The sequence below is a fragment of the Pogonomyrmex barbatus genome, unplaced genomic scaffold (assembly GCF_055798465.1).
Source record: "Pogonomyrmex barbatus isolate J1 unplaced genomic scaffold, ASM5579846v1 scaffold1, whole genome shotgun sequence".
NCBI lineage: Eukaryota > Metazoa > Arthropoda > Insecta > Hymenoptera > Formicidae > Pogonomyrmex > Pogonomyrmex barbatus.
This window is the reverse complement of record NW_028297098.1, coordinates 26,491,067-26,763,636: the sequence shown is the minus strand read 5'-3', so window position 1 is coordinate 26,763,636 and position 272,570 is coordinate 26,491,067. Positions and strand designations below refer to the sequence as shown.

The 272,570-nt window shown below is 33.6% G+C and overlaps 52 protein-coding genes, 1 non-coding gene and 8 pseudogenes across 77 annotated transcripts; 3 read left to right on the top strand and 58 right to left on the bottom strand.

The window, feature by feature from the left end:
• The first annotated feature begins 20,768 nt into the window (after positions 1-20,768).
• TRNAP-UGG (transfer RNA proline (anticodon UGG)) lies at positions 20,769-20,840 on the top strand. The gene has a single exon. It is a non-coding gene; the product is annotated as a tRNA-Pro (tRNA).
• Positions 20,841-26,628: 5,788 nt separating this feature from the next.
• On the bottom strand, positions 26,629-28,917 carry LOC105431940 (uncharacterized). Its single transcript, XM_011646473.3, has 2 exons — positions 27,999-28,917; positions 26,629-27,609 (listed from the first exon to the last, which is right to left on the bottom strand). Exons 1-2 carry the CDS (start codon positions 28,249-28,251, stop codon positions 26,885-26,887), a joined length of 978 nt encoding a protein of 325 aa, XP_011644775.2. The 5' UTR covers positions 28,252-28,917; the 3' UTR covers positions 26,629-26,884.
• Positions 28,918-47,604: 18,687 nt separating this feature from the next.
• Positions 47,605-55,542, bottom strand: SPG11 (spatacsin). 2 transcript variants are annotated; one of them, XM_089075306.1, is made up of 22 exons: positions 54,717-55,542; positions 54,324-54,490; positions 53,894-54,250; positions 52,951-53,760; positions 52,697-52,869; positions 52,338-52,615; positions 52,083-52,250; positions 51,814-52,023; positions 51,545-51,736; positions 51,367-51,486; positions 51,116-51,290; positions 50,790-51,013; positions 50,545-50,705; positions 50,169-50,484; positions 49,932-50,100; positions 49,477-49,833; positions 49,230-49,394; positions 48,989-49,137; positions 48,800-48,907; positions 48,429-48,722; positions 48,033-48,352; positions 47,605-47,938 (listed from the first exon to the last, which is right to left on the bottom strand). In XM_089075306.1, exons 1-22 carry the CDS (start codon positions 54,996-54,998, stop codon positions 47,737-47,739), a joined length of 5,397 nt encoding a protein of 1,798 aa, XP_088931432.1. In that variant the 5' UTR covers positions 54,999-55,542; the 3' UTR covers positions 47,605-47,736. The 2 variants fall into 2 exon arrangements, with proteins under 2 accessions (XP_088931432.1, XP_088931438.1); XM_089075312.1 differs by having other exon boundaries at positions 49,477-49,809.
• LOC105431955 (odorant receptor 4-like) lies at positions 55,521-59,351 on the bottom strand. 2 transcript variants are annotated; one of them, XM_089075913.1, is made up of 7 exons: positions 58,938-59,351; positions 57,957-58,393; positions 56,725-56,824; positions 56,518-56,628; positions 56,243-56,398; positions 55,904-56,042; positions 55,521-55,637 (listed from the first exon to the last, which is right to left on the bottom strand). In XM_089075913.1, exons 1-6 carry the CDS (start codon positions 59,349-59,351, stop codon positions 55,989-55,991), a joined length of 1,272 nt encoding a protein of 423 aa, XP_088932039.1. In that variant the 3' UTR covers positions 55,521-55,637; positions 55,904-55,988. The 2 variants fall into 2 exon arrangements, with proteins under 2 accessions (XP_088932039.1, XP_088932033.1); XM_089075907.1 differs by lacking the exons at positions 55,521-55,637; positions 55,904-56,042 and having other exon boundaries at positions 56,084-56,398.
• LOC148938318 (odorant receptor 4-like) lies at positions 59,331-63,713 on the bottom strand. 9 transcript variants are annotated; one of them, XM_089075985.1, is made up of 7 exons: positions 63,166-63,712; positions 62,424-62,604; positions 62,168-62,339; positions 60,991-61,090; positions 60,791-60,901; positions 60,516-60,671; positions 60,017-60,296 (listed from the first exon to the last, which is right to left on the bottom strand). In XM_089075985.1, the coding sequence occupies exons 1-7, from the start codon at positions 63,598-63,600 to the stop codon at positions 60,243-60,245; spliced, it is 1,209 nt and encodes a 402-aa protein (XP_088932111.1). In that variant the 5' UTR covers positions 63,601-63,712; the 3' UTR covers positions 60,017-60,242. The 9 variants fall into 9 exon arrangements, 5 of the variants coding, with proteins under 5 accessions (XP_088932109.1, XP_088932111.1, XP_088932108.1 ...); XR_016139030.1 differs by lacking the exon at positions 60,017-60,296 and adding an exon at positions 59,331-59,471 and having other exon boundaries at positions 60,516-60,666; positions 60,811-60,901; positions 62,168-62,604; positions 63,166-63,713; XR_016139032.1 differs by lacking the exon at positions 60,017-60,296 and adding an exon at positions 59,331-59,471 and having other exon boundaries at positions 60,516-60,666; positions 62,168-62,604.
• A 334-nt stretch (positions 63,714-64,047) lies between these two features.
• Positions 64,048-68,247, bottom strand: LOC105431948 (odorant receptor 4-like). Of its 5 annotated transcripts, none has more exons than XM_089075960.1 (7): positions 67,812-68,247; positions 66,831-67,267; positions 65,665-65,764; positions 65,467-65,577; positions 65,181-65,331; positions 64,817-64,958; positions 64,048-64,519 (listed from the first exon to the last, which is right to left on the bottom strand). In XM_089075960.1, the coding sequence occupies exons 1-5, from the start codon at positions 68,172-68,174 to the stop codon at positions 65,224-65,226; spliced, it is 1,119 nt and encodes a 372-aa protein (XP_088932086.1). In that variant the 5' UTR covers positions 68,175-68,247; the 3' UTR covers positions 64,048-64,519; positions 64,817-64,958; positions 65,181-65,223. The 5 variants fall into 5 exon arrangements, with proteins under 5 accessions (XP_088932086.1, XP_088932077.1, XP_088932082.1 ...); XM_089075951.1 differs by having other exon boundaries at positions 65,181-65,336; positions 67,812-68,218; XM_089075956.1 differs by lacking the exons at positions 64,048-64,519; positions 64,817-64,958 and having other exon boundaries at positions 64,974-65,336; positions 66,831-67,002; positions 67,087-67,267.
• A 4-nt stretch (positions 68,248-68,251) lies between these two features.
• On the bottom strand, positions 68,252-71,549 carry LOC105432424 (odorant receptor 10-like). The gene is made up of 6 exons (XM_089076311.1): positions 70,929-71,549; positions 70,111-70,547; positions 69,492-69,591; positions 69,273-69,383; positions 69,035-69,190; positions 68,252-68,799 (listed from the first exon to the last, which is right to left on the bottom strand). Exons 1-6 carry the CDS (start codon positions 71,340-71,342, stop codon positions 68,746-68,748), a joined length of 1,272 nt encoding a protein of 423 aa, XP_088932437.1. The 5' UTR covers positions 71,343-71,549; the 3' UTR covers positions 68,252-68,745.
• A 193-nt stretch (positions 71,550-71,742) lies between these two features.
• Positions 71,743-74,500, bottom strand: LOC105431998 (odorant receptor 4-like). Of its 4 annotated transcripts, XM_011646559.3 has the most exons (6): positions 74,025-74,441; positions 73,248-73,675; positions 72,563-72,662; positions 72,354-72,464; positions 72,103-72,258; positions 71,743-71,880 (listed from the first exon to the last, which is right to left on the bottom strand). In XM_011646559.3, exons 1-6 carry the CDS (start codon positions 74,424-74,426, stop codon positions 71,827-71,829), a joined length of 1,251 nt encoding a protein of 416 aa, XP_011644861.2. In that variant the 5' UTR covers positions 74,427-74,441; the 3' UTR covers positions 71,743-71,826. The 4 variants fall into 4 exon arrangements, with proteins under 4 accessions (XP_011644861.2, XP_088932095.1, XP_088932097.1 ...); XM_089075969.1 differs by lacking the exon at positions 71,743-71,880 and having other exon boundaries at positions 71,891-72,258; positions 74,025-74,500; XM_089075971.1 differs by lacking the exon at positions 71,743-71,880 and having other exon boundaries at positions 71,891-72,258; positions 72,629-72,662; positions 74,025-74,500.
• Positions 74,501-77,145: 2,645 nt separating this feature from the next.
• LOC105432429 (odorant receptor 10-like) lies at positions 77,146-79,635 on the bottom strand. The gene is made up of 4 exons (XM_025219571.2): positions 78,472-79,635; positions 78,102-78,201; positions 77,735-77,845; positions 77,146-77,613 (listed from the first exon to the last, which is right to left on the bottom strand). Exons 1-4 carry the CDS (start codon positions 79,263-79,265, stop codon positions 77,428-77,430), a joined length of 1,191 nt encoding a protein of 396 aa, XP_025075356.2. The 5' UTR covers positions 79,266-79,635; the 3' UTR covers positions 77,146-77,427.
• Positions 79,636-79,793: 158 nt separating this feature from the next.
• LOC112552953 (uncharacterized) lies at positions 79,794-81,631 on the bottom strand (annotated as a pseudogene).
• Positions 81,632-82,279: 648 nt separating this feature from the next.
• LOC105432011 (odorant receptor 4-like) lies at positions 82,280-84,918 on the bottom strand. The gene is made up of 4 exons (XM_011646579.3): positions 83,315-84,918; positions 83,130-83,229; positions 82,861-82,971; positions 82,280-82,503 (listed from the first exon to the last, which is right to left on the bottom strand). Exons 1-4 carry the CDS (start codon positions 84,262-84,264, stop codon positions 82,309-82,311), a joined length of 1,356 nt encoding a protein of 451 aa, XP_011644881.3. The 5' UTR covers positions 84,265-84,918; the 3' UTR covers positions 82,280-82,308.
• Positions 84,860-86,940, bottom strand: LOC105432438 (4-vinylanisole receptor-like). Its single transcript, XM_089080782.1, has 5 exons — positions 85,707-86,940; positions 85,548-85,647; positions 85,265-85,375; positions 84,985-85,153; positions 84,860-84,867 (listed from the first exon to the last, which is right to left on the bottom strand). The coding sequence occupies exons 1-5, from the start codon at positions 86,513-86,515 to the stop codon at positions 84,860-84,862; spliced, it is 1,197 nt and encodes a 398-aa protein (XP_088936908.1). The 5' UTR covers positions 86,516-86,940.
• Positions 86,941-87,068: 128 nt separating this feature from the next.
• On the bottom strand, positions 87,069-89,351 carry LOC105432023 (odorant receptor 22c-like; annotated as a pseudogene). Its single transcript, XR_016138980.1, has 5 exons — positions 88,065-89,351; positions 87,901-88,000; positions 87,616-87,726; positions 87,356-87,511; positions 87,069-87,228 (listed from the first exon to the last, which is right to left on the bottom strand). The product of XR_016138980.1 is annotated as an odorant receptor 22c-like (transcript).
• Positions 89,352-89,403: 52 nt separating this feature from the next.
• On the bottom strand, positions 89,404-92,072 carry LOC105432016 (odorant receptor 13a-like). Its single transcript, XM_011646594.2, has 5 exons — positions 90,847-92,072; positions 90,399-90,498; positions 90,205-90,315; positions 89,612-89,767; positions 89,404-89,553 (listed from the first exon to the last, which is right to left on the bottom strand). Exons 1-5 carry the CDS (start codon positions 91,656-91,658, stop codon positions 89,500-89,502), a joined length of 1,233 nt encoding a protein of 410 aa, XP_011644896.2. The 5' UTR covers positions 91,659-92,072; the 3' UTR covers positions 89,404-89,499.
• Positions 92,073-92,277: 205 nt separating this feature from the next.
• LOC112552959 (odorant receptor 10-like) lies at positions 92,278-94,755 on the bottom strand. Its single transcript, XM_025219566.2, has 5 exons — positions 93,815-94,755; positions 93,476-93,575; positions 93,258-93,371; positions 92,934-93,089; positions 92,278-92,670 (listed from the first exon to the last, which is right to left on the bottom strand). Exons 1-5 carry the CDS (start codon positions 94,633-94,635, stop codon positions 92,614-92,616), a joined length of 1,248 nt encoding a protein of 415 aa, XP_025075351.2. The 5' UTR covers positions 94,636-94,755; the 3' UTR covers positions 92,278-92,613.
• A 1,093-nt stretch (positions 94,756-95,848) lies between these two features.
• LOC105432033 (odorant receptor 10-like) lies at positions 95,849-99,481 on the bottom strand. The gene is made up of 5 exons (XM_011646629.3): positions 98,159-99,481; positions 97,760-97,859; positions 97,562-97,672; positions 97,131-97,286; positions 95,849-97,050 (listed from the first exon to the last, which is right to left on the bottom strand). The coding sequence occupies exons 1-5, from the start codon at positions 98,968-98,970 to the stop codon at positions 96,997-96,999; spliced, it is 1,233 nt and encodes a 410-aa protein (XP_011644931.2). The 5' UTR covers positions 98,971-99,481; the 3' UTR covers positions 95,849-96,996.
• Positions 99,482-100,538: 1,057 nt separating this feature from the next.
• Positions 100,539-102,103, bottom strand: LOC105432448 (uncharacterized). The gene is made up of 3 exons (XM_025219417.2): positions 101,161-102,103; positions 100,845-100,944; positions 100,539-100,736 (listed from the first exon to the last, which is right to left on the bottom strand). Exons 1-3 carry the CDS (start codon positions 101,979-101,981, stop codon positions 100,539-100,541), a joined length of 1,119 nt encoding a protein of 372 aa, XP_025075202.2. The 5' UTR covers positions 101,982-102,103.
• A 189-nt stretch (positions 102,104-102,292) lies between these two features.
• On the bottom strand, positions 102,293-104,413 carry LOC148938317 (odorant receptor 10-like). Its single transcript, XM_089076334.1, has 4 exons — positions 103,579-104,413; positions 103,222-103,321; positions 103,041-103,151; positions 102,293-102,890 (listed from the first exon to the last, which is right to left on the bottom strand). Exons 1-4 carry the CDS (start codon positions 104,379-104,381, stop codon positions 102,633-102,635), a joined length of 1,272 nt encoding a protein of 423 aa, XP_088932460.1. The 5' UTR covers positions 104,382-104,413; the 3' UTR covers positions 102,293-102,632.
• Positions 104,414-105,578: 1,165 nt separating this feature from the next.
• On the bottom strand, positions 105,579-108,641 carry LOC105432038 (4-vinylanisole receptor-like). 2 transcript variants are annotated; one of them, XM_089076025.1, is made up of 5 exons: positions 107,327-108,629; positions 106,963-107,062; positions 106,710-106,820; positions 106,358-106,513; positions 105,585-106,083 (listed from the first exon to the last, which is right to left on the bottom strand). In XM_089076025.1, exons 1-5 carry the CDS (start codon positions 108,124-108,126, stop codon positions 106,033-106,035), a joined length of 1,218 nt encoding a protein of 405 aa, XP_088932151.1. In that variant the 5' UTR covers positions 108,127-108,629; the 3' UTR covers positions 105,585-106,032. The 2 variants fall into 2 exon arrangements, with proteins under 2 accessions (XP_088932146.1, XP_088932151.1); XM_089076020.1 differs by having other exon boundaries at positions 105,579-106,513; positions 107,327-108,641.
• Positions 108,642-110,193: 1,552 nt separating this feature from the next.
• LOC148938316 (uncharacterized) lies at positions 110,194-111,727 on the bottom strand (annotated as a pseudogene).
• Positions 111,625-115,008, bottom strand: LOC105432455 (odorant receptor 82a-like). Its single transcript, XM_011647278.3, has 5 exons — positions 113,813-115,008; positions 113,275-113,374; positions 113,048-113,158; positions 112,610-112,765; positions 111,625-112,370 (listed from the first exon to the last, which is right to left on the bottom strand). Exons 1-5 carry the CDS (start codon positions 114,604-114,606, stop codon positions 112,317-112,319), a joined length of 1,215 nt encoding a protein of 404 aa, XP_011645580.3. The 5' UTR covers positions 114,607-115,008; the 3' UTR covers positions 111,625-112,316.
• Positions 115,009-115,171: 163 nt separating this feature from the next.
• On the bottom strand, positions 115,172-117,133 carry LOC105432049 (odorant receptor 10-like). Its single transcript, XM_025219567.2, has 5 exons — positions 116,311-117,133; positions 116,000-116,099; positions 115,677-115,787; positions 115,393-115,548; positions 115,172-115,335 (listed from the first exon to the last, which is right to left on the bottom strand). The coding sequence occupies exons 1-5, from the start codon at positions 117,093-117,095 to the stop codon at positions 115,279-115,281; spliced, it is 1,209 nt and encodes a 402-aa protein (XP_025075352.2). The 5' UTR covers positions 117,096-117,133; the 3' UTR covers positions 115,172-115,278.
• Positions 117,134-117,322: 189 nt separating this feature from the next.
• LOC105432059 (odorant receptor 82a-like) lies at positions 117,323-119,978 on the bottom strand. 2 transcript variants are annotated; one of them, XM_011646666.3, is made up of 5 exons: positions 118,954-119,801; positions 118,631-118,730; positions 118,423-118,533; positions 118,009-118,164; positions 117,323-117,783 (listed from the first exon to the last, which is right to left on the bottom strand). In XM_011646666.3, the coding sequence occupies exons 1-5, from the start codon at positions 119,760-119,762 to the stop codon at positions 117,724-117,726; spliced, it is 1,236 nt and encodes a 411-aa protein (XP_011644968.2). In that variant the 5' UTR covers positions 119,763-119,801; the 3' UTR covers positions 117,323-117,723. The 2 variants fall into 2 exon arrangements, with proteins under 2 accessions (XP_011644968.2, XP_088932247.1); XM_089076121.1 differs by lacking the exons at positions 117,323-117,783; positions 118,009-118,164 and having other exon boundaries at positions 118,200-118,533; positions 118,610-118,730; positions 118,954-119,978.
• Positions 119,979-120,500: 522 nt separating this feature from the next.
• Positions 120,501-122,496, bottom strand: LOC105432068 (uncharacterized). Its single transcript, XM_011646677.2, has 4 exons — positions 121,496-122,496; positions 121,220-121,319; positions 120,952-121,062; positions 120,501-120,799 (listed from the first exon to the last, which is right to left on the bottom strand). The coding sequence occupies exons 1-4, from the start codon at positions 122,488-122,490 to the stop codon at positions 120,590-120,592; spliced, it is 1,416 nt and encodes a 471-aa protein (XP_011644979.2). The 5' UTR covers positions 122,491-122,496; the 3' UTR covers positions 120,501-120,589.
• Positions 122,497-122,831: 335 nt separating this feature from the next.
• LOC105432074 (odorant receptor 10-like) lies at positions 122,832-124,906 on the bottom strand. The gene is made up of 5 exons (XM_011646691.3): positions 124,028-124,906; positions 123,745-123,844; positions 123,482-123,592; positions 123,185-123,340; positions 122,832-122,953 (listed from the first exon to the last, which is right to left on the bottom strand). The coding sequence occupies exons 1-5, from the start codon at positions 124,828-124,830 to the stop codon at positions 122,903-122,905; spliced, it is 1,221 nt and encodes a 406-aa protein (XP_011644993.2). The 5' UTR covers positions 124,831-124,906; the 3' UTR covers positions 122,832-122,902.
• A 1,345-nt stretch (positions 124,907-126,251) lies between these two features.
• On the bottom strand, positions 126,252-127,521 carry LOC105432481 (uncharacterized; annotated as a pseudogene).
• Positions 127,522-128,058: 537 nt separating this feature from the next.
• LOC148938315 (odorant receptor 13a-like) lies at positions 128,059-130,586 on the bottom strand. The gene is made up of 5 exons (XM_089076289.1): positions 129,768-130,586; positions 129,351-129,450; positions 129,119-129,229; positions 128,891-129,046; positions 128,059-128,834 (listed from the first exon to the last, which is right to left on the bottom strand). The coding sequence occupies exons 1-5, from the start codon at positions 130,553-130,555 to the stop codon at positions 128,781-128,783; spliced, it is 1,209 nt and encodes a 402-aa protein (XP_088932415.1). The 5' UTR covers positions 130,556-130,586; the 3' UTR covers positions 128,059-128,780.
• Positions 130,587-130,881: 295 nt separating this feature from the next.
• On the bottom strand, positions 130,882-133,157 carry LOC105432488 (odorant receptor 10-like). Its single transcript, XM_025219425.2, has 5 exons — positions 132,130-133,157; positions 131,916-132,015; positions 131,672-131,782; positions 131,416-131,571; positions 130,882-131,207 (listed from the first exon to the last, which is right to left on the bottom strand). The coding sequence occupies exons 1-5, from the start codon at positions 132,936-132,938 to the stop codon at positions 131,154-131,156; spliced, it is 1,230 nt and encodes a 409-aa protein (XP_025075210.2). The 5' UTR covers positions 132,939-133,157; the 3' UTR covers positions 130,882-131,153.
• Positions 133,158-133,393: 236 nt separating this feature from the next.
• LOC148938314 (4-vinylanisole receptor-like) lies at positions 133,394-135,500 on the bottom strand. Its single transcript, XM_089076346.1, has 4 exons — positions 134,556-135,500; positions 134,126-134,225; positions 133,910-134,020; positions 133,394-133,807 (listed from the first exon to the last, which is right to left on the bottom strand). The coding sequence occupies exons 1-4, from the start codon at positions 135,338-135,340 to the stop codon at positions 133,601-133,603; spliced, it is 1,203 nt and encodes a 400-aa protein (XP_088932472.1). The 5' UTR covers positions 135,341-135,500; the 3' UTR covers positions 133,394-133,600.
• An 85-nt stretch (positions 135,501-135,585) lies between these two features.
• Positions 135,586-137,897, bottom strand: LOC148938313 (4-vinylanisole receptor-like). The gene is made up of 5 exons (XM_089076050.1): positions 136,929-137,897; positions 136,715-136,814; positions 136,469-136,579; positions 136,213-136,368; positions 135,586-136,004 (listed from the first exon to the last, which is right to left on the bottom strand). The coding sequence occupies exons 1-5, from the start codon at positions 137,735-137,737 to the stop codon at positions 135,951-135,953; spliced, it is 1,230 nt and encodes a 409-aa protein (XP_088932176.1). The 5' UTR covers positions 137,738-137,897; the 3' UTR covers positions 135,586-135,950.
• Positions 137,898-138,157: 260 nt separating this feature from the next.
• LOC105432080 (4-vinylanisole receptor-like) lies at positions 138,158-140,564 on the bottom strand. The gene is made up of 5 exons (XM_025219572.2): positions 139,360-140,564; positions 138,930-139,029; positions 138,715-138,825; positions 138,457-138,612; positions 138,158-138,375 (listed from the first exon to the last, which is right to left on the bottom strand). Exons 1-5 carry the CDS (start codon positions 140,151-140,153, stop codon positions 138,322-138,324), a joined length of 1,215 nt encoding a protein of 404 aa, XP_025075357.2. The 5' UTR covers positions 140,154-140,564; the 3' UTR covers positions 138,158-138,321.
• Positions 140,565-140,985: 421 nt separating this feature from the next.
• Positions 140,986-143,434, bottom strand: LOC105432090 (odorant receptor 43a-like). Its single transcript, XM_011646717.2, has 5 exons — positions 142,339-143,434; positions 141,828-141,927; positions 141,604-141,714; positions 141,324-141,479; positions 140,986-141,172 (listed from the first exon to the last, which is right to left on the bottom strand). The coding sequence occupies exons 1-5, from the start codon at positions 143,160-143,162 to the stop codon at positions 141,119-141,121; spliced, it is 1,245 nt and encodes a 414-aa protein (XP_011645019.2). The 5' UTR covers positions 143,163-143,434; the 3' UTR covers positions 140,986-141,118.
• A 273-nt stretch (positions 143,435-143,707) lies between these two features.
• Positions 143,708-146,364, bottom strand: LOC148938312 (uncharacterized). Its single transcript, XM_089076402.1, has 4 exons — positions 145,249-146,364; positions 144,795-144,894; positions 144,584-144,694; positions 143,708-144,462 (listed from the first exon to the last, which is right to left on the bottom strand). Exons 1-4 carry the CDS (start codon positions 146,073-146,075, stop codon positions 144,208-144,210), a joined length of 1,293 nt encoding a protein of 430 aa, XP_088932528.1. The 5' UTR covers positions 146,076-146,364; the 3' UTR covers positions 143,708-144,207.
• A 166-nt stretch (positions 146,365-146,530) lies between these two features.
• On the bottom strand, positions 146,531-149,932 carry LOC105432097 (uncharacterized; annotated as a pseudogene).
• A 50-nt stretch (positions 149,933-149,982) lies between these two features.
• Positions 149,983-151,943, bottom strand: LOC105432107 (uncharacterized). Its single transcript, XM_089076167.1, has 2 exons — positions 150,933-151,943; positions 149,983-150,161 (listed from the first exon to the last, which is right to left on the bottom strand). The coding sequence occupies exons 1-2, from the start codon at positions 151,751-151,753 to the stop codon at positions 150,131-150,133; spliced, it is 852 nt and encodes a 283-aa protein (XP_088932293.1). The 5' UTR covers positions 151,754-151,943; the 3' UTR covers positions 149,983-150,130.
• Positions 151,944-152,708: 765 nt separating this feature from the next.
• On the bottom strand, positions 152,709-155,121 carry LOC105432114 (uncharacterized). The gene is made up of 5 exons (XM_011646753.3): positions 153,996-155,121; positions 153,578-153,677; positions 153,366-153,476; positions 153,112-153,267; positions 152,709-152,942 (listed from the first exon to the last, which is right to left on the bottom strand). Exons 1-5 carry the CDS (start codon positions 154,964-154,966, stop codon positions 152,889-152,891), a joined length of 1,392 nt encoding a protein of 463 aa, XP_011645055.3. The 5' UTR covers positions 154,967-155,121; the 3' UTR covers positions 152,709-152,888.
• A 155-nt stretch (positions 155,122-155,276) lies between these two features.
• Positions 155,277-157,503, bottom strand: LOC105432494 (odorant receptor 10-like). Of its 2 annotated transcripts, none has more exons than XM_089076062.1 (5): positions 156,673-157,503; positions 156,286-156,385; positions 156,003-156,113; positions 155,705-155,860; positions 155,277-155,491 (listed from the first exon to the last, which is right to left on the bottom strand). In XM_089076062.1, exons 1-5 carry the CDS (start codon positions 157,473-157,475, stop codon positions 155,456-155,458), a joined length of 1,206 nt encoding a protein of 401 aa, XP_088932188.1. In that variant the 5' UTR covers positions 157,476-157,503; the 3' UTR covers positions 155,277-155,455. The 2 variants fall into 2 exon arrangements, with proteins under 2 accessions (XP_088932188.1, XP_025075319.2); XM_025219534.2 differs by having other exon boundaries at positions 155,277-155,409.
• Positions 157,504-157,875: 372 nt separating this feature from the next.
• Positions 157,876-160,107, bottom strand: LOC105432120 (odorant receptor 10-like). 2 transcript variants are annotated; one of them, XM_089076014.1, is made up of 5 exons: positions 159,266-160,107; positions 158,873-159,010; positions 158,691-158,817; positions 158,330-158,485; positions 157,876-158,252 (listed from the first exon to the last, which is right to left on the bottom strand). In XM_089076014.1, the coding sequence occupies exons 1-5, from the start codon at positions 160,081-160,083 to the stop codon at positions 158,199-158,201; spliced, it is 1,293 nt and encodes a 430-aa protein (XP_088932140.1). In that variant the 5' UTR covers positions 160,084-160,107; the 3' UTR covers positions 157,876-158,198. The 2 variants fall into 2 exon arrangements, with proteins under 2 accessions (XP_088932140.1, XP_011645068.2); XM_011646766.3 differs by having other exon boundaries at positions 158,691-158,801; positions 158,911-159,010.
• Positions 160,108-160,871: 764 nt separating this feature from the next.
• Positions 160,872-163,274, bottom strand: LOC105432128 (odorant receptor 10-like). The gene is made up of 5 exons (XM_011646779.3): positions 162,336-163,274; positions 161,917-162,016; positions 161,618-161,728; positions 161,349-161,504; positions 160,872-161,135 (listed from the first exon to the last, which is right to left on the bottom strand). The coding sequence occupies exons 1-5, from the start codon at positions 163,163-163,165 to the stop codon at positions 161,082-161,084; spliced, it is 1,251 nt and encodes a 416-aa protein (XP_011645081.2). The 5' UTR covers positions 163,166-163,274; the 3' UTR covers positions 160,872-161,081.
• A 90-nt stretch (positions 163,275-163,364) lies between these two features.
• Positions 163,365-166,007, bottom strand: LOC148938311 (odorant receptor 4-like). The gene is made up of 5 exons (XM_089076319.1): positions 165,118-166,007; positions 164,677-164,776; positions 164,451-164,561; positions 164,131-164,286; positions 163,365-163,898 (listed from the first exon to the last, which is right to left on the bottom strand). The coding sequence occupies exons 1-5, from the start codon at positions 165,918-165,920 to the stop codon at positions 163,845-163,847; spliced, it is 1,224 nt and encodes a 407-aa protein (XP_088932445.1). The 5' UTR covers positions 165,921-166,007; the 3' UTR covers positions 163,365-163,844.
• Positions 166,008-166,117: 110 nt separating this feature from the next.
• On the bottom strand, positions 166,118-169,015 carry LOC105432502 (odorant receptor 10-like). Its single transcript, XM_025219544.2, has 5 exons — positions 167,830-169,015; positions 167,433-167,532; positions 167,162-167,272; positions 166,905-167,060; positions 166,118-166,839 (listed from the first exon to the last, which is right to left on the bottom strand). The coding sequence occupies exons 1-5, from the start codon at positions 168,639-168,641 to the stop codon at positions 166,786-166,788; spliced, it is 1,233 nt and encodes a 410-aa protein (XP_025075329.2). The 5' UTR covers positions 168,642-169,015; the 3' UTR covers positions 166,118-166,785.
• Positions 169,016-169,464: 449 nt separating this feature from the next.
• On the bottom strand, positions 169,465-172,281 carry LOC148938310 (odorant receptor 13a-like). 2 transcript variants are annotated; one of them, XM_089075941.1, is made up of 5 exons: positions 171,106-172,281; positions 170,688-170,787; positions 170,421-170,531; positions 170,167-170,322; positions 169,465-170,101 (listed from the first exon to the last, which is right to left on the bottom strand). In XM_089075941.1, the coding sequence occupies exons 1-5, from the start codon at positions 171,906-171,908 to the stop codon at positions 170,048-170,050; spliced, it is 1,224 nt and encodes a 407-aa protein (XP_088932067.1). In that variant the 5' UTR covers positions 171,909-172,281; the 3' UTR covers positions 169,465-170,047. The 2 variants fall into 2 exon arrangements, with proteins under 2 accessions (XP_088932067.1, XP_088932062.1); XM_089075936.1 differs by having other exon boundaries at positions 169,466-170,322.
• A 179-nt stretch (positions 172,282-172,460) lies between these two features.
• LOC105432139 (odorant receptor 4-like) lies at positions 172,461-174,480 on the bottom strand. Its single transcript, XM_089076112.1, has 4 exons — positions 173,520-174,480; positions 173,312-173,411; positions 173,114-173,224; positions 172,461-173,039 (listed from the first exon to the last, which is right to left on the bottom strand). Exons 1-3 carry the CDS (start codon positions 174,377-174,379, stop codon positions 173,114-173,116), a joined length of 1,071 nt encoding a protein of 356 aa, XP_088932238.1. The 5' UTR covers positions 174,380-174,480; the 3' UTR covers positions 172,461-173,039.
• A 675-nt stretch (positions 174,481-175,155) lies between these two features.
• Positions 175,156-177,071, bottom strand: LOC105432507 (odorant receptor 4-like). The gene is made up of 5 exons (XM_011647361.3): positions 176,145-177,071; positions 175,786-175,885; positions 175,537-175,647; positions 175,267-175,422; positions 175,156-175,209 (listed from the first exon to the last, which is right to left on the bottom strand). The coding sequence occupies exons 1-5, from the start codon at positions 176,915-176,917 to the stop codon at positions 175,156-175,158; spliced, it is 1,194 nt and encodes a 397-aa protein (XP_011645663.3). The 5' UTR covers positions 176,918-177,071.
• A 930-nt stretch (positions 177,072-178,001) lies between these two features.
• Positions 178,002-180,433, bottom strand: LOC105432515 (uncharacterized; annotated as a pseudogene).
• Positions 180,434-180,491: 58 nt separating this feature from the next.
• On the bottom strand, positions 180,492-182,817 carry LOC105432526 (odorant receptor 4-like). The gene is made up of 5 exons (XM_011647381.3): positions 182,007-182,817; positions 181,828-181,927; positions 181,576-181,686; positions 181,284-181,439; positions 180,492-181,127 (listed from the first exon to the last, which is right to left on the bottom strand). Exons 1-5 carry the CDS (start codon positions 182,813-182,815, stop codon positions 181,074-181,076), a joined length of 1,230 nt encoding a protein of 409 aa, XP_011645683.2. The 5' UTR covers positions 182,816-182,817; the 3' UTR covers positions 180,492-181,073.
• Positions 182,818-183,650: 833 nt separating this feature from the next.
• Positions 183,651-186,057, bottom strand: LOC105432537 (4-vinylanisole receptor-like). Its single transcript, XM_011647391.3, has 5 exons — positions 185,077-186,057; positions 184,809-184,908; positions 184,617-184,727; positions 184,261-184,416; positions 183,651-183,787 (listed from the first exon to the last, which is right to left on the bottom strand). Exons 1-5 carry the CDS (start codon positions 185,856-185,858, stop codon positions 183,734-183,736), a joined length of 1,203 nt encoding a protein of 400 aa, XP_011645693.2. The 5' UTR covers positions 185,859-186,057; the 3' UTR covers positions 183,651-183,733.
• A 1,563-nt stretch (positions 186,058-187,620) lies between these two features.
• On the bottom strand, positions 187,621-189,283 carry LOC148938309 (uncharacterized; annotated as a pseudogene).
• Positions 189,284-189,496: 213 nt separating this feature from the next.
• On the bottom strand, positions 189,497-191,950 carry LOC105432544 (4-vinylanisole receptor-like). The gene is made up of 5 exons (XM_025219579.2): positions 191,169-191,950; positions 190,842-190,941; positions 190,651-190,761; positions 190,287-190,442; positions 189,497-189,763 (listed from the first exon to the last, which is right to left on the bottom strand). The coding sequence occupies exons 1-5, from the start codon at positions 191,948-191,950 to the stop codon at positions 189,710-189,712; spliced, it is 1,203 nt and encodes a 400-aa protein (XP_025075364.2). The 3' UTR covers positions 189,497-189,709.
• A 1,677-nt stretch (positions 191,951-193,627) lies between these two features.
• LOC105432554 (odorant receptor 10-like) lies at positions 193,628-195,733 on the bottom strand. Its single transcript, XM_025219428.2, has 5 exons — positions 194,775-195,733; positions 194,400-194,499; positions 194,126-194,236; positions 193,833-193,988; positions 193,628-193,768 (listed from the first exon to the last, which is right to left on the bottom strand). The coding sequence occupies exons 1-5, from the start codon at positions 195,635-195,637 to the stop codon at positions 193,715-193,717; spliced, it is 1,284 nt and encodes a 427-aa protein (XP_025075213.2). The 5' UTR covers positions 195,638-195,733; the 3' UTR covers positions 193,628-193,714.
• Positions 195,734-196,034: 301 nt separating this feature from the next.
• LOC105432564 (4-vinylanisole receptor-like) lies at positions 196,035-199,598 on the bottom strand. 2 transcript variants are annotated; one of them, XM_011647424.3, is made up of 5 exons: positions 198,521-199,598; positions 198,105-198,204; positions 197,928-198,038; positions 197,524-197,679; positions 196,035-196,997 (listed from the first exon to the last, which is right to left on the bottom strand). In XM_011647424.3, exons 1-5 carry the CDS (start codon positions 199,300-199,302, stop codon positions 196,944-196,946), a joined length of 1,203 nt encoding a protein of 400 aa, XP_011645726.2. In that variant the 5' UTR covers positions 199,303-199,598; the 3' UTR covers positions 196,035-196,943. The 2 variants fall into 2 exon arrangements, with proteins under 2 accessions (XP_011645726.2, XP_088932208.1); XM_089076082.1 differs by lacking the exon at positions 197,524-197,679.
• A 207-nt stretch (positions 199,599-199,805) lies between these two features.
• On the bottom strand, positions 199,806-202,082 carry LOC105432572 (odorant receptor 4-like; annotated as a pseudogene).
• A 523-nt stretch (positions 202,083-202,605) lies between these two features.
• On the bottom strand, positions 202,606-204,487 carry LOC105432579 (uncharacterized). Its single transcript, XM_089077306.1, has 4 exons — positions 203,703-204,487; positions 203,095-203,110; positions 202,733-202,888; positions 202,606-202,659 (listed from the first exon to the last, which is right to left on the bottom strand). The coding sequence occupies exons 1-4, from the start codon at positions 204,485-204,487 to the stop codon at positions 202,606-202,608; spliced, it is 1,011 nt and encodes a 336-aa protein (XP_088933432.1).
• An 833-nt stretch (positions 204,488-205,320) lies between these two features.
• Positions 205,321-207,094, bottom strand: LOC105432587 (uncharacterized). Its single transcript, XM_089077239.1, has 4 exons — positions 206,489-207,094; positions 206,084-206,316; positions 205,517-205,715; positions 205,321-205,380 (listed from the first exon to the last, which is right to left on the bottom strand). The coding sequence occupies exons 1-4, from the start codon at positions 207,092-207,094 to the stop codon at positions 205,321-205,323; spliced, it is 1,098 nt and encodes a 365-aa protein (XP_088933365.1).
• Positions 207,095-208,061: 967 nt separating this feature from the next.
• LOC105432594 (uncharacterized) lies at positions 208,062-209,525 on the bottom strand. Its single transcript, XM_089077180.1, has 3 exons — positions 208,824-209,525; positions 208,346-208,578; positions 208,062-208,263 (listed from the first exon to the last, which is right to left on the bottom strand). Exons 1-3 carry the CDS (start codon positions 209,523-209,525, stop codon positions 208,152-208,154), a joined length of 1,047 nt encoding a protein of 348 aa, XP_088933306.1. The 3' UTR covers positions 208,062-208,151.
• A 491-nt stretch (positions 209,526-210,016) lies between these two features.
• Positions 210,017-211,946, bottom strand: LOC105432602 (odorant receptor 85c-like). Its single transcript, XM_089076358.1, has 4 exons — positions 211,089-211,946; positions 210,777-210,876; positions 210,565-210,675; positions 210,017-210,440 (listed from the first exon to the last, which is right to left on the bottom strand). The coding sequence occupies exons 1-4, from the start codon at positions 211,901-211,903 to the stop codon at positions 210,162-210,164; spliced, it is 1,305 nt and encodes a 434-aa protein (XP_088932484.1). The 5' UTR covers positions 211,904-211,946; the 3' UTR covers positions 210,017-210,161.
• Positions 211,947-212,995: 1,049 nt separating this feature from the next.
• LOC105432609 (odorant receptor 82a) lies at positions 212,996-215,510 on the bottom strand. Its single transcript, XM_011647496.3, has 5 exons — positions 214,686-215,510; positions 214,382-214,481; positions 213,646-213,756; positions 213,313-213,468; positions 212,996-213,242 (listed from the first exon to the last, which is right to left on the bottom strand). The coding sequence occupies exons 1-5, from the start codon at positions 215,477-215,479 to the stop codon at positions 213,189-213,191; spliced, it is 1,215 nt and encodes a 404-aa protein (XP_011645798.2). The 5' UTR covers positions 215,480-215,510; the 3' UTR covers positions 212,996-213,188.
• Positions 215,511-215,584: 74 nt separating this feature from the next.
• On the top strand, positions 215,585-218,732 carry LOC105432149 (aquaporin AQPAe.a). The gene is given in 7 exon segments (XM_011646824.3): positions 215,585-215,836; positions 215,839-215,863; positions 216,274-216,449; positions 216,668-216,811; positions 216,884-217,117; positions 217,355-217,435; positions 217,967-218,732. Coding segments are annotated over 7 exon segments (915 nt in total). The 5' UTR covers positions 215,585-215,737; the 3' UTR covers positions 218,123-218,732.
• A 4,759-nt stretch (positions 218,733-223,491) lies between these two features.
• LOC105432225 (lethal (2) essential for life) lies at positions 223,492-231,717 on the bottom strand. Its single transcript, XM_089076394.1, is given in 3 exon segments — positions 223,492-224,087; positions 225,367-225,648; positions 231,283-231,717. Coding segments are annotated over 3 exon segments (843 nt in total). The 3' UTR covers positions 223,492-223,961.
• A 3,239-nt stretch (positions 231,718-234,956) lies between these two features.
• On the bottom strand, positions 234,957-252,161 carry Pde8 (phosphodiesterase 8). Its single transcript, XM_089077121.1, has 21 exons — positions 252,062-252,161; positions 250,661-250,761; positions 249,629-249,737; positions 246,565-246,662; positions 241,991-242,050; positions 241,692-241,882; positions 241,338-241,397; positions 241,185-241,251; positions 240,916-241,083; positions 240,509-240,723; positions 240,086-240,243; positions 239,393-239,514; positions 239,196-239,303; positions 238,850-239,043; positions 238,370-238,648; positions 237,972-238,098; positions 237,727-237,858; positions 237,178-237,339; positions 236,956-237,085; positions 236,799-236,866; positions 234,957-236,554 (listed from the first exon to the last, which is right to left on the bottom strand). Exons 1-21 carry the CDS (start codon positions 252,159-252,161, stop codon positions 236,483-236,485), a joined length of 2,721 nt encoding a protein of 906 aa, XP_088933247.1. The 3' UTR covers positions 234,957-236,482.
• Positions 249,736-258,313, top strand: LOC105432162 (uncharacterized). Its single transcript, XM_011646836.2, has 4 exons — positions 249,736-256,700; positions 256,872-257,050; positions 257,134-257,523; positions 257,627-258,313. Exons 1-4 carry the CDS (start codon positions 256,442-256,444, stop codon positions 258,161-258,163), a joined length of 1,365 nt encoding a protein of 454 aa, XP_011645138.2. The 5' UTR covers positions 249,736-256,441; the 3' UTR covers positions 258,164-258,313.
• The last annotated feature ends 14,257 nt before the right edge of the window (positions 258,314-272,570 follow it).

Here is a 272,570-nt window from a genome sequence, read left to right as displayed (position 1 = left end):
TAAGATAATGAAAATAAATAGATACGAAAATGGAAATAATCGATAAATAGATTCATCTTCGTCCAGTTTAGCCCTTATATTTTCTTGCGATGTTTTCTATGTGTATATACAATATCTGCTCTTTCCACATGAAAATAGATTAATGAAATAGATTGAAAGTACAATTTATTTGGATCGTTCTTGCGAGACGTTGCGCATCGTTTATTGCAATTTAACGAATATAAAATATTTCGTGACGTTTAATCCTTCAATTTCCAATCTGTCTCGTTTGTATGAAGAAAAATACCGATTGCTTTTACGCAAAGAAAAAAACGGAATCATGTTTTATGTTCGTCCAGTAAAGCAATATTGCGTCGTTTACCCTTTTTCCAACCGCCCTCGATTTTCCATCGCATAAAGGGTGAAGATCCATAATAAGTTCTCGATTAAAAAAAAAAAAAATATTATTTGCGCTTTTCGTTCCCTCAGTGCGTTACACATCATCCGAGATTCGCCCACATCGACGAGACAGAAAACGCGGTCGCCAAGCGGCAATTTTATCGGGAGTGCACTGCTCCCTTTCTCTCACGGGAGGAATTTCACGCGAGGTATCCCCGCGGGGGTTTCGCGAATCGATTTACTCGGTGGTGGAAAGGACGCGAGTTCCTTTTTGTCGCGCGGCAAGAATTTCTTTCGAGCGTACAAGAGCCGGACGGATGCGAATCGAAAATATATCGAAGGTTCGTCGCCGTCGGGGTAGAGAAGCTTCATCAATTTCCGCCCTTTGTGATCGAGCAACTCGCCTCACCCGGTGAAACCACGATCGGTTGGACCGTTAAAACTGACCCCTCCACCCCCTCCCCCTCCCCCGTCTTCCTTTACCGTTGGAAATTGCATCACGTGCGGAAGCGTAAAGTCAATCTAAAAGACGCAACGTCGACGCCGACGCGTTGTGGTCGCGTTGCGACGCCCTTTTACAAGTTAGCAGTTCACCTTTCGTGCTTAATTGCCAGCTTTATATGTGAGATGCAATGTGCTACTGCATGCATCTCGTCTCGATTAACTACCGGAAGCATGAATGTGAATTGACGTAGACAGAAAGTGAGTTGTAACGTAAAACGTAAAATTAATCTTGCATGTTTTACGTCCATAAAATATAATATATTAATAAAATATTGTTGTTTCGAGGAAAATTTTAAATCCTGTCATTACGGTACGGTAAGTCAATTTATCACTACGAAATAAATTGTACATTCCGCGATAAATATTTTCATTAAATATTATCTCAATTAAGTTAGATACTACTAAGTTAGATATTTCAAATTTTAACGTTATATTTCAATAATTATGCAACAAATTAGAGCGCTATTAAAATAAATTCAATTTTATTTGCCTTCAACAAAACGTTTTCAACGAAATATTTCACTTACGTCTTAGAAAACAAAATGCATTTTTTTACATTTTTCGTAAAACTAGACAAGTATAACTTACGATGGCACGGTTTTTAAGATAAAGAAACCTTTCATGTATTTCTTGCTAATCATGGATTTTCGTCGGATATAGTTGTTCTTCAGCTTGTAAGTGAGATAATCTTCTGTGATGAAACGTTGCACTATCCGCAAAAGAAGCGGTCCGCTTTAAAAATATCTTCAAGCGCTTTCTCTCTTCTATCCGTCGACTTATCCTCTCATTCGCAAACCGCATGCTAGATTATGTCTCTTTTTTGTTATAAGTCTTAAAATAACATTTATACGAATTTCATGGTGCTCGCACGATGAAATTTTCAGTTGCAATTCTCTTTTAAAACATAAATATGAATGTCGCTACAAATTTTTAAAGCATATGTCGTTAAATAAAATATCTCTTAAATTGTGGTTAAAATATCGTTTAAAAGAAAAAAATAAATTCCCTCAGTACTTCTCCTATTAAAATAGAGATTATAAATGAAATTACTCAATTAAAGTGATTTTCGATTTCTTGGAATCAAAAAGAAAAATGGAGAAACAAATCTTAATTAAATTTAACTAAAATTTTAAAAAATAATCTTTTTCCTATTTCCTAGTAATATCTTAAATTTGTAAAAAAGTGTAACCTTTATATTAATAGATGAAACTTTTTTAAAATTCTGTGAAAAATTTTGATAAAATTCGATAATTTATAATGCCAGGCTATATCTTGCCAAGGCAGTTTCTCGGATAAATCTGAAGATGAGAGAAAGTACAGTACAGATCATAAGTACAGTACGTGGATTTAAGAGAATGATATGAGAAATTAAATCAAATGCTAAATTTATTTTGCAATTAAATTGTATGTGAGTTAATCGCCTTTATATAGTTATAAATTTAAATAAATTAATCATCTGAACTAAAGGCGAAGTTTAAAAATTAAAAGCCAGTTTGCTAATATATTTCTCTACTGTTTACTTTAATTTATTTTATTAAATTTTCTTGACGGGTAAAATTCTTCTATTTAATTATTATATATAATTAAAACTCTTAAGTAAATACATATCTATACAATTTCTATATATAATTAAATATTCTCTTATACTATATTTGGCAGTAGAGTAATTTTTTAGTCTTTTTAGTAACATATTATGTTATTTATTGTACTTTTATTGTATTATTTATATTATTATAAAATAAATATTACATGACAATTAAATCCATTTATATCCATGATTTATATCCATGTGAGTATTTCTAATGAACGAATACGAAAGTATAGTGTATTCACTAAATCTCATGACACAATTCGTGATAATGAATTGCAAGCGTTTCTCACCACATACATCAATTACGTGGCTAGTAATAGTTTGTTGATACAGATGCAACAGCTCTTGCGCATTTTCGTGCGCAATTGTAATTCTGCTCCGCAATTACTTAAATTCTGCTCTAATTGCGAATCCACGATCCATGATTCTATTATTCCACCTGTCTATTCAAGTGGTCATTGTATTTACTGCTATTGGTAGCCGGATACACAATGGCGCTGATTAAAACACACGCGTTTTCACGAAACATTTGAAACGAAGCAAACTAGCGGATATGGTTAAACAAAAATTACGTTATAGCATATATACGTCATTTCAAATAATTTGTTTATTAATTCCACGTAAAAGTTTCATACGCACAGTTTCATAAGCAAAAATATATCTCGTGCCTTATAAGATTCGAAATTACGAGTTAGTGAACGGAAGTAGATTTACAGAGCGAGGCCACATCAAGAAGTTCGACCGCAATTTCACGAAATACGATGGAAGTTAAAAAAAAGAAGCACTCGAAAAAAGGCGGAAACGGTGGGGGATGCATTTGCGGTTGCGAATTTTCGTTTGGTTTCGCGGCGCAGGCCAAGTAAGTTCTCTCTAAACGACTGCGTAAACGAGCTGCAACCACCGTGTACCTATCCATATGCCTGTGTAAGTTTTTTGCCTTTCTTTAAATCTCCCTTGTGCACGGTTGGTTACATCGACTGCGGCGGTGCACTCGAGGAAACATTTACCGTTTGCGCGGAGCGCTCTCCTCGTGAAGAGGCGTGAAATCCTTCGTGCTTTTCGAAAATCCTCGAGAGATCCACCATATCGAATCTCGATGGAGGGCTCGACGGCACGTCCGACAAATCGTTCGGTTCTAACGCGGGAAATAAGCGTGGAACGAGGCAGCTGCTGGAGACCTTCGCCGACTTTTGCGGATTCGCGAGGTTCGGGCAAACGGTTTTTTGAATGGTCGCGGTTTATCCCATAGAGTTAGATGAGGCTTGTCAAGCTTCCGAGAACTCTAAAGTGTATCTTCAAAAATATAACATGGATCATTTTACTTAGATCAGATATTCTTGATTATTATTCGGAGATACCCATCTTGAAATGTTTATGCATATCGTAATAGATTTATGTTACAATAAATGTTTATTAATACAGCCCAATAATAGCTAAGCTCTTTTTATCGCTACTGAAAAGTACTTCAGTAAAAAGCTTCAAAATTATTTTCCTCTCTTAGCTTTCAGTTTCCATTTGTTAGAAACGCACGAATAAAAGTTGCCTAGTTGAAAAATGCTTTTATTGAACTGGAAGATAGTACTCGAAAAAGTGTATAATATGTATACTACGCGATCCGTTCTACTTGTTTGAGATGCTGGCGAAACTTTCATTGCGTATTACATTTGCTATCAACCAAATAAAATTCCGTGAAGTACCAATCTTTCGTTTGGCAAATGCACACTGCTCGTTTTTTTGTAATAATTGCAAAGTCATTTCTCATATATCTTCGAACTTTTCGAGTCGATGACGAAGACACGATCGACACGAGAATCTCGAAAATCTCAAATCGATATTCCTACATGGACAAACTTGTTTTCATTTTAAAGCACCAGATTCCCCCTCGGTCCAGCCAATTTGTCAGAGTCGATCGAGACAGCGCGGCGCCGACAAAGCCGATATGTTAGAGAGAGAGAGATCTCATATTGTGGCGAAACATACCATGCGAGCTCAAAAGGAACACTAGCGAGAATATCATACTGAAGAAGTCTGAAGAAGCAGCGAAAATTTTCGAATAGCTGGCAGGGTCTGCAGACACCTGGTGGCTACCTGAACATCGTGTGAGGCGTGACGTAATTTATCCGATGCCCGGTCACGAGCGGTAACCTCTCTTGACCCGGTCCTCCTCTTCATTAATGCGGGCAATAGAATGCTCTCTGACAAATTGTTAGATTCTAAGGTAAGACGAATCAATGATTGGAAAACTGATGAAGGTCTCGAAGACCTTGATAATTGCGATCGAGAGAAATTCAAGCTAACAGATTGCTCTTCGCGTTATCATTCAATCGAACACATCAATTTTAGCGGATAATTAATAATTAAATAATTCTATCCAATTCATTAACTATTCGTAAGATGATATTCGTTATTTAATTTCTCGCACGACTCTCTTTATATAAAACAAGAACGTATAAATTAATTGCTAATTTTTTATAGATGTATATGTTATATTAAATTAAATTTTACATCGAATTTGAATTTTGAATTTTACATCTATATAATTTTTCGTCTAATTTACTAATTAATTTTAAATTGAGAGCGCAGAATAATATTCGCATCGTCAAATCGAGTTTACAAAATATAATGCAAAGTGTATACGTAATACATAATTCGAAAGAAGAGAATATATTCAATATGAAATTACTTTATAAATATTTCGTGTCAACAACAATTCAGGGTTAATATTTGTTTTCGCGTTGTATAACGTATAATCGTGCTAACGTATAATCAAATTTACATTGTAGTCGTAACAATTAAATTTAAATGTAACAGTAAGACAAATATTGTATTTAACGAATATTATAAGGAAATGATTTTTTCTTATTTATGCTTTACTTTCGCAATAAATTTTTATGCATATAAATGATTAAGAAAAGAAATGAGTTAAATCCATAGTTTATGAAGTCCATTTTAAAGAACCATCTTGTAAATTATATATATTTTTAATTAGAAACTTTTTTAAATCTCGGCAAATTTTAAATTTGTCAAGAAAGTTATTAAACTTTTTACAACTCCATATAATTTTTTAAGATAATATTAAGTGAACAGAACGGATAATTCTGAAGAGCTTTTACCGCCTGGCCTGGAAATGCAAGAAGACAAAGTGACGATACTTTGTCATCTGAGACAGAACCCATTTGGCTTAATTTTCGAAAGGAAAAAGTACTGATGACTCTCACGCCTCGACTCTTGGATAAGAATTTGTCGTCGGCGCCGAGACAGTCGATAAATTCTTGCCGGTCCGGATCTAATCCGACTGACCACTTCTGCACCTGTGCAGAGACCATAAACTGAGAATTATATTCGGCCGAATTCATCGGCTTTTACTGCCGGCTGCATTGTCAATTCAGCGTCAGCTTTGACCCCATTAATTATTTCCATGCGAGCAAAACCGCGATGATGTGATAGAGAATTGATAAATTCGCCGTTCCGCCGTGAAAATCGAAATTGAATAAAATTTCTTATAATTATAACGCGTATTCTTGCCGTTAAATATTATGCAATATGCGAATGTCTCGCAAAATTGCGAGTCAAATTATAAAACTCGTCTAATTAAAAACATTAAATCGCGGCAACACATTTCTCCCCGCTAAAGGGAGTAAAAGCGCGTGATACAATTATTAAAATAAGAGCGTCGGCGAGCAAAAGATAATGAGACATAATAAAAACGCAAAAAAGAGAGAGCAAAGTTTCCCTCGCCGTTTCGAAGTTATGTGAAATACGTACTAAACGTAGAAGTTAGTAACGAAAAGCTCTAAAATTTAAAGTCTTAAATTTAAGTATAGAACATAGTATTAAATAACAGATCTTTAGATGCGTTTAAAATAGTCTCGAAAGCCCGCGAAATCTCGTTAAAGTCAAAGTTATTCGGTACATTTGATCTTCAAATTGGCTATAGAGCGGCTAATCCCCGTCGATTCAACTCTTCTTTTGCAATCGTAATTCACTGTCGAGTAGAATCGAGAAAAGCCAACGTCACGCACACCGGTGCATAACGATCGATTGATGAGGCCAATTACAAAATTTACGAGAGTCAACCGGGCCGAGAGATCGAGACGTGATCGTACGATTCGCTTATTAATTTACGTTTCCCGTCGGAAGAAAATCTGGTCGGGCGAGGATGGGGTCGTGTGTGTGTGTGTGTATGTGTGTGTGTGTGTGTGTGTGCTGAGCAAAGAACACAGGCCATCGAGTTCCCGATGGTATCTTTATATTGCATTATTGCATTAAGTACTTGTGCACACAACGAAGGGTACGCATCGCGCCGGGACCAACAATGGGGGGCACCCACGGGGGCCCTATGAATCCTACCAACGCCGCGTATTATGAGCCGCGCGGACAATAGATGGGTTCGATCAAACACACGCAACTCCTCGTCCTGGACACACATAGAAAATCCTCCTCGACGATACAAATGCCATGATCGCGATACACTTTTAGATATTCTTGCTTCTTTGGATGCAGCACGATCGATTTGCCCGAGACCCATTGTGAACAGGCCATTTACATGTCTATCAAAGGAAACATTAAAAATATCGATTGCAAGTCACGTTATATCAAATAATAAAAATATCAAGTAATGTATGGTTATATGAATATGTCAAAATACATAATTATACTTTTTCCTCATTCGTATATAATTGTTCAATAAATTATAATTATAATTATTTGATCGTTCAAACTATAACTATATTATACTTAACTATATTATAAAATTTTTCAAAAATGACTGTAGCATTTATAGTCATGTTCAAATTCAATATGGTGTATAATGTCGCGCGGATATTCATCATGTTATTGAATTCGTGAGAAATTCAAATCTGCAAACTTATATCGGCCTTCCTGTACCCGATACACCCTTCAATACCGGCTTGCATAATACAGTAGACGTTTTTCGGAACATATCGTTGCTCCCGAGGCGATCATCTTTCCTCTTTATGTACCTAAGAAAAATTATAACCATGTAGCCTACGGGCCCGGTGAATGCCATAACTGCTGATCTTGTGTTTGGTTATGGAACTAGTCGGGCAGGTCGGGCTCGGCCGTTTTAACGAGCCATTAAACGGTAGTTCGCTCGTTTCATGAGAATCGTCGCACCGCTACCGAATTTACGATCCATGCAAATATCCGTTAAACAAATCGCAAGTTTTTTGTTATTTTTCGCCAGATAAATTTTAAATCCCGTTAAAAGTGGGCCACGAAAATATATTCAAGCATAAAATACTCTGAAAACAATTTGAAACACAGAATTTTCAAAAAACAGAAAAAATAATACACATCCATTTTTATCTCAAAATATAATTTAAACCAAACGAGATTTATAACGGGAAAAAAATTGAAAAAAATTATTAATACTTGTATCATCGACTGTATCTGATTTTAATCGATTTTAGTCGCCAGAAATACATGTATCTGTTTCTTTCATTTCACTAACACAAAAACAAATGGAACCATCCTGTTGTATCGCTCTTTTTATGATAGCAATAAAAATGTCACACATATAATTGACAAATATCCCTCTATCTATTTGCTGAACTACCTCAAATTGTCAACACGCGAAATATACGCGAAGCGATAAAACATTTATATAATATTATATATAACGTATAATATTTATCTATCTTACAAATCGTTTTGTATGCGTTACACTGATATCAATTACATGTGAAATATACCTGTAGTATTGTGAATAGTTTTTCTATTAATTTCTATTATTCTATATTATTTCTATATATTTCTATAGTAATGTGCAACAAAATATAATTGTTAATTTTAGGTATAAGTTCGTGTAATTCTCTTTTCGCGAAAAATGTGTGCATCAGGTAATTCCATTACTTTGTTACTGAATGACATGACAGAAAGTTAAAATTTTTTAAAATAAAAAAAAATTTTAAATAAAATTTTTTTCATGTTCCAGATTAGCACCATCAAAGTATTACAAGAACAAGAAAGTTAAATTCCTTTTTTAACTTTTTTCGGAAGTATCTGATAACACGCTTTTCTGCATTGAATTTCACGATATTCACTTGTTTAGACGATCATGCGTTCTTTCGCGTAATTTCTCATGAGAGATGGCTCTCCTGAGAAATAGCGTATTATTTTCAAACGAATTTTCCGCTCCTTTATGCGACGTTTAGAAATTCCATTACGACAAGAGAAACGAAAGAAATCAGACAGACAAGGATGGAAACAGTACACAAAGTATTGTGACGCATCGCATTATTCCTACATTTATTTTCTGTGCAATTTATGAAAATGATGTTTATTCTGCGATCCACGTTGTATGCAATCTAAGTACGTATTGTGAAATTAAATCAAGATAAAACATAGATTTTTCTTTATTATTTCTTTTATATTTTTCTTTTATCGCTTTTCTATTCATCAAATGTCCTTTAGTTTCTTTTCAAATGTAAAATACTCTGGCATAATATACCATATAATTAGAGTGCACGTAGAGTCGCGATAAAATTATGTGACAAAAGACCCTTCTCTATGGAAACTAAAATCTTTTTTTAAGGAGGCCCAGGAGGCGTGTAGTTTCACAACGACCATTCCAATTATCCCTTTCTAAAATAGGGATGGTTAAAGAATGCAAAATATTTCAGTTTTAACGAAATTGTGAATTCAAGAAATAATTATCTATTAATATTTTTAATAAATACTTTTAATAAAATATTTTGTATTCATATTATGTATTCATATGTTATTTGTTTTAGAAAGAAATCCTAACACAAAAAATTATAAGTCAATTAAAAAAGTCAATTAAAAGTCTTTTAATTTATATGGATCTTTATACATCACGTACAGAGAATTGCGTTGCTTTCTATTATGTCTTTAGTTAAAAATTCGTTTATTAACGGAATTAATATAAGCACGTTTCGTAAGCGAAAAGCTTTGTATTCCTTACGTATTGTATTCAATTAAGGGGTTGTTGATTCTTTCCCTTTCTCTCCGAGCCACAAAGACGATCGATCGCGAGTGTCGAGTCAAAACGCAAAAGTTATTGTGTCATTGCCGTTAATCCGTTTAACAACGCTCCCAAATCGCTGGTAGGTCGGTCCTCGCATGCCTGACAACGCAAATACTGGCTGCAAGGACCACAAACCAACGTCAAATACCCACGGGGCGTGAACCTGAGACCATGTACCTGAACGCGAACAGAACTTGAGCAGAAATACGTCTCCTTTACGCAAGGAATTTACTCGATGAAACTGCCATTGTGGTAACAACGTCGTATCGTTACCGAACATCAACCTTAACGACGATATTCGATTTGCAGATTAGCTGCTCCGCAAATATCCCGAAAATTTTCAGGGCATACCTTTCACAAATTAGATAAGAACGTCTCCTATTGAATAATCTAACAATGTTGTAATCCTACGCTACGAAATATTTTTGGCGCTTGGAATTACAAATCACATTTCGTCTGCTTTAATCTCCCATATAATTTTACTTTTCTCTTTCAAATCACGCAGCACGATTGATGTAGAAAATGATCGATCGAAATTCTTTGCAGTCTTTGAGAAATTATTTGCTTATTCGAAATACAAAATTTTGTTAAGCTAATATAATTATTCGAAGTACAAGATACGCTGGGTAGATTTCTGTAATTACTTTACGGAATTTTGTTTCTTCCCTATACAAAATTCGCCTAAAGTTCGGACGTGTCCCATGGCGCCATGATTTACCGCTTACATTACACGAAGACTGAGGGATTCAAGAAGTTTAATGCACCGTCCTGCTCTGCTTTAATGAGATTCTTTTAAAGTTTCTCGTAAAATGGAAAACAACGAGAAAGCACCGAAAGTGATACAGAATGATTAAATGTTTTTCATATTAACAATATACAGCATATAGTTAGTAACATACGATATGTATCTTAATTTTACATTCATGGAAAATAATCACACGATGCCACTTCCAAATTATTCAAAAAACGTTACATATTTTGTGTAAAAATCATATTACATTAAAATACAACATTGATAAGTACATAAAATCATTATTGAAGTTACATTAAGATCAATATTGATAAGTAAAGATATTCAAAAATAAAAAGAAGATAGAGATTCATCTTCTAATAAACATAATGTTAATTTAATAGGAATTATTAGGAAGATATTTTAATATATTTTAAATCCTGCTAATTTTTAAAGGCATATATGTCATCTGCATAAAAACTTTACTAGTGAATGCATGGACATTCACTACATGATATTAACGACAGCATTCTTGAGAGAGAGAGAGAGAGCTCTTTTATGGATAATAGCTAGGCGCATAAATTAAATGATCTTATTGGAGATTATAGGAAGTCGAATCGATGTATAATCAGGTGCACTTGATCTACTCGATCGGGAAAGACGACTGAAGGAGTACTCGACGTGGCTTTAACGGTTCACTTGCCAAGCCGAATCGTCGGATCGAGCTACAAACAGAAGCTGAAAGCTTCAGAAGAGACTCGCAATATGACAAACAATGCGACCCAGAAGGGTCTCATTAATTAAGCATGCCTCTTTTGCTTGAGTACGACATCGACAAGCAACCGGGACACGCAACGCGCTCTTTCATAAAAGAAACCGCTCACATTAGCGCAAATAGAAAGACTTTAAAGGATCTGTCCTCCTGTTCCGCTCTTTTAAATCTATTAATGTTTCAGTGTAATAATGTATAGAGCTGTAAGAAACTATTATACTGTCGAGTTTGTTTCTTTTCGTGTGTAATTAATCCGACATTTGGGCAAGAATAACCAGAAGAAAAAATATAAAACTGAATTAAATATATTATTCCGTTTGATTTTAAATTTTTAAAAAGCCGATCGCAATGTTTTATCTGTAATCTCGATAAATGTAACGGTACATCGGAATATAAATCAAATAAAGTCACGATTTTACTGATAAAAGTAATCATTGTAGGCGCGTAAAAAGCATTCGATGATTATCAGAGCGTCACATGTAACAAAGTACACAAATATATCAATAAAGAATGTTTATTCAAATATACCAACAATGATTTTCATGTAATGTTAACACGAGTTAAAAATTGCATTTTGAATAAAAATGTTGATTTAGACGATAGAGATTCGCGACATATATGAGAAATATTGGTTTAAATGTCAATTTTTTTCTTCAATAATAATCGCGGCTGCGTGCGATAAAAATCAATATAAAAATACTTCATCGTTATAATAAATTGCATACACGTGCACTGGCCCGAACTGTGATTGAATTTCGCGTCATGTAATCAATCGACGATACGCCGAAATAAGCGAAAAGCGTTAAAAAATTCGATTATTCGGCCGGTGGCGTTATTTCGCAGATAATATATGTAATTGAAATTAATCGTCAATCCGCAACACGAGCTGAATTACGTCGTAAAATTAATTTTATTGCGCCTCATGCTCCAATTAAGACCATATTCACCCGGCTAAGACTGGCATTATAACGTATGCAAAACGCTTTTATATCTATCCACGTGCGGGAAGAGAAGCATTGATTAGACTTTTGTCCAGCTCAAGAGATCACAATTAACGATTCTATTCGATTTGAAAAGGAAGAGACCACCTCTTCGAGAACGGAGATGATTGGCACAGAAAAAGAAAGACGCTCTTCGTATCGATATTCGTATCCAATATGCTAATACGCGATAGAGAACGGCATCAATTTGGCACGGCACGCTCAAAATTGATAAGATTTTTCTCGCCATTATGATAATAGACGAAGATCTGTTACCCGCGGCGAGCTCGATCGTTTCGATCCACTCGCATCGCAATTATTCTCCAGCTCGCTCACTTCTGTCGCGCTTCTTCGTTTTTTGATTTAGTGACGCGATTGGTCTCGCCGGGAGATAAAATTAGCATAGGCATAAGTGGCCGCGATTTTTTATGACCGGTTAGAAAATCAGGCCCCGGGCGCTCATTGTCGCGCTATTATGCGACAGAAGTCGCATTAATCCGTCGTGAAAGGGTCCGACCGTAATGTCATGCAAATCCCTCATTAAGCGTTCAACATTCGAAACCGTAAGTCACACGTATGCGATGCTCGCTACCGGTCGATTCGAGTCGCCGCTTCCGGAAATGCTGGCAAGCGCATCGCTTAATTAGAGCCAAAATGATGGTAATTAGCGGCAGTAATCGCATTGCCGCGAATATCTTTTCAGTCATTGGGAAACGGAGATCACGATTCACTGCGAATTTATGCATCATTGTTAATGCATTGTCCAGTTTTAATTATCAAGATTGATTGATTTAAGAAACTGTAAATGTTTTCAGTTTATCAAATTTGTTATTGGCAAAAATTTAAAAATGAAACAAAAAGCAGTAATTTATAATTTATAAAATTTATAAAACTGACGGTTTTTATAAAATCTATTAAACCGATCGTTTTTATAAAATCAAGCTCACTTTAAATAATTTATAATTCGTGTCAGAGAATTTGGTATATAATTCAGTTTCTGATTTTATGTCATAAAATGTAATAAAAAAAGTATTTGAGGAGTCAGAATATAAATGTATAATATATGTTAAATATAACATAAAATATATATTAAAATACACGTACCAAAATATGTGACATAAAATAAAAAATAGAACTTTATCCAAAAATCTGATGCAAATTACGGATTATTTAAATGAGTTTTAAATGACACATCAAATTATAAATAACATTCTATTTCAAACCGTGATATGAATAATAAATCATTTAAAGCTTTAAGGCTTCAATTATTAAATCTGTCATATATAATGCAATATACAAATTATTTCTTATAAAATTATAAATAAATAAAATATTTTTATACAATTTTATATCATCTATACGTTCTAAAAGAAATTTTATGTGTCATGAAAATTTCATGTGGAATCATATTTCTAGATAGAATTTCTTTTAATTGCATACTCTGATCACTAAAACAATTGGGGAAAAAGATATTTTTATATTGCATAAAAGAGAAGTGAATCATTCATTTCTTTTTATATTCTTAGTTTAGATCATGTTTCTTTGAAATACAGTAATAAAATTTACATAATGATAAATTTCCAATTAATTATTTATAAAAATTATAAAAATTATAAAATAATATAAATTATATAAATTATAAAATAATAAAATTATATAAATTATAAAATAATAAAATTATATAAATTATAAAAATTAATTATAATTATAATAACAGATCATTCATTTATCATCACAAAAATGTATCATTATCAACAATATCAAAATAGAATACAAAAAAAATAAAATAATTTTACACTTGCTCTTTTACAACGTAAAAATACTTATCATTCTCATAAATTACCTTAGCAGTTAAACGAAGATATAATATCCAAAAATATTATTTTACATAAGTATTTTATATAAATTTTTTTTACGATCACGGCATATAAAGCTTCTTTTAGAAAAATGGATAATACGATTATACAATAATATCTTATTCATTGATGTAAGAGACGCTTTTATATCATCGGAATACACGTGAACAGAAATATCCGGCAAGAGACAAGATTGAGAGACGTCGCGACGCGATCGACGTTTTAATTTAATCCCGATACTGTTTTCGCGGGTGGAATCGCGTCTCGTACGTCGACGACCGATTGGAAAGACAAACCAATCTCAATGAACCAAGCCCGAATTCTTCACACACGATTTCCATTACAAAAATGAGAGAGAAAAGCGAAAAAGCTCCAGCGAGCAGACGCACGTTCGCAGGTACAAAAGCACTGACAACTTTCAATCACTATCGTTCTCAGCATCGCATCGCGATAGAAAGATGCTGGTGCCCCGTAGGGGTGTTAAGTGGTGTCCCATTGTGCTGGCGCGCGTCTAAGTTAATCCCGCGCGCCTCGATGCGGCCGATAAACTTCGGGTTAAATAAGGATTAGCGCAGTGACTTGGCGAGAACAGCATGCCGGGTTTTACGAAAACTCCTTCCCACCCCGGAAAAACTGCGAAAAGCTCGGTTGGAACGCGTTCTATGCAACGACCCGCAGATCGGTATCGCGGCCCGTTAAAGTGACGTTAAAAGGCACGGAAGGAGGGATGATCGAGGACCGTGTCGGAGATTATCTCGCTGGAAATTAGTCAAGAACGCGAAAGCTTTGTTCCACAAGCGTCGACCTTATCTTATATGAAAATCGCGCGCGCGTCTATTCTTTGCAGCGCTCGTATAGATTATTTGAGACCGTTTAAGAATGTATTATACTAATTTATAATGAAAAAATTGTGAAAAAATTTTGAATTATTCTAGATCGCATTTAAAAGTAATACAAAAAGTTTGGCAGCAATTCAGAATATGGATCAACAATCATTTAAATAAATAAATACAAGTGTGTGTGTTCTAATACAAATGTAATTACGAATTACGATAAAAATCTAAATTCTTTTTATATAAGCATTTTCAGTTTCCGAGATGATTTATTAAAGTTTCATCGCGATGCGAGATTAATTGCTCTATAAATAAAAATATTAATAAAATGTTTAATTACAAAACTACTAGAACTATTAATCTCTGCATCGCAATTAAACTTTACGTCTACCTATAGCGTATAATCTTGAACATTTAAAATACTTATATATAAAAAAAATAGATATTTGTATTATTTCTTAATTATATTTGCATTAAAACATTTCTATTTATTTATTTATTTAAATAATTTTTGATCCAGGTTTTAAAAACTTATAGCGATTCTTGTTAAATGGTAATTAAGATATATGATATTATTTTACTCGAAAGCAATTTAAATTTCGTTGCGTTTTTTATAACAATATTCATTAACAATTCTATATTTTTGTATCAAACTATTAAAATTATTTTATCAATTTCATTTTTCCATAGTAATTAAAATGCACGTTGTGACTACATGTTATTTTACTCAAAAGCGATTTAACTGTCTATATAATGATAATAATTAATAACTTCTTAATTTTGTAAATAACATAGAATACTAAATTAAAATAGCAATACTAAAGTTAAAATAAATATTACAAAACTTATTACTTTATTACTCCAAAGGCAATATGAATCGTGATCACCATAATCCAATAATGTCAAATCATCGCAAAAATAAATGAATAATTAACCACGCGTAATTAATTGTTTCATTTGATTAATGATTAAATTCACTCACCACTTGATCCTTCGAAGTTACCTGATGAAGTTCCTTTGCCTTCTCCTTTCGTTTCCGCTCCGTTGTAAATTCCAAAAAGGTATTCACTCAGCATTTTTATCACTCACTCGCGTAAAAATATAATAACAAAAAGAATAAGTAATAATAGCAATTAATATCTCAATCGCCCGATATGTGTGTGTGTGTGTGTGTGTGTGTGTGTGTGTGCGCGCGCGCGCGCGTACGCGCGCGTGTGTGTCGATTCGGCATTTCCGATACTCATTTCCATACTAAACGCTAATTAGTAAATTAATAAGAATAACGTAATAAATAGTAATAAGACATACATTTCGATCGAAATCTCGGCTTGTTTCCGCACGAAAAGTTCATTGATATCAAATGAGAAGTCATCGTTGCAAATCCCGTAATGGCGAAACGAAAGACGCAGTATAACGCGACACTAGACCGTGAGAAATAGAGGGGGGGGGGGAGGAGAATCGTGAATAAGGATTAACGTAATCGATCGCGCAATCTGAGGATCAAGTATTAAGTGCTAGTGATTACCGCTATCTTAATTTAACGTATCCGTTATTCGTTAAGCGAGAAATTCACCGCCGGCGGGCGAGAGACGCGCAGATAATTCGGTAGATCTTTTCGGATTTCTCACAGGACAATATGGCCGTCCGTACGCAGGACAAAAGCAATAATGCGTATCGAGCGGCACGCGCTAGATCCCCATAGCGCTTCCTTCCCCCACCTACTTCCTTCCTTCCCGTGCGTTCGGCTTGTTGACATCCGACACGAGCCGAATAATGTATATACGAAGTTGATAATGAAACGGAAAAACACGTCGTAGACAAAAGTACGCGGCACGGAGATACTCGAATGAAAACAAAAAACACAGGAAGCGGGAGGTTCCCCCTACCACACGACCCAAGTATACAAACAAGATTTTTATTACCTGTAAGTTTGCACGAGCGATACGAGCGACTAAGAGTTACCATTTCCCCTTCGAAGCGAGCGGACGCGTTTCTTTCGAATCGCGTTAGATCTTGACGAGATAATTTTGCGTGCGCGTCGATTACCCATATTGAATCACGTGATCATGACGCTCGATGTCACGGGATCACTTACGACCAATTAGCGGTGTCTTTCCGTCGACTTGTCCTATCTTGCTTGCTCCTCTTCCCGGCGTAACGGCGCGAAATTTTCTGTTTCCGACGCGAGAATCTGCTGATGCAGGAATCAAATAAAAGTCGTTGGGTTTCGGGAATTTTGGAATGGAGCGATAGCAGGTATTAGGAGTAGTTTTTTTTCGAAAATCGAACTCCGTGATACTAACATTCGCGAAGGAATGACTGTTGAACTGTATACCGTGAAGTTGTCGCGAGCCAAATTAATGGCCGGTAACGATGCTTGCAAACATGGACGATTGTCGCATTTCGCGTTGCTCGTTTCGAGCGTATGTCGAGTGGAAGAAGCGTCTACATCGTGAGATGTCGTATCGCGTTAATTGTTCTGGTAAGATAGTCAGGGTGTCTATTGCCTAGAAAAATCTGGGAAACCTGATTCTCAGAAAATCTGTTTATGCTTTGAAAAAATTAAGATATTTATTTTAATAGATTTATAAAAGTTGAATTTTGTATCGGTTGTGCTTCTAAATTCTTAGAAAATTTTTTTTGGGTTTGAATACTGTTAATTGTTTTTAATAAAGTGAATATAACATTCGCGTTCGCCGTGCAGAGAATATATTTCAACGAAATTTCAAGACAGTGAACGATTGTCATGTTTTCGACATGTACATTCAGACATTGATTAATCTCCTATTGATTTTCATCAATATAGATTTGATCAATATCGATTTCGGTTCAGTTTACCCTCTATCTTCTTCTAATTCACAGAATTATATAAAGACAGAAGGTGAATTTAACCGAGATCAAAATGAATTTACATTGGAAATGGAGATAATGGATCGTCATTAAGAATTGGTAAATCATCGTATCTCGTTAATCGCTTGTCGCGATAATCATGTCGACAGAGAAACGGAATCGCGACAGTCGTCATGTTTCGCGTTGGTTATGTGTATCAAAGCGACAGTCGTCATGTTTCGGGAACGCCATATAAACTATCGCCATTGTTTCCATTAATTACTCGTCCCTCGACGCGACGTGACTGTCATGGCAACGTCGTCGATCGCGCAATAAGCGTCGATAATTTGGCGCGGAGATCACGTTTCGCGTTGTTTACGTTACTGTTCTCGATACACCGTGAGGGGAATAAGTGTGTCGGGAGTGTCGTGCGAGGTAATCGGGCGATAATTGTGCTGTGTTAATTAGCGCAACGGAGCGTCTGGGACGATGGAGTATCTGCGGCGGAGCAATGGAGCAGCCGAGAAAGAAGCACATCAAGCTATAGGCGTACGACGTATCGGCGATACGTCGTCTGGTGAGTGAATATTTGTTGCATTGATTTCGTCGCGACGTTTTAATACTTAACGTGATATGCACTTTGCACAATCGGAAATCGAATCGATACTTTTAAAGTCTGCTTTGGAGAACCTATTATTTAAATGCGTTCCACCAATGTGTTTCTACTGATGTTAAAATTTCATAATTCTATGCATCGTATATTTTGATACATAAATGTCTCTAAATATATATGTTTTTTGATTCTTTAATTATTTATCATATTATATCGCAATATATTTTGATATAGATTTAATTTACTTCGTATCTTTCTTTTGTTCTAAAAATTAAAATAGAAAAAAAATAAAGAATTAAATCGAGAATAAAGTTAATTTATATTGATAGAAATGAGCGTTAAATTTTATTTGTAATTCTATACACGGTATATTTTGATACGGTATATTTTGTGTGTTTTTAAATATGTTTATATAATACATATGTTTCTTTAATTGTTTAGTATTATATTGTATTATAGTCTGATCTCAGTTTAATTTATTTTTTATCTTTTTTTTTGTTCTAAAAAAATAGAGTGAGTTAAATCGAGAATAAAGTTCATTTATATCGATAAAAATGGACGTTAGATAGAATTTTGCAATTCTATACACAGTATATTTTGATACATGTGTTTTTAAATATATATTTGATATGTTTTTGATTCGTCAATTATTTGCCATATTACATGGTACTATTCTAGTAGAGATAGATTTTAGTCTTTCTTAGAAATTCGATAATTAGGATATCAAAATAGAATTGTTTTTATAATTTTATTTTCTGCGCATTATAGATATATATGTGTTTTTAAATGCATACTTTATATATAAAATTGTTTCTGACTCTTTTTAGTTTATCATATTACTTTTCTGACAAGGATAGATGAAGTTGATTTTATGAAGACCTCTTTAAAAGATCTGTAATTCAGACTTTAAAATAGAATTCTATGTATTTTGATACACGAGTGTTTTTAATACATATTTTATATATCTGTTTTTATTTTTATATTCTTTAGTTGTTTGTTATATTATATCACACATTATTGACAGAGATAGATGAGCTAAAAATAAACTTTATGATAGTACAAAATAATATGATAAATAATGAAAGAAGCAAAAAACAGACATATTTAGAGATAAAATACATATTTAGAGATATTCATATATCAAAATGTATGTGATAAATATAATTGTAAATAAAATATCATCTCTAAATTTTTTTGAATTAAATCCATTTTATAAAGTTAAACCATACATTTGATTGTTTAATTGCCATATTATATTACCATATATTTTATATCGTAAAGATAATCATTTAAAGCAGACTTTAATCTTTAGATTTATATATTACATTAAGCAATAGAATAAAATTTTATTTAATTTTAAGCATCGTGACACATGAGTTATGACTTTAAATATATAGTTTATATACGCTGCACTTCTGATTCTTCAATTATATATTTTATTACATGGCATTATTCTCTGATTATTCTGAGAATAATTCATCTGGATTTAAATGCGTATGATATTAAAGTTTAATAAAATTATAAAACGCGATATTAACACAAATTACAAAACGTGATATAATACAAAATCGTGTTATGAAAAGTACTGAACCGGCCGCGCCGGGGATTAAAAAATTAAATAAAGCGTTTGAATGAGATAGAGGCTTGTTTGAACAAGCTAGAACAATTCTCGCTATATTATTCCACGAATAAAATTGCATTGATATGGGATTAAGATTAATTAGACCGAAATATTACAGTTTCCGTTAAATGCTCTCTCAAAGCGATATTATAACCGACTGTAGCACCTGCCAAGTTATTATACCGCGTGATACACGTGTTTTCAAAGTTGTCAGTCAACAGCCTTTAGGATCCGTGGCTTCATATCATCGGCATCGTTCGTACGAACAATCGAACGCGCCTTCTCGATCTTCGCTTTAGAGAAGTCTATTCAAAATCGACTGTCTGACCACACGTCAATAGGGAGAGATTGGGATTTCGTCCCTTTGAGTCGTTCCTTTGCGGTCCATCCAATACGACCACAAATCTTCTCCGACCCTTCGGCGTATGAGGGTTGTCGCAACGCGTTTCCACCGCGTTTTTGCCTGTAGGGTGACGACACGTTACGAGCGAGTTAACTGCGGCGAAACAAAGGTACAAGAGCCGGCGCTTTTTGTCGCCGGTAAACGAAGGTGCTGGTTTTTTTTTGCGGAGTAAAAGAGGGAGGGAGGGACGGTCTTGTCCCGAAATTAAGTGGCTATTTTGTGGCTCTAATTGTGATAAATGCCACGGCCAAATGGCGGTCGGGTTTGCATCCACGGTGTAATTTATCGTTGAAAAGGGGATACTTTCTTTCCGACATGGTAATTCATTAATTTGTTTTCGGCAAGATAAACAAATGTTTTGTACTTTTTCCGCTTTTATTAGCCAGTAACTATAGTCTTTTAATTTTCGGTAACGAAGACGAAGTCTCAAAAGTTCGCTATATGAGCGTAGGATAATTAATTTCTTGACGATGGAAGTTGTGCATTTTAATTACGTTTATGCTATTATATTAATATTAGATAAGAAATTTGATGTTTTGATGAAATATTGATAATTGTGTTTAAAAAAAAAAGAAAATTATATGTCTATACAAATAAAGTTAAGTGCACTTTTCATGATGTCATAAACCGAGCCACACGTACTAAGAACGGCTCAGTGGTCTAGGGGTATGATTCTCGCTTTGGGTGCGAGAGGTCCCGGGTTCAAATCCCGGCTGAGCCCAATTTTTTTTCATTTTATGTTGCTAATTTAAAGAGAAAAAAAATGATTTTAACTAGCTTTTTTATTATTATTGTTGGGATTTTTAATTATTATAACTCTTTAAGAATTAATGGCAGACGTATAAAATCTCTGAATCTTGGTATTTATGTTCTACATATCGTTTAACTTGGCGAATCGACTGTACGTGATGTGAAAGTTAGATAAGCACTTGAAGGAAGATGGATATATGTTCTCAACAAATAATATCTATGCTTTGCATGCGCGAACACGTATGATATATATTATATGCGTATACAGTGCTCTTATTATTCTTTGCATATAACGAAATGCAATAGTTTGCGCTTTTCATTTATTGCTCATAGATTCGTGTTAGAACTCGTTAAAGTTAAAGCCTGTGATTTAATATCAACTAGAAAGATAAATCTTGCTTAATCTATCCGTGAAAGTCCGAAAAATGAGATTTTAAAAAGTTTCGCTTATCATATAAATTTCACACGTAACTTTAGAGCCAACCCAGATTTTAAGCTGTTACTACATTTTAGACAGATTTTATATGAGATGTAGCGAGAGCATATTTGCATATGTTTATAAATTATTCTTTGTAAATAAAATAATATATTCAAAATATAATTTTTTTATACAACAAATGTTAATGGCAATAACAAGCCATTGATGTTCGTTGTAAGAATGGGCAAATATAATTGTCATAATACTTTGAGGCGGAGAAATTTTTTCGTTCATTGCCTAGAAACAGGTTTGTAATCGATCGATCGACCATTGCGGCACGCTCGGGCAGGTTTTTCGGTTAAGTTAAACTAGTCCCAAAGGCAATTTCCTGAAAGTTGCCGGCTCGCATTAAGCGAACACGCTTGGGACACAGGTGCGTTTAACGTGTGTATTTCACGGTTTAATGCGAAGATCACACAGGAAGAGATACACGAGATAGACGTCGTCCGTGTGGGTGATACGCCACCTGCCACGCGTAATGATGATGTAATGACTTGGTGAAACCCTATCTTTATTGTTTCTCCCTTAAATTGCTGCGACTGCCGAGGCACCCTTAGCGGCTGTTACCAATTTTCAGGTAGAATTTTCTCTTCTACTTTTCTAAGACGCTCACAAAAATAATGAAATAATTGCAGTCGTTCAGTTTTGTCATTACAATTTTCTTAAGAATTAAGACATTTTTATTTTATTATTTACAAAACAATGTATTTTGAAAGGTAATAGTAGTCATGCGAAAAATAATAGCGCGACATTTTTTTAAATATATATTTATATGAGATTTTTGGGCTAAAAATAACGAAAAAAAAATTTTTATTGTTCACTCGCAATCTGTATAAAATTTTTTGGGACAAGCAATTGTCCCAAGGTAAACTGTGCAACTGATTCTCTCGAGTATATAGATTTTCTACAAACTGACAAATTCTCTCTTTCGCTAATATCGCTTTTCTTATTTTTTATCATACAATGACAATTCTAGTTCATGCGTACACACATATTTTGATAAATATCAATCATTTATCAATGTACATCTCACACGCTTTTGTCATAAAAAACAATTATATTATATTTCTTAGTCGTTTTCGATATTCTTTAGATGCTCGTCTCAACAATCACATTTACCCGCATTCACTCTGTCATACGTTCGTGTAACTTTAAAATTTTATACATACATTTAAATTAAATGTACATTTAAATATAAATGTATATTTGTATAAAATTTACATCCTGCTGCGTACGTGGCAAACATGCTGTCCACTTCACTATTTTATATCTTTGCTCTGTCGAGTCTTGAACTGTTCCCGACACGTAAGAAATTTATTTCCCGGGACACCGTTTCTCGACGTTCGTCAATCATTAAACAACCTCCGATTGCCGCAGTAAATCGATCCTTCATCGTCGACATGCTTTTCGCCAGTGCGAATAGGACTCGCGACAATGAGAAACCGGGTGACGGCGGATCATCATATTTGCGGGCATTGCTGCGAAATTATTCTCGCGTCATTGGTCATGTACACATACGACGGTGGCCGACGACGTCGGCTGCGCACGATGCATTCCTGCGATACCGATGTATTACACAATGCACCCGCGTCACAATGAAGAACAGTTCGTCGTTCATAAGGTTTATGCCTTTCGAGAGTTCCGCGCTTTGTGTGAAATCAACGATGTCGGGAGAACCCGGAAGCGCCATTAAGACAAATTTATCGTGCCGAACAAATTTATCGCGCCGTTAAGTTTCCTACCCCCGAAACATTATCTCGACATTGAAACGGAGTTTGTTTTAGGAAGATACGGTTTCACGCGTGCTCGACGATGTTCCCGGCGTAAAATCGCCGTTTTTTATTATTTATCAAATGTTGCCGGATCGTAAAAGATTCATCTTTCTCTCTTCTCGTGCTCTCTTTTTTTGTCTGCATTTTTGATAGACTCGAGAAGAAATTTTTCTCATATCTTTCTTCCAAAAAAATATTCTCACATTATTTATTGAAATTCTCATAGTCGCATCTGCTGGTATCAATCGATCGGTTCAAACGCGAGTTGCCCGGAGCCACACCACGAAAGCGATCCACATTGGTCGACGTCGCTGTCGCCATTGTCCTCCGGGTTGGGAGTAAAGAGGCAAAAACGGTTTCAACTTTCGAGTGCCCGCACTACCCTGTCATCTCACTCTCCGCCTCCCTTTCGCGCTAAAGTGCTGTCGCGGTAGCTTTTTCCAGCTTTGATGGAGCGCCTCTTCAGTGCGCATAAGATGAAATGAATTAGCGCACCGGAACCAGAAATCAGCCGCCGACAACAAACTCTGTCACCCTCTCTTTGTCCCTCTCTTCTCTTTGTCTTTTCTTACCTTATTCTTTATCATCGTCTTTTTCCCGCGATTTTCGAGTTGCACGAACCGTTGTGGTCGTCTTACCAGTTCCTCTGGAGAGTGCAAATTCGTTCGGATTCATTACAATCACTCGAGTAAACCCTCTTCGACAATCCGGCTGACCGCGATGATCTGTTAGGGTCGTTGAATGGAAACCGTTGCAATCGCGAGTTGCTGCTGAGGGTAAGCAATCTCGCGGCAGTTTTGTTAGATTCGGTCACATGCGAACAGAATTTAAATCGAGATTTAAAAAATTAATCACGTATGTACAAACGATGATGGAGAATGCCTGTAGAAGCATGCTCTTCCATCTTTCTACCTTGTTCTGCAGCTTGTCAAGCTGAATGGTTCATGTAATGAGGTGGAAAAGTGACATGTTACGCAATATAAAATATATAAATATGATTGCTATAATATCATATCTAACATTCTGTATATAATATTAAGAAAATTTAATTTTTATTTTCATTGGGTAATCTCATTAGGTAATAATTAAAAACTTGTAAAAAAACTTGTAAAAAATGATTGAAATAAAAAACTCTAAATATAAAATATGAGAAAAAAAATTATATACTTATTATAATTTAAAATCATAAAATTTATTTTTATTACGTAAAAAGAAAGATAGATTAACAAGCGTTACATATATATCTTTTTATCAATTTTAATATTAGAGTTATTTTGAATTTCTCTAATGTTTTAGATTAGGAAATGATTGAACGAGTTGCATAATGCGAGTTATACGTAACGTTATATAATTCAATAGGATCGCAGTGGTGTTATTGTGCAGCAATGCAGATTGTTCCGTAGAACTCGGTAAAGTGAACCGAATAACGCTTTAATACGCTGTCATCATTTTCTCCGGATGTCATTCGCGATTCCATTAAGTTTCTCGACAATGCGCAAGGATGAAGCGTGCTTAATTATTCGGACGATTCCTCATTGACGCAATCGGTGTGGGATTGCGCGCGATGTGGCATTTCGTGATTTGGCAGACGGAATCAACTCGCATACGCGAATTCCGAATGGGCGTACAAAGGAGCGGTTACATCTATGTATATATCATTATCGTTGCCAATGATCCGATTGAATCCGAGATGTGAACACGCGAGGGTCTGGAAAATTGAATTGCGATTGAACGTGACACGTTCATTTAAAGCTCGACGCTATCTCAAATGAGCGAAACATTGAAATTCAATTGAAGAGTGAAACGCGGCAAACATTGTTATCGGGCTTTTCTACTGGTTATTCATTAATCTCTCTCTCTCTCTCTCTCTCTATATATATATATATATATCGTATATAATCTGGCAATTGATTAAAAGTCGTAACTCAGAAGCAACCGCCGCCTCAGGTAGAAAAGATTGGAAAAGTCGTCGGGATTTAAGAGGCACTCCATACATCACTTGTATTCGCATTCACGCGTCAGACTTTAAACTGCCATAACCGAATGCGCCCGCTACCACTCTTAAGAGGCGAGAAATTGTCGACGAATCCGCATTCCTTACGCGTTCTTTACACTCATTCTGAGCGATCCGATTGAAAGGCACCGGCCGCCGTTGTGCAGGACGAAAGGCAGAAAGGCGGATCGTGGAAGCGCGATTTTTCGATTCCGACTTTTTCGTCGTCATTCAGTCTGCGCGATCGGCCCCTCCTCCCTCCTCCGCGTCATTGATTCCCCGAGCGGATGAATGAATCAAATCTACGCGACCACGGGGATTTCTCGGCTACCGTGAATGGGGCGCGGCGTTGTCGCGTTCGGGCCCGGAAAAAAAGGGCAGCCGGCTGGTTTTCACGTTTCGTCGGGCCCCGCGAATGGCAACACAAGTGTGCCATTGTTGGCCCGAGCTCGAGACTTCGAGAGCGCGAGAGACCTCGGCGCATTGTCGTATGGCTCCTTAGCACCATTAACTACGTTTTACCTTAAATTTAACCTAAAGTGGAGGCCTCTTGACAAATTTTCAGGATTTAGTTCAACACGACCGGTTTCCCGTCGACAATGGCAAACGTGCCCTCCGAGTGACCACGTTGTACTCCTGTTGAGTTGTACTCTTTCTAGCCGATCGTTTGACTGGAAAATCGTGTACAGACGCGAGTTACATCGTTAAAGGTGGCGACATGTGTCCGAGATATTTCTTTATGATGAATGCTTGATACATTATTTGTATCGCTTTATATATGAGAAACTATATTTTGGTAATCCATTGTTCGTAACTTTTTATTTGCTATTACTATCTCTTGTAGTTTGAATAGATTCTGAAGATATTTGATATATGTTATGTATTTGGGATATATTTGATTTGAATATATTATATGTGTGTGAAAAGTAATATAAAATTTTATTGGATTAATTACATTTATTAATTAAAGCATACATTTAAAGTATATATGTAACATTTTAATAACCACTATAAAATATTTGGAAAATTTTCTTCTTATTAGATTTATTAAACGAGAAACTTTTTTATTTATTAAAAAAAATTTTTTTATTAAATATTTTTATTATAATAATCAAGAGTAGCATTCATATGCTAACAACAAAATTTAATATTTGAACTATTTAATTGAAAATGATTCTACTATTTATGTTAAATTATTTTAATTATTGAAGTTATTTTGTATTCAGTAACAAAAGTTATTGTTACAAAAGACTTTTTATAATCAACCTCTTATAATCTAAAATATAATTTCTATTTTAAATTGTTTTATATATTGTTAAATATTTATAAAAGTTACTCTTCTTTTTAATAAAATTATTACATAAGCTTTAAGTTTTATAGCATAATTATTGCAAAATTTATATGATTTGAGAATAATATGTTTGATGAACGAAATATATAAATAATCGTCGCATTTTAGGAAGGAATTAAGATACTAATAATTGCATTTTAATTCTGATATTTATTTTGTCTATATTAAAAATATACATTTTTAGTTTTCTATGTAAATTGTACAAAAATAGATATACAATACAATCTTACAAAATATTTACAATATTTACAAATGCACATTTTGATATGGTTTCATTTTCTCAAGACTTTTCTTAGTACGCTCATCTATTTCTTTAGATACTACATATTCAATTTATCTATTCGTAAAGGCATCGTGGGAGTTTGAACTTTGCGTTACATTACTTTAGAGATCTCGGGAACTTATGTACGGGCTTCTGAACCTACGAGTTAACGATTCTCTCGACAGTATGCTTCGTGCATCCCATACTTCTGAACACCGGAGTTGTAATCGCCTCCGAATTCGGAGTTTGATAATCTGCCACCGTCTCCACCTTCCTTCTCTTGTCGTTGCCTTCACTTGCCTCCGTCACACTTCTCTTGCAACCTCGAGAAAGATCTCGCGCCTCGTATCCGCCTATCTGATCCTCCTGCATGGAGTTTATTCTCGAGAAGTCGAACTTCTCCTCAAGACGAGCATCTACATTCGCGATCGAGCGTTCGAGGCATTCGGTTATGGCGAGATCGCGACCGGATTTGCCATCGTCGCTTTCGTCGCTCTTCAACGTTCTTTTTTCATCGTCGTCTTGCTCGCACTTCCGACCAGGCGATTCTTCCCCGCAGCCACCCTTTCGCTTTCCGCACGTTCGTAGGCAACAGCATTTCTGGCTCTGGCCAGACGGCAAGTCCTCTTTCTTATACTTCACTCGGCGGTTCTGAAACCAGATTTTCACCTGTTTTTCCGACAGCCGCAGATTGGTCGCGATCTCGATTCGACGTAGCCGCGACAGGTACATGTTCGAAGAGAACTCGCGCTCCAACTCCAACAATTGAGTACTAGTGAACGCGGTCCGGATGCGCTTCGAACTGTTGCTAATGGAGCTCGGAGACTTTGGCGGAGGTGTCGGTGTGCTGTTACGGGATGGAGACTCGCTGCGTGTTGAAACGTCTAAGGAAAAAGGTCAGAGGTTAATGGCGTTGCTACGTGATATATAGTTACGGCGATAAGGAAAATTCGATAGATTCAACGCTTGCTTCTACGTGATATATCTAGTGAAGAGATTGGAAAGATACAATGCGTATCTTGTAGATAATACTCTAAAATAATATCTTGAAAATTTTGAAAATGGATGAATATTTAGAAATTGTTTATGTTATCTAAACAATTAAATTTACGTCATATGTAATTAATATATTTATTATATAATTAGATTAAAAGTAACAAAGAGATAATTAAATATTTTTATGAAATATTTAAATATGATTTTAGGGTTCTTAAGTAATTTATTCTAGGAAATTTATCATAAATTATAAATTAATTATCAATTATATGTCTACCTGGTAATTTGTTTGTAGAAATATTTAAAGGCGACGGAGGACTCTGTCCAGATATCGGCAAGACGCCCAACGTCGGTGGATTAACCGGCACGGGTATGACGGGTGGTCTGGGCACTGGTCTAATGGGTTGGTAACCCAAACCCACGTTGAAAAAATTGAACATGTAATTAGGGAGGTTCCCATAATATGGTAACGGATATGAGGGTGGCGAGTTGTTGCCGATCAAAGAATCCACCAGAAAGCTTCGAGACATTTTCGTCTCGTTGAAGAATCTTCCGGAAACACTTTTCAAGTGTCCAACTTCAGACTGTAGAGTTCACATGCGGCACAAAGTAATCCAACGATCATTAAGATCTTCTCGTTGCACTTAACTAATTTTTACTTTTAACTTAATTTCCGTTTTCAATTTAATAGTACGAAATTTTTTTTTTTTAAACGATATTTTGAGATCACAGTGTTTCTTAAATTTTTCTACTATTTTCTTGAAGAATGATTATTTTTCTTTGTTTTTTTTGGATTTCTTCGCGATATCGATCCACACCTTTTATGTTTTCAATTATGAGACGAAGTTGAGTCAAATATAGATCGCAGATCTTGACTGCACAACGGTGCATCGAATTCTGTATTTCAAGTCGTGGACTCGTTTATATATACGGGGTGCAAACTCCACCCAGGGGTTGGTTTTTGATCCAGGGCCCTTTGTACAGGGCCCCGCCCTTCTTCGCGAGGGTGCCCCCCAATTCGGAGTTTACCCCAACTGCTCTCCCCGGGGAACGACAGTGAGTAGGGCATTTTCTCGCAGCGCTAATTCGACGGGTGGCTAATATCACCGGAAATTTTATACGGCCTCTTTACCCATCTTTCTATTATTATCACCCCGATCCCGCTATCCGCCGAAATACGGATGATGAACTCAAAGTATGATTTAAATCGATGGAAACAAGCTGACGCAGATATTAAATCTTCCCCTCCCTTTTCAATAAGTTAATAAAAAGAGTAAAAGATGTTTTTAATTCTGAATTTAAAAAATTTCAAATTATCGCAAAGAAATTGATATAGTCATTAGGCTAGTTTTATGAGAATTAAATGTTTTATAAAAGATACTTTATAAAGATACTTTACCGTACGAGATATCATTTGCAAATACCATAATGTAGGATTTGATTGAATAAAGATGTTTCATGTTATTCAATGTTTACACAATAAATATGATAAATATGATACGTAAACTCTCGCTTTCGTGGTATAATTTCGGCGGCTGTTTTTCGACTGTTTTACGAATATCGTACTTAATCGAATCGATTGTTTTCTTTTGAAATCTCCCGACTCAAGGGGAAGATACATGATCAGTTATTTGTTCTTAGCTATTTGTCTTGATTCGTAAAACAAACACGCAAGTCTTTCGCAAACATAGATTCGAAATCAACAGAAAAAGAAAACACAAACGTGCTGATACATTTATATGCTTAAAATTTAAATTTCATTTCCTACAATAATTATCGTTAATGGATCTCATTGAAAACGTGTGTCTTAATGCTAATATTATCTCCGTCGCTTAACTGAAGACCTCAATTCATGGACTAATTTCGAGAACGGTGGAAAAAAGAAGATTCTTTCATTCCTGTGATTTTTCTCGAAACAAGTGGAACGAAAAAAAGTGGAAAGATTTTCATTCTCCATCCTCCCTTTTTTCCGTCAATTCGTTTATCAAATAGGCTTCCTTGGAACGTGTAGAAGAATTTGCGCGGGTAATCAAGATAATCTGATAGGAGGAGTCAGGTAAAGACAGTAGTACCTACCTCAATTTGTAGAAAGCGATTCATTAGTAATTTCCAGTCGCAGGAAATTAAATAAATGACGCCACAATGGATTTCGAGAAATAAGTGAAGATTGGATGTAATATTAGATAATAGAATTCATAATGATAAAATTTATGTATCTAATCCAATCTTTATTTGTTGAAGAATATAAACAATTTTTAGAAGGATAAGAAAAAAAAATTACATGTATCTCTAGTTTTATTGCTTATTTTTGAATAATATTCTATCTTATGTGTTTAAAATTTGAGTAGTTTTATTTTTTTTTTAAATTTCTTTTAAAGATAATGATTTAATTAAAGAGATTCTGAGAATACATGTTTACATGATGAGTTAAAAAACATGATAAATTGAATTTTATTTCAATCTTCTTTGTAAAATGCAGAAAAATGTACAGAGAAACAAATTTCAGCATTATTGCCGTCTATTACATATATACGTAAGTGAATCAGTTTTATAGGAATGAGATTACATTGATGTGACGGGCATTGGTTTACAGATGAGGTCGCTTTCCGTCGGTGTTTCTCCGACACAGGGACAAAACGTAAATTCATTTCTCACTACGGGTCGATATTCAGCAGGAAGACTCGTATCAAATCTCAGATCTACCTTAGAAACTGAAACTCTGCCGGTTTTATTTTTCGTCTCTTCCTCTCCACTTTCTCTTTACAAGAATTTGCATTCTCGAGTGTATTACGTTGATGAAATCTCGCAGTACCGAACTGAAATAAAAGTTAGTGTTGCGGGAATAATGAGAGAAAAATGACGAAACTACTGCAGAATACGAAATCGAAATAGCTACTTGATAGTCCAAATATGTTGACTGACGAACATTGAGGATTGTTAGAAAACGTTTTGTCCACTTGAGAAATAAAAGATACAGCAGCGAGCTTTCCTCGAATTTCACTAAAACGATATTTTAATATGATCCGAATATAAAATTGTGGAAGTTGTTCCTTGTATCGCAATATTAATTTCGATCTCTTTAATAAATATTATTTTTATCTTAATTTAACTTATTTTAATTTATGAAAGGAATTTAATGGTTACACGAAATTAAAACATGATTACAAATTTTCTAATTATAAATTTGGAAACATAAATTTGCGCGCGAGTATGTATGTACACATACATACGTTGTGTAATGTTATAATAGCAATAATATTTACCACTTTTTGATTCATCGAAATGAAAAATTTATTATTCATAGGATGTATGCATTTGAATGCCGAGTAGAAACATATTGTATCCGTGCGCAACGAGTATTCGCATCGAGATTCTCTGCGAAAATCGCCATTGCGGCACAGCGAAGCGTATCAAGGGAAAGGCAATAATGTTTCGGTAATACCGTTTGACTTCCATACACGCGACTAATTTCTTGATTAGCCGTTCCTGTAATTTATCGAGCGAGTCGCGCAATAGACGAGACCTGATGCGCTCACAAAGCGGAAAATTAGTGTTTAACATGAAACGCCGAATTTCGAATATCCACTTTCACATCAGAGTTTCGGCCTCGTCATAGCGCGAGTGTATTCTTGTGCGAACGACTCTACGTTGACCGCACCTGTCGATACATCCGAAAATTAATTGCGCGCGACGACGCATTCGTTATGTCAGGGGAAACGCGATCTAATGATCGCTTCGTGATTGGGACAAAATTGAGATAATATAATACAATGATAATATGTTTCAGTAATACTCTAAGAGGAAAAAAAGTAATACTAGCTACCATATCTAAATATTGATAATTATTAAATTATTTAACTTGAAACTCAATATCATACAAATATCATACAAATATCATTAAATAACAAAATCTTATTTATTAATAAATATAAAAATTAAAATTATTAAATATAAAACATTTTTTTTTTAAAAAGAATCACATGTTTCGTCTCTGCTGTAAAAATATTAAATTATGTTAACTTAATTGTCATCTAAATTATAGAATTTTAATATTTATCTATATATATTCTTGTTATCATCAATGATAAATCTATATCAAATCTGTAAAGAATGTCTCGATATTGGCGAATAATATACCGTATTATTTAGCTCGCATCGATGAAGTTGAGAAAACATAGCGATTTTAAACCCCCTAACAACACAACTAATCCCATTAGCGAGGCATACATGAAGGGCCACACCCGCCACACTTTCTCATCCTTGCATCCGCCTATTAAAAATCACGGTAACGTTATCTTACGGGGTCGAGAATCGTGAATAATACAATAACGCTTCTCTCTCCCTTGCCTAAGCATATGTCTGCCGGATCCGCGATTCCAAGGGGATGCCCGCGGAACCCTTCGACTAGGGGTTGGAAATCACCCTTTCCATCGCGCAAAGGGAACGATCCGGACTAGAACCATATAGTTCTCGTCCTGCGAATTCACGTGCGTCGTTACTAGCATATCTCTCGTATCATTACATAGGAAGGATATTTTAATTTCGTGCACGACCCTCTACCTGGAGTCATCCTATTGGTCGCTCCCTCTTATTCGGGGCGTGACTATCCTCGTACGGTTCTGAAAGTTGTCTAATCTTTATGCCCATGTACCCGGAATTTCTGTTTTGAGAGCAAGCCTTTGAACTTCTGTCGAGAGCACCGAAGCGTCACAATTTTTAATCAACAACGAAGCGTAGCATTTCAAAGTGATAAGTTATTCGAGAAATGATAGATATGTATATTTTATAAAATGTTACTTATTATTCAGGGTGTGTCGCGACACTCGTGTGAAATCTTGGTGGCACATTTGTTATCTCAAACAGAAATCAGAGCTATTGCGTTGCAAGAATATCTTCCAATATCCTTTTAAAGATTGGAGGAGGATAAAGGATTTCTAAGGTTTAAGTAAGGAAACCTTTACCTTTGACATTTTACGTATTAGTTGCGTATAATAAGAAACAAGGACGTTATATGTGAATACGCGCTGTTATGGAAGATGTGCACTCATGCCAAGGATATTACGCATAATCTTAAAGAGAAAATTATCTTTGCCAAGTTTCTCCTGTGTAATGAGAACGCCTACGTTTAAATTAAGCGATATAGACGCGAGGAGGTAATTTTCCATTTGATTTTGGCACGAGATGCTCTCTCAGCTCCAAATCCCATATCGATCGATGCTTGGAACTAATTGAATCAAAGCGAACTATAGCGGGAAACTCGGTAATAATCGTTTACCATGGTCGTGATAGAATCTACTTGTAGATAGTGCGAGGTAAGAACGCAAGACGTATAACGACGGATAACATCGGAATATTAATATATTATTATAAATTTGTAGCTAACATTTTTTTGAATAATCTCCTAGTGATACGTTACGTAAGTTGCCTTACGCGCGGTTGATGCGAAAATCGGTTCAGGATATGGAATCTAAACACGAATTGAAAATCTCTCTCTCCGGAATATCGGGATAATCGCTAGCGTATACATATAGTATTCGGCTTAGCCGAGTGAACTTATTCCTCGTTGTAAAACTTTCAAGGTATCTTGCTGCGAAGCAATATCGCCGGTGGCAGGTCTTGCGAAATGCTAGAGACTGCAGTCAAGCTAAATATTTGAAAACATACCTCGGTACTGCGTCTCGAAAATTGAAAAATGAAGCTGTGAGTCGAGGGATTTTCTTGCAATCATTTCGACGATAAGTATCTTCGCGTTTGGACATTAACTCTTCAAGACATAAACGACGGCAAACATATTACACAGGCGTCGTATTTTTCGCACAAACCAAATGTAAACTTCGAGTATATGTGTCTGGAACTGACGGCTTAACGAACCGGAAGGGAGAACTTCCATCCTCAACTTCAGTAAATCGCATTTCGACACTTCTCGCCTTTCCTTATATTTTCTATTTCCTTTCGTTTTCTCATATCAACGGCTGACTTGTCACTTTTACGATACGTTACTTGATCATGTATTTTTGTTCGAAAAACCATTTCAATTTCGATGAAATTGTATCGCGTAAAATCGACTAAAAACATTTGAACCGTGACTATAACTCTTTCCAAAAAATATTTTTTGTCTTTTTTTTTGTAAGTGCAACCGTTAGACCGGATGTATGCATGTTGCATGTAATAATTTTGAACTGCAAACAATTCATGTTAAATAATTTTATAAAATGAAATTTGTATAAGGTTTTTGAAGAAAATTTTGTAAACATTTTATATCGAAATTCAAATATTATAAAATATTAGAAACATATAAAGGATAAATCTAGCGAGCTTGTTTTCACTGATCTCCGAGATAAATGTTATTTTATATTTCTGGTAATAATACGAATCTGACGGAACTCACATATGTGAATTTTAGTTGACAACTCGGATATTTATTTTGGATTATTCTCCATTTTTCAATCGGAGTACGTTGAAAGTTCTACCGGCAAACTGTCGTATATCATGAGACTATTAAAAATCACGCCGAGAACTTTTCATATTCGCGTCTAATCGAATAAAAGTCATCCGCAAATCTCTCGACTTGAAAAATCGAATTTTTCATGTAACTATAGTAACGGCGGAAATTTGCATCTTTATAGCTCGAGAGATTTATTTTTTAATCTATCGATGCTACGATACTTAATCAACGTGCATCTATAAGAATAAATAATAAATGAAAAACCGTTATTATTTAATAATAATTCTAGTGAAACACAATCAAAAAATCTTTTATTTTATTATCTCTAAAATTATCCAATAATTTTAATCGTTTGGTATAATTTTAGATTTGTTTGACAAGATAAAATTTATTTGCTTCACTAGTTTTAGTATAATGCCACAACTTGTGCTCAAACTTTACATCAGATTATCGTGAAAGATTTTACGCACGATTGTCATTTACTTCGTTTTTATATCAATGTTCGTTAGCAAAAAAAAAAAAAAGACCGAGCACGAGAGATTCTACGAGATGAACGCGATAAAGCGCATAACATGAAAATAGTAGACAATAACCCTTACGTTACCATGTACGCGATTTACTTTAACCCAGATCCTTCGATATCTTCATTCAAAACATCGATCTCGATCGAAGCTTACAGAAGATCGAATCAGGTTTTCTTTTTCAATGTGTATACACAGGGACACTCGACAGATTGATGTCCTCGACAAACTCGCTGCTCCTTCGGAGTCCTTACTCCTTTCACCGATAATATCATCCCCCTGCTTTCCACCGCCACCCCCGATCTCTCCGAGGTAGAGCTTCGGAAATTAGACTTCAGCTCATTTCACCCGATGGAAAAAAAAAACGTGCATTCTCCGCGCAGAATGCGAGCTTACAAAGGAGCATCCCATTTGAGTCAAACAACCCACGCTGGTCATCTATGAAAGGGAAAAGAGAGGAAAAAAAGCGGCGCCGATGGATATGATCATGGGAATGGCAAATACGATTTCGGATATTTCCTATTGCTACCACGTCGAGCAAATAATTCAAGTATAGACGAAAGGGCGAAGACTTGCAAAAATCTTTTATAGTGCTAGACCACCGTATCCTCCTCTGCTACATTGTCAATGTGATTTACAAAGATGTTGCGCGCTGATCAGCTGCGATCAATTTGCTTTACTTGCGTCGGTGCATCGCGGCAAAGGGCCACTTAACCCTTTCCGAAAAAGTAGAATTTTAAGGACATTTGTTTTTCAATCAGATCAAACCAAATGAAGAGGATATTTCCGATCGAATTAATCACTTCCTTGTCTTGATGTAATTACTTAACATAGGTACATGGTACATAGTCACAACAAGGTTTACTGTAACTTGGCAACGAGCAGTTTAAAATTCCATTAAAATCATTATTATTGATTCTTTCAACATTAGTCAGAATATTTTTTTAAGAGTTAATCAATCCTTCTTTTCTTTCCCTTTCAAGATGAAAGTCACGTAGAAACTTTCCTTGAAAATAACTATTCGTCTCGGATTCAACGAATACACCGCGGATTCCAAACGGATATATGGCAATTTCGAAGTTTCTACAGAGGTTGAAAGTTTCTCCAGCTCGATAGGATAACTTCCGTGATCGCGTTGGAGAAGAATTAACTCTTCAAGAAATTCGATGTCGTTTTCTGAAGAATTCGAATCGCTCTTTGGTAACTAACAAGTTATTTACTTTCGTTAGGCAATTTTTTTTTATTTTGTTCCTTAATAGATAAGAATTTTTATTCTTCCATGATTGAAAATAGATGTTATTAATCGACAGCGCAGAAGAAAGAAGAATGTTTAATTATTCTAAATTTTTTTCTAATTTAAATATATCTTTCCTATGATATAGATTCTACAACGATATAAAAATTTATTAAAAATTACTTTAATAAATGTCTGCTTGATCTTGCGTGTTGGATACAGATTTGTAGCATTTCGGGAATTAAGGAGATATTTCGGGGCTACTAGTTAAACGTCAGCGCTCACAGAAATTTGCAGTAGGTTTCTCTAATGAGAAAACTTCTTGATCTTAATATCTTGGTTATAGTCAAAACCTTGAAATAATTGTAGACAAGAATTTCGTTATTTCCATTTCCCGCAGAGTAATCATTCAAGTCTTTAAGACTAGCGTACAACAATTATTCAATTACAGATATCTTTTGGTAATTGTAATTCCATTAATATAGATACGTATTAATTTAAGAGCACGTTATAAATACATAACAAGATAAAAAAAAATACAAATGACTTGAAATGCCAAAAAACCTAATAAGTCGGAAAATAAATGGCTATTTTTTCTGATTTTTATTTATGTCTCCAATTAATTGGTCACGTCAATGTGAGATGTAATATGAAGATTTAGTCTACTCGAAAGCAAAAGATGATGGCCCTTTGTCGGCGATGTTATAGTATTGTTTCGCGTTGTATTGTCGATAACAATGATCGGTCCCGCGATGGTAGGATTATCCTAGCATGGATCATTCGGTAATTTCACCCGTGTTACGCGCGTTTTATTCCACGTGCAGGAGGGACGCCTCTTCCCCCTTCCTTTTTGGGCTACTTTGCTGGTTTCATTTTTCCTCTTTTCTGTTCTTTTATATTTTCTATTTTCTCTCAGTCTCTCTGTTAGTTATTTTTTTTCTTTTTTTCTCTTAATGTTACATCTTGAAATTATAATATCTCTTTATTTCTTTTTGTATCTTCTTTATATTTTATTTAAATTGTATTGTATTGTACAATTATTTATTCTAATTTTTTTACTATTTTGCTCTTAATTTATTTTAATACTGTTTGTCAAAATGAAATGATTTTCCTTCTTTTATTTTTATTTTCCCTTTTCTTTACTTTGCTGAAATTTGGGAATTTATGTTTTGACACGCGCCGAAGATTCCACACGAAAGCAGCAGTCAGTTTCGTTTTCTTCTCTATCTTTTGAAGATTCATGAATACTATACGGCTTGTCGAGCAACGTGAATCGACGATCGATCCGCAACAGATTCACGGTGAGAGTATCATGCGATGTAATGACTGGCTCGTCAAACGCTAAGAGGCCCGAAAGGTACATCGACGCGGATGAGAAAGCAGCTAAGCGCATTTCTCTCCCTTTTAGGAATAACGGAACGAACGAATTTATGCTAATATCATTTCACGCGAGAGCGCCCGCCTGGTTAGGATAATATGGACCGCTGAAGTAATCGAATCATCACGCTGATTTTTCTTCGCTTCAGGTAACCGTCACTATTGAATCGAACCTAGTTTGGCAGAAAACATTCGCAATACGCGAATCCTGATTTTAATAGAAAGCATTTTAGCATGTGTACAGAATATTTGATATTCTTCTCGCTTTCTTTATACTTACGAATAAGCAGTAGAATAATATCTGCACTTAATTTCCCGTTTATAGAAGTAGCGAAGAAATAGAAAATCCCAAATATATATATATATATATATATATATTTTTTTTTCGACGTAAGAAGCGCGCGTAAAAAAGTAATGCAAATTACACGGCAAATCCTGCAAATCCATTTTACACGAAAAAGAACTTTAAAGATAAAGTACAAACAGAAACATGATTACTTCGCGAACCAAGAAAGAGAATTACATTGCGTACTACAATTTCTTATGTATTCTTTAAACTGTCTGCTACCGGTGCGAAAAGTGGATTATGTGTGGCAAAAAAATTCTTTCATGCGCGCGCACAAGAGAATTTGGTTCGGTTTAAAACAAGATATTCAACAAGATACTCGAGGTTATCCTAGAATATCATTCGCGGAGTTGTTTCACAGTGGAGACCCAGTTCACCGCGAGAATATTGCACGTTTCTCAGGCACGTTCGTAATTATTGCAAAGTTTGGCCAATGTTTGCGAAACAATGTTCTCATTATCTTAGAGTAGAGAGTTCAGCATAAAGGCTAGTCTTTGGAGCAAAACCCACTTGTCTGAGATATTTTATATAAATTGTGATATAAAAGCTGAAAGAAATAGAAATATAAAAATAGAAGAAAATATTCCGTATAGTTTTCTTTATATTTATATTTTTATTTGATTGAAATTTTATTATTTAAAGCATTGGCAAGACAGATAAATGCTAAGATATAAAAATATTGGAAATGATAATTAAAGTAGCTTTGATATCTTATAAATTGAAAAAGAAACGAAGAGGCATACGCTGTCGCATTGGTTTTAACGACGCTGTGCAATCCCCTAAAAGCCTTACCATTTCTCGTTTCCCTCCTAAGTGGCTTCGCGAAAAATGAACTTTGGATGACGAAGCAACGTCACAGATATCTTCCGTTCCGCATTTCGCCGATGCCCTTTTTCCCGACGGATATTTTATAGATTCATCACGGTTCATGGGAAGGGATTCATAGAAAAAAGACTATCCTCGTTATTCTTGATCGTTGATCGCGTCGTCACTAGTCACCAATTATTCTCGTATTCTAAACATCAACTTATTGTAATGAAGATTAATTGAAGGGCAGGGAAGAAAATAGAAAATTCAGCTTGACATTATTGGAAATGGAAAAATCAACTTACGAATAATATAATACATAATTAAAGTTATTATTATTATATTATTAATTCAAGAGACGTTTAATAAGCTCAAATAAAAGAGAGAAAGAGAGAAAATAAAAACCTTTGATTATTTTTATAAATATCTGGTGAATGTAATGACGTTAGCACGTTGAAAAATGTTAGATCAATTTTTAAAATAAAATGACGATGCAAGTGAGAGGAGAGAACAATGTTCTCATACTGACCTCCGAGCCGAGGGTGAGTGAGTTCAGAAGTCTCATTAAAGTCAGCTTCTCCCGGGGACGATTGCTCGAAAACTTCGTTAAACTATTCCGCCCGTTTTCCCGCTGACGATCAAACCTCGTTTCGTTTTGCCGTCCACATCGGACAATGGACGAAAATTGCGATTTAACTTCGTTGCGAGCGGCGTCCATAAACGCTATTGCGCTTCCGACCACGTGCCGGCGCATAATACACGCGTGTTCGGATAATACTTGGTCGAAGACGCCTCCTGATTAAGGATATGCCGTCGTGTTGCGCTAACGGGCGCATTGTCGCCTCGCGGTAATCGCGTTATCCTCAGGGCTTGAAAGGACTAGGTGCTTTGAAAGGAGCGAAATTCTCAGCACATTCTGTCGTAATTCGATTATCCCGTGTAATAAAAATCGTTACCTTCGAACTCGGTACGCTTAAAGAAATAATAATAAAATGCGAAGAGTATATACATGGAAACATGTGCGATGTAAAATTGAGAACAGATAGAAATATGTATTTTCCTTCCTTTTAATATTATTTTTCCGAAATACGCTTTGTCCGCGGATGTGAAGTACAGAATAGAACATTTTATTATATCGCACTATAAAATTTTTCGCGAAAGTTTAAGTATTATTTTAATTAACTTTCTTTCCTTCTCTTCCTATGTAATTTGCTGAAGGTATTATTAGCTTTCAATTATTGTTTTTTTAATTTTTAATTTTAACTTTATACTTTGTTTAATTTTTATTCTAAATGTTTATTCACACAAAAAGTTACGTTACCAAATACAATGTAGAGAAACGTCTTTCTGTTACCGTTTAAAAGTAAAAGGAAATATTCACCAAAAAGCTAACGTGCAATACAGAAATATGTAATAGAAAGCAGTCACGTATTGTCTGCTTGCATTGAATACACTGCTGTTTTTATTGGCATTATTTATCTTTCAATAGCAACGACTAAATCAGACTAGCGAAGAATGTTTGCATAATAATTTTCATGAAATACAACTACAGTGTTCGTTTACCGATCGTGACAATACACAAATTGTTCAAGCTGTTAAAAATAACGGAGAATATTGAAAGTAAAAATTTAAATATCGCTAGAGCTGATTATATCGTCGATATAAATAGTATTTTGATATCAGTAATCGATATGTTTGCTGATTGTACAAATTTTGTTTAATGTTTAAAATTTCGTATTTTATTATACATGAAACATACTGAATTTCTCATAATATATATAGGAGATAGAGAATTAAATTCGTTAAATTTCTGTTTTAAAGACGAAAATGTCGAGGCTACTTCGGAAAAGTTTATTATTCTGAATTTTAAGATAGATCTTTTTAACGAACGTCTCGAAATACTCGAGCGAAGTGCTCGAAGCATTTCAAGTGCTCGACGCCTTCGGCCTCGCATATTGAAATTCTTAACCCATTATTGTCGGAATCTTCTTTACGCTCTTCAAAATCGCTGGGACGCCAAGGACGGTATCGGCTGCACGATTCGCGCGGAATCATTATCATTCCATCCAGGTGCGCGCTTTTATTCGCGTATTCAAGAGGCTCGCAGCATCATCATGGAAGGGGGCGACACGAGTCTATAAAATCCCATAAACATCCCCAAAGAGTACTATAGGGGTGGTCGCCACTGAAAGGAATAAAATATCGCTTTCTGCGGCAATTTTACGGCAATTTTCCGACTCGCTGGAAACCCGCGCGGCGCGTATCAAGAACCAGGTGTTCGTCGATTCTGACATTCGCGCCCGGGAAGGACTCGCGCTACTGGTTGGGTCCTTCCGAATCATCGACGACCGACGATTAATAGCCAGAGAGCGGTTTGGTGATATTTTAGTGGCTTCCCACAAAAACGAATACGTAGAAAACGCGTGCGCCGTGTAAACGGCCAATGGCCTATATGATCACATTCATTCATTTTCTTCCATGAGATTTTTCTCTCTTTCTCTCTCTTCTCTTGGCTTTCGTTCATCGAAGCGGGATGCATCTTTGTCTCCCGCGATCCTTGTGATTCATTGCGGAATTATGCTAATCGGGGATACTTAGCGAACTCGTTAACATAAACCGCGCGCGTATCACGTTTAACATAATCATTGAGTCTTCATTATTAATATAGAAATTATTATAATGGTGTTAACCGCGTGATATAATTAGTATTATATTATTATTTTATCATTACGTTTGTTATGCATTAATATTCGGTAGTGTGCCAATTATCGCGCAATTTATTATTGCGCGTTTTACGCGCTTCCGGGGACTCGATATCGCGTTATCAACGCTCGGCTTTAAGTTGCTGAGCGAAATATCCGTTATTTCGGATTGCGGTGTAAAATAGCAGCGCGCTCGAATTTGTTAGCCGAGTGTTGCACGCACGGCGTTATTTGCCTATTTCGCGTAATATTGCGAAATCTCTGCGCGATATAACTCGCAAAGTGAATTTCTATCATTAATTGTCAACTCGTTGCCCTCAGTTTTAGTAAAACGTTTGACAATTCTAAACATGTTATTTTGAACTTGGAAATTAATAGCACATGACTTTTATCGTTAGATTTTTAAAACTATGAATATTTTTAAGATACGGTCGATAAAACGCTGTTAAAGCTTGCGTGTGATCTCACATGTGTGCATGAAAGAAAAATCCAAAATTAAAATAAAGGAAATACTGCGCTTTATGGAAAAAATATAAAATAAAACATGTCTGTCCACAGTTCATCGAGCGGAAGGACCTTTTACTCCCCTTCCGCAATCATTCATGCTGTCGTATAACTTCCCTTAACGATATAACTAACTGTATGAATGTTCACATGGTCTATGGAGCATCCTTAGTTTTTGTGTTTTAAAAAAGTAACGGAAGTATTTTGTTCACACGGCAGAATTTAGCTAGGTGTTGTATTGTATAATACATAATGCTCCTCTTAGTGAATTTTAACATTGACAATTAGCAATGCTAAATTGTCTCATGCAAAACGTATTATAATTTTTCTGTAACTTTCTCAAATTGTTAATTAAAAAATTTCGAGAGGCGTACAATCGACATTAATGTATTCATCTGTATTTTCAAGTTGGATCAATTATATTATACTATAAGCACTTTTCTGTTATTTAATCTTCTTGAATGTTTAATTACAAATTTTTTTTATTGCATCTTATGTTTTGCATTAAATTGTTATTAAAAAGTCTTAATTATTTTGAAATTATTTTAAAACGACGGAAAAATAAATAAAGATAAAGTAATTGAAACATAAAATATATTGAGCAAAGATGAAGAATTCTCTTTGACGTAAAATCGTGATAGCAGCAAAAGAATTTATGAGATTACACGCTCAGATATTGACGCGCAAAAATTCAAGTCAATATACGTGATTGCTCCGTCCTATCTGCGATTTAGCTCTGATTGGCCTTTCTGTTATCAAGATTAATTGCATCAGAGACTAGGTTGAAGCGTGTGGGTGCCTGTCTTGGCGGTGATTAGGTTCCACCGCAATTTTTCAAGCGATCTTGCAATTATGTGGACAGACATATCTCGCTCGTAGCCGATGAATGAGCTTGCCCGGAATCCACTGTCCGTCGAATATATCATTCAACGAGCAACGTTGTCAGGAGCTGACATTGTTAACGCGTTGTATCGGATGTCGGAACACGACATCGCGCGTCGTCGTCATTGAAATCGGACAAGTAATACGTTCCATTATAGTACATAAGTGGTTATGTAGTCAACCAGCGTAATCTCCTCGGCGATGTGATAAACGCAATAAAATGTAATAAAAACGTTGGCGCATTTTCTACTGAAAATTATTTGTAGCTTAGTTAGTCATTATTCTGAATTACTTTTAAATTCTAAATATGAGACTCGAAGAGCTGGATATAATGCGAAAGTTGTTGAGAAACTGGGGTGATGGGGTGTTTAAAAGTTTAGATACGCCATGGCTCTTCTAGATCACTTATCGCTTAGTCGTTCCGCGACGGAAACTCGAGGGCGAGTGGGAGGATTTTATGAAAAATCGAAATGAAACGTTTCGATTACGAGCTCTCTTCGACAATGCGATTTATTTACGCGATTTGAATAGTACAACGGTGGGCAGCGGGTCCGTACATAAGTACTTAATGTGTACCCCTGGTGACGCCGTTAACGCGTGTCGAATCGCTCGTAACGTTGACAATATTCGAGCCCCTTTCACCAATGTAAACCTGGACGGACCGGGAAATAGTATTCCGGACGTGGCATCCCGATATTGTGCTCGAGTGGAGTCGAGTATCGAGTGGGGCTCGTCTTTAGTTATGGTACGTTAGTTACGCAATGCTTACTTCGCGATAAATTACGTTACGATGAAAGAATGTTCCTCCTGGTGGTGCATCCTGTATATGCAATTTTTCGTGACGTAAAGTCGAAAGAAAAATTTATCTCGATTCGAAAGAATCGAAGAAGTTTTCTTACGTCAGAGAATAAATTGACACAATTCTCGATATACAATGGTCAAAAAGTAATATCCGAGGAATTAATTGACTCTTTTTATATTGTTGAATATTTATTAATTTTCGAATTGCAAGATATGCACAATCGTATAATACTATGGATTTGAGGGAGGGGAGGGGAGAAGGGGACGACAAGTTTATTCAAACTCGCTATACCAATCGTCCCTTTGATCAGATTAACTCCGAAAGCAGATCGGCAGTTTTCCAATAATTAGATTTTATTGATCACGTTTCCACTACTATCGAACCGAAGCTGCGCTTGCCGAAAATGACAAAGTAAAGAAAAATGCCGATGACATTGTTATCATTATTATTTTTAATATTGGCAGGAAGATACGCGGGACGTATCGGGTGTATTTTCTCAGAACGTTTTTTTTTTTTTTTTTTTTTTTTTTATTCGACATATGAGCGAGATCAGAAAGGGCTTGAAGGAACAAAGAGGGTCAAAGGGAACATCCTTGTGCGTAATTTCGGTAGACCAATGAATTACGCGATTATTACCATAAGCGTATGTCGTTTCGGCGGGTCGGTGCCGATTATCGACGTGCTTTATTAGGGATCTACCTTTGCCAAACTGCGCGTTGAAAGTCGACGAATTGCCGAGGACTTGTTTGCTCAAGCCGAGCCCCGTCTTCTTTCAATACCACATCAAGCGGGATGTAATCCCTCGATATATGGCTCTCATTTGTAACTTGTAATCTTTGGCAAAATGCCGCACATAACTCAGAATTACGCCCCTTCCGTCCGAATGTCCGACCATAAACGTCAAGAACGGGAGCGTCTTAACATTTGATATCTCTGTTCGTCCCGTCGACGTAGCTTTCGCGGAGCAATAATTGAACGGATGTAAAAAAAAAAATTATCGCATTGAATAACGCGATGTTACGAACGATGTTATGAACAATGCTCGTTCGATTGGATCTCGTAATTACCCGGGCTGACAATCACGCGAGCATATGTACATCAGCGACTCGTAATGAGTTTGCTCATTTCGATCGAATATAATACCATCAGCACTTTTAATGCGATAACACACGTATTAATTATAGCGAGGCGCATTATGAAGCCGTCCTTTGATAACGACAAACTCACGTGCGTCTATCGCACTTTATTGCAAGCCTGGGCGTCGATATTCAATGGCTGCACTGCGAAATCGATATATCGGTTATTCACGTTTGCAGCACACCGAATTAGACTTCAATATCTAAGGCGTCCGCTTTTTCTTGGCGTCAATAATGGCTGCGGAAGAATAGCCTGTTGCTGTAACTATCCGGACCGTTTCGCCGAAACAAAGCGCCTCGGCGTAATGTTATTACAAAAGAGCTTCATTAATTATGCCGTAACTAAAGATAACTTTCGTAATTGCGTGCTATTAACTTCATATCAGATTTTAATATTTAAATAATGCGTCAATGAATGGACGGTCTTATGCTATATTAAGACGTAAGTATCTTATATTCGTACCAAGCGTTAGACAGAATTAGATGCGTAAGACTTCGTAACCGTAATATTATATTAAATAGATTATAATAGCATTTATTTTTAGACCGCATAATAGAATATTCGGCATAAACACGTTATTTTTTTTAGCTACATTGTAGGGGAAAATCCGATATACGCAGATTAAGCTACCTATTTTCACAAGAGAAGAGAGTATAACAAAAGCGAGAGTAAAATCCGATAGCTAATACTCGATTATGCTTAAATACGAAATACCGTGTATGCTTTTTTTAATACAGCAATTAATACGCAACTAATTATAATTCCATCCGCGTGAAAATAAGCGGATAGCCCGGATTTGATTCGGTATTACCGAATCCAATATTACTCTATTTTTGTACGGGCTATGTTATCCTATTTCCGTACGAAAGGATTCGCACGATAAGCGTAATCTCGCACCAGGAATTTCACGTTGGCGGAGACACATGGCGTAGTTGCGCGCGTTATGCAACGGCCCGTCTTTTGGTCGATCCCCCTCGAAATCAATTATCACTCCATTCCCTCGAAATTACCGTTAATGCCAGCGCCTGTCGGATTATGGGGCGCGAATTTCCAAAAAAGCGCAAAACTTCGGGGCCGGCAGCGACATAAGCGGCTTAGAAGCGCGTGCCTGGGCCAGCTGGCCTGATCGATCTATCGAAAACCCATCTCTACCGGGTATCGCGCACACGAAGGAGCACGGCATTAATCCCATAAATATACCGAAATTATAGCCGGCGGTGAACGGCTTTCGCTCCGGCAGACGCGTACGGGCCGAGATGCCGACGCTACACGTAAATTTTCCGCGCGAGGTGAATATCCGCGTCCCTTTATGCGCGTCATAGATCGCGTTTGTGCGTTGAATCTCTAATAAAGATACAAGCGCAATATTCGTAAGGATTTACCTTTATGAGAATGAAGTTCTGGCCTAACAAGATCTCGGACTCCGCTTTTTTTCAGGGAAGATCCTCGGGTGGGATCGCATTTTAATTACATTTATTCTAGGAATATTATTTTACTTGATTTATAAAATCAAGTTTTGCGTTGAACTAAAATTTTAATCTAATAAATGTGTGGAATCCGTGAAGTCGCGTCGAGTAGAAATTTATCTTCTGCTTCTATTTGCACGTATGTTCGCTAAGATTTTTCATGCGTGAACAGCAGCAATAGCAGCGAATTGTAGTGCACATCGAAAAAGAAACTTCTTTGGATACACATGTCCTCTGTTTTCAACAGAGAATATCGAATTCTTTAGGCATTGTATTCTTTGATTCCTGAAAAATTCTGTAGTGCGAAGCAAAATAAAATAACATAACTTTTATGCCGACACATTTCAACGTATATCAAATATAGAAAAGAAATATATCGAAAATTTTATATGTATATTCTATAAATGCAAAAAATTCTTTGCATTTTTATTTTATGCTATTCTTCCTGTTTACAAACATGTGGGTTTTGCTTCCAAAAAAGCACGACGCATTAAAATGCTAAATGTTAGCAATAAACTCTGGAATCTCACTTAGAATACGCCACCATTTAGATTCGCCAACGCAGATTTTAAAATGATAAATTGAGTTATTCTCCACGTTAATTAAAATAATTGCGCAAAATTATTTTTTGAAAATCTTCCTTCCTCTGGCAAATATTTAATAAATATAATAATTGTTTTTTTATACATAAAAAAAATCGATCAATTAACTCTTATTGTTTTATATTTAAATTTTAAACAATTTTTTACGCACTCAATATTTATAATTTAAATGCAACATTTTTAATGAATCTTAGCAGGTTCTATTAACACAATAACTAATAATATTTCAGAAAAATATTATCTGCGTCTCAATATAATAACGCCTTATCAGTTTATGATATATTGTGTATATAATATCTACAAACGATTACTATATTTCTTATACGATAAATGACACATAGTACATAATGTGCGAATATGCTTTTACATTCTAAATATACATTCTGAGAATTAATAAGAAATCTAAGAATTAATAAGAATATCTAATGTGGATATCCTGAAAATATACGCGAAATAATATGTGATACAATGATGTTTTGAGAATATCATCATGATATCATATATTATTTTGCAGATATTATCAGAATGTACTGACATATAAGACAATTTATCACTCTTTATTGAATAGATAGATATGATTAATACTAACGGATACAGTTTCATCATTTGCTAAAATATAAGTGTAATGTAGTTTAATTAAGAAATATAGCAGTGATAGATAAATTGCCTTCAAAAGGTATACACCATAAATAAAATTCATCGTCTTTTAACATTAGATGGTAGAAATAGATACAGCACAAATCATGTTACCGACACATGATTCTTTTCAGTCTTGTATCTACCCTTGACTTGAGCAACTCCTAAATCAATAAAATGGCTAGCTTACATGTACAGATGGTTACATTCAACGATTATGGCAAGATACCAACATATGTTACAACTTTGTATATGCAGTATAGTTTAAAGTTTAAAGTATTATTTTTAATAAAGGAATATTAATTCCATTAAGCCTTTTTTCATTAATCTAGTTGGTTTGTAAAATTTATTAAATGATACCATGATGTAATATATAAAAAATATTTTTTATTGATAATAATTTCTTGATAAATAATAAAACGTTAACAAAAATATAACTTTATTGTTTACAATGACATCATAAGTAAATAAGTTTATGACAATCTGTCGTAGAGTTTAAATTTGTAATATTTTTTATCAAGTGATGATTATGTCAAATTCTGCTGAACGACGAGTCATGGAGCGCTATATCCTTTTTTCCAAATTGTGTCCTTTAGATAGGAGCCTACTATGGGATCATTTAGCATTTCTTCCACAATATCTTTAAAGCCAAGTTGACTAGCTACCATATATTTACATTCAACATCTGATAATTCAGATACTAAAGTTCTCATATTGTCCGTCATGGAATGATTGATACTTTTTTCCAATCTGTACCTAAAAATATATGTAAAATGATAGTAATTAAGAAAATTATTTAAGTATAAAAACTTCAAATAATAAGATTGTATAAATTACATGTTAAATTTACCTGCGTGCGCAATCTTGAACGATCATAGGCGTTAGACTGTTCACCATCATAAATTCTTTGAGATATCGCGTCTCTCCTTTGAGAATACAATGATGATAAATAAGATTAACCCAATCTGCATGATAATTGTAAGCGCGAATAACAATAAGAGCTTGAGGAAAGTTCAAGATGTGAGACAATATCCTATCTAACTCATCTCTTTTCAAATTCAACAGACATACTGCTTGTTGATTTTGCGGTATTGCAGTCAACAGTGAAATTTGAAGCGTAATTAATTGGGCTTGATAGGAACATCGACTCGCGAGATTTAATTTCTTATCCTGAAAATAAAATATATTATTTTTTGGCAGTTCTCGTTTGTAAAATATACATATTTCTTATTTCATTTCTTCGTACCTGTAAATAATATTGAGTAGCATGAGTAAAATTTGTTACAGCCAGTTGCAATTGTTTTTGAATATTGTCACTTCGAGTCAACTTTATTTCTACTGGAATGCCAGTTATGCCTTTTCCACACTCTTTCAATATATCAGATATTAATTTCGTAATTATTTCTTTCGCTTCATTTTCCCACATGAGAGCAATTTCATAATATAAACGGAAATGAAGCGCCACTAGGGTAAATAACTCCTTATCTTCCGGATATTGACGCTTCAAGAATTCTAGTAGTGCCATTTTCAGACCTGGTACCTATTTAATAAAAAAAAGACATAGATGTATTTTCTGATAAGATATGTGCATCTATTTTATCATACGAAAAAAAGTACCTTATCCAAACCTTGTCCCAATAAAGACTCAAATTGGTCGTTTTCTTTCAAGATTTGAAAGATATAATTCATTTCAGTGAATCGACCAACGCCAGTTACAAGACGTACCTAATAATATAAAGAATTTAAAATTAAACAAATTATTGAAATTATATGATAATTAATTAAATAAGATATTAATTAATATACCAATATCGCCCAGTGTTTTAAAATTTGTAACATATTTGCGAGGCTTTGACATTTTCGTAATATTGAAGCTATTCCTTCCATGTTACAGGAAGCCGTAAAACAATCGTGAGATCTTATCAATAATTCTACTATTGTCTTCAATCCCAAAACTATAACGCAATGAACAGAAATATATATGCCTATCATTATATTTAAAAAATAATTTAATAACAAAATAATTTGTTATTAACAAAAATATTACCATTTCTTTTTTCATCGTGAGTGCTAACATATCTTCCCAGCAATGATTGTGCTGCTTTTAACAATTTTAATCCTAATAATGAAATGTCACTACAAAGTTCCATTATTAGATGAAAATGTGAATTCAAGGAATAACCCCACATAAAGATTAAGTCTTCTTGACCATCTGTAAAAAATTGATGATATATTTATTTTAATACATATAATATTACTCAAAGTAAAAAATAAGAAACATTTTTCATAATTACCTTCCATGGCACGATTTATATGTATTGTAATATTTTCAGTCAGAAATGTTGCAACGTCTTCCGTTTTAATTTTGAAAGACATTATTATATCGTTAGCAGTCTCAAATTTATTTTCAATATTACTTTCGATAATCTCCTGTAAAAACTTTATAGGCTCTTTTAATATCAGCAACAATTGGTAAGTCTTCCCTAAACGCGTAGCAAGTTTATAACATGAAACAATTCTAAAACATATCTCATTTCCATGTTTAAGGATTTCAGATAACTTTTCTAATATTGAAATACACTCCATCTGGCGATTGCTAATTGCCGTATCGTTTATTTTGCTGGATTCTACAATTGATGAAATCGCATTTACTGTAAAGATAAAATGTGTTGGAATGTGTTGGAAGAAAGATAAAAAGTATTTTCAGATGTAAAATAGAAATGTTAAAAAAAAAAATAATGAGGCATACGTGATGATGACGAAGAAAATCTTTGCAGACCGCGTTTACGTAAAGTGCCATATTTTTGTTGCTTGCTCTGATTTGTTTCCTCTAAAAGACTCTTTTGCTGCGAAGTTAAATCCGCTGGTGAAATTTCACCCTCTGCTAGACTTAAACATAACATCAATATTTGTAGATCCTAGAAAATAAATAAGCTTTTAAATTTAACAATATACTAATGAAGCTTAAAAATAAAAGAATACGTACTTTATGATTATAATTAAAAATAAGGCTTATTCGTAAGGCAATATCCAATTTGCCTAAATCAATTAATTTATTTATTAAAACTTCCGCAGCATTTTTTTCATTTTCTATCAAGGAACAAGTGACTTGTAACTTATCCAAACCAGATAATAACTCCGTTTTTAATTTATTAAAAATATAATCATTGCAATCAAATTCTATATTTTCGGGTCCAGCTAAAATACATGATTTCCACATTGCCATCTCCAGAGTATCGATAGTTTGTTGCTCGATTTCAGTATTTTTCAAAGTCTCATAAGCCAGTTTTAAGACTTCATACCTAGAAAAAAATAATTATTTACAGTAAAAATAATATTACATTATAAGAGATATGATTTACCTTTCTTTGTGCGATACAACTTTCTCGGCATGTTCGACAAAAAATTCAACTGCTACTTGAGGTGGGACATTGTATTTATTAAAATCCTGAGCACATTGTATCCAAAAGGAAGAATTTAATTGACCATCTACATTTATAGATTGTTTGAAAATATTTCGAGACTGAAATCAATGTTATATTTATAGAAAAGATGATTAATAATAGAAACAGTGTTTGACTTGTCGGAAAACTTTGGAAAATATTACTTGTGCTAATATGATTTCGGATGAATTTAATCCGGCACAGCATGCTAATTCTAAGGCAACGCTAAAATTCTCAATTGCCATTAAACTGTTAATGCATCTTTGAATCTCTATGTCAAAATTATATGCATTATCAGTTAAAATAACAGCTGTGAAGTTCAATGTTATATCGGTTTTCTGCAGAATTTTCGTTATATCCAACAAACGTTGAAAATCCGGTACTGCAACTTTAATGTACAAAAACAATTTTTACATGTTATTCCAACTGTATTTAGTCAAATTGATATAAGGTATATATATATATATATATATATATATGTATATTTTACCTGGTAAGTCGGCAGAAAAATTACATTTTATTAATGCTTCAAGAAACTTTACTCGTAATGGCGTACTTTGAAAACTGTAACCAAGTGCTGTAACAATACATTGGGTTGTAACAACTGCAACCCAATACAGATTTTTCAAGTACGTGAAATGGACGCTGTCCCAATCCATAATTTTCTAAAAAAAAAGGCAGAAAATATTAAAAAGATTGTTCAAACATATTGGAATTATTTCATTGTAATTCTGTACATACATTGTATTTAAGTGAAGAACATTGTGATTTAAATTCTATCAAATAACGCTGATTTTCCTTGAATTCACCATAACTAATTGCTTGCATCAAAAACTCAAAGAATGGATTTAAAATACTATCCTGCAAAATATTAGCAATTAGAATGGAGAATCTTTATCATTATATTAATTGAACTTACAGGCATGAAAATTTTGTAAGCTTGATTAACCGTATTAATGAAACCACATTGAATCATTTTATTTAATAATTCCGACACTTTATTGGAAGGCCATATTTGCTGCTCTAGACATTCCGTGTAATCGAAAAGTATGTCCTCTCTTCCTATCGATATTACCATCCAACAATAGCAATATGCTGCTACTGAAGATGGCTACAAAAACAAGATTTTTAAAGAAAAATCAATATAATATGAATACTATTAATATAGATATTAAAATAAAATAACACCTCATAACATGTTGCCAAGATGGTCAATATAGGTCTTAGATTTGAGCGAGATGCATTGATTAATGCTCCAGGTGGGTCTTGACTTTGATGACAATTTAATATAGTTAACCATAAATTATTATCTGAAGGAGTCGAGACATAACTATTGGAAACATGTTCGATACTAGTTGCGTCTATCTCGATACCAGTTGAAGTGGATATTGGAGATTCCTGAAAAATATTGTTTATATATAACAATTAAAATTATTAATAAGCAACAATAATCTCACATGTTCTTCCGATCCAATTTTGTGCTGCTTCGACGATAATCGTCTTGTATCACGGGATTTCGGTTTCTGCTCATAAGATTGAGATTTGTTAAGTTTATCATTGTTTAAACATGTTAATAGATGCTCCCGTATACTCGCATTATTAAACAATTCGGCATTTTCCAATACCTATGTAGCATACGAATAATTCGAGCTTTATTTTTATATATTTATTAAATTTTACTTTAATCAGGCTATTGTTGTTTCGGAAAGTACCTGAGTCGTGGGATAAGCAAATATATGACAAACTGTAATAAATTCGAACCACAAGTGATGATTTGCTAAATATTTTAGCAACGTATCGGATAGCACATAATCATGAACACGCGCAAAGCGTACGATGATGTCCCAGATCTTCAGCGCTTCGACAAATTGCGCATTATCGCACATGAAGGTTTCATTCAGTAAATGTTTCTGGAAGCTCTGTTCTAAATATGACATTACAGATTTTAAATCAGTTTCATTCTTATATACTACATTTTCCAACAGGTTTCCTGTACAATAAAAAATAAATATCGTTTAAAATGTTTTTCCACGTTAGTATCACACATATAAGTTAGATATAAGTTAGATACCTATGGAGATGTTTAATTGTTCTTGTACATATTTTGCCACAGTAACGTGTAATCGTAAATTGCTCGAGTCGATTCTTAGCAACTCAATGAAGGAAATACTGCTGCATACGATATCAGACCTATCTAAATTTCTCAAAGCGAGAACGTGCGCGTATAAGGCCGCTTTAAATTTCCTAAAATTATTTTAGCCGTTAAATGATGCTTCTCAGCTGTTATAATAATAAAATGAATATTAATATTGCGAATATATGAACCTGTGGGAAGATACGTTTCCAAGTAATTTTGCTTGAGTGTAAGTTAAACAGTGCACAGCCATATTTGGTCTACCTTCTTTCAGATAATAACCGTATGTTAATGTTTCTTGATGTCCATATTTCTTGATAAGAATTTCATTTGTAAAAGTAGGCAATGGTTCATTTTTAAAGCGCCATTTAAACAAAAGCTTCGAACTCAAATTTTTATAGCCGTCCAATAATTCGTATACTGTAATATCATCTTTTTTATTTTGATCTTCGATAATATATTGTAAACTTGGTATATGCGAAAGTGTGAACTGAAGAATTTCTTGCGAAATAACATACTCGTCAGTTTTTAAAACAAGTTTATCCGAAAATATATCTCGTATTAGTGTATTCTTCTTTGAAGAATTTGCTTCGTTACACAATGTGATCTGCGTTGTTTGCCATAATCGTAAAAATATTAATGTTAAACTTATTAAATAATTTGTTTTTAAAAAGGTATTAAAATCGTCCGAGATATAATTAATCGACTCTACAATTCCATATATTAATGCATCTTCGTAATTATCTCGAGCGTTACACATATTAGTTAGGATATTAAACAATTTTTTCAGTTTTGAGCTGCCTTCTTCAGTATGACTGTTTTGCAAGCAATGTGTAAGGCACAATTGTTGATCAATGCTTTGCAAAAATTCTGCTTTATCAATATTGCAGGAATTTAAAGATAATATTGTACTCATTTCTTCCAATGTAATACCACAATTGAAGAAACGATTTAATATCAATTTCATGTTATTCTGTTCTTCTTTCGTATAAATACCATATCTAAAGTAATATATTTAATATTTTACATTTCGTACATTTTTCTCTATAATTTATTATTATACTAATAAAAAAGTATAAATAATATAAAAAAATATAAATGATATAGTTATTATATAATAGTTATTATACGCACCTACATAAATAATTTTTAGTTAGATCTTTTACCAAATCACTAGCATGTGAAGAATCTATATAGTCAATCATATCAAGTGTAATATTTAAATTCATAAATAAGGATTTTATGTGATGATCAATGTCGTCTGAAATCTGCAGAACATCTGATTTATGTCTTGCATCAATCCATAACCTTAAGGCATTAATTTTATTATTCGATAATAAATAGTCCCATAAAACGTTATTTGACACATTTCCTAAAATCTCTGGTATATTCAAAGAAAAATATAATTCAATACGTAAAGCTTCTTCGGTATCTTGTGGTAATTTCATTACATCATCTATACATATACAAGAACTTAATCCATTTTCAACTCTAAAAAATAAATAGATATTAATATATGATAATTTTTTTATCATGTATATATTTCCTATTTTCACGAACTTACTTGCATTTGTCTTCATACTGTTTAATAAATTTAATAAGATTGCAGGCTGCAATGTGTTCAGTCTTGAATCCATTAATATTTATCATATATTCTGATAAATAGTTTCTTAAAACTGAGTCTTTGCTCTTTATGGAAACTGCAAAAATATATTCTACGGGATCCTTTCCCTATAAAAAAATAATGATTTATATAATTATTATATATATATATTTCTAATTATTTAACAAATTATTAATTATTCAAAAAATCTTATCCATTCCAAAAAAGATATAACAAATACATAAACATTTATAGATGATAAATGTTATTTAACAGATATAATACACATATATATATATATATATATATATATATATATATATATATATATATATATATATACATATGACATACCATATTTTTTAAAATATGCGAGGCTCTGTAAACTTGTTTTTTGTTTAATAACTCATTCACCCAATTGTCTACTTCTTTGTTGAAATATATACATGCTTGCTCTACAGAACAATTTCTTCTGCATGCAAGGCACTTATAAGCTAGTTTTATATGAGTTCCTTTGGCAGAAGCCTCTCTCACAAGCTCTCTGTCTCCTAGTATACGCCATCCTGACCATATTGCTGCTTGTTGTCCAGTTAAACACTCCACAGGAATACCACCAATCGTCTTTTTCTCAGACATTTTGCAATGTGGTCTTCATAGCAATTTATTAATCCATTAGTATTCTAATATATTTACAATTTAATAAAACTTGTTTGATAAATAAACACGAAACAAATTATGATTGTACAAGGAAGAAATTAAGATATTTTCAAAGTATAAACAATTACTTTTGAAAAATACTTTGTAGATTATATACTATGTTGTTAAATCACGTCTGATTAATTTTCATTGTATTATTATATGTAGATAACTTGTTTTAGATACACGAATTTTTATAAAACCGAGTATCATGAAATTATTATACTAATATTTGTTTTATCACAAAATTCAACACAATGTAACAGGAGATTAGGTTTCACAAAATTCACAATGTAACAGGAGGTTAGGTTAAATTAAAAAAACCGCTACAAAAGCTGAATATTCATTCATATATCACATTCACACTCTGTACACACAGGCACGCACAATAATTACTTAATTATGTAAGTTATTGTACTCTTTTATTGGGAATATTAGTCACATTTCGATTACGTTGTTTATGAAAAACTCTACTGTCAATTCTCGGTGCCTCTCTGACAGCACCAATTTAACCAGCAATCGGTAAAAATCACCAGTAATCAGCTGACACATCAGTTGTCACATTACTATACGTGATTCCTATTGAACAAATATAAAACAATATTAGCAATATTAATAACAAAAAAACATTATTTAAATCGTTTTAAATATTATACTATTCTTTAATTTTATATTCTTTACATTTTTTAAAATAATTAACATATAAATCGATATGCGATATTATATTTTTATGTTGCAACAAAATTTAGATTTTTCTCGAGGAAAAAGACTTGAAAAATTTATTTTATTAATTTTTTCATAATAAATATTTTGTTAAAAATTAATTATCTTATTATAATGCTTACGTGTTTATGAGAATTCTATAGTGTGAAGGAGACATTATATTTGACACTATTCCTTTACACATTTGCTATAATATTTCTATTATATTTATACCACTAACGTTCGAAGAAGGCTTAGGTATGCAAAACTTGTTTTCAATACCTAATAAAAAATTACATTAGAGTAATACATAATAATTTTTTTATATAATTTAGTTTATTAACCACAATCTTTTACAAACGACACATATAGAAAAGCAAAAGTGCTCCCGAGTATATAACTTCTCGATATATATTGATTATTGGATTTTTCTGAATTTTTTCCAGATTAATTTCAAGTAAATGTTGTGTATAATTTCTTACATTTCCAAATGTTGCCAATGATAAATCTATCATTCTACCAGCGGTGAGCTTTATGGGATGGCTGGACATTGCGATCACTAAAACTAGATTACGAATCGACTTTGTCGGCAGTTGATACCAAGTAGTCATGAAGCACCTTGTCCCAATCTGACTACTCTGCAATTTTTAGTCCGCAAAGAATATTCGATTTATTTTTTTTGTTACAGATTTATTCAAAAATCGAAAAACCAATTGTTACAAAATTTACATAAATTCAAATATTTAGATAAATTTACCTTCTCTACAAGTTGCTCGCCGATGTAACATAATATATACATATTGAAGCAGAATGAAATAAAGAGCATAAAATAAATTATTAGCCCTAGTGCATCACTATCCTGCCAGTCCTATTAAAAATTATAAGTAACAAATATGAATTTCATTTTTTTTTTTTTTAAAGAAGAAATTAGCTTTCTTTTTCTTAAATATATATTAGAACGCACCACTATGCAATAATATTCAGGCAAACACATTGTAAATATGGAACTAATGAATTCCAATAAACATACTTCTTGCAGAATTTCTTCCACGGCAGAAGAAAATCTGAAATAAAATACTATTACTCTTGTATGAACTTTTATGACTTATTTTATTTTCAACATTATCGGATTTTTGCATACAAATATACCGAAAATACTAAAAAAAGTTTTATTAATCTCCAATAATTTTCACATAAACAGGATTTGTATAATACTATTTAATAAATATCAAGAAGAATTTTTATTAGAGTTAATCTGGATCAAAGTAAGCAAAAAACATCAAGAACATAAGACAACAGCTTGTTCTAAGTGTGACCGAGGTAATGCGGTCGTAATGCGACTCTATATTGTAACAAGATATATAGACTTCATATTATAACAAAACTCTATATTGTAACAAGATGTGTTGTACGTGCTCACTTGCACGGTTTAGATCGATTAGATTGATGTATAGTAGAAAAATATACATTGAGGATATAATACTCGCGCATACTCACGGTTTACGCATGTTCTACAAGTATTCAACTACACCATCCACTGAAATGTGTTGGTGGCTTGTTAGATGCACCTGTTGCATTTACCAACCTTTTGCACGTTGTGCAACACGTGATAGAAGTTATATATATATATATATATATATAATAAAATGCAAATTTTTTTATTCGAAAAGAACATTTTGAGCACTGAGATTTAAAACTTTTTCTATACAAATTTGAAAATATATTTTTTTAATGACAAAAATTCTAAATCTTTTTAAAGAAGAACTCGAATTGTGTCGATTATAATTAATTCAATTAATGCAATGTATTCTGTTAATTATGTAAAAATTCCAGAACTGGAGTGGATATGAAAATATATATAATATGAATAAGAAAATATAAGGACGGAAATTAAAATTTTATAAATAATACTTTCTCACTTTTTTGAGTTTATTATTTGATAATTTTAAATTCTGTTCAAAAATATCATAATTTAAATTAGTACTGCTTAAAATGAAAAAAATGATTAACAATTTTTATATAATACAATCGCAAGATTAAAGCACTTTTAACTTCAGAGATTTATATTTTATCAATACTTTAAAAAAATGTGTCAAGAACTTTAAAACTATTTTGAGACATGAAAACTCCATTAATTACATTGAATTTCTGAGAATGTAAAAATTAATTTTCCAAAGAGATATATAACTATATTACCTCAATATTCGAACATGACTTTTTACGATGTGAGCGATTCGTTGATTAACATCCAACAATTGCTCAAAGTTTTTGTCGCGCGAAAGATCCTCAAGTCGAGATACTATCACCTGGATTTGGCCACATGCGTGAGTGGCGAATATTGCTGCCAATCCGCACGATCCGGCTGTCACAGAACATATAGTATATCCGCACATCCAATGAGCCAGATACGTCATTTCGTATACCGGACTCATTTGGGTATTTAAAAATTTACTATACGTCGGATATACGAGCGGTCTAATGGTTTGGTTGCCGACCTTATGCTCAGTACAAAACGGCAGAATCGTATGATATATGAATTCAGGGAGATATAGGGAAGTAGCACTGATCATAGACAGTCTACGACCGGTGGTGGCGTATTTCAGCATCATTTCACGATCAGAGTCGAATTTTACCTATTACAATGTTGAAAACATATTTATTGAAAGAGATAAGCGATAAAATAACTAATATGTATTTATTGTCAAAATTATAAGATTACGTTAAAATTATTTGTAAAGAATATTATAAGATGTATTTCAATACGTTTTACAAATATGAAAAAATATGAAAAAACATATGTGCTAGCTATGAAATTAAATATAAATCTTATTGACGCATAAAATCCGGATTTAAATCTAATTTTAATAATAATTCAATTAAAGAAAATCATATTTCTGATTTTGCAACATTGGCACATTTTACGACGCTAAATTTTAATGTTTAATTCGTATTAATTCATGTAAACAATGTGGTAAAAATTACATGCTAAATTATAAAATAAATGACATTTATGAGGTTAAAATAATTGTTCAAAAATATTCACTTAAAAAGCCAACACTTTGTCGCGCTTAATTCTTCTCATCACGAAAAAATATTAATCATCACTTGTTATCGTTACTAATAAATTTTTTTCTGTCGATTCAATTCTGTCAGATTTTATATATCGACAACACCGACCTGCCACCAGTCACTTTTCACGTGTTCGATGCAACGCAATATTTTTGGCCGATGAATCGTGAGGACACAATACTTCATCAATGCAGTGCAACAAAAACCCAGCAGGCCAAAGAGTTTCAGTCTCAAGTTGAGATCCTTCTCATCATAAATCATGTACAGAATGCAGGGCACTATCGCGAAAATTAACGCAAAATTACATAGCAAGATCGCGATTTTAGATGCATGTAGCCCGATTCCGCGGATCGTGAGAGGCCAGATGCCGATCGAGCCGAGAATCCAGTTACCCGGTTTAAAAATGTATTGTATATCCTGCTGATAATTGACATTAGATGATCTCGTATGTTTGTCTTGTGAGTTTTCCATGTTTGCGATGACAGATCCCGTTGAAGACTGCACGAAGTAGACGCGCGACATTGATTGCCGGACATGCGCTTGCGCTCACATTGCAGACATCCTTTTGTAACGCACGTAAGTCACCGTATACAGTTAGATTGTGCGCGATTAACATTGCGTGAAGTGTGTCTGTTCGGAATGCTAGCATAAAAACATATATATTAATTTTTGCAGAGAAGTGGTATTAACAAAGATGAATTTTTTCTTATTATAATTCTTTGAATGTTGAGAATGCAAGATTAAATTAAAACACGATATAAAGATAGATCACTGATAAAATAGGTGTGCACGTGTGTATTATTATTAAAAAATTTTATATTATTTATACGCCATTCATCCCTACGTTACGTTTGTACAAACGCTCACAATAATTATTGAATTATATAAGTTATCGATCTTTTATCGGGAATATTAGTCACATCTTGATCACGTTATTCTCGAAAAGCATAAATTTGCGTCTGTCTGACAACAACAATTTAATCAACAATTGGTAAAAATTACCAATAGTCAATTGCCAGCAATTTCATTATTTTACGTGATTCCTATTGAATAGAAATATAAAACAATAATATTAGCAGTAAATATTATTTCATCTTTTCAAATGTTAGGCTTTTTTTAATTTTCTATTTTTTACATTTTTTTAAATAATTACATGTAAATGTACAAAATCAGTACGCAATACTATATTTTAAATATCATTTGAACAATATATTTTCATTGCGATAAAATTTATATTTCTGTTGGAACAAGAAGATTTATAATAAAATTAATTAAAATTTGAAAATTAATTTTTTATAATAAATATTTTGTTAAAAATTAATTATGTTAAAATTCTCGCGTTTAGTCTATAAGGATTCTACTGTGAAGATGTTACATTTTACCTTCACACATTTGCTATAATTCTTATTATATTTATACTACTAATGTTCGAAGAAGGCTCAAGTATGCCAAACTTGTTTTGAGTACCTAATAAAAAGTAACACTAAATTAATACACAATTTTTTATAATTTAGTTTATTAGTAATAATCTTATAAAAGAATGTAGAAAAAATAAAAGTTCTCGCGAGTATTCTGAGTAAATATAATTTCTGGAAATATACTGATTGTTATTTAACTGTTTCTAAATTAAATAATTTTTTTGTCATCAAGCATAATTTTAAATTAATGTTCCATACAATTCCTTACATTTCCAAATGTCGCCAATGATAAATCTATCATTCTACCAGCGGTGATCTTTATGGGATGGCTGGACATTGCGATCACTAAAACTAGATTACGAATTGATTTTGTCGGCAGTTTATACCAGGTAGTCGTGAAGCACTTCGTTCCAATTTGACTACTCTGAAATGTTAAATCCACAAAAAATGTTCGAACTATCCTAAATTTTATTTATTTCTTATTACAGCTTTCTTCGAAGCTCAATCAATCGTTACAAAATTGAAATATTTAGATAAATCTACCTTCTCCACAAGCTGCTCACCGATATAACATAATATATACATGTTGAAGCAGAACGAAATGAAAAGCAGAAAATAAGTCGTTAGTCCCACTGCATCGCTATTTTGCCAATCCTAAAAATTAATAAGTGATATATATGTAATTGTATTTATTTTTTCTAAAAGAGATTAGCTTTTTTTTTTAAATATATATTAGAGCGCACCACTATACAGTAATATTCAGGCAAACACATCGTGAATATGGAACTGGCGAATTCCAATAAACATACTTCCTGTAGAAGTTCTTCTACGGCGGTAGAAAATCTGAAATAAACTGTTGTTACTTGTACATGAGAACTTTTATGAACCATTTTATTTTTTATTAGATTATTACAAATATATCGAAAATATTATAGAAAAATTATTATTCCTTAATAACTTTGGCGGAAGGAGAATTTGCAATAGTATTTAATAAATATTGAGAAACATTTTTTTTCTTTTTATTAAAGTTAATTAAGGGTTCTAACAAAATGGATAAGTGATTACAAACACGAAAAATGACTTGCTTTGAGTATAAACTATATTATACTGATAATGCAACTCTATATTGTAATAAGATGTTTGTTCGTGCTGGTTTGCACAGTTTAAATCGATTAGATTATACACAGTAGAAAAGTAGATATACGTTGAGCTTATAATATCGCGTATTCATAATTTGCGCATGATCTACAAGTATGCAATTGTACCGCCCATTGGAATGTAATGTGTTGGTTTGCAAGACGCACCTGTTGCATTTACCAGTCTTTTGAATGCTGTGCAACAAGTGATAAAGCTGATATATATTATGTGTAATGCAAATTTTTTTATTCGAAAAAATTGTTTTGAGTTCTAATTGTTTCTAATAATCACAACTTTTTCTGTATGAGTGTTCTGTTTGAAAATATTTTTTCTATGACAAAAACATTAAGTTTTTTTTTTTTTTTTTTTTTTTAAAGAAAAGCTCGAATTTTGTCAATTATAATCAATTCAATGTAATGCACTGTATCAATTATGTCTACTATCGAAATTCTAAAAAAGAAGTGGATATAATAATGTATATAATATGATTGTGAATACGAAGATAAAAATTAAAATGTTATGAATAACTTTTTTCGCAAACTTTGAAAACATTTTTATACAATTATATATTATTTATATAATACAAACATAAACATAAGATTGAAACATTTATCTTTATTCTCAGAGATTTATACGTATCAATACTTTCTTTCTACAATACAATATCAAGAATTTTTAATATATTTAAATATATATTTTAAAGCGAATAAAAACTCTATTAATTACATTGAATTTTTGAAAATATAAGAATTAATTTCACAGAAATATATATAACTGTATTACCTCAATATTCGAACATGACTTTTTACGATGTGAGCGATTCGTTGATTAACATCCAACAATTGCTCGAAATTTTTGCCGCGCGAAAGATCCTCAAGTCGAGATATTACCACCTGGATTTGGCCACACGCGTGAGTGGCCAATATTGCTGCCAATCCGCACGTTCCGGCCGTCACTGAATATATGGTGTATCCGCACATACAGTGAGCCAAGTACACTATTTCGTATACCGGACTCACTTGGGTGTTAAAAAACTTACTATATGTCGGATACACCAGCGGTCTAATGGTTTGATTACCGATCTTATGCTCGGTGCAAAACGGCAGAATTGTATGATAAATGACCTCAGGGAGACACATGGAGGTCGCGCTGATCATAGACAATGTACGACCGGTGGTGGCATACTTCAGCATCATTTCACGATCAGAACTGAATTTTACCTGTCACAATATTCTAAACATTTTTATTAAAGAAAATGAGTGATAAAATTCTTAATATGTATTTATTGTCAAAATTACAAAACAAAATTAATTCTAAAAAGCATTATAAATGTACTTTAATCTTGACTCCAATATGTTTTATTAATATGAAAAAAACACACAAAATGTCACGTTCGCGACGGGCACTCGCACAATAAGTGTAATTAAATATAAATCTCGTCGATGTGATTCGTAAAATCCGAATTTAAAATAATGGTTGCAATAACAGTTTTAATTAAAGAAAATCGTATTTCTGATTTTGCAACATTGATATTTTATTGCAATTCTGAATTTCGATTTGTAGTAATCATATAAGCACTGCAATAAAAATTAAATGCTAAGAATATAAAATAAATGAGATTTTTAATTAACTGTTCAAAAATATTTAGTTAAAAAGTCAACATCGTCGCGCTTGATTTTTCGCATCGCAAAATAGAAGAAAAAAATGTCACTTGTGATCATTATGCTGATAAATGTTTTTTGTCGATTCCACGTCGCATTTTATGTATCGATGACACTGACCTGCCACCAATCACTCTTCACATGTTCGATGCAGCGCGATATCTTTGGCCGATATATCGTAAGAACGCAGTACTTCATCAGTGTAATGCTACAAAAACCCAGAACTCCAAAGAGCTTGAGCTTTATATTGAGATCCTTCTGATCATAGATCATGTTTAGAAAGCAGGGTACTATCGCGAAAATTAATGCAAAATTACACAGCAGGATCGCGATCTTAGATGCGTGTCGACCGATTCCGCGGATCGTGAGAGGCCAGATGCCGATCGAGCCGAGAATCCAGTTACCCGGTTTGAAGATGTATTGTATGTCCCGCTGATAATTGATATTCGGTGATATCGTATGTTCCTCGTGTGAGTTTTCCATGTTCGCGATGAGAGATTCCACTGAAGACTGCACGAGATAGATGCACGACATTGATTGCAAAGTGTCGGACATGCGCTTGCGCTCCGTGTGTTGCGGTCATTCTTCTGTCTGCACATATACTCACAACCCATAGTCTGTGCGCGATTATCATTGCAGTGAAGTACTTGTTCCGGAATACGCACATAAAAACGCATTTCTTGCAGGGAAGTGTTTTAAGAAAAACAAATTTTTTTTCTATCATAATTCTTTGAATGTTGAAAATGAAAGTTTAAAGCACTCCACAGAAATGCCGTCAATTATTTTTTTCGCACATCTTTTTGCGATATACAACATGGTCTTCATGTAATTTGTTAATGTGCTCATGTCCTAATACAATTAGATAATAATATAAAGTTAATATAAAATTTAATATAAAATTAATAAAAAATTAAATTAAATGTAAAAAAATAATAATAGTAATATAAATTTAGTATAAAATTTGTGTGATAAATGAATAAGAAAGGAATTATGATTGTACTAAAAAAAGCATTTAAGATTTTTTTACAAAATATATGCAATTTCTATTGGAAAATATTTTGTTGTGAATTATATATTATATTGTTAAGTGACGTCTGATTAATTTTCGTTACATTATTAGTATATACAGACAATTTATTTTAAAGACACGAATGTAAGATCGCATATTATAAAATTCTTATGTAGATCTTCGTTATACGAGAAATTCGCAATATAGATAAGTTAGACTAAATTAAAAGAATAGCTGCGAGAGAATTCATTCATTCATATATTCGTACTCTATACAGACACTCACAATAATTATTTAATTAACAAGTTATTGTATTCTTTAATTGGAAATATTAATCACATTTTCATCATGTTATTTATGAAAAGCTCTACTCATTTACTGCCTGCCTGACAGTAATAATTTAACCATCAATCAGTGAAAATGATCATTAGTCACCTGACAGCTCTTCATTTTATGATGTGACTCCTATTGGATAGACATAAAACAATTATTTTAGCATTACAAAAATATTATTAAGTCGTTTTAGATATTATATTTTTTTTAATATTTTTATGTTCTCCTTATTTTTTAAATAATTATGTATAAATATATAAAAACAATACTATATTATATTTAGAATATCGCTTGTCTAATCGATTTTTAAATTGCGATAAAATTTATATTTTTCTCGAGAAAAAGGAGGATAAAAAAATTATTCATTTTTTTCTAGTAAATATTTCGCAAAAATTAATTAAAAATTAATTGTTTTACTGAAATACTCACATTTGATTTAAACGGATTCTATAATCTGAAAGAGACATTACATTTGACATTATTTGTTTATAGATTTGCCATAACATTCCTATTATATTTACACCACTAATGTTCGAAGAAAACTTAAGTACGCCAGACTTGTTTTGAGTACCTAAATAAAAAGTCACATTAGAATAATACATAATAACTTTTTTTAATTTAGTTTAGTTTATTTTAATTTAGTTTATTATCCACAATCTTTTATGAGGGATCTACACAAAGAAAATGAAAGCGCTTCTTTGTAAATAATTTTTCGATACTGATTATTATTTAATTCTTCTATATTTTTTGCCATCAATTTAATTTCAAGGAAACGCTCTATACAATTCCTTACATTTCCAAATGTCGCCAATGATAAATCTATCATTCTACCAGCGCTAAACTTTATAGGATGGTTGCTCATTGCGATCAGTAAAACTAGACCGCGAATTGACTTTGCCGGCAATTGATACCAAGTGGTCATAAAGCACTTTGTCCCAATCTGACTACTCTGAAATGTTAAATCCATAAAAAATGTTCGACTTATTCTGAATTTTATCAATATTTTATTTTACTCAAAGATCCAATAATTATGTTGTTACAAAATTAAGTGTTTACATGTTTTGGATTAAATAATCTACCTTTTGCACCAACTGCTCCCCAATATAACATAATATATACATATTGAAACAGAATGAAATAAACAATAAAAAATAAGTCGTTAGTCCCACTGCATCGCTATCTTGCCAGTCCTATTAAAGATTATAAGTAACAAATGTTATTCATTTTTTTTTTAACGAAATTAGCTTTCTTTTTTTTAAATATATATTAGAACGCACCACTATGCAATAATATTCAGGCAAGCACATTGTGAATATAGAACTGGCAAATTCCAATAAACATACTTCCTGTAGAACTTCTTGTACGGCGGCAGAAAATCTGAAATAAACTGCTGTTAAACTTATACATGAGAAATCGACTTTTATGGATTTCATTTTCATTATTTTTAGATCACTACACAAATATAATGAAGATTAAAATAGGTTTTTTTTATTCTACTATTATTATATTTATAATAATAATTTGGACAGAAGGGGTGTTCATATAAAGAATTTTATTTAAAAAGAATTAAAAAGGATTTTTTTTTATTACAAAGTTATATTGATCCTGGTCTAGAAAGCGAGTGAGTACAAACACGAATAAACAACTTACTCTTAATGCACGATGTTGTAATATAAATTCATATTGTAATAAGATGCTTGTTCATATATTTGTTTGTGCTCGCTTGTTTGATTTAGATTTGGTTATATGTAGTAGAAATATAAATATATATGTCGAGGATGTAATAGCGCATGCTCATAGTTTGCGCATGATCTATAAGCATGCAATTGCTCCGCCCACTAAAATTGCAAATTCGTTGGACGTACCTGTTGCATTTACCAGCTTTTTGTACGATGTCCAACACGTGAGAAAAATTATATATTATATAATAAAAATTTTTTACTCAAAATAATCGTCATATGTGCTAATGAGTCAAAATATTTTCTGTATGAATTTAAAAATGTTTCCTCTATAACAGACCTCTTTTTAGATAAAAGCTCTCAACTCTATCTGTTGTCTAAATTATATTAAAATTTTTGAAATGTAAAATGTACGTGAAAATGCATGTGAATATGAAAAATTAAAATTTTATGAATAACATTTTTTTCGCGAATTTAGTATTTTTCAATAATTTTAAAGAATCTCTGAATACTGTCGAAAAATATCACAATTCAAATTGCTATTGGTTAGAGTAAAAAAAATTATTAATTTTGTAAAAAAATTATTAATTAATTTTTGTATAATACGAAATTAAGGCACTCTCATCAGGATTTTATATTTAAGCCATACCTTTTAAAATGTATGAAGAATTTTAAAGTTCTTTTGAGAGTAAAGTTAAAACTCTAATAATTATATTGAAATTATGAAAATGTGAAAATTAATTTTATGTATATAATTATGTTACCTCAATATTCGAACATGACTTTTCACGATGTGAGCGATTCGTTGATTAACATCCACAAATTGTTCGAAGTTTTTGCCACGCGGAAGATCCTCAAGTCGAGATTCTATCACCTGGATTTGGCCACACGCGTGAGTGGCGAATATTGCTGCCAATCCGCACGATCCGGCTGTCACTGAATACATGGTGTATCCGCACAGGCAGTGAGCCAGATACACCATTTCGTATACCGGACTCGTTTGGGTATTAAAAAACTTACTATATGGTGGATACACGAGCGGTCTAATAGTTTGGTTGCCGATCTTATGCTCGGTGCAAAACGGCAGAATCGTGTGAAAAATGAATCCAGCGAGATACATGGAAGTTACGCTGATCATAGACAATCTACGTCCTGTAGTGGCATACTTCAGCATCATTTCACGATCAGAGTTGAATTTTACCTGTTACAATTTTGCAAGCATATTTATTAAAAGAGATGAGCAATAAAATGATTACTATATACTTATTGTCAAAATTGTAACGTAGAATTTTCGGAAAAAATATTCTGTTATTCGGGAAACACATTAGATATGTAAGATGTACTTTAATACATTTTGCAAATATATTCAGAAAACATATACGCTGGCTATGAAATTAAATTTAAATTTTGTCGTTAGATAAAATGTGGATTTAAATCTGATCGCAATAATAGTTTTAATTAAAGAAAATCACATCTCTGCTTTCGCAATATTAACGCATTTATTGCGACGCTGAATTTCAATGCTCAATTTGTTAATTCTGTAAGCAAGCGGTAAAAATTATATGCTAGAACATAAAATAATTGACGAAGATTGTAATAATTGTTCAAAAGTATTCACTTAAAAAATCAATCGTTGTATTTGACTTTTTGCGTCACTAAATAGAAGAAATAAACCATTATTTGTTATCACTATATTGCTAAACTTTTTTTGTCGATTTCACATCACATTTTATGTATTAACTGACCTGCCACCAATCATTTTTCACATGTTCGATGCAGCGCATTATCTTGGGTCGACGCATCGTGAGGACGCAATACTTCATCAATGCAGTGCTGCAGAAACCCAGCAGACCAAAGAGCTTCAGCCTTATGTTGAGGTCCTTCTGATCATAGATCATGTGTAGAACGGAGGGCACTATCGCGAAAATTAACGCAAAATTACACAGCAGGATCGCGATTTTAGATGCGTGTCGACCGATTCCGCGGATCGCGAGAGGCCAGATGCCGATCGAGCCGAGGACCCAGTTACCCGGTTTGAAGATATATTGTATGTCACGTTGATAATTGATGTTCGGCGATATCGTATGTTCGTTCTGTGAGTTTTCCATGTTCGCGATGACAGATTCCGCTCAAGACTGCACGAGGTGAACGCGCGGCATTGATTGCGAAGTCGCCGGACATGCGCTTGCGCTCGTGTTGCGGTCATCCTTTCGTCTGTTGATAGTCTGACAGATCGTGTGTGTGCGACAGGAGAGCAGTCGTGCACAGTGCGTACTTTACGACTTGTTAGTTCTAGTTTGAAAAGGGACTTCTGTCATTTCATTTAAATTTTATTTATCTGTGTTTGAATATTGAAGATATCAGAAAAGTCAAAAACAAAACTAAGAAAATTATACAAAATTTAAATACTTCTGTTCTGTTTTATTAAAGTTGGATTGTTTATTACCATATGAGAATTAAACAAATAATTATTTGATGATATAGGAATAATTTAGCGGCAACAGTTAGCAGGATAAGAAAAGTGCGAAGATGCAAAGATGTGCAAATATATAATATAAACGTTTTATTTTGTGAATAATATTATTTTGTATGTACATTACATTCATTCTACGTTGAACTGGTAAGCTAAATTAAAATAATTTTTTTTGTTAAATCTTACATAATATATTTCAATTATATTTATATTACTAACGTTCGTAGGAAGCTCAAATACGCCACGCTAGTTTTCATTACCTAAAAAAACATATTAACAAACACAAATAATATATTCTTTCTACTTCAATAATTTGGTTTTTTTTTTATAATTTTTTATAATCCATTATTTAACACTATTAATATGAATATTATACAATCATAGAAATATTCATTCATTTTCTGTATAATGTCCGTCTTACAAGTTTAAAATTTTGAATATTTTTCAAATATTGAAATAGACTGGGATATTGCATAAATATATAGAATATCTCACATTTCCGAAGGTCGTTAGTGATAAATCTACCATTCTACCAGCACTGATTTTTATAGGATGACTGGACATCGCTAGTATCAACAAAAGATCGCGAGCTGATCTTGGCGATAATTCATACCAGTTAATTAAATAACATATCGATCCAATGTAACTACTCTGCAATATCAGTTTTGAACAATTATTTAATTACGATTACAATTACAACCTATTTTGACGTAAGTTAAGTAAACATTATTACCTTTTCCATGAGAAGTTCACCAATGTAGCATAATATATAAATATTGAAGCAAAATGACACAAAGAGCATAAGGTAAGTCACTAAGCCAATTTTATCGTTCGCTTGCCAATCCTACCAAAGTTTAAGTAGCAAATGTAATTTTATAAAATAATTTTATAAAATAATCTTTTGTTAAAAGAATTGTTGGATTTTTTTGGTCCTTAGTATATATTAGCGCACCACTATACAGTAGTATTCGAGCAGACATATCGTGCATAGAGAACTAGTGAATTCCACTAAACACACTTCTTGTAAAAGTTCCTCTACTACGGCTGCAAATCTGGAATGAGTCACTCCAATTTGTACAAAATAACTTGACTACATTGTCTTGCCTATTCTTAAAATATAAAATGTTTAAAGCTGCGATATATAATTGCATAAGACAATGCATGCTTATAGTTTGCGCATTATCTAACGCATAATAACACCGCTCATTGTATTTGAAATCACCTGTTGCATTTATTCTTCCGTCACGTTTAATATATGTTCACATATAGTACAACAAAATAAAAAAATTAAACAAGTTATGTAAATGAAATTATATATAATGTTAACTCTTTTGGTACAAAATTAAATCGGAAAATTTTTTTGCTAAATTAATTATATTTATTCAACCGCAACTATAGGAATAGCATTGTGAACATTTTGTAATAACTAGTATTTTAAAATATTTTTTTGTAATTTTTTTAGGCTGCAAATTATTAAATTTCTTAGTTGCAAGTTTTAATTCCTCGTATCGATAAATTAAATTCCTCATATCGATACTGTAAAATTTTAAAAGAATTATCAAGCGAGTTACCTTATTACTTTTATGTGGTTCTTCACAATCGTAGCGATTCGATGATGAACATACGGATTTTGCTTGAATTTTTTTCCAGTTAATAGATCTTCTAATCGTGATACGAGCACTTGAATTTGGCCACATGCATGAGTGGCGAACAAAGCGGCCATTCCACATGTGCCAGCTGTCACTGAGTATATAGTGTATCCGCACACGCAATGAACCGCATATACAATTTCGTATGTCGGACTAATCTGAGACTGTCGAAATCCGCTGTAAGTCGGATACACGAGCGGTCTGATAGTTTGATTGTTGATTTTATGTTCAGAACAGAACGGTAAAATAAGATGATAAATGATGCCCGCGACGTACATGAAAGATGCGCTGATTATCGTCAGCCTGCGACCGGTGGCAGCGTACCTCAGCATTTGTTCGCGATCAGATTCGAATGTTACCTGTCACAGTATTGCTAATAGCTTTTATTTATTTATATAGAAAAAAATTTATCTCAAATATCATTCCAATATTTATCTCAGATTATTATGAACATTTATCAATTTAACAATTTAATTTTCTCTTTTCGAATCAAATTATGCAAATGAAGAAATATTAATTATGTATATTAAATTAATTATAAACGCATTTTGACTTATTAAATATAACAATTATCACTTTTTGTAGTTATATGATATACGCATTTTTTAATCATCGATAAGAATTATAGTTTTAGAATGAACTTAGAATTAAAGTTACTTTAATCACATGGGTTTTTTTTATCCAAATTATTTTTTTGACGAAGTTTATTACACCAGGGCGATACATCAGTTATCACCGACCTGCCACCAGTCGTTCTTCACGTATTCGATGCAACGCAGTATCTTAGGACGACGTATCACAAGGATGGAATACTTCGTCATAGCGGTGAGACAGAAGGCCAGCAGGCCGAAGAGCTTCAATCTTATGATGATGTCCTTCTGATCGTAGACTATATGCAGGGCGCAGGGTATCATCGCGAAGCTCAACGCGAGATTGCAGATCGCGATTGCGATCTTGGATACATGTCGTCCGATGCCTCGGATCGCGACTGGCCAGATACCGAGCGAACTCAGAATCCAGGTATTCAGCTTAAAGACGTATTGAATATCTCGTTGATAACTGGAATTCTGTAACGTCGCAGGCTCATGGTGTATACTGGACATGTTCGCGGCAACAGATTTCACTATAGACTGTATAAGGTGGACGCGCGGCATTGATTGCAAGGTCGTGCGCTTGCGCTAGCATTGCAGATGGTCCTCTCGCAATATCAACGATAGTCAATGACTGACAGATCGTGCATGCACGTACTGTGAAGTGATGACATTTTATACCCCGGAAATCAAAATATTGTTGTTTCATTTACAATTTTTCGATCGTGATTAATTATTTGAAATCAAGTAAGTTTGACAAAATTTAAAAAAGTATTTATAGTTTTTTATTTTATTTAATTGGCAAAGATAAATCAACTCTGTGTTGTGAAAATAAAAATTATAGAAATTATAAATTGTGTGTAGGATGATTCAACGGCGTAATGAACAAGAAAAAGGAGGTTGAATAAACAGTTCCTCTTTGATATTGATGTAGTATTATTTTATATAATATGATATATATCACGAATCTAATTGAACAGTCTATATATAGTTAGATCAAACTCAAAATACTTTTTAATATATCTATTATATAAATATTTTGATTGATTTACATGACTAACGTCCGCAGGAAGCTCAGATACGCCACACTAGTTTTCAGTACCTAAAAGAACCATATTAGTATGATGGTGTTTTTTGGTCATGGTTTAGTTTCTTAATGTTTAGAATAAAATCTATTGATAAATTCATTACATAAGAATAATATTAAATAATTTTGACGACATTGATCTTTTTCGCAGAATTTACTCCGAATTTTGTTTTAAAGTCAAAAATAAAATATAAAAATAGAGAGGAAGATAAAATTAATAAAAATATAATGTCTCACGTTCCCAAAAGTCGATAATGATAAATCTGCCATTCTACCAGCACTAAGCTTTATGGGATGGCTGGACATAACAATAATTAATATCAGACTGCGAACTGATCTTGGTGATAATTGATACCACTTGATCATATAACATATTGATCCAATTTGACTACTCTGTAACATCGGTCTCAAATTATTTAATTATTTAATTATGATTGTGTATTTACAGTGATCGAATTTTAATTATTTTAAAAATTTAATAGTTGCACCTTTTCCATGAGAAGTTCGCCAATATAGCATAATATGTATATATTGAAACAGAAAGAGATGAAGAGCATGAAGTAAATTGCTAAACTAAGCTTATTGTCGTCTTGCCAATCCTATTAAATTATAAATCGCAAGTATAATTTTTGCAGGATTTCTTATTATTAATTATCTTTTTTTTTTCTTTTTGAATATACGATATATATTAACTCACCACTATACAGTAGTATTCGAGTAGACATATCGTGCATACAGAACTAGCAAATTCCACTAAACACACCTCCTGTAAAACTTCTTCTACCACAGTCGAAAATCTGGAAATAAGTCACTTTAATTTTTACGAGGAAATTTGAATGCATCTCCTCATATATTCTTACTCTAATATAATTATGTTTAATTGATATCAGATATATAATTTAGGTAAACGTAGACCGGCAAATAATGCTTATAGTTTGAAATTGTTTGATATATATACGGCACCGTTTACTGAAAGAAAGCTTGTAATAGAAGCTTGAACCACCTGTTGCATTTCATATTATATCCTTTACACAATGAAATGAGAATAATTGAACACGTTTTAAACAAAATTATATAATAATATAATGTATTCATCTTATCTTAAACTAAATTAAGATATGACAAAATGAATACACATTAATTCTTAGCTAAATTAATTATAGTAGTTACTTTATAAACAATACTATATGTTAAAACAGCTAGTTCAGCTAGATTTTTTCAAAATTAAATATTTTCAAAAGCTCTTTTATCAGTTATAAACTATTAAACTAATTAATTAAAAATATTTTATAAATGCAGTTTTAAATTTATTCATATCATTAAATTAACATAGACTTTTAAACTAACACGAGCTGAGTTTGAACTGAGTTTTGAATTATTACCTTATTATGCGAACATGATCCTTTACGATGACAGCAATTCGTTGATGAATATTCGGACTTTCATCGTTTAAAAGTTTTTCTAATCGCGATACGATCACCTGAATCTGGCCACATGCATGAGTAGCAAACAGGGCGGCCAATCCACATGCACCAACCGTGATCGAATACATGATGTATCCGCATATGCAGTGAGCCCCATACACAATTTCGTATATCGGACTAATCTGGGATTGTCGAAATTCACTGTAAGTCGGATATACGAACGGTCTGACAGTTTGATTGTTGATTTTGGTCTCGGAAAAAAACGGAATCAGAATCATGTAATATATGATACCAGCAGTGTACATAAAAGATGCACTGATTATCGTCAGATTGCGACCGATGGTAGCATATTTCAGCATCATTTCGCGATCGGATGTGAACATCACCTGTCACAATATTGATGCTAAATTTTATTTACAGATAAATGAGAGATCACCAATCATCAATTTAACTATTTCACTATTATTTTTTTATTTTTAAATTAAAATTGTTACATACAGGTAGAAAAAATTTCTATCAAACCGCATTTTCGTCTACATTGTGAATATTATTTTAGATATTATTACATAACAACATTGCAAGATATTTTTTTAAATAGCAAGAATCATCAGCTTCAAGAGATCAATTATATTAAAATTGAGATCGCACTTGTACTTTACAGGTTTCTTTTTATTCATTTTTAATACTTCAACATTATATTGTGCACATTACGTTATGTTAATTAGCAACACCGACCTGCCACCAATCATTCTTTATGCATTCGATACAGCGTAATATCTTAGGACGACGTATTACAAGGATGCAATACTTCGTCATTGCGGTAAGGCAGAAGGCCATCAGACCGCATAGCTTCAGTTTCATGATGATGTTCTTCTCGTCGTAGATGATGTGCAGAGCGCAAGGTACCATCGCGAAACTTAACGTGAAATTACCGAACACGATCGCGACTTTGGACACGTGTCGTCCGATGCCACGGATTGAGATCGGCCAAATGCCGATTGAGCCCAGAATCCAATTGTTCAACTTGAAAACATATCGAATGTCTTGCTGATGGTTCGGATCCTTTTCGTCGCGTGCACCTGGCATGTTCGCGACGACGCCGACTGTTGAAAACTGCACGAGGCGGACGCGCGGCATTGATTACAAGGTTGTTGGACTTGCGCTTGCGCTCACATCCTTCTGTCTGCACATCGTAACTCACCGTGAACAGTCTGACTGTGCACGATTAACATTGCGTGAAGCGTTTGTACGGAACACGAGCATAAAAACGTATTGCTTCTTGCAGGGAACCGATACGAAAGACATACTTTTTCTATCCTACCTTCAGTTCTTTGAATGATGAAAATGTAAGATTGAATTAAAATGCAAAATATAGATCATTAATATAAAATAAAAATCCATTTGAGAAACAAGTGTGCAGATATTACCAAAAAAATCACATTTTGTTTGCAACGTTTAAATTCTGTAACTGACAGATTGAGCATTTAATAAGGTAAATAAAGTTTAGAGTTAGATATTTCTTTACAGATTTTTCTCATAGTTGAAAAAGTTTATCAAAGAAAAAGTTGTCACAAATATATGAAATATTGCATAATATTTAAAATATTACAAAATTTGCACTTTGAAGTTATGTATTACAATTAATAAAGTTTATAGTAAATACTTCATATGTTGATATGTGCATTTAATGAAATATTTATAAAATTATATATGTGTACATTATGTTGGAATATATTCATTTAACGTAAATCTTCTTTTCAATAAAGAGAAACTTTATAAATATATATTAATTTCTGTTTATACAGTAACTCAGTCTCTTTACATCTATAGAATTTAGAAAACTTTTATTTTTATTTATTTTATATATATTTTTTAATTCGTTTTAAATATATCTATCTATAAATTCTCAGTTTAAACGATTAGATTTAAATACAGAAAACTCTTTCGGCAATCAACACTCACCTCAGTATTTGCACATGATGATTTATAATAATTGCCATAAGTTGCTTGGAATTATTTTGTGCACCTTTTAAAGCTTTCTATGCGATCCATCACGATCTCGATTTGACGACAAGCTACGAACATAGCTGCCAAGCGACACACTGCTGTAGTGACACTAAACATAACAATATCACCAAACCATTGTGCGCAAAAGACAAAAATAGAAGTCGGCATGAAGTACATGTCAAAAATGATCGAAGCCTGGATAAGGTATTGGCTTGATAGTGACATTCTGCTCGTCGGTGGGAGGATTTGACAGGAATCTGGCATCATGGTATGATAAGACAAACCCCCGCAATACGTGAACACTATACAAAACTTGGATAACACATGGCCTTTTGCCGCATTCCTAATCATGATCTTTCGATGATCTTCTTGATCGCGTCAATGTATACTGAAGACGCGAATACATTGCCGAATGTTGTTGTGAATCACGAGAAAGAAATAATTTAACATCGAGATGCTTACATAGACTATCGGATTCAGCATCTTTACCTTAATATCTATAGCACTGTGTTTGGCCAACGTAAAGATGGCCATGGGAATCAGGAGAAAATTGAGCGCGAACCAGCGAACGAGATGATCGCCAGGATCTTTTCGATCGTCGAGATATCCTGATATATCAGCGGCCAAATTCCGAGGACTCGTAGTATTCGACTTCATATCAATATGTTGAGTATGTCCCTCTCGCAGTTTACATTTAAGGAGCTATTAAGTTTGGCCATACTACCGTGTCGATGGCGCGAGGACGACTGCTGTATTTTGTCGGTCGCGTGACGATAAAAAATTGCACATGACCGTTATACATGCTTTGAATAAAATAAAGAAAGGTAAGAGGTAGAATAGCATGCGTGTGTTTGAAAATCAATTTTGTCTCAAGGGGAATCTTTTTCACAGACATATTACCACTCGTGAGGAAAGTTTTTCTGCAGTATATAAAATTGTTTTCCGTGTATTTTTCCACTGAGTGATTGAATCCTTTTTTGGATTAGTAATATGGTGCTATTTAAAATAGAACGATTTATGAAAGCAGAAAAAGTGAATCTCGTGTTTTAATAAATAGATATTTGGAATTTTAAAAGTAAAATATATGAGGATATTGTTTTATTAGAAAGAAATATATATATATATATATATATATATATATATATATATATATTGTATAAAGCATTTTATCAAAAACATATAGACAAATGTCTGTGTCATAATTAATGATATTTAGGGGACAGACTATCATTGTGAAACTTAACACGTGATTACCTGGCATGCAATTTTGGAAGAATGTCCACAAATTGAGATCCTAAATACAGATCGAACCCAAAATCCAATTGTTCAACTTGAAGACATTCGAACTGAAGATATTCGAACTAATGATTGAAATCCTTTTTGTCGCATTTACTTGAAGAGGTATAGGTGGCATGCAAGAAACTCACATTGCAGATATCCTTCTGTACATAACTCATTGTCTATAATCTGATTTTGCCTGATTAACGTTACGCAAAGCATTTGTTTGAAACGCTAATACAAAAACACATTCTTTGAAAACAACGTACTAAGATAAACTTATTTCAATCGTATTTTTAATTCTTTGAATGTTGAAAATGTTAAATTGAATTAAAATTCAGAATGAACATTAATTACTAATATAAAATGAAAATGCATTTGAAAAACATTAATGCATTATTATTAAAAAATTATATTTTGTTTGTTACGTTTATATTTTGAAATGAGCATTGCGAAATTGAGCATTTAAGAATACAATACAAATGAAATTTAAATTCTTTTTTAATTTTTTATATTTTATAGTGGTAGAAAAAATTTCAAAGAAAAAGTCATAAATACATGAATTGCACTTTGATGTATTTTTACAAAATTTTAATTTAAGATGAGTTTGTTATTTTACTTATTGACTGTGCATTTAATGAAATATTTATAAAATACGTGTATATTTCGGAATACGTTCATTCATATATAAATTTTTTCAATAAAGAAGTTTTACTGAATATAAATTTGTCCATTGAAGCAGAAGTAAAATATTTTTTAATCAACAAAAGTTCGCAGCAAGTTGAAATACGCAATCGAAGTTTTTATAGCCTGTAAACATTATAAATATTATAGTGATTTTTAATATATCTTTTTACTTTCTAAATAAATAAATTGTACTTACGTTGCCAAAACTAGAGAACGAGAGATTGATTAATTTTCCTGCGGTAATTTTTATCGGACGATGAGATATGCTGATTATTAACGTAAAATCGAGTGCGATTTTTCCTGGTAAACGATACCACTCGATTTCATATGAAGAATATCCGATTTTGCTGCACTAAAGATTTAATCTTTATGTATATGCTATCTGCATACATCATTTCCGTAATTAGCAATATCCAAATGTTTTAATATTCAATTTAATTTACTTTTTATTGTAACAATTTCAATATAAACACCTGTTCTGTTAACTGTTCACCAATATAGCAAAACATAAAAATGTTAAAGACAAATGATACCAATAGAAACAAATATGTCAAAATTGCTATGCTGTCGTTATTGTTCCATTCCTATGAAAATAGCATAATATTTAATCATTAATTTCACTTTTCTCGTTAGCTTAAAGATTTAATTTTACGTATTTTTATATTGTGAATTTTTTTACTTCTTTAGAAAAATATAAAATTACATGTAAAAAAATTCAAAAATATTAATTATTAATATTTATTTTTAATGTTAAGAAATATAAGAAGAAATATAAGAGAAATATAAGAATGTGAATATATTTCTTACTCACTAATCTTTTAACTATTTATAATTTTTTACCGTCATGCAATAATATTCCAGTGTACATATACATATTGTTGATCCCACTATTTCAACCAGACATATTTCGCGTAAAATACTATCAATGCTGATTGAAAATCTGCAAAACTCTTTAATGTAGATCTTTTATCTCGTTTAGCAAATTTTTTTCCTAATGTTTGTAAGGTATTATTGAGTATAATTCAAAGAAGCTAAATATATATTAAACTCTATTTAAACAGAGTAACTCTCTTTAGATTTATGCACATTAAATTTTATTGTCTTTTATATACATTTTTATAAATCTGCAGTTTGTACATACTCAGTTTAAACAATTAGGTAGATCTGATATAGAGAACTTTTTTTACAACAATTTTCCACAAGCACTCACCTCAATATCTGCACATGATGTTTTATGATAACTGCCATACGTTGCTTGGGACTCTTTTGTGCACTTTTTATAAAGTTTTCTATGTGATCCATTACGATCTCGATTTGGCCACAAGCATGAGCTACAAACATAGCTGCCAAGCAACACACTCCCGTGGTTATGTTAAACATGACAATACCAGAGCAACATTGTGCGCAAAAAACAAAAATATAGACCGGCATAAAGTGCAGATCAAAAATGCTGTCGAAGCCTTTCCAGGGCAGTGGTCTGACAGTGCCATTTTGTTCGTCGGTAGGGGCATGCGACAGGAATGGCATCAGGGTGTGATACGACAAACCCCCACAGTACATAAACACTATACAAAACTTGGATAACACATGGCCTTTCGCCGCGTTCCTAATCATGATCTTTCGATGATCCTCCTGCTGCACCACGCGCCAATCTGTACTGAGAACGCGAATACATTGCCGAATGTTCTTATGGCGAATCACGAGAAAGAGATAATTTAGCATCGAGATGCATACGTAGACTAGCGGACCCAGCATCTTTACCCTGTCATACGTGGCACTGTGTTTCGAAAACGTGAAGATGGTCAGGGGAATCAGAAGGAAACTGAGTACGGACCAGCAAAACGCGAACGAGATGCTCGCTAGGATCTTTTCGATCGTCGAGGTATCCGGATATACCAGCGGCCAGATTCCGAGGACTCGTAGTATCCATCGGTTCCATATCAACGTGTTGAGTATGTCCCTCTCGCAGTTCACATTTGACCAGGAGATATTAAGCTTGGCCATACTACTGTGTCGATGGCGCGAGGACGACTGGTGTACCTTGTCGATTGCGTGACAGTAAAAAATTGCGCATGATGCTATAGATGCGCTATAGATGCTTTGAACGAAGTAATGATGACGGGGAAGGGGAAGGATAGCATGCGTGCGTTTGAAAATCAATTTTGTCTCGAGGGAAGTATTGTTCTCACAGTCGTATCGAAAGGAAAGTTTTTTTTGCGATATGTAAAACTGTTTTTCGTTTATTTTTCCATCGAGTGAACAAATCCCTTTTTAGATTGAATAATATTACTCTGTAAAATAATGAAAGCAAGAAAATTGAGTGTTATATCTTCATAATAAGTTGATATTTGGGGTCTCTAAAAATATTTGGAGATTTTCAATTGATAGAAAGTAATATAGGTATAAATATATTACTGTTATGTATCTTTTGAAAACATATAGATAAATATCTGTATATACTGTATAACTATTTACTTCTTGTTAATTTTAAAATCTAAATTAATTTCTTATAGATTTATGCATTAAATGATTTATTTAACATACTTTGAACATATGTAAACCTTAAAAATATTTATTAATGATTTTTGCATCAAAGATGATTAGAATGATTGCATTATTATATCAAACGGCAGTACGAAGCAAGTTTAAATATGCGACTGACGTTTTCAGCCTATAAAACGCACTGCAATATTATATTAAAATTTAAATCTAATTATTTTCAATCTCTACAATTTAATATATTTTTATTTCTAACATTAGAATAAACAATACTTACGTTTCCAAAATTTGCGAAAGAAAGATTTATTAATCTTCCAGCGGTAATTTGTACTGAGTGTCGAGATATATTGATCATTAACATTAGATTAAGAGCAATTTTTTCCGATAAGTTATACTCAATTTTGTACGAAGTATTATAGGTATGTCCTTCGTATTCCCGACTTTACTGCACTATATATCCAATCTTTTATATTTGTTTTAAATCAATGGTGTATATTATTTAAATACTTAGAATTGGCCAAAATTAAATTCTGCGAAATCATGGTAATTAAATATGTAAAATTTAAACATAAGCACCTGCTTCGTCAATAATTTGCCAATATAATAAAATATAAAGATATTTTGAAGACGAATGAAACGAATAGAAAAAAATATGTGAAGATCGCTATACTGTCGCTATTGTTCCACTCCTACGAATGGAATATCATTTCACATATTATGACGGGAAATATAATTAGAGTTTTACAAATTTTTGCGTTACTGTTTGAGTAAATATGAAATATTTAATTATCGTTATCAGAGAATATTCTACCAAGCATATTATCAACATCGTTCCCCCTACTAGACATATCTCGCGCAAAGTTTTTTTCAATACTAGCTGAAAATCTATAAAGTGCCATAGTTTAATATCTGCCAAATATTTTTAAAGAAAGTTAAACATAATTTTTTATTGACTGATAATATTTTGAATAATGTTTTATATATTATTAGTAAAAAAATTCGCAAAAAAATTCAGACTATATTATTGTGCAGATATCTTTCTTGAAAAGTATAGATAATTATTCAGTAAAATGCAATAATAGTACTTACCTCAATGTTCGTACGTGATGTTGCACGATAATCGCTATGCATTTCTCAAATTTTATATGATTCTCCTTTACTAGTCTATCTTGAAAAGATCCTCCACTCGAACTATCACGATGTCAATCTGGCCACATGCATGAGCGACGAACATAGTCACTAAGCAGCACACCGACGTGGTGATGTTGAACATGACGACACCAGTAAAGCATTGTAGGGTAAAGGCAAACACATAAATCGGCATTAATTGCAAATTGAAGATAATGTCGAAGCCGAGATAAACCATTGGCCGGATGGTAAAGTTTTACTCGTTTGCGTCAAGTGAATTCGATAGGAAAGGCATTACCGTGTTGTAGGACAAATCGCCATAATACATGAACATTATACAGAATTTTGGATAGCAAATGGCCTTTCTCCGCGTCTCTGATCATGATTTCTCGATGATATTCCTCTTGAACCATGCGCCAGCCTACAGTGACGACCTGAAGCATTTCGGATATTCTAGTACTACGTACTAGCAGGAAAAGATATTTCAGCATGGAGAAGAACACGTAGTCTAGCGGGCCAAGCATCTTCATCTTCTCGTTCATAATACTTTGGTCCGTGAAGATGTATATACTGATGAGTATCAGAAATAAACTGAGTACCGTCCAGCATGACGCAAACAAGAAAGTCGCTAGAATCTTCTCAATCGTTGTGGTATTTGCGTATATTAATGGCCAAATCCCAAAGATTCGCAGTAACCGATTCCATATGAGCATATCGATAATATCCTTCTTATAGCTCACATTAGATCACATTGTTATTTTGCTCATATTGCCGTGTCGAACAACTGGCTTATATCATATCGATTGTAGTGAGACAATAGAAAATTTGCGCATGACCACAACTACTTTTGACAGCATATTAGGGAAGACAAAAAAAGAAGAAAGGGAAAGGAGAATGGCAACATGCTTGAAAAATCGACTTTATAGTAGTGATGTATAACTTCAATTCATAGGATCACCTGCAAAGATGATTGTTCTATTGTGTAAAAATGGCTACGTGTTACTTTAAGTTTAAAAATACTTTTCGGTTGGTGCGAAATAAAATATAATTTGATGACTGAAAAGTAGAACAAACATCAGAGAAATGTATGTTTCTGTTAAATATTTAACAAATAAATATTTTTTTGAATTTATGTTATTACATGATGAAGGCATTCATCTAGTATAAATATTTTGAATAATTTATAGTTATTTTATTAATATTAATTATTCTGCACAATAGCTATTATAATAAAAATATATCTATATGGCAAAATTTAAATAATATAGGCTTTGATACATGGAATATAATTCTATTCCGTAACCGTACGAAGTAGATTTAGATATACTACTGATGTTTTGAGTACCTGAAAATGATAATAATCTTAGAACTGTAAAAATAAGATATAAGAAAATAAATTAATAATCACGTTCAATAACAATTAAGTGAGTGGTAACAATAATATGTGTAAAAAACTCACGGCACCGAAAGTGTTAATAGATAAATCGACAATTTTGCCAGCTGTGAGTTTAGGCGGATAATGAGACATCGCGATGATCAATGTAAGACCGAGAGCTTTATTCCCGGATAAATTATACCAATTAATTCCATAGACAGCTAAACCAATTTTGCTGTACTGATAAAAATATAAAATAATACAGATTTGTTCGTATCACGTGCAAGTCTCTATATTTAAATTTCTTCATATATTAACATCTATTTTTATATGTATAATCTTAAAGTCTATAAATTATAGACTTTAAGATTGTACATATTTGCATTTAATCATATACCGAAAATATTGAAAAATTTTGATTAAAATCTTAACAATTCAAAAGATATTAAACTTGTTTTAAAAATAGATGTTAATAATAAGATTTATATTTTTTTCTTCTCTCTCTCTTTCTCTATTGTAATTTTTTATATTGCAAAATTAAACCGATTAATGTAATATAATTAAAACCATAAAAAATTTTCTTAAAAATATCATTACCTGTTCCACGAGGAGTTCGCCGATATAACAAAATATTAAAATATTGAATGTGAATGATATTAACAAGATGAAATACGTCAAGATCGCCACAGCATCACTGTTTTTCCACTCCTAGGATGGTAAAACATGTGACTATATCATTTGATGCGTATTATTTGACAAAACTTATAGAGGTAAAACTTGTAAAGGTAAATTAAATTTTGCACATTAACGTAAAATAAGTTTACACCCAATTCTAAAAAGGACATATTATTTGTATCTTTTTCTACCGTTAAGCAATAGTACTCGAGCAAGCATATGATCAGGGTGGAAGCCACTATTTCCATCAGGCATATTTCGCGTAGCACTTCCTCCACGTTGTTCGAAAATCTAGAAGCGTGTTACGTATCGGTCCGAAAATCTAAAAAACGCCGCGTGTATTTACTTGGACACTTCCGTAGCATTTTCCACTTACCTCAATAGTCGCACGTGATGCCTCGCGATCACTTTCAGACGGTTCTTCACCGTCATGCCGTTGCTCCATTTTCCATCGACCAGGTCGTCTAACAGCGTCATCAGTATTTGTATCTGTCCGCACGCATGTGTCACAAAGATCGCCGCTAAACTGCACGCCGCCGTCGTAACATTATACGTGACCAGCGCAAACAGGCAATGGATGCAGAACACAATCTCATAGGCGGGGCTGGCTCCGGGATCGAAAAATATATCATAACCGGGATAGGTGTGCAGTCGGATCGTATAGTTCTCGTTGATCTTGCGTCTGGAAGATAACGGCATGATCGTGTGGTAGGACAGTCCGCCGGTGTAAAGAAAGAGCACACACAGCGTGGTAAGCCTACGTCCCATTAGCGCGTTCTTCAGCATCATCTCGCGATGATCTTGATGCCGAATGACCCGCCAATCGTCTTCAACGTGTCGAATGCACTTTCCAAATGCAGCGGCGCGCGCACCGAGGTAACAATACTTGATCGTGCTGGTCAGGCAGAAGCCAACCGGGCCGAAAAGCTTGACTTTGATGTTGATGTTTTTCTCGCGGAACAGAGTATACAGTCCGGCAGGTATTAGAACGAAACACAGAGCGGAGAAGCACGTGACGATCAACGCTATCGAGATGAGCCTCTCGCTCTGTGACGGGTGGCCGTAGATCAAGTGCCACATGCCGATCGGTTTCAGGATCCACCGGCACAACTGCATGGTATAACGTATGTCGTTCTCCTGGTGTACATTGTACTCCTCGAATTTCTTTCCTGAAAGCCGGGATCGATCGTGCATGCTGTCGCTCGCGAAGTGCAACGACGACTGAAACACGCGGACGTTGCGCGGACGCTCCGCTGTGTCTCGCGACGCAAGCGCGGGGAAATAATGATTCCAGCATTGCGTGCATGTGCGTTTCATGTCTGTCATATATGACAATGTACTCAGTTATACGTACGCAGGTGATTGACTTGGTTACAACCCCCTTGGTTACAGTTTATCCGAGGGCTCAGTCAGTGATGTGCAAGTGGGAAGGGATAGGAAGTTCATGAGTTCTAATGTAGTTACTCATATTGCATAGTTTCGATATTTTTTGAGTGACGTATTGGAAGTAACTATTTTTGCAATTTTTTTAAATATTATCTATATGTAACATGTGATGTAAACATATATTTTAGATATTGTTTTACAATTTAGTTATTTTCTTGTTTATTTTCTAAGGTAAAATTTCTAATAAATTATAATTTTTTTTTAACATTATATTTTTTTATCTCACGATAAATCAATCGTAAATTAAATAGTATTAATAAGTTAATTTTATATATTAATATTTTATTTCTTTTAAGGTGATGAATAATGATGAAAATGATATATACACATTATTTTATTATCAATTTCTATACATCTCTTGAGAAAATATATATATATCTACATGTAACAAAATTGTTATCAAGAATGATAAACAGAACCTTGTAAGTTTTATTACGTCACTGTCCGAAGTAAATTTAAATACACTACGGATGTTTTAAGCACCTAAAAGCAACACGAATTTTGGAAATATTAAATTAATAATGTAACAATAATAGTACATTATATGAAAAAAGAAAAAAATAGGTTAGATATGAAAATAGTTAAAATAAGTAGTAACACTTATGAAACTCACGGTACTGAAAGTATTAAGAGATAAATCGCAAAACTTGCCAGCTGTAAGTTTAGGTGGATACTGAGACATTGTGATGATCAATATGAGATCAACAGCCTTATGGCCTGGTAAATCATACCAATTAAGTTCATACGCAGCCGAGCCAACTTTGCTAAACTAATCAAATATAAATATTCAAATAATCATATTTATTAATATTTATTAAAAAAATAGGACATAATTAATAAGACATATTAATAAGAAAATTTTTATATTAAAAAAAAGTACCTCTTCCACAAGGAGTTCACCGATGTAACAAAAGATTAGAATGTTAAATGTTAAAGATATCAATAAAATAAAGTACGTGAAGATAGCCACGGCATCGCTATTCTCCCATTCCTGAGAAGATAAACAAATAAGTATTGATAATTGATCAATGAAAAAGGAAGATCTTCTTCACCTCACTACAATAATCATAATGTTAAACGAATAACTCTATCACAAAGAGTGTAATAGAATATATTATTCATATAAAAATATTTCTTTTTCGTAATATTCATTATCTTCTTACCTTCAAGCAGTAGTATTCGAGCAAGCATATAATCAAAGTTGCCGCCACCAGTTCCATTAAACATATTTCACGTAGTACTTCCTCCACATTGGCCGTAAATCTAGAAACGCGTTTAAACGCGTATAAATTATTAAAGAACTTTCCCCATTTTCATCTCACCTCAGCACTCGCACGTGATGTTTCGCTATCAAACTCAGACGTTTCTCCACGGTAATATCTTTATTTCTTTCTCCTATAACCAGATCGTCCAAGAGTGTCATCAATATTTGCACCTGTCCACACGCGTGCGTAGCAAATATCGCTGCCAAACTGCACGCTGCCGTCGTGGCGGTGTATTGTATCATAGCGGACAGGCAGTGCATGCAAAAGATGATCTCCCAAGCGGGACTGATTTGAGGATCGACATAAAGATCGTATCCGGGATAAACTAGTGGTCTACTCGAGTAGCTGCCGTTTATCTCCGTCTTGGAGGACAATGGCATGATGGTGTGATAGGACATCCCGCCAGTGTAAAGAAAGAGCACACTTAGTATGGTAAGTCTGCGGCCCACCAATGCGTTCCTCAACATCATTTTGCGGTGATCCTGGTGTTGCACGACCCGCCAATCTCTCTCGACGTGCTCGACGCATCGTCCAATCGCCGAGCCGCGCATTCCGAGGAAGCAATACTTGACCGCGGAAGTTAAGCAGAAGCCAATCGGGCCGAATAGTTTGACTTTCATGTCGATGTCTTTCTCGCGGAACAGGGTGTACGGACCGGAAGGAACAAGTACGAAGCACAGAAGAGAGAAGCTTATAAGAATTAGGATTATCGAGAGGAATTTCTGCCTTTGAGACGAATGGCTGTAGATCATATGCCAGATACCAATCGGTTTCAGGATCCGCCGGCACAGTTGCATGGCATAACGTATGTCGTGCTCGTAATGAACATTATATATCCTGTCTGGAAGTTGAAATCGATCGTGCATGTTGTCACTCGTGAAGTGCAACGACGACTAAAACACGCGGACGTTGCGTGAACGTTCCGTCTCTCGCGACGCAAGCGCGGGGAAATAATGATTCCAGCATTGCGTGTATATGCGTTTCATATCTGTCACATACAACAATGTACTCAGTCATACATACGCGGATAATTGATTTTCCCTCTTGGTCATAGTTTATCCGAGAGCTCAGGCAGTGATGTGCTCAGGCAGTGGGAAGGGATCGAAAGTTCACGAGTTTTAATATAGTTGCTCGTATTGCATAGTTTCGATATTTTTTGTGAGTGACGTATTGGAAGTAATTATTTTTGCAATTTTTTAAATATTATCTATATGTAACATGTGATATATAAACATATATTTTAGATATTGTTTTACAATTTAATTATTTTTTTGTTCATTTTCTAATGTAATAAATTATTATCTTCAACATTATATATTTTTATCTCATGATAAATTAATTGTAATTTAAATAGTATTAATAAGTTAATTTTATATATTAATATTTTATTTCTTTTAAGGTGAATAATAATGAAAATGATATATACACATTATTTTATTATCAATTGCTATACATTTCTTGAGAAAATATATTTCTACATGTAACATAAATGTTACCAAGAATGATAAACAGAACCGTGTAAGTTTTATTACGTCACTGTCCGAAGTAAATTTAAATACGCAAGGGATGTTTTAAGCACCTAAAAGCAACACGAGCTTTGGAAATGTCAAATTATTAATAATAGTAACAACAATAGTACATTTTATAAAAAAATAGTTTATATGTGAGAATAAGTTAAAATAAGTAGTAATACTTATGAAACTCACGCTACTAAAAGTATCAAGAGATAAATCGCAAATCTTGCCAGCTGTAAGTTTGGGTGGATAATGAGACATCATGATGATCAGAACGAGATCAACAGCCTTATAGCCTGGTAAATCATACCAATTAAGTTCATACGCAGCCAAGTCAACTTTGCTAAACTAATAAAAATATAAATATTTAAATAATTTTTTATTGTTTACTAAAAAAATTGGATATAATTAGAGATATGTCAATAAGAAAACTTTTTTATTATAAAAAATACCTCTTCCACAATGAGTTCGCCGATGTAACAAAAGATTAGAATGTTAAATGTTAATGATATTACTAAAATAAAATACGTGAAGATAGCCACGGCATCACTATTCTCCCATTCCTGAGAAGATAAACAAATAAGTATTTATAATTGATTAATGAAAAAGGAAGATCCTCTTTGCCTCACTACAATAATTATATAATATTAAACGAATAACCATATCACGAAGAGTGTAATAGAATCTATTATTAATATAAAAACTATTTTTTTTTATAATATTCATTATCTTCTTACCTTTAAGAAGTAGTATTCGAGCAAGCATATAATCAAGGTTGACGACATCAGTTCCAGTAAACATATTTCACGTAATACTTCCTCCACATTGGCCGTAAATCTAGAAACGCGTTCAAATATAACGCGTATATATTATTGAAGCACTTTCTCCATTTTTGACTCACCTTAGCACTCGCACATGATGCTTCGCTATCAAGCTCAGACGTTTCTCCACGGTAGTATCTTTATTTCTTTCTCCCATAATCAGATCGTCCAAGAGCGTCATCAATATCTGCACTTGTCCACACGCGTGCGTAGCAAATATCGCTACCACACTGCACGCTGCCGTCGTGACGGTGAATTGTACTATAGCGCACAGGCAGTGCATGCAAAAGATGATCTCCCAAGCGGGACTGACTTGAGGATCGACATAACGATCGTATCCGGGATAAATTAGTGGTCTACTCGTGTAGCTGCCATTTATCTTCGTCCTGGAGGAGAATGGCATAATAGCATAGTAGGACATCCCGCCCGAGTAAAGGAAAAGCACGCTCAGTATGGTCAATCTACGACCCACCAACGCGTTCCTCAACATCATTTTGCGATGATCCCAATATCGTACCACCCGCCAATCTCTCTCGATGTGCTCGACGCATCGTCCGATCGCCAAGCCGCGCAGTCCGAGGAAGCAATACTTGATCGCGGAAGTTAAGCAGAAGCCAATCGGGGCGATTAATTTGACCTTTACGTCGATGTTTTTCTCGCGGAACAGGATGTACGGGCCGGAAGGTACAAGTACGAAGCACAGAAGAAAGAAGCTTATGATAATCAGGATTATCGAGAGGAATTTCTCGCTTTGCGAACGGCCATAGATCATATGCCATATACCGATCGGTTTTAGGATCCACTGACACAGCTGCATGGCATAACGTATGTCGTGCTCGTAATGACGATTATATATCCTGTCTGAAAGTTGAAATCGATCGCGCATGTTGTCGTCCGCGGGATGCAACGCTGACTGAAATACGCGTACAGCAGGGTCCGATGTCAGTGTGGCGACGCAAGCGCGAGGAAATAATGATTCCGAGATTGCGTGCAGGCGCGTCTCGTATCCATTGTGTCTAACAAAGTCAGGGGTACGACGAGCGTACACGAGGGGTTGTATTCCCCTTTTTCAGTCATTGCATGTCCGAGGGTCACGTCGATGACGATGAGTGGAAATACATAGGTACGTTTACGAGTTTTAACATAGTTACATGGATATACGCGCCCCCGCTATTTCCGTGGTGCGTAACGCAACGTTGAAATACCGTTTAAACCGTATTGCGGTTAGTAGATAGGATATAGTTATATACGTTTTACAATAATCCAAGCAACTTGAAATAAAACATATAATTTAACATATTTTTGAGAATATTAATTTAATTTACAATCTTTTATTTTCTCATTATTTTAATAAATTTAATTTTATTCCAAGCTTTCACACTTTTTTTTTACATGTGAACGATAATTTATACAAAATGATTTATTAATGAATATGCTAGTGTACACTTAATTTTTATTAAATATATTTTTAGCGTCAATTATTTTAACATATCCCGTAATGATGATGTCATTATATTAAACATAAAATGTACGAAGTAAATTTAGGTAAGCCAAGGACGCTTTCATAATCTGCAATTTTTTTTTTTTTTTATATAGTATAAATAATTTGATGGATCTTTTTACTCACATTACAAAAACTGGACAAGGATAAATCCATAAATTTTCCAGCTGTAAGCTTGATTGTGGCATTTGACATGGACATTACTAATATCAAACCGAGTGCTCCTTTATTAGGTATACGATACCAGTCTATCATATAAGACTTTATACCAATTTGCGTACACTATTAAAAACACATTAATATTATTTTTGAAAGAAAACAATTCTTATAGTTTGTTTGATAATTAAAGTTAATCATATTATGAAGTTTCTATGAAAAATTTGAATTTCTTTATATAAAATCAAGTGTATGCGTGTGTGTGTGTGTGTTTGCGTGTAAAAAAATTTAAATTAATAAAATGTAGCCTTTTAATTTGAAAAGATTAAATTATAAAGTTAAGAAATTAAAATTATATTAATTTTTTACATTATTGCAATAAGAATTAGCTCAAGATTGCTAATGAACAGTTATAAAAAATTTTATGCACAAAATTGTTCATCATAAAATTATCTTTGTCAGCCTGATATTTTATGAAAAAAATTGTTATTGCAATAAGAATATTTCAAATAAAATCTCAGATAATTACAGACACCGAAGAGATAATTAATACCTGGTCATACCTGGTCAGCGAGAAGTTCACCAATGTAGCAAAGAATAAAAATATTGAAAATGAATGATATGAGCAACGAAGAGAACGTTATCGTTCCTAATGCTTCACGATGTTCCCATTCCTAAAAGGCTAACATCAACATAAAATGTAATTTTATTACGTTAATGACATATTTAAAATATCAGCTACTAATATGTCTCGTACCGTCATCATATTGAATCCCAGAAAACATATATCTAGCGTACCTCCGACTACATCCACGAGGCAAACTTCGTTTAAAAGCTTTTCAGTGCGAGTAATGAAACTGTAAGTTAATTTAATTTATTAATTTTATTAGAACTAACAGTGCAAATTGAAATATTTTTTAATTATGTGTATACATATAATGATTGAAATTTATATTATTTTGATTTTTTGAAATATATTTTTGACAACCGATAAAAATTGTTATAAATTGTTATCTTAAAATTGTTAATGAACAGTTATAAAAATTTTTATGCACCAAATTATTCATCATAAAATCATCTTTGTGACTCTGGTATTTTATGGAAAAAATTGTTATCTACAAATTATTCCAATTTATTCCATTCTCCTGCACTCTTTATACGTAAATAACAATTTCAACCTGATAATATAGAAATGAATACGTTACCTAAGTATTTTGATGTGATATTTCACAATATCGCCGAGCCTTCCTTCATGCATAGTGTTCGCGCTCTTTCTTTCTTTTCCGTCCGCAAAATCTTCCATCTTTAACATGAGTATCCGAAATTGGCCACAGGCATGCATGGCGAATAATGCTGCCAGACTGCACACGCTGACGGTAATTGTATAAATAACATAACCAGCTACAGCTTGCATGAATTGCGCGATTTCGAAGGACGGCGTGGTTCGTGGATCGAAGAGGCCACGGTAGATCGGGAAAGATAGCGATCTCACCGTCTCGTTGTCGATAATTTCAGTTCGCTTCGCACAAATCGGCATCACCGTGGTAAAAAATATGCCAGCGGAGTACATAAAGAGTGCACTGATGGAGGAGAGCCATCTACCGAATTTTGCCTTGTCTAACATTATTTCTCGATCTTTTACATAATTCAACGCGACACGGTCCCAGTCCGTGCGAATTTCCCGAATGCACTCGCTGATGTTTTTGCTGCGACTGATGAGAATGTATTGTTTCACCGCGGCTCTCAGTATGAAACTGACCGGACCGATCATCCTGACCTTGGTATCGAGATCCGTGTCCACCAGGATGGTGCAGAGAGTGCACGGAATGGCCAGAAAACATATCAAGAAGCAACTGATTATCGTCAGGATCACGCAGCCGAGCTTTTCCGCCGTGGTCTCGCAGAGGGTCAATGGCCACGCGCCGATCGGTTTCAGGAACCAGCGATTTAACTGAATGCTGTAATTCCAACCGTCCATCGTGGGCTCGATAGACTTCGATTTTGAACGATCGAGCATGTTAATAACTAAATCTCGACGATGCACGCAACTGACTGAACGTCAGTGGACTGATCGTCTGTATGTTCCGTATGCGCATGTGCTTTTTCCATCTGTCCATAAACGCTTATGCGTGAACGTAATTGATTCCTTTCTACCCTTTCCATCTGCTGGCTGTTTCATTATTAGTGAGGCGTCGATGCGAAGTCTGGAACTTCCTTGTATGCTGCGTGCAAGTTCTCTTAGGGGGATGCAAGGAAGGAAGTAAATTTTATGAGGAAATAAAGGGTTTGAACGTTACTGTTCGTGATCAAAGGGGAATATGTAATGTACTTGGAATACACGTTTTCTTTTTCATATTTTCTGACATAACCAACGAGCAACCTCTGCGTATGATCATTTTGACGGGAAACGCATTTTTGAGAAATAGTGGCATAATGATAAATGTAAGATATAAAATTTTTTTTGTAGGATATAAAATTCGTGAAGATATCATATTTCTTGAAACTATTATTGATCATTATTATATGCAATGTATAAAAAGTGACAGTTTGAACGAATACATCGAATACTAAAAATTAACTTACTTCTACAAATGTAATACATTTACATATGCAAAATGAATATAAATAATGTATAAAATAATTTTGCTTGAAACGTAGTTACATGTATCATTGATACTTTCAGAATCTGTAAGTAAAATTTATGTGCTTGTACGTGCACTACAAGATATATATATTACATCTTTGATTCTATAAAATTCTATAATATTATTATGATTAAAATCTATATTGCACATTGATTTGATGAATGACAGAATATTTTATTAATTTCTGATTTGTGAACCGAATAATAGGTACCTGTTCAACATTAAAAAACATTACATAAAGTTTTTAATAATTGTTTATCTTTATTTTATTGTAAACATCCTATTTTGCGTATAGTTATCTTTTTCATGCCGAGATAATATAATTATTTACATAATCAGTATAGTCCGAAGTATGTTTAAATACGCTAATGCAGACTTAATTACCTGAAGCAGTTAGAAATTACATAAATTTGCTCAAAAAATCCATTACTTCTTGACAAATATTTATGACATAAAATATTTATGTAGATACATTAGAAGAATGTTACAAATCTGGATGAATAATGCTAAATTATTGGCATTAATAAATATTAATAAAGCTAATCTAAAATTTTAATAATGCGAGCAAACATTTTTATATGAATAAAAATTACATGTATATTTTATACATATATAGATTGCAAATATATATATTTTTGCGTACTCACATCACCAAAAGTGGAAAATGAAAGCTGGACAATTTTCCCGGCAGTTAACTTGAGGTCAGCGTTGGATCTTAAAATTATTAAAATGAGCCCACGGGCGGTTTTTCCAGGCAAAAGATACCAATTTGTCATATAGACAGATTTGCCAATCTGTCCGCCCTAAAGGCCGTTTTGTATACCTGTTATAATTTGATTAAAAAAAACTAGCGATATTGCATTAAAATAAATTTTAATTTTGCAAATATAAATTCTTTCGCCGCACATCGATTTTTTTCTGAGTAAAAATATGAAATTTTTAATTTTTATTTTCTTAATTTTACGTGTTACCTGTTCTGAAAGAGTCTCCCCAATGTAGCAAAATATAAAAATGTTAAAAGTGATCGAAGATAATAACATAGAATACGAGACAACACTTTCTGTGTCCTTGCCTTGAATCAAATCCTAAAAAGAGATTTCAAATTATAATATATTTAATATAGTCAAATGATTCACAAATAGTAAAATAACAATTTATAAATATTATATTCCGGAAAAAATTTTCGTACCAGAATGAAATAATATCCTACAAGACATATATGCATAGTACATCCGATTAATTCCACAAGACATACAATATTCATAATTTTTTCTATTCGGGAAACGAAACTGCAAGTATAACATATATCATTGTGTTTATTATAATTGTTCTGTCATAATTTTCGATAAATTACAACATTTATTAAATTATAACATTTCTATTTCTATCTAAGTATTTGTTGACATTAAAGTTATAAGTTATGATATTCTTTAATTGGATTGGATTAGATATATAGGGTAGCGGGTAAATATTAATAGAAAATATCAAATTTATAGCAAATCATATTATGTTAGAAATGATAACTCACCCCAAGACTCTCAAATGATGTTCCACGATGATTACGAATCTTTGCTTCACAGAAGTTTTCTCTTCGTTTCTTTCGTCTACGAGATTTTCAAGCAGAGACATCATGATTCTCAGTTGGCCGCACGCGTGCATAACAAAAACTGCTCCTATGCTGCACGTGGCGACTGTGACGGAATTGACGACGAAGCTCGAGAGACACTGCACAAAGAACATGCACTCGTACGCTGGACTATAGAGTGTGTCCAGGATCTTGCTGTAAAAGGGATAAGGTAATACGCGAACTTCTATACTGCTGTTGCCCACTTGTAAAATATCTTTAGACAGCCCTTGAGCGACATTGTACGAGAACACACCGCTGTGCATGAACACGGCGCAAAAACCGGTGATGAATCGACCTATTCTGGCAGTTTTCAGCATCACTTGTCGATTCTGCGTTTTACTCATGACTCGCCAGTCCGTCTTCACGTGCTCTACGCAGGCACGTATGTCGTCAATGTGCATCAGAAGACAGGAATAGTTCACCATGGCTATGAACCAGAAGGTGATTGGACCTATGTTCCGTATTATGGTCTCATAGGACTCCTGCGACTCAATGAATATACTCAGGCCGTTCGGCACCATAATGACGATCATTAAAAAGTAGCATAAACATATCGTAAAATCGGAACAAATCTTCTCGATGATCGAGGCGTCGACGGGAAGTGGCCATAAACTAATCGCCCTGAGGATCCAACGCATTATCTGGATACTATATTCATTGTACTTGTCGGCCATGTACATGGACGTGGAGACGTTATGGCTGTCCGTAAAATCATTCTCCATGATCTTTTGACGAAGGTAGCCAGCTTACTGCGGCTATCTTTTCGCTGTCGCGTCGGCAGTAGTAACGGTCAGCGCGTGCGCAGACATTGAACACGGGGCGTATGATATGACAGTTCTTACAATCTTGTGTATTATTGCGATAACAGCTGTGCAGCTGTCGCGGCAACAGGTAGAAACAGCGTGTAATCGATATTTAAGTCTGAAGTTCTACGTACTGGTTATCACGATGAACATGCAATTATATTGTATAGATCATATCTATCATGAGAGTTATATCCAAAAGTAAGATTAAATATCAATAATTCATTTTATTCAAGAGAATATTTACATATTGCGAAATATATATATATATATATATACATATTGAATGTAAAAAAATGGCTAAAATAATTAAATTTCATATTTAAATAATAAGTTATGTATATTTTTGCATCAATATTGTTATTACTCAATTATTTAATATATTATTAATTTATATTTATTTATTTAATTACATGAATATTTGTTTTTTATAATCTATTAAATATATAAAAATTATAAATTATTGTATTTATGTAGAGATATACATTTAAGTCTGAATTATAAAAATTTAATTATTTTGTTAATCATATTGTCTAATTTTATTTACAAAATTTTCGATACAATCTATGTGTGCTGCATATCTTCAAATTGAAAAATATAATTTTGTGTATTTACATCATCGAAAGTAAGAAATATTAATTCCTTTTTCAATAATGATTTTGATCTTAAAATAAGATTGGGAGCAATATTTCCACATGATAGATATTAATTTATCATATAGATCATTTCAGCCACATGACGACATTATTGCATTATAATTAAATTGAATTGTATATTTGCAATTTTGTATTTTAATATAACTCGCATGCAAAATTAATTATTAATGAATTGTACAGTTCATATTAATTCGTGACAAAAACATTAATATTTTTAAATGCTTGTCTGAAAAAAATTTTAAGAAAAGATCTCTAAGATGAAATTTTATCATTAATTCATACACCCTTTTAGTTTTATTAAAATGCATATGATAAGATTTTATTTTTTTTTTTATAGCTGTATTTTATTTTCTAATAGTCGTATTCTCTTTGTCTGGTTATACGTTCGAAATATAGCAAGTAGAAGTTGAATAACATAATGTCTGTGCTCACATCGATTAGTTTAAAAAAAAGGGGTGAAACTTTTGTCCAATCGATACACGCATGAAACTTGTTCCAAAATAAGTTGATTGTATTGTGTTGCAGTGTATTTAAAAAGGATATTATTATATTCTTTATATGAAAATATTTATAATAAAATCCATAAAATTTAATTGTGAATGTATAGTAATAAAATCTATAATAAATAATATAGTAATATTATTTAATTTGTTCAATTGCATTAAATGTATTCTAATTTCAGAAAGTACGGATTTAATAACTTTAATTTAATTCTTTCTTGAGAAGATAATTAATTAATTTTATAAATTTTATTTCTGCCATTTTTTAAACAATAATCTTTATAATTGAAAAATTATAATATATATTACTAATAATACAGTTGATCCTGATATTTATATAGTATATCATAAATACAATAATATCGAATTAAATATCTATTCAACAATTAATTAAGGTTTTAAGCATAATGCTTTTTATGCATATTACATTTTTGAAACATAACTATGACATATTTAAATATGATATTTTTTTACAGAATGTATTATCGAATATATATGTTTGATTACAAAAATATATCATTGTCTTTTGCATATGTAATGATACAACCAGTTTTAATAATTTATTAAAAAAATATATTTGTAATAAACTTGGATATGGAATACGAAGAATCATCGATTGTAATCGTCCTGTGCGTAACAAAGTGAGGGGGACATCGCACGTACATGAAGGGTTGTGCCCTCCTTCCTCGATCACTGCATCTGAGAATCATCATGTCGATGATACATAAAAGTAAGTAAGGACATGAAGTTCATGAGTTCTGACATAGTTACGCGGATATATTCCACTATTTCCATAGTGCGTAACGCAACGTTGAAAGTTCAATAAATAGAATAGCATGCAGGACATAACTATATACTTTGCGTAATAACTCATATAACAGAATTTATAATTTTATATTTCATTGAGAAAATTAGTTTATTCACAATTTTAATTTCAATATCCTAAATAAATTCAATTCTGCTTAATCGTACTAAGTTCTATTTAATACTTACATTTATGTAAACGATAAATTATGTAACATGATATATTAACAAACATGCATTACGTATATCTAATTTTTATTAAATATATTTTTTATTGCTAGCGTTACTATAATACATCCCATAACAATGATGCCATCGTATTAGACGTAAAACGTACGGAGTAAATTCAAGTATGCCACGGACGCTTTTACGATCTGAAATTTTTTTATTTCATCAATTTTCAATTTTCAATTTCAATTTTATTTCTTGTACTTTTAATAATTTTTCTACTCACACTACAAAAACTGGCCAAAGATAAGTCCATAAATTTTCCGGCTGTAAGTTTGATTGTGGCGTTGGACATAGCCATTACTAATGTCAAACCAAGTGCACCTTTATTCGGTATGCGATACCAGTCTATCATATAAGATTTTATACCGATTTGTATACACTATTAAAAATTAATGTTACTTTTTTACACGAAGTTCTTATACATTTATTACAATTCTATTGTTGATCTTATAAAATTCTTATAAAAAATTTGGATTTTTTTAGACAAAATCAAATTTAATAGAAAAATAATTTTTTGGTTTGAAAAATCTAACTATAAAGCTGAGAAATTAAAATTATATTAATCCTCTATGATATTTTATTAAGAAAATCAAATTATATCAAATATTTATAATGAGTGAATAAAAGCTTTGTGTTATGTAATAACTTTAGTACTTGTTCTGCGAGAAGTTCGCCAATGTAGCAAAGGATAAAAATATTGAATGTGAAGGATATGAGTAACGAACAGAATGTCATCGTTCCTAAAGTTTCACGGTGTTCCCATTCCTAAAAAACTAACAGCAAAGCATCATGAATACAAAGCGTAATTTTATCATATTATTTAAAAATATTATTTGCAAATATGTTTCGTACCGTCATCATATTAAATCCCAGAAAACATATATTGAGCGTACATCCAACTACATCCACGAGACAAATTTCATTTAAAAGATCTTCAGTACGAGTGATAAAACTGCAAGATGCATGATTAAAATTATAAAAAAACAAAGTTAAAATTTTTTTACATTATATATATATATAATAATTAACATACAATAATATATTAATTTGTCGAGATAATAATAACTAGCATAAAATTCATAGTGAAAATTTACGATGCAAGGAATAACGTTTATGATACATCACGGCATTCAGATATTTCGTAGGATTATTATCAGCAAATCATTTCATTCTTTCGAAGTAAGCAACTTTCTTCGTATATCATTCGCGATTATAAGTCATAATTAAGATGAAAATTAATGCACATGTTACCTGAGTATTCTCATGTGATGTTTTACAATATCACCGAGCCTTCCCTTATGTGTATTACTTGCACTCTTCCTCTCTTTTCCATCCGCAAGATCGTCCATCTTCAGCATAAGTATCCGCAACTGGCCGCAAGCATGCATGACAAATACAGCTGCCAGACTACACACTCCAATGGTAATTGTGTAAATGACGTAACCGGCTAAAGCTTGAGTGAATTGCGCGATTTCGAAAGACGGCGTGGATCTCGGATCAAAGAGACCACGGTAGATCAGGAAAGAGAGCGATCTCACCGTCTCATTGTCGATAATCTCGGTCCGCCTCGCGCAAATCGGCATCACTGTTGTAAAGAATATACCGGCGGAATACATGAAGATCGCGCTGAAAGAAGAGAGCCACCTGCCAAATTTAGCGTTGATTAGCATTATTTCCCGATCTTTCTCGCGACCTGACGCGACATGATTCCAGTCCGCGCGTACGTGCCGGATACACTCGCTGATATTTTCACTGCGGGCGATGAGGATGTACTGTTTCACCGCAGCCATCAGGATAAAACTGGTCGGACCGATCATCCTGATCTTGGTATCAAGGTCGGTGTCCACCAGGATGGTGCAGAGAGTGCATGGCACGAGCAGGAAACATATCAGGAAACAACTGACCACTGTCAAAATCATGCAGCCGAGCTTCTCCGACATGGTCTCGCAGAGCGTCAACGGCCACGCGCCGATCGGTTTCAGGAACCATCGGTTCATCTGAATGCTATACTTCCAGTTGTCCGTCACGAGCTCGACGGACTTCGACTTGGGATGATCGAGCATGTTGATGACTAAATCGCGACGATGCACGCAACTGACTGAGCGTCAGTGAACTGATAGTCAGCCGTTTGACACGCGCATGTGCGTTTTCCGTTCGCTCATGAAGATGCGTGAACGCAATTGATTCCTTCCTACCCTTTCTACTTGCTGGCCGTTTCATTATTAGTAACACGGCAGTGAATTGCAGTTCTTGGAATTTCATTGCGTGCTGCGTGCAAGTCCTCTCGACATGGGGAGATGGGGAGATATAAGGAAGTAAATTTGACGAGGAAAAAGATTTCTGATGTTATTGTTCACGATCAAGGGGAATATACTAGAAAGAGAGATATTTTTCCTCTTTCATATTTTCCAACATAGTCATTGAACGATCTTTTACATTGTATTTTACGCTATACATTACCTTAACGGAAAACGTTTGCTTTGAAAACGATATTACAAGAGTAAGTGTAAAGATTTCTGTTTGAAAGACTGACAAAAATGTTTCTTGAAATTATCGATACTATAATTAAAATTATTACCAATCATTATTATATACTATATATAAGAATAATATAAAATAGTGGACAATATTAAATTAATTTATTTCCAAAAAATATAATACTTCTACATGTGCAAACAAGATATAAATATATGAAATTATTGTTCGGAACATATGTTCATATGCAGATATATTCATAATTCATACACACACACACACACACACACACACACACACACACACACACACACACAGAGAGAGAGAGAGAGAGAGAGAGAGAGAGAGAGAGAGAGAGAGAGAGAGAGAGAGAGAGAGAGAGAGAGAGAGAGAGGAATAAAAGTGTTACGCTTATGTGCACATTTAAATATATGATATTTTTTATATATATAATATTCTATAATATAATTATTATTAAAATCTAAGTTATGTAGTTAAAACTATATAGTGATAAGAATATTCTTTTGTTAATTTATGATTTATGAAGTTGTAGGTAATTATTTCATACAGATAAACATTACATAAAGTTTTTATTAAGTATATTTATTAAGTCTATATTTATTTTATTATTAACTGCCTATTTTGCGTATTATTATATTTTGCTGTGATTGTATAATTATTTACATAACCATTACAGTCCGAAGTATATTTAAATACGCTAATGCAGATTTAATTACCTGAAGCAATTAAAAATGACATATCTTTGCTCAGAAAAATTAATTAATCTTTGAAAAATACAGATATATCAGGTATGAGTGTCACAAATATGAAAAATGATACAAACATTTTTTATATAAACTTAAATTAAATATATATTTTATATGTAAATCTGAAAAATATTTGGATACTCACATCACCGAAAGTGGCTATGGAAAGTTGAGCCACTTTACCAGCCGTTATCTTGACCGTTACATTAGACCTTAAAATTATCAAAACGAGTCCATTAGCGTTGTTTCCAGTCAAGAGGTACCACTTTGTCATGTAGGCAGATTTGGCAATTTGTCCGCCCTAAAGGCCGTTTTGTATGCCTGTTATAATTTGTTTAAAAACAACCAGCGATTGTGTTTCAATATCTCTCAATAATAATAAATTTCAGTCATGCTAACACGAATGTTGCATATCGATTAAATTTTTTAAATAAGTTTATTAAAATTATATTTCTCTTCTTTATTTTAAATATTACCTGTTCTGAAAGCATTTCTCCGATTAAGCAAAATACAAAAATATTTAAAGTTACCGAAGTTATTATCATAGAATAAGACACGACATTTGAGTTATTGCCGTGAATGTAATCCTAAAAGAGACATTAAGTTTTACGTAAATAAACAAACTAAGAATAATAAAACAACATAAATAGATAAATTACAATTACGTATTATATATTCTATAATAATGTTCATACCATCATGCAGTAATATCCTACAATACATATATGAAAAGTACATCCGAATAATTCCACGAGGCATATAAAATTCATAATTTTTTCTACACGGGTTACAAGACTGTAAATGTAACAAACATCACGATCCATTATAATTATTTTATAACGATTTGATTATGAACTGATAAGCACATAATACATTTGTACTTAAAATATTTGCTGACTTTGATTGTTAATTATGCAACTTTTTAATTAAATTTGATTAGATAGATGATGGAGCATATGTCAGAAGATATCAGATTTACAGCGAGCGATACTATCGGAAATTATAGCTTACCTTAAGGCTCTCAGATGATGTCGCACGATAATTCCGTATCTTTGTTTTAAGGAAGTATTTTTCTCGTCAGTTTCATCGACGAGATTGTCGAGCCGAGACATCAGAATCTTCAGTTGACCGCACGCGTGAAATATAAGAGCTGCTGCCAAGCCAGCAGTGGCGACTGTGACAGAATTGACGACGAAGCTCGAGAGGCACTGAATAAGGAACACGAACTCGTACGCTGGACTGTAATGTGCATTCAGGATTTTACTGTAAAAAGGGTAGGGTAACGCACGAACTTCTATACTGCCATTCCCCACGTGTAAGATATCCTTGCTAAAGCTTCGAGAAACGTTGTAGGAAAACACACCACTGTGCATGAAGATGGCACAGAAAGCGCCGAAGAATCGACCTTTCTTGGCGCTTCTCAGCATCAACTTTTGATCTTCGACCTTTGTCATGTTCCGCCAGTCCGTTTTTACGTGATCCACGCAGATGCGTATATCGTCAATGTGTATCAGAAGACAGGAATAATTTAACAGTCCGAAGAACCAAAAGGTGAGCGGGCCGAAGCTCCGAAACCTTGTCTCGAAGGATTCCTGCGACTCGACGAATATACTCAGACCGCTTGGTATCATAACTGCGATTATTAGAAAGTAACAGATAAATACTGCGAAATCAAAACGAATCTTCTCGACAAATGAGGCGTCGACGGGAAGCGGCCACAAACTGATCGCCTTGAGAATCCACCGTATTATTTGGATACTATACTCATTGTACTTGTCGGCCAAGTAAATGGACGCGGAGAGGCTACGACTATTCGTGAAATCATCCCCCATGATCCCCTGACGAAGGTAACCAGCTTACTGCGGCTACTCTCTTTTCGCTGCCGCACAGTAATAACGCTCAGCGCGTGCGCAGATATTGGACGCACGACGGGTATTCTTTAGAATGTTGTGAATTGTGTTATTGTACAGCTGTCTCGGCAACAGGTAGGAATAGCGGAATAATCGATATTTCTATCGGAAGTTTGCTATACTGTATATTCCATTTTTGAGTGAAACTTGTGATTTTTGTATGAAGAGATCACGTCTGTGCTTTATCTCAGTGAGTAAGGTGAAATTATTTATTTTGTTGAGGACAAATTAATCATATACAGAATATATATATATATACAATAATAAATTTAAAGCAGCGAATAAAATACTTAAATTTCTTTTAAAAATTTGACAAATTCATCATACAATAATTAAATAAGATATGTTTTCATTAATATTATTTTTGTTTAATTATTTAACTTCATATTCATTGTAACAAACATCTATCGAATATATACAAAATTATTAATATATTTATATAATAAGAGTACGAAGTATATTTAAATACGCTAACGCGGATTTAATTACCTGTAACAATTATTGGTCATATGGTCACTATGTAAAAAAATTAATTGTAATTGTAATTATTTGACTAATCTTAGTAAAATCAAATTATCTATATTTCTTTATAAGACATACACGATTTAAATTTTTATAAAGTTTTATTTGCATATGCGTATCTGAAAATAAAAAAATACATTTTTGTATACTTACATTACCGAAAGTAGAAAGAGAAAGATCAATCATCTTCCCAGCAGTAATTTTCACCGTGATGCTGGATTTTAAAATGATCAACACAAAATCGAGAGCAGTGTTTCCAGGTAACAAATACCAATTTGTCATGTAGGCAGTTTCACCAACTTGGCCGCACTGTTATATTACGATTAAATCGAACAGTACATTCGCGACGATCTCGTATTTCGATAGAACTCGTACGTGAAATTAATAAATTGCATAATTTTTTATTGCTTATAGAACAAAATCATTGATATTTTTGACAGACGCTGTTTTTACAGTTACCTGTTCTGAAAGCATCTCTCCGATATAACAAAATATAAAGATGTTGAAAGTAACTGAGATCAGTATTATACCATATGCCACTACGCCTTGTTTTTCATCTTGATTCCAGTCCTAAAAAACATTCTGTGATTTATATGAGTATTAGACAATGAGCTGCAAGCAAATTTCACAGTATTCGTACCAGTATACAATAATAACCCAAGAGACACATATGTAGCGTGCATCCTACTATTTCAATGAGACAAACTATATTCGTAATTTTCTCTATGTGAGACACGAAACTAAAAATATATTTAAGAATAAGTATGATATAATGTATATCAGTTGTTTGCACATTTTTCTGCATATAAACAAATATTATTAACATATTTTGGAATATATTCATTGAATGATAGATCAATATATAATATAACAATATTTAATTAAAAAACAATATAAAGTAAATTTATAGAAGTCTTTTTTAAGAGCTGAATTTGTCATCAATTATATATTATATATAAAAAATTAAGAAAATTATTTATATATATTAGATTTTTACCTGAGAATTCTTAAGTGATGCTCAACGATGACAGCAAATTTTTGGATAGAGTCTTTCTTTTCGTTTCTTTCGTCAGTGAAATTATCTAGTAAAGACATGAGAATTTTTAACTGACCGCATGCATGTAGCACGAAAACAGCAGTAATACTGCAGGCGGCTATCACAACGGAATTAACGACGAACGTGGATAAAAACTGTATTGCAAACACTATCTCGTACATTGGACTTATCGTGGTGTCCAGAATCTTATCGTAGAATGCGAAAGGCAACGAGCGCGCCGACACGTTGTCGTCTTCAACGCCAGACTTGTCCATCGTCATGCCTCGGAAGATGCTGTACGAGAATACGCCGCTGTGAACGAACGATGCGGAGAATATGACAATGAAACGACCGATCCTGGCACTATTCAACATCATCTCTTGCTCCTCGAACTTTGTCACGGCCCGCCAATCTGCCTCGATATAATCGATGCATCGGCGTATGTCGCCGACGTGCGTCAGCAATGAGGTATATTTGAGACTTGCCAGCATCCAATTGCTGAGCGGCCCGAAATCGCGTATTTTCATCTCCAGATCCTTGGTCTCATCGAAAAAGATGGCCAATGCGCAAGGCACCAAGGTGCCGATGATCAAAAAAGTGCATAATATTAGCAACACCACCGACAAGATCCTATCCGCGATGGACGAATTTGTTACCGGCCAGACACTTATCGGCTTCAGTAGCCAACGAAGCAGCTGTATGCTGTATTCTTTGTTCTTTATGTAGTTAAATATGATCGGCGAGCTCTGTGAGAGTCTCTTCATATTCGCTTCGTTGGCGCACGAATACGATTGAGTAGTTGCGCAGTTGATTCGAAACGTACGCAAGGTAATAGTCCGAGTAACGCGTGCGCGGTGTACCGGCCACACTTTCGTTTAATACACACGTCTCTCACGTAATCGATATTTGCAATGATAGCGAATTGAAGTGGTGGTGAATTCATGGCGAGAACACAACAGATTGTTACATTGTTTCGTCACGCGATTCGTCCACCTTTTCGTTGCTATAACTTTGGTTGAAACTCTATTGTGGTAACTTTATTGTAACTCATATATCTCTGCATTTTTATTTATACAAATAAGGAGAAATTATTAATTAGTCTGTGGTAGCTCCATTTTGTCCTTTGTTATAATTATTATATTGTCAGCCTTATCCGTTCAGAATATGGCAACAGTGAATAATATGATGTCTTTGCTTATATATATATATATATATATATATATTGATTCGTTTTGGAAGAAAAGGAAGAAACTTTTTTTTAATCGATATATCAATGAAATTTATACCAAAATAATGGACTGAGTTATAGTGCAATGTGTTTAGGAAAGATATTATTGTCTACAGATTTGGATTTAAGTATTAAATTGTGAGTATATAATCATAAAATTATTAATATTATTTATTGTATGTAATTTTAGAAAAAGCAACTTTATTTATCACTTTCTGGAGAAAAAAATTAATTTATTTCTTCACTGCTACAGCTTCACTGCTATTAAAAATGATAATTATTTATCATTTTTTATTTAAAAAATTATAATGTATTACTAGTAATACATTTACACATTACTCTTTGTACTAACAATATAAAATATAATTTAGCTTATATTCTACTAAAAAAACGTATAAAGACTTTATGAATAATATTTTTTATGCTTGTTGTAAAATTGAAATACAGCCTTAACATTTGACAAAGTGTTTTTTTTTTTTGCAGAATATATTAGCCTATGTTTAGTTTTACAAACATATCTCTGCTTTTCACAGAATAGATGATATATTAAAATTTTAATAATTTATTAAAAGCAATTAATTTAATACATATGATATATTTAAATGGAAACTATCAAGGAAGAAATCATCGTGCAATTATAAATTGTAATCATCATGCTTTCTGTCACACTCTTAGACTTTAATACGGTTACTTTACAAAAAGCAATATGCTTTTGTAAATGATTTATAGTGCCAGACATCAACATGAAAAAGTGCTTGCAGAGCACTGATTGCTTTCGAGAAAGTTTGGTGAACAGCTAATATTGGAATTATCCCGAAATAACTGTGAGTTTATAATATAATCAATTATGGAAAATATCACGAAGACTGTATAAATGCATAAACATGATATTATTAAATATATTTAAATTATAACAATTCTTTCTTGTTTGATTATATTTTTATTATCTTTCTTGTACTGTAAATTTCACAAATAAGTAATCCCTTATAAAATATAGAGATAATAAAAATATCAGGAAAATCACAAAATCTTATGTGTAAATATAAATATAAAAATAATTTAACAACTGACAATCATTATTCTTATTTATATAGTAATTAATTTTTTTTATTAAATTACTTTGAAGATATATTAATTTATTCTATATAAAATATATCTTTGCATATTTCGTAACTTGTTTCATATGATTATGTCAGTGTCCGCAAAAGATTTAAATACGCAATGGAAGTTTTCATTACCTGAAACAACGTGTTCGTGTGTATACGATATAAAAGTAATTATGTTTTACAGATTAAATATATTAACATTTAAAATTTTATAGATTAAATATGTGAATAAATATATAATTAAGTATATGATTATTCTTACAATAAGAGATATAATTTGAAAAAATACAAAAATCTCATTTTTATAAAATAATCAAATTACTTAATCATATAATTAATAAACTATAAGAAAAATATAATTTCTTATTAACAAAATATATAGGAAAAGTATATCTACATTACTTACATCGCCAAAAGTTGCGATAGACAAATGGACTAACTTTCCTGCGGTGATCTTAATCACATTACCCGATCGAGCAATAATCAAAACAAAACCAAGTGCAGTTTTATGATGCAATTTGTACCAATCTGTCATATATGCCATTTCTCCGACTAATTTGCACTATCAAATTATTATAGAATTTGAATTCTTTATAAATAATTAAAAAGATTAGATAATTTAAATTAATAAAGTATATAAAATAGAAATATTCAGTTTTGCTAAAAATGAGACAACTATTTAAGCATTTGTGTATAGTTGAATGTTATATCTTATTTTTATTAATTCAATTAACTTTAAAATATATCCTTTGCTTTACCTGCTCTGTAATAATTTCTCCAATGTAGCAAAATATAAAAATATTAAAAGCCATCGATAAATATACAATAACATAAGATGTTATTTTTGCTTTATCGAGCGTTTCCCAAGCCTAAAAATTAAAAGGCTCATCTTTATATTAAAATCTAGCGATTTTACACATTTTGTAGTGAAATAGCAATGTTTGACTTTTCTTAAATAAGTTACATAGATGCGTTTAATAAGATCTTCATTTTCTTACGTCTCTAGCATACCATAATGGTATAATATCCAAGCAAACACATATTTATCGTGCATCCCATCAATTCTCCGAGAGAAACCTTATGCATAATACTTTCCAGACGTGATATAAAACTGAAACGTATATAGACATGTAGCTATAATGCAATAGAATTTCCTTTGCAAACGGAACATCCGTATCATTGTATGATACTCTTTGTAAATATAATGATAACAAATACTTTTTCTATAATTAAGAAAAAAATAACTTTATTTTTGTCTTAACGAAAGTATTTATTGAAGCAATTAATAATTAATTTAAATTATCTCAATTAAGTCGAAAACTTTAGAACTTATAACTGTATATATATATATATACATACACCTATGTTTAGATACCTCAATATTCTTAGATGATGCTCGACAACAGTTGCCATCTCTTTTTCAGCATGATTTTCCTTTTCTTGGTTCTCAACGAGATCTCGTAGCCACGCGTATAGCACATTCAATTGACCACAGGCGTGCATCGCAAAGACAGCAGCCAAGCTACATGCACCGACGGTAGAAGAACTCACTACGAACGTTGATAAAAACTGTACAACCAACGCGATTTCATTTACAGGACTGAATCTCGTATCGATGATTTTGCTATAGATTGGACATGTCATCGGGTGTGTCGTAAAAGTCTGATTGTTGACGATAATGGTTGCCGTTTTCATCGCCCTGGCTAAACTGAATAGAAATGTACCTCCTTGCATGATTACTCCACAGATTACAGTGATGAAACGACCGAACTTGGCGTAATTCAGCATCACTTCGCGATCGTCTATCTTTTGAATGTTCCTCCAATCTGCTTCCATATGTTGCATTAATTGCCAAATATCATCACTGCGTTTCAGCAACACCCAATAATTTATCGAGCCCATGACCCTGTGAAGTAGCGGTCCAACAGCATTCAGTTTTAGTTTGATATTGTCGTCTTCAAAAAGCACGTAAAATAAACACGGTACCGTTATGGACGCTACCATGGACCAACAAATAATAATTTGAAGAAACACAAAGATTTTCCACAATGAGTTCGACGCGTTTATTTGTGGCCATGCACCGATTGACATAAGAAACCATCGATTCAATTGTAAACTATAATCGTTATGTTTTTTTGATTCATCGCTTTCTGGTGCAGATTTGAAATTCGACATGATTGCTTCACGAAGGCGCACAGTGCACTGCCTTAGACAGGCAATTCATCGTATCAGAGTTGAATGTAGCGCCTGCGCCAACCTTCGCGAAAGTTTCGTGAGCGGTCTCTAACATTAAAATTATTCTTAGAGGGATGTATATTCAATCGATATAATTGTTCGTCGAAGGTTTGTCAATTGTTGTCAGTTTGAAGAAACATCGCGTGTTGTTAGAAATGTAAGCATAGAATTGTATTATAAATGTGCTTTAGCTTAAGCAGCTCTTTTCTTTTTGATTATATGTTTAAGTTATGTTTTTTTTTTAAATTGGTTAAAAGAAAAATTAGTTTTGAGCAACAGAAATTAAAAATTTATATTTTTCAAAAAAAAAGTTATAATAATGGATAAATGAGAAAAATCATAATTGTCTATTCGGAATTGTCATATTTATAAAAATTATTTGAGGTACTGTGGCAAAATGTTCTAGCAAAAATACAAGTGCGTACGCTGATTTCTGAAGAAGTTTGAACATTGATGCATTTTTTTAAATGGAGTATAAAGTTCAAATGGAATATATCGCGTGTGTATTGAATCAATATTTTTTAAATACTTTTTTATGAATTTTGCAAGTAACTTTGTTCGAAGAGGAAAATGACAACATTTTCGTGATTACTTGTAAGGTTCCTCGTCTTCACACTTCTATATCCTTACATACTCCCACAGAGTCACACGTTATATATATATATATATATATATATATATATATATATATATATGCGAAACTGTATAAAAAAATATGAACGTGTGAATCTGTGTACACACACACACACACACACACACACACACACACACATCTTCACTCATATCTTCATACGCTCTCACATCCGCCATACTTTTACATATTCGCATTTACATTTTGATATCTCTATGTCTACGCAAATTCAAACATTCATTTTTTCAAATAGTCACTCTATGCTCATATATTCATATACTTTCATATACGAGCGCTCAGAAATTGTTAAATTTATATATCCTTGAGTAATATATATTTATTAGTCTTATTAAAAAAAGATGTGATATTAGTACAAAATTACCATTTCATTAAAAAATGATGTCAAGTATGCATATCCTATGTTGTCTTCAAAAATTAAGATTAATATATTGTTAAATATACAAATAAGAAAAACTGTTTTAAAATATAAATTTTTTAAATTTTCTATAAAAAATAATGTATTATTGCGCCAGCTATTAGCATTTTAATTGGTTATGGAGAATTAGTTCTTTATAAAATGTATAAAGATAATAAGGATATCAGAAAAATCATAAAAAGTTATATAATGTGTAAATTTAAAAAAAATTTTCAAGTGACAATTATAATTCTTCTAATTGATTTCGTTTATTAAATCTTATTGAGGGCATATTTTTATTTGTTCTATACAAAATATATATTTGAGTATTTCTTAATCTATATTTTATATGATTATGTCGATGTTCGCAAAAGATTTACATATACGACGGAAGTTTTTATTACCTGAAATAAGTGTTTGTCTATATATAATATGAAAGGAAATATGTTCCACATGTTACAGATATATAGATATATGAAAATCTCATAAATCAAATATCTAGTTGAATATATGCTTGTTCTTATGATAAGTGAAACAATCTAATTGAACAATCTCATTTTTATAAGATGTAAATAGAACATAATTAATAAACAAGGAAAATGTGATTTTTTTATTAATAAAACGTGAAAAACCACATATATCTGCAATACTTACATTATCAAAAGTTGCGATAGACAAATGAATTAACTTTCCCACGGTGATCTTAATCACGTTACTTGATCAAGCAATAATCAAAACGAGACCAAGAGTTTTATGATGCAATTTGTCAAATATGCCATTTCTTCCGACAAGTTTATACTATCAGTTATTATAGAATTTTAACTTTTTATGAGTAATTAAAAAGTTGAAATAATTAGAATTAATAAAAGTGTTAAAAAAACAGAAATATTTACAGTTTTGCAAAAAATGAGATTATATTTTAGAATTTTTTGTGTTATATGTAATAATTGAATATTATGTCTTATTTTTTTTTTTTAAGTATTAATTCAATGAATTTTATAATATATTTTGATTTGTAATATACCTGTTCTGTGACAATCTCCCCAATATAACAATATATAAAGATATTGAAACTCATCGATAAATATACAATAATATATTATTTTTGCTTTATCAAGTGTTTCCCAAACCTAAAAATTAAAGCATAGGCTTATTTTTATTTTGTAATTTATTTCAAGTTTCAATATAATTTGTAATGTAATAGCAATGTTTGATCTTTCATAAATAAATTATAGGTTTGTCTAATAAGATATCTTTATTTTCTTATCTCTCTCTTTAGCATACCATAATGGTATAATATCCAAGCAGGCACAAATTTATCGTACATCCTATCAATTTTCCAAGAGAAACCTTATTCATAATACTTTCTAGACGTGATATAAAACTGAAATGATGTATATAGATGTATAACTATAGTAACGAATTTTCTTTGCAAACGAAACATTCGTATATTATAATAATGCACCTTATGAATAAAATGACGAGAAATTCTTTCTTAATAATTTAAAAAAAGAAAATCAATTATTTTCTTTTAAAGAAAATATTTATCTAAATGATTTTAATTAATAATTATTTCAAAGTACTTCAAATAAGCTAAAAAGTTAATTAAAAGAGCTACTTAGAATGTGAATTTTAAAATAATTAAATGTTTACGTTTAGATACCTCATTAGTCTTAGGTGATGCTCGACGATAATAGCCAATTTTTGTTCAATTATATAGTTTCCCTCTCTTGATTCTCAACGAGATCTCGCAGCCACGCGTAAAGCACATATTCAATTGACCACAGGCGTGCATCGCAAAGACAGCAGCCAAGCTGCATGCACCGACGATAGAACAACTCGTTACGATTGTTGATAAGAACTGTAGAACCAAAGCGATTTCGTTCACAGGACTGAATCTTGCGTCGATGATTTTGCTATAAACCGGACATGTCATCGAATGTAAAAATCTCGTTGCCGACGATAATGGTTGCAGTTTTCATCGCTTGGGCTATACTGAAAAGAAATGCACCTCCCTGCATGATCACCCGACAAGTTATGGTGATGAAACGACCGAACTTGGCGTACTTCAGCATCACCTCGCGATCATTTATGTTTCGTATGATCCGCCAATTTGCTTTCATGTGTTGCATTAATTGACAAATATGGTCGCTGCGCGTAAGCAAGCAAGCCCAATAATTTATCGAGCCCGTGACTCTATGAAGCAACGGCCCAATAGCATTTAATTTCAGCTTGATATTGACTTTTTCAAAAAACACGAATAACGAACGAACACGGTATCATTATGCATGCTATCAGGAATGAACAAATAATAATTTGTAGCACAAAAATTTTCCACAATGAACTAGACACGTTTATTTGTAACCCTGCACCGCTTGAAAAACCATCGATTGTAATCTATAATCGTTATTGGCTTGAGAAACCATCAATTGTAAACTATAATCGTTATGCTTTTTTGATACACCGCTTTCTGGTGCAGATTTGAAATTTAACATGTTTACTTCACAAAAGCGCGCAGTGCACTGCCTTAGACAGGCAATTCTCAGTATTAGAGTTGATTACAGAGAAGCGCCTGCGCTAACTTTTACAAAAGTTTCGTGTACGGTCTCTAATATTTTAATCATTCGGGAAGGTATGTATATTCAATCGATAAAACTGTTCATCGAAAGTTTCTATTGTCAATTGTTTTCGAAAACATTGCGTGTTATGAGAAGAAGTGTATTCATAGGAGTGGTAGCATATGCTTTAACCAGCTCTTTTTTCTTCAATTTTATATTTAAGCTATGTTTCAATATTTCTTTAGATACTTTGTTTTTTATCAACTCGCAAGAGATTGTGTTCAAATAGGAAATACGATACTACACTTTTGTAGCTGCGCGTGTAAGTTTCAAAAGTTATTAAATTTTGATTATCATTATTTTAGTTTTAGGAAAATCTTCAGGAATACTTTTTGTATTTTTAAAAAAATCTAATAGCAAGAAATTCTTTTTATGATATAATTCTTATCTTAAGAAATTGTTTATTTAACATCTATTTGAAAAACTCCATGTGTGTATCTTATAATGTTCTAATTATCTACATTTTTCATGCAATTATTGTACGTAACATATTTAAATATGCCAAGGAAGTTTTGATTATCTGAAACAAAATTCTTTTGCAATACAAATTTGACCTAATTTTCATGATACAATTTTGATCTATTGTTGATAATAACGTTAATATTTGTTTTAATAGTACATTATATATTAAATAATCAAGCCATTATAAGATTATTATAACAATTTATAAACAAAAAGAGGGAATTCTTAACATTTTTATTTAATTATTTATTTAATTATTTATTTATTTTTAATAATTATGATACATGTGTTACTTACATCGCCGAAGGTTGATATGGATAATTGAAATAACTTTCCTGCAGTTATCTTGACGATGTGACTCGATTGCATGATTATTAAAATGAGACTGAGCGCTGTTTTACGAGGCAATTTATACCAATTGGTCATATATGCTATTTCTCCAACGTTTTTACACTAATAATTAATAATAAATAAATAAATAAATAAAAATATTTATGAATTTCTGTCAAATATGCAAAAACTTTGAAATGATAAAGTGATTAAATGAAAGAATACTTTATATATTTAAATATAATTATTTTATTTCTTTAAAAATATAACAATTAGTTATAAATAATTAAATGTTCAATAATTTGTATACATTTAATGAGATAATGATATATTATATTTCGTAAATAATTAAGTTGAGAAAGTTTTTCAAATATTAATATTTTTTAAGATTTTTTAGGATATTACCTGTTCCGCGAGAACTTCACCGATGTAACAAAATATAAATATATTGAAACTCATCGACACATATGTAATGATATATGATAATATTTTTACTGCATCGAATGCAGCCCAATTCTAGAAAATCAATTGGCAACTTTATTTAAAAAAATGAGATTAATCTGTTTTTGTGGCATCTCAGTTATGTGTTATATTTATAGTATTAATGACAAATTTATATATTTTTATCATACCATGATAGAGTAATATCCAAGTAAACACATATTCAACGTGCATCCCATTAATTCTGCTAGACAAGCTTTATGCATAATACTTTCTATTTGTGCTACAAAACTGAAACATATCTACAATATAATTACAATATTTTTGGGCAGGATGGCATGCCCTCTTTGTAAAATTTATTTTAGATGATCTAAGATTTATACTAGGATATAGAATAGAATGTTATTTATACTTTTATATGCCATGAAATATAAAAAATATACATGAAACACATAAATCATATTAAATTATTTCACGTTTTATAAATTATCTAAATTGATTTAAAAATAAAATAAATTTGAATGCAAATTTTTCTTTCTTATACATATTTATATTATTATCTTTCCTATATTCTTTCTTATACATATTTATATTTGTGATAGTTTAAATTTAAAGAAAACTGTCAGTTCGTCATGCAACAGTGAAAATATTGACTTGTCTCTGATAATAAAAAGCAATTCGCACAAATACACAGCAATCAAAGTTCAATACCTGAGCCAAGTTAAATACCTGAGGATTCTCCAATGATGCTCCACAATAACAGCTAATTTTTGTTCTGCTTCATCAATTTTCTCTTCTTCAGCAAGCTCGCTCAACCACATATACAATACGTTCAGCTGACCACAAGCGTGCATCGCGAAGACGATAGCGAGACTGCAAATAGCCACTGTAGAGGAAGCTACCACAAATGCCGACAACAATTGTATACTCAGCAGGATCTCGTTCGCAGGGCTAAATCTCGCGTCAATGATTTTACTGTACATTGGACACGTCATCGGATACATCTTGAAAGTTTCATTGCCGACTGTGACAGTTACTTTCATCGCTCTGACAGCGGTGAAGGCGAACGTGCAGCCGTGCATGAATATCGCGCATAATCCGGCCATGAAGCGGCCGATTTTCGCATATTGCAGCATTACTTCGCGATTGTCGATTCTCCGAATGAATTCCCAATCCGTCTCCATGTGCCGTATGCAATGGTGAATGTCCTTTTTGCGCGTGAGTAATATCCAGTAATTTATGGATCCCATGGTTCTGTGAATCAGCGGAACGAGAGTTATTAACTTAATCTCAATGTTTTCTTTCTCGAACCACACGTACAATACGCATGGTATTGTAATAACCGCTACCGCGGTTGAAAATATAAAGATTTGCATCGACACCACGATTTTTTTTATTCTGCTTGACGCGCCTGCCTGCGGCCAAGCACCGAGCGACAGGAGGAACCATCGATTTAATTGTATACTATAGTCATTGCAATTTTCGAATTCGGTATTTATTAGAATACGTTTCGAATCGCTCATGATCGCTTTGCGGAAGCGACTGATACAATAATCGTTTGAAGCTCGAGCTAGAAATATATTCGAAAACACGCCTGCGCCAACTTGTGGAAAAGTTTGGTGGACCGTTCACTTTAGGGCTTTGCCCTAAGAAGAATACGCGCATGCGTATTCAATCAATAAGCGTTCTTTACACTAAGGCTGTCAGTTTGACAAAGGATAGCGTCCTGTGTGGAACGCAATATTTCTACAAGAGTGATAAGGAATTTCTGATTTCTTATCGTCTTAAATTACTTTATTTATCAAGAATTTATCAAGTAAAAATTATAAAATGTGATAAATTAGTTTTTAAAATGAAATTTTTAAGGTAATAATTAAAATAAGAGGATAGATAACATTAGGAATGGATGTAACAGTATACATATGTTGCAGAGAAATATTAATTAATTCTATTTTTATATTTTTTGACAATATCTATATTTATATTATATTTTTTAATAATATTTGTTATTTGTTTAAGAAATAAATTTTTATTTATTGTTGTATGTTTGAGATTTAAACAATGATAATATTGTAAATAATAGATATTTTATATTTTATTCATAATTTATTTAATTTATTAAATATAATACAAAGTTATGATGGCAGCTAGAGAATTTGCTAATGTTTTGTATAAAATGATGTAATTATTAACATCTAAGAAGCTGTCATAGTGCGAAGCATATTTAGATATATCATGGAGGTTTTCATCACCTGAAATATTTCGTAAAAATATTAGACTAAAAAAGCAAGACATATATGTATACTCACATCACCGAAAGTTGCGATAGAAAGATGAACTAATTTTCCTGCAGTCAATTTAATCACCGTACTTGAGCGGGAAATAATTAAAATTAGCCCACGAGCCGTTTTATAAGGTAAACGATACCAGTTCGTCATATAAGCTATTTCTCCTACTTGTTTACACTATTACAATTATTTATGAAAAATTTTAAATCACATACATTTAGCTCTTGTTTTAAACTTATATTCTAATAATATTGCAATAATATTATAGATATGATAACTTTAACTTTATGATTTGTATATTTTACCTGTTCCGTGAGTACTTCACCGATATAACAGAATATAAAAATGTTGAAACTCATGGAAATGTATATTATCATATAAGCTATTGACGTCTTTTTCTCAATTACATTCCATCCCTGGAAAAATTTCGAATGACAAGTTATAATACGTAATTATTAATAAGAATATTGTAATTTTAATTAATGATATAAGATGAATGTAGAATTTTTTCTGCGACTAATTATTTTTTATGTGCACGTTTTTCACACTGCAATTAATTTCAAATGAAAGATTTCACAATGCCGATGTGTCTTAATTATATATTCACCTTTTTAACTTTTTAGCATACCGTAATGACGTAATATCCGAGCATACATAAGTTAAATGTACATCCTAATAATTCCACAAAACATATTTGATTCAAAAGTGCCTCCATACGCGCCACAAAACTGTAAATAGCTCAAATTATATATTGTTACGCATATTATTTTTGAAGCTTAATTTGCAAAACTTCATTAATTCGAAATTAGGAGAAAGAAAGAAAGAGACAACAGGACAAATTATTGAACCAGCATGGGAAACGGAAAATCATAATATAAAAATTTTTATTTTCGATATATCAAGAAAGAATATCAACCGAGATATTTTACATTTATTTACCTTAAAACTCTTAGATGATGCTCTACGATAATCGCCAATCGACGTTGTACCGTGTCTTCCTGCCTCCGGTCGTCCAGCTGATCTAGCCATCTCATCAGCACATTCAACTGACCGCACGCGTGCATCGCAAACACCGCCGCGAGACTGCAGGCGCCGACCGTGACGGAATTGACGACGATGCTCGAGATGAGCTGCAGCGTTAACGCGATCTCACCCGCTGGACTCTGCGTGGTGTCCATGAATTTGCTGTACGAGGGACACGGTAACACGTGCACCGACACGCTCACATTGTCGATAATTTCAAACGTCGGTGTCGTGCCTTGCAGCACGCTGTGTGAGAATACGCCGCCATGCATGAAAATTGCACAAAGCCCGGCGACGAAACGGCCAACCTTGGCGTACCTCAACATCACTTGCCGATCTTCGATTTTGGTCACCGTTCGCCAGTCGGCTCTCATGTGCTGCACGCAACGGCGTATGTCACGGCTGCGAAATAATAGAGAAAAATAATTCATGCCACCCATGCACCAGTGGCTCAATGGACCCACAGCTCTCAGCTTCTTGTGCACATCGGTCTCCTCGAACAGAATGTTTAGGATGCACGGCACAACAGTATAAGCAATCAGAGAGTAGCAGATGATTATCAGTATCGTCGAAATCACCTTCTCTTTGATCGTTGTTGTAGATGAACTTGGCCAAGCGCCTACAGGTTTCAGGAACCAACGATTCAATTGAATGCTATAATCGCTCGCGTCCTTATCCGACTTGACAGGTTCCATGATCATTCACAGAAAACGCGGATGCTACTGACTTGACTACTAGACGCGCGTGCAATTGACAGGAAGTGGCGCCTGCGCCAGCGAGTAGACTATGCTACTTGATAGATAATAATAGGATATTTGTGCGTCTCGCGAGTCGATCGATACTCATCGAGTACGCTGCACTGTTTGAAAGGGTATGGGTTGTCGTGCAAAGGAATTGACTATGAAATGCATGCATTCGCAAAAGTATCAATTTATTGCTTCTCAAAACATATGAGAAATTGTGATTCTTTTGTATTTGATGTAGATAGACATCCATGTAAATTTTACTTGGTGCCATTTGTGTTTTTCGGAAATATTTATAAATTACGAAGAAAATATTTTCTCTTTTGAAATAACCATAAAGACCATAAAGAAGGCAAGTACTTTTAAAATCTCTTTTCTTTTGTAAGAGACATTAATCTTAATGTTAAGAAAAATTTTTTATTGGATAAAATGCAACATTGTTGTGTGTTTTTAAATAGTATTGTATCCAGTATACGTATTTACAATTATTATTTTATTTATTAAATATATTTTCTATATTTTTATTATGTCACATCTGTTCTATACAAAATATATTCATGACATACGTTTATCAATTTAACGTAGCTCACGTGGCAGGAGTCATCGTTCTTAATATATTTAAATATACCATAGAAGTCTTAATTACCTGAAACAACAAGGTCTTCCTTCCTATTTACAACATAGTTAATCATATTTTGAAAATTTGCGAACACTAAAATATCTGAATGTGTAAATCACTTAAAAAATCATGAATAAAGAGAAAACGTGGAGAAACGCTTTATAATAATTTAAAAATATAACATAAAGAAATGTATTAAATTTTTATTAATACAATGTCATTACGAATAAGATATACATGTTTTTTACTTACATCACCAAAAGTTGCGACAGACAATTGAAATAATTTACCAGCAGTAATTTTGATAACATTACTCGATCGCGCTATTATCAAAATGAGACCAAGAGCAGTTTTGTGCGGTAAATCGTACCAATTAATCATATATGCCTTTTCACCAACATTTTTGCACTAATAAATAAATATGTTTATAAATTAATATAAATATTCTAAAGCGTAAATAAATTAATATAAATTTTCTATAAGGATTTCTCTGATATCTTTAAAAATGTAGGAAAAATATTAAGAAATATTACGGTAGCTATACAAAGCTTTATAAATTTATATTATATTGCAAATAATTCAAATATTGGTTATATATATAACTAGCAATATTTTTGAATATGATACGGATACTTTTAAATATTTATCGCAGTTTCGAGAAATTACCTGTTCCGTGAGAATCTCACCGATGTAACAAAATATAAAAATATTGAAAGCCATAGATATGTATACGATAATGTAAGATGTTATTTTTGCTGCATCAAAATCACTCCAATTCTGGAAAATCGAAGATTACATTTAATATTTTACAAATAAAAAAATTGCAAAGCGTCTCTACTAATAATATATTCACCTTTTCAGGTCTTTAGCATACCGTAATAGAATAATACGCAAGTAAACACATATTCATCGTGCATCCCACCAATTCCACAAGACAGATGTTTTGCATGATATTCTCCATGCGCGATATAAAACTGAAAGACATACATAGAGACCTGCATTTTTTTACATTCAACACAGAACATTTGTTCACATTTGTTGAATGTCTAAATACATACTTCATAGAAAAATTAAAAATACAAAATTAAAAATATAGTTTTGCCGATAACATAAATGTTTAACACGTGCCTCTTTAAATAAAATAAAAATAATGTCTTACAATAAGAACGTAACGTAATCGTCTCTTAAATAAAATACCTCAGCACCCTTAAATGATGCTCCACGATAGTGGCCAGCTTCTGTTCAGCAAAATCGTTTCCCTTATCGTCTTCCGCGACAAGATTATTCAACCATGAGAACAACATGCTCAGCTGACCGCAAGCGTGCATCGCGAAAACCGCCGCGAGGCTGCAGGCGCCCACCGTGATTGAATTCACTATAAAACACGACAGCAACTCCACGGCTAACATGATCTCGTTCACGGGGCTGAATCTTGTATCGATGAATTTGCTGTATATCGGACAGGTCATTGGGTGCATCAACATGGTCTCGTTACCGACAACGATGGGCACAGATGTCATCGCCTTGGCTATGGTGAAGAGGAACGTCCCGCTCTGCATAAATACCGCGCAAAATCCGGCGACGAAACGGCCGATCTTCGCGTATCGCAGCATCACGTTCTGATCGTCGGTTCTGTAAATCAGTCTCCAGTCCGTCTCCATGTGCTGCACGCATTTGCGGATGTCGTCGCTGCGCGCAAGGAGCAGCCAATAATTAATCGTACCCATGATCCAGTGGCTCAATGGACCCATCACGCTCAACTTCATCTGGACGTCTTTCTCTTCCAACGACACGTACAACAAGCATGGCACCATGACGATCGCTATGAGGAACAAGCAAGCGAGAACGTGGGCTTGCAGGGAGACTTTCTCCACCGTCGTCGACGTGCTCGCTCGTGGCCATGCTGCGATCGGCATTAGAAACCAACGTGTAAGCTGAAGACTGTAATCGTTATTACTTTGATATGTGAATTTCATACTCGTCGGTATACGCTCAGAGTACGTCATGATTGCTTCGCGGAGGCGCAAAGTGCACTGACTGCGGCGAACGATGCACCGACTAGAGTTGTGTTCGAACGAGCGCGTGCGCAAATCTTTAGAGTAACGAAGGGTAATGTGTGCTTCCTGACAGAAACGCATCTGATCGATAATTGCTACTCATGGAAACATAGCGTTGACCGTTTGGGCGGAAAGAATATATGGAAATCATATAAAGAATGGGAGATCGTTTCTGTTGTTTTTTTTTTTGTCAGTATCAGGAAATATATAAATTGCAATTTGGTGCCTGTGTATAAGATATGTTGGAGAAGAGCATAAAGTCGTCATTTAATCAGGTATTCCAATAGCTATAGAATCGATATATTTAATTCTATTTATAATAGATATTAATATTTTTGGGCTAAACTGTCTTGAATGACATGCGAAATTACTATACGTTTAAATAGAGTAATTATAAAAATTGTTCTGTATTTAATATATTTTATTTATTTTTTTATTTTATTTTATTTTATTTTATTTATTTTTAATTCATTTATTATTATTTTACTATTATTTACTACTAGTTTTATATATAAAATATAAATAATCTTACAGTTTTTCTAATTTAATATATTTCAGAGGGTCACGTCATCGTTCGTAACATATTCAAATATACCATAGAAGTTTTAATTACCTGAAACAGCAATGTCTTCCTTCCTATTTACGATACAAGTTAAAAATCTCGAAAATTTCAAACTTAGTTTAAAATAATATCTGAACTTAAATGGAAAAATACAGATGGCATAGGAAACTTAATAATTATTCTTAATGAATAATTATAAAGTAAATAGAATATATCAAATTTTTATTAATGCAACTTTCATTATAAATGCATCATATATTTTACTTACATCGCCAAAAGTTGCAATAGACAACTGAAATAATTTTCCAGCAGTCATCTTGATAACGTTACTCGACCGTGCTATCACCAAAATGAGTCCAAGAGCAGTTTTGTGCGGCAATTCATACCAATTAATCATATAAGCTCTTTCACCAACGTTTTTGCACTAATAAATTTAAACTTAATTTTTTTTACTGATGTTTAGAAGTAGTGTAGCAAGTATTGAACGAAACATTACAAGATGCGAAAGTAAAATATTAATAGTTTCTTGAATATAATTTCAATTTGTCAACTATCTTTAACTTGGCTTTGATTTACCTGTTCTGTGAGGATCTCACCGATATAACAAAATATAAAAATATTGAAAGCCATAGACAGATATATAATCACATATGACATTGTTTTTGCCCCATCAAACGAATCTATATTCTGTAAAAATTAAAAATTTTTGGTTAGAGTACAACGAGAAATTTGTCCTTTTTGTCCGATCTATTATATAATGTTAAAAGATAGGTTTGATATTTTATAAATAACAAAATTACAAAAGTTATATATCACATATTCACCTTTCACGTCTTTAGCGTACCGTAATAAAATAATATGCAAGTAAACACATATTCATTGTGCATCCTAGTAATTCCACGAGACAAATTTGTTGCATAACAGTTTCCATACGTGATATAAAACTGAAATGCACGTATATAATTGTAATATATGTGGTATTATTTGTCCATGTTCATAGAAAGAAAAATGAGCAATTTACATCCCTTGGATATAAATTGTTAAATATAGATATATTTTATTTACGCAAATATTGTCCGAATACGATAAAAATGCAATTTTTGATATTTAAACGAAATACCTTAGCACTCTCAAGTGATGCTCCACGATAACAGCGAGTTTCTGTTCGGCGCGTTCATTTCGTTTATCTTCATCCACCACGAGTTCGTTTAACCACGAGAACAACATATTCAACTGACCGTATGCGTGCATCGCAAAGACCGCATCGAGGCTGCAAGCGCCCACCGTAACAGAATTTACTATAAAACACGATATCCACTCTATAAGCACCATGATCTCGTTCGCGGGACTGAATCTTACATCGATGAATTTGGTGTACATCGGGCAGGTCATTGGGTGCATCGAGACGGTTTCGTTGCCGACGATGACAATGGTAGTTGACAGCGATTTCGCTACGGCGAAGAGAAACGTGCCGCTTTGCATGAACACGGCGCAGAATCCGGCGACGAAACGACCAATTTTAGCCTGTCGCAGCATTATCTGTCGATCCTCGATCTTTTGGACGAGCCGCCAATCCGCCTCTATATGCATCACGCATTCGCGAATGTCGTTGCCGCGTGCGAGGAGCAGGCAGTAATTGATCATGCCCATGATCCAGTGACTCAACGGACCCATGACAGTCAATTTGATCCCCATATCTTTTTCTTCCAGAGAGACGTGTAACAGACATGGTACCATGATAATTGCTATCAGGGATGTGCAAATGAGAATGTGTATGTACGAGGAGAGTCTCTCAGCTCTCGTCGTCGTACTCATTCTTGGCCAAATACCAATCGGCATCAAAAACCAACGAGTCAATTGAAGACTGTAATTGCTATCGTTTTTGTACATCTCGATGCTCCTTGGCACACGCTCGGAGTACGTCATGATTGTTTCGCGGAGGCGCACAATGCACTGACTCCGGCGAACGTTGCACCGGTTAGAGATATATTCGAAGGAGCGCGTGCGCAAATCTTTAGAGTGACGAAGGGTAATGCTTCCTGACAGAAACGCATCTGATCGATAATTGCTACTCACGGAAGCATAACGTTGACCGTTTGGGCAGATGAAATGCATGGAAATTATGTAGAGAATGGTGTGAGATTGTTTCTGTCGATTTTTTTATCAGTATTTGGAAATATGTGAATTGTAATATAGTGTCTGTGTATATTATTGGAGTGTGATTTATTGGAGAGAAACATAAAGTTCTTATTTATTTCTTATTTAATCAGAAATTTTTATATTCATGAATCGGTATATTTAATTCTATTTATAATTAATCTTTTCTATTTGGGGAAAACTATCTTGATGTGCAAATTCATTGAATGTTTAAGTTGTGTAATTATAAAAATGATTTGATGATTGTGCGTTTGATATAATTTATTTTATTTATTAAATAATATTACTATTATTTACTACAAGCTTTCTACAAAATATAATTTTTACGCTTTCTAATTTATTAATATAATTATTAATATAGTTCAAAGAATCATGTCATTGTTCGCAACATATTTAAATATATCATGGAAGTTTTAATTACCTGAAACAGCAAAGTTTTTCCTGCTATTTACAAGTAAAAAATTTCGAAAATTCTAAGATCGATATAAAATATTATATAAATTTACATGGAAAAATATAAATGACATAAGAATAATAATTATTAAAAATTAATAATTATTAAAAGATAATCTCAAGATAAACAGAACATATCAAATTTACTGTAATTTATTACTGTAATTTTCGTTGTAAATGCAATATATATGTTACTTACATCGCCAAAAGTTGCGATAGACAACTGAAATAATTTTCCTGCAGTTATTTTGATAACATTACTTGATCGTGCTATCATTAAAACGAGTCCAAGAGCAGTTTTGTTCGGTAATTCATACCACTTGATCATATAAGCTCTTTCACCAACATTTTTGCACTAATAAATTTAAACTTAATTTTTTTACTGATGTCCAAAAACATTAAAGAAATATTATAAGATACTAAAGTTAAATATTAATATTTTCTACAATATAATTTCAACTTGTCAAGTATTTTTAATTTAGTTTCGAATTATTACCTGTTCTGTGAGAATCTCTCCGATGAAACAAAATATAAAAATATTGAAAGCCATAGACAGATATATAATCACATATGACAGTGTCTTTGCTCTATCAAATGAATCTATATTCTGCAAAGCAAACATTAAAAACTTTCTATTAGAGTATAATGAAAAATTGATCTTTTTTTCAATATTCATTATATTAAAAGATAACGACAGTTTATAAATTACAATTAAATTTATAGAATATGATTGTATGTCACATATTCACTTTAGCATACCGTAATAAAATAATATGCAAGTAAGCACATATTCATCGTGCATCCCAGTAATTCCACGAGACAAATTTGTTGCATAACAGTTTCCAAACGCGATATAAAACTGAAACGCATGTATGTAATTATAATATATATATATATAATATTACCTTTTCATATTCATAAAAAGAAGAAATAGCATATATCTCTTAAATATATTTATACTTTTAAATATAATTATATTTTATTTACAGAAACATTGTTTTAACATGATAAAAATACAATTCTTGATATTTAAATGAAATACCTCAGCACTCTCAAGTGATGTTTCACGATAACAGCCAACTTTTGTTCAGCGTATTCATTTCCTTTATCTCCGTCCACGACGAGTTCGTTTAACCACGAAAATAATATTTCCAGTTGTCCGTATGCGTGCATCGCGAAAACTGCGTCGAGGCTGCAAGCACACACCGTAACAGAATTCACTATAAAACCCGAAAACAACTCTATAAGCACCATGATTTCATTCGCGGGGCTGTATCTTGTATCGATAAACTTGGTGTAAAGTGGGCAAGTCATTGGGTGTATCGAAAGAGTTTCATTGTCGACGATGATGGTGGTGGTTGGTTTAGCTACATTAAAGAGTAACGTGCCGCCCTGCATGAACACTGCACAGAATCCGGCAATGAAGCGACCGATCTTAGCCTGTCGCAGCATTATCTGTCGATCTTCGATCTTTCGAACGAGCCGCCAATCCGTTTCCATATGCAGCACGCACTCGCGAATGTCATCACTGTGTGCGAGGAGCAAATAGTAATTAATCATGCCCATGGTCCAGTGGCTCAGTGGACCTATGATATTCAATTTGTTTTTCATATCTTTTTCCTCTAGAGAGAGATGTAAGAAACATGGTATCACGATGATTGCTATCACGAATGTGCATACGAGAATGTGTATGTGCGAGAAGAATTTGTCAATTTTCGTCGTCACGTGTACTCGCTGCCAAACACCAATCGGCGTCAGAAACCAACGAGTCAGTTGAAGACTGTAATCGTTATCGCTTTTGTATGACAATTCGATGCTCCTTGGCACACGTTTGGAGTACGTCATGATTGCTTTGTGGAGATGCACAATGCACTGACTGTAGCGTAACTTTATATTGACTGGGATTACGTTCGAATGAGCGCGTGCGCAAAACTTAAAACTTTGGTGAACGCATAGAGGCTACACTTCATGAGAGAGACGCGTGCACGTCTAATCGATAACTAGTACTCGCGAAAATGCGGCAGCGTTTTTTTTTTTTCGAGAAGATCGTCTTGTTTCGGATTAAAATATTCAGATGTTGAAGTATATTACGTTACAATCATGAAACAAATTATAGAAAGTGGCTTTCAAAAGAATGCAAAATGTTGTAAAAATTATCTTAACTTATTTGTAATTGAATTTGCATTTTAGAGGAATTATTATGACCATGATATAATATCATAATCATATTAATTCTCTACATATACTTTACTCATCAAAGTTATATAAATATAATATTTTTTAATGTATAAATATTATTATCTGCTTTTATTTAAATATCGTTAGTGCCTTTATTTTAAAAATATTATAAGTAAATAAGTATCGATAATATTATTTATCATGTGCATTATGTTGTGACAGTTCGTAATACATATTCAAATAAACGAAAGACGTTTTGATAACCTGAAATAATCTATTAAAAACGTTTATAAAAAAAAAATTGGTAAGTACTCATATCACTAAAAGTTCCAATAGAAAATTGAATCAACTTTTCAGCAGTTATTTTGATTATAGCACTTGATCTTGATATAATTAAAATCAAACCAAGAGATACTCTTATGAGGTAAACGATAATCAGTCATATATGCTATTTCACCGACTCTTTTACTTTTTTAGTAAATGTATAAATATATAAATATATAAATTTACTTGTTAATTTTATATTATGCGACATTGACACTTTTTTTACCTGTTGCGTTAAAATTTCGCCTATGTAGCAAAATATGAAAATATTGAAACTCATAGATATGTATACAATACTGTATGCCGCTTTTTGCATCCGTTCTATTCCGGATCTGAAAGAATCATAGTATATGAAGAATAAGTTTCGTTAGATATGAATTTTGCAAATATTATTAAAATTTTGTTGAATTATTTTCAACTACATATTCACCTTTTCTAACCAAGCATACAAAAATATCCAAGCATACATAAATTAAATTACATCCAACTAATTCTACCAGACATATTTGATGCATAATGTTTTCAATACACGCAATAAAACTAAAATGAAAACGCAATCAGCAAAGTCTTTGATGTATAATATTTATAAAAAACTTCTTTTGAGATATTTATGATATAGTATGTACCACACGATAAAATCTAAGCAAAGTTTAATTAAAAATCATACTACTATATATAAAGTTTTATTATAGGAAAAAATACTATTTTTCTTTAAAATGAAAAAAATATAAGTAAGATACAAAATTAAGATTTAGCCTTTTATAAAATGCTATATAAATTTATTTAAGTGTGAATAGACAAGTTAATTACAAGATAATTACAAACCCACGATATATTTAAATTTTGTATAAAATTAGATTTAAATTATATATTTGTATATTTCTTTAAATTAAATTTGAATTATAATTTGTTACCTAATATTTAAATTTAGTGCTACCTTAAAACACGTAAATGATGATCTATGATATCAGCCAATCTTTGCTGGGCCGATTCATTCTCTTTCGTACGTTCATCTTCGACGAGACTATCTAGACATGAAATCAAAATATCAAGCTGGTCACACGCGTGCATAGCGAAAACTGCAGCCAAGCTGCAAGCGCCGACAGTAGTGGAATTCTATAAAACACGAAATGAACTGCATCACAAGAACGATTTCGTTCGCAGGGCTGAATCTGGTCTATGAATTTGCTATACGAAAGACAGCTGGATCATCGAGACGCTTTGATTATAATCAATGGACATTATCACTATCGTTCCGGACACTATAAGAGAACACACCGCCGTGCATGAATATCGCGCAAAAGTCCGCCATGAATCTGCCCAGTTTCGCATTTCTCGCCATGATCTCGCGATCTTGCGGTCGCCTGATGATCTGCCAATCCATCTCCATATGCTACATACATCGCTGTATTTCAGCAGCAGAGAAGTATAATTTGTTCCGCCCATGAGTGGCTCATCGGATCGATCGCTCTCAATTGTAAATCGATGTTGGTCTCCTTAAAAAAAATATTCAGCGCGCACGGTATTACGGTGAAGACTATGAGGAAATAACACACGATATCAGAGCATAAGACATGATCTTTTCGCTACTCGAAGTTGCGGAAGATCGCGGCTATGCGCTTAACAACTTTAGAAACCACTGATTCAACTGCTATGATGAACACACTATGATTGTAGAGATTGTATCTTCAGTCATTGAGGGATACATGGTGATTACACGACGATACGACAACTATTAATCGAATAGCAGAGGCAGCCTTTCTGGTTACTGTAGCGTCTGCGTGTGAAGAAAATTCACTATGAAGGATCTGATCGATCAATCGATGTCATCGGAGTGCTTTGCTTAGTGTTTTGCTAACGTTATTACGAATGACTGTGTACTATGTGAATGAATGAATTGAGTAAAGTGATTTATAATAGTCGTTTATCATACACGAGGCATTTTTATCAAAAAGTCATAGGAAAAAACAGCTAAAAAGATTTTTACGGTAAATATACAACTTGTTGCATTGTCTGTTCATCATTACTTTTCATATCTCTGATGCGCGCATTACAAGAAAAGCCATAAAGAAAGAAAAGATGAAATAATAATCTTAATTTTTTATGAATTTTAAAATATGTATATTAATTTAGTGTTGTTTATGAATTTATACGTCACATATTTTTTATGTATCTTAATATTTTATACATTATAATAATTTTGATTTTTCAAGGTTTTATTAGTATTGATATGAAAAATGGTGTTCTTGAAAGTTTTAGAGTTGTTTCTTATTGCATGTGAAATGACTGATATTATATTTCAAGTAGTATATTATAATATGAAGTATGTTCCAATATGCTAATGATTTCATCACCTATAATAAAAAACAATGAGTTAAATAAAAATTAAGTTTATGAAATTTATTTTAATTAAAAATTTTTTTTTTTTTTAATTCTTTTTAAAAGCGAAAGATTCATAATACACATACTATATAGAAATATAAATAACAAAATAACAAATTAATAAAAATATACTTTATAAAAAAAATAAAAAATATACTTTATTTTTAGAACAAATATTTAAAATTTATACTTAAATTCCAAATAATCTTAATGAGACTGGAATCAATTTTCCAACTATAATTTTAATCATAGCGAAAGATTTTGTTATTAATTTACTCATAACTTATTAGTTAGTAAAATAAGTTATTTGAGCAATCTTTTCATATTTCATACAGTACTTTATATACAGTTAATTTTATGAATATAATGAAAATATTTTTGTATAAATAAAATGATTAATATTTTAGAAATTTTTCTTATGTTTTGAAACAAGTAATTTTATGCTTTTTGCACGCGTTACCTATTCCGTGATTATATCGTCGAAATACTGAATATAGCATTATTAAAAATATGAATATGACAAAATATACTATGTAGTTATAGTCTTCATATATTCTTAAAATTGCAAAACATAATGTTATAAAAAGAAAAAGAAGAATTTTTAGAATTGAAATATGATATTAAAAAATATGTACATACATGTTTTAAAAAGAAAGATATTAGAATTAATCATATTTGTATCTTATCTTAATAAAACAAAGTCCAAGCAAGTATATATAATACCCTATTATTTATTATTGAAAAATAAAATACGGAAAATTATATTTTGAAAAGCATGCAAAATTTAAAAATTATTAAATGTAATATATTAAATGTAATATTATTAACGTATAGTTATCTAAGTGCTTTTATTTTAAAAATGCTATACAAGTAAACAAATATCGAGAATTTCTTATATTACATTCACAGATTTATGTTGTAACAGTTCGTAACATATTGAGGTAGACAAGAGACGTTTTAATAACCTGAAATGATAGTAATTTATTAAAAGTGCTTTCAAAAAGATATTTGTTGTACTCACGTCACTAAAAGTTGCGATAGAAAGTTGAATTAATTTTCCTGCGGTTATTTTAATTACAACACTCGATCTTGATATAACCAGAATCAAACCAAGTGCTGTTTTATGAGGTAAGCGATACCAATCCGTCATATATGCTATTTCGCCGACTTTTTTACACTAATAAATATTGCATTGTTAAATGTGCAAACTTGTTATTCTTATGCTAGCCAACATTAGCATCTTCTTTACCTGTTGCGTTAATATTTCACCTATATAGCAGAATATAAAAATATTAAAACTCATGGATATGTAAACGACAATGTATGCCGCGATGCTCTTCCTATCTATCTTATTCCACCACTGAAAAAATTATAACAGCATATATGAAAGATGAACATCATAAATGTTTCAGATAATATTAATAATTCTCTAATTAAATTAATTCCAACTACATATTCACCTTTTAAGATGATTAGCGTACCGTAATGGAGTAATATCCAAGCATACATAAATTAAATGTACATCCCACTAATTCTACCAGACATACTTGATGCATTACGTCTTCGATACGTGCTATAAATCTAAAATTAAATTAAATTCAACTAATCTTTGATAAATTTTGAAAAAAATTGTTTTGATATATTTACAAGTTGATATCGTATTATACAACGAAATCTGAGTAAAATTTATAATTGAAAATTATTATTAATTAATAAAGGAATTTAAATTTATATTAAATTGCATATTCGACTTTCTAGTTAAAAAAATATACATTTATATATTTTCTATATAAATGTATATAAATTATGTGCATTTTAAATATATATACATTTTAAAATTAGTTTTAAATTTCATTATTTAATCCTTAGTGTCTTTAAAGTAAAGTAAATTTTAGTACCTTAAAACACGCAGATGATGATCCACGATTTCGGCCAGTCTCTTTTGAGCCGATTCACCTCTTTTCTTTCCATCACCTTCGACGAGTCTGTACAGACGTAAGATCAAAATATCGAGCTGGCCACACGCATGCATAGCGAAAACTGCAGCCAAACTGCAAGCACCGACGGTAGTGGAATTCACTATAAAACCCGAAATGAGCTGCATCACAAGGACGATCTCGTTCGCCGGGCTGAATCTGGCATCTACAAATTTGCTGTACGAAGGACAGGGTAGCTGTAGCATTTCTACGCTCCGATTTTCATCAATCGGCACCATTACCGTCGTCATTCCCGACACGATGCTGTAAGCGAACACACCGCCGTGCATGCATATCGCGCAGAAACCCGCCACGAATCGACCCAGCTTCGCATTTCTTGCCATGATCTCACGATCCTCCGATCGCCTGATGATCTGCCAATCCATCCTCATGTGCCGCACGCATCGCCGTATGTCAGCGCTGCGCAGCAATAGAGAACAATAATTTATACCACCCATAAGCCAGTGACTCAGCGGACCGATCGCTCTGAGTTTCAGTTCGATATTTTTCTCTTCAAAAAGAACGTTCAACGCGCATGGTATCACGGTGAAGGCTATCAAGGAAAAGCAAGTGACTATCAGAGCGCGAGACATCGCTTTCTCGTGGCCCGTCGAATTGGAGAATCGCGGCCACGCGCCTATTGGCTTTAGGAACCATCGATTTAATTGCACGCTGTGATCATGGAGATCTTCAGTCACCGACCGACACATGGTGACCGTACGACGACTACTAATCGACTATTAGACTCACGGTCTTTCTAGTCTCTGTGGCGTCTGCGCGAGGGAAAAATGTTAGTCTACCGCGGTGGAGATTTATCGATTAACCGGTGTCATCGGACTCGTTACTTCGATAACATTGTTGTTAATATGTGCGCTGAGTTGATGAATTGATGATCAAACTGAATCTACTTGAATCGTTTCATATATATGGAACATACGAGGCGTTTTTTTATTGAAAAATTACAAAAGACATATTGCAATGGAGAGAGACGGAATTTTATGTTGATATGTAAAGTCAGTGCAATTTGTTGCATTGTTCATTTTTACATTTTCAATTATATTGAAAAGAAAACTGTAAATATGAAAAAAGGACTAAAGTACTAGTTTTGATATATATTTTGTGAATTTTCAAATGCATATAGCGAGTGAGTATATCTATGTATTTATATGTCGCATGTGTTATATATTTTAATTCTTTGTACATGATAATTTAGATTTTTGTAAGGATTGTATTATTAATAAGGAAGGTGGCATTAAATTGATTCTTATTGCATGCGAATTAAATGACACCTATCTTTTATTTAGTATATTACATGGTTATAGTTCGAAGTATATTCAGATATGCCGCAGATGTTTTAATTACCTAGAATAAAGAAACAATAGATTAAAAAATAAAATAAAGTCTATATAAAGATCTTTTTATATGATTGTTTTGGAAACTTTATATTATTTGATAAATTAGAAGATTCATGCATATGAAATCGCATGCATGTGACATGCAAAAATGCAATGCACGACAAAAACGATAAAAAAATTTATTTTCTAATGAAAATGTTTAACATTTTGCTTACATCACCAAATGTCATTAAAGAAAGGTGAATCAATTTTCCAGCAGTAATTTTAATCACAGCACTGGATCTTGATATTATTAGCACCATACCAAGAGCAGTTTTATGAGGTAAACGATACCAGTTAGTAAAATAAGCTATTTCTCCAACTTTTTTACACTGCAGTTAATTTTATAAAAATAATGAGAATCAGTAATATTTAAAAAATTTTTATTATCCCGAAAAATAAATAATTTTGTGGTTTGTTTACACGTGTTACCTGTTCCGTGATTATTTCACCAATGTAACAAAATATAAAGATATTAAAAGATATGGATATGAACACCATACTGTATGTTGCTATAGTCTTCGTGTTTCCCGCATTCCATTCCTAAAATCATAAAACGGAATATGTATATGTTACATATGGAAAAAATATTTTTGAGAAATATATATTATACGTCAGAAAATACATCTCTCTCTGTATTTTAGCAAAAAAGAACACATTAAAATTATTGTCATACCTTGATGGAACAGAAGCCAAGTAAGCACAAATTCAAGGTGCATCCAACTACTTCCACTAGGCATATCTGATTCATGATATTCTCGACGCGTGATAGGAAACTAGAAAATACTTTAAATTATCTCAAATTTCCAATTTTGTTTATATTTGGTATATTTGATATACGCTACAATTCTTGCAAAAATTCTTCACAAATTCGATCAGCGATACCTTACTTTAACACACGTAGGTGATGCTCGACTATGTTAGCTAGTTTGTACTCGGCATATTGTTCCTTCTTTTCTTCATCGACCAATTCATTCAGCCACATGTAGAGCACGGCGAATTGTCCGCACGCGTGCATCGCGAAGACCGCGGCGAGACTGCACGCACCGACCATGACGGAATTAACTATAAAACCGGATAAAAATTGCAGCACCAGCACGATCTCATTTGTCGGAGTGCGACTGGTATCCAATAACTTGCTGTAGAACGGGCAAGGCAGCTTTCGCGCCGAGATGGTTTCGTTGCCGATCACGGTGACGATCGACGTCAAACTTTTTATCGCACTGTACGAGAACACACCGCAATGCATGAAAACGGCGCAGAAGCCAGCCACAGATCGGCCGAATTTGGCGTATTTGATCATCGCCTCGCAATCCGCGCTTCTGCTCACCGCGTACCAGTCGTTCTCCATATGCTTGATGCAGCAACGTATATCTTTGCCGCGCCACAGCAGAGAAGTGTAATTTATCGCGCTCATGATCCAGTGGCTTACGGGACCCACTAAATCGAGCTTGGTATCGAGATCCTGCTCTTCGAGATAGAAGTACAACAGAGAAGGTACGACTACGAAAGCTATAAGAATGTAGCACGTTATTTGAATGATTCTCGGCAGGAGTCTCTTGGCAATAGTAGTGGCGTACGATTCTGGCCAGGCACCGATTGGTTTTAGAAACCAACGATTCAGCTGGAGACTGTAACTGTGGTACTCGTTATAACGATGTGAAAACGACGGCTTATCGAAGTCAGATGTGATCGTCATGGTCGTTCTTTAAAAGCGCGCAAGATACTGAAGGCTCTTCAGTCGCCCCGTTTTTCAGTGAATATCATACTCCAGACACAATGTAGCAATTGCGCAGGCTTCATTGGAAGCGCGGTTTGCATGCAAGAGGCGGGACATTACTAATCGATAATCGCTACTTGTTGCACCGTGCAGTTGCAAGTACAAACACAGACAACATATGAAGTATGACGCATACAGTATATTTTGCGTCGCAGACGATCGTACAAAATCGTGAACTACTCGATTTACATATTCGATTTGTGAAATATATATATATATATATATATAATATTGTTTTATTCTTTTACATATACAGGAGGAGAATTAAGAAAAATATCCTATTTTTGCATTAATTAAAGATTGATACAAGATAAATGAAAAAATCAACAAATTATAACGTTATGAAGGTTTTCTGTGAAATGTATGTTATGCATAATTTTTTTATACAATTTTTATATATGTAATATTCAATAATAATTTTATATGCAAAATATTTATTTTATTCTCTTCTATACGACAAGTATTATATTTAAGACTAGCATTTTATCGTACAAAATTTACATGGTTAAAGTTCTAAGCATATTCAAATATGCTACAGAAGTTTTAATTACCTAAATTAATTAAAGAATCGTAGTTTGTATTTAAATAACTTGTAATATAATATTATAAACATTCTCTTTTATGATACTTACATCACCGAAAGTTGAGATTGACATATGAAATATCTTTCCTGCGGTGATTTTAATAACTGAGCTCGATCGTAAAATTATTAAAATCAAACCAAGTACATGTTTATGTGGCAACTGGTACCAATTTGTCATATAAGCTGCTTCACCGACCTTTTTACTCTGTCGTAAGATTAAGTTTCTTGAATCAAGACGTCCGTTATTACATATATGAAAGGAATTGACAATCTACAAGATTGACAAAAGTAAATCCGGCTATTTTACCTGTTCTGTAACGAGATCACCGATGTAACAAAAAATAAAAATATTAAACATCATCGACGTCAACACAATAAGGTATGTTATTAAAGTATTCGTACTTTCCTCGTGCCATTCCTGAAAAATAGAGCACGCAAAATTGATATCATCTGAAATAAAGAAACAAGGTTTCCTCCATCAATTTTTTTTGATATATTCACCTTTTCAAGATTTTAAGCGTACCGTAATGGTGTAATATCCTAGCATACATAAGTTGAATGTACATCCAGCTAATTCCACAAGACACACTTGACGCATTATTATTTCCATGCGCGAAAGAAATCTAAAATTGATGCTTGATGAATAATTTTATGCTTTTTAAAACTCGATAGTTTTACCTGTATATGTTTTATAGCAAAATCATCATCTTAGCAATTTATCATTTTATAATGTCTTTTAGATTAATTATTGCACTTCCGAGAAAACGTTAAAAATCCACGTCACACAGTTTCGCAAAATAATAATTTATAAGAAATCAATGTTATTTTAAATAAATTTAATAATTAATAATTTTACATAAATTTAATTCGATCGTCATTTTCACACTCGATTATTTTCACATAAATATATCTACGAGCTGAATGCATAAACTAATATATTATTGCCATCTTGCCTTAATGCTCGTAGATGACGCTCGACGAGATTCGCCAGTTTTCTCTGGATGACATTGCGTTCTTTTTCCTCAACGAGTTCCTCGAGTCGCGACATTATTACGCCGAGTTGGCCGCATGCGTGCATCGCGAATACCGCGGCGAGACCGCACGCACCGACCGTGGTGTTATTCACCACGAGGGACGAGAGACACTGCAACGTGAACACAACTTCGTACACTGGACTGAATCTGGTGTCCACGATCTTATTAAAAGACGGACAGGGTAAGCGGCCTATCGCGATCGTTTCGTTGCCGATCGTAACGAGTATCGGTGACGTTCCCCTTGCCACATTATAAGAGAAGATACCACCCTGCATGATGAGGGCGCAAACCCCCGCTATAACGCGTCCCATTCTCGCATTCCTCAGCATCAATTCCTGATCGCATTCTCTCTTTGCCATTTGCCAATCGTCTTCCATATGCTCGATGGATTTACGTATCTGTCTCTTTTGATACAATAACGAGCAATAATTTATACCGCCCATGAGCCAGTGACTCAGCGGACCGATCGCTCTGAGTTTCAGTTCGATATTTTTCTCTTCAAAAAGAACGTTCAACGCGCATGGTATCACGGTGAAGGCTATCAAGGAAAAGCAAGTGACTATCAGAGCGCGAGAAATCGCTTTCTCGTGGCCCGTCGAACTGGAGAATCGCGGCCACGCGCCTATTGGCTTTAGGAACCATCGATTTAATTGCACGCTGTGATCGTGGAGATCTTCAGTCACCGACCGACACATGGTGACCATACGACGGCACGACGACTACTAATCGACTATTAGACTCACGGTCTTTCTAGTCTCTGTGGCGTCTGCGCGAGGGAAAATGTTAATCTACCGCGGTGGAGATTTATCGATTAACCGGTGTCATCGGACTCGTTGCTTCGATAACATTGTTGTTAATATGTGCATATGCGCTGAGTTGATAAATTGATGATCAAACTGAATCTACTTGAATCGTTTGTCATATAGATGGAACATACGAGGCGTTTTTTTTTATTGAAAAATTACAAAAGACATATTGCAATGGAGAGACGGAATTTTATGTTGATATGTAAATCAGTGCAATTTGTTGCATTGTTTATTTTTACATTTTCAATTATATTGAAAAGAAAACTGTAAATATGAAAAAAGGACTAAAGTACTAGTTTTGATATATATTTTGTGAATTTTCAAATGCATATAGCCAGTGAGTATATCTATGTATTTATATGTCGCATGTGTTATATATTTTAATTCTTTGTGATAATTTGGATTTTTGTAAGGATTGTATTATTAATAAGGAAGGTGGCATTAAATTGAAAGCTTTATGATTCTTATTGCATGCGAGTTAAATGACGTCTATCTTTTATGCAGTATATTACATGGTTATAGTACGAAGTATATTCAGATATGCCGCAGATGTTTTAATTACCTAGAATAAAGAAACAATAGATTAAGAAATAAAATGAATTCTATAAAAAGATCTTTTTATATGATTGTTTTGGAAACTTTATATTATTTGATAAATTAAAAGATTCATGCATGTGAAATCGCATGCATGTGAAATGCAAAAATGCAATGCACGACAAAAACGACAAAAAATTTATTTTCTAATGAAAATGTTTAACATTTATGCTTACATCACCAAATGTCATTAAAGAAAGGTGAATCAATTTTCCAGCAGTAATTTTAATCACAGCACTGGATCTTGATATTATTAGCACCATACCAAGGGCAGTTTTATGAGGTAAACGATACCAGTTAGTAAAATAAGCCATTTCTCCAACTTTTTTACACTGCAGTTAATTTTATAAAAATAACGAGAATTAGTAATATTTAAAAAATTTTTATTATCCCGAAAAATAAATAATTTTGTGGTTTGTTTACACGTGTTACCTGTTCCGTGATTATTTCACCGATGTAACAAAATATAAAGATATTAAAAGATACGGATATGAATACTATACTGTATGTTGCTATAGTCTTCGTGTTTCCCGCATTCCATTCCTAAAATCGTAAAACGGAATATGTATATGTTACATATGGAAAAAATATTTTTGAGAAATAAACATATTATACGTCAGAAAATACATCTCTCTCTGTATTTTAGCAAAAAAGAACACATTAAAATTATTGTCATACCTTGATGGAACAGAAGCCAAGTAAGCACAAATTCAAGGTGCATCCAACTATTTCCACTAGGCATATCTGATTCATGATATTCTCGACGCGTGATAGGAAACTAGAAAATACTCTAAATTATCTCAAATTTCCAATTTTGTTTATATTTGGTATATTTGATATACGCTACAATTCTTGCAAAAATTCTTCACAAATTCGATCAGCGATACTTTACTTTAACACACGTAGGTGATGCTCGACTATGTTAGCTAGTTTGCACTCGGCATATTGTCCCTTCTTTTCTTCATCGACCAATTCATTCAGCCACATGTAGAGCACGGCGAATTGTCCGCACGCGTGCATCGCGAAGACCGCGGCGAGACTGCACGCACCGACCGTGACGGAATTAACTATAAAACCGGATAAAAATTGCAGTACCAGCACGATCTCATTTGCCGGAGTGCGACTGGTATCCAGTAACTTGCTGTAGAACGGGCAAGGCAGCTTTCGCGCCGAGATGGTTTCGTTGCCGATCACGTTGACGATCGGTGTCAAACTGTTTACCGCACTGTACGAGAACACACCGCAATGCATGAAAACGGCGCAGAAGCCAGCCACAGATCGACCGAATTTGGCGTATTTGATCATCGCCTCGCAATCCGCGCTTCTGCTCACCGCGTACCAGTCGTTCTCCATATGCTTGATGCAGCAACGTATATCTTTGCCGCGCCACAGCAGAGAAGTGTAATTTATCGCGCTCATGATCCAGTGGCTTACGGGACCCACTAAATCGAGCTTGGTATCGAAATCCTGCTCTTCGAGATAGAAGTACAACAGAGAAGGTACGACTACGAAAGCTATAAGAATGTAGCACGTTATTTGAATGATTCTCGGCAGGAGTCTCTTGGCAATAGTAGTGGCGTACGATTCTGGCCAGGCACCGATTGGTTTTAGAAACCAACGATTCAGCTGGAGACTGTAACTGTGGTACTCGTTATAACGATGTGAAAACGACGGCTTGTCGAAGTCAGATGTGATCGTCATGGTCGTTCTTTAAAAGCGCGCAAGATACTGAAGGCTCTTCAGTCGCCCCGTTTTTCAGTGAATATCATACTCCAGACACAGTGTAGCAATTGCGCAGGCTTCATTGGAAGCGCGGTTTGCATGCAAGAGGCGGGACATTACTAATCGATAATCGCTACTTGTTGCACCGTGCAATTGTAAGTACAAACACAGACAACATATGAAGTATGACGCATACAGTATATTTTGCGTTGCAGACGATCGTACAAAATCGTGAACTACTCGATTTACATATTCGATTTGTGAAATATATATATATATATATATATATATATAATATTGTTTTATTCTTTTACATATACAGGAGGAGAATTAAGAAAAATATCCTATTTTTGCATTAATTAAAGATTGATACAAGATAAATGAAAAAATTAACAAATTATAACATTATGAAGGTTTTCTGTGAAATGTATGTTATGCATAATTTTTTTATACAATTTTTATATATGTAATATTCAATAATAATTTTATGTGCAAAATATTTATTTTATTCTCTTCTATACGACAAGTATTATATTTAAGACTAGCATTTTATCGTACAAAATTTACATGGTTAAAGTTCTAAGCATATTCAAATATGCTACAGAAGTTTTAATTACCTAAATTAATTAAAGAATCGTAGTTTGTATTTAAATAACTTGTAATATAATATTATAAACATTCTCTTTTATGATACTTACATCACCGAAAGTTGAGATTGACATATGAAATATCTTTCCTGCGGTGATTTTAATAACTGAGCTCGATCGTAAAATTATTAAAATCAAACCAAGTACATGTTTATGTGGCAACTGGTACCAATTTGTCATATAAGCTGCTTCACCGACCTTTTTACTCTGTCGTAAGATTAAGTTTCTTGAATCAAGACGTCCGTTATTACATATATGAAAGGAATTGACAATCTACAAGATTGACAAAAGTAAATCCGGCTATTTTACCTGTTCTGTAACGAGATCACCGATGTAACAAAAAATAAAAATATTAAACATCATCGACGTCAACACAATAAGGTATGTTATTAAAGTATTCGTACTTTCCTCGTGCCATTCCTGAAAAATAGAGCACGCAAAATTGATATCGTCTGAAATAAAGAAACAAGGTTTCCTCCATCAATTTTTTTGATATATTCACCTTTTCAAGATTTTAAGCGTACCGTAATGGTGTAATATCCTAGCATACATAAGTTGAATGTACATCCAGCTAATTCCACAAGACACACTTGACGCATTATTATTTCCATGCGCGAAAGAAATCTAAAATTGATGCTTGATGAATAATTTTATGCTTTTTAAAACTCGATAGTTTTACCTGTATATGTTTTATAGCAAAAGCATCATCTTAGCAATTTATCATTTTATAATGTCTTTTAGATTAATTATTGCACTTCCGAGAAAACGTTAAAAATCCACGTCACACAGTTTCGCAAAATAATAATTTATAAGAAATCAATGTTATTTTAAATAAATTTAATAATTAATAATTTTACATAAATTTAATTCGATCGTCATTTTCACACTCGATTATTTTCACATAAATATATCTACGAGCTGAATGCATAAAATAATATATTATTGCCATCTTGCCTTAATGCTCGTAGATGACGCTCGACGAGATTCGCCAGTTTTCTCTGGATGACATTGCGTTCTTTTTCCTCAACGAGTTCCTCGAGTCGCGACATTATTACGCCGAGTTGGCCGCATGCGTGCATCGCGAATACCGCGGCGAGACCGCACGCACCGACCGTGGTGTTATTCACCACGAGGGACGAGAGACACTGCAACGTGAACACAACTTCGTACACTGGACTGAATCTGGTGTCCACGATCTTATTAAAAGACGGACAGGGTAAGCGGCCTATCGCGATCGTTTCGTTGCCGATCGTAACGAGTATCGGTGACGTTCCCCTTGCCACATTATAAGAGAAGATACCACCCTGCATGATGAGGGCGCAAACCCCCGCTATAACGCGTCCCATTCTCGCATTCCTCAGCATCAATTCTTGATCGCATTCTCTCTTTGCCATTTGCCAATCGGCTTCCATATGCTCGATGGATTTACGTATCTGTCTCTTTTGATACAATAACGAGCAATAATTTATACCGCCCATGAGCCAGTGACTCGTGGGCCCTACGGCTTTCAACTTTAAACGGACATCTTTCTCCTCAAAGAGGATGTACAGTATAGAAGGCACCACAGTGAGAGCTACCAAAGAATGACACGTTAATCTCAAAAGTTTTGATAAAATCTTTTCGGTTGTCGAACTCGAAGGTAACTCAGGCCAAACGCCTATCGGTTTCAAAATCCAACGATTTAGTTGAAGGCTATAATTGTTATTTCGCCTGTAAACATCTATCTTGGGCTTGTCGGAGGAAACCATTGTGTTTCATTGACGGCGGGCGCGTGAAATACTGATCTCTACTACTGATTGTGCTGTCTCGACAGCAAGCAGTAGTTACGGCAGCGCCTGCGCAGCCACACGGTTCATTCCTCAGAGAAAAGAAGCGCTGCTATGTGGGCTGGCTGCGCATAATCGATATGTATAGTTCCGCAACTTGTTGCATAGAAACTCAACGTAATGTGCACTATACAAACAACGAAGGTAGACAATGATTGAAGTGCTGTCAGTTATAAGTCATAGTTACGTGAAAAAATGATAAATTTTTCATTCGTAAAACATAGCCTTTTACGTTAGAAGAGAAATCTGTGATGTTTTGCATCGTACGTATTATTTAAATTTCTATTGCTTTTAAAAACAACTATATTTTATCTTATTTAATCTTGAGAACAGAAATAATTATAAATATTCCCAAGCAATTAGAAACGATTTAAGAGAGATGTTAATAGGAAACACATAGAAGATTTCATAGAATAGAATATTGTTTTAGCTTACAATTAATATGTAAAAATATGTATATATAATTTGAATATATAAATTGCATATGTAATTTAATTAATTTATCAGTTTTTTTAAATAATATATTATTTTGACAAATATATATGTATTGCTCTTTTAAATACTTATTTAAATTATAATGGAGAAGTTACGTACAGTAGATTAAATTAGAGAATATTTAAAAAAATTAAGTATAGAAAATTTATTAGATTTTTAAATAACTTTAATGTTAAATTAAATTTAATAAGATAAATTTAGTAAGAATTTATTATTAAATTTATTATTACTTATTTATTGAATCTATATTTGTGTCTCATTTTTGTTTTTTTTTCATCAATATAAGATTGGATGAGTAACTGATATGTATTTTACAAAATTGCTGATTCAATCTTATTATTTATTGCAAATACAATTTGTCGATATCACAATTTGTATACAATAAAAATGTTTTAAGAAGTTAATGTACGTAACATATTCAAGTAGGCAATCGACGTCTTAATCACCTATTGGTTTAATGAACGATAATAAATTATGTGAAGGAAAGTATTAAAAAATTATTATATAATACACCAAAATTGCAATTAATTTAATATTAATAAATATTTCAATATTTTTTAAACTTAACTTTTTAAATTTACAATTTTAAATACTTACATCACCGAAGCTGCTTATAGATAAGTCAATAATATTCCCAGCAGTAAGTTTAACTGACGAGTTGGACATTGCGATCATTAGTATAACAGCGAGCGCTTTCCTTCCAGGTAAACGATGCCAATCGATCATATACGATATCTCGCTAACCCTTTTGCTCTGCTCACATGATTGATGAATCAATTTATTAAATGTATCAAATATACGCTTTCCATGTGCATTTGTTGCAATAAGAATTATGGCGCATTGTGTTTTCATATCAAAATCATATATTATATTGTACCTGCTGGGCGACAAGTTCACCTATGTAACAAAATATGAAGATATTGAAGGTGACAGATGTAAGTAAAATAATATATGTTACATAACTTGCAAATTCAGCGATTTCCCATTCCTAGAATTTTAAAATTCCTATTTTTGGAAACACGTATGTTACATATATTGATTCTAAGATCTAATATAGAATAATGTGCTCCATTGTATATACATTTTGCATGATATGCCTACCATGATAATGTAATATCCAAGAAAACATATATTCAAAGTACATCCTATAATTTCCACTAGAGATATTTCGTGCAATACTTTTTGCATTAATGATATAAAGCTGCAAAGCAATGTGGTTGGAAATACAATAGAAAATATATATGATTATATATACAAGTACACATAGTTGGAAAATAAAATATAACAATAATGTAACAATTGAGATTACAGAAAAAAAATAATACATTATTTTTCAATTACTGTATATGCAATTTATTTCCTGAAATTTTCTTATTTGTACAAAAATTTCATTACAATTGTAATTAATAGTATTACAGTGAAAAAAAGCCGTAAGATGAATATAATGAAAATATAATGATATATTGAATTAAATATAATAAAAAAATTAACACCACATTTTAGAAATGTTGTCATAACGGGAAATTCACAATATAAAAATCAAATGAAAAATTCAGATATATATATTTGTAGCAGAGGGATAATTGTTATTTCCTGAACAGAGAGAACTCACCGCATAATTCGCACGTGTTCCTGCACAATTACGGCCAGTCTTTCATCTACATTCTTACACAAATCCTCTCGCCCATCCACTAGATGCACGATCCATTCCATGAGAATTTCTAAACGGCCATAAGCGTGCATCGCCAAAACGGCAGTCAAACTGCAGGCACCGGCCGTGACGGCCTGCGTAGTAAGACCCGATATGCACTGAATCAAGAGAAAGATTTCATTAATGGGGCTATAACGCGTGTCGGCGATCACCCTGGCGACTGGATATCCTAACAGATGATACGACAGGTTGTCCATATCCGTAATTTTGCCCATGCCGATCGGCATGGCGATGTGATAAAACACAGCACCACCATATGACATGAACGAGCAGATCATTACAAGGCGACTACCAAACTCCGCGTTCCTGATCATGATCGCGCGATCACCGTGATGCCACGTGTTCATCCAGTCGCTTTTGATATGCTCGATACAAATACGGATATCGCGACCGCGAATGATCAACGAGATATACTTCATGAGAACCATCGTGCAGAAACTCAGCGGTCCGGTGAATCTCAAAGCGTTGTATGTACCCTCAACTTCGAGTACAACGTAAAAGATGCATGGTATGAAAATAAAAGTGACCAAACCAATGTAGATCACATTTATCAGCAAGCGCACGTATTTTTTTATGAGAGAAGAAGATTCGAGTGCTTTCGGCCAAACACCGATCGACTTCAGTATCCAACGAGTCTTCTGAACACTTAGCCGCACGTACTTCTCATGATCGCACACGACCGCGACTGGGTTTGACTTCTGAACAGTCGGTGATCCGCGCATCATTAAAGCACGGAAGCTCAGACGACACTGATGATCATTGGACGTCGAGGACGGATAGTCATGTCAAGCGCTTGCGCGTTTAGCACGTTTCCAAGAAAAAAGCAACCAGACCATCAGTCATGATAGGAAGTTGAAGGGTGCATTTTATAACCATATTGACTGCTGCGGCAAGAGGGTATTCACTTCTTCCTCTTCCTTGCGTGATATGTTGGTCACTGTTCCATGATAATTCATGCATGAAACTTACGTTTTCTCTCCGCGGATGTTTTCTACGAAATCAATCCGTAAGAAATGTTGATACTATTCTTCGTGTCAATAATTATTTTTATAATATATTAAAACACATTACACATAGTATGTGTGTGTATATATATATATATATATATATATATATATATATATATATATATACACAAAATTGTATATTTTGAAGTTATTTGTATTAGGAATAAAATAAATTTTCAAGAAATGAAATATTAACTTCTTATAACAACAACAACAATGATGATAATAATATAATATTTAATAATATATGATATATGTGTATACTATTTTGTATTTGTATAAGATGAAATTGCCTTTTACAAGAAGTTTATTTTAAATATTTTAATATATTGTTTAAAGACAAAAATGAGAGATATATATTTGTATTATTTATTCGATGATTGGAATTAATCTGTACATAATTTTTTCTGATCGTTTTACTCCTTGTAGACGATTCTTCTGATCTTTGTGTCTACACACACTACACACATTTTGTTAAAAGATGGTAAATCATCTGTCTCGATTGTGTAGTTGTCAATTATTATGATTATTCGACATCGCGATATTATAATAAATAACATCATCAATCTATATTTGCGTCTCATTCTTTTTTCCTTCCTTATTTTGAAAATTGAATGACACAAAATTGCATTCTACAAAGTTGCCAATTTAAACTTATCATTTATTGCAACAAATACAATTTGTCAATACTATTTGTATATAACAAAAACTTTCTAAGAAGTTAGCGTACGTAATATATTCAAGTAGGCAACTGATGTTTTAATCACCTATTGATATAATGAATGATTATATAAGTTATGTTTGAACATATTAAAGAATTATCATAATGTATAAAAATTGCAACTAATTTATGAATACTTGCATCACCGAAACTGCTTATAGATAAATCAATAATATTCCCAGCAGTAAGTTTGATTGGTGAATTAGACATCGCAATCATTAGTATAATAGCGAGAGCTTTCCTTTTAGGTAGACGATGCCATTCGATCATATACGCTACCTCGCTGACCCTCCTGCTCTGTTACATGATTGATTTATCAATTTATTGAATATTTCTGATATATATTTTCTGTTTATAATAATAAAAATTATGTCGTAAAATCCTGTGTTTTTAGATAATGAGAGATATTATATTGTACCTGCATGGCGACGAGTTCACCTATGTAACAAAATATGAAAATATTGAAGGTAAAAGATATAAGTAAAACAGAATATGTTATATAACTTGCAAGTTCGCCAATTTCCCATTCCTGCAATTTTAAAATTCTTGTTTTCGGAAACATATGTTGCACATCGATTCCAAAATCAAAATAATGCTCTGCGTACGTACATTTTGTACGATATGCCTACCATGATAATGTAATATCCAAGAAAGCACATATTCATAGTACATCCTACAATTTCCACGAGAGATATTTCATGCAATATTTTTTCCGTTAGTGATATAAAACTGTAAAGCAATGTACACATGTGGTTGGAAATATAACAATGTAACAAATTTAATCATTAAATTACAGAAGGGAAAACATACCTAAGTTTTATAATTACTTTATAATTACTTTTATAATTACTTTTGCAATTTACTTTTTAAATAAACTTTTCTTGTTTGTATAAATCTTATTACTCTCATAATTAATTATATAGTAAAGAGAAAACCGTAAGCTAATAAAAAATTTAGCATTATATATTTTTAAATTGTTATTACATTTACATGTTATGAAAAGATAAGATTAAAAATTGAATGAGAATTTTGAATGTACACATTTGCAAATAGATAATTATTTAAGTTATTTTTTGAACTTACCGCAAAATTCGCACATGTTCCTGCACAATTATGGCCAGTCTTTTGTCTACGTTATTGCACAAATTCTCACGCCCGTCTACTAGATGCATGATCCATTGTATGAGAATCTCTAGACGACCATGAGCGTGCATTGCCAAAACGGCAGTCAGACTGCAGGCACCGGCCGTGATAGTCTGCGCCGTAAAACCTCCTATACACTGAATGCAGAAAAAAATCTCATTAATAGGACTGTAATGCGTATCGACGATCACTCTCGCGACTGGATACATCAGTGGCTGATACGTCAAGTTACTCTCCTCTTCCATAATTTTGCCCATGCCGATTGGCATAGCGATGAGAAAAAACACAGCGCCACTGTATGTGAAGAATGCGTTCATCACTACAAAGCGACGGCCAAACTCCGCATTCCTGATCATAATCGAGCGATCACCGTGATGCTGCGTGTTCATCCAGTCGTTCCTAATATGCTCGATACAAACGCGAATATCATTTCCGCGTGCTATCAGCAAGATATACTTCATGAAAACCATTATGCAGAAACTCAACGGCCCGGTAAACTTTAAAGTGTTGTACGTGTCCTCAACTTCGAGCACAACGTAGAAAACGCATGGTACGAAAAGAAAGGTGACTAAACCGATGCAGATCACATTTATCAGCACACGCACGTATCTTTTCATGAGAAAAGAAGATTCGAGTGCTTTCGGCCAGACACCGATCGACTTCAGTATCCAACGAGTCTTCTGAACACTTAGCCGCATATACTTCTCGTGATCGCACACGACCGCGACTGGGTTTGACTTCTGAACAGTCGGTGATCCGCGCATCATTAAAGCACGGAAGCTCAGACGACACTGATGATCATTGGATGTCGAGGACGGATATCATGTCAAGCGCTTGCGCGTTTAGCGAGTTTCCAAGAAAAAAGCAACCAGACCATCAGTCATGATAGGAAGTTGAAGGGTGCATTTTATAACCATATTTACTGCTGCGGCAAGAGGGTATTCACTTCTTCCTCTTCCTTGCATGATATGTTGGTCACTGTTCCATGATAATTCATGCATGAAACTTACGTTTTCTCTCCGCGGATGTTTTCTACGAAATCAATCCGTAAGAAATGTTGATACTATTCTTCGTGTCAATAATTATTTTTATAATATATTAAAACACATTACACATAGTATGTATATATATATATATATATATATATATATATATATATATACAAAATTGTATATTTTGAAGTTATTTGTATTAGGAATAAAATAGGAATAAATTTTCAAGAAATGAAATATTAACTTCTTACAACAACAATAGTGATAATAATATAATATTTAATAATATATGATATATGTGTATACTATTTTATATTTGTACAAGATGAAATTGCCTTTTACAAGAAGTTTATTTTAAATATTTTATTATATTATTTAAAGACAAAAATGAGAGATATATATTTGTATTATTTATTCGATGATTGAAATTAATTTGTACATAATTTTTTCTGATCCGTTTTACTCCTTGTAGACGATGCTCCTGATCTTTGTGCACACTTTGTCTACATACACACTACACACATTTTGTTAAAAGATGGTAAATCATCTGTCTCTATTGTGTCGTTGTCAATTATTATGATTATTCGACATCGCGATATTATAATAAATAACATCACCCAATCTATATTTGCAATCTTATTCTTTTTTCCTTCCTTATTTTGAAAATTGGATGACACAAAATTGACATGCATTCTACAAAGTTGCCAAACTTATCATTTATTGCAACAAATACAATTTGTCAATACTATTTGTCAATACTATTTGTATATAACAAAAACTTTCTAAGAAGTTAGTGTACGTAATATATTCAAGTAGGCAACTGATGTTTTAATCACCTATTGATATAATGAATGATTATATAAGTTATGTTTGAACATATTAAAAAATTATCATAATGTATAAAAATTGCAACTAATTTATGAATACTTGCATCACCGAAACTGCTTATAGATAAATCAATAATATTCCCAGCAGTAAATTTGATTGGTGAATTAGACGTCGCAATCATTAATATAATAGCGAGAGCTTCCCTTTTAGGTAGACGATGCCATTCGATCATATACGCTACCTCGCTGACCCTCCTGCTCTGTTATATGATTGATTTATCAATTTATTGAATATTTCTGATATATATTTTCTGTTTATAATAATAAAAATTATGTCGTAAAATCCTGTGTTTTTAGATAATGAGAAATATTATATTGTACCTGCATGGCGACGAGTTCACCTATGTAACAAAATATGAAAATATTGAAGGTAAAAGATATAAGTAAAACAGAATATGTTATATAACTTGCAAGTTCGCCAATTTCCCATTCCTGCAATTTTAAAATTCTTGTTTTCGGAAACATATGTTGCACATCGATTCCAAAATCAAAATAATGTGCTCTGTGTACATTTTATACGATATGCCTACCATGATAATGTAATATCCAAGAAAGCACATATTCATAGTACATCCTACAATTTCCACGAGAAATATTTCATGCAATATTTTTTCCGTTAGTGATATAAAACTGTAAAGCAATGTACACGTGGTTGGAAATATAACAATGTAACAAATTTAATCATTAAATTACAGAAGGGAAAACATACCTAAGTTTTATAATTACTTTATAATTACTTTTATAATTATTTTTGCAATTTACTTTTTAAATAAACTTTTCTTGTTTTCTTTGTATAAATCTTATTACTCTCATAATTAATTATATAGTAAAGAGAAAACCGTAAGCTAATAAAAAATTTAGCATTATATACTTTTAAAATGTCATTATATTTACATGTTATGAAAAGATAAGATTAAAAATTGAATGAGAATTTTGAATATATACATTTGCAAATAGATAATTATTTAAGTTATTTTTTTGAACTTACCGCAAAATTCGCACATGTTCCTGCACAATTATGGCCAGTCTTTTGTTTACGTTATTGCACAAATCCTCACGTCCGTCTACTAGATGCATGATCCATTGTATGAGAATCTCTAGACGACCATAAGCGTGCATCGTCAAAACGGCAGTCAAACTGCAGGCACCGGCCGTGACGGCCTGCGTAGTAAGACCCGATATGCACTGAATCAAGAGAAAGATTTCATTAATAGGGCTATAACGCGTGTCGGCGATCACCCTGGCGACTGGATATCCTAACAGATGATACGACAGGTTGTCCATATCCGTAATTTTGCCCATGCCGATCGGCATGGCGATGTGATAAAACACAGCACCACCATATGACATGAACGAGCAGATCATTACAAGGCGACTACCAAACTCCGCGTTCCTGATCATGATCGCGCGATCACCGTGATGCTGCGTGTTCATCCAGTCGTTCCTAATATGCTCGATACAAACGCGAATATCATTTCCGCGTGCTATCAGCAAGATATACTTCATGAAAACCATTATGCAGAAACTCAACGGCCCGGTAAACTTTAAAGTGTTGTACGTGTCCTCAACTTCGAGCACCACGTAGAAAACGCATGGTACGAAAAGAAAAGTGACTAAACCGATGCAGATCACATTTATCAGCACACGCACGTATCTTTTCATGAGAGAAGAAGATTCGAGTGCTTTCGGCCAGATACCGATCGACTTCAGTATCCAACGAGTCTTCTGAACACTTAGCCGCACGTACTTCTCGTGATCGCACACGATCGCGACTGGATTTGACTTCTGAACGGTCGGTGATCCGCGCATTATTAAAGCACGGAAGCTCAGACGACACTGATGATCATTGGATGTCGAGGACGGATATTCATGTCAAGCGCTTGCGCGTTTAGCGAGTTTTCAAGGAAAAGACTGATCAATCCATCAGTCACAACAGGAAGTCGAAGGGTGCATTTTATAAATCATACTGACTGCTGTACAATGGCAAGAGGGGATTCACTTCTTCCTCTTTTTTACGTGATTTGTTGGCCATTGATTCTCGAATGAACATCTGTAAAGCTTATACGTTTTCTTTCTGCAAATATTTTCTACGAGAACAATCGATAGGAATCGCTGTGTTATCTTACTTTTTATCAATAATTCTTTTCGTAATATATTAAAATATATTGCACATTGTGTATAAAATATTGTGTGTTTTGGAGTATATGAAGATTAAAGTGAGTTTTTAAGAAATTATATATTAATTATTAGAAATAGAATATATGAAGATAGATAAATATATACATATATATATATATATATGATATGACAGTATATATGTGATATACTATTTATATTTATATGTTAAATGAAATAAATTCTTGTATTTATTTCTTTTTCTACTTGCAGATACATATTTTTGCCATTCCTGCATTAATATATTAAATAATTTTATAATAATTTTTTTTATTCGATTTAATAAAATGCGATCATACTCAGAATTTTATTAAAAAATTCAGCAAAAAATTACTGCATATATTTTTTTATTCATTAAATCTACATTTTTTATTCTTCTTACTTTTAATTTGCTGCGACACTGACTGACTAATTAAAATACTATACTAGACATTAATTAAAAATTAATTATCATTTTATGAAATTGCTATTTGTATTTCTTTCTATATATATTACAATGAACACACGCTGTAATTTGTACATTTCGAATTTTTAAGTTAGTGTACGTAACATATTTAAGTAGGCGACCGATGTATTAATCACCTATTTGAATAAATAATACATAAGTTATATGATTAATAAATTTAATAAATATTTTACTTACATTGCCAAAAGTACTAAGAGATAGCTCAATAATATTCGCAACAGTAAGCTTGATGGATGAATTGGACATAGCGCTGATCAGTATGATGGCGAGTCCTTTATTTCCTGATAAGCGATGCCAATCGATCATGTATGATACGTCGCCAATTTTTTTACACTGTTTACAAGATTATTTTTTTATTATTAAATATGTTTAGTTTTAGAAAATATATTATATTATTTAATAGAAAAAGTTAATTTGTAAAATGGAGATATATATTGAGATATATATTTCATAATATTTATTAACTATTATGAAAACCTTAATATATTCTATTGCAAGATTATATTCATACATTATATTCATATATTATACATTAGACATTATATAATTTAACATCAAAACACAGAGGCGTTTCGATAATAAGAATAATACCTGTTCGGTAACAAGCTCGCCAATATAACAAAATATAAAAATATTGAATGCAAGAGACAAAAGTAGAATTATATATATTACTACACTATTTTTATCTTCCCATTCCTGTAACGAAAAAATTTTCATATTCAACAATACACACATATATTGTATATTGTTGAATATTTTAATTGTAACTGTATTTGATCTCTCTGATTTTATTTGAAAAAGAGAGTGATATATTTCGCGACACATATTTGTACATACGATATGCATACCGTAATAGTATAATATCCAAGAAAACACATGTTTAACGTACATCCAAAAATATCTATGAAAGCCATTTCCCGCAAAATTTTGTCCGTTAGCGATATGAAACTGAAATACAACGGACAATACATATTGCAGAAAACAAGAAACGCGATCTCTTTAGGAGTGTTCTAAACATTTAATAATCAATCAAAATATCGAGTACTCTAAGAGAGAGAAAATATAACAACAATTATTAGCGATTTTCATTATATAGTAACTCACCGTAGGATTCGAACGTGTTGCTGCACGATCATCGCCAATCTTTTGTTCATGCTGCTGCATAAATCTTCTCGTCCGTCTATCAAGTGTTTAATCCATTGAGCGAGAACCCTGAGGCGACCGTGAGCGTGCATCGCGAACGTAGCGGCCAAACTGCAGGCACCAGCTGTGATGCAATGCGCGACGACACCTGACAGGCACTGCACTGAAAAGAAAATGTCATTGGCGGGGCTATATCGCACATCGACGATCACCCTGGCGACCGGATACACCAGTGGCCAATATGTCAGATTTCCGTCATCCTCTATGATTTTGCCATCCATGAGCGGTAAGGCAAAGTAGTAAAACGCGGCACCACCGTACATAAAAATTCCACTGATCACTATGAGACGCCGGCCGAACTTCGCGCTCTCGATCATGATGATCTGATCGTCATAATGCCGAGTACTTATCCAGTCGTCCTCGATTTCTTGAATACCTCTACGAATGTCATTCTCGCGACACATCATCGCGGAATATTTCACAATGGCCATTACGCAGAAGAGCAAGTGCCCGAAGAGCTTCACTCTGTGATACACGTCATCGACCTCAAACACCATAAAGACGGCCGCTGGGACAAAGAGGAAAACGATTAAACCGGAGCAAATTGTGTTTAGCAGTAAATATATCAATTTCTCTATCCGCGAAAGATCGTCTGATTTCGGCCAGGCGCCAATCGGCTTCAGCATCCAGCGATTTAGCTGCATGCTCAATTGCATGTCTTTCTCGTCGTGGATAGTCGCGGCCGCGACAGAGCTCGATTTCTGCATGGGAATACTATACATCGTTGAGCCACGAGGACTTAGCAGCTACTAAAAGGATTATGTGAACACTCGGATGCGGAAAAGTTAAGTGCGGCTGCGCCGTTGGCCGTCCCTTCCAGAAAAAGAAAAAGTATCACGACAATGAAGGGTGCATTTTATAGCCATATTGACTTGTATGAAAAGGATGGGGGACATTCAACTCTTAGTCTTAAAACGTATATCTCTCTTGTTCATTAGTTATAAGTGTAAAGCGTGCATTTGCTGCACAATTGTCTTGCGAGCAGTTGAGAACAGAGAGTTGAGAGCAGAGAAGGATCTTCGCGAATCATCTTTTTATAGGTATTACACAGAATATGCATTATGTGCTATTTCTTTTCGGCATTATTTTTCAATTTTTCAATTAAATTTATTTTTCAATTAGATATAAGATAAATTTTATCAATTTGTATCGCAATTATGTATATGTCTACTCTATTATTATGAGCAACTTTTGTGTGATATGAAAACAATTACTCTTCTGTAATAATAATGCATAATAATGCATATTTTTAATATTTAATCACAGAATAGACTCCAAAGATACTACGAAATAAAATACTTTTATATAAATTATTCGTGATAACAATTACATATAACATATATAAAACTGTCAAAACGCGCAATCTTTACGATGACAGCTGCTCATGAAATAAGCGCAGTGAGAAAATTAATTAACATTGTAAAAAATGATAACACTCAACATCGATACATTTAAATATCTTAATTTAATAAAATTTAACTTTTTAAAACGAATATATAAAATAATTTATTTATTTTTTTTTTTCTAAAACTTACGGCGACTGTTACATAAAATAGAAAATAAATATGTAAATTTATAGATACAACATAGTCAAAAAATTATACATTTTGTTTTTTATCTTTCTATTTATGCATGAAAATTGTTGTAAACTGTATATTTGTATCTATATTTATTTTTTGTAATATTTTATGTATGCACATATATATGTTTATATATAATATTCTATGCTTGTATATTTAAATATCAATTAGATTTATATTTGCGATTATTTACGAAATCATTTTATATATATGAAAAATGTTATATATTTTATAATATCTATATAGACAATATTATAAATATTTTATTATACATTTTTTACACAGTTAAAGTGCGAAGCATATTTAAGTATGCGACAGATGTTTTAATTACCTAAAACATTCAATACAAATGATTAATTTACATAAAGTATTACGCATATCGTATATTTAAATTTACATAGTACATAGTACTTTTTATGTACATTCAACAATAGAATGTATATGTAAAAAATTAATTTTATTTCTAGAATTTATATATTCATAATTTTCGTAATACTCACAACACCGAAAGTTGGGATAGACATATGAAATATTTTTCCAGCTGTGATTTTGATAACAGTTCTTGATCGCAAAATTATTAAAATAAGACCAAGAACAGTTTTATGTGGTAATTGATACCAATCTGTCATATAAGCTGCTTCACCGACTTTTTTACACTATTGCGAAATTGCCATTATTGATTTAAATTAATATTTTGTTTAATTGCAGGCAAGCTAATGAAAAAAACTTTTTAGATAAAAGATGATTACTTTACCTGATCTGTCACAAGTTCACCAATGAAGCAAAATATGAAGATATTGAACATCATCGATGTTAGTACCATGACATATGTTATTATAGTGTTCAAACTCTCTTCCTGCCATTCCTGAAAGGACATAAAGTGATAACATTTCAAATTACATTAGGAAATAATGATAGGCGATTTGTCACCTATTTATATTCATCTTTCTCAAATTTTTAGCATACCGTAATGGTGTAATATCCTAGCATGCATAAGTTAAATGTACATCCGACTAATTCCACAAAACATATCTGACGCATAATTGCCTCCATACACGAAAGAAACCTGTAATCGATACATCCAGCAATAGCCGCAACGTTAAAGACTACTCACTATTTTTATTCCGAATATCTCACAGCCGCGATAGTTGCAATTCTGCAAATATGTTATACTTAGAGGAAACGCTATAAAATATTCCTTTTAACAAGTTATATTTCTCTGAACTTTTTGTATAACAAGAAAACATTGCTTTTTACGAGAAATTTATTTTAATATTAAATATTATATTATCTAAAAATCAACAAAAATGTTCTTTTCAAGACACATAGATAGATAATTGAAATTTATCTGTACGTACGTAATTTTTTTTATAATTTGTTTTACCTCAATGCTCGTAGATGATGCTCCACGATGTTCGCCAGTCTCAACTGTAGGACTTCGTGTTTCTCCGTGACGAGTTCCTGGATACGTAACATCACTACGTTAAGTTGGCCGGAAGCGTGCATCGCGAAAACGGCGGCAAGACCGCACGCACCGATCGTGATGTTATTCACTATGATAGTCGAGAGACACTGTAACGCGAGCACGACTTCGTATACCGGACTAAGCCTGGTGTCTACGATTTTGTTGAAAGATGGACATGGTAAACGACCGGTCTCGATCGTCTCGTTGCCGATTACCACGCTTATCCGCGACATCCCTCTAGCGATATTATAACAGATAACACCACCCTGCATGATGAGGGCGCAAACGCCCGCTATAACGCGTCCCACTCTCGCGTTTCTCAGCATCACTTCCCGATCGTGTTCTCTTTTCGCCATTCGCCAATCGGTCTCCATATGCTCGATAGATTTACGTATCTGCTCGTTATTATGCAAGAGCGAGCAGTAATTGATACCGCCCATGATGAGATGACTCGTCGGCCCTACAGCCTTGAGTCTCAAACGGAAGTCTTTTTCCTCGAAGATTATGTATAATATAGAGGGTAGCCAAGTGAAAGCTATTAAAAAATGACACGTTAATCGCAGGATGTTCATCAGGACATTTCTGGTTATCGAGTTTGTCTGTAATTCCGGCCAGGCGCCTATCGGTCTCAGGAACCAACGATTTAACTGCAGACTGTAATCGTTGTCTCGTCTATAAATTTCTACGCTGATGTCGCTAGAAACACGCTTCATACTTGATTCGCGAAAAGCGCACAAGGTACTGATTGCTACTACGACCGCAGTTGTGTTTCTAAACGAAACAGTAGTAACAGCGCCTGCGCAGCCACGCGAGGAGAAAGAACAAATTATTGCATCCCTCGGCTGAGACAGAACGTAATCAATATCTATAGCTAGTCTAACTTGTTGCATGAAATCGTGTGATACACAAGCTGAGGATATTTAAATAAAATTCGTGGGACGGTTTAATTGACAAGTGCCAAATTGCAGTTATTGTTTTTTTTAATTTAACAAGCTCTAATGATTCTATTCTTAATTGTATTGTATGAAAATGCAATATTTTTTTGTTCTTGATATAACGCTCCATATATGAGAAGTTATGCCTTGTCTTTTACACGTATTAAAATGTAATGTTATTATTAATAATATAAAACGTGAAATAGGATATATTGCATAATGACATTATTGAGGAATGAAGATGTGATCATTAATACGACAAAAATCAGTTACATCACTACATTGATTATTTATAAGTTAAATAAATTCACATTTAATTTGTTAGCGAATAATTATGTTTAGTCTTATGTCGCTACTGTTCTGAGTATATTTAAGTACGCAAACGCTGTTTTCATCACCTGAAATGATCATAGTTGATAGATTTATTTTTAATAATTATGTATATTACTGTAATAACATGTCGAAGCCTTTCTCTTCTTTCTAAGCATGTATTAAAAAATAAAAAAATATTAAGTATATAATATAAATACTTATAAATATAAATATAAATATATTACAATATAATAATCATTAAATGGATTAAAAATAACAGCAAGATTTCAAGAAATTTATAAAAATTTGCAGAGATAAATTTGTATTAAGATTTGTTGTTCATAAAAAAATGTTAATATTAAAATTATTGAATAAACTTACATCTCCAAAAGTCGCAATAGATAGTTGAATCATTTTGCCAGCAGTTATTTTTATAACGGCATTTGACCTCGAGATTATTAGAATCAAATCGAGCGCAATTTTATGATGTAATCGATACCATTCTGTCATGTAAGCCATTTCGCCTATTTTTTGACACTATACAAACTCTGAATTGTTCTACGTTTTTATGTTATAATTTTATTTTAGAATATTAAGAATATTAAGAATATTAAGAATATTTTAGAATATTTAGAATATTAAATAAAAAGGAAAACTTATATATGTACGATACAGCTACCTGGTCCATGAGAATTTCAGCAATATAACAATATATAAAAACGTTGCATGATTTTGCTACGAATATGGTGAAGTAGGTGAGTAAATTCTTTGTGTCGTGCAATTTCCATTCCTATAAATAGCAATATATACAAATGCAAGTAAAATTGAGAATATTATCTGCACAGAATAATTTTAATTATTGATTTGTTAAAAAATATATCGTAGATTACAATTTAATATAGAATGCACCAAATTTTCATTTTGCAATTGTTACAACTTTTTGGTATAAAACTTTAGCATACCGTGATCGTGTAATATCCAAGCATACATATATTGATAGTACATCCCATCAATTCGACGAGACATATCTGATTCATAAATGTTTCTATCTGTGATACAAAACTGAAATTAAAAATCCAATAATAATATTTTTCGTAATGTGAATTTTTTTACAATCGAAAAATTAGAGCATAAAAGATTTTCTCGAAACGGTTAAATAGAAAATCAATTAAACGATAAAGATATAAAACCTATAATTTCAAACAAAAGTCGCTGAATCAGCTATGTAAATATATTTAGTTTTATTTTATTCATTTTAAATTTTAATGGAAATATAGAATCAAAATTTTTAAAAATTTTGAAAAAATTTACTTTTATACTTTTCAAAATTTGCGGCGTGGAGACGTTACCTCAATACACGCAGATGATGTTCCACAATAGCAGCCAACTTTTGTCGCGTGGCCTTGTGTTCACTTTCCTTTCCATCGACAAGCTCGTCTAATCTCATCATCAGAATGTTCAGCTGACCACAGGCGTGCGTGGCGAAGACTGCGGCGAGACTGCACGCGCCTACGGTAACAGTATTCACTATGACAGTCGACAGCAATTGAAAGACAATCACGATCTCATTCGCTGGACTGTATCTGGTGTCCACCAGCCCCGTGTAAAACGGACACGGTAGCTGATGCGTCGTTATCGTGACGTTCCCGATTCGGACAATCGATGATGTCAAGGTGGTGATGATGCTGTAGGAGCAGACGCCGCCTTGCATGAAAACCGCGCAGAAGGTACATACGAATCGGCCAAACTTGGCATTTTGCAGCATCACCTCGCGATCGTGCGTATTGCCCACGTACCGCCAATCGGCACGCATGTGATCCACGCATTTGCGTATTTCGTAGCTGCGCGACAGCAACGAGCAATAGTTCGCGCCACCCATTATCCAATGGATCATCGGACCGAAAGCTTTCAGCTTTAGATACACGTTCGGCTCGAATATGATGTACAATGCGCACGGTACCACCGTGAAGGCGATTAAAGAATGACAGACAAATTGGATGCCGCGCGACAGTATTTTGCCCGCGAGCCCGGTGCTGGTGCCGGGCCAAGCACTAATCGGCTTCAGGAACCAGCGATTCAGTTGAATACTGTACTCGCTGTCCAATTGGTACGCGAGATTGTGCGTGCTGGACACGCGGAAGGAATGAGACATGATCGCGACTCGAACGTCTGCGAACTATTGAGCGATAACGTTGCAACGGAAGAAACAGCAGGTAGTTCTCAGCGCTTGCGCGTTTTTCTAACTCTTTTTTTCGAAGGAGTTATAGTTAAGCAAAAACGTTTTAGATTTTCCGAACAATGAAGGGGTAGTGGCGATCGATACGGGTGCGAGTTGCATGTGTTGATTAATCTGTATTCATTGTATACCCTACGCTGTTACTTAGTTGCACATTGGAAAGACAGAAATTCGCGTAGAACTGTGATATAAACTGTCATATTGACATTTTATTTTTTTAATCTTTATATTTTAATCTTTATAATCTTATAATCTTTATATTTTTAATTTTTTCATTCTTATATTCTATACAATCATTTCTTGGTGAGTTTAAGAAATTTTTATTTATACATGTCTGCATATGTGTGTATGTATACTTGTAGAAATAAAAAATTCTTACTTTTATTTATTTTTGGAAATGAATATGCATTCAATTACACTTGACTTGATTTTACATAACGGCACTAGAAAAAAATACTGTAGAGGAAAATATAAACATATAAAAGGAATATTGAACTGTTCTTTTTGGCAAATATTTTAAACACATAAGTTTTTTATTTATTAAAATTATGTTTATTTTTTTCTTTTCTTCTCAATATATACCAGATAACTAATTGACACTTATTTCAGCAATCAACAAATTAATAATTTTTGCAAGTTTTATGCAGTTAAAGTACGCAACATATTCAAGTAGGCGACCGATGTCTTAACCACCTATTGGTTGAATGAACGACGAATAAATCATGTTACTTGTAAATGTATATGGTAGATATTGACATTGCGCTACTCACATCACCGAAAGTACTGAGAGATAACTCGAAGAGATTTCCGGCAGTAAGTTTGATCGACGCATTGGACATAGCGATCATCAACACGAGGGCGAGGCCCTTTTTTCCTGATAGACGATGCCAATCGATCATATACGATATCTCGCCGACTTTCTTGCACTGTTTACAGGATTGCTTTTTTCATTTCTTTTATACGAAACATGTCTATGCTTACGCCGCTAAGAGTTATATTCTAAAATAAATTCTGAATTACAGAATTACGATAAGCTTTTGTAAAAATATTCTATGAAAATATATTACTAAAGCTTTAAGTAAATAAACCTATTAGATGAGCAAGAAACTGTTGCGATTAGGAAAATTTTACCTTTTCGGCAACAAGCTCGCCGATGTAACAAAATATAAAAATATTAAATGTAAGAGATATAAGCAAAACGATATACGTTATATAACTTGCAGAGTTTTTAATCTCCCATTCCTGCAACGAAAAGATTCTTATATTCAAGAACACGTTGTAAGCCGCACACGTTGATCACGATATAGCGATACGCTTTGCGCGGTACGCACTTTTTGTACGAAATGCATACCGTAATAGTATAATATCCAAGAAAACACATGTTTAAGGTACATCCTATAATTTCCACAACAGATATCTCACGCAGAACCTTGTCCGTTAACGATATAAAACTGGAAGATAACGAGTACGTTATCAGAAATAATTTATAGGGATAGTACGAATTCATAGAATGTTCCAAAAAAATTAATTGAAATTAATTGAAGCATTATATATAATTAAAAATTAATTACTTTTTAGCATAACTCATTAACATTCTTGCATTTTACATGTGTGTGTGTGTGTGTGTGTGTGTGTGTGTGTGTGTGTGTGTGTGTATAAAATGCAAGAATGTTAATGATTTTTGCTAAAAAATTGAATTGGCTTACCATAAAATTCGAACGTGCTGCTGTACGATCATCGACAATCTCTCATCCACGTCATCATACGAATCTTCCCGTCCGTCCACGAGGTGTTCGATCCACTGTGCCAACACCTCCAGGCGACCGTAGGCATGCATCGCAAAAACAGCGGCCAAGCTGCATGCGCCGGCAGTGATGGAGTGTGCGATGAAACCCGACAGGCACTGCGTCCAGAAGAGGATTTCACTGATGGGACTGTGTCGCGCGTCGACGATCACTCTGGCGACCGGATACACCAATGGCCGATACGTTAAATTCCCGTCATCCTCCGTGATCCTGCCGTTACTGAACGGTAGAGCGAGGTAATAGAACACGGCACCGCCGTACATGAAGAACGCGCAGATCGCCACAAGACGCCGGCCGAACTTCGCGTTCTTGATCATGATGACCCGATCGCCGTGATGCGGAGTGTTCATCCAGTCGCTCTCGATGTGCTCGATGCCACTGCGAATGTCATTCTCGCGAAAGATTAGCGAGAAATATTTGACGATGGCCATCAGGCAAAAGCTCAGCGGCCCGGACAGCTTCAGGATAAGATATGTGTTATCTAATTCGAGCGCCATGAAAACGGCGGTCGGTACGAAGAGAAAGCCGATCAGACTTGTGCAAATCACGTTTACCAGCGTGTACGTGTATCTCTCTACCCATGAGATTTCCGTTGACTTCGGCCAGACACCGATCGGCTTCAGTATCCAACGATTCAGCTGGACACTCAATTCTATGTCCTTCTCATAGTCGTGAACCGTCGCGACAGAGTTCGCTTTCTTCACGACAATTCCGTGCATCGTTGAAGCGACGAGAGCTCAATGGTTACTGAGAGGAGGAATTGTGTTGAAAGCGAGAAAAGTCAAACGTCGCGGCTGCGCCGTTTCGCGCGACTTCCCTTCTGGGAAAGGGGCTCAAGTGATCGGCAGAATACAAAGGGTAAAACTTTATAGACGTAATTCCTGACTTCCGCGAGGGGATTCAAGGTTTCCTCATGGGATACTAAATGCTGTCCGTTTATGAATTATGAACGGACAACGACTTACATTCTTAGCGGGGGTACCTTCCGCGAATGATCAGGATAGATCACAAGTGTTTCCTTTTTATGTAAGATATTATACGTGCGTGTGTATGATTTTGTATACGTATACATATATATTAAATAATGTTACTATACGAAACATATAAGAAAGATAAAATTATTATATTTTTAATCATCATATCACCATATTTTTAATATATTATTTAATATATTCTTAATCATAGTAATGATTTATCGAATCTTATATATTTTCTAAATTAAAAAAATTATTTGTCATATTTTAATAAGATAAAATTGCGATTTAATATTATTTGAATAAAATTTTTAAAAACACATTGGAAAGTATTTTTGCTTGTTGATGCTGCTATATATTGAAACATTCGTTTATTATAAAGTATAATATAAAGTATAAGGTATGAAAGTATAATATAAAGTATAAAGTAACAAAATTGCACGGATATTATCCAAGTATTATCTGAAAGTAAATTTAATTTCAAAAATATGAAGTAATAAAATGGATTTTACGATATTTTCTAGATATTATCTGAGAAAACAAATTTAATCTCAAAATAATATCAGATAATAAATCATACAGTGCAATATTACATATTTCAATTGTTTTATTCAGAGCACAATCATCAAAACTTGATGATTAAAACATGCCTAAACGTTTCTCGCTATGTTACTGCTGCCATGGTCGTGAAAGATTCATCAATATCATTTGATAAGTACTACTATAATTCAAATTGTATTTCTTCAAGTTGTAAATGTTCGTAGCATGTTTAAATAAGCGACAGATGATTTGATAACCTATTTTTTTTTCAAATATCTGCATTATTATAATATTTACAATCAATTCCAGTATATTTTGCAAAATGCCAAATAACCAGAATTTATATTTTCTTATATTATATTATATTTCTTTTAAAATAAATTATTTTTTAAAAAAATTACATTCTTATAATTCAGAGAATATTTATATAAAATTCTGACATTTTTTTTATATGAAAATATGGTACTTACATCGCCGAAGCTGCTGATGGACAGTTCAATTATATTTCCTGCAGTAAGTCTGGTAGTTGCATTGGACATACAAATTATCAAGATGATGGCGAGGCTCTTTTTTTCTGGAAGTCGGTACCAATCAATCATATACGAGCTCTCGCGTATTTTTATAGTCTGTCATAAGATTTCTATTATAGATGATTATCACAAGAATTGTTTGTCTCGTGCTATATTGTCGTTTGGAAAAGCTATATAATAATATTATAGAATGTATAACGAGTATATACCTGTTCTGTTAAAAGTTCACCTATGTAACAAAATATAAATATGTTGAACGTAAGCGAAATAAGAAGTATCAGATACGTTAAACCGCTTACAGGTTGTTTAAAATTCCATTCCTATAATATAATATAATATAATATTTGTGATGGATAAATAAACAATAATAAAAAAAAATATATTCAATTACACAATTAACAATTCAATTAATTAAAAAGCATTTTTTCTCAGTGTAACACATATCATATCTTTAATAATATAAAATATGAATTTATTATATTAAATTTATTATATTAAATAGATCTACCATCATACAATAATATCCAAGAAAACATATATTCAATGTACATCCCACAACTTCCACCAGAGATATCTCATGTAACAATTCCTCAGCTAAAGATATGAAGCTAAAAATGCCCAAGACAATAATTAAATTTTTCTTTATCAGATATATAATTTTTTATGGCTCGATATTTTTTTTCAAAAAATTTCTTTATCAAAAAATTTATATCAATTTATATCAATTATATAAATATTATTTACTGCAGAATTTTTTTAATTAATGCATTGATTAAATAAACATTGTATTTATTAATGCATTGTATTGATTAAATACATTGATTGACATTAAATATCAATATAATTTAATTTTTCATATTGCAACTTTTGAATAATAATAAATGAGGTGCATGCGCAATACTTTGGTATGCCCAAAGTTACACTTACTTCAAGATGCGCACATGCAATTGAACGATCTTTGCCAGTCTCTCATCAGTAGTGTCATTGACACCCTCTCGACCGTCGACCAGATGGTTTATCCAAGACATGAGCACTTGCAGTTGTCCACAAGCGTGCATTGCGACAAGGGCTGCCAAACCACAAGCGGCTACCGTGATGTTGTGGGCGACAAAGCCCGCAAACAATTGAATAAAATAGAATATCTCGTTGACGGGACTACGACGAGCATCAACGATTACGTTAGGCACCGGGAACACCAGTCTGCGATAGGTGATATTGCCGTCCTCCTCGACGATCTTCGCGCGAGTTAGCGGCACCGCAACAAAATAGAACAGGACGCCACCGTACATGAAGATACCGCAGATGATTACCAGCCGGCGGCTAAAATTCGCGTTCTCCAACATGATCTTCCGATCCTCCGTGTATCTCACGTTTTTCCAATCTCCCTCGATATAATCGACGCATCTACGTATGTCGTCCTCGCGCAGAAGCAAAGCACAGTATTTCATCACGGCCATGAAGAAGAAGGTGAGAGCGCTACCGAGTTTCAGCTGATTGTAGAAGTCCTTAATCTCCAGAACGATAAACATGCCGCTGGGAATCAGAAGAAAGGCCAGTAACACATAACAGATTACATTCAGTACCCTGTTCCATAGCGTCTCGGTCCAAGATTGTCTTAGCGGCCAAGTGCCGATTATCTTCATGACCCAGATATTTAGTTGCATACTGGATCGAAGATCCTCTTTGTAAATCCGATTATACGGTTTAGATTCGTTATGAACATCATGAAGATAATGAAATGAATTTTCCATCATCATGGTATGGACGATTGATGTGTACTGAGAGTTGCGAGACTTCAAGTCTCATTCTCGACGCGATCTGCGCTTGCGCCATTAAATTTTCCATGGAAAAAAAAGGGGATCCTACGCGGAAATTTCCTAAGCGAACAACTTTGTGTAATTATCTGAAAAGAGTACGTGGTACTTCGAGAATCGTTCCGTTTCCTGCAAGGTGCATCTTATAATAGCTACTATATTGGTAGACTCTAGGGGGAGACGTAACATTATATTTGAATTGCATCCCGTTTTAGAAAATCATGAAAAAATGTCATGCGCAAGCTGACGATAGCGCGGTCTTTGCGTGATAAGAAAAATATATCTCTCGTGGAGAGAAAGTGAACTGTGCTTCGAAACATAATAACATTCACAACACAGATAGTAAAAGATACTGTTTGCTTAAATATTATTCTATTTACTATTTTATATAAATGTGAGGTGTGTAATTATCTTATTCATAATTTCTTTTATTAATAATTAAAGTTTGAGATATGTTTCTTATAAGTGGAAAGATATCAAATTCAGGATGGCAAAAATCTTTGAAGATGAAAGACGTAATTGAATCTGCATGAATGCTATTTTACGGTTTTGAATTACAAGTACTTGATCTGCATAATATGACAAGTTCTTTTATATATATATATGATGTAATATTACGCGGTTAGAGAGTGACCGTCCGCAACAAATTTAAATACGCCATTGCAGTCCTAACAACCTAAAAACCAAATAAAAGTTATTACATTTTAAAATTTTATATATATATATATATATAAAGAAATGTGAACTTATTTATGAAGAAAAATCAATAATTAAATAATGATAATATATTTTTCAATCAAATAATTCTTGTAAGTAATACTTTTTTAATTAAATATATTATTTTATTATAAATGCTTTTCTTTGTTATTATTGTGATGCAGGAGAAATGTGTAGATAAAATTGCTTACAGCGCCAAAGCTGCTGAATGAAAGATCGACCACTTTACCCGCCGTAAGCTTCGTAGGATATCTGGCCATCGCGATTACTAGGATAAGATAACGAGCTTCTTTACTAGGCAAGCAATACCAATCGATCGTGCAGCAAGTTGTGTTTACTTTACTCCCCTGTTATGCAAAGCGCATGTATATTAGCAGTAAAATCTTAACAATTTATATATTTCAAATATATCATTTATTAATTCTTATCTTTAAGTATTTTATTTTCATGCATTTTTTGCTTAGTAATATCTTTTGTACCGTTGCACATTTGTATTATCTACGTACCCTACCTGACTAGTCAAAACTTCCCCAATGTAACATAATATAAAAATATTGAATGTAAAGGATACGAGCATTATAGCATATGTCATAGAAGATACAGCATCGTTTCGTTCCCACCCCTAAAATGTATTATTTATTTGAAAACTTCAAAGCATATACAATTACAAAAAATCTATGTGCCAAAAAAAGTAGATATAAAATATTATTAAATGCAAATGCATCACTGTTGCATACCGTTATCACATAATATCCTAGGAGACATAATATCAAAGTGCTTCCAATAATTTCGATAAAACACATATCTCCTACAACATCTTGTATTTGATGTAAAAATCTAAAATTCGATAAATTTAATTTTTTAGTATTATATATTAAAGGTTTTTTTTATAATTATTAATATTAGATATATAATAATTAATAAAAGTTTTACTAATAAATTCTTTAATTGTGAAAGAATGAAATTCTTTAATTGTCAATAACTCAAAAAATAAATCTACTCAGAATCTTTCTGAATTTAATATTTAATATTTGCATAAATATTTGCAAAGCCGATCCTAAAAGGCATTAAAATAATCAATATTTCAATGATAAATATTCATATAACCAGATAAATTGTAAACCTAAAAATAAATTTAGAATTAACAGGAAATGTATAATATAATTTCAGTTACTCACTTACGTATCCTCACATGGTGTATAACAATTGCCGCCAATCTTTGAGCAACGATACGATTCTTCGACCATTGGTCTTCGTTTGCCAGGTTCTCCAACCAGACAGCCAGCATCTTGAGTTGTCCGCAAGCGTGCATGGTGAGCAATGCGGTAATTCCGCAAACGCTGGCTGTCACAATGTATATGATGATCCCGGTCAACATGTGCATCGAGGACACGATCTCGTAAGCGGGACTCTGTTGCGGATCGAAGAAGATGAAGTAGTGGCCCTGCACTAGCGGTCTGATCGTGATATTGCCGATTACGATTTTGCCACGCATTATCGGCTGAATTAGACGGTAGGTGAAGCCGCTGGTGAATAGGAACAGCGTAGTGCAGATGAGAATGAAACGCCCGTTTCTGGCCTTGTCCAACATGATTCTGCGATCGTTCGCGTCCCCCACGTTCCTCCAGTCTTCCTCCAAGTGCCTCATGCATTCCTTGATATGATCCCCCCGTAACATCAGTATGAAGTACATGGCGGGTACCATGCTATAGAAACAGAACGCACCGGTCATCCTGAGCCGGCTCTTGAACGTGTCCATGATCAAGAACATGTACAGTACCCACGGTATCAGATTAAATAACAAGAAAAAGCAACACACGATTCTGAGGAATCCTTTTAAAAGTGTCGTCCGTTTTTGAGATTTGCCAGGTTCCAAATTTGGCCACACGCCAATCAATCCCAGGATCAGTCTGTGCACTTGCACGGTGTATCTAATGTCGTCTTCGTAGTTGGAATTCCGTAGAAAAGCTTGTTCAATCATGACATAAATATGAGTCGAGAGGGGAAAAACCGATTCTCCCTGGATCACTTGTTCGCGAAGCGGTCGCGCGATTACAACTGACAGATGAAAGTACAATGAAGCCTACCAGCTTGCATTACACACGTCTCGCGTCTGCGTCGGTGAATCACCTCCGTCATTGTATTAGTAAGGTCGCGGCGCAGTTAGAAGTTTGGTACGAAGGGGTTGCATGCACGTAATTTTTTGCCGATCGGAGATAATTACAGGATAGGATCGATTCACATAGGACGGCGAAAGTACGAGGTCTACCTTGTGTCAGGTCATAGGTCGGGGGTAATATTAAACTAACGGCAGTATGTAGTAGCAGAATTATTAATTATGGCAACGTTGAACCTGCGATAATTAATTTTTAAAATCAATAATCTCAGATAACTATTGTCGAAGGATTATTACTTAACTTTTCTTGATTTTGCTTGATTCTAATATTATGAAAATTTAGAATATTAAAATGGAAAATATTAGCTATGCTCATCTTATACATTAGTACGAATAGTCTGCCTTGCGACAAGTATTAAATCAAGGGTTATATTGAATTAATAGTAATACACAGTGATAGAATTGTTAACTAAATCAAACGTTAAGCTTGCAATAACTAATTTTTACAATTAATAATCTCAAACAAATGTTGCCAAAAAATTATTATTTAACTTTTTTCGACTTTTAGATTCTAATATTATAAAAAAGTAAAACTTAAAATATTAAAATATTAAAATATTAAAATGGAAAATATTAGCTATGCTTATCTTATTCATTTATTCCAACGACAATGTTGATTACAGATCAATATTCGAGTTGGTTTATTGTTATAATAGTTATTTCAACAAAATTAAGTAATAAATTTTCGGAGCAGATTAAAATACGCCATCGATGTTTTAATAATCTATGAAATAATGAAACAGATGTGTAATTTACCATTGATAAACCAAAATAAACTTCTATACTTACGTTACTAAATGTAGGTAGAGACATTTCTATCATTTTGCCTGCTGAGATTTTTGCTGGAATGTTAGAAATCGCTATTATTGGTATTAAATTACGGGCCTTTTTATGCGGAAGACGATGCCAATTTATTGCAGACGTCATCGATCCAACTTTGATACTCTGTTGTGATTAATATAAATATATTTTGTGAACATTTTATTATGAACAATATTCATTGATCTCTAATTTTTATAGCAATTAATGTGAATAATGCTTGCTACCTCATCTGTCAACAGTTGACCAACGTAACAGTTAGTAAAAAGAGAAAAAATGAAAGATGTAAATATCACAAACATAGTTAACACGGCTGTGGAATCGCTATTCTCCCACTCCTATAAAATTAACAGTATTGCAATATAAAATAATAACATTTAAATTATTATTTCAATTAGTATTTTATGCGAATTTTTATTTTTATTTTTATGCGAGAATCAGTTGAATTATTAAGTTATTATGGATAAAATCTTCATAAAAAATGTTTATTATGATTACCAAAATTACATAATATCCCGTAAAACATAATAATATAGTAGATCCCACTATTTCCACTAACCACACATATCGCATACTTTCCTCTACTCGTTTTAAAAAACTGTAAACGAACAATTTATCTATTTAATGACTATAATATTTATATACAATTTTATACTTATAACATATATTATAAAATGTAACAAAACACACTAAAATAAAAAGACTGTAACATGATATTATTTCAAGTTTAATTTGAATATTTTCTTCAATATAATTATTTTCAGTACAAATAAAAAAAAATTATTGCAATGAGAGAGACACATTAATTGTATCATATAAATTTTATTACATAATTATTGTGCTTAACAAAATTAAAAAGATTTACATGAGGATTTTCTCGCTCTTCTAGACTTACGTTTTCACTTTTATCTGATGCTCCACGATATCAGCCAGTAATATCGCAACGGCTCGATCCTCGAGTTCTGGAATATCCTCGGGAATATCATTAAGATGCTGCAACTTGCTGATTAAAATGCTCATCTGTCCACAAACGTGCATAACAAAGAAGGCGGCCAATCCGGCCGCGCCGCATGTTACCGAATATGTGACCAGTCCTGCGAAGAATTGCAGGACAAAGACGATCTCGTATGCCGGCGAGGCCTGCTCGTCGAACATAACGAAGTAACTCGGGCATGCCAGTGCTCTCACCGTAGTATTCATCGGTGTGAGCATACGTCCCTTCGAGAGCGGTACGATGGTACGATAAGATAATCCACCGACGTACATGAAGGCGGCGGAGCAAATTGCGAATTTCCGACCTATTCTTGCCTTGATCAGCATCGCCTTCCGATTATGCCAATCGATTATGTCCCTCCAATCTTGTCGCGCTTGCTTCAGGCAAAATTGAATCTCTTTCGCGTGAAATACGAGCAAGCTATACTTCATGCAACCCATCCAACAATTCAAAAGCGGCCCGAGTATTCTCACTCTACGTTTGAAATCGTGTTCCTTCAGGAATATCAGCAAAAGACCCGGCACGAGGATAAACGCAAATAAAAAGTAACAGAAAACGTTTTGTAATCGGATCACGATTCTTTCCACATTGGAAGCGTATCTGGGAATCGGCCACGCGCCGATCATTCGCATAATTACGCGAGTCACTTGTACCGCGTGATTAAAATCATTTTCGCGACTGCTCGTTTTTAAGTCTTCTGCGAATAGCTTCATTTGAACGGTGTTAATGTTATTTTTCTACTTGAGCCGGAATTTAACACGCGATTAAAATTTTGACCGCAAATTTCGCGCTCGCTTAATTCTGCGAAGGACTTTGAGAGCTTCCGTCAATTCCGACAATAGCGTTTCCGTATTTCGAGTTTACGAATAGCGCAGATGGTCAGACAGCATTAGAAGTTCGGGCCTGACTGGACAGATGTATATGATAATAGGTGGCCTCTGTACAGTAAAAATGAAGTGTGCGGCGCGCTTGCGTGCACAAAACGTCTGCGCATAATGACGGGCTTATACGAAAGGGCTTGTGAATTTCATGTGTCAAATTGCCGGATAAACGTAACGTTTACGAGCAAAGAGAAAGAGATCGCCGTGCAATATATGGAATTATACGATTTTCTAAAGTTTAACTTACATGGCAGAAATGTCAGGTGTACTTTGTGTTGCATATTGCTACACATGTAGTACATCTTTGTAAGTAAAATTATTATATTATAATTTACACGTATACATCATTCTAACAATTAAAAAATTTATCATATTACGGAAATTTGTTTAAAGTGAAAAAGAGCTATATAACAATATAATTATAAAAATATATATGAATGTATAAAAATTATAAAGATATAAAGATATTGTAAAGTATATCTTCGTCATGCAAGATAATAAAAATACATGATATAATTCATTTATGTAACATATAAACTATTTAATATATGTATTATTGATTCTTAAAATTACTGACACATATGATGTTACATTTTTGTAAAAATTAAAATAAAAATTTAAATATTTTTATTTAGATTCTTTATTTAGATGTTAGTGCATATTATAATACTATAACTATTTCTTTCTTGAAAATATGCTTAATCATTTTAATATTGCTTAATAATTTTCAATTCATATCATAAATCATGAATAATTATTTAAAAAAGAATGATTTTAAAAAAAGAATGATGATGGAAAACTCACAAACAGTGTTCTTCTACATTTGCATACGTTAATAATTCAACGTTGCGTGAGGAACAGAGATTAGAAGTAGAGTTTGCGAATTGCTTGTCGATAGAAATAAGATTGTCTTAGGAAAAGTATTCTTATTCATTTATTATTGTTTAAAGCAACTAGAAAACAATCATGTCTATCTAGTAGCACATAGCGATAGAATTGTTAATTAAGTTTACGTTAAACTTGCAATTATTAATTTTTAAAATCAATAATTTCAGATAAATATTGCCAAAAAATTATTATTTAACATTTCTTGACTTTTAAGGTTCTAATATTATAAAAACTTAAAATATTAAAATAGAAAATACTAGCTATGCTCTTATTCGTTTGTTCTAATGACAGTGTTGATTACAGATCAATAGTTGAATTATTTTATTGTTATAATAATTATTTCGTCAAAATTAAGTAATAAACTTTCGCAGCAGATTAAAATACGCCATCGATGTTCTAATAATCTATGAAATAATGAAACAGATGTGTAATTTACTACTGGTAAACAAAAATAAGCTTTTATACTTACGTTACTAAACGTAGGTAAAGACATGTCTATCATTTTGCCTGCTGAGATTTTTGCCGGAATGTTAGAAACCGCCATTATCAGTATTAAATTACGAGCCCTTTTATGGGGAAGATAATGCCAATTTATTGCAGACGTCATCGATCCAACTTTGATACTCTGTTGTGATTAATATAAATATATTTTGTGAACATTTTATGAACAATATTCATTGATCTCTAATTTTTATAGCAATTAATGAGAATAATGCTTGCTACCTCATCTGTCAACAGTTGACCAACGTAGCAGTTAGTAAAAAGAGAAAAAGTGAGAGATGTAAATATTACAAATATAGTTAACATGGCTGTGGAATCGCTATTTTCCCACTCCTATAAAATTAATACTGCAGAATAAGATAATAATATTTGAAATATTATTTTAATTTTTATTTTATGCGAACTATATTTTTATTTTTATAGGAGAATTAGTTGAATTATTAAGTTATTATAGATAAAACTTTCATAAAAAATGTTCATCATGATTACCAAAATTACATGATATCCCGCAAAGCATAATAACATCGTAGAGCCCACTATTTCCACTAACCATACATCTCGCATACTTTCCTCTACTTGTTTCAAAAAACTGTAAACGAACAATTTGTCTGTTTAGTGAATATAATATTTATATGTAATTTTATGTTTATAGCATTATATTGTAGAATATAACAAAACTCGTTAAAATGAAAGAAACTGTAATATTGTATTATTTCTAGTTTATAAATTAATCTGAATATTTTCTTCAATAAATTATTTTCAGCATAACATGAAAAAGATTATTGTAATGACGATAGAGACACATTAATTCTATATAAATTTTGTTACACAAATTTGCACTTAACAAAATTAAAAAGACCTATTTACATAAGGACTCTTCTCATCTCGCTTATTCTTGTAGACTTACGTTTTCACTTTTATCTGATGCTCCACGATATCAGCCAGTAATATCGCAATGGTTCGATCCTCGGACTTTGCTATATCATTAAGATGTTGCAACTTGCTGATTAAAATGCTCATCTGTCCGCAAACATGCATAACGAAGAACGCGACCAATCCGGCTGCGCTGCATGTTACCGAGTAGGTGACCAGTCCTGCGAAGAATTGCAGGGTAAAAACGATCTCGTATGCTGGCGAAAGCTGTTCGTCAAACTTGATGAAGTAACTCGGGCATGCCAGTGCTCTCACTGTGGTATTCATCGGTGTGAGCATACGTCCCTTCGAGAGCGGTACAATGATACGATAAGATAATCCACCGACGTACATGAAGGCGGCGGAGCAAATTGCGAATTTCCGACCTATTTTAGCCTTGATCAGCATCGCCTTCCGATTATGCCAATCGATTATGTCCCTCCAATCCTGTTGCGCTTGCTTCAGGCAAAATTGAATCTCTCTCGCATGAAGTATGAGCAAGCTGTACTTCATGCAACTTATCCAACAGTTCAAAAGTGGCGCGAATATTTTCACTCTACGTTTGAAGTCACGTTCCTTCAGGAATATCAGCAGAAGACCCGGCACGAGGATAAACACGAATAAAAAGTAACAGAAAACGTTTTGTAATCGGATCACGATTCTTTCCACATTGGAAGCGTATCTGGAAATCGGCCACACGCCGATCATTCGCATGATTACGCGAGTCACTTGCACCGCGTAATTAAAATCATTTTCGCGACTGTTCATTTTCAATGAGTCTTTCGCATATAGCTTCATTTGACGGTGTTAACGTTATTTTTATGTTTAAGTCGGAATTTAACACGCGGTTGTATTTTTGACCGCAAATTTCGCGCTCGCTTAGTTCTGCGAAGGACTTTGAGAGCTTCCGTCAATTCCGACAATAGCGTTTCCGTATTTCGAGTTTACGAATAGCGCAGATGGTCAGACAGCATTAGAAGTTCGGGCCTGACTGGACAGATGTATATGGTAATAGGTGGCCTCTCTACAGTAAAAATGAAGTGTGCGGCGCGCTTGCGTGCACAAAACGTCTGCGCATAATGACAGGCTTATAGAGCTTGTGAATTTCATGTGTCAAATTGCCGGATAAACGTAACGTTTACGTTACGAGCAAAGAGAAAGAGATCGCCGGGCAATGCATGGAATTATACGATTTTCTAAAGTTTAAACTTACAAGACAGAAACGTCAGGTGTACTTTGTGCTGCATATCGCTACACATGTAGTATATCATTGTAAGTAAAATATTATAATTTGCACGGATACATCATTCTGATAGTTAAAGAATTTGTCATATTACGGAAATTTCTTTAATTATAAAGTACAAGAGCGCGGTATAACAATATAATTATAAAAATATATATATGAATGTATAAAAATTATACATTCCGCTTTTAACTTGTAGGAACATAATGACAGAAGAATTCAGAAATTTTTTGTTTGCATTGATTTATGCTAAAGACAATTCTATTTACATTTAACCGAAATCCGCAGATTTCAAGCTTCTACTTGAAACTTTTCTTCTTAGATGAATTTTGTTATCTAACAAACTACTTTAAGCTTTAAATACTAGTTGTACGCAATATATTTAGATTTACGCGACCGATGTCCGCATGATCTAAAAATTACGCAATTGCATATTTAATGACGATTTATCATCTCGAGTGATTAAAAGAGTATAATTTTTTTTGTGGTATTTCAAAAGAAAAAAATATATGAGGTTGAAACGCACTTACGGCGCCAAAACTGTTGAGAGATAAATCCATAAATTTTCCGGCAGTGAGTTTGATGGGAATACTAGACATTGCGATTATCAAAACGAGACCGCGAGCGGTTTTGTGCGGAATTTGATACCAATCGAGAGTACAGAAAGTAATGTACACCTTCATGCTCTGTAATACGAAGAAATAATTGACCGACGGTTTTTATTATTTAAAAATTTTAAATAACAATTATCGATCCATACCTAATCCGTGAGGAGTTCGCCGATGAAGCATAGTATGAAGATATTAAAGATGAATGTTAAAAGAAGTATGGTATATGTTAGCAAGGATATCGCATCATTATTCTCCCACTCCTACAAAATAAACATTAGAATTATAATTGTCGCTATATTAAAATATATTTTTTTATTTACATTAAGTTTATTAATTATTTTGTGTACCATTATTATGTAATATCTCAGAAGGCACAAGATAAACGTGCATCCAACTACTTCCACCAAACATGTGTATTGCAAAATGTCTTCTACTTTGCTCAAAAAACTAGATAACATTAACACCTTGTATTTAGTAACTTTGTCTTTGAGTTTACGAAGTAGTACATTAATCAATTTTTTAGCACACAACGCGTTTGGCGTAATGACGTATTACCTTTTAATTCTGATGTGTTGCCTTACGACAGCCGCCAGTTTCCTGTTGGCGTTTTTATCAGAGAAGTATTTGGCGTGCGTGAGATCCTCCATCCTGGTGATGAGAATCTTCAGTTGGCCACAGGCATGCAACACCAGGAGAGCCGCCAGACTACAGGATCCGCTGGTTACCGAGTACTGCACAAATCCGGAGAGAAACTGGATGGTGAAGATGATCTCGTAAGCCGGCGTCTTTTGTGGATCAATGAATATGTAATAACCGTCGAATCCCAGTGGTCTAATTGTCACATTTTGCGGCGTGACGATGACTCCACGCGTTAACGGCACGATCGTGCGATACGAAAATCCGCTGCCGTACACGAAAGCCACGCAAAGGATCGCGAGGCTGCGTCCGATTCTTGAGTTGCCCCTGATAATCTCCCTTCCCTTCATAATCTTGCAGTCCTCTGCCAGGCTCACTGTTCTGCAGTCTTCTTCGATGTGCTCGATGCAATCTTTGATTTGATCGCTACGACAAATCAGCACCGTGTGCTTCAGCACAGCCATCAGGCAGTTGTACATGGGACCGATCATTTTGAGGCGACGACGCGCGTTTGATTCTTTGAGGAACATTTTTAATATACCCGGCACAAAGATGAAATAGAGCAAGGCCTGGCAGAAAATCCTGAGCATTTTCGTCCGGACGATTTTGAGAGCGAACGAGTCGCTGGGTGACGGCCACACGCCGATTAAGTTCAGGACACCACGTGTGACGTGAACGGTACGTGTGATATCGTCGTGATGCAGGATATTCACGCGCATGATTTGAGGATCCTGACTTGATCCTGACGTTGCCGACGTGAAACTGATCTCGACGCACATGAAGCGGAAAGTGCGTGCGGCAAGCTGCGCTTGCGTCTTCGACGAGAGCGAAAGAGGTGAGGGACAGCAGATACAACGATTATTATCTGCAATCTTCCTTCCCTCTTGTAAATCGCGAGAAAGTTATAAAAGTTGGTTGGGCATGTTCGTATTCGAGGAAGGGTGTATCGCGACGGGAAGTCTAGCGACATGAAGAAAACAGCGAGAAAATAGCGAGAAAAAAGTAGCAAGTCCGGCGGCGGGAAAAACCGCGGATGCCGTATTGATCCTTCAATAGTGCGTTGATCGCTTTGTGTTCAATGAACTATTTTTCTGTGAAAGATGAAGTAAGAGATGCAGTTGAACAAAGGATATAAATAATTATAGGAGATGCTATAATTCCCTTCTTAATTATATTACAAAATATAAACGGCAAAATCCAAAAGTTAATCATTAAACTAAATCATCTGTTTTTCAGGAATTAAGATAATCAAACAAATATTTTGAGAGAACTTGCATAACATTTTTATATATGATCAGATGTTTCTGGTGCACAGAAAATCAGAAATAAGATATGTATCTCATATAATGCATTATTTTTATAAATGAAATATATTTAAGTTGAGAAGATTTATATTATTCACAAAATATTTTATTTTCTTTATGGCAAGTAATGGAAATAAGAGAAAATATGCATTATATAACATTTTTTAATTATATTAAGTAATTAATATTTATCTAGAAAATACTACATCTCTATGTCTACAAAGAAATACGCGGATAATTTTGTTGAATTACTAGTCCATCATTTTTCGAATAATATTAAGATACGTTACAGCCGTTTTAACAACCTAGAATATAATATATATCTTTGTTAACTGTTCTTTATTAGTAAACCCATTACTTACATCACCGAAAGTTCTGATGGAAAGATCGAAGAATTTCCCGGCTCTAAGCTTCATCGGAACAATCGACATGGCTATGACTAATATTAATGCTCTTGCTTTTTCATTCGGAAGACGGTACCAAGCAAATGTACACACTATTAATGCTAATTTCTCTCCCTGGTTACATTAACAAATTATAAACATAGAATAAAAATTAAAGAGTGTCCGTATCCTCTGTTTCGTTATCTATGTGATTTTGTTACAATCATTTTATTTAAAACAAATTTATACCTCTAACGAAAGTTGTTCACCGATATAGCAAAATATAAAAATGTTGAATCCAATTGACGTGAGTAGAATAAGGTACGAGCACATTGATATAACATTTTGATCTTCCCACTCCTACAAGATCGATAATTATATGTATTAATCTCGCATGTGCAAGATAATGTATAGTTTCAACGTAATAAAACAGCGTATACTTTAAATATAAAATCGTGCGAGCAATTATTTAGGCACTGCATAATTATTTAGGCCCACCGTGATGATATCATGTCCTAGGAGACATACAATTATCGTACATCCCATTACTTCTAATAAGCTCGTATGTTCCAAAGTGTTCTGCACCAATCGGAAAAAACTATAACGGGACGCGCACAAATTTTTATTAGAAATTTTTATCCATTATATTAAGAAAAAGTGTCTTATTATTAGTGATAAAACACAAAAAACGATTCAGCACGATTAAATGACGTGATTAATGTGACGTCTTAACTTTTTGCAACGTTTAATCGATTTTGCAAATATTTCGATAACAAATGATAAGACTAAACAGAGATATAGACATATAGAGAGATAGAGACATAATTAATATAAAAGATAGATATAACAAGACTTACTTTCGCATTTTAATTTGATGTTCCACGGTCACGGCCAACCTTCCATTCAAATTTTTTTCTTCTGTCTCGTCTATCAAGTTATCTATTAGCATCATCAGTATTTCCAGCTGTGCACATATATGCATAGCGAAGAGTGCGGCGAGGCTGCAGATCGCCACTGTGATGGTATACTTAATGAATCCGGAGAAAAATTGTATGAAGAACATGATCTCATACGCGGGACTGATCTGTCCATTGAAGAAAACAAAATAGCTCGGACACGGCAAATGCCTGATAGTGATGTTCTGATCGGTGACAGACTTTCCCTTGCTCAGCGGCACGATCGTACGAAAATACAAGCCGGAGATGTACATAAATATGCCACACAGAATGAGCAAACGTCTCGCAGTCCTGGCCTTTTCGATCATGGAATTACGAGCGTTCGCGCTTACGACGTTTCGCCAATCATCTTTCACTCGCGTCAAACAGTCGCCCACTTGATTCTTGCTGAGCACTAGGCTGCTATATTTAAGGACCGCCAGTACCGTGAACATTACGGACGATATGAGCTTCAATCTGACGCGGGCTCGTTTCTCTACGAGTATTATGTGTAAAATCGTCGGGATCAGTTCGGAGGCGAGAAGGAAATAACAACCCAGTATCAGCAAAATCCTCTTGAGATTTTCGAAGAACGAAGGCTCTGATTCCGGCCAGATACCCAACAGACGGAAAATAAAGCGGTTTAGTTGTATGGTATATTTTATATCGTTTTCATAGTTCTTATTTGGGTACATTTCTAATGTGAACTTTATCGGCTTTGTCGTAAGAAATGTAATGTGCGTGACAAAAAGTAACGCGTAACGCCAGAGATGCGTGCTTTTTCATCACTGCGCGTACCGCGCTGTGCTTCAATCCGAGCATAACTCGGTACGTAAGTGCGCTTGCGTTCCGAACGATTGACAAGTCACGTGAAACGAATGGCTAATAACGTACGTTCGGAATTCTTAAGTATGCTCGAAACGGATGAAGTTTGAAAGTGAATATATCATCAAGAGTCGGGATCGTTTCCCGTGAAATGTATTTTTATCTGCTGACTTTCCCTAACTCGCGTAATAGCCAGGAAATTTATTGCGTACGACTTTGATTCTTCCTGCTTCGTAGTCATAGTATTGTCTCACAATATCGTATTTGCCAAGAAAAATAATTTCTTCGTTATGCAAGATAATAAAAATATATATGTATACGGTATAATGCATTTACGTAACGTATAAGCTAAATTTATATTTCATTTATGTATTATTGATTTTTAAAATTATTAATTCATTGACATATGATGTTAAAATTTTAGTAAAAATTAAAGTAAAAATTTAAATATTTTTTTATTCAGATATTGGCGCATATTATAATATTACTTAATAACTATTTCTTTATTAAAAATATATGCTTAATCATTTAATATTTCAATTCGTGTCATAAATTACTTGAATGATTATTTAAAACAAAAATTGATTGTGGAAAACTCACAAATAGTTCTACGTTTGCATGCGTTAAGAATTTATGCGTTGCGTGAGGGACAGAGATTAGAAGTAGAGTTTGCGAGTTGCTTGTCGATAGAAATAAGATTGTCTTAGGAAAAGTATTCTTAACCATTTATTGCTGTTTGAAGCAACTAGGAAAACAATCATGTTTATCTTTGTATCTTCCTGTATTGTAACTTGCAATCGCAGCATAATAGTAATGAAAGAATAATAGTTTTTTTATCATGTGAATATTTTTTTAATTTAAAGCGGAAAAATAACAAATATGCTATTTATTTAGTAAATAAAAATATCTGTTCTAATAAACACGTTACAGCACGAATTGTTGAATAAAATATTAAATATGTATATTAAAAAATATTTTATGTATGTTTACATTACATTAAGATTTTGTATTTGACTTATTTATGCAATTATTTCACACGATACGATTCTATTGAGTACAACTTACATTATAATTTTGACTATTAAAATATTTAAATATTCATTCAACTACATTTCGGAGCATGTTAAAATATGTACCAGCTATTTTTATGACCTAAAACATGTTTAATTGTTTTGTTCTATTCTTTGTTCTTCCTAAACCATATTAAAATGTAATAAATTAATATAAACCATAGTGAAAACCATATATAAAAGTGATATGAAAAAAAATTGTAACTAAAGATTATCTTATTGTTATTTATAAATATAAAACAATTCATATCGTTCTATAACAATTAATGCAACAGATTAAACGGGTATATTTTAAAAATTGTAGGCTATACTTTGATATTTTTTCTTGATTGATTATTTTTTATATTTTGATATTTATATAAAAAAAAATTAATTATTTTAAAATTAATAAGTTAGATACGTTAGATAGTTTACATCTCCATATCTTAAGTGAGAGATCGATTTTCCAGAAATTTTGGTCGTTGCATTAGACATAATCATTAACAATATAACGCTACGTGCTTTTCTGTTTGGAAGACAATACATTCGAACTCGCAAGATACGGTGGCTACTTTTTCTACCTGCCATTAAATTTATTATTAGTAGTAATCATCATTAAAAGCAAGGATCACAAAATTTATTTTTATTAAATATTTATTTGTTAATTCAGGATAATGTAATAGATTTTCATATTCTTTTGCAATATTTTCATAAAGACTTTCTTTACAAAATCTATTTTTAGTATGCATTGCCTTTTATGAAATTTTCATAAAATTTAATATAACTTTAATTGCAAATATTTTAAAATAGATCATTCTAATTTTTGTATATTATATTTTATTATTATCTTTATTATTATTATTTGCTTGTAAGATCGAACACGTGAGCTATACCTGGTCAGTAAGTTGTTCACCAGTATAACGAAATAGAAACATGTGGATTGTTACGTTTATAATGCTTATCATATAAGTGAATAAAGTTGTTATATTTCTATTTTGCCAGTCCCATAAATAGGAACATTATACATAATTATTTTATAATTAAATCATTATTCGTTAAATGTAAAATCTGAAAGAATTGTTTGTCGACGAAATATGCATCATCTTGAAAATACGAAATTAAAAAAAAATTCAATCAAATAAAATTTCTGTATTATGTAACTATTGAATCTTAGTTTTCTTTCACTTTTTATTTACTCAAATATTTAAGTCCAGTTTTACTATTAAACATTTATTAACCAACTTACTAACCGCTAACCATAAAATATACCAAAAGACAGATTGTTATTATGTTCATCAATACTTCCATCAAATATACCTCCTGCAAGGTACACTGCACTAAGTGCAAAAAATTGAAATACAATTAATAATAGCAACAAATTAACGCTATTTGGACTAGTAGATAAGGAGGATAAATCTCAATAGGGAAAAATAAGTAAAAGTTAATTTTTACAATGAACAAAAAATTCATAAATGTTAATTTAATTAATATGGTTTACAATTAAAAGCATAAATAATTCTGACAAATCGTGAACTTACTTGCGTATTCTCATTTGATGTTCAACTATTTCGGCCAGCTTTTTATTTATTTCACGTTCCTCGTGCCTTTGTATCTGTACGAGATTTCTCATAAAACCGATCAAGATTTTCAGCTGTCCGCAAACATGCACCACACAAATCGTCGTCAGTCCGCATGCACTTGTCACGACCGAAACTGTAACAAATGCTGTTAGACACTGGATTATAAAAACTATCTCATAAACGGGGCTGACTTGCACATCGAGGGAAAAGAAGTAATCCGGACAGGCGAAGTATCTTATCGTGGTGTTCTGATGATGGTCTTTCCATGGGACAATGACAGAATCGTTCGGAAGGTAGCGCCGCTGTACATAAATAATCCGCAAATCATAATCAGACGCTTCCCCGTCCTCGCGGATTTCAGCATAATATTTCGTGCATCTGCGTTGAGGACGTTCTTCCAATCCTCCTCGACGTGCTTCAGACATCGCATGAGCTGATCACAGCGAAATATGAAGATACCGTATTGATTGGCGGACATGAGATCGTAGAGGAGAGGAATAATGTATCTGCAGTCGAACGCGTATCGTTTCCTCCATCAACCAGTAAGTGATACCGGGTATAAGATCGCAAGACAAAAGAGTATAGGATATAAAGATGAATAAAAGATTGTGAGCTTTCGGATATACGGATCTTTCTTTACTCGATCGACGGCCACGCACCGAGCGCGAGCAAAATATGGCGAGTTGTATAAAATATCGTTCTGATGATGCTCGTTTCGCGGCATTTCTCTGTGGATTTCGACGAATGTTTTGCGATACTCTCGGGTCTTATTCGTAACATGCGTTTAATGTGAAATCTGAACTGAATCACAACCAGTCATCGAAGGGCAAGACTGATCTGTGAAGTCAACTCATCGCGCATACGTTTGTTAAAGATTCAAACGTTGCGTGAAGAACAGAAATCGAAAACAGAAAACTTTGCAAAAGCAGTTGTTCGATGGGGGATGAAGTTGTTTTCTATGAAACGTATTCTTATCCGTTTACGTGCATTGACTTTTGCAATGATCAGGAAAATCATTACATCTAACTTTTTTCTTTTCTAAATTCTAATATCATGATCGCAGATGTTAGAACTGTTGATCATGAAGTCAACAATTTTGATTATATTTTATGAGAGTTCTTTTGTAAATACAGATGCGATCAATCCATTTTGTAAAATCACTTTTACACGAGGTCAGTCATAATTAAATAACAATCGAATGATATATTTTACAAAATATCTTATTTTTTTCAAAATAAAGATTATTAGATATTTCATACATAAGTATAATATTTGCGAGAAATCTATCATTTTGTACTTCTTCATGCAACTTTCGTAGTATTATCTAATTATACTTATTGCACTTTCTAACACCTGAAGAATTAACAAATTTTTGTGTTGGTAATCATCATTGTGGTTTAATCGGCAACTGTACGAAGTATATTGAAATACACAACAGCTGACTTCATCACCTAAAACATAAATAAATGTTTCTTGTTAAGATTTTATATTTTTTTGTTATATTTTTTTAATAATAAAGACATAATATAGTTATAAGCATTCAATTATGTTTCAAATACCATTATGTTTTATTAATACTATTATGTAAATAGAATAGTTACGCTTACATCGCCAAATGTTTTTAAGGAGAGAACAATAAATTTTCCTGCTGTAATTTTTGATGGAATATGTGACATAATTATTATCAACACCATATAACGTGTTCTTTTCGCTGGAAGACGATACCATTCTAGCATATTTGTCTTCAAAGCTACTTCGTCTGCCTATCGATAAATTTTTACGGAATTGTTCTTACTTATGTCATATTTCATCATGTTTAAAAATAACGGGAATGACGGAATATTAATATAACTGAAGTATATCATAATAGAATTAAACGATCATACATGATAAACTTACCGTAGCTGTAATATGTTCGCCGATATAGCAGAGAAGAAAAATGTTAACTGTGTCGGAAGCTAAGGCAACGAGAAAGGTACACACATTTGCAGTATTTCCGTCTCGCCACTCCTGCATGTTCAACTCAGCAGTTATATTTTTGCAACAAATTATCGCTAAATAAACGTGATATGAATATATATATGACGGTAATGTAATGCAATGGAAAATTGTATTCACCGTGACGTATCATAATTTTAACGTTCTGCCTACCATCAAGATGCAGTATCCCACGAAACACATCATTATAGTGTTTCCTAATATCTCAAACAAACTACTTTTTTGCAGCGTGTCCTCCGCCAGACACAAGAAACTGAAAGCAGTAATATCGCTCATGCGGAACAAAGAGAGAATGTAAAACTGACAAAAATGAAAAAAAGCGAACATCTCACTTTCGTATCCTTATTTGACGCTCAACCACCGCTATTAATTTCTCATCCACAGTTTTCTCTTTGCACACTCGCTCGTCGACAAGATCCTCCATTAGCATCATCAAAATCTTCATCTGCGCACATGCGTGCATTACGAACAGCGCAGCGAGTCCGTATGTCACGATCGTGACGGAATACATGACGAATCCGCCAAAGAACTGCAGCGTGAACACGATCTCGTAAGCGGGACTGCGCTGCTCGTCAAACAGAACGAAATAACCCGCGTAAGCCAACGGTCTGATCGTAACGTTATCGTGGGTAACGATTCCTCCCCGCGATAATGGCACGATCGTTTGATAAGAGAGACCGGCGCAGTACAAGAAGACACAGCAGATAGTGAACATGCTCCTCGCTACCTTCGTCTTCTCCAGCATGATGTCTCTCGCGTTCGACACCGCAATGAATCTCCAATCGTCTTTTATGTGCCTTAAGCAACTCCTAATCTCATTCTCGTAAACAATGAGAGCGCCGTATTTGGCGAGCGCGGTGAATGAGTAGACCGTAGGAGCGATCATCTTTAATTTCGAACCCGGTTCTCCCTCGGGGACGAGTAGGCAGTACAGCATACTGGGAATACCCTCGAAACAAATGAGGGTACAGCAAATGATTATAAGTAGGATCTTACAGATCGTCTCATAAACGGACAGGTCTCTCTCGAGCAAAGGCCAAATGCCGAGTATTCGTAGAAGAATGTGATTTTGTTTGATAACGTATTTTATGTCTTGCTTGTAATTTCCGTTCGGGTGCTTCTCCAAAATGAGATTTTCCATCGTGGTATCTTACAAGGGAATTTAAAAGCGTACTAAAGGAGTTCTCATCCGATGGAGAACAAAAGGTTAATTGTTAATATTTGCAATGCTCGCAAGCTGCAAACTCGATCGCTACTGATCGTTATAGAGCTGAAAGTGACTGTACGCATGCGAAAACCGCTGTGCGCACGTATCTCTTTTGAACATCAATATTTCACATCAAAATGCTATGACGACATAAGAAGAAACTTTTTGAAATAATCGTCGTGTGCTGCAGTCTTCCTGTTTTAAACTTGAACTTGAATGCGAGGGTTGACTTTTAAAAAGATGAAAAGTTATATATGGTAAAGTGAGGCTTTCAAGCCAACTTTGCTTACGTATTTCTCAGGAAATTTTATCTTGTATATAGTAGAAAGTTAGTGTAGAGTGCCATTTAGTAAGTAAAAAAATAACATTATTTCTTTTATTCTCGTGCTTAATAAAAATGAAAAAAAAATCGAATGTCTCACTTTCATATCTTTCTCTGATTGTTATCATTATCATTATTAATTAATGATAACAATAATTATCATTAGCATAATCGTTACAACGATTTTTGCCATGACCATTATCATTACAGCGTTACCTTTACCTTACTAATCAATGACAATAACAATTATGCGAATTAACAATATCGATATCTTAACTTGTCTGACAATGCAATTTTGACAGTTGTATTATTGATATACGATATAATATATATTACTGATTTCTTAAATATTTTTTATATGTAAACGAAATAAATTTAAATTGAGAATATATATAAATATGTATATGTACATCATACCAAGTATCTGTATTTGACACACTTATATCACGAGCATACACGATATGATGTTACCATTATGTTGCATTTGTAGTTGTAATTCCAAGAACAGATATATTAAATAGCAAAAACATTTAGTCGGCCACATTTAGAAGCATATTAAAATATGTTACTGCTGTTTTCACGACCTGAAAAAAAGAAACATAATATCCAATAATTATCTTTATAATGGTTCGACATAGTAATGAAATGACATTTCATTTAATATTTATTGAATGCAAATAAAAAATACAACATACATGAATTTATACGTACAATTTATTTTTGCTAAGTTGTATTACTTGTTGAATTGTTTCATATTATAATGATACACTTTAATGTTATGTACTAAAATAATAACACGTTTATTATTAATTTGATGAAAAAAATTTATTTATTAAATAATACGTGAATTAGACATATTGATAAATTAGGAATAATATTTGACTGACGTCTTTGCAAAATTAATACTTTATTTTTAAAAATCAAAAGTTGTATTAATACATTTAATTGTCACTTATTATTTTCAACGATAATAATGATTGAACGGCGTATTTAACTAATAATTTAATTTAATTGCAGATCTCAGAAGACATGAATGAGTGCTTTCGAATATTCTTACATCGCCATATGTCTTGAATGACAACTCCATGATTTTCCCAGCAGTGACCTTAGTAGGCAAATTCGACATGATTATCACTAGCACAATCCCTCGCGCTTTCTTGTCCGGAAGACGATACCACTCAAGCTCGCAAGATGCACTAGCTACCCTCTCCGCCTGTTATTAATATTATCAAGTACACGTAGTGAAATTTTGTAAATTTAAATGCTATTTAAAAACATTTTGAAAATATTTTCAACCTCTTTATAAATATTATCTCGCTAAAAAGACACATACAGCATTATCACGTTTCATTGTATATAAGATGATCACACGAGATAGTCTCAGATATCAGAAAAAAAAACGGATAAACATACCTGAACGGAAAGTTGTTCACCGGTGTAACAAAACATGAACATATTTATCATCAGAGATGTAACTGTTATAAAGTAGGAGCACATAGCTACCGCATTGCTATTCTCCCATTCCTATAAATATCACATTTCTGCACGAAACATTTTTTCTTCGCACTTTGGTATTGAAACTCACAGATAAATAAAATTACGAACCATTATTATAAAATATCCTAGAAGGCAGACTATCATCGTGCACCCCAACAACTCTATTAGACATGCCTGTTGTAGAGTATTTTCTACCAATTGCAAAAAACTGAAATATCGTACCCAACGAACACATTCGGAAAATGAGAAAATAAAATTAACTACTATAAATTAACTACTATTGTTAACCATATATTGTTAACCATCAATTAGCAAATAAATATTGAATCACTCCATACATTTTGTATATAGTTTTAATAAAAAAAATATTTCTTACCTTCGAATTCTTATTTGATGTTCGACCATTCTAGCCAATTTCCTGTCCACGTCTTCTTTTTCTTCCCACTGGTCCTCGACGAGATTTCTCATCAGATCCACCAAAATTTTCAGCTGGCCGCAGGCATGCATCACGAAGACGGCCGCAAGGCCACATAAAGCTATTGTTATCGAGTAAGTGACTATCCCAGATAAAAATTGTATTGCAAAGACCAACTCGTAAAAGGGGCTGACTTGTATATCGAAGGAAAAGAAATAAGCCGGACAAGGCAAGGGTTTGATCGTAATATTTTGCGCGGTGACGATCTTTCCCTTGGCGAACGGCAGGATCGATCGAAAGGAGAGTCCGCTGCCGTACATGAAGACCGCGCAAAGCGTGACCAAGCGTCTTCCGATATTCGCGGATTCGATCATTGTACTTCGCGCATCCATGTTGTTTACGATCCTCCAATCCTCCTCAATGTGTTTTAAGCATTTCCTGATATTTTTCTCGCGAAATATAAGATTGCCGTATTTACCGCTGGCCATGAAGCCGTAGAAAAGCAGAGGGATCGTTTGGACTCTGACGCGCGTTCTCTTCTCAATTATCCAGAAGAAACTCCCGGGGATCAAGACGCAGTAGAGAAGAATGTAAGACATGGAGATTAAGAAATATTTCCAGATACTCTCGCCGGTAGATCTTTTTCTGTCGTAGGACGGCCAGACTCCGAGCAAGCTTAAAACCTGACGCGTCAATCGTGTAATGTAAATCATGTCATCTTTGTAATGCTGGTTATGCAACATTTTTTTTTCCGGTCTTGAATGAAATCTCTACGGAAGCTGAATAGCAACTGATCGCTGCAAATAAGAACTGTCAATAAAGTAAACAACTGCCCGCTTGCGCTTGCGCGTTTTAAAGATTAAAATGTTTTGTGAACAGTTTGAAAGCAGAATAGTTTTCAAGTCAACTTGTTCACCGAGGGTTAGGATTGCTTTCCGCGAATAGTATTTTTATTCGTTGACGTGTATATTTTTTTTCAAAGAACTAGGAACAGCCGCTGGGTTTCAACTTTTCTTCCTGTATTAAAACTTAAGATTACTTTTTGTCGGACATTGACCGCCGACAATAGTTCCCCCGATTATATATAGAGTACTTTGATTTGCTTAAAGTAAAATAAATAATACCCATGATGTTTCTGAACAACATTAATGGGATAAATAAAAATGAAACACAAGATTTGTACATGCAGTATTTTATCATATACTAGTATAACTGTTTAAAGTAGGAAAGTAAAGTTTTAATTTGTAGTTGCGTGCGAAGCAGAAAATCAAAGTGGCAAATCGTTTCCACGAAGAGTATTTCGATATGCCGATCAAGTTTTCCAATTTTCTGAAGAGTAATCACATTTGACTTTGCTAATATTTCTGTTGTAACTCATACTCTTCGGAGCTGCAACATTGTGGTAACTAAAAGCTTTTGCGTTTTATACATAGACATCAATAAGTATTTTAATTTTTGAATAGATTTTGTGCTCCTACATTTCCTTTTACGACAAATATTTTATTGAAGAACTAATTTAGAATTGTATGCCATTATCATTTAAACACATATTTATTTTAATTACATATTTATTAAAAGCTACACTTATGTATCTATGGATAATTATTTAAATTTAAATTTAAATTTAAATGCCATGTTTCGCGTTGTACTTTGTTATTTAAATTTAGTTGCCAAAAGAGTGAAGAAGGTTTAAATATGTTACAGACGTCTTAACAATTTAAAATATAACAAATTTCTGTAAAAATCTGCTTTACATTTTTTTTCTAACATGTTATCACTTACATTACCAAATGTTTTAAAGGAAAGATCAATAAACTTTCCGCCTTGGAGTTTTTTCGAAGAATTCGACATGATTATAATTAGTATTATGGATCGCGCTTTGTCATCCGGAAGTTCATGCTAATGTGCATGCTACCTTTTCTTCCTAATTTTATAAATTAATTTTTTGCATCAATAATGCGAACATCAATGTGAACAAAGGAAACAATATCTCGCATATAATTCACTTTGTTATCTATTAGACGTTACGATTAATGTCACTATGATGAACAATAACTCAATGATACATACCTGTTCAATAATCTGCTTACCTACGTAACAGTAAATGAATATGTTGAAACAAAGCATTATTAATGTCATAATAAATATGCATATATAAATAACATTATAATTTTCTCATCCCTGTAAATTAAATTATTTTATTAACTTTTTTTAAAACACAACGCTGAATATTATCACATTACATGTATATAAAATATTATATATCATATTTATAAAATCATATTTCTCTGAAATTTCTTTATTATATATAAATATTATTGCGTACCAAAAGAATGTCATATCCTGCGAGACATCAACATATTTAATGTTGAGAGTTCCAAGACTTCTATTAAATTCGAAAATTCGCATTTTATATCAATTTTAAGAAACTGAAATATATAATGATAAAGCTATGAGCATTATCCTTAATAAAAATTTCTCAATTCGGCATATATTTTTAAAAATTCATAACAAATTATTTATTTTACGTAGAATATATTATCTCATATCAAGCTATAATACAGTGTTATAATCTCTAATCATAATCTCATCGTTAAAATTATAATAACGAATTAACAAACGAAATTATTACATATAAAAAAGAACTCACTTTCTTATTCTGATTTGATGCTCCACAATAGCATTCAGCCACTTGTTCAAATTTTCTGCTCGACTCTCGTTTGCAAAATTATTCATTAACTTCATGAGTATTTCCGATTGCGCGCAAAAGTGCATTCCACAGACAGTCACGAAACCGAAAGTTGCTACCATAATCGCATACTTTATAAGTCCCGAAAAAATTGTACGAAATACATGAGTTCATAAAAAGGATTTGCTGCACGTCAAATATAACAAGAGAGGCCGCAGACGGCAAAGGTCTGATTGTAATATTTTCAGAGGTGACAATTTTTCCTATTGACAATGGCAAGACTACTCGATAGGCGAAGCCAGTCAAGTACACAAATAGGGCAAACTTCACGATTAGATGTTTACTATTTCTGACTCTGTCGATCATGAAGAGGCGATCACTCAGACTAACAACGTTTCGCCAATCCTCATCGATGAACATCAAGCAGTTTCTTATTTGATCTTTGCGAAGCAACATGTAATTGTACTTGATAAAGTGTATTATCGCTGACATTGCACTGCCCACGACTTGTAACCGTAGGCGAACATTCGTCAGCACCATGAATATATAGAGCATCATAGGGATTATCTCGCAGGAAAGAAAAACGAAACACGTAAGGATCAGCGAGACCGTTTTCACTAACTTTGGAATAAACGAATTCACGCACGCAAATGGCCATATTCCTAGTAAACGAAAAAAGAAGCGATTCACCGCAAAAACGTATTCTATATCACATTCGTAATACTTGTTGGCGTACATCTTGACAAATCTTGACAAGCGTATTGATTCTACGGTTTCTTGTATTGCGATGCTTTTTAATTTCATGACATGACAACGTAGCTATCTTGCATGCAAACATTTCCGTACTGCACAACTACCGAGACTAATTGCTTCTGTTGGCAAATGATCGTAGTACGTATCCTTTACATGAAGATAACTTGAAATAGTGCGCGTGCGTGTCAGTACTAAAGGGACACTTTCCATCAAACAAATAATTAATATGTTGTGGCAAATAAAAGATCGTAAAGGGTTAACTAGGTATTAATAAAAAATTGTGAATATAAATAGTTGGAAGAAAAACTTGCGATTATATAGACTAATAATATAGACTAATAAATGTTGCGAACGGTAAACGAAGGACCCTAAGTTCGATAAACTAATTTCCTTAATTTTTCTTACAGTTTTATAAATGTAATAATATTTCTACAGAAGAAAAATTATAAATTCAATTATATAAAGTAATATTCAAATCGAAGTTACATTTATATGGATATTATCTAATTGAATGAACATAACATAACATAAACTATGTATCTAATTGAATGAACATATTGCATTTAATTTCTTTATACTTATACTTTACATATTTTTGTCACACGTAATGTGATTTTATCAGTACGCGATGTAAAACTTAGATTATTATTTTGAAGAAATTACAATATTTTGAAGAATTAAGAATTATTTTAAAGAATAATTCTAATTATATTATATGACACATTGCTTTAGTTACATATTATTATAAATATAAAGTAGTACTGCTTTTGTTTGTAATTGATAAATATGAAATCATATTTTTGATTATTATTTCATTCCTACTGAGTGTTTTTTTTTGTCATAAAGCGGAATTATAATTTATGTAAAAAAGATAAAGCGATATAATTTTAATATAATATAATAATGGTTAATTAATTATCAAATTCTATAAACGTGTAATTTGCCATACTTCGAAAAAGTTCCTAATAATTGCTTTTTATATATAAAGAAATATATTTAAATAAAGGATATATATAAATATATATGTATATTTTATATCTGATCAGATTTCTGTATTGTTCTATGGCATACATACGTGATATGAATATTACCTTTACGAGATACATAGTCACAGTTTTGATGACAAGAAAAAAGATATTGTATCAGGAAAATTTAATCGGTTATATTTAAAAGCATATTAAAGTATGTCACAGCTGTTTTCACAACCTGAAAAACAAGAATATTATTTTGCAATTATTTACTTATTATTTTGCTTTGATTCACTAACTGCAAATAAAAGATATAATGTATATATAATGATTTGCTGGGCAGAGAAAGACATATTAAAATAGATATACATATATTACGTTATATAAGAGTACTGACTTTTATTTGGCCTTTACTTCTCACTTATTGTTTTAATTAAAAATCTCTATTGTATTTATATTTATTTTTAATTAGTTATATTATTAAATCATTCAATTGATTTATATTGTACAGTCCAGTTTCATATTTAAGATTATAGCATTGACATTCATTGGACTAATTTGTCTGGCCATATTATATAAAATAAAGTATATGTAATTAGCGCATAATAGACTACTTGCAAATTAAAAAAAATTCTTCAATAGACGCTTATTTTATTTATGATAATCATAATGACATATTGGTATATAAAACCATAAAATATTATAATTGTTGTAGAGAGAATTCGTGAAAAAAATGAGAATTCTTTTAAATATGTTCTTACATTGCCGTACGTCTTGAGTGACAAATCCACCATTTTTCCAGCGGTGATCCTGATGGGCAAATTTGACATGATTATCACTAGCACGATCCCTCGCGCTTTCTTTTCTGGAAGACGATACCACTCCAGCTCGCAAGATGCTCTAGCTACGCTTTCCGCCTATTATTAATATTATCAAGTACACATAGTGAAATTTTGTGAATTTAAATGCTATTTAAAAATATTTTGAAAATATTTTCAACCTCTTTACAAATTAAATGTTATCTCGCTAAAAAGACACAAATAGCATTATCATGTTTCATTGCATTGCATAAGATCATCACATAAGATAGTCTCAGATAACAGAAAAAAGAATGAATAAATATACCTGAACGGTCAGTTGTTCACCGGTGTAACAGAATATAAACATATTTATCATCATAGATGTAATTGATATAAAATAGGAGCACATAGCTACTGAATTACTATTCTCCCATTCCTATAAATATCACATTTCTGCACAAAACATTTTTTTTTGCACTCTGGTATTGAAATTCACAGATAAGTGAAATTACGAACCATTATTACAAAATATCCTAGAAGGCAGATTATTATCGTGCATCCCAACAACTCTATTAGACATGCTTGTTGTAGAGTATTTTCTACCAATTTTAAAAAACTGAAATATCGCAACGAACGACCACATTCGAGAAATGAGAAAATAAAATTAATTACACTGTACATATATATATATATATATATATTGTTAACCAATTGAATATATATATATATATATATATATATATATATATATATATATTGTTAATCAATTAACAAATAAATTTTACGGATGTTGAATTCTCCATATATTTTGTATATGGTTTTAATAAAAAAAATATTTCATACTTTCGAATTCTTATTTGATGTTCGACCATTCTAGCCAGTTTCTTGTCCACTTCTTCTTTTTCTTGCCACTGGTCCTCGATGAGATTTCTCATCAGATCCACCAGAATTTTCAGCTGGCCGCAGGCATGCATCACGAAAACGGCGGCAAGGCCACATAAAGCTGTTGTTATCGAAAAGGTGACTATCCCAGATAAAAATTGTATTGCAAAGACCAACTCGTAAAAGGGGCTGACTTGTATATCGAAGGAAAAGAAGTAAGCCGGACAAGGCAAGGGTTTGATCGTAACGTTTTGCGCGGTGACGATCTTTCCCTTGGCGAACGGCAGGATCGATCGAAAGGAGAGTCCGCTGCCGTACATGAAGACCGCGCAAAGCGTGACCAAGCGTCTTCCGCTATTCGCCGATTCGATCATTGTATCTCGCGCATCCACGTTGGTTACGATCCTCCAATCTTCCTCAATGTGCTTTAAGCATCTCCTGATATTTTTCTCCCGAAATATAAGGTTGCTGTATTTACCGCAGGCCATGAAGCCGTAGAGAAGCAGAGGGATCGTTTGGACTCTGACGCGTGTTCTCTTCTCAATTATCCAGAAAAAACCTCCGGGGATCAAGACGCAGTAGAGAAGAATGTAAGACATGGAGATTAAGAAATATTTCCAGATATTCTCGCCGGTAGATCTTTTTCTGTCGTAGGATGGCCAGACCCCGAGCAAGCTTAAAACCTGACGCGTCAATCGTGTAATGTAAATCATGTTATCTTTGCAACGCTTGTTGCGCAACATTTTTTTACCAGTCTTAAATGAAATCTCTACAGAAGCTGAATAGCAACTGATCGCTGCAAATAAGAACTGTCAATGAAGTAAACAACTGTCCGTTTGCGCTTGCGCGCTTTAAAGATTAAAATGTTGTGTGAAAGTTTGAAAGTAGAAGAGTTTCCAAGTCAACTTGTTCATCGAGGGTTAGGATTGCTTTCTACGAATAGTATTTCTATTCATTGACGTGTATATATTTTTCAAGAAACTAGGAATAACCGGTTTCAACTTTTCTTCCTGTATTAAAACTCAAGATTACCTTTCCATCAGACATTGACCGCCGACAATAGTTTCCCCCGATTATGTAGAATACTTTGATTTAAAGTTCAGTAAATAATACGCATGATGTTTCTGAACAACATTAATGGAATAAATAAAAATAAAACATAAAATTTGTACATGCAGTATTTTATCATATACTATAAGTATCATATCATATACTATAAATATAACTGTTTAAGGTAGGAAAGTAAAGTTTTAACTGTAGTTGCGTGCGAAGCAGAAAATAAAAGTGGCAAATCGTTTCCACGAAGAGTATTTCGATATACCGATCAAGTTTTCCAATTTTCTGAAAAGTAATCACATTTGACTTTGCTAATATTTCTGTTGTAACTCATACTCTTCGAAGCTGCAACATTCTGGTAAGTAAAAGCTTTTGCGTTTTATACATAGACATCAATAAATATTTTAACTTTTGAATGGATTTTGTGCTCCTACATTTTCTTTTACAAATATTATAGTGAACATATTATAGTGACAAATATTATAGTGAAGAACTAAGTTAGAATTGTAATATGCTCTTTTATCATTTAGTCGAGTATACAAATAGGACAAAAACTTTATGATTAGACGTTTACTACTTCTGATTGTCAATCATCAAGACGCGATCACTCGGACTAACAACGTTTCACCATTCATCATTAGGCAGTTTCTTATTTGATCTTTATAAAGCAGCATATAATTGTACTTGATGAATTGTACTATCACTAATATTGCACTGCTCATGACTTGTAGACGAACATCCATCAGCACCATAAGTATATAGAGCATGATCGGGATTATGTTGCCGGAAAAGAAAACGAAACACGTGAGGACCAGCGGGACCATTTTCAGTAACTCTGGAATAAAAAAAGAATTCACGCGTGCAAATGGCCATATTCCTAGTAAGCGAAAAAAGAAGCGATTCACTGCGAAAATGTGTTCTATATCACATTCGTGATACTTGTTGGCGTACATCTTGACAAGCGTATTGATTCTGCCATTTCTTATATGAATATATGCGATGATGCTTTCTAATTTCATGACATGACAACATCAACAAGCTATGTTGCATGCAAATATTTCCGTACTGCACAATATCGAGACTAATTACTTCTGTTGGCAAATCGTAAGACGTAAGACGTATCCTTTATATAAAGATAGCTCGATATAATGTGCATGCATGTCAAGACTAAAGAGTCACTCTCCTTCAAGCAAATGATTAATATATTGTAGCAAATAAAGAATCGTAATGGGTCAACTAGGTGTTAATAAGAAATTGTCAATAGTTGAGAGAAAAGCTTGCGATTATGTAAACTAATAATAAGTATTACGAGTCGTAATAAATATTTAATCTTTTACATGACTTTTTATTTATTTGTATAACAAATTTTCTAATAAAAGGGAATTTGTTTCAACGTTACATGTTTTTTTGGCATCAACTACTTTTTTGAATGTATGAATATCTATTTGAAACTATTCAACAACAGAGCGAAGAAGATTTAGATATGTTACAGCCATTTTAACAATCTGAAATATAATACAATATTTATAAAAAATTTTTTTTATGCTTTTCTAGCATATTGTCACTTACGTTGCCAAAAGTTCTAAAGGAAAGATCAATGAATTTTCCACCTTGGAGTTTTTTCGGAGAATTCGACATGATTATGATCAGTATTATCGATCGCGCTTTGTCGTCCGGGAGATCATACCATTCTAATGTGCATGCAGTTAATGCTATTTTCTCTCCCTAATTTCATGAATTAATTTTATGTATCAGTAGTGCGAGAGAAAGAAACTATATCCCTCAAATAACCCGCTTTGTTATCTGTTAAATGTGTTATAATTATTGTCACCAACAATGAATAATAACTCGGCGACACATACCTGTTCGATAATCTGCTCGCCCATATAACAATAGATAAATACATTGAAACAAAACATTATTAATGCTGAAAGATATGTACACAGACGAACGATATTGTTATCTTCCCATTCCTGTAAATTAAACAATTTTTTAACTTCTTGTAAAATGTAAATTTTATTGACTTTTTGCAATAATGTTATAATGCAGTAATGATTATCTTATCATCATTATTGCATATATTTATAATTATAATCTTCTTTGAAAATTTTTTGTTATGTAAATATTATTGCGCACCATGATAATATAATATCCTGCGAAACATATCATTATGGTTGACCCCACAATTTCTATTAAACTCGTAAATTGGGTCACGTTTTGCACCAATTCTAAAAAACTGTAAACAGTATCCTTAATAAAAATTTACTGCTTCTATCTTTAAAAATATTTATATCTTTAAAAATTAAAGATAAATTCTTTACCGTAGAATATATTATCACGTATATTAAAATAGAGTAATTATAATCTTTGACTTAACTTAAAATACTTAAAAATTAATTTAAAAATTAAAATTATAAAATTATAAAACTATAATAAACTTAAAATTATAATAACAAATCGACATACGAACGTCATTATTATATTCAAGAAACGGAGAAACGAGAAACTCACTTTCTTATTCTGATTTGATGCTCCACGACAGTAGCCAACCTCTTGTTCAAGTTTTCCGATCGACTCTCGTTTACAAAATTATTCATTAATTGCATAAGCATTTCTGATTGTGCACAAAAGTGCATTCCGCAGACGGTTACGAAACCGAAAGTTGCCACCGTAATCGTATACTTTATAAATCCCGAGAGAGATTGTATGAAATACATGAGTTCGTAAATAGGAGTTTGTTGCACATCGAGTATAACGAGATGAGCAACACACGGCAGAGGCCTGATGGTAATATTTTCAGGGGTGACAATCTTGCCCACTGCCAACGGCATGGCTAGTCGAGTGCTCAAGCCAGTGATATACACAAGTACGGCACAGATCACGATCAAACGTTTACCGGTTCTGACTCTGTCAATCATCGAGTCGCGAACACTTGGACTGACAATGTTTCGCCAATCTTCATCGACGAGCATCAGGCAGTTCCTTACTTGATCCTTGTAGAGCAACACGTAACTGTACTTGATGAGTTCTACTATTGCGAATATCGCGCTGCCCACGACTTTCAGTCGTAGGCGAACGTCCGTCAGCACCATGAATATATAGAGCATGATCGGGATTATTTCGCCGAGAAGGGAAACAAAACACGTGAGTATCAGCGGGACCGTCTTCACTAATTCCGGAATAAAAGAGTTTACGCTCGCGAATGGCCATATGCCTACTAAGCGAAAAAAGAAGCGGTTCGTCGCGAATACGTATTCTATGTCACGTTCGTAATACTTGTTGGCGAACATTTTGGCAGGCGGATTGGTTGTAGAATTTCTTATATGATATTTCTCAACTTCTCGACATGATATAGCGGTGTTGCGTGCGAACATTTCCGTAACGCGTGGTATCTCGGACGGATTGTCTCTGTTGGTCACTGACCGCAGTATCCTTCGTATAAAAGTAACTTGTAATAGTGCGCGTGCGTGTTCAGGGAACTGAAAAGCCACGTCAAGTAAACGGCTGATGGGTGATGTGTGTACAGAAACTTTTGAAGGGGTTGCTTGCAAATCTACTTGCAATTTTTTTTCAATGAAGAAGAAAAGGTCATCTGTTTCATGTTATTCAAAGGTTAACGGCTCACAAAGAAAAGTTATTGACTATTGCAATGTAAGAAAAACTGGTTTTTAAAATTTGACGGACGATAACTTCTTGCGCTATTAAATGTATTACGCGATTACGTTATAAATAGTATTTTTTGATTGCTTATATCATCGTGATGACTGCAACTCTTCGATTAAAATATATTATACATTAGAACTACATTACAGTGTTCGATGAAAAAATAAGATAAAGATTATATGTTATAGTATAGATCAGAAATTTATCTCAGAATACCTCAAAAATTTAAATGTCACTTAAAATAGATTTTTAAATATGATGATGCTTAGGAAAATAGACAAATACATCTCTTTTTTTATATGTAACATTAAAATATAGCTTGTTATTTTACGAGGAGAAAAATTATAAATTCAATTATATAAAGATATATTCAAATCAAAGTCACATCTATATGAATATTACAGTATCTAATTGAATGAACATATTGCATTTGATTTCTTGATATTTTACATATATATTTTACATATTTTTGTCACACGTAATATGATTTTATCGATATGCAATATGAAATTCAGAATATTATTTTGAAGAAATGACAATATTTTGAAGAAAATTCCAATATGACAATTCTAATTTCTTATATTATATGATACATCAATTTGGTCACATATTATTATAAATAGTACTGATTTTATAATTGATAAATATGAAATTATATTTTTGATTATCATTTCATTCCTACTGAGTATTCTCTTTATAATAAAACAGAATTATAATTTATGCAATAAAGGTATAGTTTTAATATAATATAATATAATAACGATTAATTAATTATCAAATTGTTGTTTGTAAACATATAATTTGTCATATTTTGAAACAAAAATTCCTAATAAACGCTTTTTATATATAAAAAAGTATATTTAAATAAAGGATATATATATAAATATATATGTACATGTTATATCTGATCAGATTTCTGTATTGATCTATGTCATACATACGTGATATGAATATTACGAGATATGTAGTCGTAATTCTGACGACAAGAAGAAAGATATTGTATTGCAGGAATTATATTTAATCGATCATATTTAAAAGCATATTAAAATATGTCACAGCTGTCTTCACAACCTGAAAAACAAGAATAGTATTTCGCAATTACTTATTTATTATTTTGCTTTGACTCACTAATTGCAAGTAAAAGATATAATGTATATATAATGATTTGTTGGAGAGAGAAAGATGTACTACAAAAAGGTATACATATATTACGTTATACAAGAGTGCTGACTTTTATTTGGCCTTTACTTCTCACTTATTGTTTCAATCTCAAAAATCTTTATTATATTTGTATTTATTTTTAATTAGCTGTATTATTAAATCGTTAAATTGATTTATATTATACAGTCTAGTTTCATATTTAAGATCATCGATATTCATTGGATTTGTCTGGCCATATTATATAAAATAAAGTATATGTATTTAGCACACAATAGACTACTTGCAAATTAAAAAAATTCTTGAACAGATGCTTATTATATTTATGATAATCATAATGACATATTGGTATATAAAACCATAAAATGTTATAATTGTTGTACAGAATTCGTGAAAAAAATGGGTTTCTTCAATTCAATTCTTTTGAATATCTTCTTACATCGCCGTATGTCTTGAGTGACAAATCCATTATTTTCCCAGCGGTGATCCTGATGGGCAAATTTGACATGATTATCACTAACACGATCCCACGCGCTTTTTTCTCCGGAAGACGATACCACTCGAGCTCGCAAGATGTAATAGCTACTCTCTCCGCCTGTCATTAACGTTATCAAGTATGCGTAGCAAAATTTTGCAGGTTTAAATGTTATTTAAAGAATATTTTAAAAACGTTTCGAACATTTAACAACTTTTTTATAAAACAAGTGTTATCTTGTATGAAGGAAATAATATTGTTGAATATTATTGTAGTAATATAAGTATTAAATATCATCAATTATATGGAAACAGATGTTATATAATTATATACATAATTAACCATAATTATATAAAAAACAAACATACTTGAACGGTGAGTTGTTCACCGGTGTAACAAAACATGAACATATTTATCATCAGAGATATAAGTGCTACAAAATAAGAGCACATAGCTATCGGATTACTATTCTCCCATTCCTATAAATATTACATTTTTGCATGAAATATTCTTTTTAAAAACAGTCACTAAGTACAATTACGAACCATTATTATAAAATATCCTAGAAGGCAGACTATCACCGTACATCCTAATAACTCTATTAGACACGCTTGTTGTAAAGTATTTTCTACCAATTGCAAAAAACTGAAATGTCGAAACACTGAATCAATAAATTCAAACATTGAAAAAAAATTAACTATACTTTAAAATTAATTATACTTTAAAATTAACTATACTTTACGCGTATTTAATATTAACTAATCAATCAGCAAATTTTCAGTTATCACAAAATATTACATAAAGGATAAAACATCAAACTTTTATCTTTTTTATTAAATTATATTGATAATAATTTCATGTATTTTATATATTTAAGTTTTAATATGAATAAAACAATAACCCAACAAACATTAACCCAATATATATGATTTAGTAAAAACTGAAACTTTTAAAGTCTTACCTACGTATTCTTATTTGATGTTCAACCATTCTAGCCATTCTTCTGTCCACTTCTCGTTTTTCCTGCCACTGTTTCTCAACAAGATTTGTCATAAGATTCATTAGAATTTTTAATTGGCCACAAGCATGCATCGCAAAGACGGCCGCGAGGCCGCATAAACCTGTTGTTATCGAGTATGTAACTAACCCAGATAAAATCTGCATTACAAAAATCATCTCGTAAGTAGGACTGGCTTGTACGTCTAAAGAAAAGAAGTAAGCTGGAGAGGGTAGCGGCTTGATCGTGACGTTTTGCGCGTTGACGATCTTTCCCTTGGCGAACGGCAGGATCGATCGAAAAGTGACCCCGTTGCCGTACATGAAGATCGCGCAAAGTGTTACCAGGCGTCTTCCGATCTTCGCGGATTCGAGCATCATGTCCCGCGCTTCCGCGCTAGGAACGATCTTCCAATCTTCCTCGATATGTCTTAAACAGCGTCTGATATGTTTTTCACGAAATATGAGACTAATGTATTTACCGCTGGCCATTAAGCTGTACAAAAGCAGAGGGATTGTTCGAATCCTGACACGCGTTCTCTTCTCGACAAACCAGAAAAGGCCACCGGGGAGCAGAACGAAGTAAAGAAGAGTATAAGAGATCGTGATTAAGAAGTATTTCCATATTTTTTCGCTGGTAGTTCTTCTTCTGCCGACAGACGGCCAGACCCCAAGACAGTTTAAAATTATACGCGTTAAGTATGTGATGTAAATCATATCATCTTTATAGTGTATGTTGGTCAGCATTTTCTTGCTGATCTCGAAATCCTTAAGAAAACTGGATTGCGACTGACGGCTGCAAATAAAAACTGTCAATAAAGTAAATTTGCCTTCCGTTTGCGCTTGCGCGTCTTAAAGATTAAAATGAAGGGTTCGCAAGTAGAAGAGTTTCCAAGTCAACTCGCTTTCCGAGGGTCAGGAATTGCTTTCTATGAATAGTATTTCTAGGCATCACGTGTACATCTCGCTCAAGTAACTAGAAATAATCGAGTGACTTTAACTTCTTTTTTTGTTTTAACTCACGGTCGCATTCGTCGAACATTGACCATCAGTATATTCCTATTTATATAGATACTTTGATTTATTTAGAAAACTATAAATACAATAATATTCATCCATTGCTATTATATAATGTTAATAAATTAAATAATGTATTTATATTCGTCAAGTTTTATCACAATTTATGATAGTTTTTAAGAAGAACTAAAGTAAAATTGTCAAATTTATAATTGCACGAAAAATAGAAAATAGAAAATATGTAAAAACGATAAATTGTTTCTATAGAAGTATTTTAATGTTGATCAAGTTTTTCAATTTTCTGAAAAAACAATAATAACTGCTTGACATTTTCTGATGACTTATCACAACTCACACTTTTTTGAAGTTGCAATATTGATATATGTGTGATTAAAAGTTCACCATTGTATATAAACATTAATAAATATTTTAATTTCTGCTTTTCATTTATTTACAATAAATATTCTAATGAAGAAGAATTTGTTTCAACGTTACATATTTATTTGGAGACTACTTTTTCAAATTTACAAATATTTATTCGAAAGTAGCCGATAACAGAGAGATTTAAATATGTTACGGCCGTTTTAACGACCTAAAATATGACAAATTTTTGTAAGAGTCTATTTCATTATTATTTTATATATATATATATATATATATATATATATATATATTGTCACTTACATAGCCAAATGTTCTAAAGGAAAGATCAATGAATTTTTCTCCTCCGAGCTTTGTCGGAGAATGCGATATGATCATAATTAATATCAATGATCGCGCTTTCGCGTTCGGAAGACGATACCATTCCAATGTGCATGCTGTTAATGCTATTTTCTCTTCCTAATTTAATTAGATACATGTGTTAAATTACTAATGTAACATATTTTGTAGAATATTTATTGTTATCTAATATTATTAAATATTATACAACATATTGTATTTAATAATATTATATAATACTCATTTAAAATCTCTGAAATTATTGTCGCTACATAGTTTTCTTTTGCGTACCATGATAAAAATTAATTATTAATTTCGTTAATTTAATTGCATACCTTTGCCAATAATTGTTCACCGATGAAGCAAAAGATAAAAATGTTGCAAGTAATAGATGTCCAATGGTATACGAACATAAAGCTGTTGTATTATTGTCTTCCCATTCCTGTAAATTTGATATAGTCATATATATTTTGTAGAATATTTATTGTTATCTAATATTATTAAATATTATACAACATATTGTATTTAATAATATTATATAATACTCATTTAAAATCTCTGAAATTATTGTCGCTACATAGTTTTCTTTTGCGTACCATGATAATAAAATATCCTAAAAGGTATGCGATTAAAGTGCATCCCGTGACTTTCATTAGACTTGTATATTGTAAAAGTATTGTCCTGTACCAATTGCAGGAAACTAAAAACGCAACGCATGAAAGACATAAATTTTGCTTATTAAAAATGATCCTCTATTTCTCCATACAGAATACAGAAGAAAATATATATGAAGATTCCTTAATAAATAAGATATATTCATATACAATAAAATTTAAAAAAAAATCAATAATCAAATACGTTTATAAAAAACTTACTTATTGAACGGATCCTTATGTATACATATATAAATTATTTACAATAACGTGATATCTATTTATATAAAATAATATAAAATATAAAAAAATATATATTTCAATTAAAAAAACATACATTAATAAAAAATTTGCAAATTGTAAAGACTATCTTACTTTCGCGTTTTAATCTGATGTCTAACAATATCGGCCGATCTCTTGTTCACATTTTTTAATTCTGATTCGTTTACCAGATTGTTCATTAGGGTTGTCAATATTTCCAGCTGGGCGCAAATGTGCATCACAAAGAGGCCTGCAAGACCATACATCGCCGTCGTGACTGTACACTTGACAAATCCCGAAAAGAATTGCATGAGGAACACGATCTCATAAGCGGGGCTGAGCTGCTCGAACAGAACAAAATAGGTTGGACATGGTAGGTGCCTAATCGTGATGTTCTGTTCGGTGATGATTTTCCCATGTGATAATGGTATGATCGTTCGAAAAGACTCCAGTTGAGTACATCAATGCAGCGCATATTATAAGTAAATATCTGCCAGTTTTAGCCTTATCGATCATTATATTATCGCGTAAGTCGGTGACGTTTCGCCAATCATCCTCGACTTGCCTAAGACAATTTTTAACTTGGTTCCTATCGAATAGCAATTGACTATATTTGGCCATCGCCAGAATCGTGAATATCACCGTGACGATTACTTTGAGCCTGTGACGGGTTTCTTTCTGCACGATGATCATATAAAGAATCGCTGGGACCAATTCGCAGATGAGGACAATGTAGAAAGCGAGGATCATCATGATTCTCTCGAGAGTCTCCGGAAATCAAGACTTCGTGCGCTCGGCCAGATGCCCAACAAATGAAAAACGAAGCGGCTCAGTTCGAAGACGTAGTTTATCACTTTTGTAATTTTTGTTGGACATCTTTTCTTTGCGATGCTAGAAATGACGGTAGAAATGACACGCGTTCACTCGCTGCTGATCGCGGTTGATTCGTTGTTCGATTGAAGAGAACTCGCAACTCGCACGCGCTTGCGTGTTGACACAATCTCGCAAAGCCACGTCGAACAAATCGCTAACATCGCGCGTGTAAAAAGAGAGATGTTGCGCGAGACTATTTTTATTTTGCAATATTGTGTAAAGGAAGGGTTAACGTTCTGAGAAGAATGTTTACTTGCGACAGCGGTGCGAGAGAGATGCAATCTTAAATTTTATAAATCGTAAGATATAAAGAATTTTTTTAATATTTATGTAACATATAAGTGAATATTTAAAAATTTGAATTAATATTTGTTGCATAACATTATTGTATTTAAATTTAATAAAAATATTTACCTTTTGTAATTGATACCATTGCTGTTAATAGTGATAGTAAATCTTTTAATATATCTATTAAAATATATAGACATACATTTATGTAAAAAAAAAGATTTAATCTCAATTCTACTTATTCGGTAAGTTGTCGAAGCATGTTAAAATAAACTACAGACGATTTAATTACCTAAAATGATTTCTTAAATTCTTAAAGGAATTCAATAATTAATCTTTACTTAATAAAAAATATATTCACTCACATCACCAAATGTTCTGAAGGATAGATCGATAAATTTTCCAGCAGTAATTCGAGGTGCAACATTTGAAGCGGCTGTTAGTAATATCATATCTCGTGCTATGTTTGTCGGAAGACGATACCAATTCAGTGTACAAGAAGTTAGGCTCACTTCTTCTGCCTGTAGACAATCAAGAATATCTCATGTTTTTCAGAAGATAGCAAACAAATATTTATATTGTTTGTAAAATTAACAAGAATAATTTTTGCAAGAATATAATAAAAGGAATTATAATAAAAATTGCGAAAATATATACAATTTTATATATGGGAGTAAATTTTTTTTACAATTAATGTTTTATTGTTTATATTTATTATTTCATTTACGTATTCATTAATATGTCTGAAAACAATGTCAACTATTTTACAAGATATAAAATATTTTTAAATTACCTGCGACGTTATGTACTCTCCAATAAAGCATAAAATAAAAATATTAATAATGACAGACGTGAGTGCTGTTACGTACGAAATCATGGCCGGTACGTTTCTATCCTCCCATTCCTGAGAATAAAATTAGTTTGTATTTGCGACACGCATTGTGTGCGCTTAAACATAATTGCCTGCATTTGCCTGCGTGTTTTTCGTACCCTTATTATACAATATCCACAGAGACATATGATCGTGGTGCACCCCACTATTTCGACCAAGTTACCGTAGCACAAAGTATTCTCCACCAGTTGCAAGAAACTAAAATGTAGTTATCGAGTACATTCTTGATTCAGCAGTTGAAAACGGAAAAGGATGCATTTCGCTTTTGTTTAAAAAATATAAGTACATAAATTTTTCCTAACATATTAATCGTTACCTATTTAACATTCAAATCGATTACAGAATTATAGACATTTTTAGAGTAATCTCATATCCTTGGGTATATTTATTTAATAATCTTCCACATAACGAAAAAGAATGATATGATAAAAGAAAATACTTACTTCCGTATTCTTATTTGATGTTCAATTATGAGCGCCAATTTCGCTTTGACGTTCCGTTGCCCAAATTCATTCTCGTCGACAAGATTCTCCATCAGTCGCATCAAGATCTCCATCTGGGCGCAGGCATGCATCACGAAAACAGCGGCGAGGCCGCAAATCGCCACCGTGATTGTGCATATGACAAAACCGCAAAGGACTTGTAGGAGAAACACGATCTCGTAGGCGGGACTGTTTTGCGGATCAAAGAAAACGTAATAACCGGGGCAAGAAAACGGTCTAATCGTGATATTCTCATTGATAACGATACTCCCTCTTGACAATGGCACTACCGTGTTGTAAGATAATCCACCGCAATACATGAACGTGCAGCACAAGATGAACAATCGTCTTCCAGTGCTGGCTTTGTTCAGCATCATTTCTCGCTCGTTACCAATGGCTATTGTTTTCCAATCTTCCTTGATGTGCCGCAGGCAGCTTCTGATATTGCATTCATGGATAATCAAATTACTGTACTTGGCGATCGCCATGATTGAGTACAGGATTGGCGGCATCATCTTCACTCTTTCGCGCGGCTCATCATCGACGAACGCGTAATAAAGAACACCCGGTACCATGTCGCAATGCAGAAGCAGATAGCAGATGATCACGAGAACGATATTCGTGATCTTTTCGATAATGTCCGGTCGTCTGTCGGTCGATGGCCAGATCCCCAGCATACGAAGTATAACGTTACTTTGTTCGACGACGTATTTCACGTCTGCCTCGTGATGTTTATTGAGGATCATCCTGATGATACAACTGCACGATTTTTCTGCGAAAATCAAGCTTCTCCTTTCCTAATGTTAAAGTGATTGATCGCGACGGAGAAAGCGGATATACGAGAAATTGAAAAGAAACAGAAATTTTTAGTGAACTGCTGGACTCAAATCGAGATACGTTTAGGTTTGTGTATGGTTTGATTTTGCTAGTTGCAATTTGACTTGTACATGTCAAATGGGATACAAACCCTCGGACGACTTGCGCCTGCGTGCTTTAAAAATTAAAGAGACTCAAGAGAGACGGGATAATCATCGAAAAGAAGTTTCGCGATTGATTTTACACACGATGTAACTTCTCATGTTGTTGGATGTACACGATGGAAACTTTGACTTTGTAACTTGAATCACGGGAACGTTTATTTTTCAAGGGAACAAAGAACGGTACTTTCACCCCAACTTCATCAGGCAACATGTAGGCAAAAACTTTTATCTTATCTTTGTCTGAATAATACAGAAGCACAACTCTGCTATTTTGAAGCATAATTCTGCTATTTTATAGGTTTTACTTATATAAAAATATTGTCATATTTTTAAGAGAAATAATTTATTTTAGTAATAATTTATTTAAGTGCTTTACTAACACGTGCACAATTTATCAAGCTATAATCGACAATTGTAAATTGCTATATAAATATTCTAAGCATAGTAGTTTTTTTTTCGGAATGTCACCTCATCACGTCACGTATGTGTTGCACCTTATGTTCTTGTAATGTCTCGCGAGGAAAATTCACGGAGTAAATTGAAATAGGCCATTGACGTTTTTAAGATCTACGATACAATATTCTATTTTCAGAAATTTCTCAAGCATTTTCCAGATTTTCAGTACATATTTTATTCGGATTTATCGGCTTTATATGGATCTACCGGCACAATATTTAACACAGACTAATTTCAATATCTAAACGTATTGCGATGCGGTATGTATAAAATACGTAATTATTTCAAGCAGTCTTAATTATACCTCGCGTGTGTAGAACGCGAAGCGATATTACTCACGTCGCTGAATGTAGAAAGTGTCATTGCTATCATTTTTCCTGCGGTAAGTGTCATAGGATATCGAGACATTGCCATCGGCATAAGTAGCTCAAGTGCCTTCCTGGATGGCATCCGGTACCATTCGATCGCGTAACAAGCGATTCCCACTCTTTGGCAGCGTTCTCTGAGCAAATCACCGATGTAACAGAACATGAATATGCTGAAAATAGTCGACAAAAGTGCAAAGGTAAACATACCGATCTGCACAAATGATTCGTTATTATTCATATCCTGAAATACGAAAAGGAATTAGCGATCGCTGTAATTTTAAAATATTAATACGTGTGCAAAATTATTCTTCTAGACTGTATTTAACATACAGTAATGATGTAATAGCCGAGGAGACATATGTTACACGAAGCGCTTATGAATTCCACAAAACATATCTCGGTAAATAAGCTGCTTACGTTAGAAACCAATCTGGAAAATTGTCTCTAATAAAACTTCAAAACATCGCTGCTGTCTGAATAAAATTTTAATTGTTATCAAGTGTAATTGTTGTAATAAAAATCTTATTAGTCGGATTACCTTAATAGACGCAAATGCCGATTGATCGCGATGGCGATTCGATCTTTGATGGAACCGCTATTGTGCTTGCCGCCGTCCACGGTTTCTTCAAAAATCGATATTAACATGTCGCATTGTCCGCACACATGCGTGACGAAATTGGCTATCAAGCTGCAAATGCCGCTGAATGTACTGTAGGCAGTGTAACCGGATAAAAGTTGCAAGAAGTACACGATCTCATACACAGGACTAACCTATGTGATAAGTTGATTTATATGATGATTTTAATACGATTGAAGCTTAAATTCTATGTTATAAAAAAAAAGTCAATACCTAAAATTGTAAAGAATAAAGAATAAACGCTAAGAAGCGCCAATAAGAAATTAAACCAGAGGTCTACGTCATCAATCAAATTGAAAGTTTTACCTTGGCATCAAACACAAGAAATTCACAGGGCGACGGATGCGATCTTACGGTAACGTTGTCCTCGTTGATCATCTTTGGCATGGCTAAGGGTAACGCGTAGTACAGCGCTCCACAACTGAACATGAAAACCACGGAAACCATGCCAAAGGTACGGCCTAGTCGAGCGTTCGCCAACATGACATCCCGATCCTCGGCGATTATTGCGAACCGCCAATCGTCGGCCACGCGATCGATGCAGACCTTGAGTCGATCCTGATGCCAAAGCAGCAGAACGTATCTCGCGAAGACCGTTGTCGTAAAGATCAGCGGGCACATCGTACGTAATATGAGGAAGACGCCCCATTTCTCTTTCACAATAAGTATGATCCACGGCACGATCATGAAGACCAGGAGAAACGTGACGATCACCATCGACGCCTTATGCAGAACGATTTTGAGCCTCGACGTCTCATCGCTGGCCAGCGGCCAGGCACCAATTGGTTTCAGCAAGCAGACGCTTATCTGAACGGCATAACGAAAGTCCAAGACGTGCGACTCGTTCTGCTTCGTTCGCACGCCGACAGCAAGAGTATTCACAAATGTGTTCTCTCGCTTCCGATCGACCATCTCCAACGGTGTGATGCCGCCGCCGGCTTTGTCTTTACTGTTCCGATCGCGAAATCAGGATTACGCGATTTCTTACCACGAGACATGCGCGGCTCGTTCGATGAACTCTCCCGTCTTCGCCACGTAAAAGCGACTTTGAAAACTCGTAATTTGCATTTTCTAATATATTAAGTTAAGTTTTACCGGGGAAAACGACAGGTGCGACTGGAACAAATCGGGAAAGGGTGAGACGAGACGGCTGCGGTTTCCACGATGATGTGGTAAAAAAACTTTTGTTGGAGGATAATCGTAAAGTTACTGACAAAATGTAATTCTGATATTTTCCGACCTTTTCTTCGAAAAATTCTACAACATGTTGAAAGTTTTTTTTTTTTTTTACATGACTTTGTGCCTCACGCAACTGTTATATATCTCTATGAGCTTATGTATTACATCCAGCAGATCGCTCGCACACATTTTTGAAAATATTAATTATTTTATATTACGATTTTCTTAAGAAATTTTTTGTCAATGTTGTTGCTATTTACATGATTTCCCGCGAGGAAACTTCACGAAGTATATTAAGGTATGCCATTGATGTTTTCAAAATCTAGAGCATCGGTACCAATGTAAAACATTATTATTATTCGTAATGTTTAAATAATTTTTTATAAAATTATACACTAAAAATATAAAAATAAAAACATACATAACTCAAAATTAATGTAAAATTTACTCACGTTAGAAAAAGTGTCTATAGTAATTTGCAGCATTTTTCCGGCAGTAAGTTTAACCGAATAATTCGACATGATAATTGGGAAAATTAAATTACGTGCTTTATTTTGCGGCAATCGGTACCAATCGATCATGTAACATTTATTACCGATTTTTTGCCATCGTTCTACGAGCTGTTCGCCGATGTGGCAAAATATGTATATATTAAAAGTAATCGATACAAAAGCAAGGGCATATACATAAATCTGTAGCATTGATTCCCGATTATTCCAATCCTACACGCAACAGTATTAAAAAAAATTTCCTCATTATTTTTTAGATAATTATCAAATATCAAAATTAATTAATAACATACCATAATAACGTAGTAACCAAGTAAACATATATTGCACGAAGCATTCACAAATTCCGCTAAACATATCTCATTCAGTACCTTGTCTATGGCAGAAATGAATCTGAAATTTATAAAATGTTTGTAGACACTGCAAGAAAAAAATACGTTTATTTATATATATTAAAAGCAATCGTGCGTTTAACCTAAGTATTTGGAGATGACGTAATATAACGGTGCTGATCCTTTGATCAAGAGTACCCTGGTTTCGATCGCCACCATCGATCAATTCTTCTAAAATATATATAAGAATATCGCATTGACCGCATGCATGCATGACAAATTTTGCGGTCAAGCTACAAATTCCGCAGAATACGGCATACAAAACGAAAAATGTAAAAAATTCCAGTATATACGTCACTTCGTAAACCGGACTGACCTGCACGTAATAAATTTAAAAAATCGTAAAATTCATAACTTTCCATTTACAATTCGATATAGACTTTATTAATGAATGTAATTAATTATTTAAATTATTATTTAAAAATCCTGTTTAGTTCTATATGTCATGATAGAAAGACAAAGGGAGAGGAAAATCTGGATAATTATAAGAAAATGATCGACTAATGAGTAACTTTGTGTCTTCTAATGAAAGAATTCAACGTCGTACATCAACAAATTGACCTGGACGTCCAGAAAGATTAGTTCGCAAGGAACGGGTAACTCTCTGATCGTTATGTTACTTTCGGCAGCAAAGAGTGACAATACGAAAGGCATGCTGGCGAAAGGTAAACCACTGCCGTACATAAATGTCATCGATAATATGCCAAAGAAACGTCCTGATTTGGCATTTTCTAGCATGATTTTGCGATCTTCAGATATCATTGTGTTACTCCAATCTTCAGCTACGCGATCGATGCACAATTTGATCTCATCTCGATGGAACAGCAGCAGCAAATATCGTATGAAGACGGTTATCGCGAATATTAAGGGACATGCGGTCCTAATAATCTCGTAGAAGCTCCATTTTGCGACGATTATGCATATAATCCATGGGATAATCATAAAAAGTTGAAGAATCGTGGCGACAGCGATCGAAAAGCCACGGACAATGATCTCCAATGTGGTTGCGCGAGGTCGCAATGGCCAAACACCGATCGGCTTCAGCAACATAAAGCTGATATACGCGGCATAATGAAAATCTAAAAGACGTTCATTTTTTTGCGCGAGATTCGAGTCGTCCATAGCTGCAGCGACTCGAGTTTGCGTTAAATGGAAACACTTTTTCTTTTTTAATGATACTAATTTTATGGTAACTTGACGTTGACTGACAGCCAGAATGATAGGGTTGACGATCGTCGGTCTCGCATGCGCAAGATGATACATCTGGCTGTTTTCCGAATGATTAAGATAGTCTGTAAACATTTATGTCTTATACTTTGTAGAAGGTTCCGGTGGGGTAAAAAAAAAAGCGCAGTTGTAGACGGAGCAAGAGGATATTAATAATGCCTTGAGAAACTTTAGGACGGAGGGGATGCAATCCACGCGGTTGCGAACTAAGATGTCGACTTTATTGTAGTTATAGTTTATTGTAGTTTATAGTTTGATCGTGTACTGTGAAATGGAAGAACCATGACCGAGAGTTTTGTGATATTGATTAATAATAATGATATTAAACGTTTTAGTACATACGATATAAATATGAATACAATATTAATATAATTGTAAAAATGTATTAAATGATGCATGTTAATAATGAGCATTAATGCGGCTATAATGACTGATCCGGAAATAGTCTTAATGTTACTTTAATTAAATGTTGATGAATTAATCAAATAATTGATTCATCATTTGATTCGTAATGTGATTTTAATGAATGTCGCTGAAATGATAAATATGAATAAAGAAAAATGAATATAATATTTTTATATTTGTGATTAAGTATAGGTAAGAAATTTTAATATATTTTAAACAAGATAAAAAATTAATATTTCAGAGAATGGTATTTGGAATAATCATGTTTTACATTGTAACCATTCGAATAAAATTAAAATACGCCATTGACGTCTTGCATACCTGTAAACATTTGTGAACATTAAGCGAACATATATTAATTTTTAGATTAATATGATAATATATACTTACGTCGCAAAAACTGTAAAGAGAGACATCAAACATTTTAGCAGCTGTCAAAGTTGACGGACGATTCGACCTTATCATCACCATAATTAAACTGTTTATATTTTTCGTTGGTATCGTATACCAGTCAATGGAATACGATGCCTCTCCAATTTTTACACTCTTTATTAAGGCAAAATATCAGACATAAATCTCGAGCTCGATGTTCAATAATTAAATTAACTAGCTTTATGTAATGACTATATTATCTATTATTTGCTTCAAAATTATGATTAATAAATTTTACCTCTTCTTTGAGACGATCGCCGATACTTGCTAAGGTAAAAACGTTTACAAAAATCGAAATTACTAATATAAAATATATAATCACACCAAATAGTTTGTTGTCTTCCCATTCCTAAAAAAAAATTTATGTAGAAAAATTCTTATATAATCTATTTTTAAGATTATAATAAAAAAGTAAAATTACTCCACCAATTAAGAGATACATCGAAATACCTTGAGAACTCCATATTCAAGGAAGCATATAATAATAGTACATCCAACCATTTCTGATAAAAAGACGAAACTTAATGAATTTTCAATCATCTCAACATATCTATAATAGACATAGCGAAATAAAAATAATTATTATAAATTGGAGTAATTGTATATAAAAAAGATAGAATAATATGATGAATAAGAAATTACTTATATCATTTAAAATAATATTTGGTAAAAATAAATTTAGATTAATCTTTTTTATAAATAAATATATATTTATGTTTAGCAACTGAAAAATTTATTGGAAAAATTCACTTTCTTTCCAACCTGAGAGCTCGCATGTGATGCGTGATTATCCAGCCGAATCGTTCATGAAGATTATCGGTTCCACCGACCAACAACGTTTCCATATGTCTGCGAGCAATCTCGAATAAACAACAAGCATGCATCACGCAGCTAGCAATCAAGCTATAAACTCCGCAATTTGTTGACAGGATCATAGTACTGAATATAATCTGGATAACGAAGAGGATCTCATAGAAAGGTGAGTTCCAGTTTTCCACTACGAAGAAGACGTAGTCGCTGAGATAAGGCAGAGGCAAATGAGTCGTGTTATCCTCCCGAACAATCTTTTCCGCCACCAAAGGCATAATTATGTGATAGGGCAACGCTCCACCATAAAGCAACACCAAATACATCATAGTGAATTGCCTGCCGGCCTTGGCGTTCTTTATCATTACCAGTCGATCCTCCTCACTCTCCACATTCCTATATTGAATCTCCATCTCTTGCAAACAGCACTTGATATCATTTTTGTTAATAATCATCGTCCAAAATTTGATGATTCCCAGAAGGCTGAACACCTGAGCGGCTATCACCTTCATGTATCTGGTCAAGTCCTCCGCATCGAAGAAGGTATATATAACGTGGGGGACGAGCAGAAAACACATCAGAGTGAACGTGACGCTCGTCTGCAAAACGTATTTGATTCTATCCAGAGTGGAATCATCCCCGTAAAGCGGCCAGATGCCAATGGGGGTCAAGAGAATTTTGGCGACTTTTATCGCGTACTCCACATCGGATCTGTAATTGAAATTTCGAAACAGCGCGCGATCGTCGGCCGGCAATATTGTCGAGATCATCGTTCTATAATTGCTCGATCACTTCGCACATTTGACCCCCAACTCTCGACGATAAGTGGTGACCGTGGAATTGTTGATCGGGTGGCACGCAAATTAACCGTGGGCACTTGCGTGCGAAAAGTTCGGCTCTCCGCGGAGAGCTTTCAATAAGAGTTATTCTTCCGAGAACTGCCGTAATTTCCAGTGGGAAAAAAAAATATGTATGATTTCAGTGACTACGCAGGCGCTGTGGAGGCTATTGTGGAGAGGCAGATTTACTTTGTTGAGCTATCGGGAGTAAAAGCGTACAGTGTTCGGAGCTGTGAATATATCTCGACTAGCAAATATACGCTGTGAAGTCTAATTCGAAATGTGCGCGTTTTTAAGTTAATTGCAAAAATATCAGAATAAAAAATTAGTTAATAATTAGTTAATAGTAGTAAAGTTAAATTGATAATATCTAATATTTTTTGATATTGCAAATACAAACTTTTTCAAGTATATTAAAAGATTGTTATAATTATAAATTCTTAAAATCATTTAAATTTTAAATAATATTATTTTTTATAGTAAATAATTTGCCATTCTCTATATATTTCTTAACTTTGATAAAAATGAGCAGTTTATATACATAAACCTGCATAATTTATAATCAAAAGATAAATATAATGCAAAACATATATAAGAGATATACATAAGATATTGATATTTATACACATAAAATTTTATAAAGTCAATTGCGCTTTCTTCACTATTCAACATATCAGCGCCATATTATTTATATCTCGGTAAGTCATTTTATTGAAATGGTTCTTATAAGCAAACTTATAATTTAAATTGAATGTAGTAATTTTATATTACTTACAATACCAGTAGCAATTTTATATTACTTACAATAACAGTAATTTTATATTACTTACAATTTACGTTTTACGAAATAACTGTGATAATACTCGAATAAAAAAAAGTTTCGAAAGGGGAAAAATAATGATAGGACAATAAATAAAGTTCTAAACAAAGAATACGCATTACGCAATTGTGAAGTTAGAAGGGTGCAGTACAAAGCTGTAATTTAAATAAATTTTTTCCAAGAAAAGATAGAATCGTGGATATAAAGATATATATGGAAATTACATGTTATTTAAGTAACTGTTAGTAATACAATTTGTTATTCGACAGAAAAGTGTTTTGTTTACGTTAAAAAAAGTGAAATATATTATATTTTAGTGACAGTTTAGTATTTATTATAGATATTTGATACTTGATATTTTATGCGATATTATTCGATGCGATATTATTCGAAAATTTATGTTGTCATCGCTCGTATAAAATTGAAATACGCCGCTGATGTTTTGCAAACCTGAAACACATATGATACGTATAGCAGATATTATATCAATTTTCGGAAAAATGTTATAACAATTAATTACCTCGCAGAATCCTTGAAGGGAGAGATCAAATATTTTCGCAGCTGTCAAGGTTGATGGGCGGCTTGATCTGAGTATTATCAGAATTAAATCGCTTACGATTTTTGTTGGCAAATCATACCAATAGATCGAATATGACGATTCTCCTATTTTTTCGCTCTTTAAGAGGAACAAACAAATCATCACATATCAATTAATTAATTAATCTTATTATTTTATAATTCAAATTTTATGGATAACGTGTGAAATTTTTATTTTTTAAAGTCTAAGATAATAGTATAATAAAGTACAAGATAATTTTATAAAATATAAGTTATTTAATAAAAAATTATGTACTTCTTCTTTAAGGCGATCGCCGATAGCAGATATAATATAAACATTTACGAATATAGATGTCATTAGAACAAAATATGTACCCATGGGTAAGATCTTGCCGTCTTCCCATTCCTGAAATAAATTTGTATAAATATAGTTTTATATTTTATTTCACTTTTGTGTGTTTTTTATTTTAATTAGATACTACGCGCGCTATTTATTTTTTTAAACAAAATAAGCAAAAATTATATCATACTATTAAAAAGATATTGATAATATTGATCGCAATCGCAATCGATATCGATCCATCCAATAGTTGGCGCACGCATACATTTTCACGGTGACGGCGTATCGGATTTCAAAACGCTTATACTATAAAGTGTTTTCACACTTTTTGGAAAGGCAAAGAAGTGTGAAGATCTAAACTAAGAAGGCACGCGGCGTTTTTTCACAGTTTTTTTTCACAAGGCGGCACCTGCAGATTTTTAAAAGGCGACTTCTCAAAAAATAAACATAGAGACATGGGACAAAGACGAATCTTCTTCATTTCGCAAATATTTATGTTGAATAAAGTTATATAATATTGTTACACCATTAACCCTTTGTTACAACACAACCGTCAAAACGATCTCTGCGATGACAGCCACTCACGAGTAAGCGCGATGAAGGAATCAATCGGCGGGAAAATGACTAATAATTTCGATGATATATAATTTATTATAATTATTATAATAATTAATAACTTTTATAGAGATACCTTAAGAACTCCGAATTCCAGAAAACATATAATAATAGTGCAGCCAACCATTTCGCACAAAAAAACAATATTTAATGATTTCTCAATCATCTCTGCAAATCTGTAACACATTTTATTACCCAAAGATAAATAAATCTGACGTGAACTACGTAAATGTTGTTTTCTTTTCCAATTACTTTTTTATTTCTTTTTTAGTTATTTAATATGTAACATAATATATAATCGCAACATTGTATGCAATTTAATTTAACCACAATGAAAAAATTTACAGAAGCACATAATGCGTAAATTGAAACTTTCTTACTTGATGGCTTGTATGTGGTTTTCGATTATTCTTCCGAGTCGCTCGTGGAGATTGTCGGTTCCACCATTGAGGATCGTTTCCATCTGCCTGCGTACGACTTCGAATAAGCAACAACTGTGCATTACACAGGTGGCTATTAAGCTGTAAACGCCACAATTTGTAGAGAGGATGACGCTGCTGATTAAAATCTGCGAGACGAAGATGATCTCATAGAGGGGCGAGTCTTCCACCACGAAGAAAATATAGTCGCTGAGGTACGGCAAGGGTATCTGCGTCGTGTTGTCTTCTTTGACGATTCTATCTGCTAGCAGTGGCATGATTATGTGATAAGGCAATGCGCCGCCGTATGATAATCCCAAATACGTTATGGTAAATAGTCTGCCGATTTTGGCATTCTTCGTCATCACCAACCGATCCTCCTCGCACTCCACATCCCTGTATTGAATTTCCATTTGCTGCAGGCAATATCTGATGCCCTCCCTGTTGATGATCATCGTCCAGAATTTAATAATGGCGAGCAAGCTGAATACCTGAGCGGCTATGACTTTCATATATCTGGTCAGGTCCTCCGCGTCGAAGAAGGTATATATGACGTGTGGAATGAGCAGAAAGCACATCAAGCAGAATATTAAACTCGTCTGGATATAATTCTTGATCTTGTCGGATCTAGAGTTGCCTCGATATAGCGGCCAGATACCAATGGGCGTTAACAGGGTCTTGGCCACCTTCACCACGTATTCGGTGTCAGATTTATAATTTTGATTTCTAAATAGTATAGGATCGTTTCTTGACATTGCTCTCGAAACCTTTAGCTTAATTATTTTCCTTTAGAATATAGATTTTAGAATATAATATTATATTAAATATAGGATATAGCAGACGTATATAATATAGAGCGCTGTGCGAATATGTTCAACAGCTGTCGAACACGAGCACATCCTGCGAGAGGTAAATGTGGCTCGCATGCGAGCGCAATTTGCATTTTTCTACGACGATTTTCTGCGGACAATCTGCGAGACAATCGTTGAAAGTTTTAATGGCGAGGAAAACGCATGCAATTTCAACGACAACGCATGCGCTGTGATAGCGATGGCTTTGTACTCTTCAGGTTGGAGCTTTATTCTTCCACGTCGCCTAAAGGTGTAGAGTTCTCTTTCCAGAGGATGGCCATTTGAAATGTGAGTAGAATTACGCGAATAAAAACGAGTTTTTCGGAATATTTGGCAACAATATATGATTTTTATTTGGATTTTAAATTTAAATAAAACTTTAAATTTAAAATTCCGCAATATTTCTATCGAATTCGAAAAAACGATATATTATCGTGGAACTTCCCAGCACATGCAGTAAACAGTTCAAGTAAATGCTCGATATATCTCGATAAGATATCGCATTTTTTTTTTATACCTTGCGGAGAACAGCGATGCGATGCGATTAAAGTAGTCTCAATAGCCAAGTCGATTAAAGTAGTCTTAATAGTAAAGTCAACGTTGGTGCACAATTTTACCATGCCGAACGATCGAGGTAATAAGTATTTTATTATGGAGATTTAGATAAACTTTAAAATCCGCTGGTGCGATTTTTACAGATGAAATATGGAAAATACAGGAGAATACGATGAGGATGTTCGCGGCAGAGATTGTTGGTACAGGTATCCTCTTGCTCTTCGGTTGTATGGGATCTATCGGCAGCATGGGATCTGCATCACCTTCGCCGCTGCAAACAGCACTCGCTTTCGGTTTGACGATAAACCTCATTATTATGGTATGTATAATTTGGTTGCATATTTCGAACAAATTAATTAAATATTATTTTATACGAATATATATTCTTTATTAACACGCGACATAACTTTTACACAAATTTCGCATGAAATTTGAAATTAAATAATTTTATTAGTTTTATTATTGATGAAAAATATATATTTTTACGAAAAAAGATACGGTTTCCACGCATAGATTTTAAGCATTGATGTTTCTTAGATGTTAGGTCATGTAAGTGGTGCACATCTAAATCCGGCTATCACCATCGGTGCTGTCATTATGGGTCTAAAATCAATCCCGACCGGCGTGGTTTACATCTTGGGACAACTTATCGGTGCTACTATGGGATATGGAGCTTTAAAAGTGCTATTATTCCTTCCGTTATTCTCAGTAATACAATGAATATGTACATGTACAACGATGATATTCTCGCAGATGACAACGCCAGCGGAATTATTCAATGACGGAAACTCGAACTCGACAGTCGGCTTTTGTGTCACGGTTATTCATCCAGGGATCAGTAGCGTGCAGGGTTTGTTAATTGAAGTGTTTTGCACAAGTTGTTTACTTTGTGCGGCTTGTGCCACGTGGGATCCTCGATGTGCTCACATTACAGATTCAGTCGCCCTCAAATTCGGCCTTTCAGTCGCCGTCCTTTCCTTTACAGCGGTAATACTACTTTTAACAATACAATTATTACCTTTATTATTAATGTTTTTATTACATTCTTTCTCCTACATTTATATTAAAGTTTAAAAATGTACATTTTTAATAATCCAATAACAGTCTCCAAAATTTGTCATTGTAAAAAAACTGTTTATATAAAAATAATTGATATAGTCAATCGGAGTTTTATGAAGAAATTTTTGCTAGAAAAATCGACTTATTTTTTTTCTATCTTTTCAGGGTCCTTATACTGGGTGCAGTATGAATCCAGCACGAACATTTGCGCCTGCGTTGTGGAATAATGCTTGGAAAGATCACTGGGTAAGTTAAAAACAAATATTCCATTACATATACATAATAATATAGACAAAAACGAGACACAGACTGAAAATTTATTTTCATAAAAAATTTATCAAGCTTTAATTATAATGTTACGTCATACAATATTAATTGTATTTAAAAATTTATTAGCAATAATATTTTCATTTTATTGAATATAGTAATTTGAGATTGTGTACAATGCACAAAATGTGATAATGTAAATCTGTTTTTAATCATAGTGATAATGTCTATAAAATTATATACTAGATATACTGAATAACGGATGCACAAGCAGTGCAATAGACATAATAAAATTATCTCTAATGAAATATCAGTTTGTTCAAACATATCGAAGATTTTTCTATGTAGTGGCGATAATATTTCAAGATTAAGCTATATATAATAGAAATATATAATATTTCATATAAGAGTCAAATCTATTTAATATAGATTATTAAAATTTATTAACATTTTTATCCTTAATTTTTCTTTTACAATTTTTTAATTTAAAAAATTTTTTCCTTTAATTAGATTTATTGGCTTGGTCCAATCTTGGGAGCTTTACTTGGAACGTATGCTTATCTAATATTTTTTGCAGAAAAACAACCAAAAAGAAGAAAATCTATTGGTTTAAGTAATGAAAAATCGTTTCATATTTTGTCACAGTCACATAATACAGTACCATAAATAACTTAGCAACTATTATAAACTTGATAACTTCTTACAATTCGTAAATGAAGATAATATTTATATATCAGTAAATTTGTTTTACACAACAATTACATAATTTATTTATTTCACTTATTTTCTTTGTATTATCGTCTATTGGTCATGTCTTCTTCAGAGTAACTTCAGGTTTTACTAGATGGCAGATGTAACTCGATGATAGTTTCAATACTATGACTTTTCTTATCTACTTAGCACTTAAAATAAAATTTATAAAATTTATTTAAAAATTAAAAATCTTAGAATATGATCATATATTTTTATTTTAATTATAATTACTTCCATCTTTTCTATTTATAATATTTATAAAATTTATTTATTGTTATCGAATAATTATAGAAAGATTAATAATATGATATAAATTTTTTATAGTAATAAGATCTTAAGATTATATAAATAATTATTTGCAATAATATAATTGTTCAATATTCAATTGTTATTGATAAATTTAACCGACTATAGACAAAGAAGATCAGCGCCATATAATTGCGCAATATTATTCTGATTATACATATTTATGATATATATTTATTAGATAAATAATTAATAAATACATAAATTTTCAAACTAACTAATTTTTTTATTCCTCCAATAATACATTTATTATGTTTAAAAGTACAATTCTTTTTGCCATTTAAAAATAGAACATTATCTGAGTGAAGTTTGATATGGTTGAGAGTGTATCTCGAAAACTTTTATAATATCAAAAGATCCCACGCTGAGCTTTATATTATTTTTATCTCTTTACTTCTTCTCTCGAAGCGAACGTCTAAAAGCTGAAGCCTGATGTTTTTATATATACATATATATAGAACCACTCTTGGTTCCCCGCTGACATTATTCTATTTTAGGAAAAATAAGAATGTAGTGAGTTATGTTTATATTCTTGCTATCACTTCTACATAAATTTACATAAGATAAGATATCAAACTGATAATAAAGAATCCGGACTTCTCATAAAACTGTTTTTATGTCTGTCTTATGTTAATTTTATTCGAGTGGATAGCAAAAAGGTAAATTCTTATATTGATTAAATTTTATTGTAAAGTGTTAATTTAATTCAAATATAGAGAGTGAAAATAGTTTTAACAGAGATATATATATTTTACAAGTGAAAATCTCTCCGACAGTTCGCACGAATAATCCTGAAGTGTAGTCCCGCATTGCGGCTCGTAGAATTGCGTAATTTCGCTGTAATTTATACGGTGGGTACGTCGGATTTGCACCGGCCGGGCGAAAACATCGTACGTGTAACCGGCGAAGGTTCATCAACCTTCACCTAGCGACACACTCTCGCCGGCTGGGACTTGGTCACGAATGCGATCGATAGCGGGGCGTTTCGCTGACGTTTCGAGAAACGCGCGCTCCAAGCTGCACACACACACACACACACATATATACACACATCTGCGTGCACCCCGGGGCTCGAAAACGCCCATGTTGTCCCCGTGGAAAAATATATCTACTTGCAGCATTGTCATACCACAAGTGTCACGGGGCAGATCGTTGTAAACCGGCTGCCCGTTCGACCGGTTGCTCGACGCCGCGTGACCAGAATCCGCGATTTGAGATCCGAATCCAGCCGGTGTATCCCGACCCGGCTGTAACATCATCCTCGACGTGACTGCCGAGTTCAAGGTCGCGCGATACCGGCGAGGCAACTAAAATTAGTCCAGCGGGCAGGTTACTCGTATGCTCGGGGAAGCACGATGCCGCGAACGAGGAATTCGTTATTTATGTAGCGAGTTGATGAGGGTAGCCGCGGTGCCGCGACGGCGAGAGGAAAACTTTGTAAGGGAGGTCTTCGAGGGAGAGAATATTGCGTCGCAGCACTTTTCCCTTTCTCTAGCAGATCGAAGTTCTGCGTGGCACTCGAACGGGATGGGACAATTTTTTCTGTTGCATAATAGATACTCACCCTTACGAAGATGTTATCCTGGCTGCGCGATGAAGTATAAACAATTTGTCGGGTTTAATATAGACATGGGAGACAGAGAAGATATCTAACTTTATATGAACTTATTATTTGCTTTATTTTGCCATGTTCTAGGCCGTGTAGTTTATTGAAAAAAAAAAATTCAAGTTATAGTTGTCATTAACTATAAGGTTGCCATAATTTACACAAAGATATTAATATCAGTTATAAGAATTAGAATGAGTTTTTTTATAACCTATGACGAAAGCGTTGCGGTTATATTAATCTTTACTCCTATTCTCCATTTTTGTTTCGCTGATGACACAATCGTGAAGAGGGAAATAATAGATGAAACGTATAATCGATGCGTTTATTTTGCTGGGTAGAAAACGACGAACATCGCGCAATTTCTATATGTTATATCTATAACTCGCTTCGTGCATCTATCGATTAGCTACTGCAGCTGTACCTCGAACGTTCTGGAACACGATGGAAACACCTAAACCATTATACCAGCGATTTGCCTTGTTAAATTCGTAAATATCTGAAATCTTGTCTTGTTTAAAAAAAAGCGATTATTATTAATTGCTACAAATTATTCAAATATTGTAAAAAAAATCTGAAAGTTTAAAAAAATTTATAAAAAACTTGAAATGGAATTCATTATTCGATAAATCTCATAGTCAATACTCATAAATCTTGGACTTTATCGCCACTTAGAGACTTGTAATCAGAATATGAAACCACATAAAAATCATACGTCATTTCATATCATACGTTCTAAATTTACTTACAAGCAATGCGCTAAATAAAATAAACTTAGATTAAAATATTCAAAATACGCCATCAAAGATTGTGTGTACGACATTTAATCGTAAGTGCATTTACCTTTAATTAGTTGTTTTATTATGATTGAAAGGAACGTGCTCTCAATTTTCTAATTATAACTTGATTTGTTCCAGTGACCTGACGAGATTGGAAAATAAGATATATCGCCGAGAAAAGATACTAATTGAGGATCATGCAGTTTGTTAGCGATGCTAACTGTATACGATCTTTATTCCAACAGGATCGGATCTAGATGAGATCGGCAGATCAGAGAGAGAGAGAGAGAGAGAGAGAGAGAGAGAGAGAGAGAGACATCGTTGAGAAAGTTCCCACAGATCATCACGCTGTTCTCGTTTAATGCAACATAGTTGGCAACCGTCTACCTTCGCATTTCATTACACCGCTCTGAATGACACCTGAATGTAACGAGATATTGCACGGCACATTGTGCGGCGCATATTTCTATGAAGTATACAAGTAGTTCCGTTCACCCTTCCATCGAGCTTAATCCGTCGGCCGTTTGTTAACGGCCTACAAAAAGGCGATCTCGCAGAGAGAGATAAGTATCTGGCGCGCGCGACCCTTACATATCTCTGAATAAAATTGCATTAATTGCGTCTATTTAAAAAGGAGCGGCCTTTGTAGATACGTTCGGGCCGGGCTAACGAGCGATATGAAAAGGAAATCGATAGAGCGGTACATGATACACCGAAAGAGGAACGAACGTAATATTATGCAACCTGGTTGTAACGCCGCTATTATACGCTGTAGACGATACGTTGTAGTATTGGAGCCGTTAGAATCTCTAGTATGAGCGATGATTCATTTATCTTCTTTTTTTTCTCGCGGCGTCTCCAGAACGTCCTAGAGATCCAGATCTCAATGCTGAAACGTAAATTAGCGTTGTTGCGCAATGTTTACGTCTCCGATTGTCGCCGGCGATCTCGCATTAGCATCGAAATTGCCTATTCTCACGCTATCACGCCGTACTATGCATGAGTCAACCCGGCTTCTCGTGTTTGCAAACACTCGTTGTGCGTCACGTGACTGGCTGGGCTCCGGCCGCGCCTCAAAATCTCGTAAAAATAACTGTCGTTCGCCTCAAGAGCTGATAAAAAATCCACGACGGAGTGAATACAAGGTCACTCGGTCTGCCTGCGCAGTACGGAAATCCCACCACGGACGCTTCTGGCCGAAGAAACTGCGTTTCAGCGTTTCGACGTGGCGCACGCATGCTGAATTTCGCAATGTTGGATCACGTCTCCCCTCCTGCCTCGCTTTACATTTAGCATTCGTTTACAAAATATTGTCGAAAGCAATCTTCTAATCTATTCACCAACGATAACGCGCTTGTTTACAGCGATAACAGAGCCCTAATTATCGCACGCTACAAACAGAATGTGATTTTCGTTACGTTTGGAGCGCCTCCTCCGGCCGACATAAATCAATCATCTTGCGGAACTCCTTCCGGAGTAATAATTTGGATAGATATCAGGAGGAGTCAAGGTTGTCACGCAGTTCGCATCTACAAAACAGATCTTCTATGTAGTAACTTCGCTAAGCAAAACTTTGCTACGCAATAGGCTCCAACGTGATCGTTTTTTTATCAGATCCTCTGGCAAGTTCTTCTTTTGTGATACGAATTGACGCACCTACCAGCCGCACGAAATCAAGGCGGCCTAAGAGAAGGTTACGCTACGTTATACAAGCGGTATTATATCACACACCGGTTGGCCGTGCTAATGGCAGCGGAGGCGGCGGGGAACGGCGACGTCTCTCTTGTGTGGGTTGGGTGATGGTGGGGCCCCCCGGTCGTGAGCTGAGCGGACGTGCCAGAAATCCCGTCGTCCCTGCCGGCCGGGACCGATCAATACTCGGTATTTGCTAATTTCTCGGCTATGGCGTGGAAAAAACATATCGACCGACGTACCGATTGACAGATCTCATCACGACGATGCCGATTATCGTGGCTGCAAGCGGGACCGAGTACCACCAGGGCCCTAAACGATCGATCGCGTAGAATTGCGCATTATGTGCCGTGGCGGAGTGAGGACGCGGACGAGAGATCTCGAAGCTTCCTCCGTCGCGTTGCGGCGACGCGGCGCGTACCTATAAAAGGCGGCCGGCCGGCCAGCCGCGGCGCATTCGTAAACAAACCCTGGTTCAGTTCGGACGTTGCGAACACCCGAAGACCCCCTTCACCCTCCACCATCAGTGTAACACACTTCGGCTTCTTACTTCGTCGAGACCGCCGGCACAGGAAAATGTAGGCGAGCGGGCACCAGGTGCGGAGCGCGACAGTTTACCGTAGGTATTTCCCGAGATTTTTGATTTTTTCCTGCTTTTATTTCTAATATGTGACACTTTGGCCTATTTATCTACTTAGAGAAGTGTATTACGTTTCATTACAGTAGCATTTATTATAGCAAAGATAATTGAGGTCACGATTGGTCTCAATTATCTTTTGAGATGTGTGAAGATTTAAAGGAAAATTGTTGAAAATAATTTATTTGTTGTATCTATTGATGATATAAGAGCGATTGGAAAATAATAATATCAAGGAAGATAAACATACAGACTATACTGATGCTTTGATATTTCTTCTTTTTAATTAAATTTTCCAATTGTACACACATGTAAATTATATTATTTGTTATTAGATTTCTCACATTAACATCTGTTAATTTTAAGTGAAGTTTAATTATTTATCTCTACTATTTTCTATCCAAATTAAAATTGAAAAGAAATAAAGAAAGAGAAAATTGCTTAAACTAAAGTTAACTCATGTTAATGAAGCTACCTAATGACTCCAATAATTTGATTGGAAATCGCAAACAAGCAAATAAACTTTGTGCGATTCTAAAATATCATAATTTATACAGCGTAACAAAATATAATTATATAATACGTACTAAAAAAAATACATCCTTGAAAGTTAGATATTAAAGAAATATGGTACGATTTTGTCATTATATAAGACTGTTCCGTTATATCCAGAATTGAGAAAGTAAAAGAATGAAATGAATGTCGGAATGAAAGTTTCATGCAGTAAATTCTTTAATTTGTAGTGGTGTCCGTAGTAGTAGTAGTTGTAGCAGTTGTTTCGACGGGAACCGGCTTGGCAGCTGGTACTCCCGTTTGAATAACGTTGATGACTCTTTCCGTGCCAGCCGGCGTCACGTTCTGAAAACGTGAACAGAAATAACGTTAGACGTTACCCGAATGAACAAATTATGAGAGTTATGTGTTTGTATCTTTTTTAGTGCACCCTACGGGGTCGGTGCTTGAACAATCCGTACGCGACGATAACAGCCGTGATTAGAATTTGAAATTCCTTCACACTTTGAACAAATATGAGAAGAGAACCTCGAGATATAGGTAAGCGTACAAGGTTTAAACACGATATGTTAAGCATATGCGATATGCGATATGCATTAAGTCAATAGGATTATGTCTATGAACAGTGAATTGCAAGAGTTAAAAAATATGATGATTAAGGCCAGCGTGCAAAGAATGTGTAGTTGTGAATAACATATACGACTTTGAATTATTCCTAAGTCTATAATAATGAAGAAAGATCTTTGACGTGTAATAATGTAAAGCTTTTCACACATTAAAATCATCGCAAAAGAAAGAATCAATAAATTGACAATCAGAAATTTAAATGTAATTAATTAAAAACAATTTTATGTACAATCAAATTTACTTTAGTGATATTTGATAGCGCCTAAAAAAAAATAAGAAAGACGATATAGATGAGCAAAGAAATTATCAATAAATTATTTTATCAATAATGATGAATTGATCGATATCGATCGATATTGATCGATATTAATAAATTGATAAATCACATAATAGTTAAAAATATATCATGTTTGATGAGGAATAATCGATTGTCAGATAAGTGTCATCGATTTTAACAGAATCCAATTTTTGAAACTCATTGAAAATGCAATTGTTTTTCTCTTATCCTTTATATCCGAGGCTAAGTGTCGAGATGAGAACACTATTCAATGTGTTATCATCGTCTCTTCGCGATAGCTTGAGCTTCATTTTTACATAGTATCACCGAGTTTCAGGAACTTCCTTTAAAATCGACGCACGCTCATATAACGATAACGCACAAAGCTGCGTTCTGAATTTCGTTAACGAAACATATTCTGTTTTATAGTTTAGAGCAGACTCGTAGTGTTTGATCCAAAACCGTCGGCACCATCTGCCTCCTCTAATACTGCACACTGAGGCGCAGAGAACATTGGGAACATTGGAAAAGCAAAAGTCAAATATGTAACGTAAGCCGCATCAGCTATAACAAAGACGAAAGAGGGGAGAAAGAGCGAAAAAGCGAGAGAAGAGGATAGAGGGGGAGAGAGAGAGGAGCTCCGCTCGTTCGCGGTCAAGTCCGCGAATGAGGGAGCAGGGCGGATGTTAACGCGGATTGTCTCGGCTCGATCGAGCGTACCTTTTTGGGCGCCGTGATAGTTAGTACACCATCCGAGGAGAGGGTCGAGGTGACGTTGGCGAGGTCGTGAGATGGGGGCAGGACGTATCTGCGTACGAAGTGTCTGCTGATGTAGCCGTGTTCGTCTTGCTTCTCCTCGTGCTTGGCCTCGACAATAACGTGATTGTCGACCGTTTTCACCGTAATCTCGTCCGGTGAGAATTGTTGCACATCCAGTATCACCTGCGGATCAAAGAGCGCGGCCCCGCGGGGAGGCCCCGGAAATCATTAGCTTGCTCAGGACTCTCTCTCTTCCGCCATCGAGGACAGAAGTCTCGCATTCTTCCGTGAGCGATTGTAAACAGCCGCCATGCATCCATAAAGCGAAAGTTAAGTATCGATCACTTCCGAACGAGCTTACTCCGGAAATAATGGTCGATTTCTGAGCAATAAAACCCACCATTTTTTTCTTGTATCGCGCGATTACGCGTCTTTACTTTGATGTTTCTTATTCTTGGCTACTTGAATTTTCATCGGAAGAGAATGTCGAACACCTAAATTTTAAATCGTACTCTGAAACAACATACATTAGGCGAGCTATCTTACAATAATTTTGGCTTTATCATCTGGAGCAACGCTTCATTCGATTTCAAATTCTCATTTCGCTATCGCGTTTAAAAAGCCGCTGATCAAACCTGGTTGTTGGAGTTTCCGCAACGAGCGAGGGAAATGACAATTCGGCCAATATTCTAAATCCTGTTTATCAGATAAGTGCGTCGTGAAACTACCGTTTTCCTTTTCGTCTAGATTCTCTCATATGTAATCTTTCGCATTTTCTTTTAGATTATCGCGCACTATGGTACAAAAATAAACCGGGAAGATGTAGTTGCCGGGCGCACCTACTTGTGTGAAATTGTTCCTTTTTTTTTTGACGAACAAAAAAACGAGCATACATACAAGTAGGTGATTCTTCTTTATTTATAGCGAGTGCGCGGTCGTGCAGGGAGCGATTGGTTGCGATCGCGGTGGTTAGTCCCTTTGTGGACGGCGTTTTTGAAGTATAGGTACGAGGTACAGATCACAAAAAACAAGAACAAAAAAAACCAAAAAAAAAAATAAATAAAACAAATAAAGAGAAGATAAATACATTTTTGACATAGAGTGAGGAAGCTCTAACAACCGACGGTAGTAAGGCAGGCGTATTTCCGAGTTTCTCCGGGTGATCCTGCGTGATCCTGGAACTCGGTTGCGAACGCGAGCGCGAAAATATTAGCGGAGGATAATTGGCTGTGCATTTTGAAAATAGTACCAAAAAAAAAAAACAAGAAAGAGAGAAGAACAAAAAAGTAGTTTGCGGAGCGGTTGCTCCGCAAACGGGTCGACTCGAGTGCTGCGCGCAGAGCGACATATATTTGTACAAATAAAGAGATAAAAAAAGTTCCGTGTAAGAAGAAAAAAAGCACAAAAGTCATTTTGTACGATTCTATTGTTGTGGGTATTCAAAAAGCATTTATTTTTGTATAGAGATTATAAACGGGGAGGGTCGAGGCCCGCGGGTCTCGTGCGCGTGAGCGACGCACCCTTTGAGATGGGGGTACGTCGATGCTCATTGGGACAACACGTACGCCGCACGCGAGTCTCGGTTCTTCCATTACAACAAGACTGACTAAGCGCGACGCGATATATCCACTCTTTCGGTTGCATATTTTATTCCGTGGCTGCTGCGCGCGATTTCTCGCGTGCGACTTTGAACGAAAATCATCAAGAACTTACGAATGAAATAGGTAGTCACCTCGAATCTGCGGCAGGCAAACCGTGCGCGCGATTGCGCGAGAAAAAAATATTGCAGAAAGAGAAGGAAGAACGGAAGTAATAAAAAAGCACGTATATACACACACACACACACACACACACACACACACACACACACATACACACACACACATATACACATATATACAAAAAAAATTAAAGAAGGGGGAGGTAAAACGAGAACTGTGGTAAAACTGTGATTTCATAGAGATTCCGAAACCGGCGTGACTGACCGGAGATCGTGCAGCACGATCGTCCTCTTTTGATACGCGTACCTTTCCTAGAGCATTTCCGGCAAACGAGAAGGATAACTGGTTCCTCTAGACTGCAGTCTTAACATCGTTACACAACCAGATTATAATTCAAAATAGGGCGATTAGATGAACTACCACGTTGTAGGAGAAGCTAGATTTTCTCGGCACAAAAGAGATCATTGTAAAAGGGGACAGATAATGCCGTAAATGTTTCCCTGACGAACATCTGATTATTCGAATTTCTGCAGCGAACAGAAAAAAAAAGAGAAAGAAAAGACAAAAATAGTTTATTCGTAAAAGAGAGAAAAAAAAGAAGGAAAAGTCGTCTCTCCAATCCGATTTACTTGCTCTCCCTCCTCCAGAGGGAGGGTGCAACATTCCCCTACCCTCCCGAAAATAATTCCGATCGAACACTCGTTTCACCATCCCGACCCGTTGAAGACCGAGCTGCCGCCCTTCCGGTCGACTTTGCATCGCGTGCGCGACCGTGTGATTATGAGAGCGTGATTAAAACGTGTAACGCATAATGTGTGCATAATGACGAGAAAGACAGCGGCAGCTGCAGCAGATGCAGCCATCAGTTTTTCGGGCCTTCTGGTGTTCCGGATTTTTTCCGTTCGTTGCTTTTAGTCACCCTTAGCGAGCGTTGAATTTCTCCCTTGCGTTTGATTTCATCCCCTATTCGTTAGGGGTTTTATTTTCTTTTCATTTTAATGGCCGCGCGCGGCTGATTCGCCTCCTTTGGAAGTAACGTTCGAGTTCCACCGTAGATAAAGACCTACCCTTGAATTTTTACCCGTTAATCCTCTTTTCTCCTCCCTTCCCTCCCCTTCCTTTCTCCTTCCCTTTCTCCCCCTCCTTCCTTTCCTTTTTATTTTTTTTTCTTACGAATGCGCCCTTTCCTTTCCTCTCACATCACACCCATCATCTTCCGTCATTTATCTCCCGCGACTTTTCTAGATTTCGAAATCTAATTACGATTCGTCGCTACTCGTTTTTTCGCTAGAAGATATCGTAAAAGAAAGTATCTTCCCCTATAATACACTTATTACATATTGTACTTTTTTTCGTAGGATATATATCACTCGAGGCTCTTTGTACTTGACACAAAATTCGTTTTGCGTCTAATACAAATCGCGCTCAAGCTATTAATACCAAAATAAGGAGCAAAGAACCGTTAAAGAATTTAAGTCCTGTCTTAATTTAAGTTATACCACATAATTAGTCACATTCCGTTCGCTGTTGCATCATCGAACCTATTCGAAGAGATAAATATAATTGTAACGCATTGCGAGGCAGATCGATTTGATGAATTCATGAATTTAGAACTGTCAGAAGAATTGTGTTACATTAACAAAAAAATTAATATAATTTGATGAACCGAAAACATTTATAAATTTATGAGTGTGGCTGGAAGCTTTTAGGTAAACTTGCATTTTTGTATTTTGTAATAGCTGCAAGATAAGAAAGAGAGATCATTATTTTAGACCATAAATAAGTTGTTGTTGCATAACCGGTTATATTCCATTGGCTGTTATATCATCGAGCCACCAGAGATAAATAAGATAAATTACAGCACAACTGACGGCTTTTGCGAATTCATGATTTTAGACGCGTTGCAACACGCTTCCGTGGCGAGTAATGACGTATCTGCAGCTTGCGTACAACATAAATTTAAAACTGTTAGGCGACTCAGATAACTAATGTAAATTAATACGATCGATATTACTGTCGAGTTACTAAGTTACTAGATCTGAAGTGTGATAGATTGAACGATCTTGAGGATCGAGAAGTAGAACGATCTCGCGGACGTTTTATCCAGTGCGAAATTAAAACGAAAGATTCAACGACATATGTATAACTAAAAGGGACAATAGTGCCCTTTATCCTCTATTAAATCTTTTAGAGAGAGAGAGCTCTTTGCGCAAATTAAAGCGATCTAAATTCAATTCGCGGTACTCAAATACAACAATATGACGGCAAGTCTTTCAATCGATTCTTGATTCTCGACTTCGTCTATATGTTTTAGGATAACTGCAGCGTAAGATAATCGGTATATTCCGCAGCGCGTGTTAATCTTAAGCATTAATCGCGTGCATATCATCCCGAATCGTGAGCCTCGTGTGGACATTTTTGGCCTGCATTCCGAAAGCCGTAGCTTCCTGACCTGATCGAAGAGTCGCGATCGGCTATCGGCTTTAATTTTCCCGTAATCCGAGAAAACCGAGATTAGGACAGCCGCGGATAGTTCCACGGCATTACACACAACGACTAAAAATACACGAAAAACCCGTCTGAAAATAGCACGTTGCATCAATCACTCGCGTTCGGGACATTCTGTGGTAATTTTAACGCGCGTTGCTTCTCGTTTACGCTTTCTTGCCGCACTACGAAAATCAAATCGGACGAACGCACATTCGTCAGGAAAGTACTATCGATAATTTCTCTATTTTGTGCCATTTTGAGATTAGGAGGCTTACCTCCGGAAGTTTCTTTAAGAGTACACGCGGTCAAAGAGGCTTGCAATAATTATAAGCAATTTAGCATAACGACATTCTCCTGAGACGAAAGTAGCGGTGAAATTCGAATTGCAAGGGATCAATTGAGAAGTGAAATTTTATCGTCGATTTGAGTTATCGATTATTATTATTGAGTCGATTATTACATACGAGTGAAACATTGAATTTTTTCTGAATTTTTATTAGATCTTAATAATTTTCGGCCAATTCCTATCTTTCGCAGGATCCTGGCTAGTTTTGTCCAGGATCCTGCGAAAGATGGAATTGGACCGTTGTTGAGCAGTACTTCCGCCCTAATAATCTTAAGTAAGCTTTTAACACTTTCCCGACAAAAGCTCCATTATTAACAATTTCATCAAGAAAGATTTGACTAAAATCAATTAAATCTAACGTCTCGAATTGAGAACACGAAATAGGATATATGAATTATAGTTGCAGAATGAAAAATTAATTTCGACAAAAACATACAATATTTTGAATTCAATAAATCCGTCTGATCGTAAGACTTGCACGCAACTAGGCTAAAACGATGTGATGATTAAATTCGCGTTTTAGACAGACAATCGTGGATATGTCATAATGATTAAAATAATGGCAAATAAAGTACTGGCAAAAGCAAAATCAGCATCTTTAGAATGCAAAGCTTGTAATTTCAGACCATTTTTCATGTTTCACCATGAATACAAAGATGAATAGTTTGATGAAATAATAAAGATGACTTCATAGTGTAACGTCATGTAACATGGACGAGCATTATTGCGAAAAGAAACATATTTTCTGACTATCCGATCTAAAAGTATATACAAAACTATCTCTCATTACTATTTTTCGATACCATAAACCGAGTATATCTCTAGCAATATCTAACAAATGGGAACAAACAATAAGCATAGAAACAGAAACGCTAATTCAAATATTGAAGAAAACAAAAATGATAATATATTCTTTTAAAGAAAATTGCATATTACAATAAAAATAAAATATAAGATTATGATTTCTTTTTTTTTATAAAATATTTGTATATCAGTATTAACAAAATTTTGATGAAATAAAATCATTTTTCAGTAAAATAATTTGAAACAATTGATTGAAATTAATCTACGAAATTAGAAATCAAATAGAAATGAAAGATGTTTTAACATTTCGATGCTCCGTTAAATGGAAAATAAATATAGATCAAAAACTCTATCCTGTTTGCAAAAATTCACATTCTTAGACTCAATTCAAAATCATAGAGATCCACAAAAAGCAGAAGAAAGTTCACGAAAGCTCACGAAGTTTATCTTCGATCGCACCACGTTTCGTTTTATTGCTATTCGATACTGTGCGAAAACAATTCTACATATACCAACCTGGAAATTATCTTTGGCCAGCTGGATCGTGCTGGAGCCACTCGAGCTTTGACGCGTCACGTTCCCCCATGGTCGGTAGTACGTATTCCCGAAGATCGAGCGTGGCCGATCGATACCAAAACCGGAGAGACTTGAGATCAGATCATCTCGGTGAAGGCCGGTACCGAAGTGCTGGTCCAGAAGTCGCGAGACGGGACGATCGAAGTCATCCCACCAATTGCGGAAGACTAGGGGCACAATCGACATCTGCGCGAACATTAAGCAGGTGTAACAATCGGCCCCACGAGAACGGATCGGCGTTTTTCGCCTTGGATAAAAATATAAATAAAAAAACAAAAAAAAAACAAAAAAAAAAGAGAGGAGGATCTTCAAGGACAAAACACAAAGGAGAATGAGTGAAAACGAAAGTAGAGAGAGAGAGGAGTGAAAGAACATAATTAAATAATAACCGCAGCATATACACGTTAATTCTTAAGCTTTAAGCTAAGCTGCACGAAGGCGATAACTCGTTAGTTCTCTCGTTAGTATTACATTACCGATCGGACGATATTTAAGGATTATATATTTAAGGATTAAGGGTATAAATTAATCTCGATATTAATCGTAAATACTATTCAATTACTACGAGCACTCATACAGGCATTAAACATGATCCTAGCGTACGAATACACAACGCGATCCTACAGACGGCTGAAGCACTTCGTAGTTACAAAAGACTTATCGAAATCACCGAGTCATCCATTCCGGAATGGGTGAATTTTGAGATGCCGACGAGACATGCATTTATATCATAAAGGCCGTAATAAGCGAGTTCCCAGCTCTCTCGACTCGTCATACGTCGTTACGTAATCTACGCTATTCATCAGTACGATTAATCGATAGCTTTTAGGGGAATGTAAGAGCGCGTTAGCCGACTTCGCGTTAACTTCACACATGCTGTACGTATCGAGTACCTTCCCTTTGTTAAAATAAGACCAAAAGGACCTCTTTCACTATCATTTGACTTTTCTCTTCGACAAACCGGCTATAGCTGAAGGAAGGTATTGACGCATCTTGCAATAGGTATTAATGCATTACGCAACGTACATCATTGTGTGTCGTACAATTTGCAACTTTCCTCACGTGACGATAGAGAAGCTTCGCGTAAGCAGAATCGAAAATAATAATTCGGTAAATCATATCATCCAATTTGTGTAATACCCACGAATTGGATGAAACGATTTGACGCGAAGTAGTGCAAGCGCGAGGTAGGTCGGGTGAAGGGAGATTGTCAGTAGATCGGTTTAATAAATCGGTTTTTCCATTCACGACGGATACTCAAAGAACAAAACAAAAATTCTATAAAGTTTAGGCTAAGTCGTAAAATATAAGCGGCAACACGAAACCGCAACAAGCTAGTCCGTTCGCGTAAGATCACGCAGGATAGTTAGATGAAAGCTCAATCTCGGGTCGATGGATCGATGGAAATCGACCAGTCCAGGCGATGGAACAACGATATCGATCAATCAGACAGCGCAGGGACTAGTTTAAAGTCACCATTCTCCGCAACTGCTAAGCCTGGTACCTCATACACGCGCGGTTTAAACACGCGCGATTTACCGAATACGCAATATCGACGATTGAAAAAAAAAAAAAACAAAAAACGCACACCTTGCAAGTGACTTTCGCGGTAAAATTCATCACAGGTCACTCTTCCCTTCTTCCATAATTAAAGACGCGTGCTCTTTCAGCGACTGCTCTCAATGATAATTGGGTGGGTGAATCTGACATTTTTACGAGTTCTAACATACGGACGGTTAGCTTAAGATTACTTCGCACAAAACGTACTGATAAGTTTACATTCTGATCTAAAACGAGATAAAGAGAAAGACAGATGCAATTAGCGAATATTACTCCTAAGGTTAATCCTAAGGTTAATCCTAATCGATACATTATAAGCTTCTTAAAGTCGCTAAGCTCGTAATAACATCAAGAACTTATTAGTGAGCTAGTGAGGAAAATAAAAGGTAAAATCATGAAATCTCGCGCACATACGTAGAAACACAATGGGAATAGCGTACGTGCTACCGTACTTTGCGTGGAACGTGAAGATCCGATCGATCGCTCGAAGATTCCAATCAAACGATTCCAGTATCGCCCGAGACGACTTCTGATTCGGCGCGAGTCGCGGATTCATCTTAAATAGAGCCGCGGTGCCGAGGAGGTGCTCCTACAATGTCACGTGACGTTTCACTGACCATCCTGTCTAAGAATACACCGACTTTGAATACAGACGAGGTTTCGGTTTGAGGAATTCGGCCGCGCCGTCCTTTCTCGCGGCGGCATTCTTGCTATTTCGTGAGACTACGATCGTTACATTTCTGGCTGGTTCTGGCGGAGTGCCCTGATTAGTAGACGATTTGATGCACTTTCCTCATCAGCGCGTCACTCCAGACAGTCATTTTTAAAAAACGGATCGGAAATCCGAATGGAGGATTGGAACGGATGATCTTGTCGTCGCGACGCGTTACATCTTCTGTATCATATAGCGAGAACTGTGTCTTACCATCCGCATCGCATCAAAACGAGATTGTTTCTCTGAAGCTTCTCTTGCTCCGGCCGTACTTTGCTGAGCAAACCACCAAAAATAGAGAAATCAACCGAAATAAAGACTGCGCGTCTTCGATCAGTCGCGAACATCGATTTAAGTGTCTTATTCAAAAATCATAGCAAGCATCCAGGATATACAACAGGATTGCCGCGAATCAAAAAGCGAAATCAAGCATAGGTGAACTTTTGACTTCACGAGCGAGTTATATTATATTGACAAGAGTTACCAGAAGTTTTTGGGAAACACGGAGAGTGCTAAGAGCGCATTCTTAACGCAGACTACGCCTACACGCGTGTGTTATTTTAGGATATTGGATTATACGCATTTTTCTTAGAATACGTTTCCTTCGATTTGCTTCTTTCTCGTTTAATATTAGATAAGGAGAATTATGACTAACGCCGATGTCAGCTTTGTGCGACAATTAACGACGTAGACTTTCGTCGAGTCGTCAGCACCCTTGAATTGTTTGAGTCTAATTATTTTGGCCGCGATGATCGCACGAGCACGATTTTATCCGCACAAAAGATAGAGGTCTTAGTCTGATCAATGTTGCGTGCGTCGCTTTGCGCGAGGTGAATTTTAGCAGCAATGCACCACAATCGATAATGACGGCATCGGATTATATAGCTCGATATAAAAGTTTTCTTATTGGGGATAAGTGTGTCATCTACAATAAAACAATAACGAAAAATGACGTGCACGTCATAAAAAAAAAAAAAGATTAAAGCTTAGGTATATGTGTATGACTATATATAATGCTAAGAATAATTACTTAGGTAAATACGTCCCTATTATTAGGCTACTTCGTTACCCCGCGAATTCCATCTACTAGCGGCAAGTGCTAATAAAACAATCTTGAAATAGCTCCCGATTCACGTTTCGTCTAAAAATACGCTACTTGTCAGCAACAACTTGTGAGCAAACACATTTGCATTTCTGTAAGATGAATAAACTTCAATTTCGCAACCTACAAAAAGAAAATGTATCTGCGACGTTCAAGCTGGATAACCATTATCGAAATTTCTCACCGACCAAAAGCGAAAAATAGTTTTAGGATTTTGGAAACAAACGGTTATCGACATGGCAGATTCTGATTTTTGGCAGAACCGAAATTATTCTATTCGATTAATAAAAGATACAGATCTGAAAAAAGAAAGAGCTAGGCAAATTCCATTTTAGATTCCGTCAACGCACTTGTGGCAAGTATACCGAAAACGCGAGTAATTTAATGTTAAGCGTAACACCTAGATCTTCCGACGAATAATACAGCGAGGCATTATAGTAGTAACGATAAGTAATTAAGTTACTTTATGTCTGCCAATCGCGCGATGCTAATGATCGTGCGTTGGCATTCGTTGCACCAAACATCACGGAACAATAATAATTAATCGATAATTTCTAGCAGGAGTTTTACCTTAAGGGTTTCTTGTCTTTATCTTCACCTCTACTCCTAGATATTATCATGAAGTACTCCGTGTTTACGTGTCATACTTTCAATAAACTCTAAAAATGACTCGATACTCTGATTGTCTCTAGAGATAAAAATTAAATGTCTCGTTAACTGAATAAAAATACTGGATAAAACGGCCATGATCATTCGTGTGTCCCGTAGAGAATATTATGATGTAAAGCATATACTGTAAGCATATGTCAGCATACGTAAGAGTCTTTACGATGAATGTGACTTAGTAGTCATCCGTTAGGTTGATACTTGTAACTCGATGGGCTATTGATGTTATTATTCCTTTCAGTTTGTAACACGCATAAATGTAATTGTCATTCTTAGATGCAACAACGTTACATCAGTTTTAGATTGAGAAAGCGAATGCGTATTTTCTGTAATAACGAAAAAAAAAAAAAACAAGAATGAAAAGAAGAATGAAAAATTTGTAATTTGCATAATTGAGAGATTATACACTCTGTTGATAAAAATCACGCAAAATTTCATCTCGATACGGCTTACACTTTATACCTGATTTTGTTTAATTCTGTATTCATGCAGCGCATAGAAATAGGCCCTACGCCATTTCTCGGCTGAAAGAAACAATAAAGTGAAATCCGACACACATAAGAGTGCGAGTGTTTTCTTTCAACTTAAATAATACCAATCCTTCCAAACAGTAGTTACATTACCAAAACTAAACTAAACAAAATTAAGTGAGGAATTAAATTCTGGCTATAATGAAAGTCAGAAATAATTCAAATTCAATATCCTTATTTATTCTCAGATACACAATTTAATGTCTAATATGTGTAAACACAAAAGACTTCGTTCGCAAATAACATAGTCACCGGAGCTACATACGTAAAGGTATTTCTTAATTCATACTATAAGTAATTTTAATAATATGCATCACGTGTTTAAAATAGTAATACGGTGAGTGTCATTTGAGGGGAATGGAGTTATGTATAAATAATGAGAATGCTAATGGCCCGCGATCAACGCAACAAATTACATGTATTTTTTTAAAAACGACTATTTTCTTAGGATGAACGATGTCGTTGTACTACTCTTAAATACATAAATACTATACACGTTCTTTACGATAATCGCAGTGTAAATATTACATAACGAGGCACAAAACGAAGTGAGACGCGCTTCTCAAGCAATCACGGTATTTGTATTTCGGGATGTTGTTGTTGTAGTTTCTCGACGTCTTGCAAAGTAGATATACCTTGTTCCTGTAAGACATATAATTCAAGAGAAAATACGTCGGTGAATAAACTTTAAATTATACATTATTAATATTAAAAATATTTCAATATTTAAATATTTGATGTTCCTTTGTCTTCAAATCAGAATAATAATACTACGGAATAATAATACTACGGAATTAATGAATACTATTACATAACTTTATAGCATGCATTTTGCATTAATTATTTTATAATAAAATTGTTAATTAAATTGAAACCGATGTCTTACATTATACTCTTTCCACTTTTCGTAATTGTGCCGCATATAGCCCACTATTTCCGGTATGTCAATGAACACTGTGAAAACGGAAAATAATACAATTATAACACAGTTTGAATATTTTAACACAGATTTTTAACACGGTTTTTAAAACAAAAGAACGAACCATCCCAAGCTTCGATCATGTCATTGATGATATAATCGACAAAACCGATTTGCGCTTTCGGTATCGAGCACGTCAGTCTATCGAACATAGGCATTATAATTGGCATTTTCAACTTTTTCTCTTCGTCAGTCTAAAAATTATTAACAAATATTTTAATGCAACAGCAATGAATTGTCTTCTCTGCAATAAATGAAATTAGTCGATAATTATGAAAATGTTTACCTGATTAAAGTATTCCTCCGCGATTCGTCTCGCCCATTCGACGCAACATTTTAATGGCCGGGTTGGATTAGATACATCCGCGCATTTGATCATCATTCTTTTAATTAATATTACGTTATCGGGCTGTAGCACCACGGACATGTCCAGAGAATCTGAATAAGTCTACGAATTTTTTAGAAAGATTTTGAATTAAATTTTTTTCCTCATTATTATAATAATTTAAAACATTTTTATGATAAATTTACATAGATATTCATTAGCCATTAAAATTAATTGCTATACAAGTAAAATTAATTTATTTTCAAAGTAATTTTTAAGATATTTAAAGTTTATTTTTAATGTATTTATTTTTGCGATTGGAAAATTATTAAAGAATGCAATTAGATTTCTTTTAAATATATTATTGATTATTATGACTACCAATGGAGAAGATAGTAATGAGTGTAATAATGTATCATAAATTTTAATTTATATAGTTGGAAGTTAGTAATTATAATTAATTTGAAGTGCAATTATTGATAATTTTAATATAAAAGTAACATACATTACCTCTTCACCAATTCTCGCGCTACAAACATTCATGAACTTCGCCAAGTGCTCGAAGTGCTTCGTCATTTCGGTCGCCAGAATCATGTCAATGACATTTTGTCGTAACAGTTTGTACGCGTCTCGTTCCAGATTCTAAAGCAGACGTTTAATCCGATATTACACATTCGGTTTATTCTACACATTGATCTTCAAATTCACGATCCAAAATACAATCACACATCCAAAATACATAGAAAGAAACTTACTTTGAAGATATTTACACTGTCGTCGGAAAGCGATAGTTTAAATGTTAAGGCTGCGTGATGCGATTCGAGAACTGACAGATCATTGTAGAGTATTGCCAAACGACTGTTAGCATTGCAAAGAAATTGACTGGAAAAAGATTTTAATTCAAGACTGTACTATTAACACAATTAATTCTAAATTTAAATATTAACAAATGAAAATCAATTCTTTTTAAATCTCTAAAAAATTATTAAAAAACCAGAAAGATTCTAATTTTTTTTATTCTTTTTTTTCGCATGTTTTTATATAAAATTAAATATATTCGTATAAAAATAACCATAATTGAAAAATATATTTTTGTTAATGTATTTTGCGTTATGTCGATATCTTTAATATCTGTCGATATTAAAAGACTCACCTGGATCTCCCAGGATGATCAATATCATGCGCAGCAGCGGCGACCAAAGTAGCAACTTCATCTAAAGGTTCTAAAATTTCTTTGAGCTTCTTCGATTGCATAAATCTCGCAGTTGCTTGCAAGACATCGGCGGCATGTGTTGAATTATGATAACTATTCTTCGCGTTGTAATTATGCTCGATAATGGCTAACCAGTTTTGTAATGTTCTCTCATCACAATGTAATACAGTGGGTACTTGATATAAATTCATGATCGTTAATCCCAGAAAAACAAGTGGCCTGTAATATTCAAATAATACGCGAATAATTTAAGCACTATACACTTATCACGTATAAACAAAGATGTAAAAATATATCTAGAATGACATCTGTTTTATAATTAATAATTATAAAATTGTTGTAATGTACATCTGTTTTATAATTAGTAATTATAAAATTCTTATGTTGCACAATATTGCGTTAATAAATTGTGTGATTCACCTTTTCTCCGTCAAAACTTCAAGCTTGAATATTTCGAAATCCCAATCAAGGCTTTTGTCTAATATCTCTGTGATTTCTTGTGGCCCCAGAAAATTTTTCTGCACATGTGAATTCGGGTTTGTAATAGCTTTGATAGTGGATAATCTCGCAGAATCTGATGATGATCTCCTAGATTCCCATGCAGTGCGCGGAGACTGTCAAAATAATAAAAAAATAATAATAATATATAATAAATTAAATAAAAGAAAACGTTTTGAGCGCATGATTTAAATGCACGATGATCTATTTTTATTAAATTTAATATTTTTCTTGTACGAAACGAAAAGCTGCTGCGAAATATTCTTACAGCAAGTAATGCGCCAACGAGATCCGTTGCGACTGGATCGCTGTACATTGCTTTATCTTCTTTAAGATGCGGCACATAAAGTTCCGTCGTCTTTAAGATATCGATTGCCTAGAAGACGTAAGACAAGCAGTAAACAACATATATTTAAATGGATAGATGTGACTTAGCACGACACGAGCGTCTCATTAATCACATACTTTATCGATTTGCGCTGCTGTTTCTGGATTAGTTGTATCCGTGACTGCGTTTGAAAGTAATGTAATGACTTTGGTGATAGGCGCTTCCAAATGCAGCTTCTGCAAACTTGACCGTCTACGGCCTGTCACAATAATACGATTTTTTTTTTTTTTTCATATCAAAGAATCAATCAGCATATTAAAAAATTATCGTTTGATTTTATTTATATTTGATAGATGATTATTCGCTCCGGAAATTATTGTTTAAAATTCGACATTGTAAAAATACCGAAACGGCGTAATATGCTCGCGAGATGCTGCACATGATTTCAATTTTTCTTGGAAATATGATGCAAATTAATTAAAGCTATAGACACGTAAAACTTTCGCATTAGTCAAGCTATAACAGGTGTGCCCCAGATTCGTGCTATTAAATTTCTTGACGTGTTTACGACAACGATATATGTAGGGTTAATATCGGGCGCACGATAACTCTTTAATGTAAAAATACATGCCACAAAGTGTACCATAAAATAGCCGATGACCCAATTCGCATCTCTCAATGCGTTTTATCTTTATATCGAAGGGTACATCAATAAACTAAGAGGACAAAATTATCTGTGTCGACAACTTTTTCTCATTACTGGTGATACTTGATATAGACCGTTGTGATATTAGTGATATTATTTATCCGATATTTATAGAAATATTTACCTTCGCTTATACCAGATTTGACGTCTGAGGATTTCCGCGTATTCGGCATTACACTTGGTCTAAGAGGAGGATGCAATGGGCTGCCAACTGGGCTTATTGGTGCTGAATTTTCCGACAAATACGTAGTATCGTATACGTATATATAATGACTTGGTTTTCTAAAGATAGATATAATAAATCTAAAGATAGATATATGAAATAGAGTAATAATTGAACAACTGTTATAAAATAATAAATAGAATGTATTTTAATGATGACATTTATAATAAAAGAGATGATTTTTTTATTAATAATTGATTAATATTAATATCAAGAAAGAATATAATTAAAAATATGAATAAAAAATAGTATTGAAATTAATATGAAGAAAATAAGAGTTTATTAAGAAATTAATTGTTTTGAATTTCAGTTAAGAGAACATACTTTAATGTAATACAGAACGGGATTATCCTGCAATTGATCGTAATCATTTGATTGTTTTTCCTCTTGCAATTCATATTTCCTTCGAATTCTCGGCCTTTACTCAATTGCTGCTCCATGAGAGCAAAATTGTCGTAGTAGACTATTTCCGAAAGATTTCTTCCCATCATTTCTTCTGTCTTATATCCTAACAATTTTTCGCTGACTTTATTTAGAAACTAAAAACAATGTAAAATTACAATCTATGCGTATAGATATTGGTATCAAAATAATACTGGTATCAAAATAAGAATCTTATACAAATAACGTGTACATATTTATATATGCAATGAAAAAAGTTTTTGTTGCTGGAAATATCGAGAATGACTATACAAAATAAGAAATGTATACCAATTTGTTTCTCATAATACCTGTACAATGTTCTTATCATTGGTTATATGCACCATATCGCGACACCTGTCAAGTGCCAAATATAATGCATGTGCTGCTGCTAATTGAGTTTTCGGCAATAATGAGCTAGTATATATTCCTACTAATTCGTTTATTAATATGCCTTCGTGCGAACATTCCATCAGTGCCTGAAATATAAGCGGAACTGAATAAAGAACTCAATAAAAAGTCTATTTGTAATCTTTTTTATGTGCATCTGATATATTCTGTTATTTAAATAAATACTCACTCTGGTAAAACCTGTTTCTAGCAAGTTTAATGCCACAATATGATCTTCCTCATCGAGCATGAAATATCTAGAAACGAATATACGAAAGTCCGAATATTAAAATAAAAATAAAAGTTAATTAAATTGTAAAAAAAAAAAGATTAGGAAACATACGATTTTTTCACGAGGGCTATAATGACAGAATTGTGATAAACCGGACTGGATCTGATTGCTCTGAAATTTAATATTTTAAATTATATAACAAATATATGTAAATTTATAAATAATTTCTTTTCCTAATATAATATTTTCTTTATATTTAATAAAGATTGACAAAACTTTTGTTGAATATATTCATTTTTGGAATAAATAATCGTTGGATATAATTAAAATATTATTCAAATAATATGACAGTTTTTTTTGCATATTAATAATTTTATATATTTTAAATTATATATTTCCCGCTTATTTTTACAGAATCTTTTTTATGCTGAATTTATTAGAGATTATTTAAACAATTTGCCATACCTACAAATAGCATCGCCTTCGGCCGCGTGATGTTCTCTATGATCGATAATCACTAATTCATGAGCGCGATTTTGAAAAAGTTCAATTGCTTTTTCCGCGTCTTTTGCCATTGATACGCTCCAGCCCAGCCTTCTAGCGGCATTAGCAAGTATGTCCATTTGTTGATCATCTTTGCTAAAGACTAATAATATCTGCACCATGAGGAAGTTTGACAAGTATGGAAAACAAAATTCATATATTAGTATTAACCAAAAGTCGGATTTGTTAATGCAATTTTGTTAAATCAATATAATACATACTTTTATAATACTAGGAACGTTGGTTGTCAATAAATAATTGCTAAAATCTTGAGGACCCTTCTGTGAACAGAAAAGAAATAATAAAATAAAATAAAATAAATCAAAGACGAGATAGACGATATAGATGAGAGATGATCAAAGAGTTTTGTCAGGTGTCTCCTTTTTTCGTGATTTGTACGTGTTTGCTATGAGTAATGGTTTTTATTTAACCAAATCTAATCAGAGACTTAATGTTAATGCATCGATATCGGTATCGGATACATACTGGTTCCTCTTTATCTAGATACATCGATTCAAGTAGTTTGTAAATTTTCGCTCGATGACGAGCTCGCGGAGACGCTTCCACATTTTTTGCGGTCTTGTAATGTTTCGTAACTTGATCCTTCATTTGCAATAAATTAATCGCTTAGTCGTCGCTATTCTAACCTAGATATGTCAAAAATATGACAATAATCGAGGTCTGCGATCTTATATACATTTTAAATTGATAAAAATCAATCTTGAAGTAAGTCAACTACTGAAAGTTATGCAGAGTCTTGCTTGTTTTCGTGAGATGATATGTGCATTTACTGCGCATTAGAGATACGTCACAGAATATTTTTGCAGCTTACGAGAGAGAAGTTAATTTAACTACTGTTGTATTTCTCATAAAAAAAAAAAAAAAAAAAAAAATTATGAATATACAAATTGCACCAGAAATCATGATCAATGTTAAATTTATACCCTAATGCGTGCTGCCAATTGCGGTATCAATTCAGCCACTTGCATCCTCTTATTCTAGTGCACCATCTCTTTCGCACACGCCCGCACACGATACTGAGAATGTCACTACACCATATCCGCAATTCTTCCTTGTTAACATTACTATCGTCAGTGCCGCCGTAGACATAGAGTACCCAGTCTAGTTAGCCGTCTATTCATTTCTCAATGCCTTATTAACGCGAGGATCATAAAAGCAAAATAGCAATTGCACAGATGATGATGCATCACGCTGTCCACGCAGTTGAATATATATTATTTAATCTTATTCTAATCTTATTTTTATGATATTTTGTAAAATCGGTATTTTAATGACATTGTTTTTTTCGAATGCAATTTTTGATCGTTTTGTTATAATTTTTTTTTACATTTTACATTTTAACGTTTAGCTTTATCAGAGCGTTGTGAGAACCGCAAAGGACGACTTAAACAAAAGACCATTACGATATTGATCATCGATCTATAGATAACGAGATCGATATATTCGTTCGATCAGAAGTAGAAGTAATTTATTAGCGATAAGGTGTCTATGTAGCATGTCAAAGCATATTCTTATAACGATAGTGTGTTTTGTGAAGTCAAACAAAATTTTATCCTATGAGAAAAACATTTATAAATAAGTGATATAACATTTTATCGAACTCTTCAAATAATTCTTTTCAAATACATATATTCTCAATATGACAAGACATGTGATTTTATTCTGAAGAAAAATTAATAGCTCCATTATTAAAAAAAAGATTTCATGCACCCCTAATAATTTATTAATTCCATTTATAATCTGCTTTTAATAGAAATTGCTCAATTAAAATTTATTTATATTTTCAATAAGAATAATTTTATTATCAGTATTTTAAATTTGCAATAAATAAAAAGTATATGTGCTATATTATAAAAGTATATATGCTATATTAACAAATTGATAGCTTACGAATGACTTTACTTGAACCATACCTGATACCCATCGCTTGTAGATATTGTTGCGATCAAAGAAAGATTAAAGAGAGAAATTTTACAGTCAGTTCACAATAACATTGTCGATCGAATCGTTTTTTTTTATCATGTTCTCAGAAGACCGCTGCTAATTACAAAAAAATTGTATGCTAGAACAAAGAACACACGGGATTCATATTCGTTTTTTTAATTGCTCAGTGAAAACGAAGGAAACGTAGGAAGGGTGGAAAAGTTCGTTTATGTTCAGGCAGGGAAAGTTCTACGACCGAGAAAAAAGCTCCTTGTGACAGAATAACAGTTGTCGTGCTATCGATTCGTTACGAGTCACTTCGTGGTATTAATCACCGTCTCTTATAGACGTAAATGAAACTCTGTGAGTGAGTGAAAGTTTGTGACAGTTGTGTATGTAACTATCTTGTTACATTAATCTTTATGTTAAATAAGGAAAAAAATCAAGGAAATTATTTATCAATTTGAATACGCCAATAAGCCAAAAATTTTGACATGAGAACGGTGTGGAAATTCGAATCGTTTTATCAACAAGTTGTTAAACGCGAGCTGCTCGTTTAACTTAATACAACGTGCTCGCTTTTAGTCTATAGCATCAAACTTCGTCCAACTTTTTCGAAACGCTGCTCTTACCGATAATTCAATCACAATAATTGCCGTGCGTGACAAGTCCGACAATTGCGTTTTGTTCGAGCCGAGCTATCGCTCGGCTGTAGAGCGTACATAAGCACGTTTGAGAGACAACGATTAACGGAGGAAAGCGACAGCAAAGTGAACAGGACAAAAGAGTGACATCGTCGAACGTGTTCCAAACTTTTGCTTAACTAGACACTTCTTCTGGACGCGAACAAACTATAACCGTTCATTCGACGTCGAGAATATTACTATCGCTCGGAAAATAACAGATAGTTTATCAGAGGGGTAGCTTTACACTTTGAGGATTAGCGGTGAACGGTGTTGCACGCGATCGATTTTCCCGCTTTGCGGGATTTGATTATCGCCAAATTGATGCGGCGCGTAAACTCATTGGCGCCTCTACTCTTACTTGACATTTTCCGGGCAATTTGAAACGCACGCAAACACATCCGCATTACTCTAAGCAAGCAGCTCGTCGGTTCCGACTGATCGTTTCTCCGTCTGATCGCTCCCGCACGTCTAGAGACTGTCTATAGACGGTCTATAGATCTGTCTATAGCCGTTCTCGAGCCGGCCGGGATCTTGACTCGTCGAGGAGAAGCGGCCAAATGAGAGAGATCGTACTCACCGCGATTGCGCGCGGTGAATCAATTATTCAGCCGGCGTTTATGCCCGCGACGTTGAAGTGCGTCCGAACGATTTTCATATTTAATCGGGCCATCGAGACAGATGACTATTGAGCCGATCGAGCATTACCCTTTCGTCACCCCCGCGCGAAACTTTGCGATAAACGCCGCGCGAATTATTGAAAGGGTTAGCCGCGATGGAAGGCCGCGTCAGCGGTACGCAGAAAAACGCATGTATATTTAGAATCACTGCTTGCGAAGTTTGTATCGTGAGGAGAGGAGGAGTCTTGATTGCGGGTTTCCCGACAAAGCCCCCTGTGAGAACGGAAAGGGCTGACGGCGAGGATCACCCTTCGCTAGATTATTCCCCCGCTTTTTTTCTTTAGCTCTTTTTTTTTTTTTCTTTTCGTCGAGTTCCCTTAACAATTGAACATTTTCCTCGAAATGGGATTTGCGCAGTCTCCCCTTTCGAGCTATTTATGCGCGCGCTTCCGCGTAGCCTTTTTTTCGTTAATTTTTTCTTTGTTAGATAATTTTAATTTTCTACCTTGCAATATATTCTTTATAAAATTTGTATTTGATTGAAATACGTCGATATTTTATAGATAAATAGCATAGTATTATCGGTAATTCATAAATAGATATTCTTTCAAGTAAAAGTGTTAAACCGAAAGGAAACAGAGCATAATGAAACAAAAAGAGAGAGAGAAGAAGAGAAATAAAAGAGAAATAATAATAACGATAATTACGATAAATAACGATATATTTTTAAATTAAAGATATAGCAAGTTGAAATCAGTATTTAGAAAAATGTTAATAGCAAAATGTTACATAATACTGATTAGACACTTATTAAGTATGTAATTTTGCAGAAAGGCAAATTTAAAATTTTAATGCAGTCTAGTATTAAATTCGGGAATTTCAAAAATATAATATATTAAAAATATATGATGCATTTGCTATTTTCTTATCTTAAAGTTACTTAATAATTCTATGTTAAAAAACTTTAATAATATTATTGCAAATTAGAAAAAAAAAATGGCGATCGATGCAGTATCATCAGAAACCAGCCTGCCTCTTATCCATATTCAAAAATGTAAAGTGGAACAATGCCTAGGCGATTCTTATCTTTGATTACGAATATGAAAGAGTTTAGATAGCAGACCTAATTATTAAAGATGTGATAACACACGCCTACGTTATAAGTAGCATCATCGTCAAATGTATCGTTTTTAATAACTTTGCGATATTAACCTATACATTTCACTTTCTTAAAAAGTCCAACAAAATAACATCTTATCTTTTGCTATATCAACTGCAGAAAATAGTTGAAGTATATTATATTAATATAATTAAAAATAAACTTAATTATTGTACGACTTAAAAATTTGTTTCAATGGAGATTTTGCATATTGTAAAGACATTATTTATGGAATAATTGAGATCAGAGAATATATTATAAATAAATTATTCGGATAATATCAATGTTGCGCATATACCGAGCAATTATATATAAAATTAGCATTATATATAAAATAAAAATGACACTTAAAATATTTATCTTTAAATGATAATGAGGAGATAACTTACTATGGTCAAGTAATCGCCATTTTCATCATATGCGCAAGAGTCCTCAAAGGGTGTTTTTTCATTCTTTTCAGCCACAATGTCAAACGCATCCGTCTTACCTAAAACAATCCCGTTAAATAATCATTAATCCAATCATGCTCAAAACTCAGACGGATGTTCTTTCGAACAATCGAAAATTCTTAGCAACAGGTAGTTGTTAGCGTGATCATAGCAGCGTAATTAAAGGTCTGGCGATTCTAAAGTTTGATTCCATGTAATAAAGCTGGAACTACCCATTTACATGTATTTATCGGTTTATATACTTATATCGAACTTTTTTCCTAACTCAAACTATCAATTAATGCAATTCAGTTGTCAATGCGTTAGTAATTATGGTAACGAAGCTTGTTAGAGGTACGCACACTTATTCTACAAGAATATCTTAGGGTTTGAGGTTTGTGGGTCATAGCAGCTTTTATTGCAATTAAAAGTCAATTGAATTTAATTGACAAGGTGAATTGATTGGTGAATCGTTGCCCCAATTTTTTTTTTTTTTTGAGACCGTTCCACTTATAGAATGTACTTTATCACAAAATAATTGCGTTATGCGTACGCACGTATTTAATGGAATCAAAATGGAGCTTAGAAAAGATTGAGCCATTTACGCACCGAATAAATGATCTGGAAATAATTCATTCTCCAAGCTGTCTTCGTCCTCGCTTGGGAAGAAATACTTGTTCGGCAGCGATGCCATATGAATTATACTTTCGGCCTTGCAAATATTGAGCTAAGCGGAGCTACATGATCTCACATTGTTCGAAACTATATTTTTTTGCGTCTGCTTTCATTACACTGACAGCGTTATGTTATTACACGTCTCACTGTTCATATTAAACATTTGTCAAAAAATTTATCTTTTAAAAGATCACTGAAATCTGCACTAATGAGCCAAGTTTTTTTCATCCTTTATATCTGCAATAGACTTAATTATTTAAATTTTTGTAGACATGTTGTTAAATAGGAATATTTTTTGTCACAGATTATTATTGAAAACTACATATCAATTTCTCATATAATAACAGATTAGAACTATAGCATTAATATTGTAGTAATTATTTTCTGCATGTTAATATCTTATAAATGTTTTACATTTTTATTTAATAGTTTAATATGTTTTCTTCTGTCTTCATTCAAAAAATAAAAGTTAATTAATTTATGTAAGAATACAATAAATATATTTGTTATTTTTAAGTGTATGAATTTATAATGACGTGTTAAACAATAATTAGAAATAGCTAAATAATTAAAACTTATTGAAGTATAAAAAGTATAATTATATATTTATAATTTATAATCATATAAAAATAAAATTAGTCTTTACTCTTAAAAAGAGCAAAAGAAGAACAAAAGAATTCAAATACTCTTGAATTAAAATACAAATATATAACAAATTAAATTTAGTTATAAACATATTTATCACATGTTAAAAAATAACTATTATAAGTTGTTATTTTATCCTAATGATGTAATCGTAATTGATGCAAACAATCATTGCTCTTATCAATATTTAATTTCAAGATGCTGAATCAGTTAGTTAAATTTAAGTAAATTGATCGTAAAAATATTCTCCAAAGATCAAAAATTGTTCAAAAATAAGCATGTAATCTTAATTATGAATTGTAATAAATATACATTTATGAATGGAAATTTTTTGTTGCTATAAGATAGGAAATCTTCAAATTTGTATTTACTCTGTACTGAAATAAAAACGAAAAAAAAATAGAAATAAAAAGTAAAACTATTTTTCAATTTGATTTTTATAATATTCAAAATTTTTCTAATTTTTCAAGATAAATTATTGTCAAATATAACATATTTTTAAAAATCTTTTCTTTTACATTTTTTAAACAAAATTCTTAATTACATGCATGGGTCCAGTCAAAGAATGTAGCTTATATTCTTTTATGTTTGTCATTTTCCTTCGCGTCATTTCTTTGCGCATTATTTATATATGTTTTATTTAAAAACATATTTGAAAATGTAATCCAAAATTCGCTCATAAATAACACATGCACTTGATTAGTTCAATGAGAGTTCACATTTAACGACACTGAAGTGTAATTTATTTGGGCGCTATTTGCGGGCGACGTTAAAATCGCGAGTGGATTAAATCGCGATAAAAATCGGCGTACGCGTATGCCGAACGATGTGTCGTTTGCGGCCCAAAGACAGCGACTGACCGAGAGTATCGAATCGACCAAGTTAAAATTCTACTCGAGAGTGACTGGCCCCAGAAGAGCGACGCGATAGCGTTGTTGGGGAGACCCCGAGATATTGTAGGTCCATTTAGCACGAAACACGGGCAGAAATATGTATCACATCAATCTGAGTTTCATAAAATCTCTATTCCCTGAGGCAGATGAGAATATAGAAGAGCAAAATAAAAAAAATTCAAAAAATATTTATCAACATTTTTATATGCATAAAAAATTGCAACACGCATGATAACAATAAATGAATGATGGAAATTAAGTTCTAGATATTCTTTTACATTAAAAATCTTTGGACCACTTTTAAAAAATATATGTAGATATTTCTATGATCGTAGACGATTAAATTTGAAAGAGAAAAGGAAATCACGAATAGAGAATAGATAAAAAATTATATAGGTACAAATATTTGATCGTAATTTTACTGAATACTATTAAGTAATAGAATGTGTGATGATTGGTTCGGTCAGAGCTGTTGTAAGGATTTAAATAAACTTATTTCTTGATTAATCTCAGATCTGATAAGATAAAAATTCAAGTAACATGTTGCTTGCTTACGTGTCTATAGAAGTTCAAAAAACATTATAGATATAATCGATATTAAATTAAGTGAGTTAAGGAGTCATGTTCACCGACTTTACATAAATGGAATTAATTAAATTAATTAACTGGAAGGAAAAGAAACGTGTAAACATCAATACTGATAAATTATAAAAATTGTTTAACGATTTGTTGAGATTATGTTAAGCACTCAGATTCTTTTTAATAGTTTTATATAATTGATAAATAATGATTAATTTAATTAACTAACTAACATTGCGCTACTTCACGATCGTCCTCTTCGACGACAAAATGATGCTTGTTGAACGCGAGATACAGATTGTCTTGGTCCCTGTTGGTCTCTATTGCATCTGTAAATAATATCTACGTATAAATACTTGTCGATAATAAACTAAAGCAGCTAATATCTTAAAATATCTAATAAGTTCTAGAAAATCGACAAGATTGATGATGTACCTCGTCTGCATTTATCTATATAGCCGATAGAAATGTTGCGCAACGTATTCGAATATTAATATTCTAGTCAAACGTATCTGAATTCGTATTTGCATATAGCGTAGCTATGGAATATTTATTAACAAGCCACCACGTCATTATAATACTGCGTGTAAAGAAAGAAAAAGATGAAACGTTTTACGTAATCTTCACAGAATACGCTCGTGATGTTGGCCGTAGCGACTTAAATAACACCTAATAAACCTCAATTCCTTTTCATGAGAATTACCATCTACAAAAAGATGAGGGTCGTTACTGGAAATAAGTACGGCATATTAAATACCTAATGATGTACAAAAGTGATTCGAAAGTATAATAATCACATAGAGCTCTTTCAAGGTATTAGAAAAATAGCTAGAGATAAGATGCATGTATTTGCTACAAGGTCGATTTTAGAAAATAAAACGATGTTTTAGAAAGAAATTTTTAAAAAATTTTGATTGAAGACATTTGAAAATGTATAGAATTAAAGATAGATTTAGAATTTATAGAAGTGATAGAATTAAGTCTTCTTGTGAGAACGATTAACTTTTATCTTAGAATCGATCCTTGAGTGTGATATAATACGTGGTCTCGGTTCGACATTGCGTTGCGCAGACTAAATCGAAAAACTAGAAACGCGTTGGAAGTCGCTCCCTGGATTCATAAATCTGATTAATTCACGTCTCGAACGATGACTCCAGTCGGCACACACACACACACACACACACACACACACACACACACACACACACACACACACACACACGATGTGGTCAATTGTAGACTAGGTCAAGGAGAATGACTGTTACCTGAAGTCTACCTTCCCGCCCTTCCTTCTCTCCTCTTTCATGAAAGGCATCCATCAGACAAATGCATGATAATGCGATTTTGATTTGATTGTTTAACTTTTCTTAATGCCAAATGCCATTATGATTTGAAAATCATAATAGAAAAAATTTATTTAAACAATAAAATTTTGTTTAATTAAAAAAATATTCAGGTAGCATTTTTAAATTGTAATGGAATAGATTTTGTTATGTTGATATATAATATTTTATCATGATATATCCAACATTCAAAAATTAGAAATTAGAATATGTAATAATTTTTCGTTTGATTAATAAATTAAGGAATAATTATTGTAAATGCTTTGCCTTCAATTTAGAAGCACACAAGTAAAATAGAAGACATACAAGTTAGAAAGCAGATAAGAAATAAAATAGAATTTAATTATAAATTTAATTGTAAAGTATATATTTTAGTTACTGAAAATAGTAATAATATATAACGCTAATGAAGTTACATAGATAATTATATTATGTTTACACATCTAACATACGTACATATGTTTACATATTTATACAATAATATAATTAAAAAAATGTTAATTATAGTTTTTAGATATAATGTTTTACAGCTCATTTGTGTTGAAAATTCTAAAAGTACAATTTTCACTATGATTAAAATATATCAGAGTATAGATTAAATGGACGTAATGTGGAAAGACAGAAATAGTAATCTGAAAAATAAATTTTTCGAGCGTGTAATATCCTCTTGCACAGCAGTAAACGGATTATATAGAGCAAACATGGTGAGAGAGAAAAACGTAACCACCCAGAATTTGACCTTCGAGAGAAGATTACTATGCTTCGACGTTTAACGTTCTCCAATCGTATATTACATATACCCAGGAGCCGAATACGTGTAAACTTGATAACATTTCGCAATCAGAAGGAGGCATTTAAACTTCGCGTCAAAAGTGTTTAGCTACAGATTGACATACGTCACTTAGAAATTTCTACAGTGCCACTCATTGAGAAAGAGTTAACGACTGAGATTAATAATGAATCACACTACTTGCACAATATCTTTCATATATAATTCTACTTAAATAAATAATGGCGTCATGTAATATGATATAATTTTTCAATGAAAATTTTTTTAGATAACATATAAAATATTTTTTATATATATCTAAATTTACTGCATGAAGTATAATATAAATTATTAATTGCATCTATCTTCAGAGCAACATTGTAAAAATTATTTATAGTTTTGCATTGTCAAATGAATATCTTTCCAACTGTCTACATCAATTTTTATCGTGAAAGCTAAACTTTACGAATAACATTCTTTTCACATAGACTTCAAACCGATTGAAATAAAAATATAATATTACACAGAAAGAAGGAAGAAAAAGAGCAACGTACCGCTTGTGTTGCTGGAAGAATTGCTAATTCCCGACGATATGCTCTCCTCCTGTTCGACTTTGCCTCTCATGCATTTCAATATGCTAATCTTGCATCCCATTTCTCAAGACGAGCTATCAGTTCGCGAAGGGCCTCCTTACTATTTTTCGCATTGTCGGAAACCTCGGAAAACATCCGGTCAAATTCTGAATCATCAATGACAACCGCGACAAGTATCGTTAGGTTATTTTTCATCGAAGGCGATTGGTAGAGACGAAATCTCCTCTTTTTCATTTAGAAAAATTAACACGAGCTGAGAATTCGATATTGTTGAAAGAAACGTGTGCTTACCGTGTACGCGTGTGTGTAAAAATGCACGCTCATGCTTGCATATCAATTTGCTTATCTCGAGACCGAAGGAAATAATCCTCTGCGCACTGATTTTGCATAACCCAAACATTGATTGTGCTAACACTATTTTACATTAATTAAACGTACATAAAGAATCGTACTAATAAAGTCGGGATTAAATCACTTTAGAACAATATGTTAAATTGCTCGAGTCGCATTTGATTAAACGACGAGTGCCAATAAAATTTCCGCTGAATCAGTCGAGATCACTTTTTTTTCGATCACTTGGAATTTTCACCACTTGCAAATAGAAGTTAAATTAAATAAAATTTACTGCGTTCACAAAGCTAACTGACTGCTCGCTAATTGTTCGTTAAGAGATTAGAACAAACGTGTGGCTTGGCGAGATGAATGAAAATTTCGTGAGACCTCTGCGACTGTTGATGACAAATTGAATGCACATCAAGATCGCGATCAAGGCGCGATGATTTCGCGTGTACGGGGTCATGCGTTAGTGCAATTTTCCCAGTCCGTTTTTATCTTATCTTCTGCCGAAAGTGTCTACATGTAATTCAAAAATTCCGCGACGCATCTCAAATAGCTGTATCACTTGGCAGCTACGATTCTCGGCGTGCGCAAATTAGAGATGTTTCGCGCGAGATAGCCGTTCACGTAATTCGTCCGATTACGCGTTGTGTGGGCATGAAGTGAGCAAATACTGTTGTGTGCATAATTATCGGAGGCACTGTTTTCATAGTGATGCAAGTCTGTAGTTCCTATATCGCGATACGGACATTTAAAGTTTTTAAATTAAAGAATCAGAAGAAGTCCCGGGGCAATAATAATCTTTAAATAAAATCTCAAAATAATCTTTATAAAATAAAAATTTTTCTGTCTTTTTATCTTTTATCTTGAAGTATTTTTTTTTTATATTTGTAAAGAAACAAAAGATATTATAATTTTGTTAGAAATAAATCTATTAACAAGTTAATAAATTTAATTATTAAATATCTGTGAAACAACTTTTTAAATTATTAATATCAAGTTCTATTTTTCTCATCCTACAATTTATTAATATTTATATGTAATTACATTTGAAAAGATTGATTATAAAACGATTTCTGCTAACTTGAAAATATGACGGGTGTCAATTCATAGATTCCAAATATCAAGATAATAAATTAAACGCATACGTTTAACAATCGATTTGGAGAATAAAGTATATACTTAAATTCTTCGATAAAGAAAAGTAAAGCCGTTAATTACCCTTAGAAATAAACAACGATAACAGACCGTAACAGTACGTTTGAACAAGCATGTATGTACGTTTACGGGGCACGTCTATCGCGTGTTTTTTAACACGCTGTTTCGATCATAGATCATCATGAATCTTTACTAGGAAAGATGATCTCTATCTGATAAAGATCAACTTGCAACGTTGTTAAATCGCACAGTGCAGTACGTATGAGATATTTACTTCAAAACTTCAGTTGTGTAATAAATACAAAACACTCGATCGGACATCGCTTTCGACGCGTTGGCGTATTTCGGTAGTTATTCAACCGGCGTATTTCGGTAGTTGATGTAAATGTAATACGGAACAGAAGTGAAAACTTTTCGTTGAAACTCTTCGTCGCGATGTCACGTAACGATTGCAACGACGACGATTTCACAGTAACGAACAGTACGAATCACGAGAGCTCCTTTGTCAGGCGACACGGCGCTTCGAGGTGTGTATGAGATTTTAATGAAGACAGAATCGGGATGTAGGCAGCGCAGTGGCCTCAGACTCACTGGCTAAATTGTACGATTTCTCGAGGACGTCTTTGAAATCTGCGTATCTCATTCGTTCAAAGTCTTCTCGCACGCGCCCCTCGTCATCTATCTCGCGTCTTCACATAAAAAGATGCAACAGATATTTGAGTAGTGTTTAAACACACATGAGAGATCAATATACGAAAGATCCACGCGTGTTTGAACGATAAACGTGATTTTTAAGCCAGCAATGCTCACAGACAATAGAGGCGGGGATAGGTAGAATTTGCGAGTAGCAAATACAAGATGTCGGGGAATTATCACTGTAAATTTAATCGCTTAACACAGCATCATTTTTTATACGGCGACTATTTAGGATCGTTTTAGAATTTCCGTGACGTAAGTTATCTTTGCACAAGAGCTTATCGTGCGTTTGAATATCTGTTTTATTTCTTAGCCGTTGTTTTTTAGTGGTAATACAATAGTTTTTAAGTTGTAATTTAACATCTTTGGTTGGTGCTTACGGCTGGAGATAGGCAAATGCATTCGCAAGAACAATTGAGATTGCTTTGATAATAGCAATATTACCAATTTTATAAAAAACTTTTTTTTTATCTTATGAATGTACTTTTATGCGTTTTAAAAAATTTTTATTTTTATGTACGTACATAATATCAAATATTATAATATGTAAATATACATTAATATGAGATCTTTTTCTGTATACTTCTTCCCATAATATTAATCTATCTCTTATTTCATAATATAAATCTCTATATAATGCACGACTTTTTAAAGTTTTTGATGTATAATAATTGTTTACAATCTGTATTGAATAATATTCTATTACTCTTAACTAGATATTTTTGCATGTATGTTATCAATCAAGATAAATCACCAAGCAAATCATCAAGTTAGATTAACACAGCTTTGCATATAATTTCAACATATAGTTTTCAAGAAGAAGAAAGAATAATGTATGAAAATTTTGGACCTAAATATCTAATTAATTAAATTAAAATAAGTTTAATGAAATATATGAGATAATAGAAGATTGAAAAGTTTTTCTATCGATATTCAAATGTTCGATTTTACGTCGATATTTTCATACATTCAGAACGTGTAATATATCATTTTTCAAATTTTCTTAAAAACATAACTTGTTAAAAATTATATGTTAAGGAATGATATTTGTGATCAGATAAAATTTCTTGTATCGTTATGCAAAATTACAAAAAAGAAAGCTCTAGTGGATTATTTGAATGGACGTACAAGGTATTGTTTTTCTCAAATTCATTCCGACATTGATTAAAATCATTAATTTAAGATTTATTCATTTTAATTATATTTAGAAGTTTTATATACAAAAAATGTCAGTATTTCTTATTTTAATAACCTTTTATCTAACATTATTCTTATTTTTATCTGTAATTTTCAATACAACTTATGATATATCTTTAATCAAGGCGCTCTGTTGCAAAAAAAACGTGAAGCCTTTGCCAATGATACAGATGTATCTGCAAAACAACTGCTTACGATTTTATGCTGATTATATAAATTTAAAAGATTGGTCGCCGCTATTAAATGGTATAATGCAAGATCGAAGTCTATTCAAAATTTATGTATATAGCCGATGTCGTTGTAAGAAGATTAGAGAGAAAATAGATATAAAGAAGAAACTGATAAAATTACGGTAATTGGCAAAAATATGCTAAAATTTCGTAGAAAATTTACTTAATTTGCAAATGCTTTCTTTTTAGCATAAAAACTATTAAATGATTTTAATATTTAAATAAAAGTATATTTTATAATATTTTTTCCTTGCTTAATCTGTTACTGTTACATATAGTAGACAAAATTATCTTTAAAACTCGATAATTTTTTAAAATAATTTAATTTAATTTTTATGTAAAATATTTTATGTAAAAGACTTGAAATAAAATTGTAATTAAACAGATATATAAATGATTCTTTTGCAAATTAATTATACATATACTCAAGAATATCTCTTCTACAATATAGAGAAAAGTTAATATAGTGACTTATATATACTTTTTTATAAATATATTTTATTCTTAATAGTTTTAATGTTGTTTTCAAATTTTTATTGTCATAAAAAGTATTTGATTGTTTGAAAAATAAGATTAAATATCACGATTATTTTTTTCTTTCGGATACTACTCTCAGTAAGTTTAAGCTTGCAGGTGACATCGCGGGATGACTGAAAGGAAAGTTAAAACATATGACAATGGCAAAAAATGATGATATATAAACTCACGAATCACAAAATGGCAAATGGACTGGCATTCTGCTCGCACATTCAGGAGACGCGCGAAAAAGGATCGACAGCAGCTAGTTTTGTACACTAATTGTCTACTACAATGCTTCGTTCAATCTATCGCCATCTATCTGAAGAACTCATTGATGATCACCAGTCTTACACTCGATGGTATTCCTTTGGCACCCAAGTATTTAAGGATCTTCGGTGATGGTTTGGCAAACAACCGTAATCTGAGAAGTTTATCATTGGCCAGATGTCAAATAGACGATGCAGGTTGGTTATAATTTGTAAATTATATGAATTTTTTTTAAACAGTCAATATAAATTATACATTATATTTATGTACTTCAAATATAACTTTTTCTTAAAAATATCTTTGATATTTTAATTAATGTAAAAGCATTAAGATAACAGCAACATATTCAAATTTATGTTTTTTAACAGGTTGTTATACATTGCTAGAAAGTTTGCAATGTAATTCAAGTCTTCATGTCTTAAATTTATCATCATGCTGCCTCAGAAGCGCTACATGTCTGTCATTATTTCTTAAAAAGAGAAAAGCAAATTTGTTGCAAAGTGTTTGGAAGAAATTAACCTTGCATCAAGATATTAACTTAACAGTGGTATGAATCAAGAAGAAAATATCTTTTTAATTGAAGCACCACGTACGGACAGATTATTTAATACATTTGCATTTACATTTTAGGAAGAAGGACTGCGAGTATTAATACTTGATAGAAATTATAAATTTGGTGATATTGATTTGAGGCAATTGACATGTATGCTGAAAAGTGATTTTTGGTTGAAAACATTACGTTTGCGATGTTGCGGAATCACTCAACATGAAGGAGAAATTATGTTGGAGCTTTTACAAATGAATAGTGTACTTACACAAATTGATCTCAGGAATAATGAAGTGTCAACCGACATACTTCAAATTATTTGCAAGCTTCTGAAGAATAGAGAAAATAAAAGAGAAAGAATATCGATGAAGAAAAGATTACTAAGCAACAAGCATATCTTTAGGCAAGATATAGTCTCGAAAAACGACTCTTCTCAATTACCAAAAGAGAAAATATTTCTTAAAAATCAAGTTGTAAGTAATTCAAATTTAGTATCGTTTAAAAATGCGATTTGTTATGATTTTTAAAAATACCATTTATCTATTTGTTTTATATAACATACTTTTTTTGTTTTAGCATACTCAAACAGAAATGCAGCAAGATTGTATATTACAACGACCCATACAGAAAATAAAGAAAACAGATAGTAGAAAACGCAGATTATATAATGAAGTAAAGAAAAATTGGATCAAGGTGGACGAATTAAGAAACCAACTATCTATTATGATCGAGCATAATCAAAACTTAATAACATATTTAGAAAACAGTCCTAATTTTCTAATGAAAGAAAAAAATCGCCATTTGAGTACTGAAGAGGCGTATCATAAAATTCAACCTCGACTAAGAAATCTCAAAAACAAGATTGCTATACAGAATCCTATTCATTTGAATATGTGTTATGAAAATCAAGTTTACACGAAGTTACAAAATATCTTTGATGAATTAAAAATATCTACGAACGGGAAAATATTAAAAATAAACGACAAAAGTCCTGATGAAAAAATTAGCGAAAATAGAATTAAATCTATTGTTTATCATAAAAATCAATCACTTAAAAATGAAATTACTCAGTTTTTTCATAAAAAATCAAGTTATCTTAAAATAAAACTGTAATATTAATAATTTGAAATTATTATGTTTTATTCTTGTTATGTCTTCTTATTATGTCTTATTATGTCTTAATTATGTAAATTATATATTGTATAGCTACCGATTTATGAATTATAATCATAAATTAAATATATAATTATTTTTATAAAATTATATCCTGTTTTCCTTATTCGTATTTCCTAGTATCTTTTATATTTGTCTTTGTGCAATGCATATGTATTTATATATTTATAGTTAAAAATATATATTTTTTTTAATTATTTAAGAATATCTTTATATTTATAAATCAAAAATATTAAATTTGTAATATATTTTTATAATAATTTATAAATCAGATACGTGCTATATAAATGTACTTAAATACGTAACTAATACTTTAAAGATTAATATTATTTATTGTACTATTGTTTATAAAACCATATATGTTAAATATACGAATACATATGATGTCTAAATAATGACTGTTTGCAATATCTTATGCTCGAATTCATAGTTTAAATGATTATATGGATCAATTATTCTTTCATGAATTTCTTTTCTTTATCTTCTTTTTTTATTTATTAGACACTACAGACGCGTTCTGCGCGAGCTATTTATTTTCTAAACAGAAGAAGCAAAAATTATATAATACCATTATACTATTAAGAAGATATTGACAATATCGTCCGCAATCATAATTGATATTCAATAGATTAATCCAGTAGATGGCGAACGTTTTCACGTTGGCGGCATATCGTATTTCAAAACATGTACTACACGTGTTTTCACACTTTTTAGAAAGGCAAAAAAGATATGAACATCTAAGCAAGAAATGCGCGCAGCGTTTTTTCACGGTTTTTTTCACAGGGTGCACCTGCGGATTTTTAAAAGGCTATAACTTCTCAAAAAATAAACATAGAGACATGGGATAAAGACGAATCTTCTTCATTTCGCGTTGCGTGAATGTTTATGTTAAATACATGTATTCGTGATATATATCATGTGTATATACAGGATGTCCGAATATGCCAAAATAAAGTATAAAATATCTTGTAAACTATTGTGTAACTTTTTTATATCTGTATCTTAATACTTTTTTATCCAAAATAAATAAAGGAATTGTATTGCATTATAAAAAAATATATAATTTTATTTAAAATAATGGCAACCATATAAAAATCTCGACAGTGACATCATCTGCAAATAAATCAATATCGCAATCATTAGCCTTCTCGAAATCTTACAACTTTTATATAAAACATTTTTTTTTTAAATGCATTGTTCGAGAGATATTAAAAATGGAATATCCTGTACATATATCTATAGTGAAAAATAAAAAATCTATAATAAATTGTAATATAAAAAAAATCATTAATAAACCGCTTATAAAATTATATATGTTTTATATGTATATAAATATACATGATGTTTAAATGTATATGATTATTTGCAATATTTTGTGCTCGAATTTATAAGTTTGTAAAATTTAAATTGATTATATGGATCAATTATTCTTTCATAAATTTCTTTTCTTCATTTTCTATTTTTATTTAGGGGGTATGTCACATAAAAATCTTTTTCTCTCGGGAATAGGTACAAGTAAGGGCATCTATCGCTTTCTCAGTGTACAACGATTACGAACTTCAGTACTCTTATCAATAGCCTTGAAATCAATAAACGTACTGAGCAGTAGATATATTATTGTCAACGTTCTCTACGGTAGATTTCAATGTATGTAGTCGGTAGTATACCATTATAAACTGCTATTACCACCTAAGAAAATCGATTCATATATCTAGATAGAGCTAAGTTATAAGAGATATGAGGTATTCGAATGTTTTTATTGATTATCTTTTTTCTGTTTAAAAAAACTTAAAAAAATTACGTTTCTACAAATATCAAGATAATTTTATGAATACCACAATAATTCTTCGTACAAAACAAATGCACTAAATAGCATAAATAGCAAATAGATTTATCGAAAAAATTAATGTAATAATGTAATAATGTACATGAACTATCAAAGGTTGTATATCAACAGTGCAGACTAAGACAAGGTAGTTTACTTCTACTTTCTCAGTTGGCGTCAGTGAACATGGATTTAAACAGAGGATTGCCATGATTCTGGTTGCACGCCCCACAATGTTGAATGTAAATAACATAAAATAAATTATAATTAGGTAGAATAAATGTTGCTTTTAATATTTAATTTTATTTTTATATTTAGATAAAAGAAGATAAAAAAAAACAAAAGGCTGGTTGTTCTTAAAATTGTTTTAGGTAGTCGAAAAAAAAAATTGAAAATAATAGAAAAGATTTATTAGATGTATCTTGTATGATATTCTCTGTAACATTTGCTGTAATTATGTTTGATTTATTCAAGTAAAAGACCAGAAGGATATCTATTGTATAGAATAAAAAATCTTACTTTTAAGTTACAAATTAATTTAAAAAATAAATATTTTTCTATATATTTTAATTTATCTCTGGCTAAAAATTAATTATATTATTTAGTATATTCTAGTTATTTCTCATTAATTATCTTGTAAAAATATAGAACAGAACTTGCCATGTTCTTTGTCATTAATTAATTACAAGTCAGTTTCAATTTGTAAAGGGGCAATATGCGGTTTTATTATTTTCTTTTTCCTCTTTTTTATTTCTAGGATTTAATTCTTCTTTTCTATGGTTCTCTTACATTACAGTTTAGAATTGAATATATTAACTGCATAAATATATAAATATATAAATATATAAATTTTAAAACTTTCAGATCATGTAAATCCAGTTTATTTTTTATTATTAGTTTTATTAATTATTCTTCATTCATTATTTTATTTCATTAATAATTGATGTAAATATCTTTTTTTATAATAATGGCGGAAATTAAAATTAGATACAATAAAATTTTAGCTTGCGACTTGCAATTATTACGATTAAACAAGAATCTCAATTTCTTCGTGATTTATCCTGGTAAGATAATAAGGTTCTCTGACTTAACATTCTTCAACTACTTCGTCAGTTACTTTTCCCTTATAATCTCTCAACGCGATCGCATAAAATTACTCCTTCCCTTCTGGTTATTTTGGCACTGGCGAACAAACGCCCGAAAGTTTTCGGCCCCACTGACGCGGGCTTATGCTAATGACAGGAATTCTAATCGCAGATTATAATTGTTAATTCGTTAAATGACCATCCACAACTTTTGTGTATTTCCATTTTCCTGCGTACTTTCATTTAAAACTCATTGTATTCGATAATAATGTTTCTTCCTTTTGTGTTAACTAGAAAATGTTATTAAGATATATTGGTTTATTTCGTACACTATTATCTTTAACGAATGCATCAATATTAAAAAATAAAAAAGCTATAAATTTACGTTTTTCTTACAGATCTTATTTCTCAGATTATGTTTAATATTTTATATTAAATTATTTGTAAAAAATAAAGAAAATGAAATCTATATAATTAGAAATCATATATTAATTATTTATAAAGTCGAGAAAAAAATATTTGTTAAATCTTAAAAATCTTAAATCTCAAAAACAATTAAATTATTTTATTTTTTCTTTAATTTTTTTGCTAATTAAAATATAGTTTTTCTGATATTTTAAAGACTTTAAATTCCTTTATATTTAAAATTTTTTAAATTGTTTAAATTACAATTTTTATTATTGTTCTTTAACTAATAGTCATATCTTCCCGACACTATATCAATTTTTCAAATGTTAAATTATATAAACTTTAGTGCATTTAATGATCTTAAGTATAGAATATTTCAAGAGAAGACTTGGTACATTTTGAAAAGAAAAGAATACAAAGAGCAGCTTTTGTGGAGGTTTTTCGCTCGCGGATAAATTCCATCTGTCGAACGTTCGTCAGCTGTGCATGCCAGCACTCGTCGCACGGCCAGCTGCAATTAATCCATTTTATAGATGCTGACGATGTAAATGAAGTTTCCGGTCGAGTGTCCGGAGCGGGAAAAGAGTGGATGGAGAGCGCCAGTGCGGTGGAAAAGGGAGGCCAAACCGGCCCGTTCAATGCTCGTAAAAAGACCGTGGCTTTAACCGCCCGGTTGTAAAACCCTCTGGAAGCAATTAATAATAACCGCCCTTCGCAGTTCTCGCCCGAGCGATAAAGCGAGCTTCCCCGCCTTTTCGGCGCAATCGTATCGCATTGAGAGCACAAATGCCGCGAAAGATGTTCGTTTCAACTTACTCCATTGTGATTTGATATATATTCGATTATTCTTAACACTTATCGAAGCCATCTTTAACGTTTTCCTTTTATATCGCTAAATGATTGGGAAATAATATAAATCAATTGTTATCTTTTCTGAAAATCCGAATCGTAGTAGCGCGATAAATATCTAGCAATGAACATCTGATCAATTCAACGAATCGTTGAGAAATGCAACGAAGCGTTCGCGATAATGTATCGAGAGATCGTTGAGCGATTGATGTGCCACGAAGAAATATCGAAATTACTCGGCTGGCGAGTTGCAACGACTTTTCTCGAGACGCTCGGCCGGGCACGATGGGAGTTTTGTTTCGGGATGACGGAACACGGTTCACGGACAAATCGCAACGTCGTGTCGAGATATCGGAGGAAGCTCCCGTCGGCCCGCAGGCCTTTCTCGTCTTTTCCTGACTATCGGCGACCTTAGCCCGGTGATGGATGAGAGGACGCAGACTTTGCCGACAGCGCAATACCGTATCGGAGTAAGGGCAAGACATGGACGCAACACGTGCAATTCGAAACGTTATACGTTTCCGTATATACGTTTTCACCGCGCGATATTGCCGCACCGAATGGAATGAGATAGCGGCAGGTAATACGTACGGTTGAGAAGAAAGCAGTTTGTAAATACGCGCGAAGATAAGATTTCTTTGGCGCCTATCCCGGAAGAAAAATCTTATGGCGATTACCTGTTACTTTCGAAGGCGAAAAAGGTTTCGTGTAGCAAAGATATATTCTACGGTTTTGTGTTTCCGTGTTTTGTAGAAACGAGGACAAAGCTAAATGTAATATTAGGTATCACATTAAGCAGACACAATTTTGTAAATAAATGTTATATTTGTAGTATTACATCTTATATAACAAATTCAATTATCCGTTACATAAACAGATATAACAAATTAGATTGTATTAGTTGTATGTTATTTATCAATTATGATTTAATCCATCTCGGAACATGGAAGAAATTTTATGGTATCGTTATCTCGGCGAGAAAGATATCCTCCCTCTCTCGCATCGATCATTCGAGAGAGTGAAACCAAACACCGGTTTTCGTCGGATTCCTTCGTGAATCGCAGACGCGAAATACTCCATCGACCTCGTCTATGCCTGTTTATTCTCAATTTACCGCGCCGAGAGGTGGAAATCGTGGCACGAGTTTACCGTGCAATTTTCGATCCTTTTCTCCACCGTCGTCTCACCATCCACCGCATCTCTCGCCGTTGCCCTCTTCTTTCTTCCATCCACCCTCGTCGCAACAGCCTGCAGCAACACTCCCGCCCGTCCGTCACCCTCCATTATTTACCACTTCGAAACGTCGAAGATGCTTCTTTCCACTCGGGTGCTCGAAAAATTTCATCCGCAATCTCTAGCAGCTCCCCGGTAGCAGAGCTCGGTTCATAAAATTCGTCGACGATCTTAAATTGCTGCGACGTATCATATAATTTTCCGAGTGTCCCGCCGATGATTCACGACTCGCGCTATGAGTTGCAACTATCGTAATACAATTGATATAATTTACTCCAGGATTAAGCAAATAAAAGTCTTTTATTATTTAAACGAGGATCTAATTCTTTAATAAAAGCGATTTTTGCACTTTCAAAGAAATAATTAATATAAATAAATAAATCACATTGCATGTATCTCTCATCCCTTTCATCTCTTTCGTTATTAGCCTTGCTCCAATTGCCGTTCTTCCTAGATTCACGGAGTTCCCCCGAAAATTTCCAGATTCTCCCTCCGGATATAACCCATAGTAGTTTGACAGGATAAGGATCGCGGGAAGGCGAGGAAAGTATGCCGTTCCACGTGCACCATCGATAGCGAAGCGACCCCCGATCCCTGCCGAGATGGAGGAAAAGCTGAAGGGGGCTGAGAGAATGTGAGGGGAGAGCGGGATGCGCGCTTTGTCGCGCTGCCTCGCTCACATGTCGAAGTTATGAAAATTAATAAGAAAAATTGCCCATAAATTCAACGTCTTCTTCGCGGGCGCGCATCCTCGAGCCTGGCAATAAAATTAGAATTATGTCGCGACGGCTCGCGCGCCGTTCCCTTTCCTCGGAGCCCTCCTCCCCCCTTTTCATGGCCAGACAACTCCGTACGGGGCGAGCGCGCCGACAGCCGGGGGGGTTGATAGCGTTTGTTAGCGGCGCCGGAATGTGTCTCCCCCTCCCCCACTGGTTCCTAACGTATGAGTTACCCGCCAAGATTACATCCATGCCTTACATCCAGACCGTGCCTCCCCGTTGAGTAGAAGAACCTATGGTTATTAAATTCTGGGAGCACCTTCGATCCCTCTCTCCCGCCCCTTTTTCTCTGCTCGTCGTACTTCTCGTCGATCTTGCGCATGGGGGTTGACTTATCACCGCGACGATGCCGCGCAGAAAGAAAGCGAGTTTTGCTAGCGAGTGGTTCGCGGAGATCGCGGCGCGGAGGGATGCAACCGGGAACGAGATGCACAAGAATTTTTATGAATCTTTTTCATCACGCCTTCAGTTCTCGCGTAAAAAGAGGAAAAATGTGCGATATGGCTCGATCGCGAAGTGAAGAGAGCGAAGTTCTTTTCTTTCTTTCTTTCTTCGGGTTACTTATGGAGTTGGCGAATTTTTCTGCTTTTCCTTTAGTCTTTGGTTTACCTTTAATTCAGGCCAACTTCTACCGATCACTAGTTTTTCCTCTTGCATTTCCTGATGGAGAATCATTTTATATAAAGAGAAAATTGCTACATTAAACTGAACTCTTTAATAAGTAAAGCATTGTTAGAAGTAACTGTTACTATTCACATATTTTTAAAATCATTACATTAATTTCTAATTATTAAATATTGCAATATCGTACTGTTACTATTTTATAAACTATTAACTAAAAAATTCAAACTTAATAATCGTTAAAAAAGATCGCTTGAATATAACCTATTTTTTTTGCGATAACTTAATTTACCGAGACCAAAATCAATAATTGTACCTCCAAATTTTTCTTTCCTCTTTTTTTCTCCCTTATTTTCGATTTGCCAGCGTTTGCATTTTTACACGGCTTATCCTTCTACGACTATGAAATCTCATTTTCCAGGTGGAAATCATGAACGTCGGTGGCGTAGATGACAAAAATACGTACGTCAGTCAGGAAGTAGTCACTGTTGCTTGCACATGCAGCGACCACAATTCCACCGTCGTGTGTGCATATGCGCGTGCAATAATAAAGCGCACGGCGGACGCGTCCGTCGAGTCGAATCGATGACGAGCTGCCAATCGCGAAACGGCAATTTAGCCGCGAAACGAGGAACGAGTCAGTTGCCTGCGACCGCGAATAATCTCGATCGTAGTAGATCCTCCGCGATCCACGAGCGTGTATCCACCTACGCCGCGAGGATAATCGAAAATTGTCGTTCGATCGACGAGGCCTTTATTTCAGGAGGGGAGGAAACGTCGTGTCTCCCCCCTCCTCCCCCTCCACTCCCCGCGCGTTTCTCCCCGATTGTTATTTTGTACACCGGCAAAGCTATTAACTTTGACTATCAAAACAATCTGTGAATCACATCTCGGCATCATCGAAATCGCGTAATCATTTCGTAGAGTTATATTCAATCTCTCTCTCTTTTTTTTTTTTCTTTTCTTTTAACCCTTATATTAATGGAACGTATGTGTTTTGCGAGATTTTTCTTTATGTTACTGTTGGGATGATATATCCCCAGCTTTCGCATTCATGCCAAAGCAAAATGCAAAAAATTATTGGAAATGAAAGAAAAATATTTTTATTAAAAAATATAAATTTTCAACATGAAATTGTTTTTCTCCGTGGAAATCGCGTAGAGGCTGAAAACATCTGAAAGAATTTCTTTCGAGGGAAATATAATTGTGTCGATTAAAAACAAGCTGCTTGTACAACAAGGAAATGCTTATCGTAAAAGAAACCGCGGTTTAGGGGATCTTAAGAAGCTTATCTTGACGACGATGTTGGCATTGTGGAAAAGAGCGAAATACCTGCTTGTGTATTAATAATGGAGACAAAAGGAAAAAAATTCGAAAGATACTATTCTCTTTACCAGACGATCCTCGAATAGCAAGGTTCTCGAGGTACCTTCTCATTTCCGACTCAGATTATCCGTCGAAATAAACGTTTTACCTTGCACACCATGGATCATCCTCCAATGACAGCTCATAACGATTAAAATTGAACGTAGAAGATAAAGCCGGCAATTACGAAGTACTTCCTCGATATATCATTTACGATCTTCTGCAAAACCGGAAATTAAAACTAGATTGATTCTACAGATGTGACTCTGCTCTTAATCTTGTCCCTTGGATATTACACGATTAAATTAAATTGTTCTGCAAAAGCGCCGCCAATTTTATACTAGGTCACTAATTGTACAACACATACAAGATCTGCAATGAAATGTAAATGTCCAAATCAATTTAGAAGATTTATTACGGCGCATACAAATTCCGGCACCTTTCTCGCGGTCTTGCATCTTTCTTTCATGCACGTGCCAAACAATCAGCACTTTCCGCGCGAGAGAAAAATCAACATTCTCGTGTTCGCCGTATGCATGGCGATGATGTTAAAAGCGTGACGTACATAACCGGGATGATAAAGTGGTCCATCGGTGTGTAACGCGTTCTCTCTCACATATTCATTAGCCGCATTAGCGTTTCTTCCTTGCGGCGTTTACGCGCATAAATCGCTCGTCGCTGAGCGATGTTTGCAAAGTAAAAAGGGCGGTGGCACAAATTAAAAAAAAAAAAAAAAAAAAAAAAAAACACGAGAGAAGAGCTCGTTTACTCACGATCGCTTACAAAATGCGGCATGTATATGCAGGCGGGGCCGCGGGAAATCAGCTTTGTCGGCGTATCGGATTTCCGCTGTAAAAGCGCGCCAAATTCGGCATCGATTTGCTTTGAGGTATAGGTGCGGCAATGACGTTTAATAAATTCGCCGAGAAATTAACGCGCGCGTTGCCCCGGCCGCTCGAAGCGTCAGCGGCGCCCCACGGCTGTCGTTTTCCCCGCTTTTCCTTCGGGCTTGACAGCCAAATTAAATTGGCAGAACGCGCGCGCGGCGCTTTCCGTCGCACTTTTGATAAGGCACCCGCCGATAAAGCCGACAAATTGATTCGTCGGGGAAAAAGCCAACTTTTTCCTCTCGCGGCATGCTAATTAATTTTTACACGAGACGTATTTACCGCAGAAATATTCACGTGAGGTATACGTACGCGATTAGAGTCCCATGGGAAAGAAGATTATTACATTGTGAGATTCACCTTAGATACTTAACGAGATTCGCGTGATAATTTCTACACGTAGCAAAAATACTGTATTACTCAGAGCTCTATCTCCTGACGAACACATTTTGCACGTTCACTCACATCATCCAAGCTCCATCGCATCTCACTCTTCCTTCGCTAAGGCTTTTAAAAAGCCCGTAATGCACGCGTATTATTCCGTGCTGACCATCCGGGGCTTTCACATTCGGGACGGGATCTCCGGGCCATGCCGCCGGTAGAATCGCTTAGCTACCGTGGCACTCTCAATTTTCCCAAGTAGCAGCCCGTCTCGGGAAAGAGCATCCGACCACCGATAACGAATTCGTTTGCGAGCTACCGCCGCGCATATAACGATTATTCAAATCGTCTCTCCTCGTCGTGAAACGTCAGGAGCTTCGCGGTATTGAAGGATCCTCCGGGGTGTCGCTCGCGCGCGAACGGCGGGAGAGAGAGGGGGATAGACGAGAGGGTAAGACTCGGTTGAGGAAGGCGCAACTCCCACCTACTCTGACTGAGTATCAACCGATCTGCGGTAGGCGACCCAGGCCATTAGGCAAAGCCTGTTGCCGTCCTCGCCCATCCTGGATCGTCTTCTCTCCTTTTATCCGTAACGCCCGCCTTCCCCTCCCCTCGTCGCCTCTACGTCGTGTCGACGCCTTAACTGAAAAGGGTGAAGCACGTGTTCCGTACGGGGATGCTTTTTGCACCCCCCGACGGTGGGGCTGCCGCGCACCGTGAGTTTCGCGAGCCTGCTAAGTCCGTCGCCGCAATCCGCGGCACGTGCGTTTCCAAGTATCATCCCCCTTTCTTCGCGAGACACGACACGACGTCGTCCTCGTCGTCAGAGCTCGCGTCAGCGCCCTTTTACCCGACTCTTTCTTTCCCTTCCTCTCTCGCGCACTTGTCTTCCTCTCTCGCAGGCAATTTTGATATCGATGCCGCGGGGCCTCTCGCTTCGGATCGAAGGACTTGACGCCGCACGCTTAGGTAATTTGCGACGCTTCGGGGTGCGCGAAGGTTCGTGCTCTCGCTTTAATACCTCCGTTGTGCGTACGGATCGTCCTGTGCATTATGAAGACACCTATGCACGAGAGATCCCTATACCGTGGTCTGGAAAGGAGAAGTTCTCCAGAATAAAGCGCGCGAGCTTCGCGGAATTTTTAATTACGCGTGATAAATGTGCAAACACGTAAAATTAAATTTATAGCACTCTAAAACTAAAACATTCTCGAGAGGATGAAGATTAATTAATCGACGAGAATGGAGAATTAAGAATTAAGAAGTAATCATTTGTTTCAAGAGTTTCGTTTCGAATGCATTAAGTAAGTTAATTTTTAATTGATTGACAAAACTCATTATGTATTACTCGAAAGTTATTAGACTTTGTAAACTGTATAGCAAATATCATTAACAATATATTGACGTTGTTGCGAAAAGCGATAATGAAACGAAGGTAATCGACATCGATCGGACGCGGAAAATAGCAGGCATTACATTCAGACGGAGTCGGCCATCCTAATTGAATCTCGTTTCGAGTGCCCGACGCGTAGGTAATTCTCGTTAGGCCGCCTGCGATAGTCCACTTTTTTGTTATTCATGGAGAACATTTTCGGGAAGGGCCGCGCCCGTCCGGACTCAATCCCGTTCAAATTTCCGGCCTCGAGGCGCCTAAAGGAATTAGCATTCGATCTCGTCGTGCACGGTGGAGAGCACCTCATGGGAGTTGGCGCGGCGTTCGACGGAAAATTCTCATCGTCGGCTTGTTCTCGTCCAGGCAGTGACGATATCCTCCATACGTTTCCGCGGCTTTACCCTCCATGCGAGTATTAATTAAACAGAAATCTGAGAAAAAAGAAAAAGAAGGAAATTCCCGATCCGAACACCGGCGGTAGTGTAATCTTCGAGGCGGCTCGCGTTCGCCTCGAATTTCGGCGGATTTACGACGCGGTCGTGGATTATTAAACAGATGGGAAAGAGGAAGAGAGCGAGAGAAGAAAGAGAGAGAGAGGAAGAGGGGGAGAGGAAAGAGAGAGAGAGAGAGAGAACGAGATATATAGAACGGGTATAGAACGATTCCCGCTTGCATCGATTCGCCGTGCAACAGCTTTTCCATGTACCGATTACTCTTTATAAATGCATGCGTATTAAATGAGATAAATCAATTCATCAGACAGGTCATATTAAACCGATATTAAATTTCTGCACGCGGAAGTTTTTATTTAATGTCGAACGAAATGCTATCAACTGATTTTACTGTTATATCCCACGCTAATGACTGGATATATTAAGTTAATATTTTTAAAATTCGTTAGTTTGATATTTTTCATTAATTCGTCGAAATTAAGAAAAACTAGGGAGAATAAAAACTGCGGAGTAGTAAGCCGCATGAAACAAAAGAATTTCGTTCTTTTTGAAAACTGTATAGATATGAGAATTTTGTTTTACATTAAGTTTTAATTAACCAACAGCTCATTATGCATAATTCGAGTTAGATTTTGTAAACTGATTAACGAACATCATTGATCACGTTGTATCGATCACGCCATTCGAAAAGCGATAATGAGATGGAAATAATTGACGGCATTCGGATACGCGAAGTGATGGTGGTAGATTATAGATCAGACGCGGTTGATCATTCTAATTGACTCTCATTTCGCGCTCGATAGTAATATTCGATAAGTAATTTTCGATAAATCGTTTTATGACGTATATATAAAGATACATATAACACAAAATAATGCGATCAATAAGAATACTACGAAACATTTATATTTAAAATTATTTAGTTATTTTTTTATTTTGCAATTATTACCAAGTCAGACAGGACTTAAAATTGATCGACACAATTCGTGTTGCTATTCTTGCTTACTTCCCATATAAGGCACGTTTAATTTCTCGTATTAGTTTCAACGGACTCAACGCAAATTACGAGCAACTGGCGTGATACGACGGCATAATCCGCGGAATCGAAAGGTGCCGGGCGGCCATGCGTAATGGTAGCAGGCGAGATAATGGCACGGTCCGTAGGTCTGGCGTTAGGTAATAATGTTGCCCTATCAGGCATCGATTAGGCCCTTTAAAGCACCGGCAATCGAGCATCGCTGGCTGAGCCGAGTGCCGGCTGCCCCTCATTAACCCGATTGCGCAAATTGAGAAATGATTATCGCGCGATTCCGTAAGAAGTTCTCGCAATCTGCGTTCATTTCCGATTAAAATTATATACTCGTTTCGCATTTCTTATCTAATGCCTTTGAAAGAGATCGGCTGTGGAATGAGCTATGTAACAGCAACTGTAGGGAAATTTTATTACGTACAAAGAAGAATAAATTAAAAGGCAAGATATGTTGTAAAAGAGAATTGATTTTTTTTCAAATAAAATGTCTTTGCCAGTTTGCCTTATGTCGCAGAAATATGACTTCGAGTTACGATTCACTAGGGATTTCTCAAAATCTATCTAAAGCGCATCCTCTAGCTAAAGATCCTTTGCCTCGCTTGGATCGGCGACAGTTCTCGAACTCACGTCCCACGTGGCAAGGTATGACAACTAGCTCAACCCTATAATCTTTGGTCTCGATTACTCAAATTTATTGCTCGCTGACACGTCGACGTAACTTAAGCAGAAGCGACGTCTGTCGTATCGACGTAAAGTGAGTCTTAAATATTTCAGCGATATCTGCCGAGCCTGACTACTTACCAGTCTCCGACCTGAGAAACTTCCGTTTCATGGAAACGCAACGTTAGTCGAGCTTTCCAAAGTTATATCCCCATCGAGGAGGCTAAGGACTCCACTCTAATTATATGGAAAAAGTAGCTTCGATCAAATTGGTTGAAACTGTTATATTTTGTAGATTATAAGATGTTGATCAAAAGTTTTCTCAAACAAAACCATCAAAAATGGACAGATCTTGTTGTACCATTTAAATGTTAGTATTTTAGATCTCGTTATAGATCTGAAAAGTATCTTTATCTATATTTATTTATTTGTTTTGAAAATTTTATACTGAAAGAATTATTTTATTGAAATTTTATTGTAATTTTATTTTAATGAAAATCTAAATTCTTTATCAATTACTCCTTTTGTCTAAGGAAACTTTTGATCAGCATCCTGTAATCTACAAAATACCACAGTTTTTGCCAATTTGACTGACACTTTTTCTTCCGGCAATCCTTTCCAGCACATCACGAACCCTTTGCTTTTCCAGAGGAGCAGGAAACTTTAACCTCCGTTTCGAACATCCCTCCTAAGAGCAGCCCGAGCCGATGTCAATTAGAAATCAAAGAGACACTTTCACGGATTTCCACATTGAATGGAAATTTTCAGGGAAATCGCATGAACGTTCGATAACTTTCTTACGAATAATTAAAAGGAAGAAACGCAAAACAACCGCGCGAAGAATTACGACGACCCTCGTCACTCGAGGAAACATTCCGTTTTACGACGCGTCGACCGTTCGTCAGGCGCAATGAGGATCGCTTACATTCGGCCGGCGAATTTTCTTTTTCGCGGCAAACGGCAAATGGCGTTCGTGTTTCCCGTGTATTAATGTAAATGAGCTATGAACGCCCATTCAGTGTACGTCGGTCGCACGAAACATGGCGGTGAGTCGATTTGGAAGGGTGACTATTGGTGCAAGGGTGGCGAATGTGGTTGAACAGATTGACGATGCAGATAAAGGTGAAATCGTTGCCCAACACTGAATGACGGTGAAACGATATAATTAATGAAAGCTAATCCCGTTGGAATCATAATTAACTCGATATCCGTCATCGAGCGAACAGTTAAAGAATGAAACTATATTATCATAGGAATTTTTATTTTCCCATCGTTACTGATTATGTGATTATACTTTAAGATTTTTTATGGATGTTTTTAAAGAGAACAGTAATAAGATAACAATATGTATAAGATGTAGTTATATAAGGAAGAATAAA

What these genes read in the sequence shown, in the direction of transcription:
- LOC105432033 (XM_011646629.3), bottom strand. Translation starts at nt 98,970, where the DNA reads ATGCTCGATCATCCCAAGTCGAAGTCCGTCGAGCTCGTGACGGACAAC. An exon ending in TGGGATTTAATATGATGACG is followed by an intron (nt 97,673 to 97,759) that starts GTACGAAACATA and finishes TTAGTTTTTTAG; the next exon opens with GAATGGGAACACCGTGAAAC. An exon ending in CTTTGGCCAGTTTTTGTAGT is followed by an intron (nt 97,051 to 97,130) that starts GTGAGTAGAAAA and finishes AAAAAATTTCAG; the next exon opens with ATCGTAAAAGCGTCCGTGGC.
- LOC105432507 (XM_011647361.3), bottom strand. Translation starts at nt 176,917, where the DNA reads ATGTACCCAAATAAGAACTATGAAAACGATATAAAATATACCATACAA. An exon ending in TAGGACATGATATCATCACG is followed by an intron (nt 175,648 to 175,785) that starts GTGGGCCTAAAT and finishes TCGATCTTGTAG; the next exon opens with GAGTGGGAAGATCAAAATGT. An exon ending in GTGAACAACTTTCGTTAGAG is followed by an intron (nt 175,423 to 175,536) that starts GTATAAATTTGT and finishes TAATGTAACCAG; the next exon opens with GGAGAGAAATTAGCATTAAT.
- LOC148938314 (XM_089076346.1), bottom strand. Translation starts at nt 135,340, where the DNA reads ATGGTCACCATGTGTCGGTCGGTGACTGAAGATCTCCACGATCACAGC. An exon ending in CGTCATCTACGAGCATTAAG is followed by an intron (nt 134,226 to 134,555) that starts GCAAGATGGCAA and finishes CATCAATTTTAG; the next exon opens with ATTTCTTTCGCGCATGGAAA. An exon ending in TAGGATATTACACCATTACG is followed by an intron (nt 134,021 to 134,125) that starts GTACGCTTAAAA and finishes TCTATTTTTCAG; the next exon opens with GAATGGCACGAGGAAAGTAC.
- LOC105432494 (XM_025219534.2), bottom strand. Translation starts at nt 157,475, where the DNA reads ATGTCTCATTCCTTCCGCGTGTCCAGCACGCACAATCTCGCGTACCAA. An exon ending in TTGGATATTACACGATCACG is followed by an intron (nt 156,114 to 156,285) that starts GTATGCTAAAGT and finishes TGCTATTTATAG; the next exon opens with GAATGGAAATTGCACGACAC. An exon ending in CTGAAATTCTCATGGACCAG is followed by an intron (nt 155,861 to 156,002) that starts GTAGCTGTATCG and finishes GAGTTTGTATAG; the next exon opens with TGTCAAAAAATAGGCGAAAT.
- LOC105432564 (XM_011647424.3), bottom strand. Translation starts at nt 199,302, where the DNA reads ATGCTGACCAACATACACTATAAAGATGATATGATTTACATCACATAC. An exon ending in GTGAACAACTCACCGTTCAA is followed by an intron (nt 197,680 to 197,927) that starts GTATGTTTGTTT and finishes CGTTAATGACAG; the next exon opens with GCGGAGAGAGTAGCTATTAC. An exon ending in CACTCAAGACATACGGCGAT is followed by an intron (nt 196,998 to 197,523) that starts GTAAGAAGATAT and finishes CTTGTTTTTCAG; the next exon opens with GTTGTGAAGACAGCTGTGAC.
- LOC105431940 (XM_011646473.3), bottom strand. Translation starts at nt 28,251, where the DNA reads ATGTCTCGAAGCTTTCTGGTGGATTCTTTGATCGGCAACAACTCGCCA. An exon ending in TTCTACAAACAAATTACCAG is followed by an intron (nt 27,610 to 27,998) that starts GTAGACATATAA and finishes CTTTTTCCTTAG; the next exon opens with ACGTTTCAACACGCAGCGAG.
- LOC148938310 (XM_089075936.1), bottom strand. Translation starts at nt 171,908, where the DNA reads ATGAAGCTATATGCGAAAGACTCATTGAAAATGAACAGTCGCGAAAAT. An exon ending in CGGGATATCATGTAATTTTG is followed by an intron (nt 170,532 to 170,687) that starts GTAATCATGATG and finishes TTAATTTTATAG; the next exon opens with GAGTGGGAAAATAGCGATTC. An exon ending in GTCAACTGTTGACAGATGAG is followed by an intron (nt 170,323 to 170,420) that starts GTAGCAAGCATT and finishes TAATCACAACAG; the next exon opens with AGTATCAAAGTTGGATCGAT.
- LOC105432049 (XM_025219567.2), bottom strand. Translation starts at nt 117,095, where the DNA reads ATGATCATGGAACCTGTCAAGTCGGATAAGGACGCGAGCGATTATAGC. An exon ending in CATCATCTAAGAGTTTTAAG is followed by an intron (nt 116,100 to 116,310) that starts GTAAATAAATGT and finishes AGCTATTTACAG; the next exon opens with TTTTGTGGCGCGTATGGAGG. An exon ending in GTGAAGTACTCACGGAACAG is followed by an intron (nt 115,549 to 115,676) that starts GTAAAATATACA and finishes TAATTGTAATAG; the next exon opens with TGTAAACAAGTAGGAGAAAT.
- SPG11 (XM_089075306.1), bottom strand. Translation starts at nt 54,998, where the DNA reads ATGTCTGAGAAAAAGACGATTGGTGGTATTCCTGTGGAGTGTTTAACT. An exon ending in TCACGATGAAAAAAGAAATG is followed by an intron (nt 49,138 to 49,229) that starts GTAATATTTTTG and finishes ATTGCGTTATAG; the next exon opens with TTTTGGGATTGAAGACAATA. An exon ending in TGGGACAAGGTTTGGATAAG is followed by an intron (nt 48,723 to 48,799) that starts GTACTTTTTTTC and finishes TTTATTAAATAG; the next exon opens with GTACCAGGTCTGAAAATGGC.
- LOC105432016 (XM_011646594.2), bottom strand. Translation starts at nt 91,658, where the DNA reads ATGCTCGATCGTTCAAAATCGAAGTCTATCGAGCCCACGATGGACGGT. An exon ending in TATCACATCAAAATACTTAG is followed by an intron (nt 90,499 to 90,846) that starts GTAACGTATTCA and finishes ATTAACTTACAG; the next exon opens with TTTCATTACTCGCACTGAAA. An exon ending in TGGGATTCAATATGATGACG is followed by an intron (nt 90,316 to 90,398) that starts GTACGAGACATA and finishes TTAGCCTTTTAG; the next exon opens with GAATGGGAACATCGTGAAGC.
- LOC105432537 (XM_011647391.3), bottom strand. Translation starts at nt 185,858, where the DNA reads ATGTTGCATAACCAGCATTACAAAGATGACATGATTTACATTACACGA. An exon ending in CATCAAATAAGAATTCGAAG is followed by an intron (nt 184,909 to 185,076) that starts GTAAGAAATATT and finishes ACGATATTTCAG; the next exon opens with TTTTTTGCAATTGGTAGAAA. An exon ending in CATTCAAGACATATGGCGAT is followed by an intron (nt 183,788 to 184,260) that starts GTAAGAATATTC and finishes TCTTTTTTTCAG; the next exon opens with GTCGTGAAAACAGCAGTAAC.
- LOC105432424 (XM_089076311.1), bottom strand. Translation starts at nt 71,342, where the DNA reads ATGCCGCGCGTCCACCTTATACAGTCTATAGTGAAATCTGTTGCCGCG. An exon ending in GTGAACTTCTCATGGAAAAG is followed by an intron (nt 69,191 to 69,272) that starts GTAATAATGTTT and finishes CTGATATTGCAG; the next exon opens with AGTAGTTACATTGGATCGAT. An exon ending in CACTAACGACCTTCGGAAAT is followed by an intron (nt 68,800 to 69,034) that starts GTGAGATATTCT and finishes ATGTTTTTTTAG; the next exon opens with GTAATGAAAACTAGCGTGGC.
- LOC105432587 (XM_089077239.1), bottom strand. Translation starts at nt 207,094, where the DNA reads ATGGTCGATCGGAAGCGAGAGAACACATTTGTGAATACTCTTGCTGTC. An exon ending in TTCTTGTGTTTGATGCCAAG is followed by an intron (nt 206,317 to 206,488) that starts GTAAAACTTTCA and finishes CTTATCACATAG; the next exon opens with GTTAGTCCTGTGTATGAGAT. An exon ending in CACTTTCTACATTCAGCGAC is followed by an intron (nt 205,381 to 205,516) that starts GTGAGTAATATC and finishes TTGTGCCGGTAG; the next exon opens with ATCCATATAAAGCCGATAAA.
- LOC105432554 (XM_025219428.2), bottom strand. Translation starts at nt 195,637, where the DNA reads ATGTTCGCACGCAACACCGCTATATCATGTCGAGAAGTTGAGAAATAT. An exon ending in CAGGATATTATATTATCATG is followed by an intron (nt 194,237 to 194,399) that starts GTGCGCAATAAT and finishes TTTAATTTACAG; the next exon opens with GAATGGGAAGATAACAATAT. An exon ending in GCGAGCAGATTATCGAACAG is followed by an intron (nt 193,989 to 194,125) that starts GTATGTGTCGCC and finishes TCATGAAATTAG; the next exon opens with GGAGAGAAAATAGCATTAAC.
- LOC105432090 (XM_011646717.2), bottom strand. Translation starts at nt 143,162, where the DNA reads ATGATGCGCGGATCACCGACTGTTCAGAAGTCAAACCCAGTCGCGGTC. An exon ending in GAACACGTGCGAATTATGCG is followed by an intron (nt 141,928 to 142,338) that starts GTGAGTTCTCTC and finishes ATTGCTTTGCAG; the next exon opens with CTTTATATCATTAATGCAAA. An exon ending in GTGAACTTGTCGCCCAGCAG is followed by an intron (nt 141,480 to 141,603) that starts GTACAATATAAT and finishes TCATGTGAGCAG; the next exon opens with AGCAAAAGGGTTAGCGAGAT.
- LOC105432059 (XM_011646666.3), bottom strand. Translation starts at nt 119,762, where the DNA reads ATGACGTACTCTGAGCGTATACCGACGAGTATGAAATTCACATATCAA. An exon ending in TTGCGTATTATTCTATTACG is followed by an intron (nt 118,534 to 118,630) that starts GTATGCTAAAGA and finishes TCGATTTTCCAG; the next exon opens with AATTGGAGTGATTTTGATGC. An exon ending in CTGTCGCAACTTTTGGTGAT is followed by an intron (nt 117,784 to 118,008) that starts GTAAGTAAAAAA and finishes TTGTTGTTTCAG; the next exon opens with GTAATTAAGACTTCTATGGT.
- LOC105432502 (XM_025219544.2), bottom strand. Translation starts at nt 168,641, where the DNA reads ATGAAGCTATTCGCAGAAGACTTAAAAACGAGCAGTCGCGAAAATGAT. An exon ending in CATCAGATAAAAGTGAAAAC is followed by an intron (nt 167,533 to 167,829) that starts GTAAGTCTAGAA and finishes GTTCGTTTACAG; the next exon opens with TTTTTTAAAACGAGTAGAGG. An exon ending in CGGGATATTATGTAATTTTG is followed by an intron (nt 167,273 to 167,432) that starts GTAATCATAATA and finishes TTAATTTTATAG; the next exon opens with GAGTGGGAGAATAGCGATTC.
- Pde8 (XM_089077121.1), bottom strand. Translation starts at nt 252,161, where the DNA reads ATGGGATGCAAGATTAGCATATTGAAATGCATGAGAGGCAAAGTCGAA. An exon ending in TTCTTCCAGCAACACAAGCG is followed by an intron (nt 250,762 to 252,061) that starts GTACGTTGCTCT and finishes TTTGGCATTAAG; the next exon opens with AAAAGTTAAACAATCAAATC. An exon ending in CGGAGGAATACTTTAATCAG is followed by an intron (nt 237,086 to 237,177) that starts GTAAACATTTTC and finishes AATAATTTTTAG; the next exon opens with ACTGACGAAGAGAAAAAGTT.
- LOC148938317 (XM_089076334.1), bottom strand. Translation starts at nt 104,381, where the DNA reads ATGAAGAGACTCTCACAGAGCTCGCCGATCATATTTAACTACATAAAG. An exon ending in CATCACTTAAGAATTCTCAG is followed by an intron (nt 103,322 to 103,578) that starts GTAAAAATCTAA and finishes ATATATTTTTAG; the next exon opens with TTTCGTGTCTCACATAGAGA. An exon ending in TGGGTTATTATTGTATACTG is followed by an intron (nt 103,152 to 103,221) that starts GTACGAATACTG and finishes AATGTTTTTTAG; the next exon opens with GACTGGAATCAAGATGAAAA.
- LOC148938313 (XM_089076050.1), bottom strand. Translation starts at nt 137,737, where the DNA reads ATGACGATCACATCTGACTTCGACAAGCCGTCGTTTTCACATCGTTAT. An exon ending in GTGAAATAATCACGGAACAG is followed by an intron (nt 136,369 to 136,468) that starts GTAACACGTGTA and finishes AATTAACTGCAG; the next exon opens with TGTAAAAAAGTTGGAGAAAT. An exon ending in CTTTAATGACATTTGGTGAT is followed by an intron (nt 136,005 to 136,212) that starts GTAAGCATAAAT and finishes TCTTTATTCTAG; the next exon opens with GTAATTAAAACATCTGCGGC.
- LOC105431948 (XM_089075945.1), bottom strand. Translation starts at nt 68,174, where the DNA reads ATGGAAAACTCACAGAACGAACATACGATATCGCCGAACATCAATTAT. An exon ending in AGTCATGTTCGAATATTGAG is followed by an intron (nt 65,765 to 66,830) that starts GTAACATAATTA and finishes AGTTTATTTCAG; the next exon opens with ATTTTCTGCCGCCGTACAAG. An exon ending in GGGAGCAGTTGGTGCAAAAG is followed by an intron (nt 65,337 to 65,466) that starts GTAGATTATTTA and finishes TTAACATTTCAG; the next exon opens with AGTAGTCAGATTGGGACAAA.
- LOC105432609 (XM_011647496.3), bottom strand. Translation starts at nt 215,479, where the DNA reads ATGTCAAGAAACGATCCTATACTATTTAGAAATCAAAATTATAAATCT. An exon ending in AACCACATACAAGCCATCAA is followed by an intron (nt 214,482 to 214,685) that starts GTAAGAAAGTTT and finishes AATGTGTTACAG; the next exon opens with ATTTGCAGAGATGATTGAGA. An exon ending in CCCTTCAAGGATTCTGCGAG is followed by an intron (nt 213,243 to 213,312) that starts GTAATTAATTGT and finishes TATGTGTTTCAG; the next exon opens with GTTTGCAAAACATCAGCGGC.
- LOC105432074 (XM_011646691.3), bottom strand. Translation starts at nt 124,830, where the DNA reads ATGACGTACTCCAAACGTGTGCCAAGGAGCATCGAATTGTCATACAAA. An exon ending in TTGCATATTATTTTATTACG is followed by an intron (nt 123,593 to 123,744) that starts GTATGCTAAAGT and finishes TTTGCTTTGCAG; the next exon opens with AATATAGATTCATTTGATAG. An exon ending in GAGAGATTCTCACAGAACAG is followed by an intron (nt 123,341 to 123,481) that starts GTAATAATTCGA and finishes TAAATTTATTAG; the next exon opens with TGCAAAAATGTTGGTGAAAG.
- LOC105432488 (XM_025219425.2), bottom strand. Translation starts at nt 132,938, where the DNA reads ATGACGATCACATCTGACTTCGATAAGCCGTCGTTTTCACATCGTTAT. An exon ending in CATCACCTACGTGTGTTAAA is followed by an intron (nt 132,016 to 132,129) that starts GTAAGGTATCGC and finishes AGTATTTTCTAG; the next exon opens with TTTCCTATCACGCGTCGAGA. An exon ending in GTGAAATAATCACGGAACAG is followed by an intron (nt 131,572 to 131,671) that starts GTAACACGTGTA and finishes AATTAACTGCAG; the next exon opens with TGTAAAAAAGTTGGAGAAAT.
- LOC105432038 (XM_089076020.1), bottom strand. Translation starts at nt 108,126, where the DNA reads ATGTCGAATTTCAAATCTGCACCAGAAAGCGATGAATCAAAAAAACAT. An exon ending in TTGGATATTATACCATTATG is followed by an intron (nt 106,821 to 106,962) that starts GTATGCTAGAGA and finishes TTTAATTTTTAG; the next exon opens with GCTTGGGAAACGCTCGATAA. An exon ending in GAGAAATTATTACAGAGCAG is followed by an intron (nt 106,514 to 106,709) that starts GTAAAGCAAAGG and finishes ATAATTTGATAG; the next exon opens with TGCAAATTAGTCGGAGAAAT.
- LOC105432602 (XM_089076358.1), bottom strand. Translation starts at nt 211,903, where the DNA reads ATGATCTCGACAATATTGCCGGCCGACGATCGCGCGCTGTTTCGAAAT. An exon ending in CATCACATGCGAGCTCTCAG is followed by an intron (nt 210,877 to 211,088) that starts GTTGGAAAGAAA and finishes TGTCTATTATAG; the next exon opens with ATATGTTGAGATGATTGAAA. An exon ending in GCGATCGTCTCAAAGAAGAG is followed by an intron (nt 210,441 to 210,564) that starts GTAAAATTTATT and finishes GCCTTAATAAAG; the next exon opens with AGTGTAAAAATTGGAGAGGC.
- LOC105432455 (XM_011647278.3), bottom strand. Translation starts at nt 114,606, where the DNA reads ATGAGCGATTCGAAACGTATTCTAATAAATACCGAATTCGAAAATTGC. An exon ending in CATCATTGGAGAATCCTCAG is followed by an intron (nt 113,375 to 113,812) that starts GTATTTAACTTG and finishes GATATGTTTCAG; the next exon opens with TTTTGTAGCACAAATAGAAA. An exon ending in CCATATCAACCTTCGGCGAT is followed by an intron (nt 112,371 to 112,609) that starts GTAAGTAACACA and finishes ATTTTGTTTCAG; the next exon opens with ATAATCAAAACTTCCTTGGC.
- LOC105432114 (XM_011646753.3), bottom strand. Translation starts at nt 154,966, where the DNA reads ATGCAACAAGTTAGACTAGCTATAGATATTGATTACGTTCTGTCTCAG. An exon ending in CATCATCTACGAGCATTGAG is followed by an intron (nt 153,678 to 153,995) that starts GTAAAACAAATT and finishes TATCGATTACAG; the next exon opens with GTTTCTTTCGTGTATGGAGG. An exon ending in GTGAACTTGTGACAGATCAG is followed by an intron (nt 153,268 to 153,365) that starts GTAAAGTAATCA and finishes ATTTCGCAATAG; the next exon opens with TGTAAAAAAGTCGGTGAAGC.
- LOC112552959 (XM_025219566.2), bottom strand. Translation starts at nt 94,635, where the DNA reads ATGGAGAATGATTTTACGGACAGCCATAACGTCTCCACGTCCATGTAC. An exon ending in CATCATTTGAGAGTCTTGGG is followed by an intron (nt 93,576 to 93,814) that starts GTGAGTTATCAT and finishes TTATACTTGCAG; the next exon opens with TTTCGTTTCCCGAATAGAAA. An exon ending in CATTTTCCACTTTTGGTGAT is followed by an intron (nt 92,671 to 92,933) that starts GTGAGTACGCAA and finishes TAACTGCTTCAG; the next exon opens with GTAATTAAGTCTGCATTAGC.
- LOC105432579 (XM_089077306.1), bottom strand. Translation starts at nt 204,487, where the DNA reads ATGATCCTCAATAAACATCACGAGGCAGACGTGAAATACGTCGTCGAA. An exon ending in CCTTCAGAACATTTGGTGAT is followed by an intron (nt 202,660 to 202,732) that starts GTGAGTGAATAT and finishes AAATCATTTTAG; the next exon opens with GTAATTAAATCGTCTGTAGT.
- LOC105432128 (XM_011646779.3), bottom strand. Translation starts at nt 163,165, where the DNA reads ATGATGATGGAAAATTCATTTCATTATCTTCATGATGTTCATAACGAA. An exon ending in TTGGATATTATTGTATGATG is followed by an intron (nt 161,729 to 161,916) that starts GTAGATCTATTT and finishes ATTATATTATAG; the next exon opens with GAATGGAATTTTAAACAACC. An exon ending in CCATCAGCAGCTTCGGCGAT is followed by an intron (nt 161,136 to 161,348) that starts GTAAGTACCATA and finishes AAAAAAAAATAG; the next exon opens with GTTATCAAATCATCTGTCGC.
- LOC148938312 (XM_089076402.1), bottom strand. Translation starts at nt 146,075, where the DNA reads ATGATGCGCGGATCACCGACTGTTCAGAAGTCAAACCCAGTCGCGGTC. An exon ending in GAACATGTGCGAATTTTGCG is followed by an intron (nt 144,895 to 145,248) that starts GTAAGTTCAAAA and finishes ATTGCTTTACAG; the next exon opens with TTTTATATCACTAACGGAAA. An exon ending in TTGGATATTACATTATCATG is followed by an intron (nt 144,695 to 144,794) that starts GTAGGCATATCG and finishes TTAAAATTGCAG; the next exon opens with GAATGGGAAATTGGCGAACT.
- LOC105432429 (XM_025219571.2), bottom strand. Translation starts at nt 79,265, where the DNA reads ATGGCCAAGCTTAATATCTCCTGGTCAAATGTGAACTGCGAGAGGGAC. An exon ending in CATCATGTGCAGATATTGAG is followed by an intron (nt 78,202 to 78,471) that starts GTGAGTGCTTGT and finishes AGAGTTTTGCAG; the next exon opens with ATTTTCAATCAGCATTGATA. An exon ending in TGGAATATTATTGCATGACG is followed by an intron (nt 77,846 to 78,101) that starts GTAAAAAATTAT and finishes CTATTTTCATAG; the next exon opens with GAATGGAACAATAACGACAG.
- LOC105432068 (XM_011646677.2), bottom strand. Translation starts at nt 122,490, where the DNA reads ATGCATTTCATCTGCCCAAACGGTCAACGTTATGCTTCCGTGAGTAGC. An exon ending in CATCACTTGAGAGTGCTAAG is followed by an intron (nt 121,320 to 121,495) that starts GTATTTCGTTTA and finishes CGTGCATTTCAG; the next exon opens with TTTTATATCACGTATGGAAA. An exon ending in TTGCATATTATTTTATTACG is followed by an intron (nt 121,063 to 121,219) that starts GTACGCTAAAGA and finishes TAATTTTTACAG; the next exon opens with AATATAGATTCGTTTGATGG.
- LOC105432544 (XM_025219579.2), bottom strand. Translation starts at nt 191,950, where the DNA reads ATGTTGCGCAACAAGCGTTGCAAAGATAACATGATTTACATTACACGA. An exon ending in TAGGATATTTTGTAATAATG is followed by an intron (nt 190,762 to 190,841) that starts GTTCGTAATTTC and finishes TGATATTTATAG; the next exon opens with GAATGGGAGAATAGTAATTC. An exon ending in CACTCAAGACGTACGGCAAT is followed by an intron (nt 189,764 to 190,286) that starts GTAAGAACATAT and finishes CTTGTTTTTCAG; the next exon opens with GTTGTGAAAACAGCTGTGAC.
- LOC148938315 (XM_089076289.1), bottom strand. Translation starts at nt 130,555, where the DNA reads ATGTGTCGGTCGGTGACTGAAGATCTCCATGATCACAGCGTGCAATTA. An exon ending in CATCATCTGCGTGTTTTAAG is followed by an intron (nt 129,451 to 129,767) that starts GTACTAAAATTT and finishes ATTTAATTTTAG; the next exon opens with ATTTATAGCACGTATCGAAG. An exon ending in CTATCGCAACTTTTAGTGAC is followed by an intron (nt 128,835 to 128,890) that starts GTGAGTACAACA and finishes CTATCATTTCAG; the next exon opens with GTTATTAAAACGTCTCTTGT.
- LOC105431955 (XM_089075907.1), bottom strand. Translation starts at nt 59,351, where the DNA reads ATGTCGCGCGTCTACTTCGTGCAGTCTTCAACGGGATCTGTCATCGCA. An exon ending in CTGAATATTATTGCATAGTG is followed by an intron (nt 56,629 to 56,724) that starts GTGCGTTCTAAT and finishes AATTTTTAATAG; the next exon opens with GACTGGCAGGATAGTGATGC. An exon ending in GCGAGCAACTTGTAGAGAAG is followed by an intron (nt 56,399 to 56,517) that starts GTAAATTTATCT and finishes TAAAAATTGCAG; the next exon opens with AGTAGTCAGATTGGGACAAG.
- LOC105432162 (XM_011646836.2), top strand. Translation starts at nt 256,442, where the DNA reads ATGGACTGGCATTCTGCTCGCACATTCAGGAGACGCGCGAAAAAGGAT. An exon ending in AAGATATTAACTTAACAGTG is followed by an intron (nt 257,051 to 257,133) that starts GTATGAATCAAG and finishes TTTACATTTTAG; the next exon opens with GAAGAAGGACTGCGAGTATT. An exon ending in TATTTCTTAAAAATCAAGTT is followed by an intron (nt 257,524 to 257,626) that starts GTAAGTAATTCA and finishes TTTTTGTTTTAG; the next exon opens with CATACTCAAACAGAAATGCA.
- LOC105432080 (XM_025219572.2), bottom strand. Translation starts at nt 140,153, where the DNA reads ATGGTTTCCTCCGACAAGCCCAAGATAGATGTTTACAGGCGAAATAAC. An exon ending in TAGGATATTACACCATTACG is followed by an intron (nt 138,826 to 138,929) that starts GTACGCTTAAAA and finishes TCTATTTTTCAG; the next exon opens with GAATGGCACGAGGAAAGTAC. An exon ending in GTGATCTCGTTACAGAACAG is followed by an intron (nt 138,613 to 138,714) that starts GTAAAATAGCCG and finishes ATCTTACGACAG; the next exon opens with AGTAAAAAGGTCGGTGAAGC.
- LOC105432448 (XM_025219417.2), bottom strand. Translation starts at nt 101,981, where the DNA reads ATGGGGGATGATTTCACGAATAGTCGTAGCCTCTCCGCGTCCATTTAC. An exon ending in CATCATCTGAGAGCCTTAAG is followed by an intron (nt 100,945 to 101,160) that starts GTAAGCTATAAT and finishes TTACATTTACAG; the next exon opens with TCTTGTAACCCGTGTAGAAA. An exon ending in TAGGATATTACTGCATGATG is followed by an intron (nt 100,737 to 100,844) that starts GTATGAACATTA and finishes TGTCTCTTTTAG; the next exon opens with GATTACATTCACGGCAATAA.
- LOC105432011 (XM_011646579.3), bottom strand. Translation starts at nt 84,264, where the DNA reads ATGACAGACATGAAACGCACATGCACGCAATGCTGGAATCATTATTTC. An exon ending in CATCACGTGCGACTATTGAG is followed by an intron (nt 83,230 to 83,314) that starts GTAAGTGGAAAA and finishes ACACGCTTCTAG; the next exon opens with ATTTTCGAACAACGTGGAGG. An exon ending in TCGAGTACTATTGCTTAACG is followed by an intron (nt 82,972 to 83,129) that starts GTAGAAAAAGAT and finishes TTACCATCCTAG; the next exon opens with GAGTGGAAAAACAGTGATGC.
- LOC105432139 (XM_089076112.1), bottom strand. Translation starts at nt 174,379, where the DNA reads ATGTGCGTCGAGATCAGTTTCACGTCGGCAACGTCAGGATCAAGTCAG. An exon ending in CAACACATCAGAATTAAAAG is followed by an intron (nt 173,412 to 173,519) that starts GTAATACGTCAT and finishes AATGTTATCTAG; the next exon opens with TTTTTTGAGCAAAGTAGAAG. An exon ending in TGAGATATTACATAATAATG is followed by an intron (nt 173,225 to 173,311) that starts GTACACAAAATA and finishes TTTATTTTGTAG; the next exon opens with GAGTGGGAGAATAATGATGC.
- LOC148938318 (XM_089075982.1), bottom strand. Translation starts at nt 63,600, where the DNA reads ATGTCCGACACTTTGCAATCAATGTCGTGCATCTATCTCGTGCAGTCT. An exon ending in AGTCATGTTCGAATATTGAG is followed by an intron (nt 61,091 to 62,167) that starts GTAATACAGTTA and finishes AGTTTATTTCAG; the next exon opens with ATTTTCTACCGCCGTAGAAG. An exon ending in CTGAATATTACTGTATAGTG is followed by an intron (nt 60,902 to 60,990) that starts GTGCGCTCTAAT and finishes ATTAATTTTTAG; the next exon opens with GATTGGCAAAATAGCGATGC.
- LOC105431998 (XM_089075969.1), bottom strand. Translation starts at nt 74,426, where the DNA reads ATGCCGCGCGTCCGCCTCGTGCAGTTTTCAACAGTCGGCGTCGTCGCG. An exon ending in TCGAATACTACTGTATAGTG is followed by an intron (nt 72,465 to 72,562) that starts GTGAGTTAATAT and finishes ATAATTTAATAG; the next exon opens with GATTGGCAAGACGACAATAA. An exon ending in GCGAACTTCTCATGGAAAAG is followed by an intron (nt 72,259 to 72,353) that starts GTGCAACTATTA and finishes CCGATGTTACAG; the next exon opens with AGTAGTCAAATTGGATCAAT.
- LOC105432120 (XM_089076014.1), bottom strand. Translation starts at nt 160,083, where the DNA reads ATGCACGGAATTGTCGTGAAGAAAGCGAACTCTGTCGCGACGGTTCAC. An exon ending in CAGCACGTTCGAATTTTATG is followed by an intron (nt 159,011 to 159,265) that starts GTAAGCCAATTC and finishes GTTATCTTCCAG; the next exon opens with TTTTATATCGTTAACGGACA. An exon ending in CTCTCAGTACTTTCGGTGAT is followed by an intron (nt 158,253 to 158,329) that starts GTGAGTAGCGCA and finishes TTCAACCAATAG; the next exon opens with GTGGTTAAGACATCGGTCGC.
- LOC105432438 (XM_089080782.1), bottom strand. Translation starts at nt 86,515, where the DNA reads ATGCACGATCGATTTCAACTTCCAGACAGGATATATAATGTTCATTAC. An exon ending in TCGAATACTACTGCTTGAAG is followed by an intron (nt 85,376 to 85,547) that starts GTAAGAAGATAA and finishes TTATCTTCTCAG; the next exon opens with GAATGGGAGAATAGCGATGC. An exon ending in GTGAACTCCTTGTGGAAGAG is followed by an intron (nt 85,154 to 85,264) that starts GTACTTTTTTTT and finishes ATATTTGATTAG; the next exon opens with TTTAGCAAAGTTGGCTCGGC.
- LOC105432594 (XM_089077180.1), bottom strand. Translation starts at nt 209,525, where the DNA reads ATGTATCATCTTGCGCATGCGAGACCGACGATCGTCAACCCTATCATT. An exon ending in TAATCTTTCTGGACGTCCAG is followed by an intron (nt 208,579 to 208,823) that starts GTCAATTTGTTG and finishes TATTACGTGCAG; the next exon opens with GTCAGTCCGGTTTACGAAGT. An exon ending in CGTCATCTCCAAATACTTAG is followed by an intron (nt 208,264 to 208,345) that starts GTTAAACGCACG and finishes TATAAATTTCAG; the next exon opens with ATTCATTTCTGCCATAGACA.
- LOC105432526 (XM_011647381.3), bottom strand. Translation starts at nt 182,815, where the DNA reads ATGGAAAATCTCATTTTGGAGAAGCACCCGAACGGAAATTACAAGCAA. An exon ending in TGGGATACTGCATCTTGATG is followed by an intron (nt 181,687 to 181,827) that starts GTAGGCAGAACG and finishes TTGAACATGCAG; the next exon opens with GAGTGGCGAGACGGAAATAC. An exon ending in GCGAACATATTACAGCTACG is followed by an intron (nt 181,440 to 181,575) that starts GTAAGTTTATCA and finishes ATTTATCGATAG; the next exon opens with GCAGACGAAGTAGCTTTGAA.
- LOC105432107 (XM_089076167.1), bottom strand. Translation starts at nt 151,753, where the DNA reads ATGTATAGTATTCCCATGCAGAAATCGAGCTCTGTCGCGGCCGCGACT. An exon ending in CAACACGTTCGAATCCTACG is followed by an intron (nt 150,162 to 150,932) that starts GTGAGTTACTAT and finishes TCTTGTAAACAG; the next exon opens with TGTAAAAAAATTGGCGACGT.
- LOC148938311 (XM_089076319.1), bottom strand. Translation starts at nt 165,920, where the DNA reads ATGATTGAACAAGCTTTTCTACGGAATTCCAACTACGAAGACGACATT. An exon ending in TAGGATATTATGTGATAACG is followed by an intron (nt 164,562 to 164,676) that starts GTATGCAACAGT and finishes AATACATTTTAG; the next exon opens with GGGTGGGAACGAAACGATGC. An exon ending in GGGAAGTTTTGACTAGTCAG is followed by an intron (nt 164,287 to 164,450) that starts GTAGGGTACGTA and finishes TTTGCATAACAG; the next exon opens with GGGAGTAAAGTAAACACAAC.